Source organism: Lissotriton vulgaris, chromosome 5, assembly GCF_964263255.1.
Source record: "Lissotriton vulgaris chromosome 5, aLisVul1.2, whole genome shotgun sequence".
Lineage (NCBI taxonomy): Eukaryota > Metazoa > Chordata > Amphibia > Caudata > Salamandridae > Lissotriton > Lissotriton vulgaris.
The window spans coordinates 1,540,464,306-1,540,752,663 of NC_141693.1; the positions used below are offsets into that span (position 1 = coordinate 1,540,464,306).

General features: G+C 44.0%; 1 protein-coding gene across 1 annotated transcript; it reads right to left on the reverse strand.

Annotated features, from left to right (window-relative positions):
- Nucleotides 1–105,410: 105,410 nt before the first annotated feature.
- LOC147712973 (olfactory receptor 5BS1-like) lies at nucleotides 105,411–109,461 on the reverse strand. Its single transcript, XM_086919756.1, has 2 exons — nucleotides 109,286–109,461; nucleotides 105,411–106,365 (listed from the first exon to the last, which is right to left on the reverse strand). Exons 1-2 carry the CDS (start codon nucleotides 109,459–109,461, stop codon nucleotides 105,411–105,413), a joined length of 1,131 nt encoding a protein of 376 aa, XP_086775882.1.
- Between the last annotated feature and the right edge of the window lie 178,897 nt (nucleotides 109,462–288,358).

Consider the following 288,358-nt stretch of genomic DNA (forward strand, 5'->3'; position numbering starts at 1 on the left):
TGTAGCATTAAGCAGAGGGACCTGGTGAGCCTGTTATAAAGCTTTCTGTGAAGAGAGTAGTAGGATTTATCCAAGCTTGAGTGAAGGGTGAGATAGCGTCCTCTATTTCTTATCAACGCCTGATGTTTTCTGTGGTTGGTTCAAGTCCTGCCAAGAATTCATGTGTGTATGAGCAGGGTTTTCTTGTTTGAAAGTGTGTGAATGGTTTGTAAAACTGAAGGGTAGGGTAAGAATTACTCTATTAGCAATTGAAACTATATTCCACACTGAGAATACTTGAATGAATGTTTAAAACTATCTCTTTGTTAGAGAAGCAGACAAATGGTTTGTTTTCATTGTTGTTATTAATTCTGTTTTTATAAAATGATTGGAAACGTTTTTTGAGCCTTATAGTAAAGAATACGCTATTTTAGGGTATTGTAAAGTGTTTTGCGTCATTTAAATGCATTTAGAAGCATTTTGTGCTATTAAAATCCTTTAAAAAGTGCCCCGATCGAAAATTCTGAAGGGAGGGGCTATTTAAGGAGTAAAGCGTGTGGAGAGAAAGCCTGCAGCCACAGCTGCTGCATGCGTCAGAGCCTGCCGCGCTCTGATTGGTTTAAATCCCTGGAGTGTCAGAGCAAGCGCTCCCATTGGTCAAAGCGTGATCAACATTTAAATACTGTTATGAGTATTTTCATCTTATTCTTTTCTATTAAATTGCGCTATTTTAGAAAATAGTGATCTGATTAGTAGTGTAGTTTTGTGGGCTCGACCCATCCTTAGCTCACACGCGGTGTTGTATGGTGTCGGAATCGGTAGCACGAGCTTCTTGCTGTTTGTGCTCCCTCTTTTGACAAAATAAGTTTGAGCCCCTTATCTTCCCAACGCGCCTGCGTATACACGCTGGCAGATTGTTTTCCGCCAACTTAGTGTTATTTTTGATGAAATCTGTGTCGCGCGAGCTTTTTGTGAAGGAGGGGGGCTAGAGCGAGTGAAAGAACTATCAGCGCGTCAGCCGCCGCGCTGGCATTGGTTAAACGCTCCGTCGCGTCATAGCGAGGCCGCGCATTCATTGGGTGCTGACGCGTCGCGTCAGAGGCAGTGCTGCGCTCTAATTGGGCGAAGCGCTTCGTGCAAATCACAAGAGGCGTGTTTCATTGGTGAGGCTCTGGTTTGTTAAATTAAAGATTTGAGCGAAGCATCGTGAGCTGCGCTTAGTGTTGCGCGCATCGCATTGAAAGAAGAACACGTGTGAAAGAAATTGACTGCGGTAGTTGTAGCGGGAGACGCCCTTTGTTCCACGTGACAGAACAGGGTCGCGCACCCATTGGTTGGTGACGCGCACATCCCTGATTGGCTCCCAGTGCATCCTGGAAAGGTTGGTCGCGTACCCATTGGTTGTTGACGCGTAGCGTCACACAAGGGGCGCAATCTCATTGGTTGAGGCTTCGTGAGCCTCGAGGTTGTTTATTTTTTGTGTATCACGCTACACTTGGGCCTGCTGCTGCTTGGGGATTTGCAAAATTAAGAAGCAGGCTTAGATTAGATTTCAGTGTCAGTGTTGTTAGGCTGTGACTTGGTGAAGGAAGGCTTGTGAGCTATTGAGTGAGGCTTCGTGATTGGGCGAGGCTCTACCCAGTGACATAGAAGGGCCGCGACCGGATTTGTTAAGGCTCTGGCAGACATTTTGGTTGGCTGAGCAATATAATAAACACACGCTGATTGGTTAAAACACTCAAACACATTGTTTACATTTGCCAGAAATTATTTTTCCATGCTAATAGTGCCCAAAGCTTCATTTTTTTAATTTTAAAATTATTTTTGATGTTTACCATTGTTAATTAGTAAATAATATAGCAACAGATACCCTGATTAGGACAATAGCAGCAAAGGTGATTAAAGTAAGGACATTAATTATTTAATTATTACAATATTAGATAAAAACAGTTGTTTAGAGTTACAAATAAAATTATAATATTTATAGCTTTTGGTAAAACAGCATTAAAATACAAACATGAGTTATTGGGATGATTATAAAAAAAAGCCTACATGGTTTCAAAAGGTGAAAAATTATTTTAAACCGACAAGAAAATTGAGACACGTGGTGGTAAATTACTTCATAAGTACAAAACACCTGCAGCCTATATGGAAGGTGAATATGGTTATCATACTGTAATTTGGTTTGATAACTGGATGCAGTATACCAAAAAGGATGGTGTACTAGCCTGGCCAGAAGATGGGTCATTCAATATGAAAGTTTTACAAAATCTGAGAGGAAAGATGATGGATCTTGTCCCAAAGCCAAGACCTACACAATTTGAAGCCTTAGTTGAGTGGGAGGTTGAGATGATGGAACTTGAACGTGAAAGCAAGTGTTCAGCACCTAAATATTCAAAATATGTTGTAAATAAAGAAACACATGAAGATAAAGTGAGACGCTGGAGAAAGGCAGACATGTATGATGGTCTGTATCCCATAAGAATAATGATTAATGAAGATTTAGAACAAAAGACAGCTGGAAAAAGAATTGATGAGGAATTAGATGATGCAGTTTTAGAAGATATTTATGCCACTAAACCTAAACCGCCACCTTATCAAGCAGGTTCTCAATCTACCCCGAGAGTTTCTACAGAAGCTTTTCCAAGTGCACCTCCTAGAGAAGTTGAGGAAGGTTCTCCCAGATTTTTAAAATTACCTGAAAGGGTAGGCTCAGTAAATAATTGTAGTACACCTAAAAGAAGCAGAGTTGCTCATCAAGAAAATAATTCTGTAAGAAATCAGGAAAGATTATTACCAGCTGATCAAGAAATTTCTAGTTACAATAAAGCAGAGCATGATTTAATTGAACAGTTGACAAAAGGCATGGAAGCAGTTACAGTACCAGTAACTATTGTTCCTGTGGTACCAGTTTTTGATCAAGGAGATAATAGACAAACAGCCTTAACAGTTCCATTAAATGCTGAGATTCAAAAAGTTGCTGAAAAATTTTATTCAGAACTTTCAGAGATGCATAGAGAAAAATCTATGATGCCAAATTTAACACTACATGGAAGTTTGTCAAGTTCGCAAACACCAACTGTGGCAGATTCAGACTCAGGTTTGTCAGAAAAAAGTTTAAATAGAACAGAATTATCTCAAAATGGAATGTCCCCTGAAGCTCCTGATTATAAAAAGCTTGATGTAGCTAAATTAAAAGCTGACCTGGAGGAATTAATCATTGGCACAATTGGTACTGACAATTTGAAGTTGTATCAAGATGATGAACTGCTGTTTATTTCAGTGGAAAACTAAAAACAGGTATGAACAACTGGAAGAAATGGCTGCTGAGTTAGAAATTGATTTGAGCAAACAAAAACATTTACAGAAACATTACAGGGTGGATTTCTCTGAGAGGGACATTGATAATTTAAATGCTGCTGGAAGAATAACTCACATAAGAAAATTAATACGTTTTCTCAGAAAATTAGGTGAATTAGGTAAATGGAGGATAAAATGGTCAAAGAAAGAACAAGATAAAAGACTAAGAAATGATGAAATTTCTGAATTTCCAATGAGAGAAATAGCTGGAGGAGGGTATGTGCATGTTCCTTGGTCCAGACAGGATATTCTCCTGTTTACCAATGATTTTCCACGTTTAAGGGAGAAACCAGTGGAGTGGTACCGACAGGTAGACAGATTCATAAGGGTGTCAAAGGTTCTGTGGATTGATCTGGATGGATTCTTTGACATTGTTGTTCCATCAGATCTTTGGACAGAATGCAAGATTTCTGTGGATTGGCCAAAAGAAGAACCTGCCCGAGATAAAATTACAGGTGCCCCATCAAAAGATGTCATGGATCTTTATATGAAAGTAATTTATTGGCTGAAAGTGAAAATTCCCCCAAAAGAAGTGGACTGGGTTAAAATAGACAGAACAAATCAGGAACCAAAAGAATCAGTTCATTCATTTTATGAAAGGTTACTGTTAGTCTTTAACCCTTTCGCTGCTGATGACGAGCTCAGCTCGTCATCACCCATGGGTGTCGTGTGCTGATGACGAGCTGAGCTCGTCATGAATAATGGTATTCAAGGATCTGCAGCACAGGGCAAAAATCCCCGCAGCAGCCATGTGGTTAAACAGTACAGTGGCTATGAAAAATTAAGTGAAAAAGACATGAGCCACTTTATATACAGATTTGTATATAGCTTGAGACCTGAAATTGGTGACATGATTAGGAATGGAATAGTTTGTTGGCAATCATTATCAGTTGATGACATCCTGAGAAAAGCAAAATATTGCAGTGATGAGATAGATGCAAGGCAGAAGAGTCTTAAGGAGAAGGCAATGTGGGCACAGGTGAAGGTAGCTGAGCAGCAACAACAACAACAGTTAGGCTCTATGCAACAGGGAAAGTTCAAGGGTAATTTTAATAATTCTAAGCCAAAATTTAATGTAAATGTTGAAGAGCTAAAACAAAAGCTCCCATGTTTTAATTGCGGCGAAATTGGACACTGGAAGCGAGAGTGTAAAAACCCGTCCAGAAATTAAAAAAATAATTAATCGAATCCACAGGTGCAGTGTGAGTTAAGTCCGCAGCAACAGCAACAGCTACAACAGCAACTGAATGAGTTAAGTCAGCAGCGACAGCTACAGCGACAGATAGTGAACCAGACACAGCAAAGCCAGTTCCAGCAAAAAAATCAGGTACAGCAGAATCAAATTCAACAGAGTCAGTTACCTCAAGCACCATTCCCTGGTAGTGCTAACACACAGAGATTTTCTCCTGAAACAGGTTTCTGTGGAAATAATTCGGTTAAAAATGTGTCAAAAGTTAACATGACAAATGCTTCTCAATTTTGGTTAAGTGACAAAGAGGTGAGTGATTCATCAGAGGATTACTCATGACGGTGCCTGAGAGAGGAGGAAGAGTGTGTGCTTGGACCCACTCTTGAGGTAGATCAGTCGGGTCCATTTGTTAATGGTAAAGTAAATGATAAAGATATCACTTTCCTTGTGGACACAGGTGCTACCCGTTCTACTGTTAGATCAGCAGAAATAGAAAACCTTCCTCTCTCGGGTGAAACAATTCAAGTTGTAGGTGTAGCTAATCAGCAAATTAAAACAAGTTTGACATATCCAGTAAAAGTGGAGATAGGCAACTACAAAGATAAACACAGATTTCTAGTTTGTGACAGCAGTCCTGTGAATCTGTTGGGTCGTGATATATTATGCAAAATGAATTGCAGAATATATTGCTCACCAGAAGGTATTGAAATGCAAACAGCAGAAGAAGATGGGCTTTACAAATGGACTATGCTAATGGTGGAAGAAGAAAAAACACCAATATTTCCTGTATTTGATAAAAATGATTTGCCAGAAGAGCTCAAAGAGCCAGTTAATCCAGCAATTTAGGACCTAACAGGAAATGACATGGGTCTTATGAAAAATATTGATCCAGTAAAAATCACTGTTAAACAGGGAATTGATTTTCCAAATGTTCCTCAATATAAAATGAAGGCAGAGACAATTGAAGGTGTCATTCCTGTGATTGAAAAATTCATAAGTCAAGGAGTGTTAAAAGAAATTGAAAGCAGCCCATGCAATTCACCAATCATGGGTATTAAAAAGCTGAATGGAACATACAGAATTGTTCAAGATTTAAGAAAAATTAATCAGATAGTTGTTCCCTGCTGTCCCATTGTTCCAAATCCTGCAGTAATTCTTTACCAGATTCCACATGATGCAGAATGGTAATCGGTCATTGACCTGTGTAATGCCTTCTTTACAGTTCCATTACATCCAGATAGCCAGAAACTTTTTGCTTTTAGGTTCCAAAATAGGATCCTAGCATGGTGTCGTATCCCTCAAGGGTATACTGAGAGTCCATCTATCTTTAATCAATTATTAAAGAAATCCCTGGAAGATCTAGTATTGCCTGGTAATTCCACATTAGTACAGTACATTGACGATTTGCTTGTGGCAGCCAAAACACGAGAAAATTGTGTTACTGATACTATTACCTTGTTAAATCGTTTGGCAGATGAGGGACATTAAGTCTCACCAGCAAAATTGCAGTTTTGTAAACAAGAAGTGAAATATCTTGGTCACAGAATTGCAAAGGGAACCAGAAAGGTGACAATTGAGAGAATCAAAATGATTCGAGCAATACAACCACCGACAACACAGAGACAGGTGAGAATGTTTCTAGGAATGGTTGGTTACTGTCGACAATGGATTAGTGGGTTTTCAGTCATTGCAAAACCACTTCAGAGATTAACAAAGGCAGATATAAAAGATCCAATCAAATTGTCAGAAATTGAGCTGGAAGCTTTTGAGCAGTTAAAAAAGAGCTTATGTGAAGCTCCTGCTCTGGGAATGCCAGATTATGAGAAGGAATTTGAACTCTACTGCAGTGAAAGAGAAGGTTGTGCATTGTCAGTCCTTATTCAGAGGCATGGAAACTTGAGAAAACCAATTGCATACTTTTCAGCTGTTTTGGATCCTGTTGCAAAAGCTTTGCCAGGTTGCTTAAAAGCAGTGGCCGCAACAAGTGTAAGTCTTGAGCAAAGTGAGGGTATCATTATGGGTTTTCCTGTAAAGGTATATGTACCTCATTCAGTTGAGATTCTCCTTACCAGAAGTAGAACTCAACATTTAACAAACAGCAGACTGACAAAATATGAAAAAACTATTTTGGGTTCAGACAATGTGTCAGTTGTAAGGTGTGTGAACTTGAACTCTTCCACATTATTACCTGATGGAGTTATTACTGAGGTAAGTAATGAGGATGACATTGATCATGAATGCCTGGATATTGTAGATTACTGCACAAAACCAAGACAGGACATAAAAGATGTTCCATTACCTGAATCAGACATAATATATTTTGTGGATGGATCTTGTTTGAGAAATGATGAAGGGATTCTGAGAGCAGCATACTCAGTGTGCACAGTTTCAGATGGTGTTGAACGTTCACCTTTGGATGGAATTCGTTCCGCTCAAATTGCAGAATTAATTGGTTTAATTCGAGCCTGTGAAAATGCAGTTGGCAAAAGAGTAACCATAGTGACTGATAGTCAGTATGGTTATGGTGTTGTTCATGATTATGGACAACTGTGGTCCAATTGAGGTTATTTAACTTCTGCAGGAACACCAATTAGAAATGCGAAATTGATTAAAAGATTGATTGATGGCATTCAGTTACCAGAACAAATAGCAGTAGTGAAGTGTTCAGCTCATAAAAAGGGTGATGAATACATTACCAAAGGAAATGCTTTCGCGGATGAGATGGCAAAATATTGTGCCAGAAACAATTATGCAATCAATCGGGAAAAAGACGAAAGTCACACAATGAATTCTCTCATGCTAATTTCTGTAGTTGAGACATTGCAGGAAGTAAAAGATTTACAGGATGAGGCAAGTGAGGAAGATAAAAACACATGGCTAAAAGGTGATTGCAGACCAAGAGAGGAAGATGGGATCTGGGTACACAAAGATGGAAGAGTTGTAATGCCAGACAGCATGATTGCTGATATGGCACGATTGTGTCATGGTCAAGGACATGTAGGTAAAGGGTCCATGATTAGATTATTCAGAGAAACATGGTACAATGTGAAATTTAGAACAATTGCAGAGTCACTTTGTCAGAGATGTTTGACCTGCCAACAGATGAATCCCAACAAAAAAGTTGTTGTAAGCATGGGAATCATAGGACGGGAGGGTGTTCCTTTTACCAGATTGCAGATGGATTTTATTGAAATGCCAAGGCATAATGGTCTACATTATGTTTTGGTATTTGTTTGTCTGTTTTCAAGATGGGTGGAAGCTTTCCCAACTCGTCATGCTAATGCTGTTACTGTAGCAAAATTACTTCTTAGGGAAATCATACCTAGGTATGGATTTCCAGTCACTATTGAAAATGATCGTGGATCTCATTTTGAGAACAGTTTGATTAAATTGGTTTGTGAAGCTTTAGGCATCGAACAAAAAATGCATTGTGCTTACAGACCACAGGCATCAGGTGTTGTTGAACAGATAAATGGCACTATCAAAAATAGGATCTCAAAAATGTGTGATGCTACAGGAATAAAGTGGACAGATGCACTTCCACTTGTTCTAATGTCAATGAGAAGCATCCCAGATAAAAAGACAGGTCTTAGCACACATGACATTGTGATGGGCAGAGTGATGAGGCAAGCATTTGTTCCAGTTGGCAAATTAATGAGTATTAATGATAGTGCAATTTTTGAATACTGCCAAAATCTATCTGATGTAGTGCATTCTGTATTTCATCAGGTGGGAACTGACATTATTTCAAAAGAAAAAGTACAAGCTCATGATTTGCAACCCGGTGACTGGGTAAGGACAAAGGTTCACCGAAGAAGGAACTGTTTATCACCAAGGTGGCTGAAGCCACGTCAAGTAATTCTAATAACAACAAATGCAATAAAGTGCAGAGGACTGAAAAGGTGGATTCATCCAAGCCATACAATTCGTGTGTCAACTCCTGCAAATTCTGATGAAGAAAGTTCAGCTGATTCAGATTCAGAAAGAGACCCAGAAGATCCTGATTCTGATGATCAACAAGAAAATCAACATCAAGAGAATCTAGATGAAAGTCAGAACTTGAATAAAGAAGATCTGAAAAATGGAAATCGAGGTGTTGATGATGATGATTTGCTTGAAGAAGAGTCTCTGAGAGAAAAGAGAGATTCAGAAGAAGCAGAAAATTCTGAGCGAGACGAAAATCTGAGCGATACCATTGAAAGGCAAAGAAGAAGTAGCTCTATAAACAAAAAGCTTGAAACTGGGAAGCTGAAGGTGATTCCTGAAGAAGAAGAATTGCCAAGTACCAGTAAAGGTATTGTTTCAAACGGAGTGAAGTTGCCGAGTAAAGAAGTTCCTAGGTACAGATTTGATGTCTCTGATACAGACACTAAAAGTGATGAAGAATCTGAAATAAGAAAGTACAGAAAAAGAGCTTGGAAATCTGAATGTAACGAATGTGTGCCAAAGAAAAAAGTCTTGAGAAAAGGAGACATTTGGCCTGAAGATAATTTGAAATTCAAACTAGTGAAGACATCAAAGGAACAGGTTAATACAATTTCTAGTCAAGGAAGTGAACTTGAAAAGAAAAACGAGGGCGAAAACAAAAATATAGAGGTTATCACTCGTAAGACAAAAAGAGTAATTAGGTCAAATCAAAAATACAAATCTCCAGAGTGGACCTAAAAGGGGGAATATAATTTTGTTAGTTAGTTACTTACATTCTTTTGAATTTAAAATGTTTTGTTTTAGAAATGCCTAGATCAGATACTTCTAGGTGTTCCATTTTTAAAAAGTGCTGCAAAATGACTTCAATTTGTGTGATATTATTAATTTTACTTTGGCTAATTTTAGCTGTGCTCTATCCTTTTGATGTTAATAAGCAAAAATCTAAGACTAATATAACTAGTAAAGTAGAGTCTAATCATGAGATGCATGCTGGCAAGTCCGGAAGAGTTATTAATCATGATCCAGAATCTCATCAAGATAGATCTATTGGTGATTTTTCAACCAATTCATTTTCAAGGCTTTTATCTGAATATGTCAAAGTAATGAATGTCAAAGATTGCTACGTGTGCGTCAAATTACCTGCTTCTGTTTCTGAGGGGGTGACATATAATATGTTACCTCTCACTTATGGCATTACCTGTAGTGTGATTGCTAGCCTGTTTTATCAAACTGGTCGTCTGGAGTATTATTACTCAGACTTTGATGAGGTTTTTGCAAATCTCAAAATTGTAAATAGCTTAAACAAAGTAAGGTCTGCGAAGCAGATGAGGGAATTATTTTTAGTTACTAATGAACTAAACTATGAATATGCCTATAGAAATAATCTAACATGCAAAATGAGAGCTGAAGAAAAGACTTTCCTTAACATGGTTGGGGAGAGAAGGGCTGTTTACAAAAGAAATGAAAAACTAAAACATGCTAAATCCAAATACTGGCAGTTAGAAGATGCTAAGTTAAATGGTGTTAATACTAATGCAGCGATTCATATAGATGAACCAGTTAGTGGTAAATTTTGCATCAGAAGAGATAATACCCTTTATGATAATCTTTTTGTGGGTGCTGGTCAATGTGAAGATACTTATCGTATTGAAGGGGGAAGGGGATTCAAAGGTGGAAAGGATCCAATTTTCCCTGGAATTAATTTTATTTGTGGTAATAAAGCATATTTTAGCCTCCCGGACCACTGATACGGGACATGTTATCTTGGCCTGGTCTTTCCAAAAATATTTCATGTTGATAGAAATGAAAAGGGTACCTTTGAATTTGGTGAACACTTGAATCAGAATAGGTACAAAAGAGAAAGTTTTGTTGAAATCCTGGGAGACATTTTTGGTGCTGTTATTCCTATGGTGGGGATTATAATGAATTCAATTAAAATTAGAAACGTTTCCACAATTGTAGATAGGTTGTCAACTGATACTGCAAGTGGTTTCCAATTGGTTAGCACAGAACTTGTTGCTACCAGAAGTATGGTTATGCAGAATCGTCTTGCTCTAGACATTCTGCTTGCAAAAGAGGGTGGAGTCTGTGGGGTCTTGCATGTCCAACATTGCTGTACTTATATACCTGACAAAAGTCGGGATATAGAGTTACTTGTTAAGAATATCACACAATTCCATGAAGAAATAGAACCCATGGAGGAAGAGACTTTTACTGAGAAAATTGGGAAGAGAATGGAGGTTATTAAAGATTGGTTTTCAGAACTTGGCAGATCAATATTAGGCAAAGTGCTCTATCCAGTAATTGTCATTATTATAGTGATAATGCTGCTAAAAATTAGTTGTTTGATCCACAAGAGGAGGAAGCATCAGAATGAAAAGAGAAGGATTTATAAACTCAGAAAGGAACAAGAAAAGTAATATGAATTAGAAGAAATGCGAAGAGTTCAGTTTGATAGAAATAATCAGACAGCTGAAACAGGGGTTTAGGGAAACTAATATCGAGAGAATTCAGTGTGTGTTGTCTCTAAAATGGGTAAAAAAAATTCTAAATTTTTTGTGTGTTGTTTGGTGATTTTAAAATCACCAGATGAGGGAGTTGATGAAGCGGGCTTCAGAAAATATTTTATTCTGACTTGTGGATTCAATTCCCCATAACATGAACTAAAGCAATTAATGAACTGTTGCATGATTTGTTTAATTAACTCAACCTAGATTAAGTTTGCACCACACATATACACGCGGGAAACTAATTACATGTGCTCTTGTTGCATTTGCAAGTCTGTTTTCGTAACACATTATTAATATTGTCCTGTTTGTTATGTCTGTCCTATTGTCTTTGTCACTATTAATATGCAGCTGATCATTCATGGCATGTGCTTTTTATATGTGCTTACATGTATGTCTTATGTTGTGTTTGTCTGTCTGTGTATCATTTAATTATCTTTTTATTCTTTCAAAAACATAAAGCTGGATTACATAAAAAAATGGTGGATATTTTATGTGCTGCTTAAAATGTTTGCTTTTGCTAAATGTCTTTTTATCAGTGGGTTAATTAATAATTAGCAAGGGACTGGATGGTACAGAAGGGTTTGCTTTACTTGAATTAATCACTCTTTTTGTGTTTGTTTAAATATTAGCTCAAGAGTGAGATGAGGCCTAGTCTTTGCTTTTGGAGAAAAGTTGGTTGGCCTGAACTGAGCAGAAGCTGGAGCCAAGCGTACACTTTGGAATCTTTCCATGCAAGTGTTTATTGAACTTACTTCTTGTGGCTCTGACTTATAAAAAAAAAAGAGGCTCTAACAATGGAGCTTGTTTCCATGGACTGCTCTGGATGTTCCTATTCAAGGCCGAGGAAGTGACAGGCATGAATCTGCCGAGCTTTAGGTGGAAGTAGATTGGCAACTTTTTGTTGCAAAACCTCGGAAGCTGATGTCACTCTATGGACAATGGCATAGTGACGCGCATATTCTCTGGACTGGTAGCTGAGGTGGCCTGACAGCCATCATCCAATCATAGTGCTGAACTTTTCTAAAATATTACATTTAGTTAGTTTTGAGAGCGAAAAATGATATAAAATTGGCTCTCTTGAAGGGTTTGGGACTGTCTTTTCCAGAGGGGCGAAGCGCTGTCGGATTGCCTTGGGATTATAAGCATTCACCTGTTCATTATTTGTTTCTCTTTCAGGTTAGAAAACTAACTTAGAGAAAATGATATGATTTCTTAAGTTCATCATTTTGATCAATTCTAACTTGACAGCTTACATTGTGCCAATGATTATGTGACTTGAATTAATAAAACTAAATGCTTGATTTTAATAAAGAGAGTTAATAAAGATTTTTCAATTATGAATTTTAAAAATAAACTTTTCAAAATGACAAGCTGGTCTTGTTTATTGTAGATAGTTTATTGCTTAAAGTCATACAACATAATGATCCATTCACCTCACTCTCTATGTTTTATGGCCCTGGTATTGATTGGTAAGTGTGATAGTGGATTGTGTCATCATTTATAAAGAATTTTAGTTACTGGGCTGCATCAGTAGCTATATTTTAGTTATTTGCTCTGTCCCTTCTAGGGAATTCCACTAATCCTTGGTACCTTTAGAATTCCCAGGAGGTTGGAAAAAAAGCACACAAAGTTGACATGGATACCTTGCGTGGGGTTATATGACGGAACAATGACTCCCGAAACTGCGCTTGCCTTAACAAAGCAGTCTTAACAGGGACTGCGTCTCTACTACACATGCCTTTACCATTTTTATTGTAAAGGCATGATTGGTAAAGGTATATGCGTGGTAAAGATCACTCCCTAGCCCTCTAGCCCCCTAGCCCTGAGCCATGAAACTAAGCATGGGCGAATTTTGCGAATCTGGCGTTCGCAAATTTGCGTATTTGCGAACTCGCAATCTGCAAAATCCGTGAATTCCGTGAGGGTTTGGTACCAGTTCGAAATTGCGAACTTACTTGTCGGCTCGCAACGGTCGCGACTATGTTGTTTCTACGTCCAGTTCATCATCACAGGTTCCCAGCACCCTCTGTTTAACCACTGCCACCCTCTGTTTCACCCATGCCACCCTCTGGTACATCAATGCCACCCTCTGGTTCATCATCACTGTAGATTATGGGGGGGGGAAAGCAAGCACACCTGCCCTGCTTCAACTGACATGAATTAATTTGGGGTTGGTTTATAAATGTATCACTGTTTTAAAATTCCAGTCTGGCACCTGCTTCCTTATCTGTAATTTGCTTTCTGTTGCAGTGCAACTTTTTTTTTCCAGGACCTTTGTGGCCTACTTTTAGCTATTCTATGAGCCTGCTGTGAGGGTCAGAGCAGGGTCATACAATTGTTGCAACTAGCAACTGAACTCTGGAGGGGCCCCAGTCAGGAAGCACTACAGGGAATGGTTACTATTACTAATGATGAGTTTGAACTTTTGCACCTGCTGAGTGCTTTCATTTTTAAAAATTCGTTTTTCTGCAGAACAGCAACTGTAATGCCCCAAACAAACATAGGCAACTGAACTCTGGAGGGGGCCCTCAGGAAGTACTACAGGGAATGGTTACTAATGATGAGTGAACTTTTGCACCTGCTGAGTGCTTTCTGCAGAACATCAACTGTAATGCCCCAAACAAACTTACTTATGAAAGTTGATTTCTAATCCAAAAGTGATCCAAAGAGAGTCGAAAGGCCTCAAATCCCAAAAAGTGCAGGCAAATGTCAACCTGAGGAGTTATTCTGATAAAAATCATCATTTTCAGAAGGTCTATGCTGCTTGCTAGTAGATTTCTTGTGCAGAATTGCAATTTTTTTAATTTCGCGAGCGCGAGATTGTTGCTGCCCGCCGCACCTACATGTTCGCAATTGCGAACTCTCGTGATGCGTCGCCAAACTCCCGCGGGATCCCGCAGCAAGATCCAAAATGGCGCAGCACTCGCAAAAATATCGAGAAAAACAACTCGGCAAACGCTGAATGACGGTAAGTGAACGCCGCACGCCGCAAAATTGTATCACCAAGAAAAAAAAATCCGCTGCGTGCGAATTTTGCGGGAAATTCGCGAATCTCGCGGATTGTGAATTTACCGAAAAACCGCAAAATCTGCGAGCGGAACGGATTTTCCGCACATGCTTACCTGAAACCCAACAGCCTTGCAATCTACCTGCCCCAGCAGCCAAAAACAACCCCAACCTTCTACCCTGAACCCTAAAACCCGGCCCGTACAAAAATCTAACCCTACCCCAGCCCTCCCCACCCTGAGCCCTGGAAATTGGCCCTCAGCTTTAAAAACTTCCCCTTAACCCCTGCACTGAGCCCAGAAACTCAGCCATAAGCATGGGCGAATTTTGCGAATCTCGCGTTCGCGAATTTTGCGGATTTGCGAACTCGCAATCCGCAAAATCCGCGAATTCTCGCGAATTTGCAGATTTTTTTTTTGTGTTTGCGCGGGTTTCTGCCAGTTTGCGAGGGTTTTGTACACTTTCGCAAATTGCGAACTTACCTGTTGGGTCGCAAGTTTCGCGAACTTGTTGTTTCTACGTGTCCAGCCTGTTTGGGACACTCTTCTTCATCACTGCCACTCTCTGTCACCACTGCCACTCTCTGACTACTAATGCCACCCTCTGGCCCACCCATGCCACCCTCTGTTTCATCACAGCACCCTCTGGTTGTCCAGTCAGTGTACATTATTGTGGCAACGCAAGCACACCTTCCCTGCCTCAAGTGACCAGAATTAATTTGGGGCTGATTAATGTGTCACAGAATATTTTTTTAGCTGGCACCTGCTTCCTTAGTGCTTCCTGATTAGTGATCTTTTGTACTTGCTAAGTGCTTTCATTGTTGCAAAATTAGTTACAACACCTGCCCTGCCCCAACTGACAATAATGAATTAGGGGCTGATTAATGGATTTGAACTTCCAGCCTGGCTCCTGCTTGTCTCCCTTAGCTGTAATTCAGGACCTTTGTGGCATATGTGTAACTATTCTGAGGTTCAGAGCAGGGTCACATAATAGTTGCAACTGGCAACTGAACTCTGGAGGGGCCCCTCAGGAAGCACTACAGGAAATGGCTACTAATGATGAGCCTGAACTTTTGAACCTGGTAAGTAGTTTCTGATTTGCTAAGATCGTATTTCTGCAATTTTGCACTTATTCGCGGGGCGCGAAGTTGTACTGGGAAGCCGCGAACTCACGCGAACAGTGCGAGCAGTGCGAGCAAAATCCGCTGCTCGCGGATTTGCGGATTTTGCGGGAGATTCGCGAATCTCGCGGATTGCGAATTTACCGAAAATCCGCAAAATCCGCGAGCGAAACGGATTTTCCGCCCATGCTTACTCAGCCATCAGCTCTGAAAACTAACCCAACCCCAGCCCCTCACCCTGAGCCCCAAAACTAGTCCCTAACCCTAAAACCTGCCCCCATCCCTGTGCTCCAGCCTACTTACCAAGCCATGTCCAGGTCCTTCCTGCCCCAATCCTTCCTGTTTCTCTCCCCGCCCATCCGCTCTGCATCTGGAGCGCTGGCTGCTTTAACCATCGCATATGCGTGTTTAGGGCAAGCTATGATCACTAAGCTAATACCTTAAATGAGCTCATCTAGACGTTGAGTGGCTAAGATGTACACCCTAGCTTACAAGAACTCACAAACACAGCCTCGTTGTGAGTCCGATAGTAAATCCAGTCTGTGCGGAATTCGGAATTTGTGACCCAAGGCAGGATTTAAAACGGTGCGGGACGAATGACGTTTCTGTAATTTTCTACGTACACGTTTGCATCAAAAAGCTGACGAATTCCAAAAAGGGAAAATGCTTTGATAAACATCTGGTAATCTGTGCAAAAAACTAAAGATCTGCATGGTATTGCAAGCAAGAAAATACTGTACATTTTGCTAGAGTTTTTTCATTCTACTGTGGTATTTTGCCAAAAACTAGGGATAGAGAGAGAATGGCCTATGTCCCCCTTATTGAGAAGCTGTGAACACTTCAGTTTATTATACGGCCAGGTAAAGTTGAGTATGAAAGTGGCCATTGTTTTCACAGCTCAACTGAGCCACTACTTGAACTTCAATTATTTTTCAGTCAATCAATCAGGCGTTTATTAAGCACAACTACTCACTTGTAAGGGACTCAAGGCACTGGGGGTGGGAGAATGCAGGCTCCAGTCCATCAAGCAGGGGTTCCGTCGAAGAGCCAGGTTTTGAGGCTCCTTACGAAGATAGGAAGCAATGCTGCCTGTCTGAGGTGGAGCGGAAGGGCGTTCAAGGTTTTGGCTGCAAGGAAGGGGAAGGAGCAGCCTCTCGATCTTTTTTTTCTGGTGCGTGGGACCATAGGCATGCTGGGCTGATCGTAGGGTCTTTTGGGATGCGTGGAATTGAGTCGGCTGTTCGGGTATGCTGGTCCGGTGTCGTTGAGGGCCTTATGTGCGTGGGTGAGTATCTTGAAGGTGATTCTTGCCCTGATGGGGAGCCTTTGCAGTGTGCACAGGTGCTGGGAGATGTGGCAGTGTTTTGGCAGGTTGAGGACCAGTCTTGAGGCGGCGTTCTGGATGTTCTCTAGCTTGTGGGTGAGGTTTTTGTTTATTCCGGCATAGAGTGAGTTGCCGAAGTCAAGTCTGCTGGTGACCAGGGTGTGAGTGACGGTCATTCTGTGTTCAAAGGGGATCCTTTTGAGGGACTTACGTAGGAGGCGAGGGTGTGGAAGCAGGAGAACGATTGAGTGCAGTCCATTTTGAGCTTGGAGTCCAGGATAATTCCCAGGTTGCGTGCGTGGTCCGTGGTGGTAGGCAAGTGTCCGAGGGCGGTGGGCCACCAGGTGTCATTCCAGGCATTGGGATTTGAGCCCATAATGAGCACTTCTGTCTTGTTGGAGTTTAGTTGTAGGCAGCTGTTTTTCATCCATTTGGCGACGTCTTCCATGCCTTCTCAAAAGTTGTGTCTGTCGGTGTCAGGTTCGTTGGCTAGGGAGAAGATGAGTTGGGTATCGGCTGCGTATGACACAATGTGGAGTCTGTAGGTTTTGATGATGAGGGCGTGCAGCGTCATGTAGATGTTGAAGAGCAGCGGGCTGAGGGAGGACCCCTGAGGGAATCTGCAGGTGGTTGGTGTAGGGTCAGAGAGGAAAGGAGGGCGTCTGACTCGCTGCGTTCTGCTGGAGAGGAAGGAGCTGATCCAGTCGAGTGCCTTGTCCTGGATCCCTGCGTCGTGAAGTCTGCATATTAGGGTGCGATGGGAGACTGTTTTGAAGGCCACCGAGAGGTCGAGAAGGATGAGGGCTACTGTTTCTCCTTGGTCCAGTATGGTGCGGATGTCGTCTGTTGCGGCGAAGGAGGGCGGTTTCCCTACTGTTGTTTTTCCTGAAGCAGGATTGGGATGAGTTGAGGATGTTGCGCTCTTCGATGAATGTGGTTAGTTGGCTGTTGATGGCTTTCTCAATATCTTTTGTTGGGGATAGGAGTAGGGAGATGGGTCTGTAGTTTTTGAGGTCGGTGGGGTCCGCCGAGGGTTTCTTCAGGAGGGGGTTGACCTTGGCCTGTTTCCAGTTGTCGGGGAAGAAGGCGGTCACCAGGGAGTGGTTGATGGTGTGGGTGAGCATGGGTGCGATGGTGTCAGTGGCTCTTTTGAAGATGTAGTAGAAGCAGGGGTCGGTGGGGGCCCAAAGTGGATTGACTTCATTGTCATCAGTGGTTCTTCAGTGGTGAGGGATGTCCAGCTTTCAATCGTTGGCTTCAGGGTGTCTGGGGTGGTTGGTGGGGGTTCCGTGTGTTGGTTGTCCTCGTCGAAGTTGTCGTAGATGCTCTTCATTTTGTGGTGAAAGAAGGTTCCGAATTTGTCGCAGAGGTCTTGTGAGGGAGGGATGTTAGTGGACTCACTGGTGGGTTGGGCGAACTCCTTGATGATGTTGAAGAGTTCTTTGCTGTTCTGCGCTTGTGTGGAGATTCTGTCTTCAATCACTTTTTCCTCATTTTTCTGATTAGTTGGTGGTGGGCATTAGCAGTGGTTCTGAAGTTGTTCGGTGGTGAACAATCTGGCTTTCTTAGCGTGGGTTTTGTTGATTTTCTTAAGGGGGGCTATGGTGTTGGCACTGTTGGAGATACATCTGTGCAGGGTTCGGCTGCTCTGTTGGGGTCGGCGTTTTACGTGATGGTTTGGGTGGAGTTGCTGAGTGAGAAGGTGAGCTGGTCGACTGTGATTCTAGTTCAGTTTCTTTGTGGGAGCAGATGCCTGTGTCTGTGGATGGTGGGTGATCTGAAGGTGAAGTGGATGCATCGGTGGTCAGTCCATAGGAGTTCGGTGCTGTGCCTGAAGGTGATAGAGTTTCCTGTTGTGAAGAGGGGGTCGAGGGTGTGTCCTGCTGAATGTGTGGGTTCGGTCACGATTTGGGGGAGTCCAATGTTGTGGAGGTTGTCCAGGAGGGATGTAGTGTTGGGGTCCAGTTGGTTGTCAATGTGGAAGTTGAAGTCCTAAATGTAGGCACTGAACATGCAGTGGTTAGCGCCTAGTGATATGCACATTGCCATTGTTACAATGTTACCCAAAGCAGTACGTTGATATATACAGAATGTCTAGAGCACTATTTATCCGAACATTTTTCATAGCTTTTCGAAAATTTAGGATGGCCTTAGTGATGCTAAATAACATAAAATTACCCAATTTAGATTCGATAAAAATGGGTCAATAATGTTATATAACTATGAGCATTGTCTATCTGCTGATGGTGACAGGGATCATTTGCAATAATTTTGGCACACACCTGCGGACAGGCACGTCAAAACATGAGAGACCACACAAAAGTGCTAATAAAAAGCCAGAGCCAATCAGACGTGTTCACATGTGCCACTACACTCTGGAAATGTCAAGTATCACCAAGTGTGAAAACTAGAAAAGCAGGAGGAAATAAATGAAAGAGTGATGGAGGGAGGGGAAATGAAGTGGAGGGGAGAAGGTTGCTATCTGTCCCTGCCTTATGGTTTCGCTTCCTTCCTTTACTCCCTTCCCCTCCTTTAACCTGCCTTTATACATCTTCCCTCGTGGGTGAGGAGGCGGGCAAGGTGTTTGTGAAGCACTGGTTACATATCTATACCTCATTTGTTTCAAACTTCAGCAGCTGTGACTGAGTAGTCCGTGGCTAGCACGACGCAGTAGTCACTGATTGACAAAAGCAAATAAAAATACAAAAAAATTGAGACAAAAATCCCCCCATTGTATATATTTTTGGGGATTTCTCTTTGTTATCTATGTGATATTTTGTGTATTTTCACTTTCACTCAGTCACGTTACGCACCTTATCACTCATGTGAGCACTTGAACGTACTTCTGTAATACCAACTTGCAAAAATACAATGATTAAAACTACACTTGTTGCTCTACATGGTCTGCTCCCAAATTGATTTAGTTTCTGGACAAAATAACTTTTTTCTTGTCCTTGGACCTACTCAGGCCACCCCATACGTGACATGTAGATGTGCACATTATGTTCACTGTTCTGCACGCTGTTACTGTTAGTTATTGTAAATATGTACCAATTTAAAATTGTAAATAGCGGGCAAAGAGAGCCGGACAACTCACCACTAGCCCTACAAAAATAAAATACGTTTGACAAACACACGAAATAATAAAATGGCTTCGTTGTATTCCATCCCTGTTTTTTTTCACCAATTTTCTTTATGCGTGTTTATTTACTTAGGTCAGTTGAGATGAAGCAAAACTAAAACTCCCTCTATGCATTAGGTTATAAAAGAAAAGGGCAGTGCTGGGTTTCTGTGGACATATGGGGTCATCTAATAAGCTTAATATAAAGCAGTTTCCCTAAAATGTTTCTGGTCCCCTCCAGTTAATGTCTTAAAAAAGCTGAATAAAAAATTAAAGCTTGTTAAAGATAATCTTCAGATTTGACAAAAAGTGGAAGTTTAAGAACGGCTGCCAATAGAGTATTGTCAGTAAATGTATTTCCATAATTAATAGCTGTTTTAAAATGTAATTAAAGTAGGGTAGAAATATCATTCCCAAGGATCAAATGCCTCTTCCAATGCCACGACTTGTAATAATAAATACATCGAGGGGAGAAGGCTGGATTTCAGCTAAGAAAATCTAGGAGTCATGCACAACACTATAAGTGCGGCAATTAATATGACAGTGAAAGCGGTTCGCTCATTAGTCCTATAATCAGGCCCATTGGAATTATTCGACAGGGGCGGGCCACTTTACACGGGCAGGGATGGCCTAATTATAAGGCAATAAAAGTAATAAAGCACATTGTGCTTCTACATTCCTAAATTACGTTCTCATTTTTGCATATAGCAACTGGGCAAACATTTCACCATATTAGTCCAAGTTTAAAGCAAAACTAAAGTAATAAGCAGTTGAAAGATAACCAGTCAACCTTTTGCGAAGAGGACAAATGCAAAGGTAGAGGAGCAAAAATAACCTGAATTATTAGAATCTGACTTCAAAGAGGCATACGCATCTAAGGCATTTATCATGCACTCATAATAGAAACTTGTTCTGCACATGAGACAACATAACCATTCAGTTCAAGTTCAAAAGACCTTTATTCGAATTCCTTAAAATTCATAAAAGTACCGAACACAATTCATCAACACATCATGAATAAATATACATACGGTAATAAAGTAAAATAGACATACATATGACATTATATTCTATACAGTGACAATACAATACATTTCTAAGCAATATACTAAACTACCATATTAACACCAATAAACAGCAGATATACAATACTCAGGGGTTTTCCATCATCTTACGAGCTCGTATAGCCAGTCTTAAAAAAGAGCTAACCCGGAATGTTAATTCATCACTATCCAGAACAATCAACATGTTATATGAATCTTGGAGCGTCAGTGGTCTGGATTTTTTAAAATACGGTGTTAAAAACCATTTAATATACACAAGATAAAATTTACAGAAAAATAAAAAGTGCAAATCATCCTGGGTACTCACGCCATCACAGGGACATAAAAGAGAATCAATACTGTGACAATGGCCTAGTGGAAAAGACAACATATGTTTTACTGTTCCTGCCCTTAAACGAAACAGCAGTGATCTCTCCCAGCTAGTCATAGGCAGCGAGAGATAGGGCGGCAAGGTCTGTCCACACAGTCCGTTGCCTATATATTTCATTACAGTAGATTTTTGTGATTCGCTTCTGAACCTTTCACTGTTATAAAGTACATATAGTGCATTCTTAACCTCGACTTTGTCCTGAAGTTTTATAGTTATCGGATCAGTAAACAAAGTACTTCTACCAACTTCATCCAGTGTTTTAGAGACTTCAGACAACCATGGAATTCTCATGCCATGGTCGCAGTTTAAACAATCCTTAATAATATTCTGAGTAAGAGCAGCGGCCTCATTCCTCCAGATTCTAATCCAGAAGAGTGCCGGTCTTGCTCTAATAAAATCACTAATGTATGGTAGGGTTAATTCACTATGACAAATGAAAGTGGAGGAGGAAATTGGTGCACCCAACACTTTCCTGCAGAAGCGATTTTCCTCCCTTTGGATGCAGGAGCTGTTTCTTGATCCCCATACCTCTGCACCATACGTGGCAACTGGTGCGCACTGTAGTTTAAAAATTTTAAAAATAGCCTTAGTGGCACCTATTCTCTTTGGGCGTGGGAGGCTCAGAACAGAATTGTTGGCTTTCGAGAACTTGCTCGTGGCGTGGGCCATATGCCCACTCCACGAGCCGTTCGCAGCGAAAACCAACCCTAAGTATGGAAAATTAGGGACAGATTCCAATTTGTCTGTGCCTAACCGTATAGTGCTGAGTTTCCTTTTGCCAGGTCCACAGGACATAATAAATGACTTTTTAAAATTTACCTTTAAATCCAGATCCTCCATGAACTTAACAAAACTATGTACAAGCAGGCGAAGGGCATTAGGGGTGCGGGCCATAAGCACCGCATCGTCTGCGTATAGAAGTACTGGAAGGGGTTTCCCTAAGATAAATGGGACATCCGTGGTCACTTCTTTCAGACAATTGGATAAGCCGTTAATATAAATGATGAACAACAGGGGTGCTAAAACGCACCCCTGTCTCACCCCCCTCCCTATCTCAATTGCTCCTGATACCTCTCCGCCCATCCCAATACGTACCCGTGCTTTCAGGTCAGTATGGAGATATGCTAGAAAATTTACAAGAGTAATATCAAGACCATTGGTTGAGAGGATGGACCAAAGCTTTGATCTGTTGACAAGATCAAAAGCGGATGAGAGATCCATGAATGCAAGGTAGGTAGCGGAGGAGCGGGCAACACTGTATTTGTCAATTATCAATTTCAAGTTTAGGCATTGCTCCACCGTACCTACCCCACTACGGAACCCCATCTGACACGGATCTAAAAAATCGTTGTCATTTGCCCAGTCCAGTATTCTATGGAAGATAATACGACCCAATACTTTTAGAGTGTTGTCCAAAAGGGAGATAGGGCGATAGTTCGCGGGATCAGACCTATCTCCCTTTTTATAAATTGGGACAATAATACTGGTAGTCCAGGTGGACGGCATGGCTGTTTCTGGTAAACTGTTAAAAATGTTAAGGAATATAGGTGTCCACAAATTAACATCGTATTTAATGATGTCAATGGGAAGACCATCAGGTCCAGGTGCCTTATTTCCCAAACTCTCTTTTATGGCTGTTTTAACCTCGTGCTCTAAAATTAATAGACCACTTGGTTGGTCAAGAGTGGGTGGAAAATACTCCTCAATAGGGGCTGCATAGATGCCTGAAAAATGGGTCTCCCATGCTGTACTTGTAATGTTACAACTAATTTGGGTAAGTTTCTTCCCCATTTCCCGTGTTTTTCTAACTGCTGACCAAAATGGGCCACTACCACCCAAATTTGCACTGAGTACCAAGGAGTCCCATTGCTCTGAAAGTAAATTTGCCTTCCGTTCGGATATTTTAGCTTTATAATTTTTCCTAGCTAATTGGACAGTTGGTTTACACCTTGGTTTCATAGAGAGTGCCTTTCTTAATTCTCTATTTGCCAAGGAGCATGTCGAATCGAACCACCTTGGTTCTTTACCTTCCCTAGGAAGTGGAACGGATAAAAGAGTTTTGATGGCAGAACACAGAGTTTCAAAATCTGCAATTAAATGACCATGGTTGTTACTTGGTAGTTTACAGGAATCAATCAAGTGTGGATATAATAGTTGTACATTAGGTAAAATGGCCTCACAATCCACTCCCCTCCATTTTAGTCGTAAACCATCAATTGATGGAGTGATGTCCCTAGCACCGGTTACATTTTCAAAGATCGGGCTAGGCGCAAGATCCAGAACTACAACCAGGGGATTGTGGTCACTAAGAGGTGTCTGTAGCACAGAAGTTTTTACTATGCAATCTGTTAACAGTGGAGATGTAAATACGTAGTCAATAGTAGAACTGCTATTTGCACCAATATATGTGGGAGCGTAAGGGGAATCGCTTTTTTGTCCTATTTTCAGGGCATCATCTAGATCAAAATTAGTGAGCAATTTGGACAATTCAGAACCCCTACGCTCAGCTGGGTCAGAAAAGGTGTGATTAACAGATCCAGCACTTACTGTTAATTTTGCATTAAAGTCACCCCCAATCAAGATACCTGACTTGTTGTCAACTGCAAGGGAACATTCCAAATTACTTAAAACTTTGGATAATGCCAAAAAGTTCTTGTTCGGTACATGATAAAAATCATTATTATAAAAATGTATTAAATAAATTGTGGTCTTTGACTTCAACTTATATTCAAGAATCTGGATGTTAGAATTTTGCGGGCCATCGCTCTGCAGGTTTTTAATTATGCCACCTGCAAGAATCTTGATCCCGACAAAGAGGCCACCCACCGCTCTGCCAAAACTTGGTTTAGACGAAGTTAGGCTGAAACAGTGATAGCCCTCTATAAACACATTACCAACAGCCCATGTTTCCTGAAACATAAGAATGTCCGCATCATTAATAATCTCAAGCCATGCTGGGTCGGATAGTTTAGATTCCAAGCCTGCAACATTCCAACTTAGGATCGATAACCCATGAATATTACAATAGTTGCCTAGCCTAACCCTATTACAAGTACTCACTGTATTAACAGAACTAACGTTAACAACATCAGTTTGGTTACTGTAAACAAATTTTGATTCCAGGATTTCTACAGTAGCAATTGAAACCTGATAATCAACAATCGAGGCTGAGTGACCCTCTTGTATGGTGACTGTAGCTGGGTTGTCAATGTGTGTTTTAGGCAGTATATGTAGTCAATCCTGATCATCTAAATTAGAAAAATATTCAAAACGGTTGTAAGTGGGAATGTTGAATGTTGGCCTTGCTTCAGTCATCGATTGAAACGAAAGAAGTTCGGGGGCAGGATAAGATCTGTCTCTGTAGTTAAATTGATGCATGTTTGAGAAACCAGAATGGTGCGGATGATGAATAGGGGGTGTTAACACTGGTATCTGTTTTGACATTTGGTTCCACCAGTTATTGTGATCATTCAAATTACCAAAATCCTGATTTTGTACGAAGAGCGGAGATTTGAATCTTGCCCCAACATTCAAATCATGATGAAAAGTGATAGGATGGCTCTCCAAGATTTGATTCTGGGGTATCAAGTGTCTGTAAAAATAACCTAATGGAAGGAGTGTGGTGTTAAATTCTCGGTTTGAGGGTGGTGGGGCATTTGCTAATGTTTTCTCTGCCCACTGTGGATTCTTGAAGTTGATTGTAACACAATCGCCCTCAAACTTTTTCCTGAGTGGGCCTATCCAACCCACCCGCTGTGTGTTTATAATTTCCCTAGCACCCTCTATTGGAAAATTGCAATTTGCAATTAACCAATGTAAGGTTTTGTTTTTAAGGGACGAGGGAGTTTCTTCTTGATCCTTCCTTAGTTTGGTAACATTAACTAAAACAAGAACATAAGCCCCGCATTCAGGTGGTAAATTAATACGAGAAGGTACCTGTCTAGTTGTTTTTTGTGTCGGTTGGACCAAAATGGAGCCACCTCCGAGTTTTGGCGGCTGGCCAACCGCAGGTCTGGTTATATTTTTGGTGTTATTATCGTCCTTCCTTATAGCTGGCGCTGTCTTGTCACAGTTAACTATTGGTTGACTGACACTTATCCCCTTTGGTAAAACTGGGGCAGGTTTGGGTAAATTGACTATATTTACAGATGGTACTTGGGAGATATTAGAATCTGAACCCACTAAGCCTACTGTTTTAGTAAAAGTGGGTTTGATTACATCATTTACAACAATTGTTTTAGATAAGCTCCTAATGGGCGTGATTAGTTCCACTAATTGCTTTTCTATCCGGGGGAGCCTACTTTCGATAGGAGATAAATAGATACTAAGAAGTTCGCCCAATTTGGCCAACATATGGTCATTCACCAAATCGGTGCGGTCGATTATCCTATCATCCATTTCTTTACTTATACCAACCTCATGCTCCTTAGGGTCATTAAATGTCTCCTCAGTCCTACTTGTGTTTGGGTTGAGATTTAAATTAATCTCTTCCCCTTGATATTGGGGCAGGACTTGTTTTTGTTTACTGACCTTAAGGGTTTTAGACGTAGGTGCATTTTGGTTCAATTGCAATTTCTTGATGGCGCCCTCTCGTCTTCCCCTTAATTCCCTGGTGTTGTCTACCGATATAATTTCCGGTGAGGGGGTCATATGTAGGTCAGGAGTCTTCTCTAAATCTAGACTAATGTCCGTGTCGGAGTCTATCAGGGGAATGGAGGCAGATAAATTCACCACATTTGGGATGGTATGGACATCAACGCCTGTATGTAGTACAGGACCATTATTTATAGGCAAAACCTGGATAGGAGTAGTTGCGGAAGCGATGAGTCCCAAAGAGGAGCGTCTAGCATGGGCAAGATCTTGCGACACCCTGCGTTCTAGAATGGATATACCCTGGTTTATAGCGTCATTTGCCTTGGTTATAAAATTGTCAATGGGGCCAGTTTTGCAGATTTTGCTATTACCCCCGGCAGCTGCAGTTCTGCTGCGACTTCCCCTTAGAGACATGTTGACTATAACTGGCAATAGACTATGGGTATAATCACCTATTGAAATCAGGATGTGGGGCCTTTGCCAGATACTGCAACAATCAATAGGCTAGTAGAGAAATGCCAAATACCTAGGACAGATTATACGTGAACTCACAGTCTAATATCAAATCGCTAATGTTGGCTGATCAGTATTATGATCTTTGTCCCAGTCCGATAAGAAGCAAAGTGTTCCAAAGTTCCTTGTTCTCAATATAGATACCCAGGCACACAAATCAATGGCAAATACCTTATTTTCAATGCGTTAGAGGGCTGGACCCAACCCGACCTCCTCCGGCCTCTGAGGGCCTAAGAGGGCCCGCCCTTTGCCCGGGCTTAGCCCGGCACGGCCCCGCGCGCTCCCGCGAGGCGGGGGGGGACAGCTGTGCTTTAAGCGCCTCCTGGCGCGGAAGTCCGGTGAAGGGGGAAGGCGGTGCCCCAGAGGCTGCTGGGATGTGTAGTTCCCGCTCAGGCTGCCGCGCTGGTCTGCGGCGACGGGGAACCACACGAACAAACAGCCGGTCGGCTCAGGTGTCACTGCTCCCCAAGGTGAGTTCAACCCCCGCTCAGCCGGGGGGACAGCTGTGCTTTAAGCGCCTCCTGGCGCGGAAGTCCGGTGAAGGGGGAAGGCGGTGCCCCAGAGGATGCTGGGATGTGTAGTTCCCGCTCAGGCTGCCGCGCTGGTCTGCGGCGACGGGGAACCACACGAACAAACAGCCGGTCGGCTCAGGTGTCACTGCTCCCCAAGGTGAGTTCAACCCCCGCTCAGCCGGGGGGACAGCTGTGCTTTAAGCGCCTCCTGGCGCGGAAGTCCGGTGAAGGGGGAAGGCGGTGCCCCAGAGGATGCTGGGATGTGTAGTTCCCGCTCAGGCTGCCGCGCTGGTCTGCGGCGACGGGGAACCACACGAACAAACAGCCGGTCGGCTCAGGTGTCACTGCTCCCCAAGGTGAGTTCAACCCCCGCTCAGCCGGGGGGACAGCTGTGCTTTAAGCGCCTCCTGGCGCGGAAGTCCGGTGAAGGGGGAAGGCGGTGCCCCAGAGGCTGCTGGGATGTGTAGTTCCCGCTCAGGCTGCCGCGCTGGTCTGCGGCGACGGGGAACCACACGAACAAACAGCCGGTCGGCTCAGGTGTCACTGCTCCCCAAGGTGAGTTCAACCCCCGCTCAGCCGGGGGGACAGCTGTGCTTTAAGCGCCTCCTGGCGCGGAAGTCCGGTGAAGGGGGAAGGCGGTGCCCCAGAGGCTGCTGGGATGTGTAGTTCCCGCTCAGGCTGCCGCGCTGGTCTGCGGCGACGGGGAACCACACGAACAAACAGCCGGTCGGCTCAGGTGTCACTGCTCCCCAAGGTGAGTTCAACCCCCGCTCAGCCGGGGGGACAGCTGTGCTTTAAGCGCCTCCTGGTGCGGAAGTCCGGTGAAGGGGGAAGGCGGTGCCCCAGAGGCTGCTGGGATGTGTAGTTCCCGCTCAGGCTGCCGCGCTGGTCTGCGGCGACGGGGAACCACACGAACAAACAGCCGGTCGGCTCAGGTGTCACTGCTCCCCAAGGTGAGTTCAACCCCCCATTCTGTTCTCATAAAAATTAAAGCTTTACACGTCCTTTTTCTTTTTTATTCTATTCATATATCTTCATATTTTTTGTATAAAAGACAGGATACATCCAAGACACAGCCTACACGTTTCGTACCAGTCTCAGTGGACTTCTTCAGAGCAAAACTTCGAGCTTGGATAGTCCAAGCCCCCAAACTGAAGAAGTGTCAATCACTCTAGAAATTATCTAATTCGAGTGCTAAATGCAACGCGATCCGTAGGTAACTGGACTCCTCTACCCTTGCAGTTGTCCACTTTGTCAAGTATTTGGACAAATAGTGTGCCGGCGTGTTTAGGCCACAACTGTTCTTGCTGCTTTGTACTATAACCTTTTGTGAAGAGTTTTCCACTACGCAGAGACACATGCGCCACACTTTTAGTACCTTTTGAACCGTATGAGATGGAAACAGATTTTATATTTTGTTAAAAGCTGCAGATTGTTAAGCAGATGGTGGATTATGTGGCAAACGCAGTAAATCCATAATTATGAAAAATGAAACACGGCGGCCCATGACCACATAATTCCAGTGGCCATGCCTATAGTAAAACCCACACGCTAGTGCAAATGAAGCCTGCTAGAGGAAGGCAAATGTGACCGAGCCTGCTTCGGACAGCCAATGAATCCCCATTACAAGGATTAGGTCTTGACTGCCAGGATAGTGATCAGAAGCCCCCACTTCCTACATCACTTGCTCCATGCAATGCTGCACACTTCACCCTGACAATAAAAAACTATTTCAGTACAGGGATTATTGACTGTTAATATCTTCCTTGGTTCTCTGTAAACATTACACCTGATCATTTGTGACCAGTTGTTTTTAAAAAATCCAGTCTGCAACTCTGAGAATGATGCCTCGCATTCAACACTTGTTCTGCAGTGGCTTGGGGACCTCAGACAAGAGCAATGGAGTGTGAGATGAGAGCTGAGTAGAACACTGAAAGTGCCAGTGTGGATCACAAAAGCTGGTGGAACACTGGCAGCTGTCATCAATCATTTTTAACTGGATACTACAGGACGTCTACGCCCCAGCTGTATGTAGTAGGATCACTGACATAATATCGAGGGACATAATATCGACTACCAAAAATATTGGCGACAAAATATTGACAGACAGAATATCGACTTTGTATCTACAAACAGGTAAGTACAAAAATATCGAGTAAAAAATATCGTTTACGAAAATATAGTTTGTAAAAATAGCGACTTTATAAAAAACAATGTTAAATTAAATTAATATTAAAAATTATGTACTAAAATATACTTAAAAATACTTAAATTACCTTATAATAATTAAATAACTAATTAAAGTTATAACAAAAAATTCTTACAATCATATTTGTTAAAACATATATATATATATATATATATATATATATATATATATAGTAACTTAATATAATTAAAAAATATCCAATATTATTACCGTAGGATAGCGGAAGTGTAAAATTACGATTCCCACTCCAGAGAGTGCAACAGTAGATAAGGCCTTGGATAGCGTAGAGGTAAAAATTAATATTCCCACTCCAGAGAGTGCAACAGTAGGGAAAGAGTTGGATAGCGTAGGGGTAAAAATTACTATTCCCACTCCAGAGAGTGCAACAGAAGGGAAAGGGTTGGATAGCGTAGGGGTAGAACTTACTATTCCCACTCCAGAGAGTGCAACAGTAGGGAAAGAGTTGGATAGCGTAGGGGTAAAAATTACTATTCCCACTCCAGAGAGTGCAACAGTAGGGAAAGCGTTGGATAGCGTAGGTGTAAAAATTACTAGTCCCAATCTAGAGAGTGCAACAGTAGGGAAAGGGTTGGATAGTGTAGGGATAAAAATTACTATTCCCACTCCAGAGAGTACAACAGTATGGAAAGCGTTGGATAGCGTAGGGATAAAAATTACTATTACCACTCCAGAGAGTGCAACAGTAGGGAAAGCGTTGGATAGCGTAGGGGTAAAAATTACTATTCCTACTCCAGAGAATGCAACAGTAGGGAAAGCATTGGATAGCGTAAGGGTAAATATAACTATTCCCACTCCAGAGAGTGCAACAGTAGGGAAAGCGTTAGATAGCGTAGCGGTAAAAATTACTATTCCCACTCCAGAGAGTGCAACAGTAGGGAAAGGGTTGGATAGCGTAGGGGTAAAACTTACTATTCCCACTCCAGAGAGTGCAACAGTAGGGAAAGCGTTGGATAGCGTAGGGGTAAAAATGACTATTCCCACTCCAGAGAGTGCAACAGTAAGGAAAGTGTTGGATAGCGTAGGGGTAAAACTTACTATTCCCACTCCAGAGAGTGCAACAGTAGGGAAAACGTTGGATAGCGTAGGGGTAAAAATTAGGGAAAGTAGATACTTCATATATTATTTTAAAATATATATATAATAATATCTATAAAAAAATTAATTAAAAGTAATTACCACTTTAATATAATATAATATTTAATTAATTACAAATAATATTTTAATTTAATCATTAAATTAGTTATCAATTAACATTAATTAATTACAAATTACCAATTAATTAATTAGTAATTAAACAGTTACTTAACAATTAAAATCTAATAAATACACACAAAAAATTAACATATGTAATTAGTTATAATCAAATTACTTCCCACCCTATTCCCCTATGAACCCACAACCCGCTACAGAAATTAAATTACTTAAATTAACATAATTATCAATTAATCAATTAAATAAAATTAATTGGCAATTAAAATGTAATTAATTACTAAATAAAAATTAATAAACGAATACCAATAAATAAATGTACATATTTAATTAATTATAATTAAAATACACTACATAAATTAACATATTTAATTAATTATTATTAAATTACTTCCTACCCTACTCCCCTATAAACCCACAACCCGCTACAGAAATTAAATTAATTAAATTAACATAATTATCAATTAATCAATTAAATAAAATTAATTGGCAATTAAAATGTAATAAATTACAAAATAAAAATGTATTAACAATTAATTATAAACAAATACCAATAAATACATTTACATATTTAATTCATTATAATTAAATTACTTCCCACCCTATTCCCCTATAAACCCACAACCCACTACAGAATTAAATTACGCAAAATTTAAATAACATTAAATTCATTAACTAAATTACATTATAATATAAATAAACACTTTTAACACATAAAATACATTATAAAAAAATTGATATTATTAAAAGTTCGATATTTTTCTTAACCTATATTATGTACTTTCAATATTTTGTAGTCTATATTTTGTCTGTTTACCATGTAGTAATGTGGCACAACTCGATGACACTTTTCCTGACTGAGGTCACGCACCAATGCTTGAATCCCAAAAGGGAGAGGTGGACCAAGCCCACTAGAGCCACCCCTCCTAGTCTACTATTTCTCAGTCATCCCTGATCAGATCATCAACTACGGCGAGGGCATGAAATGTCTATCAGTGATGTAACTACAGCCTGTGTACCGCTCAATGCCACTGGCCTGAGTCATGTGCTGCTGTGCGAGCATCCTGAATGCTACTGACAACTTTCATTAAAAGAGACTTTCAAGTTTCCATCTGGTGCAAAGGTAGTGTCTCACACACAAAAGCTCAATGGGGGCTAGTGTGGGGGTGCTGTGAGAAAGTAGGACCTGTTTTTGCTGTGTCCCCCCACTTTTTGCTCCTTTTATGACCACTAGATACTGGTTTTCTGACTCTGACTGTGCCATGGGCTCTGCTAAGCAGACCCAAGGTCTGTACTCTGTGTTAAAAGTGCATGGTAATTTGGTTAAATTGCAATCAGGGATAATAGACCACTGTAAGTCCCAAGTAGATAACATAGCAAGAGGATTCAAACTACCTGTAAGTCCCTAGTATATAATAGGGGTAGGGAGGTTTAGAGGCCCAGTAGATTTCCTTCACCAAAGTTTGCCTTAACATATTGCCTGTTGTCATTTCAAATCCTGTTAAATTGAAATTATACTCAAATGTGACTTTCAAAGTATTAATCTACCCTATTTGTACATAAACGTCACCACTAAGGTCTCCCCTAGGGTAACTATAAGCAGGGACATTATAAAAAATGTTTTATAAGCTCCGGTGAGGGAAAAACTGCCTATTTCGTTTTTTTCCAGTTGTAATGAATGGCTATATAGGCTAACATTGTAATATTGTATTTACATATAAAATATGATAGGAGCCACGTAAAAAATATATTCCAAGATATCACATTAATAGTTAAGAAAAAATCCAACAACCTGCCACTGTTATATTTATAACTATGACAGAAAAGATGTTATTAAACTTTCTTTCTATGATCCAAAATCCAGCCTTTTAGCTGCCCTGTCATGATTGACCAACCTCTAACCAGGCTTGCCAGGCTGCTCTAATGAGGTGTAAAAAGCCCTGGTAGAGAGACAATGGGTTTCCTCTGGCTGGAGAAGTCCAAGCAGCGGAAGAGATGAGAGGAAGGGGGTGAGGGGTAACCAAACTGGTCTTCAAAGGGAGAATGACACTTTAGGACAGCATAGGCTGACTCAAATATCCTGCCACCCCAGTCACACACGAGCCCCTGTAATTACATTAAGGAGAGGGTTGGAAGAGGATTGTTTAGGAAAAGAAGCCACACCAGTTGTTTCGGTTAGCCTGATCCATCTCCCCTGGAGAGACTTTTTCAATGTTGGATTTTGAGAGGATGGTGCTTTCAGGGACAAGAATATGCCACACTTTGGAGAAAGTGGTCATACACCTGGATGGCAACCTGCATTCCATTGGTCAGGAATGGCCCCCTGCTTGACACTGAAGAACACTGGAGAAATATCAAAGAGCTGCATAGCTCCTCAGATCTGCTGCCTGAAGACACAAGAAAAGAAGGGCTGCCCTAGTGACACCCTGGTCTGCACCATGAAGACTGCACTCACCAGGACTGTATCTACTGCACACTGTGGGATTCGACACCAGAAGTACTTTGCCTGACTCTTAAAGCTAAGGAGTGGACTTCCTGCAGGTTACAGGTTAACAGAGACCATCTGCATCATCTCCACCAAGAGTCCCCATCCTGGACGGTGTCCAGTGGACTTTCAAGGATTTGGACAGGTGCATTGTACTCCACACATGCCATGGACCATCTAGGTCATTCTAGGCCCTTGGACTGGTGTTTTGAACACCTTGAACACTTCCAGGAGGAAGTTCCAGAAGATTTGAGCAAATTTTGGAAAAAGCTTCAAAAGGTGAATGACTCAACGTCAAGAATCAAGCTGGCTACTTTCTGGCTTGGATTTTAGGTTTGTCTCACTGAAAGCTCTGGAGCAGTAGACTTCCAGCATTTGACCAGGTCCTCGCAGAAAGTCATGCTGGCGAACCCACACGGAATACGGCCTGACGAAGTGCATTGCTCAATGTCGAGGGAAAAACCCCAAGAAAAACAACAGTGTGAAGTTAAAGTTATAAGCAAGGCCTCCCGCTTAGTGTCTCCGACTAGGGTTCCATCACGTACAGCCTCAAACTGACTTTTTCTCAGTCAAGCTTGACCAGATGTCCCGAGGTGGCGCTATATGTTTTTAAACACTAGAAAGTGTTGATTTTTTCAAAATTCATATCTCCGGTTCCCTATGTTGCATATTTGTTATTTTGGTCGCTATTTGTTCATAAAAATGTAATCTGTTTTCATAAATTAGACTGGGATTTTTACTGTGTGTTGTGTTGTCCCTTTTTAATGTATTGCTGTTTGTAAATGCTTTACTCACCTCTCTCCTATGTTCTGCCTGTTTGCTCGTTGCTAGCTACCAAGGGTTGAGCAAGGAAATCATTTATTGAGAACTTGTCTGAATCTTTTATTATATGTATGGCCTTCTTACTAGTGGTAATTTACTATTTCTCACTACTAATTAACCACTTTCCAACAGATGCACTTTAGCAGTGGCTGCAGATGGACTACTTTGCCTCTTGGAGAAATGCCTGCCCAAAACGACTGTTAGGCAATAGCGGCTCCTCGAGGGAGTGCTACGGAGCAGTAGGGTGGGGAAGGGGAGGGGCAGGATGGGGGTAGTAAACTCCGTAATGCGGCCAAATGGAGTTGTGTATATAAATAAATAAATAAAACGAATTGCCTTGCGCGCGCTGCAAAGACAAATCAGCGTTCGATTTGGCGTTGCAGTACGCAATGTAATTCGTTTTATTTATTTATAGACACAAATCCGTTTGGTCGCATTTCGGAGTTTACTACCCCCCACCCTGCCCCTTCCCCACCCCGCCCCACCGCCCCACAGCACTCCCTCGAAGAGCTGCTACTTAGGTGGAGAGACACATTTCCGTCGATCAAAATGACGGATATTGTACTAAATCCTCGGCTCTTCTATCTGTGAATAGCATTTCCAGTGCTGCACTTGCTAATGGGGTGGACTACCTGGCCCATTCTGGTTTTAGTCCACATGGGAGCGTAAAAAAGGAAATAGGGACTCTAAAGCAATGTGTGACGGGCGCTGACTCAAAGCCCCTCTTTGTGTTTTATAATTTTTTATTATATATGAGTTTCAAAGGTTTTACTGGACAGCTAATTCTGTCTCCATCAGTCCTAAACATAGTTGTGTCAGCACATGTGTGAGTGCATTAGACAAATGACAAAAATAAACAAACTCAACAATATCAGCCGTACACTACTAATATATTTGTAGCAAAATAGTGGCATGTTTTAATATTTACATAGGCTTTTTTTTATTTTTTGCAGAGAAAAACATCAGCTTTGATGAGCTGACTGCAAATACAGCTACCAGAGCACATGGTCGAATGACAAAAGTGTAAATACTTGTGAGGTACATCGCAGCATTCTACCACTGTATTTCTGCTGTGGAACTCGCTATGATTAATCAGAAATATTCATTTTTATTGATCCTGAAAATAAGCTGTTAATGAGTAGCTCAGAAAACCTTTTAGTCAGTAATGCCATATATATGGGATGATGCAGAGTTGATGTTCTGATGTGCGTTAATGCGTTGTGGACAGTATTTGGACTTGTGGGTGAGTGAGATTGTGTTAATGGGCGAGGTACAGGTTATGAGATTAGTTTGAATAATGTATGAATGAACTATCAATGTCCAGCATTTTGAAAAGAAGCCAGGTGGTACGTACACGACATTACATAAGAAGGTTGGAAGGATTTTACCTGTTTGCAAAAACTCATCGTTAGAGTGTGGCCCAGTCATAAGTGTATAGTTGTTTTCTCCTCCTCCTTGACTACAAAAATATTATATATCCTAAAAATTGTTTCAAATATATCAACCTATTAATTGCATATTTTCTATTACTAACGACGATGAGCAGATACTTTGTAATCAATATTTAGGACACAACATTAAAGTCAGACAATATTCCAATAATAATACTCTCCTATGAACCCCACCTTTCCCGGTCTCGCGAACAGCTATTGACACACCTCGGAATTCTGAAAGCAGTCACCAACAACTAACACTTGCCAGCAAATCCACTGGAACTTGGCGTTTCCGGTATTATCACGCCGATTGTGCCCTGACTCCTATGCAGCACAAGCCGTATTTATTTCCTGAGTTAACCCCCGGGAATCACACCCCTGGGATCGTTGAAGTTCGCAATATCAGGACAATAATACAGTCTCTCTGATATACTAATGCCGTGGTAACTTGTTGGTCAATACACGAAGACATTGTTTTCCATGCACGTTAAGGCCGTGTACATATTTGCAATGGCCGTCCCCAGAGAGAAGCCCCTGAAACATGTGTTACATCTGTCCAAGGTAGGGAGCACGGCTATTAAGTACTGCACGTGCTGCCCATGAAAGCTGACTCAAGCCCAAGCTTAGAGCCAGAGGGCCCAGCAAAAAGGCTTCCATTCCTAGAGTCGCTTCAAAAACGTTCAGCTGCGGCTCTGTACAGGGTCGGCTTTACATATAGTACTGTCATGTGAACCACACACCTCATAGAGGCCACTTTCACTACCTCATTTCTCCTGTGTCTCTCATGATAATGTCAGCGTTACTGTGTAGTGTAGTTCCTATATTCCCAATAGGCCCTGCGCATTGGAATAATATAAACAGCAGTGTAGACGTAGGTCTGAGGTGACCTTGGGCCAGATGTATCAAGGCTTTTGCGACTCGCAAACGGCCGATTTGCGAATTTTCATATGTATCACAAAATCGCAATTTAAGGAGTCGCAATTATTTGCGATTCCTTATTTTGCCATAGCATTTAAGGAATCGCAAATTTTGCGATTCCTTAAATGATATGTATGACACATTTTTGGTTTGCGAATTTGTGTTAAGAAATCGCAATTTACCACCAACTTGTAGTTTGTGGTAATTTGCGATTTCTTTTGAAAATGCCCTAATTGGCATTTGTGAGGGTGGCATGTGACACACATACATGCCCATAGGGCATGTATGTGTGCCACATGCACACACATGTAGATTTCAGGAGTGCAGCAGGGTGTCTTTGAGACATTGTTTTCCATGCACGTTAAGGCCGTGTACATATTTGCAATGGCCGTCCCCAGAGAGAAGCCCCTGAAACGTGTGATACATCTGTCCAAGGTAGGGAGCACGGCTATTAAGTGCTGCACGTGCTGCCCATGAAAGCTGACTCAAGCCCAAGCTTAGAGCCAGAGGGCCCAGCAAAAAGGCTTCCATTCCTAGAGTCGCTTCAAAAATGTTCAGCTGCGGCTCTGTACAGGGTCGGCATTACATATAGTACTGTCATGTGAACCACACACCTCATAGAGGCCACTTTCACTCCCTCATTTCTCCTGTGTCTCTCATGATAATGTCAGCGTTACTGTGTAGTGTAGTTCCTATATTCCCAATAGGCTCTGCGCATTAGAATAATATAAACAGCAGTGTAGACGTAGGTCTGAGGTGACCTTGGGCCAGATGTATCAAGGCTTTTGCGACTCGCAAAGGCCGAAATTCCCAGAATTTCGGCCTTTGCGACTCGCAAACGGCCGATTTGCGAATTTTCATATGTATCACAAAATCGCAATTTAAGGAATCACAATTATTTGCGATTCCTTATTTTGCCATAGCATTTAAGGAATCGCAAATTTTGCGATTCCTTAAATGATATGTATGACACATTTTTGGTTTGCGAATTTGTGTTAAGAAATCGCAATTTACCACCAACTTGTAGTTGGTGGTAATTTGCGATTTCTTTTGAAAATGCCCTAATTGGCATTTGTGAGGGTGGCATGTGACACACATACATGCCCATAGGGCATGTATGTGTGCCACATGCACACACATGTAGATTTCAGAAGTGCAGCAGGGTGTCTTTGAGACATTGTTTTCCATGCACGTTAAGGCCGTGTACATATTTGCAATGGCCGTCCCCAGAGAGAAGCCCCTGAAACATGTGTTACATCTGTCCAAGGTAGGGAGCACGGCTATTAAGTGCTGCACGTGCTGCCCATGAAAGCTGACTCAAGCCCAAGCTTAGAGCCAGAGGGCCCAGCAAAAAGGCTTCCATTCCTAGAGTCGCTTCAAAAACGTTCAGCTGGGGCTCTGTACAGGGTCGGCTTTACATATAGTACTGTCATGTGAACCACACACCTCATAGAGGCCACTTTCACTCCCTCATTTCTCCTGTGTCTCTCATGATAATGTCAGCGTTACTGTGTAGTGTAGTTCCTATATTCCCAATAGGCTCTGCGCATTGGAATAATATAAACAGCAGTGTAGACGTAGGTCTGAGGTGACCTTGGGCCAGATGTATCAAGGCTTTTGCGACTCGCATAGGCCGAAATTCCCAGAATTTCGGCCTTTGCGACTCGCTAACGGCCGATTTGCGATTTTTCATATGTATCACAAAATCGCAATTTAAGGAATCGCAATTATTTGCGATTCCTTATTTTGCCATAGCATTTAAGGAATCGCAAATTTTGTGATTCCTTAATGATATGTATGACACATTTTTGGTTTGCGAATTTGTGTTAAGAAATCGCAATTTACCACCAACTTGTAGTTGGTGGTAATTTGCGATTTCTTTTGAAAATGCCCTAATTGGCATTTGTGAGGGTGGCATGTGACACACATACATGCCCATAGGGCATGTATGTGTGCCACATGCACACACATGTAGATTTCAGGAGTGCAGCAGGGTGTCTTTGAGACACCCCTGCACCCTTGAAATAATTCTCAAATTGCGATTAGCAAATTGCGAATTCGCAATTTGAGAATTATTGCACTATCATTCCTATAGGCCTCCTGGCCCATAGGAATGCATTGGAAATTATTCTTTATTTGCGAATTCGCAAATTGAGAATTCGCAAATAAAGAATAATAAGAAATCGCTAAAAAATAGAGAATTTGTACATTCATACCGTTTTGCGAATTCTAAATAGCGATTCGCAAAAAATCGCTATTTAGGATTCGCAAAACGGTATCTTGATACATCTGGCCCTAGGTCTCTACTGACTATATTAGACTTAATTAGTTTTGCCAGCTAGCTCAGAGGTCACTAGAAACTTTCTTGAATGTTCAGGAAAGAATTAACTCCACGGATTTAGACAAGAGGGGATTAGCTTCTGACAACCGTACAAACATGACAACTTTGCTCCCTCAGAAAAGAGTGTATCTCTAGAGTCGTTTGAAAACAATAGGCAGCTATTTCACTCAGTCAATCGTGCATACTTAGTTTCACCAGAGTGTAAAGAAATAGAGAGACTGGCGTTTTAAAAAAAAGGTGTTATTTATTGAGCAGTCTTCTTTCTCATGCAAGAGAAATGAATTGCCACAATTGCAATACTTATTATGAAGTAAAGTGCGTACAGTAAAAGTAGTATTATGAAATAATACTGTAAAAGCATTGATATGGTTTCTTAGCCATATGGTACTTTAAAATGGATAAAATATATACATACATAAAAACATTGACTAACGTACTCAACTGGTGCTTCTAACTACGCCTACCCCGTTGTACCTGACCTAATACTTGGGAAGGAGTAAGTAAGTAGCAGTTTAAGTTAAGTGGGTTAAGATTGTTTTGCCAAGAATCTGCATCAAGAATTCTCTTAAGGGTTTAGTCAGCTCCGTACCTTGGTAATAGAAAGTGGGAGGTCTGGTATCTCTTTCTTCAGGACTCGATCCCCCTCCAAGCCACAGAACATACTTGGGCCCTCCACACGTGCAGATGCATTGCTCTCTTGGACTCTGCGGCGTCTTGCTCCAGTATGGGCCACCTCTGCACTGGTCTGCTGTGTTGACAGAGCTACCATCCACAGGCAAGGTGTCTGTTTCTAACCCCTCCATGCCACCTGCTGATGACTCAATTTTTAAAAGTGGTGCCACAACATGCCTCCTGCTTAGTTGTGATGCAGGTGTTGTCTCATGCTGTGATACTGGCATTTCTGGGAATGACAGCAGCAGAAGGAATTGTGATCTGTCAGGGGACCCTGGAGCCATTTCTGCATCTTGTGCAGGAGGCTGGCTACTTGGTGCACCTGTGTTCTGTGAGACGTCCTGTGTACTTGGACCTGGCTCATGACTCTCCTCCCTCTCTGGTGCCGTGCCTTCACTCTCCTGGGAACGCCTGCGAGATGTGTCACCTGTGGACATATGAGCGTATATTAGCTGAGCGCTACTGTCTCACAGTCACTACAATAAATATTTCTGACTTTAGCTTTATTCTCTGTGCAATCATTTCCCCGACTTGCTGGTTGCTGTGCTGTTTGACATGCTATTACATTCCCTAACTACAGGTACAATGATGCATTGCTCCTGTATAGTGCTAGCAGTACTGGACTGGGGGTCACTTGGCCACAAAGGTTAAAGGTAAGGGTGATGAAAGAGGGGGAATGCTGTGCATGCGTCTTACCTTTTCTGCTTGCAGCTCTGGCTGAGCTGTCTACTTCTCCCAGTCCGCAGACGCTGTCAGGTTCAATGGCTGAAGCCACCATCTCCTCAAGGTAAGTTAGAGGGGGGGTGCTGGGTTCTTGCCTCCACCAGTTTTGGTTGCCTGCTTGTGGATTTCACCCATTTTTTTTTTTGGTTTGGCTCCTGAGGTCGTAGAATCTCTTTTTCAGGTCCTCTGTGTCTCTGGTTGTCATTCCAACTGCATTGACTTTATCAAGTATGTCCAGCCAGAGTTTCCTTTTGTCAGATTCTGCCACAGTGAGGGACTGCCTGCCAAACAGTTTTTGGTGCACCTTCACCACCTCCTCAACAAGGACCTGCAGCTCCTTGCTGCTGAATTTCATTTTCCTCCTCTTCTCTGGCTGCTCTTTCTCTTTGCTGCTTGCCATTTTGCAGTTTTAAAAGATGCTCAAAACTCTTTCTGCTGCTCAGGGACTCAGCTCGGCTCCAACTGCCTCTCCAGAAGCTTCTAATTAGTAGCAGCTGCCTGTGTAGCCACTTCCTGGTAGGGAGGGGGAGGGTGGTAGCACCTGATTGGCTGCCTACTTAAGTTTCACTTTTGTTTTTTTTCGATTCGGTATTTACCGAATCGGTATTTTCCTATTCAGTATTTACTGAATCGGTATTTCCCATTCATTCCTATGGGCCAAAAGGCCCATTGGAATGAATGGGGAATACCGAATCGGCAAATACCGATTCAAAAAAAACCGATTCGGTAAATACCGATTGTCCGATTCCGAATTTTACCAATTTGGTATTTTGTACCGATTTTTTATCTACTTCCCATTTACCGATTCTAAAATACCGATTCTGTAAAATTCAGTATTTTAGAATTGGTAAATTTGGATTACCTACATCTGGCCCCTAATTGTTATAAAGACATCCAGGGTATGTCCTCATTGAGGCCTTCCTTGTCTGTGTTAAGTTTGTACACCCATTTTTGTTCTTTTCTAAAGAGATATTTACTGATATCTGAAATGTGTTCCGGGATCATAGGTTGTTCAATGACCGTCCATGTAAAGTCTGTGTGGGCATGACCGACTTCCAGGAAATGATTAGTGAGGCGAGTGGCCTGTTTTTTACACCGGATAGTGCTCTTATGTTCTGAAATCCGGATCTTTACTTTCCTGGTGGTCATACCCACATATTTGAGCTGACATGGGCATGTGATAAGATCAATCAGACTCTGACTGCTGCAGTTTGTAAAACGCCTTTGTTGCCAGGGACAGTTGCTTCCAATATCTAGACTCGTTGATTTGGAGGTTTGAGTGCAAGCTGCACAGCTACCACAAGGGTGATTCTCTTCCACGGCCGGCATGTCCCAGAGTGTCCCAACTGACCATGCGATCTTTGTCTTCAGTCTCGTATGTACAAGTTTGTCTCTCAGGTTGGGTCCTTGTTTGAAGGCAAAGAGTGGAGGCGGTAAATTGTCGGAACCGGTGTTCAAAATGGTGCAATATTTCTTAATGATTTTTTGTCTACTGTTAGATTGAGTACTGTATGTATTTACACATGTGATCCTTTGGTTTTTCTCTTTAGCAAATGGGGGTTCCATCAGAGTCTCCCGATTGTTGGCCGCTCTCTTCATGGATTGATGTACCAATTTCTTTGGATATTTCCTGGAGCGTAATTGTTTCTCTAGAACCCCAGCATGTTCGCCTAATGACTCTTGCGTTGAGCAGTTACATTGGGATCCGTAAAAACTGTCCATACGGTAGATTATCTTTCTGAGCCTTTGGGTGGCAGCTGTCATAACATAATAGGGAATATCGTGCCATGGGTTTTTTATATAGCTCTGATCTAAGACCTGTTTGAGTCCCCATTATGAGGAGGTCTAGGAATGCCAGCTGTTGTTTGTGGTGTTCTACTGTGAAATGTATGAATCTATTCCTGGTATTGAGCCACTGGTAAAACTGTTGTAGTTGTTCAATAGTGCAACGCCATACCACCAAGATATCATCAATATATCCTTTCCATATACGTAAGGAATCTTAATATGGATTGGTGGATGTCAGAACATGATCTTGCTCAAACTTGTGCACATAAAGGTTTGCTAAGCTTGGGGCAAAAACACTGCCCATACTGGTCCCCGATGTTTGTAGGAAGATAGTTTCCCCAAAGCGAAAGAAGTTTTCTTTCATGGCCAAGCTTGCCAAGTTCATTATCAAATGCACTGGGGTAATTGAATCCAGGTCTCTCTCCATAAGGAGGCTCTCTATCACGGCCAGAGTGTCATCTTGGGGTATTGACGTGTATAAAGATTGAACTTCAAATGACACTAATAAGTCGGTATTGACGTCGAAGTCTATTTCTGGAAGGATCCAGAGTACATCCTTGGTATCTTGCAGGAATGTAGGTATTTCTTTAACCATCGGCCGTAAAAAGATGTCCACAAAAGTAGATAACGGACATAAAAGAGAGCCGATCCCAGATATTATTGGGCGGCCTGGAGGGTATTGTTGGTTTTTGTGTACTTTAGGAAGCACATAAAAGTAAGGCATGGTGGGATGTATAGTACGTACGTATTGTGCTTCATTTTGAGTAACCAACCCTTCTGAGAGGGCCTCTTCTATTATGTGTCCTATGGTGTTCGTAAGTCTCTCGGTTGGATCCTCAGTTAGAGGCCGATACGCACTGGTATCTTGCAGTTGTCTGAGGCTTTATAGTCTTCCCTTGGCCCTAGGTCGTAGTTGATTCTCCATCTTTTCTCAGCTTTCCTGCAGTTTTGTTTTTGTGTCCTAAGGGCTTCTGAGAACCAAGGTTGAGATGGGGTTTTCCTCTTAAAAATGACTTTTCTTTGCGGGACTGCAACTCTAACTGCTGAGTTTACCAAGTGCGTCATTTGATCAGTGGCAGTGTCGCTGTCTGGTGTAAGTTCAGGGGTTAGTGACTGAAGTTGTTCTAATAATATCGGGGTATTGGTCCTTGACCAGTCATGGTATATGACGGTCTTAGGTTGTGGGGCGGGCCTGGTTACCGCTTCTTTCACTTCCATGGAGAAAATAATCACCTTGTGGTCTGACCACGGGACTTGCAAGGTTTCCACTATTTTTATGCAACTACAGGAGGTAAAGATCCCATCTGCTCTATGAGTGTCCTGCTTGACTATCTGTTCCAGGGCTAGATTGGCCAGTGCATCCCTAAGTGTTGATGCCGCTGTGTCCAAGCTTTTTTCTAAATGTAAGTTAAAATCGCCCAAAATGGTAAAATCGGAGCCTTTCACACTAGATTGTAAAAATGGGGTAAGTAGATGGATGAGGGGGGTGTTTTGGCCCTGGGTGGTCTGTATATTAAAAGGCCATTAAAAGTGTAGTTGCTTAAGACCTTGATCTAGCTAGAATATGATGGCCAAGCCACCCCCGGTTTCTCTTTTCTATCCGCCCTTCATATAGAAAATCCCTCTGGTATTGCTGCGGCTAAGTCTATATCCGAGGCCTCATCTGCCCAAGTTTCTGTGATGAATATGAGATCGAGATTTTGAGTTTCTATTAGTGCCGCCATTTGAATGTTGTGCTTGACCAAGGACTTGGCGTTGATTAGTCCGGCCTTGGTAGTGTTTGTAATTATCTCTGGCTTATTGGGATGTGTCCTGGGTGTAGTCCAACCTTCAATACGTGAGAAAATGAAAGCATGATGACAGGCTGGACATAGTTTGGTTTCCATGTGCATCTCAATTGTGGGACAGCAAGGGTTAGTTCTGAGTGAGAGTAGAGCATGACTGGAATAACAAAGCCTCACCGGGCCAGTTTTGTTTTGACCAGGGGTTGTGGCCCTGGGTCCGGTCCAGGTGCGGACGGGCGCAGACAGACTCGCCCTTGGCGCGCCCGCTGCGCGTGTCCGCTGCGCGTCCAGTTTGCCCTGGAGTTAAATATATAATGGGCGGCGGTCGACCAGAACGCGGAGTGCCGGAAATCACCAGCCCGGAAGTGAGAAAACTGCTCTGTCTCCCTAACAACACTCCGTTCAATCGGCACTTGCCGTGATGGACCGGGGTGCCTGGCTCGAGCAAAGTGTGCAAATAAGCAGAAATAAGGGGAGTGACAGGGTGTTTGCTGGAGTGTATGGATACTGCCTGGGGAAATTAATATGCTAAGAAATGGGTAATTGTATGAGTACTTCAACTCCATTTTGCATTGAGTTAACTGCGGGCTCCTAGATGTCTGCTACATGCTAACTTCGCCGATTTATTAGGTGCATTGGTTGGCGGATTCTGGACGCCATCCATTGATCGAACTGAAATTTGTGGACATGGTGTGTCGCTTTGAATAGTTGCTCTCTACCAGTTGGACATATTTCGATAGACATCAATTTGTTTTTGGCCAGTCATCTTGTATAAAGTTATGTAACGCTCAAGCGAACTCAAGTCCTACTGATGACCGTACAGTAACTTAGCGGTCGAAACGCCGTCGACACTTCTTGTGGCCATCATTTTTGAAAGACACATTATTTTTGTTTGTCTTGATCCTTTATATATGTAATGTTTTTTGTTAAGCCACGTGTTTGGTTTGTGATATGTTTGTTTTTCTGTTCACCAACATATTTGCCTTGAGCGCGATTGTTTCTTTTTAACTTTTATTATATGTAATAAAATTACAATTGTCTTTGAAATTGACATAATTCTTCTCTGATTTTATCTACATATATGCTTCTTCTTCCTCTTTGTTTTAACTGTATCAATGAAGTTGGATAATCCATTTGATCTCTCTTCCTGAACCTTTTGCTATTTGAAGAGATGACACCTTAAGCTTATCTTCTGTGGATAAAGAAAAGATAAGCTGAGCGTCCACTGCGTAGGAATATATTGTAAGCCCAATATCTTCTGCTATGGCTGCCAGGGGACTAATGTAGACATTAAAAAGCAAAGGGCTCAAAATAGAGCCCTGCAGAACTCCATGAAGGGAGACATGAAAACTGGAGTTATTGGTCTTTGATAAAACCTGGAATGTGCGATTGAATAGAAAGCTCTCCAACCATTTCAGGGCAGTGCCACCGACACCCTTAGATTTTAGTATTTGAACAAGGGTTTCATGGCATATGGTATCAAAAGCCACACTCAAATCCAACAGGATGAGTGCCACTGTGTTTCACTGACAGATGGTTTCCGTAACTCCCAGGAGTGTTGACTCGGTTGAGAAACCTGTTCTGAAACCGGATTGAGACGGATGCAAAATGTTCTGGGAGTTCACGAATTGAGTCAGTTGGTTATTGATGTGTTTTTGCAATATTTTGGAAAATGCAGGAAGCAGGGAGATGGGTCGGAAGTTGGAGAAGACTTCCGGATCAGCGTTAGCCTTCTTCAGCAACGGAAGAATCATTGCATGTTTCCAAATGACAGGCACTACTGCTTCCTCAATTGAGATATCAAGAAGTTCCATAATCTCTTTCAGAATCAGAGGGTTTAGTTTTTTTAAAACATGAACTGGGAAAGGATCCTTCAGGGAGCCTGACTTAATGCTATTCAGTATGTCCAAAAAAGAAGACATATCTAAAGGTAGCCATATATTAACTGTGCTCTCCAAAGATTCTGATAACCCACTATGAGTGGTGGGCTTTGCTGACAATTGATTAGGCTTAAGATGTGGTTCTCTATTTAAATTAAGTTCAGAGTAGATTTTATCAATTTTCTCGTTGAAATACATTGATAGATGTTCGCATTGTATTTTTTTTATCTTTGGGGGTTCTGATTGAAGTGCGGCACCCGACAATTCTTGCACCATCTTGAACAGTAGTTTAGCATTATTTTGGGATGATAAAATATTATTCTTAGTATGTTCAACACTTTGCATAAAGCCTGATACACTTTAATAGCCTGTTTGTAAGTGCACCTTTTGGCCGGTGTATAGTTTTTTCTCCACTACCTCTCAAGTACCTTACATTTTGTTTTCTCAATTTTGAGTTTTTCTGAAAGCCATGGGGCTGGAAGACGGTGGTTCTTAGTTTATTTTTCGTTAACGGGATAAGAGTGTCTACAGATGCGGCGAGCCAGTTCTGAATGATATCCGTATCCGTGATACTGACTGACTTTAAATCTGGTCTAGAGTCCAGCAGATGGGCATTTAAATGATCCATGTTAAGTTTTTTCCAATTTCTGGACAAAGTTGCCTGAGTTTTGGTGGATGATGATACCTGTCTCACCACCTGTTTAAGATTAAAGCTGACTAAGTAATGATCCGACCAAAGTAGAGGCCATGTGGATTCGCATTTAATGTTATTTAAGTTCGAAAAGATGGGATCCAAAAGGTGCCCTGCTTTATGCGTTTGGCTGAAATTGCATAGAGACATATTCAAGGTAGCTAGATCTGAGATTAGCGTGGAGCTAATAGGGCAGTTATGATCATCGAGATGTAAATTTAAATCTCCTAATATCGAGAAATTAGTGGCGTCAAGTAAAAAGGGCGCAATAAAATCAGGAAGTGCCGCCACCCAGGTTCCAGCAGAACCCGGGGCGGTAAATCAGCAGCACCGAGAAGGTGAATTGAGGTGTTAGAGAAAGTTTGAAAAGGCCTGCTTTGCAATTATTCAGCGGGATCTCCTCCCATTTACAAATAAAATCCTTTTTGAATATGATTCCAATGCCTCCTCTTATTTTATTTGCCCGGTCCATCCTAAGGAACGTGTAATTCTGAGGTATAGCTATAGCAATGTCAGGTCCTGAACTGGCATTAAGCCAGGTTTATGTCAGGAAGATGGCATCAGGCTAGAAGTCAATACAAAACACACAACAGAGCAGAACAGGTCAGGGGATGGTGTGTGACTATACCTGTGACTAAGAGACAGAGGGATGTGAAAGTGAGCCAATGCTGTTAGAAGTTATTGGTAACGCAAAGCTAGAAAAGTTCCCATCAGACCACCCTCGTGGTGGTGTTAACGTCACGTGGGAATTGCTGATTAATCCATACCACGTCCGACCTTATAGTGCCGGTGTGGAAAGTGGATATCAGAAATCTAGCCATGGTGTTTACCATGAAGTGGACTAAACAATGTGCAGTGCTCAAGTGATGGTGATATATAAAATTGACTACACTGATTCAAAGGAGCGTACATGAAGAGATCAGTGTGTCAAAGGTTAAAAACACGCCTGGTAGAAGGGCTACCCTATGGCGCTGTGTAGGAGGTCAACATGTTTCAGCCAAAGGGGCATTGCCCCGGCTTTCTTCAGGACCTTTGGTGTAAAGCAGCTACTGCAACCATAACTACATGCGATGTATGAAAGGTACAAATTATAACAAGTTTACTAATAGACAGATACATATCTACCAGGAACTTAAGTGCTTAGACGTCCACTGGCGGGAGAGAAGCTTGTCTTCTTCCTATCAACAAACAAAGATTATTGTAAAACAACACTAGATAACACAAACACATCCCCCTGAATACAGAGAGACCGTACAGAACAAACACACCTGCATGAATACTTGACATTCTGCATATATAGGAAAAAGCATAATAGCTTAATCACCTAGAGCGAACGTGTGTTAGGTACCCAACTGCCAAACCAAAGCCACCACACAACATCCCAGATCAGTATTAACCTGGTTGGTCCTCATTCCCAACATGACTGCTGCTTAATGGAACCTTTCTCGGGTGGCATTTATATTACTTGAGTTTGCAGGGACCCTCTACGGTAGGCAGCCCTGTTGGTCACCCCAGGGCTTATTAGCTCCTCCCACTAATGTCATTTTGACTGGGTTTCACAATAAGTTTCCAATCTATGCTATTCAATTAGTAGTTGGAGAACTGTCAATGAACTGTTAACAAACAGAGGCACCCTTATAGGTCCAGATTACATCTTTGGACATATGGCATGTCGAATGTCTTTGTGTCATATGGGATGTTGTGTGGTGGCTTTGGTTTGGCAGTTGGGTACCTAACACACGTTCGCTGGGTTATGTGTGTAGAGCAATTGGCTTGGGCACAGAAGAGCATTGTACTGACTGGGCCCCTTTTCTACACCACAGAGCGGGGCCTCATACTCCCGAGCGGTTGCCGGGTGAGGTGAGGTCTTCACCCACACAAGGCTGGGTGAGTATCACTGGGAGGAAATGCCTCTAGGTGATTAAGCTATTATGCTTTTTCCTATATATGCAGAATGTCAAGTATTCATGCAGGTGTGTTTGTTCTGTACGGTCTCTCTGTATTCAGGGGGAAGTGTTTGTGTTATCTAGTGTTGTTTTACAATAATCTTTGTTTGTTGATAGGAAGAAGACAAGCTTCTCTCCCGCCAGTGGACGTCTAAGCACTTAAGTTCCTGGTAGATATGTATCTGTCTAATAGTAAACTTGTTATAATTTGTACCTTTCATACATCGCATGTAGTTATGGTTGCAGTAGCTGCTTTACACCAAAGGTCCTGAAGAAAGCCGGGGCAATGCCCCTTTGGCTGAAACATGTTGACCTCCTACACAGCGCCATAGGGTAGCCCTTCTACCAGGCGTGTTTTTAACCTTTGACACACTGATCTCTTCATGTACGCTCCTTTGAATCAGTGTAGTCAATTTTATATATCACCATCACTTGAGCACTGCACATTGTTTAGTCCACTTCATGGTAAACACCATGGCTAGATTTCTGATATCCACTTTCCACACCGGCACTATAAGGTCGGACGTGGTATGGATTAATCAGCAATTCCCACGTGACGTTAACTCCACCACGAGGGTGGTCTGATGGGAACTTTTCTAGCTTTGCGTTACCAATAACTTCTAACAGCATTGGCTCACTTTCACATCCCTCTGTCTCTTAGTCACAGGTAAAGTCACACACCATCCCCTGACCTGTTCTGCTCTGTTGTGTGTTTTGTATTGATAACAGGGGAGTGAGCAGACAGGTCGTTAAATATTCCCCTTGACCCTCCACACACCGTTTGTATTTATCAGGCTAGAAGTCTCTGAGTAGGTCGAAAATATGTTCTTTATGTTTTTGCAGTTAATACTAAAAAACAGGAAATCTTTTGTAAGTGGTTCCTCTTTGTTCACCGCATATGAAGTGGAAGCATTAAGTATTGTGATGCCAGCTAAATGAGTTTGCGGTCTAGAGGAGAAGGAATAATTGCAACAGGGTCAAGAAAGAGACAAATTCTCCAATGTCAGCAATGCACGCTTCTGTTGTCGAATTGGTCGGAGCCTACTAAGATCTTCATAGGAATATATACGAGATGCATTATAATTGTGTACTGGGAATAAGACCTCTGGCCCCGTTCGGGCGCGGACAGGCGCTGACAGGCGCAGACGGGCTTGCCTTCGGTGCACCCACTGCGCGCGTCCGCTGCGCCTCTCCTTTATGTATCCACTAAATAGAGTTGCTGAAAGTAACCCCACCCCCTGCCCTCTAACCTGAACTGGACCAAATCTGTCACCTTCACTTCCTCCACGACAACCGGGAAAACCCGTGGTCGACCAGGGAGTCGGCGGTTATCGGCGTATGTCAGGAAAGCAGGTAAGTGTGGTACAAATGCGAAGGTAAACTTGCGATGATTGAATTAGGTTAAAATTGCTACAGAGCACATTTAAAATTTTCGCGGAAAAAATTACGAGCCTTCTGAAATACCTAAAGAGACACGCGAGCTCCATGAAAACAAACCCGTAGGCGGCATTGTGCGTTGTTTATGAAAAAAGCGGCGGCGCTTGGCGGACTAAACCCACAAAAACAGACCCTGACCCAGCAGCCTAGAATAACGTGACCCCAAAAAACAAATCTCAAAAGAATAACAGACCCCCATCTTCAACACAAACAACGAAGGTCCAAAAACATTCATTGAATGCCCTGCAGTTCCCACTACGATAAATTCAACCGATCGCCCATTAAGGTACCCAACTAACAAAAGCCCTGAAGAAGAGTCTGGCGAGCAACACACAGGCTTGGAAACGCGTCGGCTTGTCCATTACTTGATTCATTCTTGAACACTTGATGTGCCAAGGGCTCTCAGTTAAACATGGTGAATTTATACACAAAGGTGTATAAAAAGTAACACACCCTGGCACAACCAGTCCTTAATTAGACAGAAGTCATTTATTTATGGCCTGGTAGTAAAAATTGTTAGTAGGGTTCAACAAAAATCTGTTGCATATTTTGTGTAATTGTATGTAAATATGTATAGTAATGTATAGTGCTGTTGTTTAAACTGTTCGTTTGAATGTTTCTTGTACAATGCATTTTAAAATACTAGCCTCTGGTGTTTGACAAAAAAAACCCTCGGACTAAACATTGGTTGATCCAAGTGAATTAACTTGTGAATGTGATTATGAATAAATAATTCATAACACCCACGAAAATTAAAAAAAAGTTGGGTGTAATCTGCTCCAAATCAAATAAAGCAGCAGAAAGATATAGCGACTGGGTTTCCCCCCTTTTTTTGCATATAATTACGTTGTCCTACCCAGCGCTAATTTGGACACGACCTCCCCACTAAGTATAAATCAGTAAAGAATTAGAGCAGAAAAGCTTCAGCGCTAGTTCCTCTTATCTTAACGCGCATCCGCTGCGCGTCTCCTTCATGTATCCACTAAATAGAGTTGCTGAAAGTAACCCCGCCCCCTGCCCTATAACCCGAACCGGACCAAATCTGCCGCCTTTACTCCCTCCACAACAACCGGGAAAACCCGTGGTGGACCAGGGAGTCGGCGGTTATCGGCGTATGTCAGGAAAGCAGGTAAGTGCGGTACAAATGCGAAGGTAAACTTGCGATGATTGAATTAGGTTAAAATTGCTACAGAGCACATTTAAAATTAGTATTTTCCTGTTAAGTAAAGAATTCGAGCAGAAAAGCTTCAGCACTAGTGCCTCCTATCTTAACGCGCGTCTGCGCAGTTTAAGGTTGTGATGGCTTTGATCCATGTCTGAATCTCCGGATTGGCTTTTGAAGGGGAGATCAGGAGAAATTCAGTTTTCTTTGCATTGAGTTTCAGTTGGTTAGTGGCTAGCCATTGGACAGTTAGTTTCAGGATCTTATTCAGAGCAAGGATCTCCTCGAGGGACGCAATATTGATGTTTATTTGGGTGTCGTCCGCATACATGTGGTATGAGATGTTGGCAGTACGAAGAACTTCAGTGAGTGGCTCTAAGTAAAGATTGAAGAGGGTGGGTGACAGGGTTGAACCTTGGGGGACTACAACTGTGACCGGGGTGGGAGCAGATAAGTTGCTGTTAATGAGGAATCTCTGAGATCGGTTATGGAGGAAGGACCTAAACCATTCTAGGACAATGCCATCTAGCCCCATCCTGAGTTTAAGGCGTTCAAGTAGTTTTTCATGGTTGACCGTTTTGAAGGCGGAGGATAGATCTAGGAGGATTAGAAGGCAGGTTTTGCCTTGGTCAAGGGCTTGGAGGGTGTCATCCACGATGTGGAGCATAGTAGTTTCCATGCTGTGCCCTGGTCTGAATCCAGATTGAAAGTCATCAAGTAGGTGGAAGTTGTTGATATGCTGACTTAGTTGCTGTTGGATACACTTCTCGAACACTTTAGGTAACAGAGGGTTATTGGAGATAGGTCTGAAATTGTCAGGGGAGGCAGGGTCCAGCGATGGCTTTTTTAAGATAGGGAGAACTTGGCCAGCTTTCAAGGGGTCCGGAATCAAACCCTGCTGAAGAGAGGCGTTGATTACTGCAGTCCAGCAAGGAACAATGGCTTGGGAGGCAGCGGCAAGGCAGTTGGATCGTAGCGGGTCATTGAAGTGGTTATTTGGGTTCAAGGTAGAGAGGATTTTAGAGATGGAGTCTTCATCATAGTATTTGAAGTCGGTCCAGCGAGCTTGGTTTTTAGGGGGGGGCCAGTGAGGGTAGTGCAAAAAGGGGGGGCTGGAAGGGGCTGAGAGTAGGTGGGGGTATTGACTTTGATTCCTAGTCCGGTGATTTCATCAGTGAAGAAAGAGGAGAATTCCTCCCAATATATTGGAGACTTAGGGAATTCTATCTGAGATTTAGCCAGTCTATTAGATTGGAGTATGACCAGTTCAAAGAGCTTGCGGGGTCTGTTCTTGGCATTCCCCAATTCCAATCTGAAGTATTCTTTTTTTGAGTTGAGGATGTGCTTATTGTAAGAGTTTCTCACCTGACGGAGTGGTTTTAGGTGCGCAGCGGTGGGGTGCTTTCTCCAGTTCTTTCAGATTGTCGTAGGGCTCTCCTCTGCCAGTTGAGGTAATCAGAGAACCAGGGGTTTCTCTCTTTGATTTGTGACCGTTTTAGTTTTAGAGGGGCCAGATTCTCCAGGATGGTCGATATGGACGCTGAGTAATGTTCATTGAGGTCACTGACCGTAGTTATATGCGAGGGGGGAGGTCAGTTTTGCAGCGTGCTTCCAGTTTGATATGTGTCCAGGTTTTTAGTGTCTCTGATCCAGCGTTTGGGAATCATCGATTCCGGTGTCTTTGACTTGAGGGTCCCAGGTAAAACTAAGGAGATGGTGGGTGGTAGGACCAGTCACATGGGTCTATGGAGACAAGTTTGACTGAGGATTCCTTAGAGATGATCCAGTCAAGGGTGGCCCCTTTTGGGTGGCTTGGCAGAGAGCAGGCTTGAGACAGGGCTTGACCAGTTAAGAGGTCTTTGATGGCATTGACCTAGGGATCTTTAGGGTTGTTCCAATGAAGGTTGAAATCACCAAGGAAGATCTCTTTGGTATTAGAGGGAATCTTGGTTGTGATGATATCCAAGAGGTGATCAGTGAAAGAGTTGTTCGAGACTGGGTGGTGGTAAAAGATGTGCAAGTGGCAAAGATGTAATGATTTGCTGGAAATGTAGAGGGCGAAGTATTCGCAGGAGTCAGTGGAGTCCGCTAGGAGTTCCGTGACCAAGAGGGGGGATTGGTAGATACAGGCGATGCCTCCACCTTTCCTGTTGGAGTGCCTGTCTAGTCTAGCAATGTTGTAGTTAGGAGGGTCTAATAAGTCCAGGCAAGGGGAAGAGTATTCATTGAGCCAGGATTCGGTTTGTATAGTTATGTCTACATTTTTGTTCAGGATGAGGTCAGCAATATCAGAAGCATGTTTAACTGCCGATCGGCAACTGATTAAGTGGCCAGATAGTGGGAGCTCTGGGGGAGTGTCAGGGGTCTGGACAAACAGGAGTGCAGGCGCGAGGTTGCTTTTAACCGCACTTCTGTTTTGAAGGGTAGCTGGCCTGTTGGAGTTGATGGTGACTGTGCAGATGGGGTATTCAGGACCCGTACCTAGAGGGGTAGGGATGTCTTGGACAGGGTTGTGGACTTGGAGGAAAGCTAGGATTTCGTCTCCAGTAAGGTCCAATGGAGTGGAGGTGGCAGTAGTGGAGTTGTAAGTGAGTGCAAGAGCTTGGTATTCCACCTGTGTGTAGGTGGTTAGACAACTGCATGCGTATTGGAAAGGGGTTTGTAGCAGTCCAAGTGTTAAGGCCTAGGTCACTGCATGAGTACTTGAGTACTGAAAGAATTATTAGAGTACTGCAAGAAGAGTGCCTGAGTGAATTTATATGTGTTTGGGTTTTGGTGCAGTGTTTGGATTAGTTTATGGTAATGGAAGGCTGCCTGGAGGAGTGCATGTGGAGTCACTGGGTTCTAATACTGCTAATGGTTGACAACAGGATAGGTTTTTAAGCAGTTATGTGTCATCAAAGAGATGAAGTAACAACATGCTTCTGTCAGAATTGTTACACAAGTGGAAACAGACTCACAGTGTGATTCTTCTAGACAAGCAAGACTATTCCCTGGACGTTAGCAGAAGAGACTCACTAGTCTGGAAGGGGTTAAGTGACCGCATACATTCTACACATTTGACTACAGCACTCCTTCTGTGAATACCTAAATCATTCTGCAAATGCATAAGCAGTGACTGGATTCTAATACTACTAATAGTTGACAACAGGATAGGTTTTAAAGCAGTTATGTGTCAGCAAAGAGATTAAGTAACCACATGCTTCTGTCACAAAGAATGCACACGTGCACACAGACTCACAGTGTGATTCTAGTGGAGTTCTGGACTTTTTGGTTCCGTCCAGAGGTGTCAGGGATAACACCCGAAGACCCCGGAGTTCTACCTGTCTCGGTGCACAAATAAACAGAAACACGGGCTTCTCGATGGTGGCGTCAAAGACCAAAGGTTTATTACTGCAGTGACACAGAAGTCACAGAAACTACACACGGGCAGTATCTAGGAGCCTGTTCGATTTGTACAAAGTGGGTTGCTCCTTATATACTAAATTTTAGGCTTCGGGCAAATTCTTTACATGTTAGTACATTTCTAAACCTTTCTGTCCTAAACAATAAATATTTGGCGTTGCACAGGAATCGTCAACAATATCTGATGTCAAAACATTACGAACGAGGGGTTCCCACTATTCCATCATAATCCTATGTCAACTTTTCATTCAAGAGCCGGACCGCCTCATCGTAAATTTCGTTACCTCCCCCTAATAAAGGCCCAGAAGGAAAGGAGCAGAGCCAGGTGCAGAAGATAGAAAAGCAGGATAAGAGATGTTTGTGGGTCGTAAATGGGCAAGGCTACCAGCTTCAGCCGCCTAATCATGATCAGGTCAACGAACACGAGAACCAGTATAGCAGGACTGGCCTCAGGCAGAGGAGGCAACTCCTGTCGAGTCATGCGGCCATGGCGTGTTCTGTCCTAAGGTGCACGTGTCACTAGCAAGGTGAATCTCCGGCTAAAGCTTACGTGTCCTTAAGTAAAAGAGGTCACTGCGTGTCCATTGACTATGTGAGGGCAAGAAATACAAAATGGCTGCCGTAATCTAAGATGGATGCCATGGGTAGATCAGAAATGTGTTCATAACAGGAGTGCTCTTGCTCGTAGCATAGCGTAAACACCAGGATATGCTAAATGGATCATTTGCGGTTCGCTGATACCAAAATTATGCATTTACGACAATGTTGAAAACACGGGTTCAAATCGTCACGGAACCTCAGACCCTCCTTTTGCCCTTACATAGGCAATTACTCAATCTATGTCCGAGTCTAACTCTATGCTCATCAGGTCAGTGACATGTTGTTGTATCATCATCCTTTCTCGCACCTTTTCTCCAAATGCAGGTGGTTTTCTGAAACAGGTTGCAGCACAAAGACTACACAAAGCGGGACCACATTGGATAATGAGGCAGCACGAGAATAGGAATACTAGGATGATACCAATGACCATCAGAACCTTCCATCCCCACGCTGATAGCAGAGTCCAAAACCACTCCATGAAGGACCAGTTTCCCTTGTCTACGTGAATAGAGTCGGAAATCTTGTGTAGCTTAGAGATCGCTTCGTAGACAGTCGGAGCATTATTGGGAATAAAAACACAGCAGCTCGATTGGATCATTCTACATACCCCACCTCGATCTGCAAGTATTACGTCTAGAACCATACGGTTCTGTAACGTCATGAGACGATCCGCCTGAAGCTCAGCTGTTAAGTTACTAAGGGCACCAGCAGTTTCTGTAATAGTAGATTCAACTACCCGTGTTAGCTGACGTAGATTTCTACTATTGGCCATAGGCCCCCAGAACGGAAAGAACCTTTGAAGAAGTCTCCAGCTTCCTGACCAGCGGTGTCTTCCTTGCTGAAAACACCTCTTGCTATTCTGGTCTTGTGATAATCTGAGGAGGCAGTGTACGTTGGAGGCAACAGTCGAGCAATATAACATGAACCTGAAAAGTCAGCAGGCAACCATGTATACGCTCTGTCTTGACAGATGAAGTAGGTACCCCTAGCAGTAAGAAAGGCAGGGGAAGAGTTAGACGGAAACACGTAAGTCTCAACACACTCACTCTTCCCTAGCTGAGCTCTCGGATTTCTCCCATTTCCTTGCAAACAGACTTGACCTCGGTGAGGTACGACCCAGACTGGAGTGGAGCTCTTACGCTTGCTTTCTCCCAAACTAAGGCGATACTCTGTAGAATTCCAACTCAAATATACCTGTAATTCATCTTTAGGGTAAGATGGAGTATTATTGACGTCTTTAATCATGTCAATAATTCCCTGGATTAAAGCTTTATTGGCAGAGTTGCATTTAGTGGAACGTGGTGGACGCGGAGGATAGGTCTCAAGGGCATAGGCAAAAATGGTCTGAAAGGCCTGAAATGATCCATTATAGCTAAAAGGCAAGACTAGATAGGGAATGCCTTTATCCATAGTGTGGGGTATCAGGCCACACACCCAGCAGTCTGTAGTGTTAACTACCAGTTGGTGTTGATGCAAGAGCTGTACAAAAGTGTTATTAATGAATTCTGAGCGTCAAGCTTGTTCGTGTTCAGGAAACGAGTGAAAAGAATGCATAGAAGCAACAGTAGAAGAAGCAGGATCAAGGGGAGGTACTGTAGTTGTTACCGGTGTAAAAATTAAATGCACACCAAAGACGATTCCACCCACCAACGTTATTAAAACAATCAAAAACGTAATTGCACATTGTATCAGAAAGCATTTGCAATGAAGGATCTTGTAAAGTCTATTTCTGCGAACATAAATTACATTCTCTCGTTGCAGCTCAGGAAGCTCAATCTTCTACAATCCGCTTGCGACCACTGATGATGTGTACGTAGATGAAAATGCCTCTATCAGCCCTGGGAGTTCCCAGAACTAACAGAAAGATCGACCTTGTGTCTGACCCCCGCAGATTCAACTAGGCACACAGCCACGACCCTACGGCTACCCAGACGGCAAGGCAATTTTAAAACAACAAAACAATACAAAGTATTAGCAAACTTCCTGGCTGGAGGCAATGTATCAGTTTCCTGCTTTATTTGTCCATATTGCGAGATCGTAAATTGTATCTCAGTTTTGCAGGAGCTGTTTGATCTGGAAACAGTGTATTTTCAGCAGGGGTTGCAATGTTCGAGTTCGCAGATGGCAAATGTTCTTTTGATGCAGAGGACAAATGTTCAGAGTTCAAAGGAGCAGTTTCAGAAAGGGAGCCAAAGTTCGATGTATCAGTGATTAGTTCTGCATCGCTGAAAGGGATAAACTTGGGGGCTTGTTCAGTTTCAGAGGCACCGATTCCTTTCTTCACCCAGTTATCATAAGGAAGCGGCAGTGGCACACGCTTGACATGCGTTGTATGGATCCAGTTTTTTCGGCCAGCCACACGAATAGCAGTTCTCGTCGCCAGCAACACCTGGAATGGTCCGATGAATCTGGGCTGGAGATTTTTCGTCCTTGCAAAATTTCGGATGACCACTTGGTCACCTGGTTTCAGCTGATGACCTGGACTCTCCGGTGGCTTTGGCAATGCATCAAAAACCTGTTGGTGAATAAGACTCAATTAAGCAGTCAAGTCGAAAAGGTAATCAATTAACATTGGGTATTCCAGCTGTTTAAATTCCTTTGGTGTAGGTACCCCCCAAACGTTTGCAGGACGGCCAAATACTATTTCATACGGACTAAGCCCTACTCTAGAGTGCACAGTCGCTCTTGTGGATAACAGAGCCAAAGGTAGTGCATCTGGCCAGGGCAAACCAGTGGATGCTTGTATCTTAGCAAGTTTCAGTTTGAGGGTGCCTTTGTAACCCTCAACTAAACCAGCAGACTGGGGATGATTCGCACTGTGGAACTTTTGTTTTATCCCTAAGCCGGCACACACATTCTGCATAACTTTCCCTACGAATTCACTTCCATTATCTGACCATACAATCCGTGGCATGCCATACCTGGGGAAATATTCTTTGAGAAGGATTTTGGCAGTGGACAAGGCAGTATTGTCCTTCAGTGGATATGCTTCGATCCATCTGGAAAAAGCACAAACTACCACTAGGACGTACTTTAGATTGTTGCAACGATCCATGTGAATGAAGTCTAACTAAATCACTTCAAAGGGGCAAGAAGGAGGAGCGAAATGACCAGCGGGTGTGGGGATTCCCTTGCCAGGATTATGCATCAGGCATACCATGCAATTTCTCAACACTCTCTCTGCACACTTACTAATCCCATCATTCTTCCAGACTGGAGCCAACATCTTACAAATCCCTTTAGAACTGATGTGCGCTGCTCCATGCGCCATCGTTACTACTGCAAGCACATACGCATCAGGCAACATCCAACGCTGTTGTTCTGACAAATCAATCCAACACCCACTCGAGTCCAATTTACCCGTAATCTCTTTCCATGCAAGCTTTTCCCCCTCAGTCGCCTCTTTCTGAATTTCTTTCACACTTTCCACTGTCTCCTCACACATTCCAGACTCAGAAATCCATCTTGCAGACGCTGCAACATACATTCTACTCATCATATTCCTAGCTGTCTGTTTAGCGGTCTCATCAGCAAAAGCATTTCCACGACCAACATCATCCGTGATTGCTTTATGAGCACTGCACTTCACAATCGCAACTTCAGTCGGCAAGGTTAGAGATTCCAACAAGTCGTTAACTAGCTGACCATGTTGAATCTTAGTCCCATGGGACGTAATGAAACCTCTTTCTTTCCACAAACGGCCAAAACTATGGGCCACGCCGAACGCGTACTGACTATCTGTAAACACATTCACTCTCTTTCCCTTAGCTAAAACACACGCTCTCGTTAGTGCAATCAATTCTGCAGCTTGGGCAGAATTCTGACTCACTCTCGCAGTCTCCACAATCGTACTCAAATTCGTTACTGCGTAAGCAGCAGTCACATCACCATTCTCCAATTTAAAGCAAGACCCATCAACATACAACGTGCCATCTGGATCTGACAACGGAGTGTCTTTAAGATCAATTCGTCCTTTTGTCTCTTCCTCGGTTCTGAAGCAACAGTCATGTGGTTCCGAATCACTCGACTCCTGATTAGTCGGCAACAATGTTGCTGGATTCAATACATTGCATCTTTTGATTTGAATATGACTCGCTAGCAATGTCAGCTCGTAGCCTGATAATCTAGCACTGGTAAGGTGTTGCGTCTTGGTTCGGTTCATGAGTGTATCCACGGCATGTGGAACCATGACTACTAGCATGTTGTTCATCACCAAACCAGCAGATTGTCAAATGGAAGCCGCAGCTGCTGCTGTAGCTCTCAAACAACTAGGCAACGCTCTAGCTACCGGATCTAATGTTGATGAAAAATACGCACAAGGGCGTTGTTTATCACAAAATCTCTGTGTCAAAACACTCAACGGGCAACCTTCTCTATCGTGAACATAGAGCGTGAATGGTTTACTGTAGTCGGGTGTACCCAACACAGGAGCTGAACACAGTGCATTTCGTAACTCAGAAAAACTCTCCTGACATTCGGCAGACCATGGCATCGGACTAGGAAAATTTTTCCCAGTCAAAGCTACCAATGGTTTTGCCAAAAGGGAAAAATTTGGGATCCATTGCCTACAGTATGAGGTAATACCTAAAAAGGCACGTACTTCTCTCTGTGTGCTGGGGACATTCATCTGCGTAATTGCTTTTATTCTCTCTGGGGTCAACTTCCTTCCCTCCTTTGACAAGAGATGACCTAGGTAGGTCACTTCTTGGCAACAGTATTGCATTTTCGAAGGTGACACCTTGTGATTTAAACTAGACAAATGATGCAATAAGGAAATTGTAGCTGCCTTGCAAGTTTCCTTGTCATCGGCGGCCACTAGAAGATCATCAACATATTGCACTAAAGCAGAACCAGGAGGAAGTACAAAGGAATCTAACTGACTTTTTAATGCCTCGCTGTAAATGGATGGACTCTCACAATAGCCTTGTGGAGCACGTTTAAACCTGAAGCTTCGACCTCCTAGAGAGAAGCCGAAAATATCTCTGCTTTCCTCGGCTATTGGAATGCTGAAAAATGCATTCTTTAAGTCGATAACTGAAAACCATGTGGCTGTAGCAGGAATCAATGTTAACAATGCAGTTATGTCTGGAACCACAGGAAACTGTGGAATCACAATTTTGTTAACCTCTCTAAGACCAATTACAAACCTATAGACTGGAGGCTTTGAAGGATCAGTACGTTTCAGAATTGGCAATACAGGACTGTTACAGACATTTCCTCTGGTCTCTTCTACTACATCTTTCTTGATCAGATCTTGTACAATTAATAAAAGCGCACGTTCACCTTCACTAGAGATTTTGTATTGTGGGATTCGTGGAAATTTGACATTCGCTTTCAGAGTGACTACATATGGTGGAATTTCTAAAAGACCTACATCATTAGGACCAGTAGCCCAAAGAGAATCAGGGAGAGAACGCAGCTCTGGACATTAATTAATTTGTCTAAATTTGATTCAGAGTCATCCTCTTCCAATTCCTCACGCAAAAGGGAGCACATTTCATCGAACACATATCGCTGTGTCGGTTCATTCCATTGCATAAATGTATCTAATACATCTCTAGTACTATATCTTCCACTTTTTGAAATCCATCTAAGAGCTGTGGAATCTAATATTCCCCGTTCTTCAGTACTGGGAAGCTGACTACGCCTCTGCACAGAGTCAGAGGCAGGAGTCTTAATTAAAGTTTTATAGAAGGGAGATAGAATATTAGAGACAGAATCAGTGATTCTCCGACGAACAGAAAGTGGAGTCATAATGCTAGCAGAAGCAGTAAATAAAGTAGCAGTTAGAACAGATAGACCAGGAACAGTAGGAGTAGCAGGCAAAGTAGCTTGTGAAACAACAGGTGTAAGTGATGCAGGTATAGGTAAAGAAGCCGGCAACCCTGGAAGAGGGGGTGCCGAAGGGACATTAACATTGACCACAGGAGGTACAGGACCTTGATTCAGGGGAGCAGGAGCAGGAATACCAGGCTGTCCAGCAACCGGTAATTGCACATTCGGTAAAGGTGGAGCCGTAGCACCCTGTGCATACGGTGGGGGTGACCTCAACAAGTAAGACAACAGGGGATCGCTTTCAGGGTCCTCTACTATCTTAGCTGTACTCGATGGCAAGGCAGGATAGCACTTGTCTATCGCTAAATTACGCTCTCTATTGGCCACCTCCATTGCTTTCTCAGACTCGTTGAGTTGCAGCTGCCTAGCAGACTGTTCTAAAGTCAACTCTTGCTCTTTCTGTTCTTTATTCAACTTTTTAATTTCTCTCTGTTTGGATTCTTTTCGCCAATAACGGAGAGAATCAAACATTGCCGGCCGGGCTTTCTTCTTAAACAATTTCATTTCCAAATTATCTAGAACTTCAGATTCAAAACTACCATGCAGTGGCCAACTAAGGACACCGTCTTTCTCTGTATATCGGATCCACACCTCATTATAATATATAGGACCCACTCCAAACTTACAATACAGATCATAAAGAGGAGTTCTAATCGGAGGAACCAGACATGAGTCCTCCAACCGGGAATCACTATTGCAACCAAAACACGACAACATACAATTTTTCCGACTTACCATTTTATAATCCGGAACACAGAACAAACAAAAACACAAACAGAAGGTGCGCACTTGAACCAAGAACTTAGGCCTACCAAAGCGAACAAATGTATCGATACCCAAACTAAACCAAATGATTATCGTAACTAGAACAACCAGTGATAATCTTACGAAACCAAACCAAACCAAGGACTAAAAAGGATTATCCAAAACAGGAGCAACCCTTACGAAGTAACCAACTAGCAACCACTTAATACTTAACTGAGGCACTGTAGACATCACCAAGGAGAAACCCGTCACGTCTCGCCGTACTAAGGACTGCACCTCGGGTCCAAGACAGGGCGACGGTCAAGGCAACGGACCACTGCAGCCGTCCGAACGGGAACCCTCGTGGAAGAGAACGTCGGGCCACTTTTGCGATATGCCGGGATCGATGAAGTGGGGCGCCTCCCTCAGGAATCTTCACATGAAGCTTCTCAAACTCTTCAGGCTTTTGGACCGGTACCGAATGACGTCGCCCCACATGGGCGCCAATTGGAGTTCTGGACTTTTTGGTTCCGTCCAGAGGTGTCAGGGATAACACCCGAAGACCCCGGAGTTCTACCTGTCCCGGTGCACAAATAAACAGAAACACGGGCTTCTCGATGGTGGCGTCAAAGACCAAAGGTTTATTACTGCAGGGATACAGAAGTCACAGAAACTACACACGGGCAGTATCTAGGAGCCTGTTTGATTTGTACAAAGTGGGTTGCTCCTTATATACTAAATTTTAGGCTTCGGGCAAATTCTTTACATGTTAGTACATTTCTAAACCTTTGTGTCCTAAACAATAAATATTTGGCGTTGCACAGGAATCGTCGACAATATCTGATGTCAAAACATTACGAACAAGGGGTTCCCACTATTCCATCATAATCCTATGTCAACTTTTCATTCAAGAGCCGGACCGCCTCATCGTAAATTTCGTTACCTCCCCCTAATAAAGGCCCAGAAGGAAAGGAGCAGAGCCAGGTGCAGAAGATAGAAAAGCAGGATAAGAGATGTTTGTGGGTCATAAATGGGCAAGGCTACCAGCTTCGGCCGCCTAATCATGATCAGGCCAACGAACACGAGAACCAGTATAGCAGGACTGGCCTCAGGCAGAGGAGGCAACTTCTGTCGAGTCATGCGGCCATGGCATGTTCTGTCCTATGGTGCACGTGTCACTAGCAAGGTGAATCTCCGGCTAAAGCTTACGTGTCCTTAAGTAAAAGAGGTCACTGCGTGTCCATTGACTATGTGAGGGCAAGAAATACAAAATGGCTGCCGTAATCTAAGATGGATGCCATGGGTAGATCAGAAATGTGTTCATAACAGGGGTGCTCTTGCTCGTAGCATAGCGTAAACACCAGGATATGCTAAATGGATCATTTGCGGTTCACTGATACCAAAATTATGCATTTACGACAATGTTGAAAACACGGGTTCAAATCGTCACGGAACCTCACTAGACAAGCAAGACTATTCCCTGGACTTTAGCAGAAGAGACTCACTAGTCTGGAACGGGTTAGGTGACCACATGCATTCTACACATTTGACTACAGAACTCCTTCTGTGAATAACTGAATCATTCTGCAAATGCATAAGCAGTGACTGGGTTCTAATACTACTAATAGTTGACAACTTGATAAGTTTCTAAGCTGTTACGTGTCAGCAAAGAGATTAAATACCCGCATGTTTCTGTCATAAGGGATGCACAAGTGGACAAAGACTTACAGTGTGATTCTAGACTATTCCCTGGACTTTAGCAGAAGAGACTCAGTAGTCTGATTAAAAACAAAACCACCACATACAACAACTCACAAATTAATAACTCACCTTTTACATTGATTTGTAGATTATGAAGTATCTGAATCACACACCAGATTTTCTTATGCATACAATGTTTGTAGTGCACTGCTGTTAGAAAAAACAAAAAATTGCAAACTTTCCCTCTCATTCTGCACACATATACATATACATGTAAATATCAAATCACATTGCTTCCCACATTGTTTCAAAAGCTAACACACATTTCTATTGGTTCCACATTTCAACCCTTTCCAATTGACATAACTTTCAACCCTACCCCCATTCTGCTTAATGCTTGTTACCATAGTAACAGTTCCTAGAACACTCAACTGAACACACACGTGACAAGTTCAGCACACAATGTCGCAAATTCAAACAGCAAGTGTGCTTGACTTTTCAAAACATCAGCTTATCTTATCTAATGTACCTTTCAAAAGCGTTTTACTAACCAGTAAGAAACATGCTTTTAAAACCAGAAACATGCACCCTATTTTTCATTGTATAATGTTCTCAAACAGCCAATAATTTCTCTTCTTTTTTTAAAACTGCATCTTGTCCACCATTTGAGAAAGATCTTAATTATTAAAACAGCCGACTTCACATACAGACATCTTCTCAGTGCATCCATACTTCCCTTCAAGATGCTTAGAGTGTGGATTGTGGGACACATCCATATTTTCTGGAGCAAAAGGTATGCTGAAAGCAGAGGTATTGACAAAGATTTAGCTTTGCCAAATGTAGACATTAAATGGATTGGACAGAGAGGATTAAAGTGGCACCAATTGATGCCATTGGTTAAATCCTTTTTGCATCTCCAACACCCTGACCTCATAATTGTGCACTGTGGGGTAGGTCTGAAAATGCTTATAAAGGACACCTTTGCAAAATTGATGTTACTTTTCCCCCAAACTGCCTTTATATGCCAAAGACAGAAATGGAACTGGTTGAATCAATTTTGTCCACAGATTAAGAAAGCTAGGAAACATGTCTATAAAGCTGTTTCTGCATAGCTCAGAGATTATAGGATGGGGTCCATTTACAACAACAATCTGCATTTTAATATGGATGGCATCTATTGGAGAGATGGTGTGCATTTCACAGATATGGGTAACAGAGTCTTTCTCAACAACTTTAGACTCTGCATAGGTGCTTACTTGTAGGTGCCAAAAACCCACAATAAACACGAGAGCTCTTTTTAGAGCCACCCAAGATCTAAACATATAATCTTGATGAATATTTTAAAAATATTATTATTTTTTGTGTTTGGAGTCGCCACCTTGTGTGTTTTGGAGTTGCGCACCCAACACGTTCACACCAGGGGACCGCGCTGGGAGTTGTGCACCTAACACTTTCACACCTGAGGGCCACACTGGATGTCACGTACCCAATGTGTTCACACCAGGGGGCCGCACTGGGGGCCACGCACCCAACGTGTTCACACAAGGGGGACACGCTGGGAGTCGCGCACCCAACGCGTCACACCAGGGGGCCACGCTGAGCCTCACACTGGAGTCGCGACTGCAAATATTTCTGTATAAAAAAAATCGACCACTAATTGATATTCTCCCCGGGGACCCCATCCCCGGGACCTATATACTATGTTGGGAACCGTGGGGGAGCCCCAATGCCCCCATTGTCCCGCCGGCTCCCCGCGTCATTCGGGAGCCGGCATTGCTTTTCCATATGGGGAGCTGCTAACATGCAGTTCCCCATGTAGAATAGCAGTTTGGTTTGCATTTTGGAAGCGAGAGCAGGTTCTCTGATCTCTCTTTCAAAAGCCAAACGAAGTTTGCTATGGCAGGGCGGGAGCCACGAGGCTCCCGCCCTGCCATAGCAAACAGCAGTGTCCCAGGGGTCGGTACCCCGAGACACTGCAGGAGCTGGCCCTGGGGGCGTGGCGGTCCCCAGGGCAATACTTGGCTCCAGGAGGGGGGCCGTGCGGCCCCCCTCCCACTTAATGCAAAGCCCCTGGGGTGGTGGTCCCTGGGTCTTAGGGGTCCGTAACGGACCACTTCAACCGAGGCACAAGATGGCTGTCAACAGTTCCTCATTTAGAGTGTTCACAGCCAATCAGGATGCAGCTTGTGATCAGCAGGGTGCATGGATCGTATTCTGCATGGTGCGTGGATCCTAATCTGTAGGGTGCGCGGATCCTCCACAGCCATAGATATCGAAATTATGTTATTTTCAATTTTCTAAGTAACTACTGAACAAATGTACACCATTTAACAAAAAGGTATATTTGTGAGCCAAGGGCTACCTATTTGCCAAATTTTGCATAATTCCGTTCATCAGTTCGAGCTGTAGCCGTGTCTAAAGTTTCCTATGGAAAATTGCATGGGGAAAACACATTTTGAGACCCCCCTTTTTTCTCGGCCCCTGCTTGCCAAATAACCCTGAAACTTCCAGATTCATCAATTGGTGTCAAAGTTATTGGGAATATAATGTTGCGAATTTCCTATGGATAATGGGTCCTAACTATAACTACCTACTGGCGACCGCCAGTAGGTAATATATATGAAACATTGAGTGTGGTCCCACGCTTCCTTTTATGTCTTTAATAACGTTTTATCTTATATTTGTTAAAATGTATATTACATCTAATTAATAAAAAAATACTTTCATTTTTCAATATATTTAATATTTATTCTTTTATTTTATATATATGAAAAACAATATTTTATACAACTATATTTTTTACTGATTTTTTTCTTTGCATTTTTTTACTTACCAATATAAATATAGTGGGAACCATTGGTGCTGCAGGCACCCGGGCTAAAATGGCTGCCTGTCCTGGGGGCAGGACCTGAGAAGCCTCTTTCCCGATTAGCCTGGCAATGGCCTATGGAGGTGGCCATAATACAGAGGACCCGACCTACTATGCTGGTAGGTAGGTAGGACAGTAATGTGTTTAAGGAATGGAGTACTAGTCAGAAATTAGAGCCGCTTTAGCTTGGGCAAAACAACACACTTACCCTTACGCCCTCTGGTCCCCCTCCTTGTCTCATATGTTTTCCGGACTATGGCTCCTTGTGTGTCTCGGGGCTCCCTGGCTGCACCATTCTTTCACCTGATCCATGGAGGTTCTGCACTGTATGGACATTGAGCCCCTGGGGGGGTTCCCAGTGTGGCGTTGACTCCAACTTGTTTGCACACAATTACACAGCCACTCCAGAATTCATACTACACCATCATAGTCAGTTATTGGGAACTGCTAATCATATATGCCCTTTGACTGCTGAATGGAGCTAAACCATAGTCTTTGAAATCTGCAGCACTAAGAAGAATAATCCCTTTTGAGACTGGTCACTGGCCTGCTCATGCCCCTCTTCCTGGGCCAAAATAGTGTGGTGGGGTCTGTTCTGTGGTACCCTAAAGAAGAGACTCAGCGAGGTTTGCTTGGCTGAGCTATATCCCAGTGAATTGAATGCTCAGCCAGTGGACAACTGACTACACATCCACCTAATGCCAATGGCTGGTTGGGGAGGCTCCCCAGTTATCCCACATGGCTGCTTAGATGGGGAAGATGGACACAAAGCAGCCAAAACTATCTTTTGATCAAGGTCGACCGTTGCGCATGGTGGAGTCAGCTACGATTGCCTCAAGGAGAGGGTCGGTCATGAAGAACACATCAATCAGCTTGAAGTCATAACCAAATACACTGCAATGGGTTGCATGGAAGACTACATCAAAAGGATGCTGCAGTTGCACTTTGATGAGTTGTTTTCTGCCATGCTAATGGTCGAGAGACCACACAGATCGTTGGGTCCACACCCTTTGCTGGCACTTCTACATGTCCAATAATCATCCATCTCTTACATTATAGGGACAGAGACACAGTGCTGAAGCTGGCTTGGGATCAACCAACTCTCATCTATAAGGTCACAACCGTCTCCTTTCATCCGGGGGCAGCAAGGAGAGAATTGACGCATTGTTAAAAGTCTCTCCTACAGACAACCCTAAGTACTCCTTGCTGTGCCCCACTAAACTTCACCTTTTTTATGCTGGGAAGACCACATACTTTATTGATCCTGAAGCAACTGCAAAGTTTGTTAAAAGCATCCTTCCGAAATCCTCTAGATCACATGCCTAGCCTTTTAACATTGAGAATGGTCACCTCAGTGAGAATGACTGTGGTCCACACCTTCATGGACGCTGCCCGGACCCCAATTGTATGACCATATTGTCTCAGATTGACCAGATGTTAGCACCGAAAATGTTTCATCTAGTGATGCACGTAAACAGCATGTTATGATGCTATTGACATGTGACGCGGAATGTTCGTAGATTGAATGATAGATAAAAAGATCTTGTTGTACTGGGATACCTGCAGCGACATAACATAGATATTTGCTCCCTACAAGAATTACATTTGACAGAACATACATTGGATCACCTGAGGGCAGGCTGAATTGTTGGTAAATACATTGTACATTATTCCAATTATGCATGGGGAGTTGCAGTGTTCCTGCGGAAGGGCCTCCCCCGGAGCACCCAACAATCCCAATGCAATAGGAATGGTTGATACTTGCTGATTTCGGGATGTTGTAGAATTACCCGCTTAAACTTATTTCTATTTATGGCCCCAATTTAGATGACCCTGACTTTTTCAATGAGGTCTGGTGACTGGCGGACACCCTTGGGCCTGGGGCTACATTGTTGGGCAGGAAATTAAATGTAGTTCCTTATCCTCAGGCTGACCGATCTAGAAGACCTCACACAGGGCTGCTTCTTTGCTGCGCTCCCTTATAACTGATATTGACCTTGTTGACTAGTGGATGTCCCGACACGAGAACAGTGAAGAGGGTACATGCATTATTTCCGCACCGCTCGCTTGGCCATATGTTGACATTTGGCTAGCTTTCCACATACCAAGAAATCTTTCTGGTCACTTAACAGTGCTGCTTAAGCTTTCCCCTTCTGACTTTAAATCTTGCACCTTTACATGGTGCCTTCTATGAAGGGTGTTACAGGACCAGGTGTTCTGGGAGGAGGTTTCAGGATTCGATTGTGGAGTACTGTGTGCTCAACACTGGCTCAGTTGACTACGGCTCTACAATGTGAGAGTTGTTCAAAACAGTTATCCATGGGGTGTTTGGCTAAGCAGGCTGGGATTCTGTGGGCATTGCTTGGGAGAAACCTAGCATGCCTTGAATAGGAGCTCAGTTCTTTGCTGGCCAGACTGACTCTATGCTCACTGCTATCTGCAGTAAACGTAATGACTTTTAGGAGGCTGCAGAGTGAGAGGTGCAGTACCTTGGAGGTGAGGCCATTGCCCGGAAATATGGTGAAGGTGACATGGTGGACAAGTTACTTGTGAATATGCTACACAAGCCCTGGGCTAACTACTACATTGCTGAGCACTGAGGGACGCAGTTGTTGCCACGATGGAGGAAGTACAGTTGGAGATAACTATTTTTATTCTTCATTATATCAAACTATTCATGGGGTCATTCCTTATAATCTGACCTCCTTTTTTGATTCATTGCAACCGATCTGGCTTATCGATGAACACCACCAATTTTTAGACGATCCCTTCACTGTGGAAGAAGTTGTGCAGTTGATAGGTGTTATGCCTCGAGACAATGCCCCAGGACTGAATGGGCTCACCAGTATTTTCTATAAAGAGTGTGCTTCTCTTCAGATTCCACACCTTCTAGCCACGTGAAAGCAGTCCCCTGATAGGGGCAAGTTACTCCCTCCCTACAAGGAGCACTTATGGTCACCATCCTGAAACCTGGAGAGAATTCAAATGAACTTAATTCTTACATGCCGTTGTCTGTGTTTGACATGGGTAATAAAATTGATGCACAACTCATCCCCTCCAGACTTCTTCTATTGCTTCTGCGTATGGCCAGCCCTGATCAGTCTGGTTTTGTCCCTGGGTGTTCCACCTTCCATAACCTTCAAACCTTTTTTGCACTTCTGCACATTATTGAGCCTAGTCTTAGTGCAGCTGCGATCTTCCTGGATGCCACCAAGGCATTTTATTCCCTCAAATGGCCTTACCTTTTCACTCTGCTGAACAGACTTGGTTTCATCCCTAGGTTTATTAAGCTTATTTACCTCCTCTAAGCACAATCTGTTCCCGGCCTTCGTATTAATGGCTTGATCACCCCTGCCTTCCCAGTGTCCCATGGCATGATTTAGGGATGCCCCCTGTCACCCATCCAGTTTCCATTGCGATAGAACCAATTGTTGCTCGCCTCTGGCAGCATCATCCCCACAGTGAATTGGCCTGAACTCCATGTGGGATACTGGTCTCAATGTATGCTGACAATGTCACTTTGTATGTTAAACACCCTCATGACAATTCGTACCCTCTAAATCAGGAATTCACCAGATTTGGAGGACTAGCGGAAATTACGATTAATTTAGCTAAATCAGTTATCTTCATCCTCATAGCAGCAGCTCAGGAGGTTACTTTTGAGTTCCCCTTTAGGTGGACAACAGAAGCAATTAAAGTATTTTGGAATATAGAGGAGTGGAGGAACGTGTAGTGTTCTGGTAGAAGCTCCCGCCCTCAATGGCCAGAAGAATAGCCCTGGCCAAGATGGTGGTTTTGCCCAAATTTCTCTACTTGTTAATTAATGTCCTGATCCCACTGTCTCTATGTTTAGACTCTGTCTTCACTCACTCTTGGAAAAGTTGGCATGGGCTGACAAACAACCTTGTGTTGCTTGAAAGATCCTCCCACTTTATTTTAGCAAGATGGGCTGGCTGCACCGGATATGGACCTCTACTATTTTAGTATACAAGCACAATTCTTGCATTCTTGGCTGTTCCAGATCCAGTTCCTGGCCCAACCGGCTCATAAACATAATCATGTTGCCCCATTCCACCTTTGGATTGCAGTGTTCAAGACTTTGTGGTGTCTCAGGGCCAGGATAGACATGGTGAGATGTACAGTGTGGGACAAACTGAGAAAGAGAGCCCATTTGGATTTCCAGTTTTGTCCTTCCATTCTCTTGATAGGTCACCCTGCACGGCCATCATGCTGGATGTTGGTACTGGCACCAGAATGCGCAAGCAACCCCTTGCAACTATGGTCGATCTTTACCCAGAGAGCTCCTTCTTTTCCCTGCCACAGACTCTACAGGAGCCTGTTGCAGGCTCCTGTAGATGACGTTTTCATTTTAGACATGTTTACATTCTTGAAGCTGTGAGCGGCGATTCAAGAGTGAAATGTTTCTTTCCCTGCAGCACCCCTCACATTTCAAGCCCTTGAGAACTTCCCTTCCCAGAGAATCCATCCCTGCACTGGCTCATCAATAGAGTATATGTTGATGTTCAGGGGAATGCCCCAGTGCATACATCCTGTGCTCAACATGCCTGGTTCGATGCCCTTGACATCCCTATCTCAGAGGAGTAGTGGCACTTTTGCTGCACTCAAGCGAGCGCATTATTGCCCAAATACTGACTCTGCTTAGTCCAATTTAAACAGCTACATATGGTATATCACACCCAGGAGTCTACATAAGATGGGACTCCTAGATGATGAACAATGTATTCGATGCTCACACCTTGCGCTGGATTTCTACACACACAGCTTAAGCTGCCCAGGATTGTGTAGGTTTTGGGAAGTAGTCTTTGACAACAGTAATGAGATTACTGACCTGCGATTAGAGGGCACTCCTTTATGGGTTAATGCTAAGGAGATCCCTTCAGAGTGGCAGAAGCCAACTGCACTTCTGTTGCTGTTGACTAATATCTGGGTGGCATTGCGGCATTGCCTGATCCCCGAAAAAGATACTTAGCTTCAAGACACAGCTCACTGTCAGGATTATCTAACTGTTTACTGTGATTTAATGCTGCTAATATCACAACCTAAAGACATTCGGTACCCCCAGGGGATGTACCTAGGTACACGGGCTAGGAGGGATGAGGAGAGCGCTGCCCCTGTGGTTTAGGCAACAGATTGAAGGAAGCTACACTTGGTGGATCTGAGGCATAGGAGGGTTTCTACTTCAGGTCCACATATACAATGTACCACCAATACACTCCTGATGGCCCTGCGAATATCCCAGTCAGTTTCTGTGTTAGTGAGTACATCTGCAAGGGGCAGTATAGGTGAGTGTGTATGGTTGTGTCAGTGACTGAGTGCATGTGTCAGTGGGGTGAGTCAATGGGTATGTGGGTGAGTAATTGGGTATGTGAAAGGCTGTAATGGCTATATTTGTGAATGATGGGGTGTGTGAGTGAGTGTATGCATGTGTGAGTGAATGTGAGAGTGGCATTATGAGTGAGTGTGTGCTTGTATCAGTGACTGTATAGGTGAGTAAGTACATGTTAGTATCTGTATGAGTAAGTGAGTTGGGTGGGTGTGTGTTTAACTGTATGGGTGATCAAGTGGATGTGTGACCCACCATATGCATGAGTAAGTAGGTGTGTGAATAGCTATATGGGTGACTGACTCAGCATGTGAGTGGCTGCATGAGTGACTGAGTGGATGTGTGTGTACTAGGCTTGGGCAGTAGACTATACTTTGCTGGCCAAGTATTGCAACTTCATGCTCAGTTTTGGAATAAGAAGTTACGCAAAAACCCTGTGCTCGTTGTGTGTGCCCACTGTCTACCCATAGTTTTGTTTTCAGTCTTCACACCACTTGCCACATGCCCTGCTTGAATGCCCATTAACAGGCCCTGCTTTTAAAACCTAAATTGGGCGGCACACTGGAAAAAAAAAACAGATAAAATTGTAGCTCCGGTAGCTTCTGATGTGTCAGTGGCACATCTGCTATCTGCACCCAGTCCTAAAAAGCACTCTGCAGTTTGAGAGAGAGAAAAGAAAACTAGGGTGAGAGACTGATGTGGGAGATGACACCCAGCTGATCCTCTCCCTCACTAAGGACCCCCACACCGCCAAAACCAACCTCCATGAAGGAATGAAGGCCGTCGCCGAATGGATGAGGAACAGCCGACTGAAGCTGAACTCGGGCAAGATGGAGGTCCTCATCCTCTGATCCACCCCTTCAGCCTGGAACGACTCCTGGTGGCTGACCGCACTGGGAACAGATCCAACACCCACCGACCACGCACGCAACCTAGGGGTCATCCTCGACTCCACCTTCTCCATGACTAAGCAGGTCAATGCTGTCTCTTCCTCCTGCTTCAACCCCCTCCGCATGCTCCACAAGATCTACAGGTGGATCCCCACCAAAACGAGAAGAACGGTCACCCAGGCCCTCACCAGCAGCAGGTTGCACTACGGAAATGCCCTGTATGCAGGAGCCTCGGCCAAACTCCTGAAACAGCTTCAAAACATCCAGAACGCCTCTGCACGCCTGATCCTTGACATCCCTCGCTGCAGCCACATCACAACCCACCTGAGAGACCTGCACTGGCTTCCCGTCAACAAGAGAATAACCTTCAAGCTCCTCACCCATGCACACAAGGCACTCCACAACACCGGACCAGAGTACCTCAACAGCCAACTCAGCGTCTACACCCCCACCTGCCCGCTCTGCTCCACCGACCTTGCCCTCGCCACAGTCCCCCGCATCCAAAGAGCGACCTCGGTGGAAGATCATTCTCCCACCTAGTGGCCAAGGCCTGGAACACCCTCCCCATCCACCTGCAGCGGATCCAAGACCTGCTGACCTTCCGAAGACTCCTCAAGAACTGGCTTTTTGAGCAGTTGCAGCATTCTCCAACCCCCAGCGACTTGAGACCATCATGGGTAAGTAGTGCGCTTTACAAATGCTATGATTGATTGCTATGATTGATTGATTAGATGGGAGATGGAAATCAATTGAAGAAGAGCAGCATAAGAGAGAGTGAAAGGGGGAGAGACAGCAAAAGTGGAGAAAGAAGCAGATAAGACAAAAGGTGGTGGGCAGAGAGTGGGGGCAGTAGAGAAAGGGAGAAAGACATGAAAGGGAGAAAGAAGCAACCAAGTGTGGAATAAGGGAGACAAGTACGTAGGAGAAAGAGACTGAGGGGGGTTGGGAGGGGCAAATATTATGGTACATTTCAAGTCATGCAATACAAGGAAAGCTGTGGATCCACCAACAAGTCTAGGGAAATATTTAGCAATTACCTGTACTTTAGGAAGCAACGTTGAGGCTGCACAATGGTTAGTAGCTGTATAATATGACACAGATAGATTAGATGTCTGAAGGTTAAACAGAATTTGGTCTGCGTTGATAAATTGTTCACTGCTGGTGGTTACTGCTGCAGGAAGTCTGTGATGGGGAGAACAGAAGTTAACACTTCCGACAAATGGAACGGAAGTCCTATATTTGATTTTTCCGGCTGGTGGGGTGTAGTAGCTGCATACAGTGCTTGTGCATCATCAACAACATGGGTGAAGCAATTTAGCGATAGAAGATGTGTGAGCAGGTAATCATAGAGCAACTGTTTATTTAGTATCAGGGTTCAGTGAGGTGCATAGTTGACTTCACAGTATATTCACATACTGTATAGTATGGTGCTTCACTTTCACAAGGCTTTCGGAACAGCGATAGTGTCATGCACTGAGCAGAGATGTGAGTGTGAGAAATGCATGAGCATGAATCTTTTCTGATGGACAGTGCCCCCGTTAGGCTTTTTGAACAATGGTACTTCTGTGGAGTGCCGACAGCCACTGTACAGCAGTGCATGATCATGTGAGCAGGTTACATCAGATACCACAGTACTACTCCGCCCACTTACGGAAGTCTGCGCAATTGCACAGAGTATTTCGGTTACAGTAGAACTCCACGAGCTCCACCCAGGCTTAGTATGTTCACCTATTGATAAGTGAGTGGGAGTGTAAGCACTGGTGTGGTTGTGTGAATACGTTTTAGAAAGTAGTATGGAAGTTGGAGTGACTGTATGAAAGGTTATATGGGGTGTGAGTGGGTGCGTCGGTCATTTTGTTGAAGATGTCAGTGATGTCATCAGTGATGCAATTTGAGATGTTATCAGTGATATCATTAGTGATCATGTCATGAGTGCTGTAATATGTGAGATCATAAGCAGTCCATTGCAGGGGCACAAGCTATAGATAGATATAAATATAGCAGCTGAATTTCACTGGTTTTGTATGAGTGAATCCTGAGCATAACTATAACGTCCCTGTAATCTTTTACATTAAATTTCTACTTTAAAAAAATTCTATTTCCTAACTAAAACATCCCTGCAACCTTTGTTTATTCAATGAATTTCTAAGGTTTTTAAAATGCTAATTCCTAACTATAAGATCCCTGTAACCTTTAGTTTTGTGCACGTCTTACCTGGTGCTTCTCTGCCGTGCTGTGCCCTGCCCGGGCTGTCCTTATCCTCTTGGCTGTCTACTACAGTCTCCAGGCTCGACCATGGCAAAGCAAAACTCTGATGCTGTACGTCTTGGGAGGACTTTGCAGGCATGTGCAGTCCTCTAAAGAGCGACATAGAGCTTAGGGGTTTCGTTTTGCCAAGGATGTGGAGAGGAGACAGCCAGGAGGAGGAGGACAGCCCGGGTGGGGGAACGTCAGGTAAGCACTGTGTCTAGGTAAGCCTGCTGCGGCCTCGAGGTGGTTGGAAGGTGCAAACTCAACTGTACTGCGGAATCAGAGTTTTTGCTGAGCTCCACATTCCCAGCAGGAAGCGGAGTAGGTAAAACTCTGCAAACTCCACTGGCGGAACAGAGTTTGACACCCACCCTTACTATAAACCCCCTGTAGTCTTTCATATTTTCAGTGAATTTCCAAGATGTTTAAATTTGTTAGTAAATCACTACCTCTCTTTGTGAGATATATGGTTCTCTAAATGAGTCTGTAATGGCTGGTATGGATTTTCTGCTGTGTGTATTAGTGAATATTGTGTTATTTAAGTGTGTTTGTGAAACTGCTTTAATTAGCACAAGATGCATATCAGTGATGCCTGTCCGTTCAAGTGTGTGCTTCTCTAACTACATCACTTGGTGTTTTAATGTCTGTCTGTTTTTCTAGTTGTGTACGTCAGATTTAAATCTGGGTGTAGGCTGGATGTATAATGGGGAACATAGGAAAAAGGGTCTCTAAGGGGCAGCATGCTGGGTGTTTTATTGTTCTTTTTTATTTAGCTGTATCAGATATATGCTTGGGTGGTTTAGTGCATGTATAATTGGGAACATGGGTCTGTAGGAGTGCCACACCTCAGTCAATCTTCAGACTAAATGTTTAAGTTTTAAGCATATTGCTCTCTACCCTGTGGCCTAGCTACACCCTTCCTTAGTGTGGACTCATATGTTATAAATGAGCAGTTTACACCTTGTGTATTCAATTCAATTCAATTCAGAAAGCTTTATTCGACATTCAATAATGAATTCATAAAAGCATACAAGTTAAAAAAGAGCGACAAACACAGCATATCACAAAAATACAATGAGTAAAAAACATGTTATGTTAAAAAAAAGCAGGCAAATCCGGTGAGATAAAAACAAGTACATTAAGAATTATAATAATATACGGAGATAAAAAAGAAAAGCTTTGCATTGAATTTCTGAACCTAATCAGTAATTTTAAAAAACTGGACATAGCCTGGGCCACACAAACATTTTCCAGCTGTTGTAATCTCACATAGGCTGTTCTGCAAGAACGGTGACCCCATGCTTTCAGGATTGGTTTTAAAATAATCCTTCGTGGAGCTATATAAAATTTACAAAATAAAATGCAATGTAGATTGAATTGAGGGGATGAGTCGTCACAGGGGCAGGTAGGTAAGTCCTTCGACCAGCTATTACAAGATGGGAAAGTGATGATACGAAAGAAAGTTCCAAACCTGAACCGTGATAATAACATTCTTGAATAACAGGTAAGATCATTTAAAAGATACAATTGAGGCCCTGGGTTAATAGTAATTTCCTGAAAGGCAAGTACCGTGTTTTTGAGTTTTTCTATGGACCATCTTTTGTTGGTTAGGTGATTCATTGCAAGTTGTTTATGTGATTTTCTAGTAATCATTTCCATACTAAGTGGTCTAAGGAAAAACTCGGGATGGCCCAGCTCGGTCATCAACGCTTGGACGTGGGATAACCATTTTATATTTTTGACTCCATCCAAGTTAAGACAGTCAGAAATTAAGTTACGATTAAAAACTGTCTCCGGGGTGACCCATACCTTGTGCATAAAATAATGGGTGCAATTTTTATGGTGTCAGAAATAAAAGGTCAACCTAATTCAATATGGGTGAGGTAAGTTGCTGAGGATTTGGGTACCCCCAGCAAATATCTGAGGTATTGGTTTTCAATTAATTGAATAGATGTTGTGTTCTCAATACCCCAGATACCCGAGCCATATGTGGCTGTGGATATACCCTTAGCCTGATATATTGTAATTAGTTCCTTGACGGGTCTGCCCCCGATTTTCACCGCAAAGTTGTGGAGAGCACCGATCGCCCTCAGAAAAACTAGTTTTCTCGCTTTGACTGCTGTGTGCCTAGTGCATTTCCTGTCATAGGATATTCCGAGGTAAGGAAAATGGTTGATGGTCTCTAGCTTCCTACCTTAAAGATATATGGCACAGGCTGCTTTCTTGGTGCCGTGCCCACAAGCCATGGTGTATGTTTAGTAATGTTGCCTTTCAGCCCCTTATCTTTCATATATGTGTTAAATTTTGTGACCGCCCTCTGGAGACCCATCCTGGTTTGTGACATAATGGCCGCATCGTATGCGTACAGGAGTATGGGGACAGGGTGGCCCTGGAATGAGGGGAAGTCATAGGGTAAACTCTTTAGATGGTCACCAATGGAGTTGATGTATAAAGTGAATACCAGGGGTGCTAAAATGCACCCCTGTCTCATTCCCCTTTTAATGGAAAATTTGGACGAACACTCCCCTTGTTTCCCAAAACGAACCCTGGCCCCTGCATCCCTATACAGTTCCTTGATGAAGTTTAAGATGGTTACATCAATTCCCAGGTCAGATAGTGTGGACCAAAGTTGGTTGTGGTCCACACAGTCAAAAGCAGAGCTTAGGTAAATAAAAGTGATAAAAAGGTTCCCTTTTCTGGCCTGGGTATACTTGGAAATTAAAAAATACAAATTTAAGCTCTGCTCAACTGTTCCCATGCCAGTGCAGAAACCATACTGGAAATTAGATATGACGTTTCCTTCATCAGATGAGGATTGCGCTGGCACTATACAGTGCTAGTGTCACAAAGGGCACAGATTGTTGATTGCTGGATTTACCAGCCAATTTATGAACAATAAAGCTTTTCAACAAATTCAGTTTGCTGTTCTCTGAAGTATTTTATTCATACTTTTGTAGATGATTTCAAATTAAGAGTAATCAGTACTCATACTTTATATCCAACTTCTTTTTCAAAAATACATTCCATATATTCCAATGCATTTCGGCCTTCTGGCCTTCATCTGGGAAATCTGTGAAGCAAAGATTGTATCTGTCACTAAATGGTAAGTATACTATCATACTTAATATAAACTCAAACAAATCAGCAACTATATAACTGAATCCTATAACATCATGTCTAACACTATTAAATCAAGCTAGTTTGCGGTACCTGGTACAGGTCGTGAAGGTTGCTGTTTACCATATGAAATTACGCGCTGGGAAATGGTGGCATGTTTATAGCGTGAGTAAAGAAACGTACATCATCCAACGGTAGGAGCAACATTGTTTCAAATCACTTCGTGCTACACTCATATTAACAAAGGTAATCAATTAACCATCCTGAGCATAACGCGTTAACCAAAAGGACTCGTCTGTGTGTTTAAAATGTTAGTATTCGAAGCGATAGCAGTGGCGTTCAAGGGCTGCCTCAGGGAAGATATTAGCTACGCAGTTAATTCTTACCGGGAATGCACTGAGATCTGGGTTCTGTCCGCGCTGGGGGCGACTGCTCTCACCGCGATGAAAGTCGGCGTGTGACGTGTGTGGGCTGAACTCTGCTACTTAAAGTACGCGCGCATTTTGTTAAAGGGCCAGGTTCTCACTATCATCTAGTGTTGGTAAACCTGCGCTTAATGTGAATGTTCTAGTGTAAGATGTAAAGAATTCCATAATTATATACATATACATATATAGTTAAACAATGGATTATGCAGCACCATGACAAATGCACATTACATGTGCCGTAGATTATAGATAACAGCTAAATTCTGTCCGTTCATTAATCCCATGTGGGCGCAATGTCTGTAAGTAGAATATCCAATGATTTTCACGTTTAAGTAAGGCTTTTCTGTTATCTGTTTCCTCATTCTTTTCCACAATTTCCAGTATACATGCCCTTATTTGATTAATTTGGTGGTTGTGTTCAATAAAATGGGTGGCGACAGCTGATTTTAACACTTTTGTTCTTATGTTGCTTTTGTGTTCGGTCAGCCTTGTTTTGAGTTTACGCTCTGTTTGTCCAACGTAGGCTTTGCCACATGGGCATTTCAACATGTATATGATATTTTTCGTGTCGCACGTACCATTAACTTGTAACTTGATCTTGTTACCCCTCATGGGGTGGGTAATGGTGTTACCTTCCATAATGTTATTGCAATTACTGCAGTTTTTGCATGGAATGGTTCCTTTAGGTGTTGTTCGGAGTTTCATGGATGTGGGTTTCTTAATGATTTCTCCTAGGTTTTTGGCTCCGGTAAATGCGAACAATGCTTCATCCTCGAATATGTTGTTAAAATCAAGTTCAGTTTTGAGCATACACCAATGTCTTTTGATTATTTTCTTGAATTGGGGGCTGATTGTGGAGTATTTGCTCACGCATGTGATTCTGTTAGTCTTTTTACTTTTTTGTGTAGAAAGTAGAGTTTTCTATCCTTGGCTGTAGCTTTCTTTAGAGCGTCTTGTAGCACAACGTTAGGATATCCTCTTTTTTTGAATTTATTTATCATGATTTGTGCTTGCGTCTTGGATTCTTCCGGGTCTGAGACAATTCTTTGCACTCGAAGTAGTTGGGAGTAAGGTAGATGTTGTTTGAGGGGAGTGGGATGGAAGCTCTGGTAGGCAAGTAGATTGTTGCGATCTGTGGTCTTGGTGTGAAGAGTAGTTGCAAATCTGTTACCAATTTTTTTAATAGTTACATCTAGGTAGTTGATTTGGCTGTCGTGCACTACATGAGTAAATTGTATCCTTTGGTCAATGAGATTAAGTTGTTGAATGTTAGTAATCAAGCGTTCTTCAGTATCTTTCCACAAAATGAAAATATCGTCAATATATCGTAGATATAGACGCAACCCTTGGTACCATTGAGCGTTTTGTAGAATGTGTTTGTTCTCAAACTGATGCATACAGATATTCGCGTATGATGGGGCTGCCAGATTTCCCATGGCGGTACCTGACTTTTGTAAAAACCATTTGTCCTCCCATTTGAAATAGCTGTGCATCAACGTAAAGTTGAGTAATTCTAACAAGAATATTTTCATGTTTTCTTCATATTCCATCTGGAGCAGTGCTGCTTCTACAGCCTCTAACCCCAATGAATGAGGTATAGAGGTGTACAATGCTTGTACGTCTATGGTACACATAAGTATTTCCTCGTTAGGTTCAAGTTTTATGTTGTCTAGCTTAGTCAGAAAATCCGTAGTGTCTTTAATGAAAGAGTTCATGGTGATGACGTAAGGTTGGAGATATTTGTCAATCAGTTTACCCACTGGTTCTTGAATACTGCCACAGGTCGACACTATGGGGCGACAAGGTGGTTGTTGGGAATCTTTATGAATTTTAGGTGTTAGGTAAAACTTGGGTGTTTTGGGGTGATCCATGGTGAGATATTTCTTCATTTTGTCATCTACACATCCTTTCATGATGCCTTCTGATATTATGGTTTGAAGTACCGCTTGTATTTCCTTAGTGGGATTTGTGCGGAGTTCCATATATGTATTCTCATCTTGTAGGTGCACTAGGGCTTGTGAGTTGTAATAGTCCTTATTCATAATGACCAGAGCGCCACCCTTGTCCGCTCTCTGACAAATGATGTTAGGGTTGTCCGCTATATTTTTAAGAATGGCGTGTTCTTTTTGGGTGAGATTCTTAAATTTGGTCTTTTTTCGATAGTTAATTTTGCTTAAATCCTGTTTCACTAACTGTTCGAACAAATCCAGGGTCTTGTCATGTGGCTGATGGGAGCCATATAAGTGCTGGTGGTGGTGAGACCTTTCAAAGAATCTTCCTTACTGTCCTGTTGGTCCTGCTGTTCCCCTATGATGTTAGATGTTTGCCCATGTGGCAAAGCCTACGTTGGACAAACAGAGCGTAAACTCAAAACAAGGCTGACCGAACACAAAAGCAACATAAGAACAAAAGTGTTAAAATCAGCTGTCGCCACCCATTTTATTGAACACAACCACCAAATTAATCAAATAAGGGCATGTATACTGGAAATTGTGGAAAATATTGAGGAAACAGATAACAGAAAAGCCTTACTTAAACGTGAAAATCATTGGATATTCTACTTACAGACATTGCGCCCACATGGGATTAATGAACGGACAGAATTTAGCTGTTATCTATAATCTATGGCACATGTAATGTGCATTTTTCATGGTGCTGCATAATCCATTGTTTAACTATATATGTATATGTATATAATTATGGAATTCTTTACATCTGACACTAGAACATTCACATTAAGCACAGGTTTACCAACACTAGATGATAGTGAGAACCTGGCCCTTTAACAAAATGCGCGCGTACTTTAAGTAGCAGAGTTCAGCCCACACACGTCACACGCCGACTTTCATCGTGGTGAGAGCAGTCGCCCCCAGCGCGGACAGAACCCAGATCTCAGCGCATTCCCGGTAAGAATTAACTGCGTAGCTAATATCTTCCCTGAGGCAGCCCTTGAACGCCACAGCAATCGCTGCGAATACTAACATTTTAAACACACAGACGAGTCCTTTTGGTTAACGCGTTATGCTCAGGATGGTTAATTGGTTACCTTTGTTGATATGAGTGTAGCACGAAGCGATTTGAAACAATGTTGCTCCTACTGTTGGATGATGTACGTTTCTTTACTCACGCTATAAACATGCCACCATTTCCCTGGGCGTATTTTCATAGGGTAAACAGCAACCTTCACGACCTGTACCAGGTACCGCAAACTAGCTTGATTTAATAGTGTTAGACATGATGTTATAGGATTCAGTTATATAGTTGCTGATTTGTTTGAGTTTATATTAAGTATGATAGTACACTTACCATTTAGTGACAGATACAATCTTTGCTTCACAGATTTCCCCGATGAAGGCCAGAAGGCCGAAATGCATTGGAATATATGGAATGTATTTTTGAAAAAGAAGTTGGATATAAAGTATGAGTACTGATTACTCTAAATTTGAAATCATCTACAAAAGTATGAATAAAATACTTCAGAGAACAGAAAACTGAATTTGTTGAAAACCTTTATTGTTCATAAATTGGCTGGTAAATCCAGCAATCAACAATCTGTGCCCTTTGTGACACTAGCACTGTATAGTGCCAGCGCAATCCTCATTTATTGTATATACTCCTAAGCGGGGAGTATTCAAAGGAGCACGACCCACGCCTTTAACCTACAGATTAACCTAATAGCTGTGCACGGCGACTATCTATCATTTGTTTGATTCAAGTCCTGCTTCGTAGCTGTAGCACGCAATTAAGCAACATGCAATATGATGAGATCACTAAACTCACGGAGACTAAAGCAGATACCTTTGCATACTCCAGCGAAGAGTCCTCCAAAATATATTCACTTATTCAAGAAGAAACCATTGAATACACCACAACAAAATCAAAGGACCAACAAGTGAAACAACTTTTGCACCTGTCACGTAAAATCATCAATCAACGGCTACATGCAAGCACTATGATTAGATATCATAAAGCGTCTAGAATTCCAAGGGGACTGAGAATATTATTAAAACCATCTTTGTGTAAAAATTCGAAAAAATTCACTGATAAATGGCACGCAATCCTAAATAAGTGTTCCCTAGACCTTATCCTGCTGATCATCGAAGAATTGTCCCAAATACTAGAGGAATTAGAGAAAGATATATCTACAGTGAAAGAAGATCTAGGTAAAATGATGACACCTGAAGAACTGACCAAAATACTAGAGGACACCAAGACCCAATTGGCAAAGCATGCGGAAGAAGTCAATGAAAGAAAATTACGCAAATACCGTCGTGACACCATCGATTACAAGTTGAATGAAGTGTACAATTGGGCAGAGGCATATGCTAAAAAAAGACACAACCGTCCGTACACGCAACAAACAGACACATCTTCTTCAGACACTGATGGCACATCAGATGCTTCTGGTAAAAGACCTCCCAGACCAACATCCACAGCTACGGCGAGTACTTCTGCTCAGCCTTTTTTAGGAGTAAGCCCCAACGAAGGGGACGACCCAGGAGGTCAAGACGAAAACCCAGAACAAGTGAAAGAGAAAGATCCTCCACAAACTCGGAATACAGTGACCAAGAGAGACAAGAAGAAGACCAAATAGACAATCTGGGTATTATCATTTCTGATGTCAACCTTACCAAACTACAGACTAAAATTCTCCAAAAAGGAACGTCATTTGTACCTACAGCTCACACCAACCACTTAGAGGTCCACATTAGTTTTTTTAAACTAATGAGAAAACTCAGACTGCGACATTTCTTTTCTAACATCATAGGGGAACAGCAGGACCAACAGGACAGTAAGGAAGATTCTTTGAAAGGTCTCACCACCACCAGCACTTATATGGCTCCCATCAGCCACAAGACCCTGGATTTGTTCGAACAGTTAGTGAAACAGGATTTAAGCAAAATTAACTATCGAAAAAAGACCAAATTTAAGAATCTCACCCAAAAAGAACACGCCATTCTTAAAAATATAGCGGACAACCCTAACATCATTTGTCAGAGAGCGGACAAGGGTGGCGCTCTGGTCATTATGAATAAGGACTATTACAACTCACAAGCCCTAGTGCACCTACAAGATGAGAATACATATATGGAACTCCGCACAAATCCCACTAAGGAAATACATGCGGTACTTCAAACCATAATATCAGAAGGCATCATGAAAGGATGTGTAGATGACAAAATGAAGAAATATCTCACCATGGATCACCCCAAAACACCCAAGTTTTACCTAACACCTAAAATTCATAAAGATTCCCAACAACCACCTTGTCGCCCCATAGTGTCGACCTGTGGCAGTATTCAAGAACCAGTGGGTAAACTGATTGACACATATCTCCAACCTTACGTCATCACCATGAACTCTTTCATTAAAGACACTACGGATTTTCTGACTAAGCTAAACAACATAAAACTTGAACCTAAGGAGGAAATACTTATGTGTACCATAGACGTACAAGCATTGTACACCTCTATACCGCATTCATTGGGGTTAGAGGCTGTAGAAGCAGCACTGCTCCAGATGGAATATGAAGAAAACATGAAAATATTCTTGTTAGAATTACTCAACTTTACGTTGATGCACAGCTATTTCAAATGGGAGGACAAATGGTTTTTACAAAAGTCAGGTACCGCCATGGGAAATCTGGCAGCCCCATCATACGCGAATATCTTTATGCATCAGTATGAGAACAAACACATTCTACAAAACGCTCAATGGTACCAAGGGTTACGTCTATATCTACGATATATTGACGATATTTTCATTTTGTGGAAAGATACTGAAGAACACTTGATTACTAACATTCAACAACTTAATCTCATTGACCAAAGGATACAATTTACTCATGTAGTGCACGACAGCCAAATCAACTACCTATATGTAACTATTAAAAAAATTGGTAACAGATTTGCAACTACTCTTCACACCAAGACCACAGATCGCAACAATCTACTTGCCTACCAGAGGTTCCATCCCACTCCCCTCAAACAACATCTACCTTACTCCCAACTACTTCGAGTGCAAAGAATTGTCTCAGACCCGGAAGAATCCAAGACGCAAGCACAAATCATGATAAATAAATTCAAAAAAAGAGGATATCCTAACGTTGTGCTACAAGACGCTCTAAAAAAAGCTACAGCCAAGGATAGAAAGACTCTACTTTCTACACAAAAAAGTAAAAAGACTAACAGAATCACATGCGTGAGCAAATATTCCACAATCAGCCCCCAATTCAAGAAAATAATCAAAAGACATTGGTGTATGCTCAAAACTGAACTTGATTTTAACAACATATTCGAGGATGAACCATTGTTCGCATTTACCAGAGCCAAAAACCTAGGAGAAATCATTAAGAAACCCACATCCATGAAACTCCGAACAACACCTAAAGGAACCATTCCATGCAAAAACTGCAGTAATTGCAATAACATTATGGAAGGTAACACCATTACCCACCCCATGAGGGGTAACAAGATCAAGTTACAAGTTAATGGTACGTGCGACACGAAAAATATCATATACATGTTGAAATGCCCATGTGGCAAAGCCTACGTTGGACAAACAGAGCGTAAACTCAAAACAAGGCTGACCGAACACAAAAGCAACATAAGAACAAAAGTGTTAAAATCAGCTGTCGCCACCCATTTTATTGAACACAACCACCAAATTAATCAAATAAGGGCATGTATACTGGAAATTGTGGAAAAGAATGAGGAAACAGATAACAGAAAAGCCTTACTTAAACGTGAAAATCATTGGATATTCTACTTACAGACATTGCGCCCACATGGGATTAATGAACGGACAGAATTTAGCTGTTATCTATAATCTATGGCACATGTAATGTGCATTTTTCATGGTGCTGCATAATCCATTGTTTAACTATATATGTATATGTATATAATTATGGAATTCTTTACATCTGACACTAGAACATTCACATTAAGCACATGTTTACCAACACTAGATGATAGTGAGAACCTGGCCCTTTAACAAAATGCGCGCGTACTTTAAGTAGCAGAGTTCAGCCCACACACGTCACACGCCGACTTTCATCGTGGTGAGAGCAGTCGCCCCCAGCGCGGACAGAACCCAGATCTCAGTGCATTCCCGGTAAGAATTAACTGCGTAGCTAATATCTTCCCTGAGGCAGCCCTTGAACGCCACAGCTATCGCTGCGAATACTAACATTTTAAACACACAGACGAGTCCTTTTGGTTAACGCGTTATGCTCAGGATGGTTAATTGATTACCTTTGTTGATATAAGTGTAGCACGAAGCGATTTGAAACAATGTTGCTCCTACCGTTTAATGATGTACGTTTCTTTACTCACGCTATAAACATGCCACCATTTCCCAGCGCGTAATTTCATAGGGTAAACAGCAACCTTCACGACCTGTACCAGGTACCGCAAACTAGCTTGATTTAATAGTGTTAGACATGATGTTATAGGATTCAGTTATATAGTTGCTGATTTGTTTGAGTTTATATTAAGTATGATAGTACAATTACCATTTAGTGACAGATACAATCTTTGCTTCACAGATTTCCCAGATGAAGGCCAGAAGGCCGAAATGCATTGGAATATATGGAATGTAATTTTGAAAAAGAAGTTGGATATAAAGTATGAGTACTGATTACTCTTAATTTGAAATCATCTACAAAAGTATGAATAAAATACTTCAGAGAACAGCAAACTGAATTTGTTGAAAACCTTTATTGTTCATAAATTGGCTGGTAAATCCAGCAATCAACAATCTGTGCCCTTTGTGACACTAGCACTGTATAGTGCCAGCGCAATCCTCATTTATTGTATATACTCCTAAGCGGGGAGTATACAAAGGAGCACGACCCACGGCTTTAACCTACAGATTAACCTAATAGCTGTGCACGGCGACTATCTATCATTTGTTTGTTTCCTTCATCAGCCCACGATTGGATTCGCTTTAAGACGATGCTACCAGCCACCTTCATTAGAGCGTCTAGAAGGGAAATAGGCCGGTAGCAAGTTGGATCTTGTCTATCGCCCTTTTTGAAGATAGGGACCACTAAGGCCTCAGTCCAAGTTGGTATTAATCCAACCATGTTTGCGCTGTTCATAGCATTAGTTAATAGCGGGGCCCAGAGATCATTTTTGTGTTTAAAAACATCAATTGGAATGCCATCCGGCCCAGGGGCTTTACCGGAAGGACTCTCCCTTATAGCCATTTTAACCTCATCACAGGTAAAAGAAATTCCTAAAGGGAAAACTCCCTTACAAGCATGTCCCTTATTTCCAGACGTAATGGTAAGATCGGGATATACTTGTTCACAAGAGGTTACGTTATCATAGAGGGTTTCAAAGTGAGTTACCCATGTTTCACCGTTTATAGAAATATCTATCACCGATATATTGTTTTTATCACGAAGAATTGGGGCATTAACCGCCATCCAGAATGAAGTTGGATCTCTATTTTTAGATGCACTGATCAAGGCCTGCCATGCTTCGTGTTTCAGTGATTTCTCCCTGTTTTTCAGTGCTACACAGTAAGAACGTCTAGCTTCACGAATTTCAGGCTGGGATCTAGGAGTAGTATGGAGGGCCTTTTTTAGATTTTTTAATGCGTTGGTACAATTGTGATCAAACCAACCAGTTTGATGGTGCGAATCTAGGCGATGATATCTAGTCAATAGTTGTTTTAAGGTTAATTGTATTTTGGAAAAAGAATCCAAGATTATAAAGGGATCATCGCTAAGAGAGAGTGTTAGACGGACCGGGAGGGTCGGCCGAGGATAAGGGGAGAGGTCTCCGGGGAGAGCCGTCTCCAGCGATCGTACAGACAAGTAACTTCCCCCCCACAGACGGACACCACACAAGGGTAAAGTTCAACGAGACTTTATAGGCAATTCTTTAAGGTTACGATGGAATGGTACAAGGAGGTCTGGACTCAGGGGTCCCCTCGGTTCTGGTCTCTGGCTTGGGAAAAGGGTAGCGGGACAGTCTTGTTACCAAAAGATGAAACTAGCTCTCAATCCTCGAGCTCGGCGTTCTAGATGATCGGGCCGCGGCGGAGCCAGCAGGTCCCGAGATGGACGAAGGAAACGACGGTCCGCGGCGGAGCCAGCAGGTCCCGATGAAGATGGTGAATGCAAACGGTCCGCGGCCACGCCAGCAGGTCCCGACGACGATGAAGGATATGAAGGTTACGAAGGTTGCGGCAGCGCCAGCAGGCAAGACGATGGTGCACGAGACAGAGCTATGGCAGCGCCAGTAGTCCGTCAAGGATGAGTTCTTCTCTGCGTCTCTCGACTCCAAGATACAACTGCCTTCCTGCTCTGGAGCTGCCCCAGTTATAGGGCTGGTGCCCTTTGATGTCCGGACCCTCGCACTTGGAGGTCGGGAGGTCCGGGATGAGGGAGTCCAGACACCCAGCAGGGGGGTGGAGCCAGCGCCCGGGGAGGCGATGGGCGAGCGGCACCTGGCAGGGGAGAGCCATCGACACCTCTTTCCCCCAGTGACTTGCCAAGTAGCCCGCTCACCTCCTGGGTGGATGGTGGTGCCGGGATGTCTGAGACCTGGCCAGGCCCAGGGTTGAGGTCGATCTGGGGCCAGGCGGCCTCGTGGTGGAGTGTCCAAGATGGCGCCCAGGATGGGCGCGCAGGCCGGCAGTGGATCAGGCCCACGAGGTCGACATGTTCGAGGGTAGGGATCCCGGAGGGGACGGAGGACGTGTAATGGTGGTGTGTGGTACCTGCGTGACCGGGCTCGGGCCTGGTCGGGCCGGGGGAGAGTGGCCCTTCATGTGGCCTGTCCAACAGAGAGACAGATGTAAATTTCCCTCCTCATTTTAGAGACTAAATGTATTAATAGATCCACAGGATCAACTTTATCCCATTAAAGGGTGTAACCGTTTTTACATGCAAGAGTGATTGGTGTTGATATAAGGTGCTATTTTTCCTCCGCGGCCGCTCTAAGTCATCCCTTTTTATGGTGAAGGAGATTGGGCAATGATCTCCATGGATGACATCTAACGTCTCTCATGAAGTTATTAAGTAACCATACGTTCTGGAAAGTAGGGTAAAGTCAATTATAGAATTACACCCTCTACCATGATAGGTTAGCTGAAACTCTATTGCTGGTGAGCATAACTCGTTTATAAAAGTAAGATTAAAATAAAACAACAGGTGATTCAGGGTTTCACCTTGCCCCGAGTAGGTGAGATGGGTTAGATTGTCATCGTCAGGGGGGTTTCCGAGGCCGCACAAGCCCTTCGGGCCGTCCCGACAAATATTGCAATTAAAATCACCCACCCAGGCCAGGAAAAACTCCCAGCCCATTTTTTCCTTGATAGAGGAAACATCAAGGAACAATTTATTAGTAACTCTATTAAAAGAATCTGTAGATAGGTTGTTATAAAAATTGATTAGGAACATGTTAACGGAAATGCCCCACTTAAGAATCAGGATTTGATAATTTTCAGTAAAGAGGTGTTTTAAAACAAGAAGCCCGCTCACATTGCTAAGATATATGCTGAAGCCCCCACTATTTCTACCATGGAGAGATGGTATGGCTGGAGAATGGAAGGCCCGATACCCCAGTAAGTGTACGGGATCTAAGGCCCATGTTTCCTGTAGGCACAGAATGGTATATTTATCAACTAAGTCCAGCCAAGACTGTTGGGCAATTTTATTTGCCAGTCCTGCCACATTCCAAGTCAGAACAGAATGGGACACTGAAGTAAGAATTGGTGGCTTGTATATTGCGGTGTCACTTATTTTCTCTTCTCTAGAGATGGCAGATGGAGATTTAGTGTATAAGTGGTCCGGATATAAGCTGGCCTCCATTGATTGTCCGGTTGTATTCCTGTAAGGTGTTAAAAGATGCCTTAGTGTTTCAGTAATTTCTTTGCCCTCAAAGGGAGCAATGATATTGCTTAATCCTTCAGGTGGGGGTTTACTCGCATGCCCATTTTGTTTTTCCATATTCCCAGGGGAAGTGACTATAAACCGGGGACCCTGAGTAGCCATCGGCTGTCAATCTAAGTCCTCTAGGCTTGAGAGTGGTTCAAATAAATTATGTAAAGGGATATTCCAGTGCCCATTGGGATTTATTTGTTGGTATCTACTAGGTTGAGGGAGAAAGGGCTTTTTGGGCGGTTGGAATGGAAACAGAGAGGGACAATTAATAAAGCCAGATGTCGATGTTGAGTTTTGATTATTATACAACAAGGGGGTTTGCGAGGAGTAGGGTCTATTTAAGGTTGATGGGAAATTAAGGGGGATCAGCAGGGCTTTGGGATAAAAATAGCTCAAATTGCGGGATGAAATGCCGCCTTCGCCTCTTCTTGGAAACCAATCACTGATGTGGGTAACAACTCTATGGTCCCCCTCGATGTCTTTTGGACGGGGACCCACCCATGTGGATCGTCTAACAGACACTATGTCACCATTTATATGTGATGGGAGAGGTCTGTTAGTACGCAACCAATGTATGACTTTATTTTTAAGGTTAGCGTGGGGTTCTATCCTGCCCTCGGGCAGGGCTGGGACTCCGGACAAAATAATGACATAGTTATATGCTTCAAGGGGTAAATCTATGTAGTGTGCGTTTTTATGTTGGGCCCTGTGTACTGTTATGTGGTGAATTGGGTACTTGTATTGGGCCCGAAGATAAACATTTGAGTTTCAGGAGTTCGACAGATAAAAGTCGCTCTGCACTTCGCTCAGCGAGTGTGATTTCTCTGTCTATTTCTGAAGAGGCCCTAGTGATATAATTATCTAGAGTTCCTCTTTTTACCCCTCCTGCTAATAAGGATTTTTCTTTAGGCGGTCGTGAGGTCATGTTATCAACGTGTATTACTACCAGTCTAATTTGACCACCATAGGCCACTAAGCAGTTAGAAAGTCTTATAGTGTTGACAATCAATAAGGACAGAGGTATACTAGAGATGGCTTACTATAACAAAGTCCAAGGTCCAAGGAGTCCAAGTTCCGCGGAAAAATGGAATGGGCCCAGCCCGGCCTTGTCTGGCCCCGGACGGCCCGCCCTTTGCCCGGGCTTAGCCCGGCTGCGCCAGCGACGCAGGAGTTCTGACCTCTTTTTAGAGCGCAAGCGGAATCCCTGTGGGTGGGGACAGCCACGGGGAGCGCTGGGGGTTGTTGTCTCCCCCTCGGTGGCCGCGCACGGATGGTAGGGTGCAGCAGCGGCGGGGGAGACCAGTAGAACCCACCGGATGTTTTTCGCACGTCCCTCGCAGCCCTCTCGCACCGCCAAGACACCAGCACAGAGGCTCCACTCGCAGGAAGGGTCCCAGGTAGGGAAAGGCTGCTCCGTCAATAAGGGAGTTCTGTATCACAAACTAGCTAGCAGGCAAATGGAGGCAATCCCCACCAGAATCCCCCCTGCTGCACCACCTCCTCAACTGCAGCCTTAATTTTCTTCCCTTGTATTTTCCCCAAGAGTCAGGTAAGGTGAGGTGAAGCTAAAATAGGGCTCCCTGTGCAGAGAGGGCGAGTTCGCAGACCAACTTTGACTGCTTTGGCTGTCGTCTCCCTTGCTTAACCGCTGCTGCCCTCACCTTGCTTTAAGGCTGTGTCTCACAAGAAAGGTCACTGCTGCCTTGACTTGACTTGTAACTGCGACAGCCCCCAGCATGGCGCTTCTCTCAAAATCTCAGTCCCGCCGTGTCTCCGCGCCGCCGCCTCCTCCACTACCACCACAGCCTTGGCTTTCACTGGCTTTCACTGTGACGGTACCCCGGGCTCCATGGCGTGACACGACGCGGCTCTCAGGTCACAAAACTCGGCGCCGCCGCTCTCGCTTTCCTCCCGCTCTCTGGGGCCTCGGGGACCGCGTGTGCAGCTGCTACTACCACAGCTACCACAGCAACTGCTCCGCTCACTGCACTCGCTGAGAGACCCTTGTGTAGGCTTTTTAAGTAAGAAGACATCCTAACAGTAAAACTGCATGCACAGGTCAATTGCACCACATCCAAGACATAATTTATAATTTGCTAGTTAGGTATGCTAGATTAAAGTGTGGATAGTGAGGTTCTGTAAATTACAAATTCGTTCGTGCTCAGCCTCCATTTTGTGATCGCCGCCATTTTATGTTGCCCTCACTCAGGCAGCTCAGCGAACGCGGTGTTTTTGTCGTATCTGCCTGTGCGTGTCAGATGGCTTCCTCGCCTATGTTTACTAACGAGTGTCAGGGTTTGGTCGAATACACTAATTCCTGTCTGAGCTGATTAATCCCCGTCCAGATTACATGTCGTTTCACATCATTGTTTCCTTTAAGTTATCTTATCTGCTGTCCTACGCTACATGTCTCATGCATTTTCCTGTTTCACGACTGTCCTTCTATAACACGCAGCTGTGTTTTCTCTACTTGTAAATCGAATTGTGTGGATTCATTTGTAATTTACTTAAGGGGTTGAGTGACAAACAGAACCGGGAATTTGAGTTGCTTTGGTCTTAAAACATTGTTTATAACGATTGCCTATAGCTCATGCTCTTGTGTGATTGCATTTTGCATTGTATTGTATCGTATATAAACCTGTGCGCCACAGAGTTAAGTGGCAGTCTCTTTTGAACCTCGTTATACTGACGACTTCTAAGACCACTGTACTAGCTGCAGCTAATAAATACCATCTTCTAGGCCGGACGAAGAGTCTGTGTCTCTGGTTTTTGACAAGGCAGGTGAATCCCGGGGATTTCAGGCGTACCCTGCGCCGCCAGGCCTTAAGGCTGCGGTTCTCCAACAGCACATTGCATGTACACTTCAGAACAAAAATCGTTATATGTACATATAGCTTACTCGGATATTAAAAGTACATTTCTTACATACTAACCACATGGCACCCTGCGCTATGGTCTAGCTAGCAGTTCCAGAACATGTTTTGGAAACTGAATCAGTATTTGAGTATGTTTGGAAATAACTAGAAATATGAATGTGCTTTGCTGAATAAATACCTCAGTGAGTGTCCGAGTGGGTCTATAAATGGGTTTGTGGGTCTCTGAGTGGGGCTGTCAGTGGTATTATGAATGTCTCAGTGGGTTCTGTGAGTGGGTGCATGAGTGTCTGAGTGGGTGTGTTAATAGGTCATAAGTCTCTGAGTGGGTATCTCACTGGGTTTATAAGTCTCTTAGTGGGTTGGTGACTGAGTGCATGACAGCTCAGGTGAGTCTGTGAGTGGTTTATGAGTCTCTGTATGGGTATGCCACTGGGCGCTTGATTCTCTGAGTATGTCTGTGAGTCGCAGCGTGTGTCTGTGAGTGGGTCTGTCAGTGCGTGTATGAGTCTTTGGCTGGCTCTTTAACTGGGTGTCAGAGTCTCTGACTAGCTCTGTCACTGGATGTATGAGTCTCCTAGTGTGTATGTTAGTGGGTGCATGAGTGCCAAGGTATGTCAGTCCGTGGGTGTTAGAGTCTTTAAGTGGTTATGTGAGTAAGCACATCTGTCTATAAGTGTCTGTGTGAGTGGGTCTGTGAGTCAGTGATTGGGTGTGTACATGGGTGCATGACTCTCTGAGTGAGTCGGTAAGTGGGTGCATGAGTATCTAATTGCGTGTGTGAGTGGATGCATCAGTACCTCAGTCTGAGTGTGTTTGTCAATGGGCGTATAAGTGTCTGATTGAGTAAATGAGTGCATACATGAGTCTGTAACTATGACCAGCGAGTGTGTACACATATTTAGATTTTTTTTATATGTTCATCAATATTTGCAGTGCCACAGCGATATTCACAATGTCCCTGTGATAGTATATGGGCACCACACTGGCACTTGCGGCATCATTGTGAACAAAAACCAATTTTGGACACATGACTTGTGTCACTAACAGCCCCATTTCTCTAACATGGGGTAAAAATACCTCCACCCTGACCCCTTATGGTACCTTTCACGCAAATCTTCAGCCACAGGAACCGTTCTCGATCGGTAAAATGGCAACCACAATCTTCAGCTCCGGTTGTGTCCAGCTAATCACAGAATTCCTGCTGGTGCGCGCATTCATGATTGACCGTAAAATCATTGCAAAATATCTGCGGCCATAGATATCACTATAAATTATCATTTCAATTTCTCAAAAACAACTGAACTGGTTTGCACCAAATAACAAAAAGCACAATCTGTGTAACAACATCTACCATTCTGCCAAATTTGGTGTAATTCCGTACAGCAGTTCGGGATGTAGGTTTGACAAAGCATTCCTAAGGGAAGGAAAATGGGAAAATGCACTGTTTTTGAATCTCCTTTTTCTCTGCTCCCCCCTTAACGGATCACCCCAAAACTTCCCATACACAATAGAACTTACTCTGGCACTCTTTTGGAAAAGTTTGTGAAGATTTATTAAATTGTGTTAAAGATATAGGAAAGTAAAAAAAATGCTTTTCCTATGGAAACTAGGTCCTAACTGTAACTACCTAATGGTGACTGCCAGTGGGTAATATTATATATTTTAGGTGGAGAGCAGATCCTGTTAAGAGCACCCTTCAAACTAGTGACATTCTGAATTTGCTCACCTTAAATGTCTGTTTTTATATCAAAGTTTTTAAGCATGAGATTAGCATAGTTCCATCCATGCAGCAATACAAACGGTTAAAGTCTGTTGACATTTCTACAGCAAAGTCTTTAAGCATAGGATTAGCGCAATACCATCCATGCATAGCTGTTAAATTACAAAGGTCTTTTGCCACTCCAGCCACATTATTACAACTTGGGATTGGTAAAATACCATCCAAGCTAACCTGAAATTAATAAAAGCAACCCCAGGCACGTGTTTTGATATCATTATAGTTTGTTCAGAGAGGTTTGTATGTCTCAACAGTCACACCATAGTAGAAAACATCCATTCACATAAGCTTGGTGCAGCAGGATGTAAACATCTTCTTTATTCAATCATATGCTTGCACCAAAACAAGAACAGGTTGCCAACGCATTGCGGCTTACGCCTTCAACCGGGCAACCTGTATTCCACCACCAACGTGACTTAAGAAAAGTCCTTCCTGGATAGCCCTGCCCTCGATCTGTGCACACTACACTGCTGCCTTATTCTCAGTTGAAATGCAAATCAGGCGGGATGATGGTTTACCAGTTTCATTACCTCTCACAGATAAAACACTTAAAATATCACCCAGCTGATCCATTGGAAAATAACATTAACATAACATTAATAAACATCACCCTGCTAAGATGAGCAACCATAATCCCATTTATAATAATGTCTCATATTAAACTTCAATGCAAATATTCAATTATAATAGAATTTTTTAACACCATTCTAAATCATAAAATTTGGTGAAGAAAATGAAACAACAAAATATGTTATAATTTATTCAAGCAATAAGGTGAAAATGGTATTAATAATATGTACCATGAGGAGAACATCACATTTTATATATCCAGGCGCTGCTTAGCAATGAGATAGAAAGGAGTAAAACCATATGACTTGAATTCATTGCCCAGATATTGGTTACCAAAAATCAGAACATAAACCATTAATAATTTAAATCTCAATGTGTAGGATCTTAAAAGGTGTATTATCAGTCCTCAAATAAGGCCCACTGCCCAGTTATAAAAGCACAAACATGAAGTGAGGCAATTTTTGAGACATCCCTTGAAGTCAGAAATACAATCATAGCAGCATACTTTAACCCTTTCGATGCTGATGACGAGCTCAGCTCGTCATCACCCACGGGTGTCGTGTGCTGATGACGAGCTGAGCTCGTTATGAAACATGTAAAATATGAATGTCCAGCACAGCGCGAAAATCCCCGCAGCAGCCATGTGGTTAACTTGAAGTGTCATTGTGAAATTTACAAATTATCAGGCCAAGAGTATCTTCCACTATATTTCCTGTATTGTTTGGAGTGCAGGCCTTATGATAAAGTGCCTAGTGCTAAATCATAAGGTGCTAAATATAAGGTTCATGGTGTACTCTATTGTTCTATCTGGGTTCAATATACCCGGATTCCCAGCCTCATTTTGACACACTCCCCAATTTTTAAATCACAGATGCCGATGTAAGAATAGCCTGGATCTTGGGCTGTCCAGTCGGTTCCCATTGCCACAACATGATGTCAATTCTATGTCAGGACTGGAGGCGAGGATTATGCCTTCTTTCTCCACTTATTCCATAGTAGCAAAGATAAAAAAGACTACATTTCCCATGGAACAAAGGGAACATGTAGTCCAACAAGCAACAAGAAAACACCTGGTAACAACCAATCACAGATCTGACACCAATGTCCGATCATGGCCCAGGCAGCCCAACATAGTCCCTCAACAGTGTCGTCTCCTCCTCTTTCTTCGCTGCTAAGCAGCAAGAGAAGTACCCTTCAGGCTTTACTTGTATTGTAGCTTTGTTGTGGTGATTGACATTTTAATTTCGCAAGCGCTGCTTCTCGCAGTGATTTTTATTGATGTACTTTGCTTCGCGCTGTGTTGTCTAGCTGTATTATATGCCATTTTATATGCACGGTTGCTGTGCCTCGATTTGCGGTTTGCACATCTTTCTTTGTTGTGTTTTTTCCATGGTTATGCTTTCGGCGTTCGTTGTTTTCCTCTCCCTCAGCGTGTGTGCTAGCGGAGATGAGTTAACCGGAGCTACGGGTTCCCCTACGCGGCTGGTTCCTGGCAGAGTTCCCAGTCCCCCCATCTCTCGAGGGCGTGAGAGGCAGTGCAGGCGCGGCGCGCCGTATGATCTCTCTTCAGAGAGTTTCAAACGACGCACCAGCGTCAGTTTGGGAGCCCTGGTCGGAGGAGAACGCTCGAGTGGTGTATTGCAGTATTAACAGAGCTTTTCATTCCACTGCTCTTAAGCCCCACGCTCTGTGCCTTGACTCGATTCCACCAAACAAGGCAGAGCCTGTATTTGCAGCCTGAAGCTGTAGAACGCCTTTTAGGTCTAGTATTATTTGGGGGACATAAGTTAAAGGTACATTGCCCATACCAGTTACCCTGTATGTAAGAGGATTTTGAATTCCTGGTGCCAGCTTTTGACCCTGGGCTTGAACCCATTGTTAGGCTGCCACCCAGCCTTTAAAAAGCCTCTGTTTGCAGGCCAGTGGGAGTCCACTCAATTTATTTACGCAGCTTTACCCGCTGTGTGGCGTCATGGATTACTATGACAACTATCAAGAGGAGGAATACCCCCTCGCTGACATGCCCTTGGGGGACGCCTTTTATGAGATTGCCCTCCCCCCCCCCAGACTTCTGTGATAGTGTCCCAGGACTCTCGTGGCTCCCCTTCACCTTAGCTTTCCCGCAAGGCGGATATGGATGGGGATGCTTTTGACCACCGTAGGCAGGCCTTTATGGCCAGTCGGCCGGCGGCTCCCTCCCCCAGTTTCCATGACCGTTTTCTCCACCCAATCAGGTTCCCCTGCCTACAGTCCCAGTCCCTCAGTCGATTCCAGGAACATCCCAAGAGCCACCAAGCACAGCAGACATGTTGGATCCCAATGATATAGTCCACTCGCGGTCCTCTGAATGGACCGATCACAAAAATCCTGGATATGGCAGAGGAGGTCAAGGAGTCCGGTTCTATGATTTCCCCCGAGACCCTTTCAGGCTGGGCACAATGAGTCGTGAATTTTATGGGCAATGCTAATTGTGCCCTTCCCACAGAACGTCGCCGGTCACTTCTGATTGACCCGAAGCTAGGAGACACGGTGGATTCTGAGGCGGACGCTGTCGCCCAAGGTGGTCTTTTTGGCGAGCCCTTCGTTAAGGAGCTCGGTAAATTCATTAACACCTTCACCTCGCTAGACCGTGCTCAATCCACTATCAAAATGGTGTTTCCCCGTGTATTTTACGGGCCCGGCAGAGAACGGGGCCGCTCGGCCGGTCGCCAATAATGCCAAACCAACCAGAGAGGCTCCGGAAACTATCAGGACCAGTCCAGGTTCGGGAATTTTTACCCCATATGAGGAAAAAGAGGAAAGGGAGAGGATACCGTGAAGGAGCTGGAACCTCTAGCCCTGGTGAGAGTTCTCCCCTCTTCCCCACAAGACATAGGAGGGCGGTTGGCACGGTGTTTTCAGCAATGGTTAACCATCACGCACGATGCATGGGTTCTGCAGACTGTGAGGGGTTTTCACATAGAGTTCGAGGGAACTCCAGTGCAAATGTCTCTGCCATGCCCTATCCAGTTTTACGTACAGGACGCCCGCCTGGTGGACGAGTATGTTTCTTCTCTTCTCCTGAAGGGAGCTATTTCCCACACTACACAGCATACCCGGGGTTCTCGAGCAATGTTTTCCTCGTAGACAAGACCGATGGCGAAAGAGACTGGTGATAAACTTAAGCGACTTCAGTCAATGGCTTGTTTATCGCCATTTCAAGATGGAGGGGATCCATCTTCTCAGAGACGTGCTCCGACCCCTCGATTGGATGGTCCGTTTGGACCTCAAAGATGCCTATCTGGTGGTTCCAATCTTCCCGCCCCACTGATGGTTTCTTCAATTACTCTGGTGTCACCACACTTACGAGTTCACGTCTCTCCCTTTCGGCCTCTCGTCGGCCCCTTGGTGCTTCACCAAGGTGCTCAAACCGGTAGTGGAATTCTTATGGTCCTGGGGTGTTAGGATGATTGCTTACCTCTACGATCTTCTCCTGATGGCAGCTTGCCCGCGCCACCTGTTACAACAGCTTCAGATGGCGGTGTCACTCCTTCAGGACCTAGGATTTGGGATCAACGAGAAGAAATCTCTGTTGCGACCAAGCCAGAGCATTACATTCTTGGGGTTCGTCGTAGACTCCACTGTATCCACGCTCTGTCTTCTGGCTGGAAAGTGTCCAAAATTAGCCAGCTGGATCGAGTGGTGGGATTTTTGTCTGTATCCATACAATCAATCTTCCCTGCCTGCTCATTTACAGAGCGCTACAGAACCTCAAAGGTTTCTTCCTTCCCAAAGGGTATCTGTAGTCTCACAAATTCTTGTCCGTAGAAGCAAGGTCTGAATTCCAATGGTGGTTGGACCACATGGAGGTGTGGAACGGGAGAGCAATCTTTGGGTCCGCCCGGACATGATTATAGAATCGTATGCCAGCAGGCTAGGTTGGGGGGCCAGATGTGGAGATCTCTCTACAGGAGGATTGTGGTCTCCCGATGAATGGAAGATACACATAAACTGTTTAGAATTTCTGGCGGGGTCCTTTGCAGTGTGTTTCTGAACGAAAGATTCATTGCAGTCTTGTGTGATTATGAAAATGGACAACATTTTGGTGGTCGGTTATGTGAATCATTTAGGGGGTACCAGGTCAAAAGCCCTGTCGGATCTGGTGGCAAGTTTTTGGCAGTATTGCCTTGACAATCAGGTCTCAGTCGCGGCAGAGTATTTCCCAGGCCGGGACAATCTGGAAGCAGACTTCCAATCTCGCCACTTCTGGGATTCCAGTCTCTGGTGTTTGGACCAGTCGGTGTACGAGAGCTCTGGTGTTTGGACCAGTCGGTGTACGAGAGGCTGAGCGACCTTTGGGGGCCCTTCTAAGTGGACCTGTTTGCATCCAGACTGGATCACCAGGTCCTGCATTTCTTCAGCTGGCGACTGGATCTTCTTGCAGTTGCGACGGACGCTTTTTTCCAGAATTGGATTGTGGAGTTGGGTTCTGCGTTCCCGCCCTTTGCAATGATCATGAGGGTGACTGCGCAAGTTCGCAGACAAGCAGCGGACCTGATGGTGATCACCCCGCTGTGGAAGGCACAAGTATGGTTTCCAGTTCTTCTGGAACTTTCTTGGGATTTTCCAATCCTACTCCCCCAGTTTCCGACTCTCCTCCTGAGTCCGGACGGGTCTCCTCACCCTCTAGTGAGGATTTACAGGGTCGATGGGAAGCCCCTGGCCTTTCGAGAGAGGCTGGGCCCTTTATCTCTAAAGCGTGGGCGGACAGTACTGTCAAGATGTACTGGTCCGCGTGACACACTTGGACCCGTTGGTGTTTGCGACGGGGTTTGGATCCATTGGTCACAGATGTGGTCCACATAGTGAATTTTTTGGCCCAACTGGCCTCTGAAGGTATGGCCTATCAGTCCATTAACACTTTCTGGTTGGCTGTTTCTTCCGGCCATGTCCCTGTGGATGGGGCTCCAGTGGGTGAGCACTCCTTGCTTTGTCGATTGTTGCGGGGAATTCGCCTTTCCCTCCCCCAGGAGCCGTGTTATTCCGCGCTTTGGGACGTTAATCAAGTCCTTAACCTGTTTTTATCCTAGTAGCACAATAGGTACCTCTCCAGGAAAGAATTGTCAGCAAAATTGGCTATGCTCCTATGCCTCATTTCTTGTAGGCAGGTGTCGGATATGCGTGCTCTGGATATCTCTAGCAGAATTTTTACCCCGGAGGGAGTGATGTTTACTTTGCTCAGACGCACAAAGTGCCATACTAGATCAATTTCCTACCAACAGTTTCCTGATTCCCCAAAGCTCTGTTTGGTTCATTGCCTTAAAGCCTATGAGGAGATGACGGAGGAGTTCCGCCCTCCAGGCCAGAGACAACTCCTCATTTCATTGCGAAAGCCCTTTAAGGTGGTTTCTTCACCTACTATGCCAGGTGGGTTTGTTGCGTGATGCATGAAGCAGGCATCAACCTTAGCCAATTTGGAGCACACTCCGCAAGGGGTGCCATGTCTTCGAAGGCCTTTAAACTATGGGCGCATCTAGAGGATATCCTCAACGCGGTGGACTGGTCTTCAGACTCCACATTCAAGCGGTTTTATTTCAAACCGATTTTGAATATGGCTCATTTGGTTTTGGGCAAGCTTTGAACAAGCATAATCCTCACCTCCAGTCCTGACATAGAATGAAAAATGTCCTGGCTAACGTAACGGAAAATTTGAATTCTATTAAGGACTCAGAGGCAAGGATTATCCTGCCCTGGCTTCCTGGAGGAGATCCCTCCCCGTATGTCAGTAAGTAATGTAGTTAATTCTGATGTTTATGAGTTTTTCTTCTGCTGCACTGTGTTTGACTTTTGTTACAATTCCTCAGTGCTTCCTCTGGTGATGTGTTTCCTCTTACCCTCAGGCTCGAGAAGGAGAGGACACTGTTGAGGGACTATGTTGGGCTGCCTGGGCCCTGATTGGACATTGGTGTCAGACCTGTGGTCGGCTGTTACCAGGTGTCTTGTTTCTTGTTGGACTACATGTTCCCTTTGTTCCATGGGAAATGTAGTCTTTGTTATCTTCGCTGCTATGCAATAAAGTGGAGAAAGAAGGCATAATCCTCGCCTCCGAGTCCTTAATAGAGTTGAAACTTTCCATTGCCTTAGCGAGGACATTTTTCATTATCCAACATAGTGAATGCACTAAATGAAGCATATTAGCACCTAGCCACCTAATATCCCAGCACCTAATTGTAATATACTGGAAGACCATGTAGCAGCCATCCACTTGCAACCATCAATAAGTTGCACGTGGGCATCGATCATTAAAGTGCATACTAGAAAAAGTGCCAAGTCCATAAAAGTATGTTCAAAAAGTGGCAATAGACTGACACTGTGCCAATGCACAAAATCTAAAAGTGCAAATTCGCAAATAAACCAAAAGTCTATGTAGCTGCTATCCTCTTGCAACCCTCAAAATGCAGTGCATGGCCGTCTATCGTTAAAATAAATCATAGATAAAGAGGCAAGGCACTATAATTATATTGCAAAAATGGTAATAAAATGGCACTGTGCCAAAAGTATATTGCAAAAAGGACAATACAGTGGAACAGTGCAAAAGAGCAAATTCACAAGTGTATTGAAAGATCATGTACCTGCTATCTTCTTACAACTATCAAAATGATACAAATGGGCATATATCGTTGAAATACATAATGGATAAAGTGAAAAAGCCATATGAGTATATTCTATAAATGGAAGTAAAGTGACACTATGTCATTGTGCAAAATGCAAAAGTGCAAATTAGCGATCCTCTGTTCCTAATACCATGGTCAAAATGTACAACAATAGCAAAGGGTTAAAGCAATTGGACGGAGGTGCTGATGAAAAGGTGTCATTTCTAATATTACCTTAATTGAAGTGATTTTAAATGGCCTATTGATGCTTAATAAAAAACATCCAAATAACCATATCTTGATATACAGAATCTTCCAAGGATCAAAAAACAGATGGCAGGCAAATAAAGTGCAACAAAGGAAGTCATTACATATCAAGCGCAAAAAAGACTTAAAAGAATGTTAAAAACAGGACTATTCATTGACTAGCTATAAAATCCCGTCTAATTCACATGCTTCATGTTCCCCTGCACAGAATTATTTGGGCGAAAAGGTGAATGTGCAAATCCAGGGGAAATCATAAGAACTGCAATTCATGAAAATGGTTAAAATATCTCATAATATCACAAACTCTGCATGCATCAATGATCATAAAGAAACAATGTCTGAAATAAGCCAGCCATGAGTCCAGTCAATGAGAACATGTAGCACAACATCGAGATTAAGCCCTCAAGTTGTTCTGTCCCCACCAAAATGACAATCCTCAATTTAAATCTGCGCAGCTCAAGTTCACGATCTCCTTTGAGTTAGTGAGCCTTAATGTGTTTGATGCTGTAAAAAGAAAAACTGCTGGGATTACCCTGGTGCACCGCCCAACAATGCTTGGCCATAGGATAATTCCTATCCTAATTTATTATGACTGTGAGGTGCTGCTGGATATGAATGTGATTGTGTGGTTTGTGCTCCTAACATATCTTATATAACATCCACACTCCAGAACATAGACCAGAAATTCAGTATCATATGATTCTCTATTTTACGGATCAATATCTTCCCTTAGATGTCTTATATGCTTGCCTATTTATGCCATATCTGAATGTCTTGCAGTGTTCACATTTCCAAAAACCTATCTTTTGTTTGATAGCCAATTTGATTTCTCATTGTTAACAAACATGCTCCTCGTTAGTTTAGCTCCCAGCGATCTGGAATTTCTATAGGTATTCTGGGAATGCTGACCAATTTTAGCCTTGATGTGTTTATCATGTTGTCGGACATGCCAATTATGTGCGAGAATGGATCTTATAGAATAATGTTCCCAGTTACATTCCCAAAAATAAAACTGGTTTGAGATTGTTCAATGTCAATAGCTGGTGTTCTGGCTGACCCACAAGCTTTCCTTTGTATGTTAACAATTCTTCTACATTTTTAAGTTAGACTCACTTATAGGGGTATCACCTTTCAAGGAATCTCCTTACCATGGCCCCTGCTTCAGCCTCAGAGTATCAGAGGAGCAAATCCCATGGGCTCTCAACAGCTGACTGTATGGAATACTCCATTTAATTGCTTTAGGAGGCCCAATTTTACCATGCAGGATGGAGTTGCAACCAATTTCTACGAAAGGAATACTGGTGTTAAAGGTTTTGCCAATCACTTTCAAAGACACATTAAAAAATGTGATTTTACTCCTGCTCCAATTAGCTGTCAACTTGACGTTAAACAGATTACAGCTCAATTTCCCAATATATTCCTGCAAAAAAGCTTCTTCTCCATCCCATACCACAAAAAGATAATTGCTAAAGCAAACCCAAAGCACAACCTTATCCATATTGTGAGCAAAGGTATCGGACCAGGCCACATCCTTCTCCCACTATCCTATGTATGAATTGGCATATTTGGGGGCGAAAGAAGCCTTCTTCTTGTTCTGCATTTGTTGGAACATTTTCTTTACGAACTCACTATAATACCAACATTTTCATTGTATGGAGAATTAACAACTTCCTCTTCAAACAAACTACTCCAGCCTATGCCTAGTAATGCTTCTCTTTAACTATTTCATTTAATTTCATTTAGCCCATAGTGTTCATTAATACTCTGTAATAAAATACTTTTTCATGAATATTCCTGAATGTCTTGCTCCTTACTGTAGTTTACACCTTTCTATCTTTGGATACATTCTCGGGTGCTCGTAATGTACATTAACCCCTTGCATGCTGATGACAGCACCCATCCGTCATGCACTACGGCGCTTGTTTGCTGATGACGGCTGGGGGCCGTCATAAACCCACCCACTTGCGATTTTGCCGCCTAGGCGCAGAATCGCGGCCGCATGCAAGGGGTTAAATAGTTCTTGATTGTCATGCTAGTTTTTTCTTATCAAAAATCACTCAAATGAGGGCCGGGATATGGATCAAATCAAAAATTCACCCCTCAGTCAAGAGAACCCGGGTGGCATGGTGAGCAAAAGAATGATGGATTTAACTCAGATCTCTTGACTGTTTGATTTGTTCCATATTCTTTTTATCATGTGTGTGTCTTTTTCTTTCTAGCCCTAAGTGTACTGAGTATGCCCAGAAGTGGGTCCCGGGCTCTCTGTGCCACTGAAACCTATGACAACTTGAATATTTACAATCTTTCATCCTGGCCGCTACACACACCTACAAGCCTGTTGGCATTTTTTTGTTTTTTAATTATGGTGTTGAGAGGCTGCATTATAGAACAGAAATAAAAATCCTTTTGCTCCGATACTGTTTGAAATATACTCCTTGTGACCTACCTGGTGAAGTAGGTATGTACTTCACTTGTAGCCAATATGCCCTACATACTGTTACAAATGATACATCACATGTTCTTTGACTCCTTCATGATATGAAGAAAATATGATCACCTTTGCTTTCACCATGAAAAGGATCCACTTTACCTTTCTAATTACATAGTTCAAATTGAAAACTCCAGGCTACAGCACAACAATAAACTGTGACTAACAACACACACTAACATTTAACAAAACTTAAGGCATTTATATTTTTTCTTTAATGAAACTGATTAGATCAAAAGTGTTGAAAGCAACACAGGGATGGCAACCGCTACCACCATCTGTTAGACAGTGGATTATTAGTAGGGGTAAGTATGCACCTACCACTAGCAATAGGGCCATAAATGCAATATAAGATCGAGTCAAAGTCTGTATACATTAATCCCTGACTCAACCCTGGGTAGCTGGCTGTGAGTAGGCAGGCTTAACTCAGGAGACAGGTATGTAAAGCATTTAAAAAGAAATACATTAAATAAATAGGACTCAACAGACAATAAATATCACACACCATTATATACAAATAGGAAATATTTGTATCTTTAAAATGACAAACATCCAATATAGGGAACAGGAGATAGGAATTTCTGAACATTAAACAGTTTCTAATGCTTAAAAACATATAGCACCAACATTGGAAACCTGGCCGTGCTTGAGAGGGACAAAGTCAAAGTTTGAGGCCGTCCATGGTGGAGCACTGGTCAGATACACTAAGTGGCAGGCACCCAATCAAAAATTTACTTTTACTTATTTCAGCGGGAACTTCCAGTCAAGTCTTGAGCTCCTGAGCTTTAAGCAGGATGAACCTGAAATCTGGGGCGGGTCTCGGTTGAAGGTAGTCGGCTTGACGCTCGACGTCGGGTAGGTATACTTATGAAGCTTTTTCCAAATATTGTTCCAAACTTCTGGAACTTATTCCTGAAGTTCCTCTTGAGGGTTCAAAGTGTTCAAAACACAAATTCAAGAGTCTAGAAACTCTGAGATGGCCCTTGGAAGTTTAGAACTACAATTCCTGCAATATATCTGGCCACATCCTTAAAAGTCCATTGCACCCACTCCAAGCTAGGAACGTCTTAGGGGAGATGGTGCAAGAAAGCCCTGTTAACCTGTTGCTTTAAGGGAGTCCACACCTTAACCCTTTATGAAACAAGTTAAAGTCCTCAGGGCTGTAGTTCCAAGTGGGCAGCAGGAGCAGTCCTTCAGATTGCAATGCATTGTGGTGGCGGTCAGGGTTCCAGCAAGGTAGCCCTTCCTCCCCTTGTAGGCAGTAAATCAGAGTTGCTATGCAACTCTCACATATTTATTCAATGATATGGGGCTATAAGCAGGTGAGCACTCCTGTTCAATGAGGTTAAGTGTGCCACCCAAGAGCATGACAGCTTCCTCCAAAGTGTGACATATGTATGTCCCATAAAGCACAGCACTTTAAACTTTAAGATGAAGATTTTCTCTCCATAGGAGAAAGAGCTGGCTAAATCAACCTACTGGCGTGGCTCATTTCACTTAAAACTCCCTTCCCAGCCTTCGTGCAAATTCCATTCATGGGGATGCCATCTGGCTAGGGAGTACAGGAAAAGAGGGAAGGCCTGGATGGCATTCCTTACTGTCCTGCTCTCTTTGGAGCCCCCCTTTCTGACCTGTTTTCTGCAGCTGCAGAGCTCTCCCATCAGATAACCTCTGCTCTACGCAGGCCACTTCTCAACTCATCAAAGCATCTTGGTTAAGCCTGTTGAGGCTGACCAACCAGGAGAGAATGCTAGAAGGGCAGATTTTGGCTCACAGAAAATAATACACAATAAATTCTCCTATGTATTAGTTATGATATATTTAACAATTGCAAGTTTTTGGATTTAACATTAACAATCTTTTGTGTCCTTAAATTAAATGTTAAGCTTCTTGCTAGCAATATTTATACTTAAATAAAATATTTCAGTGTTAGCATATGGAGCTAAGTATCTGCAATGGGGAAAAACGAAATTGGTAATTTTTCCTTCCCCAGGGCATATAAAACATCTTTTGTAAGGTCCTTGCTTATAGTTAAATGCCACCACACCCCTGGGGCACTTAGGTAAGACCTTAGAGAGTGACTTATATGCAGGAGTGGCCCGTACAGGTAAGAGCAGTGAGGTGGGGCTGGGGGGACTTAACAGATAATGAGGGAAAATGTAATATTTCCCTCAGCATCTGTCGAACCCACCCCCACTTCGCCCCACCGCTCTCACCTGCACGGGCCACTCTGATTATATGTACAAATAAGGCCGTTTACAACTTTGAAAATACCTTTCATTACACGGTCCTATTTGCATATATTTTACTTTTAAAGACAGTCTGCAAAGTAGGACTTCCTTTAAAAATGACAGCAGTCAACAGTGTAGGAAATCTACTGGGTGTCTAAACCTCCCTACCATATTACATACTGGAGCCTTATAGGTAATTTGAATACCACTTGCCTTATTATATAATAGGGTCTTACAGGGGTTTGTCATTTTCATGGATAGCAGAGGCCAGAGCAGAGTTGATTACCACTAGTATCAGTCAAAAAATGCGGGTTAACAGAGCAAAAAGGAGGATTTTCTCAAACCGGCTGAATATGGTGGGCAAGACTAACACCTCTGCCTTAGGTAAATCTGTTCTTCTTGCACATTGCCTTCCTCGCAGCCATTTTCACTTCTTCATTTCTCAGGCTGTAGATAATGGGGTTTAACAGTGGTGAAAACACAGTATAAAACAGTGATGCTAGCTTGTCTTGGCCACCTGAACTGTTGGAATGTTTGAAATGAGTGCCAGCCCCTGACCCAAACATTAAGATAACAACAATGAGGTGTGCAGAGCAGGTAGAGAAGACCTTCCTCCTGCCTTCCACTGATGGGATCCTAAGTACAACCCTGATAATGTGCAGGTAGGACATGAATATCATCAGACTTGAAGTCAAGCCCAACGCCCCTACCACGGTGAAAACCACAATTTCATTTGGTAATATATCTGCACACGCTAACTTCAGCAAGGGCGGTATCTCACAGTAGAAGTGGTCAATCACATTTTCTCCACAGAAGGGCAACTGAGAAACCTGAAAAGTGAGAATGAAAGAATAGACAAAACCAATAATCCATGAAACAGCCAACAGTTGGAAACAAAACTTCCTGCTCATTATAATAGTGTAACTTAAGGGGTACGATATGGCAACATAACGATCATAGCACATGACACTTAATAGGAAAGCCTCTGTACCTCCCACAAAAAGAAAAGCAAACACCTGAGAAATGCATTCCTTGAAAGTGATGCATTTCTGCTCCATCAGGAGGTCATTTCGCATTTTGGGCATTGTGGCTGTCACAAATCCAATATCGAGCCAGGATAGCTGAAACAGGAAGAAGTACATAGGGGTGTGAAGCTTTGGGGTGATGGCAACAAGTCCAATTATGATCAGGTTCCCCTGCAGAGTGCTGAGGTAAATCACGAGGAAGACAGCGAACAAAACAATTTGTACATCAGAACCATTGGAAAATCCAGAAAGAATGAAACATGCGACTGTTGTTTTATTTGCCATTCTCATCTTGATTTGCAATCTGCACCTAAAATTAAAAAATATAAGGTATAAAAAGAGAGCAAACATATGTACCCTGTAGTTCACTCGCCTTATTTTTTTTCATATCTGAGACAAACATACAGAGTTCCTAGTGGAAACTCGTGAATTTGATACAATTAAGTAACTCCCTGTTTAAAATATAAGAGGGCTATCTAGAGGTGAGAGAAACATTTCAATCGTAGCCCAGAAAGAAATACTGCACAAAAGCCTTCACGGAGGGGTCCTATTCTAGAAAAACGAATAAATAAATAAAATGTCTGTACAGGGCTGAGGTTGGTGGGATTCAGGCTGTGCAATTCACCCTAGTTACCTAAAGTAGAAGAATCACATGAATGAAAAATGTTCTGAAATCCAACCATAAGGGGCGGTAATTCAATGGGAGGTACTGTATTGTACTATGCTAGTGCTGAATGTAGGTTTAAACATTTGTTTGGGCAATTGGCGGGCTTTGTGCTATTTTCTCTGTGACGATAATATTAATATTTGTAAGGTCACGCATTCTTACAATTGTTCTCACATCATGACTTTGCCTGGACATCAGTATTTGCATTCCTATTGGACTACTGACCAGTGGTGGCTGATACAAATAAAAAGTGGTGAGATGGGTGGATGGACCACAGGAGGGGATCTCGGGTGGGTATAAAATACTTATCTGATGCTGCTGGCCACCCCGGTGCTCCTCTGCTCTCCTGCTCCCAGTAGTCCCTGGGACACATAACAGACCCCTCAATCAATCCATTCCAGATGCTGCTCTATTGCTAAACCTAGCAAGACAGCCAAGTGGGTGTTGGCTTGAGTGGGTTGGTTGGATGCTTACTAGGGCACAGGGAGTCTGTGCTGTTTCTCCACCTGGCTGTGGAATACAGCTGGGTTGGAGAAACCTAAGTGTGCATGTCTCTTTGGCCAGCCTAAGCCGGCCATCCAAACAGTCATGAGCATTTGTAGCAGTGCGCACCACTCCTCCTCCCAGCCGCCCAGTGTCAACCAGGAGAGCCCCGCCTTTGGCATACTGGGCATAGTAAAGAAAAATAAAACTATAGTAACAGGTTGTATTAATGTTCTATTTTTCATGTATTCACTGCTCAGAAAGTAATGGGGGGCGCTCCTCCTACTTACTGGATAAGCATGCTACTGGCCTGCATTGAAACAGAACAAATCAGGGCAAAACAGAGTGTCTCTGTATGTAGAATATATTTGGCTACGGAGCTTGCCTGGCACTGCTTTCCCAACCTGCCCGACTGCCACTATCAAGAAGCTACACTAGGACAAAAGAGCCGGCAGACTTACCACTGGAGTATCAGCAGATGATATACATAAGAAGTGCAGTGCTACAACTGAGATTTGTTGTTCACTGAAAAGCCACAAGCAAATGATTTGTAAACACCATTAATATTTCAACCAGGAAGTGCACGGTGGCCAGTGGTTGCCCAGAAACATCAAAACTGATGCCTGCGGAGAGGGCCTGGAGGAAGCAATATCTACCATCAGCAAAGGCCTCGTTCAGGCCTATACTGCAGGAGTATAAAGCGCAGATTAAGCTTGCTAAGGCGACCTTTTTGGAATCTACCTTGAATCAGGCGCCTAATAAATCGCAAGCACTGTTTAAAATCGTCAGGGACATGTCTCACCCTATATGTGCCGCCAACACGGTCCCTGCATCGCAGGCCCTGTGTGACTCCCTGGCGGGGGCTTTTGAAGAAAAAATTGCCAAGATCTTAGAGGGCTTAAAACATCCTGTGCCCAGTACTGTCGATTTGGGAGCTCCGGTTAGCCCGTTCAGTCGAACCCGGCCAGTTGACTCTTGTCCTGACCCGGAAGCTCCGAATGGGTTATCCAGTCGACCCCAGTCGATCGGACCGTGCCTCCCAACTGTAGCTCCTGTCCTGGGAACTCCGGGTGACTTGTCCAGTCGACCCCAGACAGATGTCTTCGACTCTGGTCTGGGAGCTCCGGACAACTCTCCCAGTCGACCCTAGTTGAGCACTCCTGCTTTTAGTTTGGGAGCTCCGGTCTTTCCTTCCAGTCGACCCCAACTAAAATCCTTTCCTCGTCCCTCTTTTGAGGAATTTTGCAGTCTGGCTAACACGGTATCCTCTTGCTCTCCGCGGGATCCGCTGCCTCCCAAATTTTGGAAGGCGTTTCAGGCGGAACTCTTTCAACCGTTGCATTCCATCTGCCTCCAGTCTCTGGAGTTGGCATCCGTCCCTGAGTGCTGGAAGTTAGCAGTAGTATCTCCTCTGCTTAAGAAGCCAACGCTGGACCCGTCTTGTCTGTCCAACTATCGGCCAATCTCCTTGCTCCCCTTTCCTATTAAAATCATGGAAAAATGGGTGACCCGCGCGCTCTCAGGCTTCTTGGAGAACATCGGTTGGTTCGATGAGGCACAGTTTGGTTTCCGCCCCGGGCACGGGATGGAGACGGCGCTGGTAACCGTATTGAACAATCTTCGTTCGCGTGTCGACAGTGGTCGGGCAGCCTTCTTAGTGCTGCTCGACATGTCGGCCGCGTTCGATACGGTGTGCCATCGAACCCTCATCAAGAGACTTGAAGAGTGTGGGGTCACAGAGGAGGCAAGAGACTGGCTTAGATCTTACCTTGACAGTCGGCAACAGCTGGTATCGCTTCCTCCATTCTGCTCCGAACCAAGGAAAGTAGGGCAGGGGGTGACACATGGCTCGGCCATCAGCCCTATACTTTTCAACCTGTACCTCCGCCCCCTGGTCCAGCTTATTAAATCTTTTGGTGTCTCGGCATTTAATTATGCCGATGATACCCAGCTGGTATTTTCCTTGGAGGGTGATAAGGCGGTCTCGCTGGAGACATTCCATCGCTGCATGGCAGCCACAGCGGACTGGTTATGGGCCAACTCCCTACAATTTAACAGCGCGAAGACTGAGGTTCTTTACTGTTCCACCGACCGGATCTCACGGACATTGCCAGAGAACTTTTGGCCAGCTTCCTTTCCCGAGCCAGTCTTGGCTGTACCATCTGCTCGCAACTTGGGGGTGATGTTCGGCCCTAATTTGCAGCTCGACCTGCACGTTAATAAAACCACGTCCACATGCATGATGCTGTTCTGCATGTTGCGTAAAGTTCTGCCCCTTCTCCCCGCCCATGCCAGGCCGGAAGTAGTTCGCGGCACTATTCTAAGCTGTTTAGATTATTGTAATGCGCTACTCCTGGAGGCACCGAAAAATCTGGTGGGGAAGTTACAACGCGTGCAGAACATGGCCGCCAAGTTGGCCCTCTCATGGCCTAGGTCTAGTTCTTCTACCTTGCCTTTGAGAGAGTTACACTGGCTCCCGGTACATCTGAGGGTGCTGTACAAAGCCGCGTGTTTAGTGTTCATAGATGTACACCATCAGGGTCCGATCACTTTGCAGAACATGTTCTCTTGGTATTCTGCCTCGCGACCTCTACGTTCCTCTTCTGCGCAGCTGTTGGTAGTTCCGAGGTTTCAGAGAGTCAGGATGGGCGGCCGTTCATTCAGTGTGGCTGCTGCCAAGCTGTGGAACTCCCTGCCTCTTTCTCTGAGAAGCCACAGCAACTATCTGCCATTTCGGAAAGCCCTAAAAACGCACCTATTTCCAAAAAATGCTGCGTAAGTGATTAGTGCTGTTGTTAAGCTCAAAGCGCCAGGATGCCCTCTGGGTGACAGGCTTGCGCTTTATAAGTATACTAAATAAATAAATAAATAAATTCATAGACAACATCTCCACCCCCATCTTAAATCGCAGAATCCTTATTAACATGAGCAGCAACGCTCTCTAAAACCACTTATCGAACTACACGCACAGCAACATACTGTATGGACAAGTATTGCACAGGGATAACCTGCGTGGGTCTACTGTAAGAAATTTTACAATAAGAATACAATTGCAATATTCCGGAGTGTAACTCAACGTCCATCGTGCTATTGTAACATAGCTTTTTCTATCATATGAGCTACCCAATGGATTGGCAAATTTCATGAATACCTAATAATATTATTATTATCTTGCACTGCAGTGTGAAATAATGTTGAGTATCTCGGAACCTGGACCTGGCAATGAGATCCTTGCAAAGTTCATCATGTCATGCTACATTTCAGATCAAAATGCATCCTTGTGTCAATTTTGTAACATAAGGATGTATTTTGCACTAATAAAATATGTTGATGTTCCAATTGCTCCTGCCCACAGTTCAGTGGGTGCTCTTTCAACGTTGACAGTTACAGAGAATGCATTGTGCTCTGCTGTGATGGAGACATATTTTAATATGGACAATAAATTGAGTTTGACTGAGAAGTAGTTTATAGCTTTTATTTTAAAACTGGTGATGAGGAAGATGTGCAGGGGGCAGCTATCAATAGCACCCCTGTTCTAAACTACTGTGGAATAGACAAGGTAATTAAAAGAGATCACTCAAATAACCAATCAGGATTCATAGTGCAGGGCTCATCACCCAGGAGGCTCATTCGATCAGCTAGCTCGCGAGGGCTTTTCAGAATTTCTGAAGTGAGGTAATGGTCCACAGTTAGTTGCATAGGGAGGCCGTTCTAGGTCTTTGCTTTGATGTGGGTGATGGACCATCCTTCATTTCTACTGCAGTAGATGCAGGGAGTGTGGGCGAGTGATAGGGAGGTGGAGCGTAGTCGTCTCAATAGTTGGTGGAAGTTCAGGCGGTGATTAATGTAGGTGGGGCCTTGGATGTGTAGAACCTCATGTGTGTGGGTTGGCAGCTTGAATTGGCACCTCTTATGTACAGGGAGCCAGTGGAGTTACCTAAGGTGGGGTGTGATGTCGGTTCTTCGGTTAAGGTACAGGACGAGTCTGGCTGCAGCATTCTGTCAAGTTTGACGTCTTAGTAGGAGGTGTGTGGTGATTCCTACATAAAGATTGTTGCTGCAGTCCAGTCGGCTGTGATGATGTTGCCTGTCATGTTGCGTATCGTGCCTAGAGGTAGCCTCTTGATGATCTTACATAGCAAGTGCAAAGTGAAGAAGCAGGCAGAGAGTTGATATGTGATTTCATGGTCACTTTGTTGTCAAAGATGATTTCGAGGTTCCTGGCATGGTCGGAGGGAGTGGGAGTGGGTCCTAGGTCTGATGCCACCAGGAGTTGTTCCATGTGTTGCTGTTGTTGCTGAAGATTAGTACTTCTGTCTTGTCTGTGTTCAGCTGCAGGTAGCTGTTCTTTATCCAGTCGGTAACACTTGTCATGCATCCGTGGCATGCTCTCCTTACCTCAGTTCAAGATTGACGCTGGTTCCAGTAGAAAATTGTGAAGTGTGCTCCTAGCATCCACCCTTCAGGAGATACAGGAGTAAGTTTCCTGCTCAATGCTGACATCCCTCACAGCACAGCTCTTTGGATATCAGCACTGATGTTGGCTGTGGTGAACACTGTTTCACTGAGGTGTCAGCAGTATACTCAGTTTTCGTGAGAGCTCATGCTGTGATCCCCACTACACAACTCATTAGTATGCAGCACAATGGATGTCTCTTTTGATGGTTTTGGAGTTTCATCATGGGTGTCCGCTGAACCGAATCACCAGTCAACAGCATTTCGATGTGCCCACTAAGGAGGCTGCACCTTAGCTCTGTAACTCCTTCAAGTTAAAACAAACAAAAAGAGATGTTATACTTGTAAACAACTTTCTTTAGCCACTGTCAAGTTCCAAATTTTGCCAAGGAGGGTGAGCGAAAGCAGACAAAGGCGGGGGAAAGAGAGCAGCACTTCAGATAACTAACCTGCACTGCCGCGGGTGAGGAATGAGATAGAGGTGGAGGCCTCACTCTGTGGATTGAGGACGGGCCCGGAAGGAACGGCGAGACCCCAGGGATCCTCTGCTGGCAAGGACCCCTGGCATCAGGGGCGTACCTAGAGCTTGTGGCGCCCGGGATTATCTCTCAGATTTTCGCCCCTTGGGGGGGAGAGGGTGCTGGGGAAAGAGGATGGTGAGCACTTGAAAGATGTCCGAGAGACACGTAGTATTGCTGCTAATAGTTACCTTGATCATGCAAGTTACATGCACATGTATGACACGGTCAAAGGCTACACATGTATCTCATACCTCTTAATTGAATAATAAGGGCACACACCCAGGCCACTCATGTATCTAACTCATCTTCATTGAACAACAAGGGCGCCCATAGGCCCCCCCAAGTACCTCACACCTGAAAGTGCCACACATAGCAATCTGAAACCTTGGCAGCTATCATGTATGAGCCACAGACTCAGCCACCCACCCCTCTGAATCTGCGCTCTCCTTTTTCCTCACTCGCTCCAGGCAGGGTCTATGGCAGGCAGGGGTGGTTCGGTTTCAACTTTGTTCCCCTATTCATAGTGAGTCTGCAGTGCAGCAGACACACTCACAGTAGTCCAGAGAGCCAGGCCAGCAAAATGCCCAAAGCTGCATGCATGTATAAAGCAGCACTGCCCCAGGCCAGAATTGACTCATCACAAAGAGAGCGTAGCGGTGAAGCGCGTAACGCGTCAATGCTATGTTCAAATCGCGAGTGAAGGCTGGTCATTGGTAGCGCTCACGCGTGCTGCGCACGCTACAAGCTTGACGGCCCTGGACTCTGAGGGGGGGGGGCGGAGCCAACAACAGTCGAGGAGACTAACGCAGGACTTAGTTAAGCCACGCTGCAGCCTGCACTCCTTCTGACCTGCGTTCCGTAATTGATTACTGCTGCACAGTGCACACAAACGCGGGACTTAGTTTTTGGCAATTTAATTGAAAGCACCGCGGCCGCCTGCAACAACAGTGCTTTCAATTAAAATTCCTAAAAATGAAGTCCCACGTTTGTGTGCACTGTGCAGCAGTTACCGAACGGACGCAGGTCAGAAGGATTGCAGGCTGCAGCGCGGGCGGCTTTGCACTTTTAAAGTACTGGGCCGTGGTAACTTTCTATAACACAGCCCCCAGTATTTATAGTGTGGTTATTAGGGCATGCCATGGAACCATGGCACTGCTCAGCTGCTACATTGGTACGTTTTTTTCTAACTTTGTGTGCTCCTGAAGGAGTTGCCTCCAGGGTCGGCTTATGACATGGACGAGCTCGGCCCATGCTGCCAAACTTTAGAAGGGCCCACAGACCTGTCTGCATGAAGGTTGTGCATGTAGTAGTCTACCTCTGAATGGGATGGTTATTCTTCATAACTCCTTGTAATCAGCTCTCTTTAATATGCTGCACGCACCCTGTTTAGCACCTATTAACTCCTGCAATCTTCCTCCCAACCCCCTCTAGCCCCCACATGTTCCCACCCCATTACTGCCCTGCCTTCTCACTAGTGTGAAGGTAAGATTGTGGGGTGGGTTAAGGGAGGCGCAGAAGTGTTTGCGTTCAGACCGAGGCACCCACTGCGAGAGGTGGCACTATAAACTGTATCCCGATTCCACTGTTGCTTCTAGCATTAATGACCAGAAGCAACCTGGTCGAGGAGACTAATGCAGGACTTCGTTAAGCTGTGCTGCAGCCTGCACTCCTTCCGACCTGCATTCGGTAAGTGGTAACAACTGCACAGTGCACACAAACGCAGGACTCAGTTTTTGGCAATTTAATTGAAAGCATCGTGGCCGCCTGCAACAACAGTGCTTTCAATGAAATTGCCAAAAACGAAGTCCCGCATTTGTGTGCACTGTGCAGCAGTTACCAAATGGAAGCAGGTCAGAAGGAGTGCAGGCTGCAGCATGGGCGGCTTTGCATTTTTAAAGTACTGGGCTGCAGCACTAGAGGCCCCTTGCAGCCGCGGCCGCCTTTAACATTTATTTGGGGAGTCGGGACACTGTGTTCATTCTCAAATAAATTATAAAGGCTGCCGAGGCCGCAACGGGCCTCCAGGGCTGCGGCGGCCACCTCAAAAATGGTGCCACCTGGGGCGGACCTCCCCCCCCACCCGACCCTAGATAAGCCACTGCCTGGGGGGGGCTGCTTGTGGAAGAGCCCCTTCTGAAGGCAGCAAGCGACTGGAGAGGTGTGGAGCAGCCATGACAGGGGCTGGGGCACTCCCAAAGAGCTGGGCTGGGCTGCAGTGCAGAGCGAAGCAGGGGGGACCCCGAGCCAGCTGTAAAGATCAGAGCGGGACAGTTACAGCAAAGACATTAGAGGCTGGGCTGAGCCAGGCCCCCGTTCTCCCCCTCCTCTCTCCCCTTGCCTCACACATTGCAGTAACCATGTGAACCGAACCCAGCAAAGGTGGAGGACTGTGGATGGGCCGAGGGCCCTGGGGTGACAGCCAGATCACTGCAGTGCCCTTGAAGCTGAGGGAACCCCTCCTGCTTTGCCCCGGAAGAGAGCGCACTCTTTACCCCTATGATCTCAGCCAGACTGGATGCCCATTTGCCACTGTCAGCGATGACTAATCTACCCTCGCCTTTGGGTGTCAGAGAGGCTTGAGAGCGGAGGTGGTGATTCAGATCCAAGATGATTGCGTAGGCTCTTGATCTTGTTCTCTATTGGCCCCTGCCTTGACATTTGAAGAGCAAAAAACTGGAAATGGCCACCAGCAAGGAAAGAAAAGATAGATCAGTGAAAGAAATTCTTCTCAAAACACCTAACTCGCTGGATGATATTCCAAATCCCCAAAAGAGCATGGAAGACACCGAGGTGGCGGAAGGAGTGGAGGCCCCAATCAGTTGCACTTTTTCTCGAATTGCTATTCTCTTCTTTATGAGAGGATCTTTCATCAATGAAGAGGGAGCTTTCGGCCTACATAAGGGGAGTTCGCCGAGACCTGGACTCAATGGTGGACAGGATTAACACCCTACAGGACCAGGAGTCCATCAGGGAGATCGAGGACCTTCTTCTGTGTGAACAAAATCTGGATCTTCAGGTCCAAACAGAGGACTTGTGAAACCATTCCCAGCGCAATAACATACGTATTTGAGGCATAGCAACTGGAATGGAGGACACAAACACAGAGGTCTTGTTGGTCGAACTCTATCTCGCACTCCTGGGGGCGCCTCCAGACTTCCTAATCAAACTAGATTGCACATACAGAGTGGGGCCCGAGTGGGATGCCTTATGATTGCAAAACACATTTTATGTGGGGGACAGATGTGGACACCTCGTAGCTAACAAGTAACAAGCTAAACGCCAGGCAGCTATAGTTCATACAGTATTTGCTGTGTCTGGTACCAAGGGCTCAAGTGACACAGACATGCCCATGCTTTCCGTGACTTCTATGCTGAGCTCTACATAGCCCAACACCTTCCAGAGCAGCCAGCGCTGAACTACTTACAAGAGATAACCCTCTCTAAACTGACCCCAGAAGAGGCGTCCAGCCTGGACAGCCCAATCCACATCAAGAAGGTGATATCAACTATAGCCTGACTTAAACATCTCAAATCCCCTGGCACAGACAGAGAGATTCTCCACCATTCTTTATAAGGCTTTTTGCACAATCCTAGCACCAATTTCAACCGGACTTTTTAACGCACAAGGCGTCACCTCTGACATCCCCCCCATGATGCTCTTGGCCTCTGTGTTCATGCTCCCGAAGCCTGGCAAGGATAGCTGACTTTGCAGCTGCTACCGACCAATACCACTCTTAAATATAGACCTAAAGTTTTCACTGGGATTCTGGCAGCCCGACTAGGGCCGATGATGCCGGAACTGGTGGAACCGGACAATTCGGGCTTTATAATCACTCAACAATGCAGCAACAACACACAGAGATTACTCCATTTCATTGATAAGGCCCAGCATCAGGGGTGGAACGAGTGGTTATCGGTTGACGCTGAAAAAGCTTTCGATCGGGTGCATTGGACATACTTGGCAGCCACCCTTACACAGTTTGGAATAGGGACCTGTTTCTGTAAATAGGTTTTCAGCAGCTATAGCCAATCCATAGCTATGGTATGGGTCATTGGTCACTTTTTCTCCCCCTTCCCAATCATCCGAGGCACAAGACAGGGGTGCCCTCTCTCCCCCCTGCTATTCGCACTATACATAGAGCCCATTGCAAAAGGGTGCGGGAGATCTCATTGATCGCAGAATTATGTGGACAATGTTGTTGCAACCCTTGGAGCCCCCTGGACTTCTTGCCAGCTTTTTTGGACAAGCTTGAGTGCTTCGCAGAAGTTTCAGGTTGTAAAGTTACCGTTTCCAAGTCACAAGCCCTCTGGGCTTCCCTTCAGTCCTCTACTATGCAGGCCCTTAGGCAGTCATGCCCGATACTGTGGGCGACAGAATCGATCCCGTACCACTGCCTCCTTGAACTATAATCATATCCTCTCTCAAACCCGACAGGACCTACGCTGCTGGAGACCATTTGAACTCTCTTGGCTGGTTGGTGTGGCGGCGCTCAAAACGAATGTGCTACCAAAGATATTGTACCTCTTCCAGACACTCCCTGTGGATGCCCCTGCCCCCCCAGTATCCTCCAGTCAGTTCAAAGGGAATTGATCTCTTTTGTCGAGGCAGACAAAAGGTATAAGCTACAGACCCCTGGAGAGGGTGTCCTCAGAATACCCAAGATAGGCCACTAGTAGTATACCACTCAACTGCAAATCTTGCTGGAATGGTCCCGTAGTGAATTCGAGAAGCATTGGCTCTTCATGGATAAAGCCATTATTTGTCAAGCATTGTGGAAGATCCTTTTCCTTCACAGAACCCAGCGACCCATATGGTTATATGGATCACTGGTCACAAGAACCACATTGAAAGCTTGGAACTCAACTGCTGTAACATGTGGTCTCACCTCCTTCCCCTCACACCCATAGTTAATAATCTGGACTTCACACCGGGCCTTGATCTGGCGGCATTTTACCATTGGAATCGGGAGGGGTGCAGATCAATTAGGCATCTTTTTGACACGGAGGGCCCATTAACCTTTGAAGACCTTCACTCTGACCTTGCACTGCCAGAGACCAAACGTTACAATTTTCAGCAGGTTTGACATTTGGTCATGCACCCTATGATATGACTGATGGCACTGAGACCCCTTATCCCTTATGAAAAATGTCTGCTTACCAAATCGTCTAGCACATGCTTCATCACTGAGCTCTACAATCTCCTACCCCCCTCCCCCGAACCAGCGGTCAAGTCCGCCAGGCAGAGGCAATGGAATGTGGAAATGGGGCATATACTTTCTCGGAAAGAATGCGGTGACATTTTACCAGGCACGCCATACAGCTTGTAATGTCTCTCGCATGGAAATGGTGACCAAGAGCATTAATTATTGGTACCTCACACCACCTAGATCACATAGATGCAACCTGACCAGCAAACCTGATTGCTGGGGAAACCGTGGGTCTGTGGGTACATTGACACACTTATTATGGGATTGTCCCACACTTATATCTTATTGGGGACAGATTCTTGATCATATAGACAAGCACTTTGATACACAGATACCACCCTTCCCAGCATAGATGATTTTGGACCTCCCCAATGCACTTACATTCCCTCCCAAATAGTGCAGGGGTAGACAAATGGGCATAGCTTTGGTCGAGACCTTGCAAAATATACTATCCCATGGGGGCACAGATCGGACCCCTACCCAACAGGGGTGGTCACACAGATTAAAGCATATACTGGAGATGGAGCATATATCTCTTTCACTTCAAGGAGACAGCTCCACCTTCTCAGATCTCTAGTGCTTATTCCTTTCCTTGCTCACCACAGAATTATGGGAATTTTACTTGCCCTAAGTATCTGCTCCTTCTACAACTCCCAGCACCCCCACATGACACTGCTCAACTTCGCATTACCAGTTAGCACAATTGAGGAACTCTAGCTCTGCTCTATCAGACCCACACCAGGTTTCCCCAGGGAAGGGGGGAGATTGGGAATGGGTTTGGGTGGAATCTGGGGGGACCCGGGAGGGAGGGGAGGGAGGGTGGGGAGTTGGGCTGGGGTTATATTGTTGTGTGCCCTGTTGTATATGCGATGAATCGTATGGCTTACGACTAAACTAAAGGCACTTTGTGGTGTATAAATCAAATGACATCAATAAAAAAGATTTAAACCTAAAACTAGACATAGAAATTGGGAGGGTATAATAAAAATGAAATCCCATTAGTAGGCATGTACACAATTGGTATCTCCTTAAAGGGACGTTCCAATGTGGGGAAAGTTTATATGCAAAATAGGTATCTCATTTACTGGGATGGAGAAACTAGAAAGATCCCAACAGACAGTATCTTGTTTTTCTCATAATTTTAAAAAATGTTAATTCCAACACAAAATTAAACAAAAAGAGGGAGCTAGACGAGTCACTCTCATGATGCATTCCCTGATCAACCTTAGTTACTCACAAGATAAGCAGTGGTGATCCTTGGAGAGCACAGGCCAAAGTCCCACCATTTCAGTTGATCTTGTGCCCAGCCCTTCAATTTCGATTGCTTTCAGAACTCAATCTTTATGCAAACGTTAGTAAAACATAGGAGGGGAACATGTGTCCTAATTGTAATTCACTTGTCCTTCAATTTGTTTATAGCTGTAATCACTCTTAGTTTAATTCCTTGTCAACAAAGTCTTTTTTCTTTTCTACTTTTTTCCTTAAGAATGAGTTTTCAAATATTGCAATTTTATTTATAGATACTTTATTCAATCCAAAAGATCTCTTTTTGGCAGACCTAGCTAACACGTTTCATCCATTATAGGGACTTTATCAGGGCAGTTCTCTCAAGTTTCACTTCCTTAGTTTTCATTTTTCCATACTGATCAATTTCTCTCTTCATTCCTATGTCTTGTATGATGTGCTTCGGGTTCCCATACCTGCATCAGAATTGCTCAAGTTGAGATATTGTGGATTGAATAAAGGATCTATTAATACTATTTGACAAATTTACAGCTAATAAAAGAATTAAGGAATTAGTGAACTAAAATTAGGACCCATGTTGCCCTCCTATTTTTGATAAAACCCATCTTCAGCCACATGAGAAAATCTATTGAAGATTAAGTCATCAGACTGATTAAGGAGGACAATATTGAGCCCACTGAGGTATCTGAATGGCTTGCCACCCACAAATCAAATAAAAAAGGTTTGAGGTTGTGTGTTGCCCTATGGGATTTGCATTCCCAGATATGTGTAGATCGTCACCCTCTTCCCAATATAGGAGAAACCCAAAGCCTTCTTGGTAATTCCTCATGTTTCAGCATGATTGATCTGTCATCGGCTTACAATCATGTAGAACTAAATCATAGTCTAGACATATTACTTTGTTTTGTACCCCTTTGGGGGCATTCAGATTTCATCACATGCCATTTGGTTTGGCTTTGGCAGCCACAGTTTTCCAGCATGCATGGAACATATTCCCAAGGTTATTAGTGGAGTAAATTGCTTTCAAGTCGATAACCTAATATGTAGCAGTGATGAAGAAAAGCACAATGATACTTTGAGAAAGGTTTTAAGTCAATTGTCTAAATCAGGAGTGACCATATGCAAAAAGAAATGCACATTTGGGGTAGGTCAGTTATTTATCAGGACTTACTTTCTACAAGGAGGAAAACAATCCTAACTTTGACTTGGTGGAAGAAGTCAAATAAACTCCAACACCTTGCAATGATGAAGAACTCAAGGTATTCCAAGGACTTGCAGAATTATATTTCAAATGTGTCCAAAACTTTGCACATAAATTACGTTCTATGAGGGATCTTCTAAAAAAAATTCCATTATAATTGGACTCATGATATTCAAGAAACAATTGCAAAAGTAAATGAAGAGGTTATGAAAGCACCATACTTAGGATGTTTTAACTACTGATGCAAGCTCAAACGGTCTGACGAGCAATGCAATCAAAAAGTATTGACAAGAAGGAAAGAATAGTAGCATTGGCATCTAGAGCATTGAGAGATGCTGAAAAAAACTTTTCACTTGTGGAAAGGGAGTGGCTTTCTTCTTACTGGGACATTATGCACTGAAAAATGTTGTTTTGTGGAACGCCATTCATCGCCAGGAAAGCTTCCATGTGCACCACACACTAGATTTCACAATGGCTCTTGGGTTAGAAGTTTACTTTTTTTGGTTGAGTACTTGACTGGTAAGGGGAATTTTAGCCAATTGTCTCTCCATGTTAACCTGCAGAAGAAAGGTGAGTTCAACCTGCAACATGTTGTATTGGCTTGGGGTACTGGAATCCTCCATTATATTTTAAGAAAAAAGATTGTATATCTACCACATGAAGGCCAGTTTTGGCATATGGGTCACAAGAGCTAGGATCTGTTATAATTATTGGTGGCCTCAGATGGACACTGGTTGAACACAAACCTAGGTACTGTATAGGTTGCTCAGTAGCTGATAAGGTCTTATCAACCTTCTGTGCACTGTTTAGCCTAGTGAAGGTTCTTGGTGATCATTGTACCTTTAGGAGGTTTTGGGAGACAGGGAGGGTTTATTCTGGTCTTAGAGAACTACCATTTCAAGTGGCTGGGACAAGAATTGTCTATCACATTACCACTTCTGTAATGATTAAATTCCTCAGGGAGACATACCTAGAAAAAGATTACCCGGAAATTTTGATTATGGATAACGGAGGAAAATTCACATCTGAATAGATGAGAGCCTTCTTAAAGGAAAACACTATGAATTTTCAAAAGGCTGTTCTTTATTGCCCTAGAGTCAATGGGTCTGCCTAGAGAATCACCTGTATGATAAAATAAGGTTTACAGTGGCATTTGTCAATAGGCAATTTTGGAAAATAGCTCTTCAAATGATGATCTGGGTGTATCGCATCACTCTGCTCAAGTGTGAGAAATTTGAGTTTTGGTGTTAAATAATGTAAAGTTCAGTGGGCCATGGCTGCAGGTGGTGTCTCAGGAGGAAGCATTGTAGGGGAAAAGCCTGGACAAACTTGGGGTGACGATTTCTACATTGGGACATAGTCACTTTGTGGGAAGTTGAAAATACCCAGTGGGACAAGGCGCTGGGCATCTTTAACACTACCACCCAGGGTCCAGGACTGGAGGGGCACTACTTGGGAGGGTAGGTCTCACTTACACTGGGTACAGGTATGGGTTCAAGATGGTGAGAGACGGTTATGTCCCTGTAGCTCTGAACAGGAGGCCAGAAAACTATCCCTTATAGTTACTCTGACAAATATGGGTTTCAGAGGGAAAAGCAAGGGCAGGCCTATGAGAGTACAAGGCAGGGTTCCACTAGCATTGCCATCCTTCTAGGTGGAGCAAAGCAGTCTCAGTCTTGTGAAGAAAACAGTAAGGGATAGCAGCGCACAATCATCTGAGAATCCTTCTGTAGGCCCAGAAAGTCAACTGAAGAGTGGGTCTTGGGGCACTATTTTTATATCTGCTGCCTTCTTGGATGGGGCAGAAGTTTCTAGAGGTGCCTCTTTGAAGTGTTTGAAAGTGCATGACTCCTGTACCCTGGCTTCAAGCTGGCTGCAGAGTGGTGTGGCTCACTGGTTAGAGGCGGCAGACCCGAGAGCAGAGAACAGCCTGGGACCAGGGTTCGATTCCCGGCAGGGTCTTGGACCAGGATCAGCGGACTTGATCATTCTCGCCTCAGTGCATAATCTAATCAGGGATCACACTCAGCAACTCTGGGCATTAAGCTTGCCTCATCTCCACAACGGCCCCTCACAAACGCCGGGGATGCCTGGTTTCACCTTGGAGACTCCCAGGAGGGACTATCTCACAGGGAAAGCCAGGACGGGTTCCCCAGCGGTCTATAGCGCTACGAGGCCCGCGGTGCGGGTAGCAGTGCGCTTTACAAGACACACAATTTACAATTTACAATGCAGTGGCCGCAAGCCTTTTGTGTGACGGCAGAGCACAGCCTATTCATTTGCATGTGCAGCTGTATCTGGTTCCACCCATCCTGCCAGCATATGGCCCATTCAGCCACACCGAATCCCTCTATTGTGTGATTTTCTGGAAGGAATTGTGGTGTTCTAGTGCAGGGACACTCCGGGTTGGAGTAACCAGGTGCTTAATAAGCTACATAAATAAATAAATATGTCCTAACTGCCAGCTACAACCATCTTTGTAACACAGGGGAGGTTGCGGAAACAAAACTGAAAAAGTGGCATTTTCCAAATTGTAAATTAATATTTGACTACCATTAAAAAAGATTTTTAAATAAAACTTGATAGATGCCAAACCTGAAATGCTGATCTGCCCCCAATCAAACATTTGCACTTATTAAAGGTGATAAGGCCACGTAATGTTAACCTAAGGGACAGGTAGGCCTCAAAGTAGTGAAAACTAAATATATGACTTTTGCATTACCAGGACATGTAAAATTATTACAATGCACCCTGCCCTCTGAGCAGCCTAGGGCTTACCTTGGAGAACACTTTTATGCAATAAAAAGGGAGGTTAAGTCTTGGCAAGGGGTTATATTGGCAAGTAGAACTGACAGTTTAAAACTGCCATGAGGCTGCAATGGTGGGCCTGGGACATATTTTTACACAGCTACTTATCTGGGAGGCACAATAATTGCTGCAGGCCCATTAGTAGCATTTAATTTACAAGCCCTGGCTAAATAGTATACCACTGTACAAGGGACCTATAAGTAGATTAGGTAACCCAATCTAGTGTAAACCAATTCAACAATGTTTAAGGGAGTGGGCACAAGCTCCTCAGCCCTGGTTAGCAGTCGTAAGGCCAACAAAAATTAATTTCCACAAACAAACATGGAGGGAAACAGGCGCATTATTTGTGGAAAATCACACCAGGTCTGACAGGTCTAAGTGAAAGAAAGACAGCCAGGAAGTGAATTAGCTCCTCTGTGGTTAAAACTAAACTTTCAAGTAGAGATAGATATAAGTAATGTCAGGGACACAATTCTCATACATTAAACAAAATATAAAGTGCTCTATGATGCATTGTTAGATTTGTGGGTCTCTAGTTGGCAGAGGTAGGTACCTTTCTCCAAATAGGGACACTTGCGTCGAGTTAGGGTAAGGGGTTACACTCCTAAAACAACCCCTGCTCACCACCTTGGTAGCTTGGCACTAGCAGACAGGCTTATCTCTGAGGCAGTGTGTAAAGCATTTGTGAACCCATACAGTAACCCAGTGACAACACTACAGATGGACACCACACAAGTTGTAGTATAAAAATAAGAATTTTTATATAGACTTAACACAAGCCCACAAACGACAAAAGTCCACAATACTGTACTTAAAAATGGTAGAATTAGCTTAGTTCTCTTAAGATGTAAAAACGCGACACTTTGAGTCAATGTACCTCAGAATGTGTAACGCAATACATCAAAGGTGTTGCAGGGACAGTGATGCATCGGTTCCTTACACGCAAGAATGGTGCTGTGTCGAGTCCCTACTGATGCTTAGGGGATGCGTCAGTTCTCCTCGGCATGGGGAGGTGATGCGTTGATTTCTTACTGCACTTCCGTGGTGATGCGGCTCGCAACGCCATGATGCAATGAAGATCCGGTGCAATGAAAAAAATGGCATCTTCTCCTTGATGTGACATGATGCGTGCATGCCCGACGGCCGTGCGGTGACTCAACGAGTCTTCTGAGCCGTGACAGGCCCTGCGACACGCTTCCCAGTGATGCGGCAGCTTCTGATGCGATGTCGATCCTCTTCTTCGGCGATGCAATATGCTTCAGCAATGATGCGACAGCTTGCAGTGGTGACAAGCTTTCCCAGCTATAAAACGACAGCGGCTGCAGCTGTGACACACTTCTCCTCTGATGCGGCAGCATCTGGTGCGATGTCGATCCTCTTCTCCGGTGATGCGAGGCACTCTGAAGCGACTGCGGCCGTTCGGCAACAGGCTTCTCCTTCGTGAGTCGCGATTCCTGCTCCTTGCGACACGCAGCCCACCAGAAAGTCCAGCACAAGTGCAGGCACTTCCAAAGAACTCTTGGGGCACTGGTGGGGGAAGTCTGTTGTCGCTGAGTCTTCAGCAGGAGGCAAATCCTATCTCAAGTCCTTGGAGATCCTTCACAAGTTGACACAAAGTTCCTCTCTCCTTTCTTTGACAGTCAGCCAACCACTGCAGACTAATCCCCCAAGCAGCACTTCAGCTTAGGGATAGTCTCTCCACAGTCTCTCCACTTCCTCACCTAAGCAAAGGTTTCTTCTTGTTTCCCAAAAGTGATCTAAAGGTCTGGGGTATGGGTCCCCTCTTTTATTCACAGTTTCTCTTTGTTCTATGAAGGCCTATGCCTAGTCCAAACCAGTTCTGGTCAGTCCTGGAGCACTCACTTTACATGACTCCTTTCTTTCCTTTCACTGTGCAGGGCAGGGACATCAGACACACCACAGAAGGTGGAGCCAGGATTGTGGAGGGAAGGCACAGGTCTCAGGTGCAACTCCTCCCACCCTCTACATGCAGATCTCTCTATTCCGCCCTGTGCTGACTCACCCTGTCTCCTGGAATCCCCCAGCCCGTCACTCAAACTCCAGACAAGGAATACACAACCTAGCAGAGGCAGGCTTGGATGGTTAAACAAGAAAATACCTACTTACTAAAAGTGGTATTTTCAAACGCAGAATGTTAAAACCAGCTTCACTAAAAGATGTATTTTTATCATTCTGAGTTCAAGCATACTAAACTTGCATTTCTAACTAGTTCCCTGAGTCCATTAGGATTATAAGATGTACTAATCAAACTGCCCATTCTGGCCTATGGGGAACAGAGAGCCTTACAATAGTGAGAAAACGGAAATGGCTGTAATTCACTGTAACAACATGCCACACACATCAGGGCATGTCCTACCTTTTCCCTACAATGCACCTTGCCCATGGGCCTACCATAGGGGTGACTAATATGCAGAAAGTGGAATGTTTAGGGACTGGCAAGTGGGTGAACTTGCCCAGTCAGCATGGCAATACCAGACTGCACACAGGATCTGCAATGGGAGAACTGAGACACACTTTTGCAGGCTGCTTCTGTGGGTGGCACAACCAGTGCCACAAGCCCACCAGCAGCATTTGGTTTACAAGCCCTGGGCACACTCATTGCACTGATTAGGGTCTGACAAGTAAACCAAACCAGCCAATCATGGAGTCACTAATCCATACATCAATTTATCATAGGGAGTACTTGTACTGTGTTACTGAACAGCAGTGGCACAGTGTCCAATGCATCTACAACCAGCAAAAACACACGAGGAAACAGCATAAAATAGAAGGGAGACCCACGCCAAGGTGCCTGGTCTAACATGCATTAAACAAGGAGAAAGTAAGAACATTGACTTTAAGTGATTTCCTGTAAGTAAAGAGAACCAAAGTCAAGGGAAGTAATCTTTCAAGGCAATACCCACATTCCTGTATAGAATGGATTGGTAAGAATGTCATAAAACTTGACAATGCACAAGTTTGGATTATGCATCGCCTACGTTTATCTTGTTCACCAGTCACTCAAGATAACTCTGAAAATGAAACAGTCAAGGAGCCCTACAGTGGGTCTGCTTCTCGCAGATCTATGAGAATGTAAGTCGTCCTGATTAGGCTCAAAGAACTTTATACATGATTTCTAAGGGCAGTGCCATACTGATTGAATCCTTTGGTTTTAATCAATCTGCAAAGTTCTGTAGTATTTACTTAAGCTTTTTAGTGTTATGAATTGTTTTGCCTTTTTAGAGGCACCTTATTCTCCTTGGTATGTTTTGCTCATAGGTATTTTAGGAATCTTAGTAATTTCTAGCTCTGTAATTCATCACATAGTTCTTTTGAAGTTTATTTACAATATCTCCGCTTTCTCATTCCCTTGTTTTTCCCTACCTTTACCTTTGCGTTAATCTGTTCATTTTATGGCCAGGGAGAAGTGTTATATTTCTTTTTCTTTCTGCTTCACCTGTTTGTTTCCTTATCCACATCTTGCAGTTTCCCGCATAGTCAGACTCCTATTGGTCTTGCTAACTGTTTAGGAAGTTGATGATCTGTGAGCTTTGATAGTTACTAAGATTGCACCGTGCTATGCTGTAACTGAGACACATGTTTGGTATAACACTACATTGATTTCGACTGAAAGTGTGTTTCCAGCTTTTATTTAAATACATCTATTGTGCCATCCACAAAGGGAACCTGGGAAAGATGGCTTCTGGTCTACTGTGTGCAGGCTGACTGTGTAGCCTAAAATCCTACTGAAAAACCTGTCAATATTAGCATTCTAACTTAAAGACTATTTTTACAGTTTAGTGTTGAAGTCAGATTTGTAATAAATACTTAATTAATTTGAGAAAGGTACCTTTTCCCTTCCTGAAGCTCGTGGAATCTAGTTTAAATTAGCTCTCTAGTACGTCTAGCCAAGTGCTTCACTCTAATGAGGTGTGAATATTTCTCCTAGAGCAAAACAATGGCTCAGGCCTTTTGACACTCATTGAGGGACAGTTGATCTTTCTCAGCCCAGAAAGGAGAGGTGCAGGAACCAATGTACTTGACTAACTTACAAAGAGCAGAGCAAATGGGAGTCCTCTCCATTCAAAGTTTGGTGTCAGGAGAGACCTGGAGAAGAGAAGGCCTTTGTCTCCAAGGCCCACACTAAGTATGCTGGCTTTAAAACTAGTAGGAGAGAGCTACTCCCAGAGTCAGTTTGGAGTGGTCACAGGGGAGGGGACATCTAAATTCCTTGGCCACACCTTTGATTAGACACAAGAGCTCTGCACAAGGAAGGTATGATTCCTCACCTTTGAATTTAGGAGTGAGTGGGACTGTGGGACTGTTTTCAGAAGAGCAAACAGTAATTTCTGAAAAGGTGGGTAGGATTGCCCCTGAGAACTCTTTATCCAATTATTAGGGAGTATCCAGGAGTCATTCAAGCACTTTGGCTGTATCCAACCATAAAATGTGGCACCTCCTCAGAACAATTCCTGGACCTGCAGAAGAATAGAAGAGGACAGAGCTTGTTGTCTGTGGTCTCTAGGACCTATTTGGATAAATTAGGTAAATATATAACACAGATTTGCTGTTATCATCTTTAAAAAAATTAAATTATGCTGTTACAAGAAGACCATCCACTCAATAAAGTAGGTGTGTCAACCTTTAAAAACTCTATAATCGACTACACCATTGTGTCTAAGTGATTAACATCTGGAATTGAGGTGTATCATGTTGCACAGGTTGCAGCCTGAGTAGAGAGTGAGCACAATCTTGTGTGTGTGTGTGTAGTATACTTGTAAAGCGCACAGCTGCCCCAGCAACAGAGCGTCCCGGTGCTGTATAATGCTGTGGAACCCTTCCTGGCTCTCCCTGTGAGATGCCCCTCCTGGGCACCCCCAAGGTGAAGCCAGGCATCCCAATGTTGTTGGGGCCATTGTGGAGATTAAGCAAGCTATTGCCCAGAATTGCAGCGTGGGACCCGTGATTAGAGTTGGCGCCGAGGCGAGAATTATTGAGTCCAGCAAAAGATGAGAAATCTCGACCAATTGTAAACAACCTTTAACTTAAGAAGTATGATATGGTATCCAGACAACCAATCTGAGATCCTGGCCTTTGGGGAAACCAAAATAGAATAAGCACTCAGAGATTTCCAATCTGGAAAATGATCGATCGTGGAAATCTGGCCTTGTCTATGTGCTTCATTAACAGACCTCTTTCTCTCTAAAAACAACTGCCAGGTGCAACCAAGTGAAGCCATACAACAGGTTGTCCTAGCCAAAATTGCACCTTCAAAAGAAGTCCCTTAAGAAAGCAACAACAGAAATATAAAGGCAACCAAACTGTGTTCATAAACATCTCAAAATATGACAATCTTTTGAGAAGAACGCATGAGAATGAGATTGAGTAGGTAAAATGGGCTTACAATTTAACCGGAAAACTAACTTAAAACCTTTTTGGGGAACAATTAATGAGCTAGAGCATGGTTGCAGGTGAGCAAATAGCAGGAACATCTTTGAAACAAGCTGGGATTCCTACCACTACAAAATGCATGGGGACCCACCGGCAATTAAATATTGAAAATATCGCTCAAAAAATGCTCGTCTTGTCAGGGCAAAAGATGAACGAAAAATCCAAAGAAAAAACCCACAGTGAATATCCACTTTTATTTGAGTCTATACAAGAGGAGGAGACTAAAAGGTGGTAGGTAGGATTACATCAAATGATGCGCCTGGCCCAATGGAATTCCCAATGCTGTGTTTAAGTCAAAAAACGATCTGTGCACAGGAATCCTAACACTCTTGTTTAAAGATACGGTCATGCTCAAAATAATTCCAGAATCCTAGCAACAGAGTATTATCCAACACATTTACAAGAGTGTCCTCCCCAATATTTCTGGCAATCATCTCCTCATATCCCTAACTGATGTGGAGGGAAAAATCTTTGCGACATGCCTACTCAAGGTCCTGGAATAGTGGGTGAACTCACTAAAGATAATACCAATTTTCCAAACTGGATACAGAAGAGGTCAGTCAACAATCACACATTTGATATCCCTCACACTGTTGGAGTAGAAAGCAACACAAAAAAATCAAAAGTTGTACATTTGTTTTGTAGACTTAAAATCTACCTTTGACTCTGGACGCCGTAATCTACTTTGGAAAAGGCTGGCAGCAGGGGGCATACCAAAATAATTATTGGACATGATTGTTTTGTTATATTCAAATACATGGATCTAAGTGAAATTGGGTAATGTTACCTGCACTTCTCGCCATTTTAAAACTTTTCTCGGTTTGAAGCAAAGTTGTGTATTAGTTTCATGTCTTTTAAAAAAAATTATGCCAGATTTACCCCTTTATTTGTAGAATGTTAATGCCCATTCATCAAATGTTTCCAGGCTGAACATAAACTGCTTGCAGTATACCAAATGTAGGGTATTGCTTAGCCATGAGCCAATAGGCTTACAGTGGCTAACAATAGGCTCATTTAACAACTTAATTTCAGCAAATGACTTGGAAATTAATATAAAAAATAACAAAAATGATGACGATAGGGTTCGCTAAACCTGGAAGGCAAGTATGGAAAGCTAATGGGCTAGTAATTGAAACAGTAAAATTACACAAATATTTAGGAATCACTTTTGATGTTAGAGTATCCTTTAAACATCATCTTACCCATTTAAAGGTCAAAGCAACATCCCCTTTATTTACTTTTAAATTCATGAAAGCCAAGATGTTTCCCACCTTAGCCTACAAGTCTGTAATTTTTTGAGGCAAAGATTAAAAAATCTTGGATAACATAAAAATTAAGGTTTTTAAATCTACTTTTAGGATTCTGAAAAATATTGGGCATGCAAATATCCGACTGGAGTTTGGCCTGTCCAGCCAATCTCTAGAAAGAAACTCAGCATTCCTAAAAAGCTTACACTTCTTATTTTTATCCGATCCTGGCAGTCATGCAAACCTGTGTTGGCAAGAACTGTTAAAATCTGACTACTTATGTGCATGGAAGTTTTATTTGACTAAAAGTCCAAACACTTTTAACCTCCAGCCTTTTGATCATTAACTTAGAAACAAAAACATCTTTAATCATCTTTTAAATCGATCAATGAACCTTTTATCCCTGATGCTGAATAAGTGGGCTTTTTCAGTAAAAAAAAAAAAGCTTGTTTGATTAATTATTCGTTTAATAAGTAGGAGCCCTAACCCCATTTACTTTCCCATCTACAGCCATTTAATAGGGATACATTTTTAAAGTTAAGATTGGTCAATATCGGACAAATGAAAGAAACGCGAGATTGAACACAATTGGCTAACACCAAACTGTGGCCTTCCCAATGAAACGCTAATGCATATTGTGTGTATTTGCCCTTGTCTACTACAGGAAAGGCAAGCGTTGTTGAAAGCCACTTTTATTGAACATGAGGTGAGAACATTTCATCGAGCAATAATGTTATGCCTTTCCGAGAAATCAATCCATCTAATTAGACAATTCCTCATAGCAGATAAAACATATAATTCAGAATTAAGAGGAGAGTAGGAACGACTCAAACACACAGAAGCACTTTACTGATCTCTTCCCTGCCCATAGAACCTTAATGTTTACAGCTTGGGTCAGCACCAAAATACTGCACATGGCACTTTATTGTTCAGATGCATCTTAATAATTCTACACAAACTACAATGGGGATCAGTACATTTTTACAAAACATTGATTTTAATACTGATGCAAAGCATGGTGAGATAAGCACAAAGTCACTTTATAGATTTTGATTTAGTAAAATTCATATGTAAAAATAGAGATGTTTTAGCAGTCATTGAAATGCCCATGAAGTTGATGAATATTGACAACAGAAATGCTATTTTTAGACTGTGTTTATGTGGTATCAATGTTTTTAGTGTGGCATGTTATCCCTAAAGTATTCACAATATAAGTAGCATAATTCATGAAATTGATGACATTTTAGTCGGCATCCCTCATTTTATTTATTAATTCTTATATATTTTGTTCAAATCGATCCAATGAACTACTGTGATTATGGCTGTCCATGTTTTAAAGATTGTAATGATTTTTATTAATCACACTATAAATACTTACTTACTTACTGGAGATGCTTCGTACCAAGTTAAAGAAGTGGGCTTCAAGGGTCAGTTGACTAACCTATGTGGCTATAGGTAAACAACAACCTGCAAGAATCCTTTGTCTTGAAGTGGCCGGTCGACCAGTACCAATTGATTTTTGAATGGATCTTGCTGATCACTTCTGCTGAAGTATGTCCTGGCCACAAAATGCTGTTCAATGGGAGCCTTAAAGTGACGCAGAGGAGCTGCTCCAGAAACCATTGAACTGGTGCACTTTGGATTTCCAAGACTTCTGCATCCTTAAGAGGACTTTGCCGTAAAATTGTCCAATTTTGATGAGTTGCATAGAAAGGGAATAATTCAGAAGGTAAAATCTTTGACCAGGGCAAGCCTACTTGGAGCATCTGACTGCATTCAATCATGGATGTCCTGAAATCACACCTGGGTCCTGGTCTAGTGCCTCATTAGACTATCATTGGAGCTTAGTGGTGCTGTTTTTATTAAAAAAATTAAAATTCATATCTCTCGTTCCCATAAGTGGATTTTTGCCATTTTGCTATTATTTTGTTAAATACATTTTACTCTTTTTTTTTGTTTCCATTGGGGTTTGCCATAAACGAATCTGGTCTGCTCTGTACCATAGATACAAGGGGGCTAGGCTCAGGTTAATTGACTAACTTTAGAGTTTACCTTGACAGGATATTGGTTTTTTTATTATCTCTTTTTAATTAACCTTACTGATCCCGACATCATACAGTCACGTACATTGACATTGCACGATTCCAAAGATATGTTAGCTGCGTATTACAGTTTACCTTTCAATGGGACATGGTAAGTTACAGTAATCATGGTGAGGTTGGTTCGTCATGGGGGGAAGGACAGGTGGTTCAAAGATGTGTTCACGACAAGCCTTCCATTTTTTCCAAATGGAAGTCCATTTTATACTGTTTTTCCCTAATCATACACCAGTCCATGTCAGCCTTCCAGGCGGCAAGTTTTGGCGAACTTTCTGCCCCCTCAAAATTGTGCGATGTTTCATTTTGCCACCATTTGACCCAGGGTGGCCCATAATTTATCTTTGTTGTTAAGATCCGTGGGTTCCCATACATTCAAGAAACTCATTTTTGCTTCAGGCCTAATCACAGTTTCTAATACATCGCTCATGCAGTCATGTACCCTTCTCCAATATTTCTGAATATCGCCACATTCCCATATAATGTGCATAAATTAGCATTCTTGACCACACAGTCTCTAGCACTTTCTATCTGTCGCCTTACCCATTTGTGCTAATCTGGGTCCAGAAATATAGACTCTGTATAAATGTTTTAGTTGGACGAGGCGTAGTCTGGACAAAATCACCACCTCCCGTGGAGAGGTCACTGCCTCCTGCCACTCCTCGTGATCCAGCTCCAACCCATCCCTCTCCCAGTGCTCTCGTATTGGTCCAAGAGGATCTGTAGTGTTATTCATAAATTTGTTTAGGCAAGGGAGATGGCTTTGTCAGTCAAGTAACCATCCAGTAGTCTGTCTTCTAATGGAGAGAATTCCAGGGGGAAGGTTCCCACTGGCAGATTTGATTTAAGGGCTTGTCGGACGTGCAGATATCTAAAATATTCTGTATCTGCCAGCTTGTGTTTAAGCTTGAGTGATGCAAACGTGACCACCTAACCTGCTTCCCATAGGTCTCTGATCTGTGATAGCCTGATGAGATCCCATTTGTCGAATCCTTTTAATATCCCCAAGGTGCCCAGTTGTTCCGAGTCCCATAGTGGGGTGGCTATCGTGAGTTTCAGGTCCAACCCCAAGCTGAGGTCTGCTGCATGCCAGACTTTGACTGACAGTTTAGTGGCCCCATTAAAGGATACCTTTGGGGTCTGGAGTAGAGCGCTCTGTTATGATTCCCGCCAGGGAGTATCCATCAATCCATTCTATACCCAGGATCGTCTCTAAGGCAATAAGTGCAATTATTTATGGCAGCCAGGTGGGCGGCCCAATAATTCTTTCTAATATCCGGAAGTGCTATTCCCCCCATCGTACCATTCAAGTGTGAGTTTATGTAAAGCTATACGGGGTCAAGCATCCCACAGCAGTTCTCTCTGAAGGCCCTCTATCTCCTTGAAATATCTAGCTGGGTCCAGATCTGGGGAGTTCTGCAGGACATAAAGGAAGCATGGCAGTGACATCATTTTAAATAGTGCTGCTCTTCCCAACAATGACTAAACAACCAAAACAAGTGCCAGCACTGAAACCTAATAAACTAAATACTTTTATCAACAGACTACAAACTGTTGATAAAAGTATTTAGTTTATTAGGTTTCAGTGCTGGCACTTGTTTTGGTTGTTTAGTATATTAGACTCTGCCTCACTGAAGAGAGTCAAAGCCCTTGGTTGTTTTGCTTCCCAACAATGACAGCAGCAGTGCCCTCCAGCTAACAACGTCCATCTTCAGTTTCTGTAGTGGGGAAGGAGATTGCACTCGTAGCAGAGTGTAGCGTTAGAGGTGATAAAGAATCCCAGATATTTAAAGCCCAATCCTGTTATTTGAATAGGGCAATCCCTCAGTGGGGAGGGAGGATCTCCATGAAGAACATAGAGTAGGGAATTGCTCCAATTGATCTTGTACTTATCCCTCTGTCCACTTAAGTCCCTTGATCATTGGATCTCTGTGTATCCATGGTGCTAATGGCTCCAGGGAGAGTGCGAAGAGTAAGGGCGAGAGTGGACAGTCTTGGCGAGTCCCTCGGCCCAGAGTGAATTTCTCTGATTCCTTATAGTTGACTGCTACTTGTGCCAAAGCGGCCAAGTAGAGAAGCCTCACCCACTGGATGAATCTGGGGCCAAATCTCAACTTCACTAGGACTGCATTGCATTGTGGCATCCAGTGAAACCACTACCGGGTCTTCCTGAATCGGGTCCAATCTCCCCAGCACGCCATGTAGCCTTTGTAAGTTTACTGCTCTATTCCAGTGCAGCATGAAGCCCGACTTGTCTGGGTGCACCAACTTACATTTAACCTGGTTCAGACGGTTAGCCAGTAGTTTTGCCAATATTTTGGGTTCTGCATTCAGTAGGGAGATGGGCCTATAAGAGGAGCATTCATCACTCATTTTTTTTCCTTATGTAAAGTGACCAATGCTGCTACCCTTTGGTCATGTGGGAATTGACCCAGTTCCCTACTCTCCTCAAACATGGCTTTAAGGTTTGGGGCAATTTTATTTGGCGTTAGTTTGTACAGTTTAATTGGCAAACTGTTGGACCCAGGGCTTTGCCGGGTTGAAGATTTCTTATCACCTGAGATATTTTGTCGACCATAAGGGCACTGTCTAATATTAGCTGTTCCTCCTCACACAGTGTGGGTACGTTGATATCAGCAAGGAGAGCTTTCGAGTCTACCTCTGGTAAGTCTGAGCTTCTTTGGTTTACCACCTTGTAGTGGTCTGCAAATTTCATGACTATGGCCAGGGGATCTGTTATATTTTCACCAGAGTCGGTTATCAGTTCTGGTACCAGCCTACTTGCCCTCTGATTCCTATCTAGCCATGCAATCAATTCCCCTGCTTTATCTCCCTGATCATATATTCTGCCATCTTTGTCCCTTCCTAAAGTTTTGGCCATGTCTGTAGCAATAGCTTTATACTCGTCCCTTTTGAGTTTCAGGGTGTGGTGTTTCTCCTGCAGGTCAACTTCTCCCAGCTCGTTCTCAGGGTGGAAGAGTTCTGTTTTGAGGTAGGCCAGATCTTTGAACTTCTCTTTTTGTGCTCCGGCGGTTATTGACAGTGCCTGTCCCCTCATTACTGTTTTAAAAGCTTTTAGTTAGGGACGATCCAAACGATCCCTCATTTTCCTGGAAAAAGTGGTCCAGGGCCTGCTGGACTGCAGCTTTCACTGTAGGATTACAAAGGTATCATGGGTTAATGGGTGCAATATTTCCCACTCTTTTTTCACCCAAGACCAGGTGGGTCCACACGGAGAGTGGTCAGATATACCTCTAGCCACGTGTTGTATGTCACACACATTTGCTATTTTGGGAACGGGCATTAGCAAGTAGTCTATTCTGGAGAGGTTATTATGTGCCCCATGGTGGAAGGTGTATTGTTTACTCCCTGGGTGGTATGCCCTCCAGACATCCGTTAAGCCTAGTGCTTCTAAGATGTTTGTGAGCCAACTACTCACAGTACCAATGTCTCGGGCGGGTAGACTATCGATTAGAAGTCTCCTCCCACCATCATGTGGCCCTCTGGGAATGAGGGCATGATGTTACCTAAGTACTTGAAGGCCTGGCCCTTTAGGCCCGGCGGCACATATACTTTCATCACTGTAAATGTGTGTGTTCCTCCCAATGTCCCGAGATTACGGTGTACCGACCCATTTCGTCAGTACAAGTTCTTTGTATATGAAGTGCTTCAACAGGATGCCAACCCCCCTCCACCCCGAGATAAAACATGAGTGGGCCACTAGTTTGTATCCTCATCTATTCAGAGCTTTGCAGGTGTAGTCCACCGGGTCAGTCTCCTGGAGTAGCACTACATCAGGGGAGTTTCGCTTGATATATTGTAGTACTATACTATGTTTTACTTTATCTCCAAGCCCATTGACGTTCCAACTCAGGAACTTAAGTCTTTTGTCCAAGTGCGTACTCATTTAGGCTAAAGTGAGCTATGTCTCGTGCATGTCGTCTATTGATCTGCCATGGCAATGGAATTTGTGTGTGTCGTAACCGTCTATTCCCCCAACAACCCCCTCTCTGTTCCCAAATACCCTGTGTAACTGTCCAGTCCCCTCCCCTCAACACAACAATTAAACAGAAAACCCCACAAACTACAACCTCCCTCTCTGCTACCCTGCTGAATAGGCTTAACATTATGCACATCCCCAACTAGCAGAGCTCCTATCGCCCCCAAAAATAGTCATCTAAGAAAGGGGCTGTCGAGCGTTGCCTATACTGGGCTCAGCGAGACCCCGCTCAAGCCCAAATCCAGAAAACAAACCAGTTGCAGTTTAGTAGCTAGACTACAGAATCAAGCCCCTCAAAGAGTGCTGTAACCCACTGGCTACCCCCAACAATATACATTACGTGAAGGCGCAGTGGGTCCCAAAACCAGGCAACTATATCGGCAAGGGCATTTTCTGTGAGTCTCTGAGAGCAATGGGCTCAATGATCTGGATCGCCAGGAGCGTCAGTTACAAATATCCATTCCTTCTCGCCCGCTCGAATAACCTTGTGAGAGCTCACAGGTATCCCTCCAGCCGTTCCCCCCAGGTAGGCTGTCTTTCTGCGACTGAGCCTCATCCAGCTAAGCCTGCACATTGGTTGGATTCGTAAAGAACCAGGATCTCTCATTAGCGATAATCTTAAGCTTAGCCGGAAAGAACATCGTGTATTTGATGCCCCTATCTCTAAGGGCTCGCTTCACTCCATCGAAGGTGCGCGCTCCTGTTGCACCTTTAGAGTACAGTCTGGGAAGAACAGCACAATTGTGTTTTCATTCAGGAGGTCCCCATGATGTTGAGCTGCCTGTAGGATGGCATCCCGATCCCTATAGTTGACTTTCCCCCCAGGATGATCATCCTGGAGGGAGCCCCAGGTTTTGGTGGAGGGACCGGGGCCCTATGAGCCCTCTCTACTGTGAAGAAGGCGATAGTCATTTTGGCTTCAGGTGGTTCAGTATTAAGTCCTCAAGACTGATGCCAAGCCACGCCCGACAGGATATTGTCATGGTCCCTTGAGGTAGGCAGCTAACCACATGCACACATACACAGTCACAAGATCAAAAGAAAAGTACATAGAGAAAACAAAACAGCAAGGCAAATACGTAGACTCGTAGGGTCAGTTGGCTAAACTCCTTTACCTGCAAATGCTGTTTCTGTGATCCTGAGTTAGTCTGTGCATCAGTGGAGGGTGTAACTCCAGCAGCATTCCTGTATTAGAAGATATAGCTCTGAGTTTTATTTTCTGCCTCGCAAAGCACAATAAATGTGTTTGCTGGACCTAGCGGTGTGAAGAATGAACAAATTTGGCCCCTGGACTATATTAAATGCATATGTGGTTGGGTCAAGGTCAAAATACCTGCTTTACAAGCATTAAAGGGGCTATTGTCTAATGGTATGTGTCTAACTAGGCTTCTTCTACCACCTCTGAAAATCTGGGGCTCTGAGTTTTTTGGGACTTTCAGACTTTGGAAGGACTAGGTCGAACCACCCCACCTTATCCACCTAAGGCACAACCTCTCTTTGATAAGAAAATAGGTTTCTCCCACTCTGTGCTTCTCGTTGGCAGAAAATCTGATTCAGCAGACCCTCGCGAAAAGGTATCTGTCTTATGGGACTCATTGTTGGAAGCAGCCTTGGCCAATGCAGGATTCTAATCGCCCAAAAAAGAGTAAGTCTGAAGGCAAATATCATGATTGGACAAAGGCAGTAAAATTATCTGTCTGACAAGAGGACTTCCCCGTCTGAAATTATTGAATTTTTCCCGCATGAAGCTATTCAATTCTCCTGCCAAAATCAATAGCTTCAGCGGTACCTCATCCAATGCCTATTTGCATTAGTGAATGTGTTTTTGGATTTAGGGTATGGCTTTGCCTGTTGAGGATTTTTTTTATTTTTTATGTTGACTTCCAAAAGTAGAGCAAGTTGCAAAGTAAAAACCTTAAACAGGTCAAACCTGGTTGGTGTATCCAGATTGTGCCTTATTACGGTCCGCCTAAAATTGTGGCTAGGTCTGAGTCTACCATGACCATTTAAGTGGCATTGGTTGGTGCTTTTTTCACATTTACCTTTAAAATCTATATCTCTGGTTCCTCTTATTCAATGTATGGCACTTTTGGCTTTTTTTATTTATTAAATTACATTCTATTTTTCTAACTCATTTTGGGATTTTTATTGCTAGCTATATTAACTTTACCACTGTGTTGGCACAGTATAAATACTTTACATATTGCCCTAGATTAAGAATGTTTCTTCTGTGCCATAGCTATCAGGGGTTTATTTAGTGACTTTGAGGGTTGATCCTAAGAAAAATTAAAATTATTCCTTAAGGTTGGTAGCCATCATACAGAAAAAATGATTCAATTATTTCCACCCATATTCCATTCTGGAAATGAATGGTGTTTATTTTGCACTCAACGAAGCCCACGTTTAACATTCTTCCTCCCACACTGGATTCCTGGGACCTACCATAGTCCTTTATGCTTATTGCTTCAGGCAGTTCACAGAAAACCCCTCTGGGTAACCGTGAGATGCCACAGCAGTTATGGTGTTGCAGACATTCATGCATGGGTTTAGTGTAATATCTTGAAATGTGATGTCCAAAAGTGAAAACAGTGTTTATTTTATTCCTGGATATGCAAAGTTCTTGGTTAATTTATTAACAATACTCTCCGCATGGAGGTAAGGTAAAGTTAACCTTGGAAAGAAAACTAATAATGTTGAAAAGGAAAATCCCACTAAGTTGTGTGACGTAATTTAAGCAGAAGGGGATTATTTGAAAATGTTTTGCATAGTATTATTTACCTCCTTGTTCTGTCAAATATCATTGCAAGTCTGTAAATATCATGAAGCGTGAATATTAGAATTCTGCTTAAAGATAGACAGAGCATAATAGAAAACACAGTATATGAGAGGGGAAGGGAAGGAGGAAGTAGGGCAGTTGTAGTTGCAATTTGATAGTTTAAAGATAGGCCTTACTGGAAATAAGATACTATGGCGGTGCAGAGATTGTACAGAAAGCAGTTGTTCCTTGCAGTATGGTATTTGTTTTTTGAACAAAAAGGTTTTTCTAAGCATCCATTTGGTGAACATAAGCATTCTGTACCTTAATGAGATTATACTTTTTTATGCTTTTTATTGCTTCTCAAAAGACTTCCATGAGCCCTAAAGGGACTGCAATCACATTTATTTAATTAATGTATTTGATTTTGTCCTGCCTTCCATAGGGTTCCTATTGGCTTAGAGGGACACCAACCTAGCCTTTTCAGTGTAATGTCTAGCAAAAAATAAAATTCATTCACGTCATTTATGCACCGGTACCCTACTGTTCAATATTTATGATGATTGATTTCCACCGACTATATTTCCAATGTCTCACTGATTTCCTGCTTCATATGTATAAGCTTGTAGGTGCACAAGAGGTCACACGTTACTGACACTGAGAAAAGTCTGTGATTTAGCTCGAAGTGAGACCAGAGTTTTCTGCTAATATTTCTACTTGTGCTAATTGCTAAGCCATACAAAAAGTAAAAAGATGGCTCCAAAAAAGGAGGTTCCTACCAAGAAAGTGGTCAGTAACGATAAGTAGAAGTCTGTTGTCAGCACACGCACATTTATCAAATTGTCCTTATTTCTGAAAACACAACACTCTAGCTGCATCCTTTTAAGGGTAGAAAGGGACTTGGAGGAGAATCACTTCTGGATCAATCAGTCTCAATAAATCTGGATTTGTACAATATGGCTAAACATCTGTGAAGGTATCCAGGCACTGGGGTCCTTCTGCAATCAGTCAAAAAGCCAGGTCTGGATTAAGTGAGAGAGGAAGCTGTTCGGAGGTGAAGGTTATTCCCAACTTTGACGGCACGGTAGGAAAAGCCCACAATGCAACTGCTCTCTTACTCTCTCAGCATCGTCCACACTCTCCTCATCCGTTGAAGTCTTGCTCTTCGGTACCCATGCCCTAGGTACTAGGGGTACCATTTACTAGGGACTTAAAGGGGTGGTTGAAGTTGTGCCAATCATGGTACAGTTTTAGGAAAGAGATCTGGCACTAGTAAACTGGTTAGCAGGAACCCAGCAGACTTATAGTTTGAAATCACATCAGGCACAAAGCAAAATGGGGGATAACCATGGCAAAAGAGACACTTTCCTACACCTATTTTTCAACTATTGCTGTGCCAGCACTGCACCGTCACGTGGTGCAATTGGTTGGCAAAGCTATTACGTAGAGGATTGCTCAGTCCATCCACCTATGACCAGTTATCAAGCAGCAGATTTCACACTAGATTGCCTTCAATAGAGTGAGGAAATGGCTAATGGCTAATGGCTGGTCTCAACAATGATGATGCTTTTTGAGGGACTCAGCAGCAGGCACCAGTTGCAATGTTCACCATGGAAAAATTGCATACAGGTGCCAACATCTTCAATTAATTTAATACCAACGTCTACAAATGGCTTCAAAGTAGAGGACTAAGAATTTAATTTGTTGCTACTAACCAAATAAATAATATTGGCCATGGCTGATTGAGGAGACTTTGGAGTCCTGTGTTTAGAGCATTGCATAAACCTTTTTCTACAATATGTTCTCAATAAAGAAAGAGTAGACAACAACATCCTGCCCACTTTTTACATAATTTGCATTCATAAACATTTGGTCTATGTCCGGAACCAGATGAGAATCATTTAGCATAGGTTACAACTGCCAAAGACATGGCAATGGAGATGGGTAAATGGGGGATAGGGGCTTCAAGTTCCACACCTCTTTGAGAATTTGAAATGGAAAGTCAGCAAGGAGGAGAGTAAACAAACAAACATTTAGCAATGTGAATGAAGAAGCAGTTGCTTTGAACAACAGCTTAATCCTGATTTGAATACAATCAAATTCTGTAAAAACAGATTGATTCCTACTAAGAGTCCACTTGTGGCATAATACTTTATCCACGGTGCAAAAAAATGCTAGCCACTATCATTCCTTTCTCAACATTGGATGTCTTCATTTACAATCATTTATTGGCAGAATGTTTGTGAAAGAGAGGGCAATGGGGACAAGAAGAACAATTGCAAATTTGAGTCCATGGCCAAGGTGAAGTGCAACCTTCAATCTACAGAAAGTGAGAGCTGTTGGCTACAAGTCCTCCAGAAGCATGTTGTCACAACTGCAGCAGCAGGCTACAGTTCATCACCGGCTACTACTGAACCGGAACCTTCAATTTCAATATTCTGCAATGGGGTAGTTTTAAATGGCAGTATTTAAAATAAGTGCACAGGTGCCTGCAACACAGGGATAGCAAGAGGCAGCACCAATAACAATGGAAAATGGTCCAGTCACAATCCAAAGGGGCATCGGGCAAGGTTGCCCCCTATACCCTCTTCCCTTTTGACTGCCCATTGAGCTATTGGCAGTTGCCCATCAAACCCATGAACAACACTGGGGAATACTGATGGAAGAAGGGACACTCTCAGTTTCACTATATGCTGACATGCTTCTCCTACATCTTTGTGACATCCACAAGATCACTCAGGACATAGCATCTATATTTCACAGGTTTGTGAGAATTTCTGGACTTAAAGTTAACTGGGGGAAGTCATTTTGGAAACTTAGATATTCACATTTATCAGGACCCTGTAGACTTATTTGATGGCAACCTCATCCGAATGGTATCCCCCCAACATGCCACAATCAACATTTTGAAAATGTTCTCTCCATCACTGGGTGAGTTGCCCTCGTCGAGATGGTCATGCTGCCCCACCTACTGTACTATTTTGCCAATCTTCCCCTGTCCTTCCCTAAACACATTACCATACTCTCTACAACTTACAAGAGAATTCTTTCAGCATAACACGAGATGCAGTGTAGCACTCCACAAACTCTAATAACCAACCACCGAAGGGTGTCTGGCAGTCCTCAGCTTTTTTTTTTTTTTTTTTGGAAAACCTTTATTTGACATTTCAACCAAGTACAAACACGGGCCTACAACCCCTAGGGCCGGCTGCTAAGCAGTTGCAACACCATAAAACAATCAAAACCCAGACCCAGCATCCACGTCCACAATACGTACTGGTTGTAAAACATATCAAGTTGGTAACAGGATAAAAAGGTTCCATTTTATAATATAAGATAGAAGGATCAGGTGCCATACAATATCTCAAGTTGCGAAAAAAGGGGGGGGGGGGCGAAATAGCAATATGTCCACAGTTAAATCATCTTCGTGTAAGTCAGCGGCGTTAAGACATATTATTCAGGATAAGCGAGCGTACAAATACAGCTCGCGCCAGCTAAATGTCCGCCCAGAAGCACTGAAACATCGCGAGAATTGAGGCACATATGAAACAGCAGAGATGGCCATAACAATGAACCCATTACACTGACCCGGAAAAGAAGAAAAGAAAAGGGCAAAGAAAGATAAGAAGATAAAAGGCCATAGAAATTAAACGAAAAACAAAACTCCCATCCCCCAACCCCCCACCCTGCACCCCTGCAGATGACTACGGCCTACCCCCCTAGCAGCGTGCCTGTCGCCCAAGAACTGAAACCCGAAATATAGAAAGACCCAGAGAAAGACAGAAAGAAATTAAACCCCACCCAAAGAGGGGAAATGTAGGAGGGCTATCTTCTACGTGCTCCCGGTCTCTCCCCCCCGCCCTAACAAAGGGGTCCCCCCGAAACTGTCGCATCTGAATAGTCCAAACTGAGAAAACATCCCGGGGGAACCGCCAACCCTGCCCCGGATTCCGTTAATCTAATGAAGCAGTCCGGTTACCGATAAAACCACAATGAACAACCCAAACAACAGTCTCAGCCTTGGCCCCGTCGATCAAATTCGCCGAGTCCCTCAGACGAGTAAAGCCCCATCATCAAAATGTCAAAAGATACACAGAAGTGGTCGGAACATGGTTCAGTAGATGGAAAAAGAACAGTAGATCCCAAAGTAAGCAGCTGGTACCAACAATGTCCCTCCCCGTCACCGAAGCCAAGCATTATCACATCCGCCATCTTGATAAACCGACTGGGGAGGGGGTTCGACACAATCCAAAACAGTTCACAGTACCAATTAAAAGGTTCCAGGATAAGGACAGCAGTTGAATGTTCCGACAGCTGCAAAACCGGGGATTCCCAAAAATTAGTTAAGTCACCGATCACAGCCCGTTCGAGTAGATCCACTTCTGTAGGGGCAGGCACAGCTTCCAGCACCGGGTCTAAGTGCGCCACTGGGGCGTCGATCAAAAGGCAAGCTGGCTGCCGGGTCTCGGGCATCGAGTCAGGATCCGGTCTCAGTTCTTTAAGTCCATCTGCCGCCGACAACAGGCCGCAGGTCTGAACTGCCACAGTCGCCTGAAGTGCCTCTAGGGCCGCCAGCACCGCCCGCAATGACGGGCCACTTTGGGCCTGCTCCGCCCGGTTCCATATTTCCTCAGGCATAATGATCCCCACGGAGAGGCGCCTTCTCCGGGGTAAGATCAGCCGGAGCAGGACTGAGCCGTGAGGGACCAACCGTCAGCATGCATTAGTGCGCGACGAGACTCCAACCCAAGGTGCGCGGCGATGCAAGTGCCGGGCCTCCGGGTCAGGGACCCCCGCAACACAGCACCGTGCGTCACTCGTCTCCTCACCTCCAACACAACACCAGGCTGCAGATGGTAGCAAAGCAATCCAAAAATTTTGAAAATTCCAGAGACCGGACCCTGCCGCCCTCAACAGTCCGCTGTTGTTCAACTCGGACCCGGCTAAGCCAGCACTCGAGACCCCGGCTTCCAGACTGGGTTAGGCCACAAATCGGTCCTCGACGTTACTCCGCTCCACAATGTCAGAAAAACCCCGGGATCACACCATCGGAGTGTGGATTAGTTCACACACACGGATCCGGGGCAGGAAATCAGGATAAGTGACAGGATCTTGGAGCGTAAGACGGAGGTCAGTGGAGCCGGGAGACTATGTGGCCATCTTGCTTGCTGTCATAGCTCCTCCCCTCGGCAGTCCTCAGCTTTGAACAATATTACAAGTGGCAGTCAGGACTTCAACTATCAGACACCACCACAACTACCCCAGCCTAGAGCCACTTTCATATATTATACCTATTCCATCTGTGTGACAGATAGCCAACCGCCTCCCTAGCACTTCAATGAGTAGCACACTGGTGTTTTAAATGTAGTCTCTTCATTGCCAAGGCAATCTAGCCAAACACCCCTGCCCTCCCATTCCTGGGTACACCCAGGGGAGACCAGATCACCTCTGAAGGGTAACTTGCTGACAGTCATGAACTAGGCTTGCACACACTGAGAGATCTTTATTGAGACAGTTCCCTCACACCATTTGAAACCCTAATATCACTGAGGGGCTCACACCCAGCCACTTCCTCCTCTACAACTCTATAATCTGAGCACTTGATGCGTGCTGGTGTGACATGCAACAGGAACACCCAATGTATCTCACTGTCCAAAGTCGCCATGTCATGGGAGCAGTCTGACATCTGACACAATGGTTTACTGAGTCGCTACGTGGACATACTGCCATCCCACTAGCCCTGCAGCGTGGCTGCTTGGAGGCTGACTTGGGTCACCCCTTCAAGGACAAATAATGGAGAGCCATAGTAGAATATCCTTATTCAGCATTACATACCCCACAGGGCCTATCTCACTCCTGCAAAGATAAAACCCTAGTATCACTGCACCAATGCTGCCTGTCCCCTCATTTACCCTCTTGATGTTGTCCTGATACAAATTTTGGGAGACTGCCCCTCCCTTCATCAGTACTGGCTCGTGTGATCTCTTGGTTGGGAGACTGCACAGAAAGGCCTGTGCCATCACCTGGGTGACCTGCTTTTTGGCCTCTCCCACTGAGACATGAAATACCGTTCTACTGTATGGTTTATAGACAATGTACTGCTCCTTGCCAGCCACTTAATCACCGGGGGAGATCATAGATGCCACCTGCGGTCATCGCCTGGGAACTTTCCAAGCTGGCCTGGGCCCTAGCAGAAGGCACTGCCTTGTGCAGAGAAGACACAAACAACCTTCACCAGAACCCACTAGCAACCAGCTGGGACACAATTTTCTCAGACTTACAAGTGGCCTTAATACCCACTGACATCTTCTAATGCACCCGCATCTCCAATGACTGCACCGCCCGCAAATCCTGGATCCCTAGCCTAAAGTGCCTGACAGCCCCCAAACAGTCTTTCCCCCAACAGTGGTATATACTTAATTCCAACTATTTTCCTATATTGTCATATACCGGTCTTTCCCTCCTGTTAAACTATTCTCTAGTTCTTATATTTGGCAATATGACATTTTTTTCAGTTTTACATTGTTTATAAAAAAACTCCTATTGAGCTATTTGCATGGGAATAGTAAAAGTGACCAGAACTCAGCCGGCTGGCAATAAAGTATCCAGCATGTCTGTAAAACAATGCTTGTTAGGAAGGCGTGTTCAGTGCAGCAGGGTTGGTTGTAACCATCACAAGGACCAGTTTAAAAATGTATTGAGAGACTCAAAATGATTTGAATTAATACAAATGTCACATAAAAGTTATCAGGCTCCCAATAACACATCAGTGGATTAGGACACTTGGTCTGACACCACAAGTGTGGGGAATTATTATCCTCAGTATGAACCCCCCACCCTATGAGGGTTTAAGGACAAGCTCTACTAACCTCATTAAATATATAACACAGTAACAGATATGACTGCATTAAGATAACATTTTATATATTTGATGTGCAGATGTGCAGCTTATGATGGCTATTGTAATAAAGCGCTGACTGAGAGGTTGAAAAGAGCAATAGTATCATAGTCTGCAATGTAATCCTCAATTTCATAAATAAAAAGAAGATTTTTGCATCCCTAGCCTTTGTTTGATTCCCATGCTGGACTTCCATTGGAGATTTAAAAGACTGCAGTGCTTATGTGTATTGTGCATTGCTTCGACTGGAAAGAGCGACACATTTGCAAATGAACCCTACACTTGGAACAGGTAACTTGCACCAATGAATATCAAATTATTATGATTGATGTGATGGCTGGAAGGGTCTTTATAGGTAAACTATTTTGATATTTACTGTTTGGGTGATCATGGTGGATCAATGCGTGTTTTCAATGTGTCACTATGATTATTTATTACTTAACATGAGTGTTCTTTTCTTATTCAACATGTACATCTCCTTTAGGATGAAATCTTAAAGTATTGTTGACAATAGCCAGAAGATGGGCCACTGCCTATCTATTTCTATGCGAAACAAGAAGGCTGAAAATGCCTACCTCTGTGGACTGGAGAGAGGTGTGTTGATAAACTGCAGGCTAGAGACTGGAGTGGCACGTTCTATTTAAGTGGTTGTGGTCTGAACAGGTCATATGATGAGGACAGCTAAATGTTATATTTTTGGATCATCATTCGTGTGCATACAGCTAGCTGTATAGTTGTCTTCGATTGGGATGAGAATAGCTCTTAGTCTGACTTCTCATGTTTACACTGACCCTCCAATATTGTCACTTTTTTTTGTATTCCACATGCTTCCTCTTTTGCATGAAAGTTCAGTGGAACTTTTACTCTGCAGATCCGCCTTGAACCCAAAACAGACAGTGCCAGAGAATGCAATTTCATTATCCATTTCCTTTTAACATATTGTCATGTTATTATAAATATTTATTGATCTGTGTGATTCCTCCTTATTTTGTATTTTTCACGCATAGATGCTGATTATCTAACTGGACAGTCTGGGGATTGAAAGAATGCTTTGGTAACTTATTTGTGATCTTCCTTCCATGACAGAATTGATGTAATGTTCGGCTCATGGAGTTGATGATTAGTATCCTTGTCTATCTCTCCGATTTCCTTAACTTCCCCTACCATTTATGGACTCCATAACCCTTTTCCCCTAAGGTGCAGGACCTGTTGTGCTGTTCATTTCCACCATCAACAGATCTCACACTTGGCAGACAGGTGAGGTTAAAGTTACACCAACTGTTATAGGACTTGCTTAACAAAACGCAAATTTCCCAATGCCACCACTCTTACCCAGACAAGAAAGAGACAAATTACAAATTACACACTGATTTGCCAAGGATAGCTAATGCTCATTTTATTCTACTGAAGTGATCTTCTCTGGAGTCTGGAAATTTGGAGGATTCCTTATGATTAGTTTAATCAATTACTCTACACTATGTAGCAAGTTGCTTTATGATGATGATACCCGTCGTTGGGCTTTGAACTGACTTTGTGTTTTCTTTAAATACAGTTGCCTGTGATGCAGGAGAATCATTAGGCAAAATCTTTAGCATCATTCACAATCGAAAGAACATCATTTTCCCTTTGGGTCTTCTTTGCTAGCAGACCACCACAAGATTTAAGGCCCTTTGGAAAACACCCTGCAGATAGATATACGCTGATAGGGGGAGGTGGCAGAAATCAAGTTTTCTACTCATTCAGACCGCATCAACCAGACGGGAGGAGGCATCGCCATCATACACAAGAACACCATCCGCATCTCAACTAACTCCGACGAAGCCTTTGCCGCCGTCGAACACCTGCACTTCCAGAGATACACTGACCCCAAGACCATCCTCCACGGCAGCCTCATCTACAGACCACCGGGACCATGCACACAATTCAGCGAAGACATCGCCGACTTCATCAGCCCGCACGCCCTTCCCTCCACCGACTACATCCTAGGAGACCTCAACTTTCACCTGGAGAACAACAATGACAGAAACACCACCGCCCTGCTGGACAACCTCGCCAACCTCAGACTCAAGCAACTGGTGAACACCCCCACCCACTACGCCGGCCACACGCTTGACCCCGTCTTCTCATCCAGCAAGCACATCTCCTTCAGCCACACCACCGGACTCCACTGGACCGACCACAGCTGCGTCGACTTCAGCTTCAAAAGAACTATGACCCACCACCACCCGCAACAGGTCCCCCGCCGAAGCTGGAGCAAGATCACCGCCGAGCAGCTCACCGTAAAAAATAAAAAATAAAAAATGGGAAGGAGGGATTATTGTTTTGAGATTGATGACAGGCACCATCAGTGGTTAATAAAGTTACAGATGGTAGAGCAAGGGCAGGAAGTACACAACTATTACTAATGGGAAAGTGCATGATACTCAGCCTGATCAAGCCATTATTAAAGTGAAGGGCTGGACCTAGATAAAGGCATTTTCCCAACACCGCTTGCAGGGGTTGGACTGGAGGACGTAAGGTAATGTACCTAATGTGACAAAGGAATGAGCTCATGTAGGGAGAGACAAATCATAGGATGAATGGGTTGGACAAGGTTGGACTGCTCAGCCCTCCACAGGGCTTGGTCGCCCCACTCGCTGCTGCCGCTCCTGCCTGCCTTGCTGCTGCTCCTGGGACTTCCCACTGACCGCTGATCTCGGATTTCCCACTGCTGCCTCCCTGCGGCCCCGCCCCCCTGTGATTCTATTCGCCACCCCGCTCTCGCCACCCAGCTGCTCCTCCCTCCCGGCTCCTTACTTATGATGCCCCCTGAGCGACCGCGCAGCGGACGCGTGCAGCGGAAGCACCGATTTAGCGCCGAAGGTGCGCCAAAGGTAAGCCCGTCTGCGCCCGTCCGCGCCTGGACCGTGCCCAGCGCCAGGACTCCTGGGCCCAACCGCCGATGCAAGACCACACAACGGACCTACGACACCGCCACCCTCAACGCACTCAATGCCGGACGGAACCCTGCCTGCTACCGAGCCACCCCGAGACGCACCCACGGACCCTTCGCCTGCCAAGCCTGCAAATTCACCTGCCTCCGGACCTGCACCACCCCCGCCAAGCCCAGCACCAGCATTAACCACCTGAAGTGCATCCTGCTCAACACCCGCTCCATCCACAGGCCCGCCGTGGAACTCTGGGACCTGCTCGACGTGAGAGCACCGGACATCGCCTTCCGAACTGAAACCTGGATGAACGCCTCCTCAGCGCCCGACATCGCCTTAGCCATCCCGGACAGATACAAGATCACCCGGAATGACCGCGTCAACCAGACAGGAGGAGGCATCCCCATCGTACACAAGAACACCATCCGCATCTAAACTAACTCCGACGAAACCTTCGCCGCCGTCGAACACCTGCACTTCCAGAGATACACTGACCCCAAGACCATCCTCCACGGCAGCCTCATCTACAGACCACCGGGACCATGCACACAATTCAACGAAGACATCGCAGACTTCATCAGCCCGCACGCCCTTCCCTCCGCTGACTACATCCTAGGAGACCTCAACTTTCACCCTGAGCGACCGCGCAGTGGACGCGCGCAGCGGAAGCACCGATTTAGCGCCGATTGTGCGCCAAAGGTAAGCCCGTCTGCGCCAGTCCGCGCCTGGACCGTGCCCAGCGCCAGGACCCCTGGTCCCAACCGCCGATGCAAGACCACACGACGGACCTACGACACCGCCACCCTCAACGCACTCAATGCCGGACGGAACCCTGCCTGCTACCTAGCCACCCCGAGACGCACCCACGGACCCTTCGCCTGCCAAGCCTGCAAATTCACCTGCCTCCGGACCTGCACCGCCCCCGCCAAGCCCAGCACCAGCATTAACCACCTGAAGTGCATCCTGCTCAACACCCGCTCCATCCACAGGCACGCCGTGGAACTCTGGGACCTGCTCGACATGACAGCACCGGACATCGCCTTCCGAACTGAAACCTGGATGAACGCCTCCTCAGCGCCCGACATCGCCTTAGCCATCCCGGACGGATACAAGATCACCCGGAATGACCGCGTCAACCAGACGGGAGGAGGCATCGCCATCGTACACAAGAACACCATCCGCATCTCAACTAACTCCGACGAAACCTTCGCCGCCGTCAAACACCTGCACTTCCAGAGATACACTGACCCCAAGACCATCCTCCACGGCAGCCTCATCTACAGACCACCGGGACCATGCACACAATTCAGCGAAGACATCGCAGACTTCATCAGCCCGCACGCCCTTCCCTCCGCCGACTACATCCTAGGAGACCTCAACTTTCACCTGGAGAACAACAATGACAGAAACACCACCGCCCTGCTGGACAACCTCGCCAACCTCGGACTCAAGCAACTGGTGAACACCCCCACCCACTACGCCGGCCACACGCTTGACCCCGTCTTCTCATCCAGCAAGCACATCTCCTTCAGCCACACCACCGGACTCCACTGGACCGACCACAGCTGCGTCGACTTCAGCTTCAAAAGAACTATGACCCACCACCACCCGCAACAGGTCCCCCGCAGAAGCTGGAGCAAGATCACCGCAGAGCAGCTCACCGTCTCCCTCAGCCAGAACACTCCCACCAGCTCAACGGACCCCAACGAAGCAGCCAGCAACCTCACCAAGTGGCTGACCGCCTGCGCCGATGACCTCGCACCACTAAAGAACCCGCCCAGCAGACCCGGCAGCAAGAAAACCCCCTGGTTCACCGACAAACTCAAGGAATCCAAGAAGAACTGCTGCACCCTCGAGAAAGCCTGGCGGCTCGACCACACCACAGACAACAGGACCGCCCTCAAGCACGCCATCCGCAAACACCATCAGCTGATCCGCGCCACCAAGAAGAAGGCACTCAAAGAATGACTGGACAACAACACCCACGACAGCAAGGAACTCTTCAGCATCATCAAAGAGTTCTCCAGCCCCAGCGCCGGAAACCACGACATCACTCCCTCGCAAGACCTCTGCAACTCACTCGCCTTTTTCTTCCACCGCACGATCACCGACATACACAACAGCTTCGACGCACAGACCATGCACCCTACCACCAAACCAACACCCACCACCAACACCCTCTGCAACTGGACCTCGATCAGCACCGAAGACACCACCCGCACGATGAACTCCATCCACTCCAGATCACCAACCGACCCTTGCCCACACCACGTCTTCAACAAAGCCGACGCCACCATCGCACCCCATCTCCGAGACACCATCAACTCCTCCTTCCACACCACCACATTCCCGGAGAGCTGGAAGCACGCCGAGCTGACCGCCCTCCTCAAGAAACCAACGGCAGACCCCACCGACCTCAAGAACTACCGTCCCATCTCGCTCCTTCCTTTTCCGGCCAAAGTCATCGAGAAGACCGTCAACAAACAGCTTGCCGCCTTCCTCGAGACGAACGGATCCCTCGACCCCTCGCAATCTGGGTTTCGGGCCAACCACAGCACCAAGACCGCCCTGATCGCAGCCACCTACGACATCAGAACGCTGATCGACAACGGGGAAACAGCGGCCCTCATCCTCCTGGACCTCTCTGCGGCATTTTACACCGTCTGCCACCACACCCTAGTGAAGCGCCTCAGGAACTTCTGAATCCGAGAGAAAGCGCTGGAGTGGATCATCACGTTCCTCACCGGAAGAACCCAGAGGGTCCGCCTCCCTCGTTCAGCTCTGAGGCCACCAAAGTCATCTGCGGCGTACCACAAGGATCTTCACTCAGCCCAACCCTCTTCAACGTCTACATGAGCCCCCTCGCAGCCATCGCACGCAGCACAACCTCAACATCATCTCCTACGCCGACAACACCCAGCTCATCCTCTCCCTCAGCAACTACCCCACCACCGCCAGAGCCAACCTACACGAAGGGATGAAAGACGTCGCTGACTGGATGAGGAACAGCCGCCTTAAACTGAACTCAGACAAGACGGAAGTCCTCATCCTGGGATCATCACCCTCCGCCTGGGACGACTCCTGGTGGCCCCCGGCCCTGGGCACCGCTCCCAAGTCAACGGACCACGCACGCAACTTGGGCTTCATCCTGGACTCCTCCCTATCAATGACCATACAAGTCAACGCCATCTCATCCTCGTGCTTCAACACCCTGCGCATGCTCTGCAAGATATTCAGATGGATCCCCACTGAAACCAGGAAGACCGTCACCCAGGCACTCGTCACCAGCGGACTGGACTACGGTAACACCCTCAACGCTGGAACCACAGCCAAACTTCAAAAAAGACTCCAACGCATCCAGAACGCCTCCGCACGACTCATCCTCAACATCCCCCGACACAGCCACATCACCTGACACCTGAGAGACCTACACTGGCTCCCCGTCAGCAAGAGAATCACGTTCAGACTCCTCACCCACACACACAAGGCTCTCCATGACCTGAGCCCCAAGTACCTCAACGACCGCATGACCTTCTACACGCCCACCCGCCAGCTACGATCGACCAGCCATGCACTTGCCACCGAACCACGCATCAGCAGAGCCACCGCCAGAGGAAGATCCTTCTCCTACCTGGCAGCCAAGACTTGGAACTCCCTCCCCACCCACCTTCGGCGAACCCAAGACCATCTCTCCTTCAGGAAGCAGCTCAAGACCTGGCTGTTCGAGCAGTAACTTACCCCTCCCCCAGCGCTTGAGACCCTCCCGGGTGAGTAGTGCGCTATACAAATGCCGTGATTGATTGATTGATTGATTGATTGATTGATTGATTGGATGACTTCTTTTTCATAGGCCAGGTGCAGGGCTCAGCCTTTATCATTACCTCACTGGTGAAGCTTCCTGTTTAAATAAGTAGACAGAAACTCAAGAAACAATTATCCCGTGTATTATTGTAAACTCCCAAACCTCACCTTCCGCATATGCCTATCTATGTTCTTATATTTTCAAAACCCCACTAATCTAAACTGTTGAGGGGGAGTAATGCGCTTTACAAATAATATTAACATAACATAACATAAACTACGTCCTCCAACTCTAACTGTTATTGTCACCTTCACCTTGATCATCTGGCCCACCCCTTTCCCTAACTTCAACCCTCAAAAACCCACTAAGCTAAACTACAAACTAAACTACCTACTGCATCCACAACTGTTCTTCGCAACTCACCTCCCTAAACATTCCCACTCCTTCCCTAACAGATATCATTCTCTATAGCACTCAACTTCCTGAGAACATCTTTTTAGGCTATTTGGAAGGTCTGCTGGGCGGCCTTGCTATCCTCCAGGCATTTGATGACTTTCTGTAAGAGGGATACCCTAATTGGAGTAGGAGTTGGTTGCTGTGTCGTTTAACTCCAACCACCTTGACTTTTAGTACTTGTTTGTGCTCTCCTTTTAAAAAATGGCAACATGGCTTACACCTATTTTGGTACATTTAATTTACTCACAAGTCCCTAACATATGTTACTACATGCACCCAGGGCCTGTAAATGTATGCTAGTATGGGGCTGCAGCAGTGATTGTGCAACCCACGAAATTCACCTTTTAAAATGCACCTCAAGGATGGCTGCAGCTTGTAGTGCAGTTTCAAACTGCAATTTCGGGTTGGCAAAATTAATATTTTACTGACAGTGTTAAACTGCACTCAAGTTTTCAAAATACTACATCAAATACCATACAATAAACAACGTTTTATTGTGTAACGATGGAGCAAGCTCTGTCAAATGCCAAATGATGAACATTCACATCATTTACATATGTTGTGTTTCTGTGTTTCAACAACCTCTTCACTGTGACAATATTATATAATCAATCAAACATGCCATCAATGAGGATCATTGGGTCCACAAATAGCCATGAGTCCTTTATAAACTGAAACATGATCAACAGTCTTTTAAACTAGGTGCAAGCAAAGGAGAAATGCTTTAATTTCTCCTTCCTTTTCTGACTTTGAATGCATGCTGCACTGTGCACTGCACTGTGCAGCACACATACATAGTGGGAAAGGTGCTCCCTTGTGTCTAGGCATATTATTTTGTACTGGAAGAGTATCTTTCCTGTACAAAAACTATGCTGGACTCACACACACACCCTAGCGCTATTGCACTATGGTTAGTGGGTGGCGCACAGCAGTTATAATCAGCACCGGCGCAAAGGAAATATGGTTCTCTCCTGCTCCCTCCCTGTCATGCATTGCAGTGTAGCCTCGTGGGGGCTGTGCTGCATTGTGTGGCGATTTAGGAAATCTATATCTTATGCAGAAGCATATACCAAGTGGCTGTTTTTTCACAGACTGCGATAGCTAATTACCAAATTTCCAGTATATATTTCTATATTGGTATTACCTCCAAAACGTTTTAAAACGTGCGGGGATCGATTCACTGGGATCATCAACAGCATTCGAGGAGTAGGATATATATTCTCACATGGACTGTAACCCTTACTGATGCGCATATTGTTTGGTCTATTTCTTCCTAGCATTTCTTCAAAAAGTTTAGCAAGGACCAGCAGCTCGTCCTGTCCAACGGACAACTTTTGCAAACATGTACATCTTTGTCGATACATGTAGATACTGCATTTTTTTGTCTCCTTTGGTAACAGCAATATCTGAGGGATCCAACGTTCCTTTTTTACAATCCACACTTATTTTTATTTTAGGGTGCCCTCATTTAATAAGAATAGATATACATGTCTTTTGTCATTAAACAGAGGCAGCGCCACTGAGGTAATTCATATTTTGATTCAATACTTTGTTATCGCTTAACAATTGACATTAGTCAATAACAGGAGGTTCTCTCTATTTGTCTCTCTGTTTTTTGTAGACCTCTCAAGACATGCCGGTTATGGTCTTTTTTGGAACGACTTGAGGGCCAATTGTTCTATACAAAGCTGCAGTATTTATCGTATTTTAACTATAGGTACTGCATCCGTTTCAGCTTTTTGATTATCTACGCCTTTTTATTAAGGTATACTCATTTTTAGACTATCAATGTTAAAACCCATTTGGTTTATGCACAATCTCCTTTTGATATCTATATACATGATCCTTTTTTTGACCCTTAGGTACTCTTCCTCTTCCCTGTTTTTTCAATACAAATCTGCGGACAGTTGTCATCTCTTTTATATCCTACACATATGGATTGTGCCCAACTAATCTGGTAAGGGGCTTTATATTTCTTCAGGTTGCTTTTAATTATTCTGTTTATAATGTGTTCCCCTCTTGATTTAGCAGGTCTTGATAGATGTTTAGATGCAATCATGTGTTTTAAATGTTAATATGAATGAATTACGTAGTCCCAGTATGTTTATAATTTATGTCAGGTTTTTTCTGTTTACATTTATAAATATGTGAGGTTAAATTTCAAATTGAATATACTAATCTCACATAAAATGTAATATCATGTACAATAGTGACACTAATATATATAACAAATAATGTTTGATATATATCAATATATTCGCGTTACAGAGTACAGCATTCAATGGTGGAACTCCTGATGAAGGCAGCTTGGCTGTCGAAACGCGCGTAGAGTCTTTAATTGGAAACCACCTGAAGAGAATTATATATCCATAAATTTACTATGTATTTGTTATATCAATTGTGAACTAGAAAACAAAAGACAATGGCAAGGTTTTTCAGCGCACAATAAGGTTAAATCAATTCCGCTTCTCTTTTTCATATGACTGTACGGTGCGCTCCAAGGAACAGGGACAGCCACTTTGTCCCTAAAATAAGAACCAGATTACTGATGCTCATATATGAACAAGGAAAACATGTCAGGAACACCACTCTTTATATAAGAAGAATTCCAGTCTTTCTTCTAATTTTGTGGTTTTTATTCTTCAATCTTCCATTCCAACATGTGTGACCTTTTCAAACTTAATTGTACTTCATAGCCAAAACGTGTTTCGTCAGATTAACTATGCTCAGGGCTCTACATAGATATAAGAATAGACATACTCTCATGTCTCATATTTCTTTTCAAGTAATAATCACCTTCACCATCCAGTGAAAGGAAAATGATCTTTTTTAAGTGACTTCCTGAGTTGTACATTTCTAAACAGTACATTTTTCTACTAATTTATTTATCTGTACCGCAAGGAAACACTTTTTTTCCTTGTTCAATTGTGAACTACATTAGACATTATTAGGAAGATCGTATATATCAATATGATCTGCTGAATGCAGTATGTGCATGTTAGAATGTATGATGTTAGAATGTTGGTCATGTGTCAGTCTCTGTAGGATTAATGTTTTTTTTATTTTCTATTCTATATGCACAAATAAGATTATATTCAATTGAATACATATATATTTTTATATGTTTCTAATTATTAGTGTCACTTTTGGTTCTTACATATACATGTTTTGAGATTTTGTGTGAAGTAGCCCTAGAGTATTTACTTTGATTTAGTAAATCTCCCCATGGGTGTCTAATGACTGGTTGTGAGGAAATTAAGTCCAAGCACTTTTGAAACTGCAAGCAAACGACACCATCGGTGGCTATCATATCCGGTTGGGAAGATTCATATTGTACACATTAGGAACATGGTGTACTGTGTAATCACGTTGTTGTCAGCATTGCCATCAGTGGGGGGCACTGGGCATTCCTTTTAATACATTTGTCTGTATTTAGCAGTGATAACCTCAGTATTAAAGACACCGCACAATATACAAGCTTTATTTTTTTAAAAAGATTAGCATTTCCAACAGACTGTTGGTGTGATTGTACTGCTGTGTGAGCGAAGTAACCTACCCATGATTAGGTCAACTCAATGAAGAAAATAATGGCACCCCTACTAGTCCCCCGGGTAACAGGCACCCCTCCACTTTTCAGGCAAACTTGGCAGGAGGTTTTTGGAGCCAATTTGGAGGGTATAGATGGGGACACCTACACCTTGCAGAAAAAAAACACTTCTAGTGTATAATTTAGGCATAGAAGAAAGAAGGGTTTTGAAAACAATTCCTTTAGAAGTTGTACATTTCCCTATTGCCTTGAGGGAAGAAGGCAAGGCCTTATACGTTGTGGATAAGTATGCATCAACCATAAAATACAAAAGGTTTAATCCCAAAAAAATACTGTTTTGAAACTACTGACATTTTTTCAACGTGGCCAGTATCCTGGTGAATCTATTCATGATTGTGTTACAGCTTTAAGAAAACTTGCAAGTGCATGCATTTATAGAGAACAAACAATAAGAAAATAGAGAAACCTTTATTGATCCTGATTTGGAAATAGCTTTGGTTTTAGCCAGGAGCACTGAACATTCTTATTTTATTTATTTATTATTTATTTAAAACATTTATAGAGTGCAACTGTCACCTGGCAGGTATCCTGGCGCTGGTAGCTTACTCCTGAGTTAGCAGCAACGGGAGTTAGTTAAGGGGGGGGCGGGGGTGGAGGGCTGGGGGAAGAGCCATGTTTTTATTCGTTTCCTGAAGGGTAGGAGCTGAGGAATTTGAGGAATGTATGAAAGAAATTAATGAAAATTCTGAACTTAATCAAGTCAATCAAATTTTGAAACATAGGGGCTGACTTCGAAGTCCATCAATATCGTATTGGGGATTGGGACCGCCCACATACAAGGTGGTGGTCCCAAAGTGCTAATTATAATGCGACCACCACCGTGGCGTTTGCATTGACCATGTTTTGTATTGTGGTGGGTTTCTCTCTGCTGTACCCGCCACAATACAAAACAGAGACCCCACACATATCCCGCATTGTGTGGCAGGCCACATGGTGCAGGATATTTAGGTGGGTGCCGTAGGTGGCCCCCAGTTATGTGTCTGTGGGCTGGGGGGAAGGCGGACCCACTACGTGCCCCAAATACCCCTTTCCACCAGCCTTTTCAGGGCAGTTAATCTGCCATGAAACGCTTGGCGGAAAGGGACATCATAATCCTTGCGGTGGTGCTTGTAGGGACTACGAGCCCCTCTGCCAACCCGGCGGGCTCAAGGAGACCGTCGGATTCATGGCAGTCATTCTTTACGACACTACACGTCAGCCTGTTGGTGGCGGTCTCCCAGCTAATGTAATCAGCCCCTTAGTTCTACCAACTAAGGGGCAGAACTTAGGGGATACAAGAATAAAAGGTTATGTTTCTATTATGGTAGTAAATTGCATATGAGGAATGTCACATTTTGTGTTGCTTCCAATCAAATATGCTTCAATTGTGGTAAGATTGGGTATTTTGCTTGCGTATGTAAGTCTCTAACAGGACATAACGTTTGAATTCCACAAATTGTGCAAGCTATTAATGAGAAATTTGTCTCCAACAATCACAAAAGTGTCATATTAATGTTGTCTACCTCAAAAAATGGTTAGCGGCGGAAGTGGTGGAAATAACCTTGTTGATTGGTTTATATAAAAGGAATCTTCTCTCTTGCGAAGTCTCGGTAAACAAGAAGTTGGCTAAGTTCATGACAGACCTAGTTTCTCCTTTTATGCTGATCAAGAAAGACTATTTTAGAAGGATTGGGAAAGCTAAGTTTCAGAAGTCGAGTATACATATTTTTGCATATGGTGGTGAAAGAGTAGAAGTTGATGGAAAAATTGGTACTACTTTAGAGTTTGAAGGTAGTTCTACAGTTGAACCAGTGCATATTGTGAAAGAATATTCATATTTTTTAGGAGGGGATGTACAGGGTGAATTGAACATTTTAGTCTATTGGTAAAAATGGATATGAGCATATTAGGGAATATTTTGGACATTATCAAATCCAGTGAGTTAACATTAAGGAAGGACAAGTGCAACCTTTTTCAGAGGGAGTCGATTATTCGGAACATTACATCTCTAGAAATGGTGTTGAACCTAAATTGAAAATAATTGAGGCTATCCAGAAGGTAGCTAGACCCATTGACAAGAATCAGCGTTGTTCTTCTCTTATACAGGTAGAAAATGACGCACAATTTTTGAGAAATTTTGCAAAGAAAACTGCAGGCTTACAGGATTTGCTCAGAAAGAATCCCAAGTATAAGTGGCATGCCTATTGTTACAGGGTACTTGAATCTATCAAAAAAGAAATTGTATCTGCACAGCCTATCAAGGCTTTTGACATCAATGATTTAAGCATTATCTCCACTGACAGAGCAATGGGGCATGGAGCTGAAATAATGCAGAAAAGGAGTAATGGATGTGAGGAGGTTACTGCTTTGGCATATCAGACTTAAAATGTGCTGAGGCAAAGTATTCCACCATAGAGAAGGATGTGTTTGGCTTGTGGTCGGAGCGTGCAATACTTTAAGAATTGTATATGAAGCAATAAGCTTGTTTTAAGAACAGACCACAATCCACTAATTGATTTGTTTAGCATGAAAGGTGGGGGAAGAGCCACTCTCCCTATGGTTGCATGAAAGGTGGGGGATGAGCCACTCCCCCAATGGTAACCGTAATACAGGTTACAAGAATTTCACTATGAGTTAGGATTTGTGACAGGTGCAAACCATTTTGTGACAGATTGTTTGTCCAGGTTACCCGTGGTTGACTGTGCAAACCTGGATGATGCAAGTGATGATCTGAATATGGTATGTGCTGTGGGTTTGATTGGTGGGGTCATGAAATGAGCTTTGTCTGAGGAAGAGCAGTTGGATGCATTGGGGAAGTATGCAGTGATGCAGGAGGTTATGAAATGTATTTCCAGCTAGTGTCAAAATAACAAATGTATTGACAAGGCTTTAGTTCTGTACAAAAAGATTTCTGAATAATTTTCCATTGTTGCTGGCATAGTCAGGAGAAGCGGACAGTCGGTTGTTCCAATAAGTATCAGAAGCAAGGTTTTGGAACTAGCTCATGAGGAACATATTGGCATACGTGCCATGAAATGCAGGATTAGGGAGGATTTTTGGTGACAGGGAAATGATTTAATTGCGGAATCTTTCACTTATGATTGTTGTGCAACGTTCTCAGTGACATATCACAGAAAACATACCCTTCTCCTGTCATTTCCATTATAGTAAATGACATACCATTGAATAAAATAGCTTTTGATGTGTTTGGCCCTTTTGGAGCTTTAGGAAGTGCACCAAAGATTGCCTTAATTTTAGTTAATTACTTTTCTAAGTGGCCAGAAATTGTGAGCTCCAGTGCCGTCATTGACTTCTTCAAAGAAGTGTTCATAAGAGAAGGTTACCCAAAAGAAGTGATAATGGATAAGGGGACCCATTTGGTGTCCAAAGAGATGAGGGAGTTTTTGGAGTTTGCTGGCATAAGGCATACGAGAACTTCCTGATGTCATCCAAGCGGTAATAGTTTGTAAGAGAGGGTAAATCATGTTGTGAAGGATCAGTTATAGTTGACATTACTTATTGATCTTAATTTGAAAACAGCTGTTGATGACAAGTAATGGACCATGAGAACCACTCTTCATATCAGTAAAGGGGTATCTCAATTCACCTTGTTTAGCGGAAGAGTTGCTGGATCCAGGATGGACCAAGGGTAAATGAGAAGGAAGTATGTTTATGCGCACAGTCTGGGTTGTTTAAAGGACATGAGAAAGGCTGTACAAAAGAAATACAGCATTGATTGTGTCTCACAAATAAAGGTATATGTACATGTTGGTGAATGGGTGAGGATCAAAAAACCTGGTCTCAAAATGGGTGAGGATCAAAAAACCTGGTCTCATCCGTAAGGGTTTCTCCCATTCCCCAGCACCTAGTCAAGTGAAAGAAGTAAGAGACCATGTGGTTGTACTAAGTAATGGGAAGGTTTGGAACAATTAATTCATTTTTGTAGTACCAGAATCCAAGTCATCATATGTGCATAAGAAGGTGGGAGTTTGCAAGGGAGAAGAGGAGAGTCCAATTTTGAACATGAACCATAGTTATGTTAGGAGTTCAATATATTGTACTTGTGTTTATTTTATTGAATGTTGTTTTTGTTCTAACTTACTCCATGTAAGAATGTTATTCCATTGGAGTGATTTACTCCTGAATGCATTTTAGTTTAGATTGTGAAGGATGGTGTGTTGGGTTTATCGCGGGAGTGGGTGGAATGCTGTGATTGCGGTATTCCTCAAAGGATGGTTGGGAAGGAATTGTTGCTGGTTTGGCTTGTTGGCTGCATGCATTAAAGATGGCTCTTATTCACCTTGCTGTCTGAGCGTCATCTCTTCCCACACACTTTACTGAAAGCCTAATGGGGCAACCGAACACATTATAACAACAGCTAACCCTGCTTATCTGTTTGCAACTGCGGGCTCCATGATGCCCAACTACCATATAGCAGTTTTTTTACTGCATTTTATATTTTGTGCGCAGTGCTTAATTTGAGCAGGTAGTTTCCAGTGCTCATCACTGGCACAATTGTCAACACCGGCACTTGGGACAGATGCCACATAGTGGCTCTGTCTGGCTAAATTAGAAATGACAACAACAATAGTCAATTATTAATTGACTCTACATTTAAAATGACTGTTACCTGCCACCCAATCTAATGGGGGCCTGCAATTGTCCAAATTGTCACACTTGTAGGAGTGGATGGCTGTGCTGTTACTGTCATTGGCATGTCTGAGGCAATGTGTAGTGCAAGCTTCAGTGACCCTTTTAATGAGAGCCTTGGCACGTATTCTTTTACAAATTAAGCACTCGTGCAGTTTCTTATCTCTTATTAAGAGACAGAAAAAAGTAAGACTCACAATTTACCTATACTTGGTCTCTTATTCCACTTGTAGCCCTGATCCCAGTTGCTAAGGTTATCAAGGCAAACTGCGCAGTGAACACATAGGGCCTGATTACGAGTCTGGAGGTCCGAGAACCACCAGACTTGTGGTGGTGCGGTGGTGGCGGTCAGACTGCGCCATTATGAGTTGGGCGGTCAGACTGCCCTAGGGACCATCAACGCCATCATAGAACTGCCATTCTCTGGAGGTTGCGTGGTGGTCTGGGGTCGCAATGTGCTTGTTGGGACAGCTGTGGTATGGCCAAGCATAGTAAGAGTTTCATCTCCTCCAGGGTTTACATGGCAGTTCCTCCTCCATGAAAAACTTGGAGGAGAGTAAACAAAGGGGGCCCTTCATGGCTGCCTGTGCCTCCACTGCTTGTGTATGCACTTAGGGGCATACCATGCTACCGTGTGTGGATGCACAGAAATTCCTGTGCTGCATGGACTTTCAAGTCCATGCTGTGCGGTAACTTTCTGAGGCATTCCCATTGCTGTGACTTTTTCAAATGCATCACTGCATTTAAAAGAGGCACCGCCCTGGGAATGGCACGCTGCCTGCCCGCCAGACTACAAATAACTTGTAATCTGGTGTGCTGGCTGCGATGAGCCTCGCCGGTGCGGGGGCATGGCAGTGGAGTAACGGCTGGACCACCAAAACTCGTAATTGGTCCCTTAGTTAGACCCAGGCTAAACACTGTGAAATAGCTTTCTTTTTCAATTATGACATGTACCTGTACCTTCTCAGAGCTGAAAACCATATTGTGTCAGCTTCAAGTGTTAAGTGTTTTTTTCATCAGGTGAAAGGCCATGGCATCACTGAATAGCTTATCGTTGAAAGGTATGTCGTCTCGTGACTGAATTGAGGCCTCCGTTAGAAATACTTAGCATCTGCTCTTAATCAGGACATTTCCCGACCATAGGATGGCTTTGGTCTTGAACGGCAAAAACAGGCAGTTCTTAATTTGTAAAAGAAAGAGTGCTTGGGTGTAACATTCCCGATATTGTCTCATACATGATTGATAAATGGTAAGTTTAAAGTATGAGTTTATTGGAGAAAGTGTCATACATAACCAGCCAACAGCAACTGACCAAGAACACAGCCAAGAGCAACTTACATGGAACACAATACCTCAATCCATTTCAAGTCCCACACTTACGTAAACAATTTTAAGTTAGAACTCACATGCGGAGCATATCACAGCCCTCCCTTCCTTAATAACAATATACAACTTATCCTATTAAAATTACATAATTAACTAAAACGTTAAGCATGCACAAGCTAAGACCTAATATTAATGATATAGCATAATCTCAAATTTGACTTTTATATATATATCAAATCCTAGCATTATTTAGTTACATGGTCTTTCAGATAACCAGGATACATACGTTTCCTTTAACACACTCTAGTACCACTGTTTTTATCTTCTTGACATTTCTTACTGTATCCACACTTCTTTCCCTCCAAAACTCTTTTGTCATGTTGTGTACTTTCTTTATTTTCCCTGCAGACCTTGTTGTCCACTTCCTTCCTTTTATTCTCTTTAAAACTCATCAAAACTACTCTGTTCTTGTGGCACATCCTCACATCAGCCGTTATTACTGCATTACGGAATATCATGATCGCTCTTTGAGTATTGGTAAACTTTGACTTCATCGTACACCCCACAAGTGCTCTAATCCTGACAGAGTCACCTTCTTTATTACATATTTCACTCTCTTTCACACATCAAACTTTTCTACCGCTGAAATAACAACTTCTCTTCCTGAATTCTCCAGTCACCAACTCCATTAGATTTCACACCTTTGTCTCAATCCGCCCATCCCGGACACAGGCTGGTGTTAGGTGCTCTTCCTTTAAATAATTCAGATAGATTTCCCAGTTGAATTATATGTGGACATGCAATATACCACAATCTTCTTTTGAAGTTCTAACTTCCAATCTAAGCAATGAATCAATCAGTAAATGTTTGTATAGTGCCACTTATTGCCCCGTGGGTATCCAGGTGCAGGGGATGGTGAGAGTCCCTTCTTAAAGTCAGTGAGTGAGGGGGAAGAACAGAGGTGGAATGGGAGGTCCTACTAGGATTTGGCAGCGAAGTATAAAAACAAACAACTTCCACAATAACTCTGCCTGAGGCGAGGGACATGTATGAGGGTGAAAGAGGCAGATCAGAGTTGTCTGGTCGGCTGGTGGAAGGTCAAACCGTATTTTATGTAGGAGGGTGCAGCATTGTGGAGGGCCTTGTAGGCATGAGTCTGTAGCTTGAACTGGCATCTCTTCTGAACATGGAGGCAATGGAGGCTTCTGAGGTGGTGTGTGATGATGATCTGTTAACAGTGGTTGAGAATGAGTCGGACTGAGCCATTCATTGTGGTCTGTAGTCATTTGAGGAGCTGGAAGGTGATTCTGGCATAGAGTGCATTTCAGTAGTCCAGTCAGCTTGTAATGAGGGCCTGAGTCCCGGTCTTCCTGGTGCTGGCAGGGATCCACTTGAAAATGTTACGAAGCATGCAGAAGGTGCATTAGCATGAGGAGGCTACTACATTGATTTGATGCTTCATGGAGCAGCTGGTGCCCCGGATGATGCTGAGGTTGCAGGTGGGGGTGGTGGGTTTAGGTGAGGGTTCGAGTGTCATGGGCCACCTTGTATTGTTCCAAGGGAAGGTTTTTTCCAAAGATGAGCACTTCTGTCTTCCATGTTTAGCTTCAGGCAGTTGGTTCTCATCCTGACAGCGACATTGGCTATGGTGTTCAAGAAGTTGACTCTGGTGGTGGTGCTATCTTCCTTGAGAGAGAGGATGAATTGGGTATCATCGACATATGAGATTATGTTGAGTCCATGAGTGCAGATAATGTTGCCCAATGCAATCATCTAGGCATTGAAGAGGGTTAGGCTGAGGGAGGATTCTTGCGGAACTCTGCAGACAATGCTCTTGAATTCAGTGCAATGAGATGGGGGGGGTACTTCTTGAGCTTGTTGGGGTCAGAGGAGGAATTCTTCAGGAGGGGTTTCACCTCTGCATGTTTCCATGTGTGAGGTAAGGTGGCTGTGGCGATGGATGAGCTGAGGATGTTGGTGAGTGCGCTACTAATTTCCTTCTGTCCCAGGTTGAAGGTGTGGTGGGGCAGGGGTCTGTCGGTGCTTCAGAGTGGAGGGAGGTCATGATCGCTGTGGTGTTCGGGGTGGTAAGCGGTGTCCAGTTGGGTAAGAGGCTGTGGGAGTTGTTGGTGTGAGTCAAGAGGTGTCTGAGGTGGGTTGACTGCCGCCCGAAGTTGCCATAGATCTCTGCTATCTAGCAGTGGTAGTAGTTCACATGGCTTGAAAAGAATAAATAATGTCTCAGTAGCTGACGGGCAGGAGAATTCTCTGACAATGCTAATTAGTTCTTTTGTGTGATTGGTGCTGGCCTTTATGCAGGTGGTTCTGGCATCCTTTTTGGCTTCCTTGAGGCATTGGTGGTATTTGCAGAGGGCAGACGTGAAGGTAGTGAGGTCTGAAGGATTCCTGCTGGAGCGCCATCGTCTCTCAAGACACTTGTGATTACGTTTAAAAGTGTGAAGTTCAAGGTCAACCAGCTGGCACATTTGCTAGGTTTTCTGGTGGTGGTCATTTTCATTGGTTTGATAGTATCTGTGCAGTTGGGGATACAGTTGGAGAATTGTGAGACGTCTAGCTTAAGGTTGTTAGCGGAGTGGGGTTTGCTGGTGTTGAGAGCAGCAGTCCATTGGGCCTCAGTGATTTTGTTTCACCTGCAGCAAGCAAGGGTGGGTGGTGAGGGGCATGTTGGTCCTATGATGGGAAGTGTACGATGCTATGGTCTGCCTAGGTGAGTTTGGTGGTGTGGCTGAATTTTATTCTGCCGCTGGCAGTTAAGATCGCATCCAGGGTGTGTCCTACACTGTGTGTGGGGCCTGTGACCAGTTTCATGAGACCAATGTTTCTCATGTTTTCCAGGAGGTTGGTGGAATTAGTGTCACTGGGGTAATCGAGGTGGAAGTTGAGGCTGCCGGGGAAGAATTAATGCTTGGAGTCTATTGCCATGGGGGCTATGACATTTAGGATAGCAGTGTAGAAGCAAGGGCGGGTTCCGATGATGGTGGGGTTTGTGTTGATTCAGATTTGGAAATTGAGGTGTTCCATGATTGATGAGGTGTCTTCTTCAGTAGTACTGCAATGGAGGGTCTATTGTAGATGATGGAATTGGCTCCTCCATTTTTGTTGGTGTGGTCTCTGTGTATCATCTTGTAGCTGAGAGCCATTGTGATTACGATGTTGGGTGCCGCTGAGGATAGTGTGAGCCAGGTCTCTGTGATGAACATCACATCAGCGCTGGAGGTGGTAATGGTGTGTCAAATCTTGGTGGCATGCTTATAGAGGGATCAGGTATTGAGTAGCAAGCATTGGAGCTCTTCCGAAGGGTTGCAGGTCAGTTGTGTGGCTGGAACAATGGTTTCAGTGCTCCAGATGAACTTGCAACGGAGTCAAACGGATGCCACAAGCTTCAAAATATTCACTGATCTCTTTTGAGCAAACTTGAGGAAAATTATGTGACAATATACATTTTGGAAAACTTTCCCTAATAAATGTACTGTCCAAGAACTTTATAGTACTCTGTAACCTCCACCCACCTATAATATAAGTCCAAGAGTACTATTAAATAAGGTACCTGAGGTTCACAGTGCAGAGGACCCATGATGTCTATAAACACTTCTATCCAAAGTTGACATGGTAGTTCTCTGCAAACCTAAGGTATCTAACGAGTTCTTAAAACGGTTTCACTACATGAGCACTCCACAAATTCCCTAACAACAGTTTCTATTTCCACACCCATTTCTGGCCACCAAAAATTAGCCCTCAAACATTCTTTAGTCTTCACAATCTCTAGGTGTTTGACATGTGCTTGTTTCATTAATATACCCCTCAAACTAGTAGGAGTAATCAACCTTGTCCTCCTTAAAAACAAATTGTGATTAATGGGAATTCATTTTTTAAGGGGTTCATTTTTTCCAGATTATTAATCTTGCCATCTTGCACTACACTAATACCAAATCTTTATTTAACTAAAGTTTCCATTATTTCTCAGTTATTGCACCTAGCGTAATTTTCACACATCATTTTCTTCTCTCACCTCTTTCTGTTGTAATCCTGATTATTCTCATCTACCAGCCTACAGAGATAGTCAGCTGTAACTTTTTGTACACCCGGCAAGTACTCTACCTTAATATTAAACTCTTATAGTGCAATTATACATTTTCTAATTCTTGTTAATATGAAATCTAACCCTCTTTTAATGAAACTCTCTATTAGAGGTTTATATTCTGAATAAACACCAGATTCAATGCCCCAAATAAAATTCCTAAATTTACTAAGTGCCCATAAAATTGCAAGTGTCTCTCCCTCTATTACAGAATAATTTATCTCAGAAACACCCAATGACCTTGATGCACGCCGAGCAATCGTTCTTGTCCTTGGATCCTTTACATCAAAATAGCCTCTAAACCTCTGGACCTAGCATCCATTATGATACACGTGTCTACGCCTAAAATGAATGCTTGTAAACAGGGAGTACATTTTAACTCTTCTTTTATTGAGTCCAATTCCACCTGACTTGAATCATTTCACACAAATGATTTCCCTTTCTTCAACAGAGCTCTCAAGTGTAATCACTTAACTACCTTCTATAGTAATCTACCATTCCTAGAAATAAACTGATTTCCTCCTGATATCAGCTGCTTTAGTATTGTGCCACCCTTAGAGGCTCTGTACCTTTACACACACACACACTGCCTTTGCAGGCAGTGTATTTTTGTGCAGAACAAAGTGAAGAGTTGACATGACAGACATCCCTGTGTGCCAGGCCTACAACCCACTGCCCTGGCATAGGTAAGCCACCCCTCTAGCTGGGTACACTATACCAGTGGTGAGGCTACAGGTGCATGAGCCCTGTACCACAACAGTGTCTAAGTCAATTCTTAGACATTGTATATGATATGGGTATTTGTCATTACGAACTCAACAGCACCATTATGGCTTTACTGAAAACTGAGAAGTTTGGTGTCCAACTTCTCAGCACATTAAACCCCCACTGATGCCAATGTGAGATTTAATGAAAATGTACTCAGAGGGCACCGTAGAGATGCCCCCTGAAAAAACAACTCAACTCTAGTGTCCTGACTGAGTGGCAGCTCGCCAGCTTCCACCACCAGACATGTTTCTGGACCCCTTGGTCAAGAGCCTGCTGCTCTTTGGAACCTGAAACAAAGCACATTCTGGGATGAGGTACCAAGGCTCTCCCCAGGATGGGCAGGGTCCTTGAAGGGGAAGCTTCAAAGTCTTGCCGTTTGTGAGCCACCCTAGCCATTTGCTGCTCCCAGCAACTAGCCCCCACTGGTTCTGGCCCCCACTTTGGGCAGGAGAATCAGAAGGGAAAACCAAAGTTAGGAGAAAATGTGTGCCCTCCTTTGCCAATCACAGCCCTCAGGTGAGGGCGGCTAGGTGAAGCACAACTCTTAGACTCCACCATCTTAGTTTGAAAATGCTGTCCCACAGTGAAATAGGTTCAAATGAATGCTCAGACAGGTTAAGCTCAGCTAGTTTATTCTCAAAGGCAAGAGGAATTGTACGGGTGAGCCTAGGGCTGGAAACTGTCATTACTGAGTATTAAAGTCTTTCCAAAAAATAAAATATCGTACTCAATTTCAACCTGATAGTAGAGACATTCTGAAACCCAACATGCTAGATATATATACTACCCAAGAAGAAGCAGACATCTTGAAAACATTTGCCTATATGAAATAAGTCAGCACTTTACATATATAAGTAATGTTATTGAAAACACAGAAGAAGGAAGATATGCACTACTTGGATGTGGTGGTTGTTTGGTAAGACATAAAAAAGGAAATCTAATCAGCCACAGAAATCTGACTTTTTCAAACACCAGAAAAGAAAGAGTTTTTCTACTTGGCAGTTTAGCAGTTGTTCAAGCCGTGGAGTGCAGCTTCAGAGTTAATTGGACAGTACGACTGCCATGAAGATTCTTTCAATGCTGTGAAATACACCATACCGTGCTCAGTATTTCCAAATTACCTTAAAATGTTGGAAGATGAGGTTGAACAGAAGAAAACAATTGCATCTGAGATAGCCAAGGACATTTCTCAGAGTAGCCAAAGTTCAGCACCAGGTCAAGATCCTCTTGGAGAAGTGTTTACTTAAAAAAAGAGCAGCTATAGCTATGAATGAAGTGGAAAATGCAATGCAGAATGTAAGAGCTACAACTGAGGACTTAGAGCAGTTACTGCAGCAACTGAATAAATAACAGAAAGATATGTTTAACTAAGTAAAAGATAAAATAGAGCATGGATAACAGCATCAGAAGAAAGAGTGTCAGTGTTCTTCATTTAAACCAGTTCTACTATTTTTAAGTTGTCAAGCTGGTACTGGAAAATGTTTGTTAATTAAATTACTCACCAGTTACTTGCAGAAGACTACAGATTCAAATGTGTCATGTATAGTAAAAGTACCAACAGGATTCGCTGTACATGACATTAAAGAAATTACTCTTCATCAACTGCTGCTACTATCTGTGGAACATGACAAACTGGAATATCAAAAATGATTTGGTGAAGCTTGTCATGAAATCGCAAGCGTATTAAAATAACTGAAGCTTCTCGTTATTGATGAAATGAGCATGAGCATGACGGACCATGATGTCCGCTGAAGTTGGAGCTTCTTAAGCAAGCTACCGGCTTGAGATCCTATATCATGAATATATCCCTGATTATGCCTGTCATCCATCCAGACTATCCATATAATCGTTTTGAATAAGATATTTGTTACTAATTACTGAAACTTACTCCACTCACCTGCTGGTCCTGTGGACGCTCCCTCAATACCATGGATCTTGGGGATAATTCACCCTTCTAGCATGTAGCTGACTGGCCCACTTGTCCCTGCCACTGATTATAGTGATGCAGCTGCTCTGAGCTTCATGCTATCCCAGGTCTTCTTGTTTAGCAGCCTGGGTTTAAGGTCAACTTATTGATGGGCGAAAACCTGTCCACAGAGTAACTGTTGGGGCTTCCTTGGCCTCTACATGGCAGCACCCAGAGGAAAATGAACAGCTTGTTGTCACCCCTGTCTTCCTCAATGTTTGACACCTCTGCGGTTCTCAGCAGAGGGTTGCTGCCTCACGGCTCTCGAAGCGTGGCGAGTGTCCGCACAGATGAGCGAGTGCAGTTGTTCACTGCTTTAACATTACTTTAGAGAAGAAGGCTGAACAAGACAACTGACTGCCTATCCATTACTATGCTGGGCGCTGGCACTGCCGTTGGCATACACATCACGCTGCTGGCTGCAGTCTCATTCCGGCATCTCACCAGTCACTTCTTCGTGCTCCTCTTTTTGGTCAACAGCCAATCATGGTCTAGTTCTTTCCCTGGGAGAGGCAGCGAGTTGTCAGCTACCTTGTCTAGGTGGACTCAAGACCAGGTGAGCCTGTGGTGTTACTTTGGGGTGGAGGTGTCTGCTTCCTAAGGTCTGAGTGCCCTTTGTAGTTTTTTAAGGAGCCTAGTTTTGACCCTCCATTTTGGGGTCTTAATCACCACTTCACTACACATGGACTCCTCTTCAAAATGGTGAACATTCCTGTTCACAAGAAATTTTAGAAGGACTGCATCACACCCCCTCTTCCATAGCACAAATGTGGTGGCCACCTTGTAACGGCTATGGTCACTAACCTTTTCTACTCTATTTGCAGTTGTGTATACACTTTCAAAGCAATGAGAAATTTTATATTGTCAATTTAGCAAGGGTGCCATCGTCATATGCACTATAAGATCAGTCCTCTTTTAAAATTGCGATGGATTTCTGCCCGCCCTGCTAATATTGAACAAGGTCTTCACTTGGGCATTGCACCCTAGCAGGACAAAGGCATATCCACTCCTACTTAAGTTCAGCTCAGTTAATAATAAGATCTTTAATTCCTCACTGTGGTCCGAACCAACATTAGATGAAATCACTCACCCATTAATATATTAGACTAGAAGTAGACATAGTATCCCCACATACTCTCCTTCCCCACCCCACAAGCCATCTTAACCTCCATTCCTCCAGCGCCATATTCAAACATGGATACTTGCTCACAGACACCAACCTTGAGCCATTGAGCCACAATGGTTTCATAATTTAATACCTGCCTAACCTATAAAAAACTGCATACAAATCCCTAAAACACAGACTTCTTATCCAGAAACCTTAACCTCCAACGCATACTTCTGTATGAAAAAAGGACTACAATACGAGATCCGATCGTCTACACTCAGGGCCAGATGTAGGTAAATTTTATTTTCCGACCTCTTAAATACCGAGTCATACCGACTCGGTATTTCAGAGGTCGGAAAATAAAAGTACCGAGATGTAGGTAAATGCAGATGTGCAATTACCGATTCGGAAACAGTCGGTATTTTCCGATGCGGGAAATACCGACCAGTTAATGCCCATTCATTCCTATGGGCTTTGAAGCCCATAGGATTGATTGGGCATTTACCGGTCGGTATTTACCACATCGGAAAATACCGACTGTCAGAAGGGTGCAGGGGGTGTCACTTTGACACCCTCTGGCACCCCCAAAAGAGGCTCGGGTGCCATGTGGCAGGCATACCTGCCCTAAGGGCAGGTCTGCCTGTCATATGGTATAGGTGTGCATGCACACATGTGCATGCACACCAGAAACGGTATTTTACCATCAAGTAGTATTTGATGGTAAAATACCGATTTTGTACTGCTTGTGGGACTCAGAAGAGTCCCACCTACATACCAATTTACCGGAATCCGTAATGATACCGACTCGGTATTTTACATACTCGGTAAATTTACTTATCGGTAAATTTACCGAGTCTGTAAAATACAGGGACCTACATGTCAAATTGCTCTTACCGGTCTGTAACGGCTGAATTCGGCCGTTACCACCCGGTAAACGCCTACCTACATCTGGCCCTAAAAGAGGAGCTCAATGAAGGAGAGTGCTCCAATCACTCCTCCGGGATATATAACAATGGGATTATCCTCATACAAGCCTCAGACAGTAACCTAGCGTTTTTTTAACGAAATTACATAGCCCCACCCACTTAAGCACTTCACCCCTTCACCCATAACTCCTCCATGAGTAGCACACATTCCCAACGTGCCTCCTCTTCTGGCGGGGTCTGATTCTCCCTCCGCGACCTGACAATACAGACAGTACATTTTCCATTCCTCAAAATCAGAGGTCACAGACATACATAGCAATGGATCTTTCTGAGCCACTCAGCCACTCCTATCCTACCCATTTCCTTCGAACAAAAGTAATGGCTTACATGCAGCTAACTTGCTATGACACTTCCTCTGGATCAACATGTGAGATAATAACCTAGGCAATTCACTATTTGCTTGTCAAATATACCGGTAGAGAGAGAGAAAATACTAATGACATATTAAAAAACTGCTATTAATTCAGTCGAAAGTTTATACATGTATAGCTCAGTGACAAAAGTACAATACATCCACAACAAAGATCATGAATTTATACAAACAATATTTTTGATAAAAAGGACTTTTTTTGAATAAAAAATATTTCAATAAAAAATATAACAACACAGTGGCGTAATACTATTGTCGACGCGCGTTTCGACCACCAGCTCCTTCTTGGGGAGCAGCCACGTAATTACTAAATTGCAGAGTATGAACAACGCAAAAGACTTTGGTTTCCGCTTTCCGTATAATTAGAAGAGAGCTCTCTTATATTTTAGTGATTTCAAAAGACGTTGATTTTTAACTTGGGATGGCCTTCAAGATATACAGAAAATGCAGTCCAGGTTGAATATAGCTAAAGCACTCGCCTTGAATCGCTGATATCAAATAAAGTTACAAGAACAAGTACACGAATAAACGTACTTCGAGCAAGGCGGCTAGCAGCGTATCTCTCGGTGAAAAAACTTTTTTCACCGAGAGATACGCTGCTAGCTACCCCTGGTTTGTGCCATCTGAACAAATATTAAAAGTATCTTAATATCTCACATCGGGAGGATCGTTCACTAGACCATCTAGAAATGTCTGTATTACCTATATTTTAATCTTAAGCAATCTACTATCCCCACATCAGGCGGATCGTCTATTTGACTTGCTAGAAGTACGTTTATTTGTGTACTTGTTCACAAACCAGGAGGCACGCACTAACATTAACATCCTCAGATTTTATCTACGTTTGGTAAACTTCGTGAAACCGCATGAGAAGCCAACTAACAGATCTATAGAGTCTTAACTTTATTTGATATCAGCGATTCAAGGCGAGTGCTTTAGCTATATTCAACCTGGACTGCATTTTCTGTATATCTTGAAGGCTATCCCAAGTTGAAAATCAACGTCTTTTGAAAATCACTAAAATATAAGAGAGCTCTCTTCTAATTATACGGAAAGCGGTAACCAAAGTCTTTTGCGTTGTTCATACTCTGCGATTTAGTAATTACGTGGCTGCTCCCGAAGAAGGCGCTGGTCGCCGAAACGCGCGTCGACAATAATATTACGCCACTGCGTTGTTATATTTTTTATTGAAATATTTTTTCTTGAAAAATAGTCCTTTTTTAACAAAAACATTGTTTGTATAAATTCATGATCTTTGTTGTGGATGTATTGTACTTTTGTCACTGAGCTATACATTTTTTAAATAACACGTTATTATGTATAAACTTTCAACTGAATTAATAAAACGCAGTTTTTTATTATGTCATTAGTATTTTCTCTCTCTCTACCGGTAGATTTGACAAGCAAATAGGAAATTGCCTAGGTTATTATCTCACATGTTGTTATGTCCCTGACCTAGGATTTGTTCTAATCGGTCAACCTCTCGATCAGACATTGACTACCTTGAAGTCTGAATCCCCAATTCTGAATGCCATCAGTACTCTTCTGTCCCCAGTACCTCCACTGATATAGCTCTTAACTTTCCAGCCGTGCAAGCGTAACCATCCCTCCAACTTAACCTCACCTCTTCTTGTCCTCTCAAGCCAACAGTACCTTAACACCACTGCCATGACTGGCCCTTCACCTCCTTGCCCCGGATTCATTCCACGGCTACTTATTGTCGCAGGAATTCTGCTCCAACACAGAACTGTGCATGGAGACTTGGAACCTCAGTGAATTAGGGAGTGCCAAAATGCACCTTAGTATCCAAAATCCCCTACCAGACTAACAATCAGTGTCTCATTCGTTCTTCAATACCCCCAATGATTAAACAACCCAGAACATGAACATAAAATACCTCAGGTAAAGTGGAACACACAAACACTCTTTTGTTATACTATCGTACCAGTACAAATCGAGGAGTAAATGAAGACATGTGCAAGTTTGAAATATTTATTTCTAGTGATGTGTTCTCAAGCGCAGTTTCATAGCTAATACAAGCAAACATATTATAAGCAACAAGGTTATCAGCATAGTTACTATTCCATAAAAAACAAAGAGAGAAAGCATGTTAAGATGCTAAAGGGAAGAAGGCTAAATTACACCTCAGTCTTACCCTCCCTTGCTAGTATATTATATTATATCTACAGAAGGTCTCTTTGGATTTACAAGGACGGCCCCATACCTCTGGTCCTAGTAGAAAGGTATCACATCATTTTCTACACCAGCTCTCTGCATGTGAATGTTCTCTAACTGTGTGTGCATGCTTTGCGCAGTGCATTATCAACCACGACAAAATCAGAGGTGGCCACAGCTGCATTTGTGTTATGTCTAGGACGTGCGCTGATCAGACCGAACAATAGCAACTGGTCATCAGAGATGATCAGACTTACTCAAGCACTGAGTCCTAACTATCACTCTAAGCTGCCATCTCCTTGTTCAGCTTCTTTCTGGCGTTGGAGAATCACACCCTACTTCAATGCAGCCTCCAGACCCCTAAGATTTAAGAATTATCTAACAGATAGTAACTTTTACTCCCTCCTCCTAGCATATTTGAAATGTATGCTTCTCAACTGTAGATCAGTTGTGAAACATGCTACGGACATCGCGGACCCATCCTATATCACGAACTTAACCTTCTAGTCCTTACAGAAGTTTGGCTAAATGACTCCTCTGGTCCTGTTCTGGGCATCCTAGTCCCTCCTAGACACACCACTATTAGACTAGACAGAGCTAAAATAATTGATTGAGGTATTGGCTGTGTGTACCACATTATGCTTATAGTGAAACAGTCACCCACTGCAGATCTTTACATAGACATCACAAGCAAACACCGACCTTTATGCAACCTGCATGTCTTTTGCCATCCACCAGGAGACAACCTCTCTTTTGTAGAACACATTGTGCAAATAATCTCATCCAACTTGGGACCACATTGTCTCCAGATCTTCCTCAGAGACTTCAGTGTAGACTGTAATGACCTGCACGATCCAGCTGTGAATTGCCTCAAAACCTTCCTAGCTGACCTCAACCAAATTCAAATCTGTGACAGATCATATGCATCTTGGGTTTGATCCTGGACCTAATCATCTCTAAACTCAATTCTGTTATTGATTGTCCTTGTGACTGGACAGATCATCATTACATCACCTTCCACATCATTGAACCGTGGTCCTAAAAAAGATCCCAACCAAAGAAACACAGACAGTGGAAAAGATCCTTGCACAATGTGAACATAAATGAAATGATACCCCAGAGCAATGAGACCTTGCCTCCTCCTATTATCAGGTCTGATGTCCATGACCTCACTGAACTCTACAACAATTCCATGTTAAACATTCTAGATGCAAATGCCCCCTTACAACTAAAAAGATTAAAGAATGTCCAAAAAGGACTCTGAACCATGATTCAATGGTAGTCTAAATATGGACAGACGCAATCTGAGATTAGCTGAATGATCTTGGAGAAGCTCTCTATCCCTTGAACACTTTAACCCCTTCGGTGCTCATGACGGAACAGTTCCGTCGTGAGCGTCGGTTGGCCCGTGCTCATGACGGAACCCTTCTGTCATGAGTCCGTTGGCTCAATAGAACCTTCAGCACAGCGCGAGAATTTGCGCCGTGCTGAAGGGGTTAAGCTGTTGAGAGGGAGGCGGAGTATGTACAATAAATGCATCTGAAAAGCAAAAATTATCTTCTTCAAAAGTCAACTTGACATAGCCAGAAATTGTCCAAAATACTGTTTGAATTAATTAAACTCCAATACAATAATCTTCCTATTCTATCACCAATGTTCACCAGTCCACAATCAAATTGTGAGGACTTTGACTCATGCTTCCTGGAAAAGACAAATAGGATCAAAACTGATCTATGGACAGCAATGAACCAACTGACAGTCTTTCCCTCGTTCATCTCCTTCTCCCCATTCCCCCATAGTCTCCTCTTACTATAGCCCACACACCCAAAAATAGTGCCTATGGGGATCAATTCAAAACCTTTAACAAAATCTCCATACTCAACATTCTTTTAGCACTGAAACCCTCAAATACTTCAGCGATCCCCTTCCCTCAAATTTAATTGATGAGAGGAAGAGGTCTTTAGTTCCAATTTGGACCAAGATAGCAAATGTCTCCACCTAATACAAGGTGAGACCTCGGATTGCCTAAAGTCAGGGCAGGCTTACGCCCATTCTTAAAAAACCCTCTGCAGATCTGGAGGACCTTAATAACTTCCAGCAAATCAGTAACATTCCAACTCTATCGAAGCTCCGTGAGCTCCTCGAGAAATGTGTTCATGTCCAACTATGTAACCATATAGATGAATACCAGCTACTTGATCAATTCCAATCTGGCTTCCTTCAGGTTCACAGCACAGAAACATCCTTCACTCACATAGTCAATGACAAGCTTACAATGCTTGATCAAAATGAATCCTGCCTTTGAATCCTCCTCGACCTCTCGTCAGCTTTTGATACTGTCATACATGAAAATCTCCTTGACATACTAAAATGCTTCATGGAACTATATTGTTCAGTGTTAAAATGGTTTGCTATGTTCGTCAACAACAGAACACAAAGAATGAAAGTCAATTAGTCCCTTTCCAATTCCACTCAATTCACCCTAGGGGTCCTCTCTGTCACTCACACACTTCAACTTGTTCATTGAGCCACTAACTGAAATCTTTAAATCAGCTAACATTCACTATCACATGTATGCTGCCAACGCCCAATTGTACCTGAAAATCCCCTTACCAGATGATATCAAGTCACTCAACACAACCCTACACAAAACAAATAACGTGCTAACCTCAAACCTTCTAAAACGTATCTCCAGCAAAACAGAATTCCTCTTACCCTCCCCACCCAAGCATTCTCCAATTATTGAAGAATTTATAAACATATTACAGCTCTCAACCACATACCACACATCATTGACTCAACAAGATATCTGAGAATAAAACTAGATAAGAACTTCAGCATGCATTAATACAGCAGCTCAACTACGAAAGGAGCATCTTAAGAAAAATAAAATCCTTCCTTCACCCTGATGACTTTAAGTCTGCTTTTCAAGCCTTAGTCATTGCAATGTTGGAGTATGGCAGAGCAGCCCTTTGTGGTCTATCTAGCTAAAAGTTGGCTCCTGTTAGAGCTTCCCTAAACTCAGCTGCTAGGCTCATCATAGGATCCACAAAAGCCAACCTTAACTCTCCGGATTTGAAATACCTAAACTGGATCCCATTTGAGGCCAGGATACAACAAAAAATTGCCTGCATGACCCAGAAAGCCCTTCACTTCAACACCCCTTTGTACCTCACTCAAAAACTGGAACTCTCTAATGACTGGCGATCCTTCAGGATCTCCAGCACCCTGCTGCAGAAAACAGAAAAGCATTCAAAGTAAGAAACATATAATCGGATCTTCTCTGGTATTGCCCTGAGAAACTGGAACTCCCTGCCTCCAGAACCCAGATTGAATCCCTCAACAGTGTCCTTCTAAAATGAGGTTAAAGCTTTACTGATTAATACTTTACTGATCTAGAAATTAGCAGTTGTCTATTGTCTTGCCAGCCTGGCTCTGTACGGGCCTCTTCTCCCAGCTTGGCGTTGCTACATCCTGTATAGTTCCTGAGCATTTTGTTGTATTCATCACCATTTTTTATTGCTTAATTATGCTAGTGTATATAGACCTTTGGGCTGTATGTTATATTGGCCCTCCTCCATCAGCTCGGAGGTGTCTACCTGTATCTGTCATGACCTTCTTGTTGTTTTGGCATTGCTTGCCTCCTTCTCATTTGTTCATACCTTTTGGTAATGCGGTCTGATGCCCTCTTGGGTCATGTTGGCGCTATTTAAAACTTTATGAATAAATAAATAAAATGGTATTGAATCTAATGCTTGCCTTTATATATTTAGGAATGAAGCAGGTATTGAAAAGTGACTATGGCATACTATTTGGTAGAAAACTTTTCCTCAGCGCCTTGACAACCTAACGGGTGAGTAGCCATGCTTTACAAACTCCTAATTAATCAATTGATTGTATTTGGTGAGCTACTACAACTAACACCAATAAAAGGACAGGCTGTCTTCAAGATACTTCTACATGATGAAACAAGAAATTATCTTGGAAGTATTAGAAATGTGAATATATGGTAATGCTTTAAATAAAAACATATGTCACAAACATGTGCAAAGCAACAGATGTGGAGTACGAAGATATACTAAAGGATATTAGAGCAGGAGTTCTAACGAAAGAATTAAAACCTACTTTGAAAGGTCATCTTATCAGCAAATGATTTCCATCGAATATTGCGCCACCGCAACTAATAAATAATTTCATTAAAGAAAATAAGTGTATTGCTTGTTTAATGCCAAGCCTTTAACCCTTTCCTTGCTGCCGTCGGCCATTGGCCGACGGCAGCACCACCTTCCCAGTGCTGCCGTCGACCAATGGCCGACACGGTCCCGCCCGCGCACGGAAACGCCTGCACCGCGGCGGAATTACCGCCGAGGTTAACGAGTTAAGAGTGATCATAGTTCAATGAACAATTACTCCAACTGGAAAAAGAAGAAATTGTGACTTGTAGACTCCAATGTGTCTACAAATTTCAGCTTTGCCTGCTGGATGAATATGAATTTTAAAAAAAGTGACTAAGTGGCATATTTACAAGGATATGGTGGAGTGTGGAGTTGTGGCAAAATGTGCAGTGCTGTTCTCTTCCATTTACAATATGCAGGGATGAGGCTATGTACAACAATATGGGCCACCCCTGTATTTTCCCAAGCACTGGCACTAAAAAAAGCTGCCTAGTTCCAACACGGACACAGAATGTGCAGAATGCAGCACACATAGAAAAAGCAAAAACAAAGAGAAGTACAAATATTTCTCCTTGTTGCACCATCCTGCTACGGCATGTCCTTAGTTTTTAGTGCTTCCTTCGATCTCCTGATCCTTGTAAATCTAGGGCAGCATCAAAAAACAATGAATCCTGCCATTGCATGGCTCTTTCATGCAGAAAACTGGGTGAAAGCGTACCAAATTTACAAAGCGAACTTAAGCCACAAAACCTGGCTTATTGCCACTTTGTAAATGTAGGCGTTGGGGATTGCGCCACAGGAAGGTAAGCAAAAGTGACGTTCCGGTGGCACAATCCTCTTGTAAATATGCCCATATTTTTTAATGTAGACGCCAATACTCTCTGTAAATCTCAAGTATCACCCAAGTGTAGATTCCCATGCAGCCCAATCAAACTTCATAAAACTACGGGTGCAAAGACTCAAGGTAAATAAATTCCGAAGGTCGCACACTCTGAGAATCACTGGGCAACAAAACAGCTAGGAAAGTAGGAGGAAAGAAATGAAAGAGGGATGGAGGGAGGGGGGAATGAAGTGGAGGGGAGAAGGTTGCTATGTAGCCCTGCCTTGTGGTTTCTCTACCTTCCTTTACTCCCTTTCCCTCCTTTACCTGCCTTTATATATCTTCCCTTGTGGGTGAGAAGGCAGACAAGGTGTTTGTGCAGCACTGGTTACATATCTATATCTCATGGCTAGCACGACGCAGTAGTCACTGACTGACGAAAGCAAATAAACATAAAAATACATCTGGAGACAAAATAAATGCACGGAGCTGATAGTTTGTGAAGTAATGTAGTTTTGAGGGGGGAGGTATTACTATCCTTCACACGTCTATGTTTGCCCATGAGGCCAACGTGAACCCTTCAAGTCCCACCACTGTGAAAGCACTCAACTCATCCTTTACAGAGTTTTCCATTTCAACAATGAGGATTGAATGACCAATGGCTGATGCTTTCGCCTTCTTTACTTCTCAATCAGCTCGCTTCACTCCTCCATGGCAATACTGACTCACCAACATTTAATGTGGATACGAGGATTGAAAAAAGAAGACATTCTATTGAAACAACACACACCAGAAAATACTGGGCATATTATCAAGGGGGTTTATCTCCGCTTTTTTGGCTTTAAAAGCCAAGAAAGCTGAGATAAAATTATCTCCCTATTACCTAGCTGCTGCTAACACCAGTTAGCGACAGCTAGTAGGAGATAGCGACCATCTTGGGCCCCACTTTGCATGTCAGTGATATTTATCACTAATGAGATGCAAAGTGGGCGTGCCAAGATGTTAGAGACTGAAAACAGTCGCTCGCTAACATCGCTATCTCCTATTACCAACTTTTGGAGATATTCCCGCTTAGCGCGAATATCTCCAAAAGCTAACACCTGCCCTGAGCAGTTCTTAGCCATGTTATCCAATGGGAGGTGGATAACGTGGCTAAGAGCATTAGCTCGCTAATGCATGAATATCGCTGACTTTTCAGCGATATTCATTCTTTGCGTCGATTTTTACCGCATTTGCGTTAAACCTTGGTAATACCAAGGTTTATTTGCGGTAAAAATCGCCGCAGCGCTGCGGTAAATTGTTGGTCTCTAACCAAGCAATAGCGATAATTATCGCTATTGCTTGGTAATATGCCCCACTGTTATTAGGAATAACGCCTGCCATTGTTCTACTCCACTAGTTGCCTTGATGCAAAATTTAAATGGGCACAATATGTTTACTATTTCTACACGTTATTAATGATTATTATTTTAATATTATAGAAACTAAATATTGTAAATGGTGGAAAAAAGAGTCAAACGATTCTACAGTGCTTAATTTGTGAAACAAATAACTACCAGGGCCCTCATCAGGAGACCACTGCCCCTGCCAGAGCTGCCAATAACAGTACCAACTCAACTACTACCCGTCTCACTCTAACAAATCTGACTATTCTTGGCCCCCAGGGCAATGAGAATGGCTTGTGACCGTTATTAGTCATTGTTAATGTACATTCAATCAACAAACAGCTGTTGTTGTGCTCATCACTAATTGACAGACAGTGCCAACCTGTGTCATAAGAGCCGTGCTGACATGTAAATGCTCGTACCAAGCACCGGAAACCATTGGCTCAAATTTAGCACTGCATCACTAGCCCCCAAAAATAAATACGTTTTGGAAACATAGAAAATAATAAGATGGTTTTGGTGTAGTCCCTTCCTTTCTTTTCCTTTTACCAAATATATTCTTCAGGCACGTTCGTCCAGTTAGATCAGTTCAGATTACCCTAAACAAAACTCCCTGTATGCATTAGGTTATTAAATATGGGTCAGTGCTGGGTTTCTGTGATCTTATGAGGGGTCATCTAATAAGCTTATCACCTTAACAGTTTCCCTAACACTTTTGTAGTCCCGTCAAGTTAATGTCTTAAAAATGCTCAATAAAAAATGAAGGCTCGTTTAAGATAAACTGCAGATCCCAAAAATTATATGGAAGTTCATGAATGGCTGTATTTATAGAAACTCGTCCCAGGATGCTTGTTTCGGGTCCATGGAAGATTGGCAGTTCGGGCTGGACTGTTCCCATGAGAACAGGGTCAAGAGTGATTTGCATACGGCTTGGCCTGACCTGGCATTGCGAACTGGCATGGCGAAGTGAGCTAAAGAGCGATGATGGATTATTCAACCTAGATCTTTGACAGGGGTTGAGTGTCTGAAAAGTTTCAGCACTCCGTCCATCATCCTATTGTGTTTGAAAAAAAGAATAATGTAAGTGAATTTATTTCTATACATTCCTCTTTCAATGCAATGGCTTGTAGTAATTAACAAGTAGAGTGGAGAATCCTGGATTTCAGCTTAGACATAATCCTGGGGCCTCATTTATGAAAAGTGACGCATCGCTGTGTGAAAACAGCGATGCGTCACTTTTCATTGCGCCTTCCTTGCGACACCAATAATGCGTCATATTTACAGTATGACGCATCATTGCGTAAGGAGTTACAGATACGTCAGTATTTCTGGGGTATCTGTATGGCGCAAAAGGGAAGCATTGCTGGAGTGTGTCGCAAAAGTGACGCAAACCCAGCAATGTGTCCTTTCACATGGGGAAAGCCCCATGTGAAAGGGCCTGCGTCAGTCTTATGCCTGCTGTGAGGCAGGCGCAAGATTTTGACGCAACGGCGTCCTAAAAGTGACGCAGTGAAATCTCATAGATTTCACTGCGTCACTTCTACGACCCTTCCTTACATCAATACGCCCCCCTTGCATACATTATACCTGGCGCAGGTATAATGTGGCACAGGGGTTTACAAAGTGACGCCTCTACCTAGATGCATCACTTTGTAAATATGGCGCAACAAGGCGCATTTTTTACGCCACTGGTGCGTCACAAAAAGTGACGCACAGCCTCATAAATGAGGCCCCAGGAGTCCAGAGCAACACAATATGATGGGCAGTTAATATGGCAGTGAAAGTGGTTCGATCAATAGTACTATGATCAAGCCACTTGAATTATGCTGCACGGGCTGGCCAATTTACACAGGCAGGGATGACCTAATTATCAGGAAAGAAAAGGCAAATTATGTGGTGCAATGCAGCCATTTTGCAATTGTATTAATTGCTTTGTTATTTTAACGCATGGAAACACTGCACACATATTTCCCCTTATTAGTACGAGTTTAAGACAAAAATACAGCAATAAACAGTTGAAAGTCAACCTTTTGCGGAGGGCTTTCCATAGAGACAGTGCCCAACTTTTAGTACCTTTTGATCCATTTGAGTAGGAAACAGATTTTTTTTATGTTAAAATCTACAGATTGTGCAGCAGGTGATGGATTTTGTGACAAATCCATAATTTAGTAGAACACGTGTCGGCCACGGAATCACATCATTCCAGTGGCCCTGCCTATAATAAATCACGCTCCTGCTAGTGCAAATGAGGCCCACTAGAGGAAGGTAAATGTGTCCGAAGCTGCTTCGGGCAACTAGTGAATCCTCATCACAAGGGTGAGACCTTGACTGTCGGGCTAGAGGTCAGAACCCTCAACTTCGCGTGTCATTTGCTTCATACAATGCTACAAAATCGATGCTGACAATTCAATGCAGGGATTATTAACTATTAATATCTTCCGTGATTCTCTGCAAGCATTACACTCAATTATTATCTGATCCATTTCTCCATCTCAGGTAAAAATGTCTTCTAACAAACTTATGAAAGCAGTAAAAAGACCACGGCGTAACTTGAACTCAGTCCACCCCTCTGCCTTCACTGAGGTTTCTTAGTCCCCCTTCACCTTCCTCTTCTGCAGATGTGGACACAGCACCATCTATTTACCATGACTCTTTCACAACCTCTATAGACTGTATTGCACCTCTCAAGATATCATCCCTGGTATCCTCTAGAAGTTCTGCTTTGGGATATTTAGACACCCTGCGTCAAAAGAAATCAATTTGCAAACGCCTTGAACGCAGGTGGCGCTCCACTAAATCCCTTAAGGATAAAGCAGAATACCGGTCAAGAACTGGAGTATATCATAATCTGATCAGGACAGTCCGGAAAGCTTTCCCAGCATTCTCAATTGAGGAAGCATTAAATATCTTTGTGAAATCCAGTGCCTTTGTCTCCACAATTGAGGCCTTCCAGGATTTATGTGAAAATTTAGCTAACTTTTTTGAAGGCAAAATCGAGTCAATTTACAAGAATCTGTCAGCTATCCCTGATAGCCTTCAGCACAATTTTGACCATAATCGTCCCCATCTTACATTCACAGGTAGCCTGAGCAACTTTACACTCTGCCCTGAGGCTCAGTTATTGGATATGCTATCCCACGCCAAGGCTGGTTCACCTCTGGACCCCTGCCTTCCCAGAATAGCCGCTAGCTTAGTAACTTGTCTAGCTCCTGCAGTCACAAACATGTACATTCTCTTTGTGACTATAGCCTAAGTCTCTCTCTGTTGCTTGAAAAATCCACAGCAAGTCCAAATGTTTCAGGTATTGACCGATTTCGTTGTTACCTTAACTTGCTAAATCTCTGGTAAGGTTTATCAGTAAACAACTCACTGCCTTTCTTGAGGAAAATCGCACAGTGGATTCTTCGCAATCTGGTTTCAGAGAGCTCCACAGCACAGAGAGTGCTCTGATGGCCGTGGCTGATAATATCAGGCTCTCTATTGACACAGGTACCACCATTATGCTGGTGCTGCTGGATCTGTCTGTGGCATTTTACACGGTAACCCATCACATCTGAATCCAGAGGCTTCACTAGGTGGGGCTGCGTGGCATGGCACTGCACTGGCTCTGTGACTTCCTTACAAATTGAAAACAACAAGTCTGCTTGGACTCCTTCAAGTCAAGTCTTAAGCAATTAAATAAGGGAGTGCCCCAAGGCTCATGCCTGAGCCCAACACTCTTTAATATCTACGTAGCGCCACTTACCCAGATCGTGAGAACCTACGGAGGGAAGACCATGTTGTACGTTGATAACAACTTCTTATTTCATTTGGTCCCGATCCAGACAAACTGAAAAGCAAATTTGCTAATTGCATGAGGGAAGTCACTGCTTGAATGCCCAGCAGCTATCTCCAATTAAACAGCGACAAGACTGAGATCATACTTTTTGGGAAAACGTCTGAGTTTTGTACTGCTGACTGGTGGCCATCTGAACTGACCCATCACCTAATCAGGCAGTGAAAAATGTCAGAGTGAAATTCTATTCATCACTTTCCATGAAGGGCCAGGTAAGTGCCACCTGTGGCACCTGCATCGCCACTACGAAGCTTCTTAAAGAGGCCCTCCCAACAGTGGAACTGAGGAAAACTCTTGTCCAATCTCTCATCACCAGGAATGGGAAGGCTCTGCTGACATCGGTAAATTACACCTTGCTGACCAAGTTGCAGGTGGTCCAGAGCACTGCTGCTAGACTGATCTGAAGTCTTCCTTCTCGCACCCCTCACCTCCCCAGTCTTCGGAAGCTTCACTGGCTGCCAATTAGAAAACGTGTCATCTTCAAACTTTGCTATTTGACACATAAGGCACTTCGCAAATACTGCCTCTCCTACTTGTCCATATGTTTAAAACCACATCTGTCCTCCAGATGCCTTAGGTCCTCGGATTGGTCTCTCCTGGCTATCCCTTGCATACAGACCTCAAAACAGAGGGGCAGATCATTTTCCTGCACTGCCCCTATCACTAGAACAAACTCCTCCTCAGTCTCTGCTCTTGCTCAGACTTTAGCTCCTTCAAGAAAGCGCTGAAGACGTGGTTATTTTAGGAGTCTTCCTCTCTCTTAGTGGTGCAGCACCGAGACACTCCTTGAGTGTGATTTGTGCGCTATATTAAATGTTTTTCTCATATCGCATCATAAGTGAAAAGTTGTTTAAAAAAAAATCCAAACAATCTGCAACTCTGAGAATGATGCAACGCATTCAGCACTTGTTCTGCAGTGGCTTGGAGACCTCAGACAAGAGCAATGGAGTGCGAGATGAGAGCTGAGTGGAACACTGAAAGTGCCAGTGTGGATCACAAAAGCTGGTGGAACACTGGCAGCTGTCATCAATCATTTTTAACCGGATACTACAGGGCATCTACGCCCCACCTGAACGTAGTAATGTGGCACAACCCGATGACACTTTCCTGACTGAGGTCACGCACCACTGCTTGAATCCCAAAAGGGAGAGGCGGACCAAGCCCACTAGAGCCCCCCTCCTAGACTACTACTTCTCAGTCCTCCCTGATCAGATCGTCAACTACGGCGAGGGCACGGAATGCCCATCAGTGATGTAACTACAGCCTTTGTAGCCTCGATGCCACTGCCCTTTGTCAGGTGCTGTTGCGGGAGCATTCCTGAATGCTACTGGCAACTTTCATTAAAAGTGACTTACAAGTTTCCAAAGGATTCTAATTGTTTGTTCTGTAATATGCTGTTCATGCAAAATGGTGATGAAAATGAAAAATGTGTTTTTAAGATTTACTTTTAATAAACAATGCACAAATTCTATATTATAATTGCTACAGGGTTTACTAATTTTAAGACTGAAGATAAAGCATATTATTTATGATCGGGTTTGGAAATTGTCTTTTAGCAACTTTGCACAAATGTATCTTATTCAATGTTGCCCTCTGAAAATGCTGATTAAAAAAAATCATTTAACATTTATACACAAATAATGTTTTTGTTTACATACTGTGTTTTTATCTCTGTTTGAAATGATTTTTATTAATCACCAAATAAAGCAATTACTCACTTACCATCGGGTGCGTGAGTCGTGATTCTGTCACCACCGCCCGTGTCACACTCATTTCCAACGCTGCACTTGCGAAAGACGCTGACTGCCGGCCCATTCTATGTATGCTGTCCACATGGGAGCGTAAAATGTAAATAGCGACTCAAACAACAAAGCAATGTGTGCCGGACACTGACTCAAAAGCCCCTCTGTGCATTATCATGTTTTGTTATACATGGTTTTAAAAGTTTTACTGTATAGTTAATTTTGTCCATAGTAGGCTTAAGGAGACGATGTGGCGCAGCGACCTGAGTCGTCGAGTCGGAATCTGGGGATCCGGCTTCGAGTCTCATCCTCGACGCCACATGATTCTGGGCAGAATCCTTTAATCTCCCAGTGCATGTGATCAGCGCCTGCATCCCTTCACGGGTGATAAGGTGCTCCATATAAATATACCTAGGTAGCTAACTATCATAGGGGCATATTACCAAGCATAAGCGATAATTATCGCTATGCTTGGTTAGCGGCAATTATTTTAACGCAGTGGATCGCCCATTTTTTTCGCTTAGGAGCCTTGCTATTATCAAGGTTTATCTCCTAAGCGATAAAAATCGGTCGAAATCCATGAATATCGTTGAAAAGTCCGCGATATTCATGCATTAACGAGCTAATGCTCTTAGCCATGTTATCCACCTACCATTGGATAACATGGCTAAGAAATGCTCTGGCCAGGCGTTAGCTTTTGGAGATATTCGCGCTTAGCGCGAATATTTCCAAAGGTTGGTAATAGGAGATAGCGATGTTAGCGACTGTTTCCAGTCGCTAACATCTTGGCACGCCCACTTTGCATGTCATTAGCGATAAATATTGCTGACATGCAAAGTGGGCCCCAAGATGATCGCTATCTCCTAATAGCTGTCGCTAACTGGTGTTAGCGACAGCTAGGTGATAGGGCGATAAAGTTATCGCCGCTTTAGCGGGAAAATTTCCCGCTAAAGCGTCGAGAAGGCCCTTGGTAACATGCCCCATAGTTTTTTCAGCAGCTGCTTGCCATACATTAGTCAAGTAGGAGCTGGAGGCGATAACAACTACTTGAGCACGAAGTCCGAATAAAAGAAGTTGAGTTAATTGTTTAGTTGATGTCCAACAGATGATTTTAAGTTTACATGATACATTTGTATTTGAGGGATTATGTGTGTTGCACTAATGCTACTCGAAGAAATATGATATTACGTTTTACGTTAGGCTTTATGGGTTCACGCAAATCCGAAAAAAGGTTTTATGAAAATAAGGATGAATTACTTGTGCGATACGCGGCAGCATACTAACATTCTATTTTTGCTGTGGTACTTGCTATGATTATTGAAAAATATTCATTTTTATTGGTCATGACAATTACGTGTTAATGATTAGCCCAGAAAATCTTTAGGCATCAATGTCATATATTTGAGATGATCCAGGCTCGATGCTTTGATGTACAATAATGCGTTGTGGACAATATTTGGAAATGCAGGTGAGATTGTGTTAATGGGAGAGGTACAGGCTGTGAGATTAGGTTGAAGTTTATACAAACAAATAACAATGTTTAGCACTTTGAAAATAATTCAGTCGGTACATTTATACGAACATGACTTACAAAATACATTTACAAGGATTTCACGTGTTTGTAAAAAATCATCTTTAAAGTTTGGTCCCATCATAAGTGTGGTAGTTGTTTTCTCCTCCGTCCCCTCACCCTTTGGCTACAAAAATATTATCTATCCTAAACATAGTTTCGAACATATCAACCTATTAAGTGCATATTGTCTATTATTAACGCAGATGAGCAGATACTTTGTAATCAATATTTAGGACACAACATTAATGTCAGACAATATTCCGACAATGATGTTCTGGAGTGACCCCCACCTTTCCCGGTCTGGCGAACACCTGCTGAAACACCTCAAGATTCTGAAAACAGTCATCAACAATTAACACTTACCAGCAAATCCACTGGCTATTGGCGTTTAAGGTATTAAGACACGGATTGTGTCCTGACTCCTATGCAACATAACCTGTATTTATTTCTTGAGGTCACCAGCGGGAATCACACCCCTGGGATCGTTGATGTCTGCAATATCAAGACAATATTACTGTCTCTCTGAAATATTTCCACTTGAGTAATTTGTTGGCAAATACACAAAGTAAGTGTTTTCCATGCACTTTAAGGCCTAGTAAATATTTGTAATGGCTGTTTATCCAGAGCAGCCGATGAAATGTGTGTTACATCTGTTCAAGGTAGGGTGCAGGGCCCGTGTAGTAAGGCACGGTAATAAGATCTTAGTTTACATTAATACAAAACAGAAATTCATGGCAAAAAACAAAGGTTAAATTAACATTATAGTTAGATGTTGAAAAGAAAATAAAAAAAACCGAATATTTAAAACCAAAAGAAAGCCAGGGAACTTCACAAATTATAGTTTATAGAGCTAACTATAAATTGCACCCGCCAAGCACTGTTAATGACCTCACTTATTACATCTGCTAGAAATTGGACTGATATTTGTGAAGGATGTGTGTCCTTCAAAAGTAATACGTCCAGAAATGTCTTTTTACTGAGCACAAAGTATCTCACAGGAGCCACAGGCCAGATACTACAGTTACCCCAGTTGCACATGGCCTAAGGACCTGTGCAGAGTGAGTTGGCGATCTGTGGAGGAATGGGCGACCTCACAAGGTTGGATGCAGGGCCTGGCAAGATGCAAGGCCAGTGGCTAACGTCTGCTTGACTCTCTCAGGGTACTGCAGCAGAGCATTCCAAGGCTTCCTAGGGGCGGGGGTGTAGGCCAATAACCCCAGCTTGCAGGTACTCAAAAAGTACGCAATCAATTAGAATTTGGTCAATGCCTTTTCACTTAAATAAGAACATTATTCTCATTACACACCACTACTATATGCTTTCCATTTCAAATATATATAATCAGGTGGCTGGCGATGACTCTCTCACCCTATATTCACAGTGCACCTCACCTATGCTAGATACTACATCGTAATATAAGGGGTGTCATTACCAGTCAGGCTAGCCTACTGGCTTTGTCAGAGTATCACTACATGATTAAAATCAATCACACGCTAAAGTTCAGAAACGTCACAACATTGAAACCAAATTGTGAGAAACTAACAATCAGTTGTATTCATAACACTGTAAAATCATTGCAATGTTAGCCACGAGCAATATCAATAAAGCACTGTGGGGCATATTATCAAGAGGGTTTATCTCCGCTTTTTTGGCTTTAAAAGCAAAGAAAGCGGAGATAAAATTATCTCCCTATTACCTAGCTGTCGCTAACACCAGTTAGCGACAGCTAGTAGGAGATAGCGACCATCTTGGGCCCAACTTTGCATGTTAGTGATATTTATCACTAATGACCTGCAAAGTGGGCGTGCCAAGATGTTAGCGACTGAAAACAGTTGCTAGCATCGCTATCTCCTATTACCAACTTTTGGAGATATTCGCGCTAAGCGCGAATATTTCCAAAAGCTAACACCTGCCCTGAGCAGTTCTTAGCCATGTTATCCAATGGGAGGTGGATAACATGGCTAAGAGCATTAGCTCGGTAATGCATGAATATCGCTAACTTTTCAGCGATATTCATGCATTGCGGCGATTTCTATCGCATTTGCGATAAACCTTGGTAATACCAAAATCGCCGCTGCTCAGCAGTAAATTTTTGTCTCTAACCAAGCAATAGCGATAATTATCGCTATTGCTTGGTAATATGCCCCTGTGTTTCAAAATATTTGCCCAGTCTTCACTTTTACCATGCTGCTTTTGCAGCCATAGGAGAAATAAAAAGAAGCCCCGCACTTCAGAGCATAAGAGCAAAAACTCCAGTGCAACAAGTGCTTAGAATAACACGTGAACCTCTCTCAGCCTTAGTGACTCAGGGCCCGATGTAGGTGGCAAATACCGGTCGGAAACGGCCGAATTAGGCCATTTCCGACCGGTATTTGGCATCTTAAGATGTAGGGGGCCAGATTTTACAGATTCAGTAAATTTACCGAATCAGTAAATTTACAGAATCTGTAAAATACCGAATCGGTATTTTTACCGATTCGGTAATTCCCAGATGTAGGTGAGACTATTCTGAGTCCCAAAGGCCCTACAAATTCGGTATTTTACCACCCAATCCAATTGGGTGTTAAAATACCGAATTCAGGTGTGCATGCACACCTAGCCATGTGACAGACAGACATGCCCTTAGGGCATGTCTGTGTGCCACATGGCGCACATGCCTATTTTTGGAGTGCCAGAGGGTGTCAAAGTGACACCCCCTGCACCCTTGCAAAATTCGGTATTTACCGATTCAGTAATTACAGAATCGGTATTGCCCATTGATTCCTATGGGCTTTAAGGCCCATAGGAATCAATGGGCAATACAGATTCGGTATTTACAGATTCGGTAAATACCGAATCTTAACGATTCGGTATTTACAGAATCTGTAATACCTACATCTCCCCTCTTCATATTTACCGACTCTTAAATACGGAATTGGTAAAATTCAGTATTTAGGCGTCGGTAAATATGAATTACCTACATCTGGCCCCTAATCTCTTGTGAGAGGTTAGATGTGTTTTTATCCACACAGCTCTGGGGGCTCACGTGCTCTTTGAAGCTCCCAAGCCTTCTAACCATAACATTGACGGTGTCCCTGCACTTGTTTAGGGCACCATGGAGAAAGCATATACATTTGCTGTCCCTCGATGGGACGCAGGGGGTATTCCGTTCTTGAAAGCTGAAATACAGAATACGTGGCAAAAGTTGCTCTTCTCTTTTAGAAGGCCCTACACTGCAGAAGATTTTTTTCTCCCTTTTTGGTTTGTTGGTTTGGTGCCCCAATCCAACCCAGTGCACCCGTAGATTCCTTAACCAATGGGGGCTGCAAATTATTATGCTTTCATTTTAAATGTGCCCGTATATATTTTTATTTATTGGTATGTTTTAAGATATATCAATTGAATTGTGACACAAGAGTATAAATCAACTTTAGTTGTTACAGTTGGTTACTTTACACAATTAATAATAATAAGAGGTAAAGACTATGCAAACTACAATATATAGATCTTTCTCTTTTCTATGGTGTAGGTACCCAATAAGGGGTCGTAGGATTATGCTGACATCTATGGAACACAGTTATTGATGACGTCTGCCTTGCCGTTTTTCCGATTTTCCCTTCTTCTGCTGACAGGTTGTGCACTTGCTGAACTCCGCCTTCGAAGTGACGACAGACGCCAGAAGTGCCGGGTGCCGGGTGCCGTACTGCCGTACTGCTCTCCGGTGTTTCTCGCATTCCCCCCCGTGTGTCCCTGTGAGCCCCTCGTGAGCTCCGCAAGCCGAGAACCGTGCCTGGGCTGGGGCCGGGGGCCGGGGGTCTGTTAAAAACACAGCGTGACTTGGCGTGACTCGGAGCAGGTACCATCCCCGGGGATCAGATCCGCATCGGACTAGCATCGGACTCGCCTGGCTCACCTGGGCTGCTGAGCTGCTCCCGTAGCGGGATGCGGCTTTCTCTTTCTTGAAGTGTCGGGAGTCATTCTCCGCCGATTGCAGCATGCAGAGAGCGGATCCTGTGGCTGATCCTGTTGGCGGGCGGTGTTGCGGCATTTGTGTGGAGGCTGCGGGTAAGGAGGTGGGCTGGGATCCAGCAAGCCATCAAGCCAGCAAGCCAGCAGTTGGTGGGCCTCCCCCTCACTTCCCCCGCTTCCCTCTGCCCCTCCTCTGCACTGGTCTTGGACCTGCATCAAACCTGCACCGGAACTGGAGTCGACTGCAGTGCTGTGGCCCGGCAGGCGATCTGTGACCTCTGGCCTCTAACTCCCTTCCAGTGCTCAGTGCTCATAGGAGAGGGGGCTCCGTTTCCCCCCTGATTCCCTGACTGATTCCCTGATTTCGCCTCTCCTCTCCCCGCCCCAGTACCTGAGGAATTGTGTCCGCATCCTCGGAGTCTGGGGTCAGAGGAGTGGGGGCCCAGAAGCTTGCACACTTTGTTCTCCCACTCCCTCCTCCCACCTCACCCGCTTACAAACCTGGCCCGTCCTTACCTAGTGAAGAGCCGTTAAGGGGTTAGAGCAGGAGCGGGAGACAAACGACATCTCACAACATCTCACGGCAGTGGCATAAGGCATAAGGCATCACAAGGCTCCACAAGGGCATTTCAGCATATGCGAGCGCGGCTGCCGATAGAGGGGGCCGATGAGTAAGAGCCTGGGGGGTGGCTGGAAGGCTGCTCGACTAGGTCGTGCTGACCTGTGGTCCTCCCCACGTGCACCGCTCACAGCAGCAGCGACTTCCCTTCGACCCCTTAGTGCGCCAGCCTGCCATAGACTGTCCGACAGCCTGCAACTACAAGATAACCTCCCCTAGAAAATATCTCCTCATGCGAGCCATCAACCACCAGCTGCCAGCTGCACCTAGCTGCCAGCAACTAGCAACTACCAGTTACATCTGTGATTAATCCAGGAAATCGCAGCTAACTGGCCAACTGGTCTCTAGTAGGTCTCAACAGAGGGCACAGCCACTCCATCGGCGCAAAACTACAACTACAAATATAACTCCTGTTAGGGTCGCATAAAAGCACAAGCACAAGCAGATAAGGACAAAACAGAGAGGCGTCAAACAACCAGAACAATGAGATCAGGTAGAGTCAGGCTACAACTAAAGCCTAAATCAAATGACAAGCCTAAAGCACGGAAAAGGAAACTTGAAAACCTAGAACCAACGTCCCCACTAAAATTAAATAACTCTCAAGCCGTCAATCCATACAAACACAATAAAAACACCAAGGAGGATCCACTTATGTCTGTTATGGAAATACCATCTTCAAATCAAATTTCAACTTCAATTCCAATTCAGACGACAAATAAAAATGACCAGGCAAATATCCCCCTAAGATCACTCAGCCCAACTTTGGCCCCCCCAGCGCTCAAACGGGCCTGCACAAATTGAATCATCGTTAATATCAAAGACCCCACCATCAACCCCGGATAATCTTATAACCATCGACGGTCTCCCAGTTACGAAAAGGACATTTACTTTTCAGCCCAAGATTTATACCAAATTTTTCTTCCTTAAAGACCCAGAGACAGTAATCTACTCTAAGACTGGGAACATTTGTGGCCTTCCAACTCCGCTCCTACAAGGTGAACCTCCCTGTAGCCACACGGTGAAGAGCCACGACGGTCCAGCCCAACCGGCCAACGTCTTCATTCTATCTAGGAACTGGGCCGCCGGGGGTAAACACACACCAACATCACCTGATCCAAGAAAAAATGCAGCCTATTCCATTCTAGCTGATCATGATCCAGTCACCCTCAACCCCTTGGGACTGGAATCTGACAATAAAATTTCCCCGAGAGTTTGGAGCCCACCATTGAATGCCATACTTCTTTAACTGGTAACCTTTGGACATCTGGTCAAGCAGAGCGATATCCAACGCAGAAACCTCAGTCCACTGCCCTTAGGAAGCAAAAACGCGTCAATGGCAATCGAGGCCATGATACACAGAGAGGAGGCAAGAGATGATGCGCCCAATCTCCAGCCAGTCAGCAGTTCACCAATCGCAGTGAAGGTTACCCGAGATGAATGCACGGTTTCTCCAATGGACGCCAAAGGTCAAGAAGGCGGGGCTCCCTCCCCCCACCTGCCAGGATCACCTCCGACCCCGACCAAAATACTTCACTCGAAACTGAGCAGCATCAGAGAACAAACACCTCCAAATACTAGGCCAGCATTACCAACGGCATCTCAATGCCGCACTTTATTGCAGTTTAACGATACCCACCCCATTAACAACTCCATCAACGATGACATGTCTTCAATAGCAGTCCAGGAGTGGGAGGAATTAGTCGCCACATATAACCTCAACCCTCCTGAAGAGAAACTGACTATTACCGCTTCGCCAAAAAAAGAAGGGCACACCAGCTTAAACAAACCAGCCCTCGATACTCCATGGATAACAATCCTAAATACCCTGCAATACTGGACTTACGACTTTCTGTCCTGCAATCAATGGTTGACTCCATCTCTGGGATTGATTGGAAAATCTCGGAATTGAACGGCCTCATAAGGCGAGGCCAAGACGGCGTCTTTGCATCTCAACTGTCTCCGTCAAAACTGTCATCCTATGACCCTCTTCTAGATAAGTTCTCATCTCTCCCATCAATGCTAGGGGTCTTGATAAGTGATTTAAAACCAACAGCCCCCAAACCCTAAAGCCACAAACCCCTGACCCAATTCCAGCACCCTCTGTGATGACAACATGGCCAGTGATCAAGCCCCCTGCTACCATCTTACCCTCAGTTCAATCACTATCTCCCGGATCACGGGAAACAGAGTCAACGTCTACCACTCGGATCATAGCTGATCCCCCTTCACACTCCACTGCTAAGTCCCAGAGAAAGACTAAAAGGAAAGGTAGGAATCGGGCACTAACATGCGCCATGTATAAGGTTGAAGAACATTCGAGTTCCTCTCCCTCATCAGCCACCGATACCCGGAGCCTGACAACCAATGTCCAGCCATCTCCACTGCACGAGGTCCCACGTAGTACCCATTCAGTGTCTCCATCACAGAGTGAAAAATCAGGACACAAATCTACAAAGAAATTGACACCTAAAAAATACAAACAGAAACCTTTACAATTCCAACCAATACAACTAGGCCAGAACACTGCTACTACAAAACCCAAACCAGCTGACGAGGCCTTAATTACAGGTTACAATGACACCCCCATGGCCACCGCCACAGAGAAACCCCAACAGCCTATATCAAAACTAAACAGCACATTGGGGTCAACGAGTTTGGGAGATGACCAAAGTGGGCTCTGCCCTGCCCCAGATACAACATCCCCAAGTTCCCAGACTGAACAGGTGCAACTGGAGAACAAGAGTCCAGCAATAGTCTCAGCAATTGACGTAAATAATTAATTTACTCTCTTAATTTCTATGCAGGTAAGTACTTAATCAATAATAACTCAGATCGGATGAAAAAAGACAGAGTCCGTGGTGTTAGAGTTTCTAAGGGTTTTATTCCTCATAAAGGAATGGTCGTGACCAAGATATCGGATTCTGAACACCACAGGGGTGTCAGAAGGGATAGATGAGCGCGCAGCTGCATGACGTGTGATTGACGGGGTGCAGGGGACTTGACATTTACACTGACGGAAAGAGACAGAAGTCTGGCATGTCAGATCAACTTGTACTTCTATCATATCTGATATCTGATGTTTAGGAACCATACTATCTGGGCGGAAAGGTCTCTAGGGCAGAAGCTATTCTATGCTAACTGTGGATGCGTGTTTAAGCGCCTAAGTGTCTGCATGAGAAGCGTGGGGGCAAGGGGCCTTCCATGGGAGCATGGTAACAGAGGCTATGAATTACTTGCACTGAGACAGGTCGGCCCTTTGGCCCTGTAGCTGAGGGAGATGTTTACTGAAGCTAGTAGGCAGGAATGCATTTTCGAGGAGCGGAACAGATAACTCGAAGGTTATAGTCAGTCTTGGCAGGCAGCAGGTTGAGCTGAGCGCGGTGGGCCGCGCTGGAAGTAAGTCAGAGTTCACGGGTACAGAGGCAGCCTGGGCTGAGGCTTTCAGAGTCAGAAGCCAGAAAAGAGGCTCGATGGCAGAAATTCAGGGCCTACCTTGCCAGAGCTGAAAAACATGTAAGGTACACTACAAAGGGACGTTGGCATAGTATACTTAGGAACGGACTATTCAATCCATTCAGGGTGGATCTGAAAGAGGACATGTTGACGTTGGACGCAAATGTATTTGCGTCTTTATAGCTGGCACAGGAGGGAAATTACATGTACTTTAAGCTGGTACATGGAGACGGTGGGGTACACGCTAGGGAACACAACTTGACCAATAATTTATATTTCCTCATTCCCTCCTTGTTCCCTACGGACCCTTCATGATATATCGATCCTCATGAATCGATCAGTTTGTTCTTGTAACATCATTTGCTCTTCTTTCTTTCTTTTACGTTTTGAGAGAAAACTGGAATGTTCAATACAAGAGGTGGCACACAGTCCACAAATCGCTGGCCCGCACTGCAGGCACAGGCAGCAACTGAATACTAGGACTAGGCCAATGCCTAGGAAGGATAGGATCTTCCATCCCCAAGCAGTTAACGTTGTCCAGAACCAACCGGACCAAGTCCAGGTGCCTGGATTCTGATGTATCTGATTTGCAATTTTATGGAGACGTGTAATAGCTTGATATACAGATGGTGCGTTTTGTGGAATGAAAACACAGCAACTTGACCCGATGACCTTACAGGCTCCACCTCGATCTGCCAAGATGACGTCAATAACAAGACGATTCTGAAGGACAACAACCCGCATGGCGGACTGCTCTTCTGTTAAGTTACCTAGGGCGGAGGCAGTTTCATTCACTACTGCTTCAAGTGTTCTAGTTAATCTGCGTATTAGTTTACTATTTTGAACAGGTCCTAAAAAGAAGAAGAATCCTTTATTAAAATCGGTGTACTGTTCCCATGCCGTTTCTGTGTAGTCGACAAGTGTGATATCTCTTCTGAGTCTATTCTTTACTAGATTTGTATTTCTGTGGTAATCAGGAGGAGCTAGGAAAACAGGTGGCAGAAGGAATGCAATATAACAGGTACCATCCCAATCTGGAGGTAGGCGTATGTATGCGGTATGACCACAAACAAAATAAGAATGACGAATAGCTTTAAAGGACGATTTACCATGATCACTGAATTCGACCACAGTAGTACATTTACTATTGCCTAAGTGTACTGAACCTTTCTTCCTGATACATAATTCACCAGTGACTGGTAATACTGACATAGCGGGCAGAACTGGTGCAGCTTCGGCTTCAACAGTGAGAATCATAAGGCTAATTGTGTAATTACCTAGTCCATATACTTCATTTTCTAGATCAGTTCCTATTCTAGTGGGGAGTCCCTCCTTATCAGGGTAACAGACGTCGAGCAGGACCAAGTTCAAGTTTCCCCAAACCCAGCCCCCGTCGAAAACAGCAATATCAGGATCTAAGGAATTAATTATTTTAAACCATGCACCACAGGAGCCATTGTGAGTGAACGGGTACGGAAAGAGGGGCAGAGCTCCCTTGTAATTCTGGTAGGGAGGGAGTCGGCCACATATCCAGCAGTCTGTAGCATTGTTAGTTTGATGGGAATGATGTAGCATACTAATGAATGTGTTGTTGCGCAGCGCAAGTCTGTAGGAGAGTTCGTGTGGAGGTAACTCGCTAAAAGTGTGTTCAGCAGAGGCATTGTAAGCAGATTGTTCACGCTTGAAAATAGGGTAGTAGATAGGGAGAAGTATACTTGCGACTATTATCAGAAGACTTAGGAAAAACATTATTAACAATGTCACTATACAGTGACTACGCAGTGATTTACAGTATGTACGTTTCTTGAATTCTCTCTCTCTATCTCGATCTAGGGGATACATGTCAGAAACTATTTAACCGATTCACCTAGGGGAGGACTTAAACAATTAAACTGTCTGACTTGCTAGATCGGAGCTTGAGTCTGTACTCCTCTTGGGGAGTTTTTTCTCGTTCGGAAGTTTTAGAGTCACTGGGCTTGATACAGTCTTTGGAAGGGGTGGATGAGCCTGGGTCGGATTTCAGTTCATTACACAGTTTAACATGGCTCATGTGGACCCACCCCTTCCTGCCCTCAACCTTCACCGCTGTCCTCGTAGTTAGTAGAACGGTCTTCGGCGATTTCCAGCGGGGCTCCAACGGACTTTTCCGGTCGAAGTTCCTTATGAGGATCAGATCACCTGGACGGACATCATGTGGTTTTACATCAGTGTTGTCAGGGAAGGCTGCGGCAACCTGTGAACGACATGATTGGAGTGCAGACATCAAGGAGGCAAGGTAATCTGTCAACATATTGCAATCAACATCAGTAACTTTCTTCGGAATGGGCGTCCCCCACATATTCGGTGGTCTACCAAAGACCACTTCGTACGGGGATAGTCCTGATCTCGAATGGGCAACCATCCTCATATAGAACAGTGCCACTGGCAGGGCGACTATCCAGTCGACCCCTTTCTCCTGATATATTTTGGCAAGGCGGATCTTTAGTGTCTGGTTATGCCTTTCTACAAGGCCTGCGGCTTCGGGATGTCGGACACAATGGAACTTCCACTGGTATCCCAATAATAAAGAAACTTCTTTCATTAATGCAGATGAGAATGGCTGACCGTTATCTGAGTACACGACACGAGGCAGACCGTATCGTGGGAAGAATTCACGAACCAACTGTTTGGCAGTGGTCGGAGCAGTGTAATCTGGGACTGGGTATGCTTCGGTCCAGCGGGACAGAGCACAGACAACTACGAGAACATATTTAAATCCTCGACAACGGTCCATCTGGATATAATCCATCTGGAGGACTTCAAAAGGGTGTTCGGGAGGATGAAATCCACCTTGCTCTACAGGGACACTTTTACCTGGATTGAACTGACAACAGATCATGCAAGTACGCACTTTCTGTTTCGCTGCTGCTCGTAAGTGTTTATTGTTCCAGAGATTTTGTAAACTGTCTAACATCGCTTTCTCTCCTAGGTGTGCTGGGCTATGTGCTGTATTTATCATGACTTGAACCATAGAGTCAGGGAGAAACCATGTAGATTTTCCCTTCGTCACCCAACCTTGATCTGTTTGGATCCCTCCTTGTTCAATCCATTTCTTTATTTCTTCTGGAGTAGCATGTGTCTGAATGTCGATAACATCTAGTGTGGGATCCCTGACTGTCATACAGTTTGTCTGTTCTGTTGTCTTTGTCGTATCAGTTGTCTGAGTGTGAGTCAGTGCTGTATGTTTTGCTGTCTGGTCTGCCAGGTCGTTACCCTGGGAAACAGAATCTGTGACTTTAGTATGTGCTTTACACTTCATGACGGATATGGCTGAAGGCAGATGTATTGCTTCTAACAATGCTTGAATGAGGGGACCATGTTGGATCTTGGCACCATGAGAGGTCAGGAAACCTCGTTCTTGCCATAACATGCCGAAGTCGTGTACAACTCCGAACGCATAACGGGAATCAGTGTATATGTTGACATTTCTGTTCTTGGCTAGAATACAGGCTCGGGTCAGAGCGATGAGCTCTGCCGCTTGAGCAGACAGTGTATCAATACGATGTGTTTCTTTAACTTCAGTTTCAGTGGTCACTGCATACGCGGCCACTAATTCTCCTGTACTTGTTCTCATACATGAACCATCCACATAAAGTGTCAGGTCTGGATTTGTCAATGGAACATCTGTTAAGTCTCGTCGGGGCTTTGTTACTGCATTAATGATCTCTATGCAATCATGCGGAGCTGGATCTGTCATAACTGTAGGTAACAGTGTTGCTGGGTTCAGGATACTGCAACGTCTGATTTCTATGTGTGGCTGGAATAGTGTCAATTCATAACCTGTCAGTCGTGCTATAGTCAAGTGTTGTGTCTGGGTTCTGTTTAAAAGAACCTCTACAGAGTGTGGTACTTGTACTGTTAACTGATGGCCTAAAACAATTGAATCGCTCTGTCTTATTGCTAACGCTGTTGCTGCTACTAACTTTAAGCACGCAGGGAGTGCCTGGGCTACTGAATCCAATGTACTTGAAAAATAAGCACAAGGCTTATGTGAACCTGCTTGGTCTTGAGTGAGGACAGACAATGCTGTACCGTCACGTTCTGTAACAAAAAGTGTAAACGGTTTGCTGTAACATGGTGTCGCTAAAACTGGTGCTTGGCATAATGCTTTCTTTAATTCCTCAAAGGCTTGTGTATGTTCCTGAGTCGAAGGGAGGGCAATCGAAGTTGCTGCCTCCTGCGTCGTTAACTGGATGAGTGGTTTAGCTAGAAATGCATATTGAGGAATCCATTGTCTGCAGTACGAGGTGAGGCCTAAAAAGGCCCGCACTTCCTTTTGTGTCTGTGGTCGTGGCATATTTACAATTAACTGAATGCGATCGGGAGTGAGCTGTCTCCCCACTTTGGACAGCAAGTGACCCAAGTATACAACTTGCTGAACACAGAATTGTAGCTTCGAAGGAGACACCTTGTGTCCCTTGTCGGCCAGGAAATGTAAAACTGTCAATGATGCTTGTTCACATTCGGGCTCACTTCGTGCGGTGATCAGCAGATCATCGACGTATTGCAGTAAAGCGGTGTTAACTGGCATTTGAATACAATCTAGTTGTCTTTTCAGTGCTTGACTATAGATGCTGGGGCTTTCTGTGAATCCTTGAGGTGCGCGGGAAAATTTGAAACTTCGTCCATTTAAACTGAATCCGAAGAGATATTGGCTCTCTGGATCAATAGGTACACTGAAGAAAGCGTTCTTGAGATCAATTACAGTAAAGAACGTTGCTTCTGAATCAATAGCAGTCAATAGGGAAGAGATATCGGGGACCACAGGGTACTGCGGTACAATGCATTTGTTCAGTTCTCGAAGGTCAATCACCAGCCGATATACTGGCAGTGCATTGGGGTCTGTACGTTTAAGAATTGGAATGATGGGTGAATTACAGATATTGGAGTCAGTCTCTACGACCACTCCCTGGGCAATAAGCTCTTCAATGATTTTCAGTAAAGCCACTACAGCATCGGGTGGTAACTTGTATTGTCTGATTCTGGGTAGAACAACTCCTGTCTTGAGTGTAACACGATATGGAGTGATATGCATACAACCTACATCAGCTGGGCCTTTTGCCCATAGGTGATTTGGTACATTTTTCAATCTGACATCAAATTCTCGTAAAACATAATGACCCTTGAAATCCCGTAGAAAGAGTCTAACTCCCTCCGGGGAACAGCATATTATAGCTCCTAGAGCTTTCAGAGTTTTTATTCCTAACAAATTTTCTGGGCATGATTTCGTAAGTAACAAATCTGTAATTCGTGATAATGGACCCACAGCCAAAGGTACTGGTTCTGATACCTCATTTACAATAGGCTGTCCTGAAAAACCAAGGGAAACATTCTGTGAGCCCGAGAGGGGTGCCCCTGGGACTTCATTGTGACTTATTGTAGTGCGACTTGCCCCTGTGTCAATTAAAAACTTTCTGTCTTTTCCCAATACGTGACTGTGTACATAAGGACCTTCTTGATCTACAGGAATTTCAATAAGAGGCAAACCACCTTCCCTCTCTAGGCTGTTTCATGTATATCGGGGGTAATCTGGATATGCAGATTGGGCATACTGGTACATCTGTTGTGAAACTTGTTGAGTCGCGGCAATGGGCTGTGGCTGTGGTACTGCTACTGTCTGCGCTGTGTGGGATGGAGCATGCATAGGCTGTGTATTCTGCATTGGCTGTACATTTTGTGAGGTCTGTTGCTGGACCTGATCTTGTCTAGGCGGATGCGGTCTTTCTTTAGTTTTACCTGTTGAGATGTTATGTTTCAGGACTGGGCATTCATGTACGTAATGGCCTGGCTGTTTACAGTAATTACATGTCCCCTTAACGGGAGCTGTAGTATGATTTGTCTGGGTCCCACCTTTTCTCTGACCGTCGGCTGGGACCGTCTGAGCTACTAACATTTTCATCTTTGTGTCTTTCATACGCTTCTGTTCCTGATCTTGTTCTTCTCGAATTCTATTCTGATGATATTGTAACATTTGTAACATCTGGGATGGCGTATTTGCCTGCCAAGTACTTTCAACTTTATACACTCTATTTTTAACTAATGGTAGGGAATTCTCGACTAATTTTGACACGAAAAGGTGTGGATATGACTCGCTGCTTGGTTGTAGGCCACTATTTATAATGAAACATTTCTCGAATCTTGAATAGAAGTCACTAGTATCTTCATCATGTTTCTGTTTGCAGGACGAGATGGCGTCCCAATCTTCCTTTCTAGTTGTCAATAATCTTGGCAGAACCTGTACTATTAATCCGGGTAATGCTTTAGTCTTATCCCCAAGGCCTAACCCTGGGACCCGTTTACTTTCTTCGTCTTCTATCTCTGCCCATGCAATCTTTGTGTCCCCCACCTCCCATTCCTTTTCCTTTAATTTCTCGTAGATGCCTGTGGGCAACAGTACCTTCAACATTTTCATGATATCATCATACGTGTAATCCCCCATTAATAACATGTCTTTAAGCTCTCTGTGGAAACCTGCAGGGTCTTTATCATGACACGGAACTAGTTTCTTCCTTTCTAATAGTTCTAACTTAGTCAATGGCGTGTGTACATATACACGTTTCAAGGTGTGATCCGTACCCATAACTGGGTGTACTTCTCGTAAGGGGTTCTGACTTTCAATGCCACTACCGCATTGCATGTGGTACATTTTTCTTTCTGGAGGCGGGGCGGGAACATATTCAGAACTTATGAAGGTGTTATATTTATGTCGTTGTTCTAGAATTATTTGTATTAACTTGGTACTGAAACCTCTCCATCTATCCATGAGTAGTGCTTCTAATGTTTCGTGTAAGGGACCTGGATCGGAATGGTTGTTTCTGTACTTGATGAGGAGGTGCTGAATCATGTATACACCTGCTAATTTCTGCTCGTCTGGGGAAAGGTTCAAGAATGTCTGCGCTAACGTATCATCATTATATATGTCTGGATTTTCGGCCCATAACACGGCTGACCGGGCTAGTTCCTGTTCATCCATAGAATTGAGTACATGGTACCCCATTCGGTCTCGAAGCCTTTTATCAGTTTCCTGGAACTGATGTTCAGAAGAATTCGGGTTTGTTAAAGCAGAGAGAAAAACTCTCTTGTTTTCCGGACGGATGCCTTTCCTAAGGTAGTTTCCCTTACCTACATACGCTATAGTATCTGTAGTCCTTCCTGGTTCTTCAAGTTCTTCTTCCTCCTCGGAGGAAGCTTTGTCATTCCCTTTCTGGTGTGCCGTTATCACTGCCTTTCTAATTTTCTTGTACATACTGGCTATGCAAGTCCCCTTGTCATGTTTTCCATCGGCTATATTTTGACCCCACTTGTTTAGTGCATTTAATTCACTTTGGTCTGTCTCCGGCCTGTCTCGTTCTCTTATTAAACAATTTATGAAAAATCGTAGTATTTGCGCTTGAATATCAACCTTCTGTTTATCCATTGCATCCTTGATACTGTCAGGGTCTTTCCCTGTCTGAACAAACTCATATATTCTATCTAGACGTTCCTTCATTCCTACATAGCATAGCAAGATATCAGTGGCAGATCTTAACCGTAGTGATGCCAATATCATTAGATCGTCTTTACCGGGTACTGGATCATATCTGCAAACTGACATGTTTTCTTTTAATGCGTCAAGGCGGGAGTGGGGAGACTGGAACGTGAGAGGACTCTGCGTGTCCCTGAAATTGAATCTGCGTGTCAATGGCGGGGTCCGAAGACCCGCAGTCGCACCTCCTGAGGCGGATGCTTGGGCATTATCTCCCTGCGGAGTCTGGATCTGAACTTGAATTTGTCGTTTAGTAGGATCAGGTAGGGCTTGTTTCGGTAGGTCAATCTTGGGTGCAGGAAGTGGCGGAGCTGGCGGAACGGGGGAGGTCTGTCGTGGTACCGGCGGAACATGATCTGGGGGCGTAGTGCCACCCCCGTCCCTGTCAGTAGGCAGGGCACGAACAGGCAGATTGGCGTAAGCTGGTGCTACATCCTCTAAATATGAATTTAGGAATATGTCTTTAGTAGTTTTATGCATTACTTTAGTTGGAACTAATGGTGGCGGTAAGTTTTTCGGTATTTCTGATAGGGCCTCAGGTGTACCTTCGGCCGCGAGATACATTCCGTTTACAAGATTGTTTCGGGCACGGTCTATTTGTTCTGTTTTTACTCGGATCCCTTCAATAACTAATTCATTTTCTTGGGCCTTTTCTGATTCTTTAAGTCTGTCCTCTCTACGGAGTGCTTTCTCAGCACGCTTATGTGATTCCTTACGCCAGAATTCTATGGCGTCTTTCTGGGATTGTCTAGCTTTCTTTTTCCATAATGCTTCTTCTACCTTCATGATGCACTCGGCATCCCATGTTCCGGTAACAGGCCATCTGTGTCTTTCGTCTAGGTGCTTGGTGTAATCGGCCCATAAGTCTAGATACAATATGGCGTCTATGCCATGTTTGTGATACATAAAGTTACCTGGAGTGTCCCTAGGGGGAATAGGAATTTCTTCCTCCAGTATCCCTTTCCTAGTTCCTATCTGCTTTAACTTGTTGAAAAACGGCATTTTGCTTACTTATTACTGAATACTCAATCCTTACTACTTAATACTGGTTACAGCTACTTTATACAAGAAACACAAAAATGCACATTAAACGGTCGCATTCATACCACGACATTAATCACATAAGAAGACATTTAAAACATAGATGACTACCCCCCTATACTGGATGTACTGCTCAACAGTACAGATACACTGGTGTAACAGTGCAGAAATTCGGAATACTAGATATACTGCTAAACAGTACAGATACACTGCCTAAAAACAGTGCAGACCGGACTTGTGTACCCAAACCCGTCTAGATACGTCCCAGCAATGGTACTCACCGGGAAGCACGGAAACAGAAGGCCTCGGAAAACTTGACTGGACTCGACTCGGTACTTCGGAAAACTTCGGAAAACTTCGGAAAACTTCGGAAACCTGGTGGGCCTCTTGACACCTCGGACCTTGCTTCTTTCGGCTAGGCTCTGGTCGGGATCCTCCGCACTCCTCACCGCCTCGTCTGGGCACTGATCGCAGTCTTCGTCACCTCCTTGGGTCAGAGGGAGATGCAGGAAATCCTGCCAGTACGCGTAGGTTCCGTCTAACTGATGGCAGGGGACAGAGCTTGCAATGCGCCAACCGGCGCGTGAGGTGGGGGAGGGGTCCCTGTTCGGGCGCCAAAATGACGTAAATAATTAATTTACTCTCTTAATTTCTATGCAGGTAAGTACTTAATCAATAATAACTCAGATCGGATGAAAAAAGACAGAGTCCGTGGTGTTAGAGTTTCTAAGGGTTTTATTCCTCATAAAGGAATGGTCGTGACCAAGATATCGGATTCTGAACACCACAGGGGTGTCAGAAGGGATAGATGAGCGCGCAGCTGCATGACGTGTGATTGACGGGGTGCAGGGGACTTGACATTTACACTGACGGAAAGAGACAGAAGTCTGGCATGTCAGATCAACTTGTACTTCTATCATATCTGATATCTGATGTTTAGGAACCATACTATCTGGGCGGAAAGGTCTCTAGGGCAGAAGCTATTCTATGCTAACTGTGGATGCGTGTTTAAGCGCCTAAGTGTCTGCATGAGAAGCGTGGGGGCATGAGGCCTTCCATGGGAGCATGGTAACAGAGGCTATGAATTACTTGTATTGGGACAGGTCGGCCCTTTGGCTCCGCAGCTGGGGAGGATGTTTACTGAAGCTGGTAGGCAGGAATGTATTCTCGAGGAGCGGAACAGATAACTCGAAGGTTATAGTCAGTCTTGGCAGAAAGCAGGCTGAGCTGAGCGCGAGGGGCCGCGCTGGAAGTAAGTCAGAGTTCACGGGTACAGAGGTAGGCTGGGCAGAGGCTGTCAGAGTCGAAAGCCAGAAAAGAGGCTCGATGGCAGGAATTCAGGGCCTACTCTGCCAGAGCAGGAAAATATGTAAAGTACACTACAAAAAGACGGTGGCATAACATATTTAGGAACGGGCTATATAATCCATTCAGGGTGGATCTGAAAGAGGACAAGATAACGTTGGACGCAAATGTATTTGCGTCTTCATAGCTGGCACAGGAGGGAAGTTACATGCACTTTAAGCTGGTACATGGAGTCGGTGGGGTACGCGCTAGGGAACATAACATGACCAAAAATTTATATTTCCTCACAATAACGAAGCACTCGAGCATCCCAACTTCAATCTTTTTCATTCCTGAATGTAGATCCGGAGGCAGGAACGATATACTGAACAGGGGCAACATATTAAAACTCATGCACTCACTAACAAACCTTGCAAAAATCAGTTCCACTGACCTCCTGCTAGTAGGGTTTTAGTCCAACACTGCCCCTCAATGCCCAGACATAACAAAAACAACTTGGAACTCTTCGGAGATAGCTCACAAAATAATGAAAGAAGAAGCAATGTTCCAGCAATGGGGGATTGCCCTGAAGCTCGAAAAGCAACCCCGTTACCCGACTCCTCTTCTACCCCCTACCTGGCCACAATCTCAAAAAAACATCAGCTCAATACTAAAGGGAACAGGAGCAGTTCACCTGGGTCTCTCACCGGATCCACAAAAAGTCCTCGACTTGAACAAAACAAAAACCATGGCAGTCAACTCTTGTTTACTACCGACCTCAATTGGAAGTCAATTCAGAGCACAATCTGCATTACGACTGCAGACAACTGACAAAAAGGGCAAGCTCTCTCTAATCATTCAGCAAGGGGCAGGGATATAAGAATTTGTTCCTGGAATATCAATGGTCTAGAAAGCAAAAAGAACGACCCTGAATTTTTACAATATCTACTCACATTTGACCTCCTATTCTTACAAGAAACCTGGGAAGACAAAGCATTCGACTTCCAGGGGTTCACGTCCTGCTTCACACCGGCAAACAAAAATTCAATCTTTGGACGCAGATCGGGAGGGTTGACGGTCCTCGCCTCTATATCAACAATAGGCAAAATCGAGGCAATAGACTTTCATATTTCTCCACCAAGTGTCATCCAGGTGGTAAAGCTCTCACTTGGGCTAAAAATGCAGCCCCAAGAAGCAATCATAATCAACACCTATGTTCATCCCAAACAGAAACATAAGGCGGTATAAGAGCTGGTGAAAGTTCTAGAAAAAATAAGGGAAGCGTCTGATCTATTCATCGTGGCTGGTGACTTCAATACGCTCCTCATCAGCAAAGATCAAGACAGCGACCTCATTCAAGAACTAAATACAGTATGGGGCGTGCTGCCTCAAGGCGCCATAAAAAATAACAACTGAACGAAGCTCTCGAAAAAATTCCTTCTCCATTTGGAACAACTCAATCTAAGGGTCTTAAACGGTCGTTACGCCGAAGACGACCCCCCAGTAGCCACCTTCCACTCTAACTCGCAAACCTCGCACCTTGACTACATGTTCGTATCTCTGAATATGTTTTGTTGGGTTTCTTCCTTCAATGATCACTTTCCTCTAGTGGCCGAAATAGGATCCAGCTCAAAACTGGAAATTGCGCCCCTTACTGGCCCAGACACAGATGTTAGTTCAAACTTAAAGCGGCTACGGTGTAACTCCGGCAACATTGATTCCATCAGCCTCACTGTGAAAACCCTTTTTTCCCAAATCTCTGGGTCCTCAACCAAGCTGTCGGACGTCTGGCAAAATTTCATCGTTGCCATGATGGGGAAAATGAGAGGTATGGTGTCCAAAAATCCTGGCCAAACAAAGGGTACTTCGGCCCGGAAACATCTAACCATGGATATGAAAGCACAAAAATGAATAATAAATCAAACCTTGAGACTAATGAGAAAGGACCACGCAAACCGTAGCTTGCAAACAGTTTTGCGGGAAGCTAAAAAACAGCTCAAACGGATGAAATGGGAAAGTCAAAAGCAAAGAAATGAAGATTTTTGGGTAAAACTTGTCCACGAGGGGAAGCAGAAAAACAGCTCCAGGTTTTGGCAAATGGTAAAAAGGTTGCAGAACCCTGACCATTTAGTGTAAAATTCACATATATCAGAGGAAGTATGGACAAAATACCTATTATCACACTTCAACGATGATGGCACTACAGGTGACATGATAACAATGTCTCCTGGCATAATACCTTTAAGGCCTGGAAATGAGGAAGAACTCAATTATCACATGGTTGCGAGCATACAAGAAACATGGGAGTGTGAAGGAATAAGGCTAAAGAAACCTGACCATCCAAAAAAGGAAGAAAGACCAGCAAAGGACGTCGAGCAAGAGCCAATGAAAATTATCCCAGCAGACATCAGTCGGCAATTAAAAAAAGGGAGACCCAATGGAGCGCCAGGGCCAAACGGAATATCATCTATGCTTTACAAATCAGATGCAGATTTCTGGAGTGCATCTCTGGCACCAATATTCACCAACATAAATTTCACTTTGACGCTTCCTGACTCATGGCATGGGTCCGTCATAAGTCCTATTTATAAACACGGGAACAAGAGTCATCCAAATAGTTACCGGCTTATTGCTTTGCTTGATGTAGAAGCAAAATACTTTGCAGGACTTATCCTGGAGGAATTATCATCATGGGCCTCCGAAAATGCCATCATCCCTCTCAATCAAACGGGTTTCTGCAAAGGCCAAGGGACCACAACTAACATCATGGCTCTGTCCCTCCTGATGGGTGCAGCAAAAGCAGCCAAGTCACCCTTATTCCTTACATTTATTGATTACACTGCCACCTTTGATCACGTGGATCGCAACAAACTTTGGCAGAAACTCTACAATTGGGGCATTCCGAAGCGCCTCTTAGATGTCCTAATACTGCTCCACTCCAATACCTAGATTAAAATCAAGCTTGGGGTAGGCACACACCTCTCAAATCCGATCAGAACGACAAAGGGATTAAAACAGGGTTGCCTACTAGTGCACATCTTATTTAATCTTTTTCTAGCGGATATGCCGCAATCATGCACCCAAGTTGGGGAAAATCACCCTCTCAAATCTGTTATATACTGACGATCTAGTGCTGATAAGCCGCTCTCAAGTAGGCTTCCAGCACCTCCTGAACGCAACCTATGCCTTCTCAGCAAAGAACGCCCTCCAAATAAATCTTCATAAGTCAAAGTCCATGACGGTTAATTACAGGAAAAAACGGAATCCTTCCTGGTACCTGAATGGAGAAAAACTTGATAGGGTAGCCTCATACAAATATCTGGGTGTCGTGGGGCGGAGCTTGCCGGTGTCCATGAAAGACGTGTGAGCGCTGAGCTCCTTGCCTGAGCCCCTTTAAAATTCGACAAAACTATCCTTTCGGCGCCTTGCTAGCTCTGAAAGCTGTGGCGGACTCTCTATCTGCGCCCCGGCCTGGTGGGGGGCTTTTCCCCGGTCGAAATCCGGTGTGCTGACGCTTTGCTGTTTGGAGGAGAGAGCAGTGGCGGACCACTCTGTTCATCACCACCCCCTTTTCTGAATCATTTTTGTCCACCATAAGCGTGGAAGGGTATACTTAGATGTGAGTCCCTAGCTCATTGCACCATCAGGATTCAAGCAAGCCGGGCCGAAGACGGCTGAAATGCCAGAAACCGGTCCCCGGTAGCTTGTTTCCTTCCCAGTATAAGAATTGGCTTGGTAGTTTGGTCTGCCCTGTTGCCATGATGCACTGGGCCAAGGTCAGACTAATTTGCATATAGCCAAGTTCTGAGCTGGGATGGTGCAGTGAGCTAAAAAACGGTGATGGATCAAGCCCTGATCTTTGGACTGGGTAAGAGTGGTCTGCTTAATTCAGACACTCTGTTCATCACCACCCCCTTTTCTGAATCATTTTTGTCCACCATAAGCGTGGAAGGGTATACTCAGATGTGAGTCCCTAGCTCATTGCACCATCAGGATTCAAGCAAGCCGGGCCGAAGACGGCTGAAATGCCAGAAACCGGTCCCCGGTAGCTTGTTTCCTTCCCAGTATAAGAATTGGCTTGGTAGATTGGTCTGCCCTGTTCCCATGATGCACTAGGCCAAGGTCAGACTAATTTGCATATAGCCAAGTTCTGAGCTGGGATGGTGCAGTGAGCTAAAAAACGGTGATGGATCAAGCCCTGATCTTTGGACTGGGTAAGAGTGGTCTGCTTAATTCAGACACTCTGTTCGTCACCACCCCCTTTTCTGAACGGCTGGATATGGCAGAACGGCGGCTGACGGAGGCGGAGGAAGCCCAAACGGAATGGGATAAAGACCGCAAGCAGTTCAGACGCCTACTCCAAGCCATTCAAGACAAGACGGAGGACTTGGAGGCACGCCCACGGCGCTCCAACGTTCGCATTACTGGGGTGGTGGAATCTACCAACTATGACAAAATGGAGCTGTTTGTGGAGAAGCTGCTCCAGACACTGTTAGGGGAGGAGGTCTTTTCCCCTATGTTCATCGTCGAGAGAGCTCATCGCACTCTGGGGCTGAAACCGCAACCAGGACTCCCACCGCGGCCGATTATTGCGAAGCTTTTGAACTATAGAGAAAGGGATCTGGCGCTTCGGCTGGCAAGGGAGAAAGGAAATTTGCAATTCGAGGGTATGAATATCTCCCTCTATCCGGACTTCACGGCGAGAGTGCAGGAGAAGAGGAAGCGCTTCGCCCCTTATAAGAAACAGATGAGAGACCTGGGGCTGGACTACGCCATGTTGTACCCTGCTAGACTCCGAATCAACAGGCAGGGGCACTCGCACTTTTTCACTGACCCTGCGGACTTGAAAAAATCCCTGAAGGAGTGGGCTAAGGAACAACGCAACAGCCCGAGGAGTCAACACAAGGACGAGGAAGCTGCTGCTACCATGGACGGCCAGGGGTAATCGAGTATGTGGACTCCTTTCTGGGTCGACTGGGCCCTTTCAAACGTTTGACTCTGATGCAGATGCTGTGTGCCTATTTTGTCGAAACTGTGGGGTGAGATCTTGCTACTGGTTGAACACATAGGAATGCGTGGGGGTTTAGTGGCAGCACGTTTTACTGTTTGCTGGTAGCTTTGGGGAAGGCTCTCCCGCGCGCGGGAGCTTAATTCTTTGATGGTGAGTTTTTGAGCTAGTGAGGGTGCTGAATGATACTGGGGGGCGGGTCGGTGGAGTAACCGAGGTTTAAGGTCCTAGACCCAATTGTACTGCTGTCCGGCTGGGAACCTCTGCCCCTGCGCCTTCGGCTTTTGGCTCTCCTGAGGGCCCCTTGGGTCTGTAGTGCCTACTGGTGGTGTTGGGGAGGGGGATGGTGGGTGGTGGTGGGACCTGTCTGACTGGGTTGGGGTTGGTCGGCTGTGGGTTGGTGGGTGGTTGCTCTCTTCTTCTTTTGTTGACCATGTTGCATATGTCACTTGGGGTTTGTTGGGGGGAGGGTTTAGTTCGGCCTACTACTGGATCGTGTCTACTGTGCCACCTGTGCAAAGCTGATTTGCTCCCTGTCCTGCAATGGTGGATGCTGAGATTCTAGGGCCGGAGAGTGGGCCCAATTCTATCAGACTGCTATCTTGGAATGTGAGGGGGCTGAATGATTTCCGTAAACTCCGGAAGGTACTAGCATACTTACAGCGGCACCGGGTTGATCTCGCCCTGCTCCAGGAAACCCACCTGCCTCTGACTAGTCCTATGCTGCTGACCAGGGGGCTTGGGAGTGCTTGTGTTGCTGCAGGGTTCACTACACATGCTAGGGGTGTGCTTACGTGGGCTAATCCCAAATCACAATTGACACTGCAGAAGGTTGTTGTGGACCCGGAGGGTCGGTATGCTGTTACCCGCTGTGTGGGTAAAGGCCACGACTTGTTGGTTGTGAATGTGTATGGCCCCAATTACGACACACCTGCCTTTTACACCTCACTGGCGGACCTATGTAGACAGTATGAGGGCTCCAGGTTGCTGTGAGGGGGAGATTTCAATTTCGTGTTGAATCCGGAGCTGGACAGGTCGGCTGGTGCTTCCAAAACCCCAGCGGCCTTGGCATTACTCATGCAAGCGGAGCTGGTGAAACTTGATCTGTTTGATGTGTGGCGTCATAGGCACCCGGGGAAGGGTGGTTTCACTCATTACTCAGCCTATCATAATATTCACACGAGGATTGATTATTGGTTTGCCTCCCACTCCCTCCTTAATTCCGTGAAGGGGTGTGCAGTATTGCCCCGCACGTTATCTGACCACTCACCGCTGCTTTTCCTATTAGAGGCGCCGGCTAGAAGGATACCCCCGTTCACCTGGAGGTTCCCCCCGTATTCACTTCTAGATGAGGCCTTCAGAGGGGAATTGGCTGAGGATATAGACACTTACTTCTCGACTAATGTGGGGTCGGTGGATAGTATCCAGGTACTTTGGGATGCATTCAAGGTGTACATACATGGGATGACGATGGCCAAACACTCAGGGGTGCTTAAGGCTATCAGGCAGCGGTTGAAATACTTGGAAACTCAACTGTCTGAACTGGAACGACAAGCGGGGGGTGCAGAAGATGCGGACACAAGTGAGAGGCTTAAGCCCCTGCTATCGGAATTCCATGATGAGGCGGATAGGGAGATACAACATATGGGAAAGTACGCCACAGCACGCACATACGGGGAAAGAGACCGCCCTGGCTCCCTGCTGGCTAAACTGATGCGAAATAGCAGACCGCCCTTGGTGATTTAGGAGTTATTAACATCTAGTGGTGAGGTGGTAACGGGGGAACGGGACGTACTGGCGGAATTCCATGCTTATTATACCGAACTGTATAAATGGAGGTCAGGTCACCTAGAGGAGGAAATAGATGACTATCTGAGTTACATCCAGATGCCCTTTTTGGCCAATTGGCAACGAGAGTTTCTTATGGCACCATTCCAGAAAGAGGAGATTACGGAGGCGCTGGAGGGGATGAGGTCGGGCAGCGCTCCGGGGTCGGATGGCCTTACGGTGGCCTTCTATAAGGCTTTCCAAGACAAACTGGTCCCCTACTTGATGCTGCTCTTTGACGACATTTGTCAGCAGGGTAGTATGCCGAAATCTATGAGGAAGGCACTTCTCATCACCATCCCGAAGCAGGGAAAACCCCCCAATGAGTTTGGCTCGTATAGGCCGCTCTCCCTGATCAACGTAGACGCCAAATTATATGCAAAAGTGCTGGCAGCGCGTTTGGCACTACTTGTCCCAGATTTGGTTGCCCCGGAACAGGCAGGGTTTGTCCCTGTTCGGAACTTGACCTACAATATTCGTACAGTGCTAGGCACCATTCAGCATGTCCGGCAGGAGAACAAGCCTGTGGATATTTTCCTGGACATGGAAAAGGCCTTTGATTCAGTATAGTGGCCGTTTATGCTCAGGGTTCTGCGTAAGTATGGGCTCGGCGAACCTTTCCTACAGATGCTAGGGGCCCTGTACTATAAGCCGACTGCGCGCTTAAAGATAGGGAACTCGGTCACTGCCCCAATTGAGATCAGCAGGGGCACTCGGCAAGGCTACCCCCTCTCCTCGCTTCTGTACGCTTTAGTGGTGGAACCTCTGGCTTGCGCTATTAGGGAATACCATGGGTTCGAAGGGATCAACTTCCCTACCTATCAGATTGGCATATCAACGTACGCCGACGACACTCTGTTATATGTCCGAGAACCGGAGGTGAATCTGTCGTCCGTCTTGAGGGAAGTGGTGAGGTTTGGAGCCCTGTCTGGCCTTCGGGTCAACTGGAACAAGTCTGTGGCCCTTCCTCTGACCCCGGTGACCCTCCCGTTTGACTCGGAATACCCGTTGCAATGGACCACGGACTCTATCCGTTACTTGGGGATCCGCATTCACACTGATCCTGAGATTCTGGTGCGCGAGAACTATGGTGTTGCGTACTCTAAACTAGTGGATGATGTGGAGGTGTGGTGCAGGCTCCCGCTGTCTCTGATGGGCAGGATAGCAATAATGAAGATGGTGGTTCTGCCCAGGTTCCTCTTTCTCTTTGCTAATATTCCTGTAGTGCTCTCAAAAGCCTTTCTCTGACAGCTCACGCAGACGCTTATCAGGCTTGCGTGGAGGGGGCAAACAACCGAGGGTTCGATGGCAAACTTTAATGCTCCCCTATGAGCGAGAGGGCCTTGGGGCGCCAGATCTAGAACGGTACTACAGGATAGCGCAGGGGGCTCATCTTCACACTTGGATTCATGGGGACCCTGGCACCCCGCACGTGAAGCTGGAGTGCCTCTTCGCGGATCCCACCCCCCTCCCGGCCACAATATGCTGCCCTGTTGATCGCAGGGTTGGTAATTTGGACTCTATCGCAGCCACAAACCACGCTTGGCACGAGCTAGTTCGCTCCCGAGATAGCGAGCTGCTGTACTCTCCCCTCTGTGAGTGGAATGGGCGGTGTGGTTGGCCCCGTTGACAGAGAGGGGAGTCCATAAGGCTTTACGGGACTTGGGCATAGAAAAAATGGGGGATTTCTTTCTGAATGGCACGGTGAAGACATTGCAACAGGTCCTCCAATCCCACTCTGGGACGACGCTGTTACACAGCTTCCAATATCATCGGGTCCGTAGGGCGCTGCAGGTGTTGTTGGGCCCGGAAATGTCGGAGCCGCAGGAAGTGCAGGAGCTCACATATGTCATTAAGAACCCATCGTCCAGTAAGCTGGTGACAAACCTTAAGAAATTGGGGGATCGGCACCGGCAATACCCGCTCTCCAAGGCCAGATTGGCCTGGCAGTGTGATCTCCAGTTGACGATCTCAGATGAGATGTGGCAATACTGTTGTACGAACACTAGAAAGATCTCACTTAATAGTAGACATCGTTTGATACATTTTAAGTATTTACAGCGGGTCTACTACACACCGGAAAGATTGCACAGGTACGGGTTGCGGGAGTCGGCGGAGTGCGAACGGTGCCACTTTCCCTCAGCTGATTTTTTGCACATGTCCTGGACTTGCCCTAGTATTCACACGTTTTGGCAGGGGGTATTCTCGGAACTTAGCACAATGTTGGGAATGGAGGTGCTGCTGTGCCCTGCTCTGGCGCTGCTGGGTTTTTCCAAACCGTTGCCAGTGGCAGTGCGGCGCTTGGCGGATATTGCTTTGCTGACGGCCAAGCGCCTGGTTGCGATGTGCTGGATGAGGGGACCGGTTCCCACCAAAAGGCGCTGGGAGACGGATTTGCTGTATTGCTGTACGCAGTCTGAGGTGTATAATGAACTGCTTCCCCCAAAGAGTCGCCCCAAGAATTTCTGGGGGTTATATAGGGAAGATCAGTGCGCCAAGGGGGGCGGTGAGTCAGACGCTGAGGGGGAGGAGCTGGATGAGCTGCAGGAGGGTGGGGTGGAGGCGGCGGAGGTTGACATGTTACATGTTTGATGGTTCTCTTTCCGGAGGTGGTTACCTGGTTCCTTGCTGCTGCTAGTCGAGATGTTAGGTGTGTGAGTCCCTGGGGTGGTTGCGTAGGGAGAGTGGTCTTAGTGGTCCCTTTAGGATTCTCCATCGCGCTTTCGGGCCCACGGGTCCTAGGCTATGGGTGCAATGTTCATCTGTAGAATCAGCAGTTATAGTAGGTGGGTGGGTGGACACCGGTACGGGTAGGCTGGCTTGTTTGAGGGGTGGGGGTTTGTTCGGCTGTGGGTTTATTGCACTTTTTCCCCTTTTTTTAGGTATCTTGTTTCAATGATTCCGAGGCTCTATTTGCACAATCAAGCTATCTGCATTGTCTTTGCACACCAATCTATGGTCATGGGTGTCGATGCCAGCATTGACTACTTCACTCTTGATATCTGTTAAAAGCTATCTCTATAGAACGGTTTTTCTTTTCTCTGTCTCCGCCGCCAGGCCCCCGGGATGCTGGCACTACGGCTGTGTATGCGACTACCGCCCACTGTCCTGGATGATATCTATAGTTGCCGCCGGCCTCCGGGTTGTAGGCGATGAGTGCTGTGTGCTTACATTGAAGGTGCAATAAAGTACAAATTTAATTTAAAAAAACAAATATCTGGGTGTCCTCTTGGACTCAAACAACAACTCTAGACCTCAACTCCACTCCATCCGAGGGAAAGGGATGTATGACGTTACAACGTGTGGTAAATAAATATTTACCGTATACTTAATTTCTATGCGGTATAAGTTCAATAAAATAGCTCAATCAAAATGAGAGGCAGAGTCCGTGGAGTCTGAGTTATAAGGGTTTTATTCCATGTAATGGAATGGTTCGAACCATGGTATCATGTTCCATCACCACGAAGGTTCAGGAAGAGATAGACAATGCTTTATTAACAGTGCACAATATATATAGTCAATGCATACAATGGTGATGGATACAGAAGGCGTAACAGCTGAAAGAAACGAGATAAGAACACATGTGCGTAACAGAAGGCGTGCTCGAGGGTGTACATGGAGGTGTGTACTAGAAACGTCACATGAAAGTGTCACAGGTGGGTGGATTCATAGAGGAATCCTGCAGTGTCAGCGGAAATATATGGCTGGGATGCGCGCGCAGGCAGCATGACGTGTGATTGACGTGGAACTGGGGAGTGCAGGGGACTTGACATTTAGCATTACAAGGGGAGACAGAAGTCTGGGATGTCAGAACAACCTAAACCCAATCATATCTGATATCTTGTGTTTGGAGAACTGTATTATCTAGAAGGAAAGGTCTCTCGGGCAGAGGCTATTCTATACTGACTGCTAGTGCGTGCATATGTGACTACGTGTCTACGTGTAATGCGAGGGGCCATGGGCCTACCATGGTAACGGGAGCAATGAATTACTTGTAAGGAGACAGAAAGGCCGGGCCCTTTGCTCTGCAGCTGAGGATATGTTTACCTATGTCACTAGACAGGAATGTATTTTCGAGGAGCGGAGCAGATAACTTGAAGGCAAAATACTGTCTTTGGCAGGCAAGCAGGCCAAGCCGGGCACCGCTCGCCACGCAGGGAGTAAGGTAAAGGTCAGGGATGCAGATCCAGGCTGCAGCTTTCAGGAGGCAGAGAGCAGAAAGGATTCGATGGCAGAAATCAGGGCCTAGCTCAACAGAGCCAGGAAAACGTGAAAGTGCACCATGTAAAGACGTTGGCAAGGCATACTTAGGAACTGAATTATCGATCCATTCATGGTGGATCTGAAAGAGGACAGGTTAACGTTGGACGCAAATACATTTGCGTCTTCATATCTGGTCATGGAGGGAAATTACATGTACTTGAACATGTACATGGAGACGGTGGGGTACACGGTAGGGGACATTTCTTGACCATAAAATTCAAATGACCTCATTCCCTCCTTGTCCCCTACGGACCCTTCATGATATATCGATCTTCATTAGTCCATCTATCTGTTCATATAACATCATTTGCTCATCCTTTTTCAGGCGGGATTTAGAACGTGAATTTGGACGGGGAATACATGATGTGGCGCACAAGCCACAAATCGCTGGCCCACATTGTAAGCAGAGACAGCAACTGAACACTATAAGTAGTATGACTCCTAGGAATGACAGGATTTTCCATCCCCAGGCTGATATTGTACTCCAGAGCCAGCCGGACCAAGTCCAGGTGCCTGGATCTTGATGTATCTGATTAGCTATCTTATGGAGACGGGTAATGGCTTTATATACTGACGGTGCGTTTTCTGGAATGAAAACACAACAACTCGATCCGATGACTCTACAAGCTCCGCCCCTATCGGCCAGGATGACGTCAAGGACAAGACGATTCTGAAGAACAACAAGTCTCATAGCAGACTGTTCCTCTGTTAAGTTGCCTAGGGCGGAAGTAGTTTCATTCACTACTGCTTCAAGGGTTCTGGTTAATCTGCGTATCAGTTTACTATTTGAGACAGTGCCTAAATAGGGAAAGAAACCTTTATTGAAGTCTGTGTATTGCTCCAATGCAGTTTCAGTATAGTCGACAATCGGGAGTTCTCTCTTGTGTCTAGTATGTACTAGATGGGAATTCCTATGATAATCAGGTGGAGCTAGAAAAACTGGTGGCAGAAGAAATGCAATGTAGCATGTCCCATCCCAATCTAGAGGTAAGCGTATGTAGGCTGTCTGACCACAAATAAAATAGGAATGACGGGAAGCTTTGAATGTAGACTTGCCTTTATCACTGAATTCGATCACAGTAGTACATTCACTATGACCTAGGTGTACTGAACCCTCCTTTCTGACACATAATTCACCTTTGACTGGTAACACTAACATAGAGGGCAAGTCTGGTTTTGTCTCGGACTGGACATTCAGAATCATGAGGTTAAGTGTAAAATTACCTAATCCATACACTTCGTTTTCTAGATCGGTCCCTGTCCTTTGTGGAAGACCTTCTTTGTCTGGGAAACATGCATTATTCATAACTGTGTTCAGATTTCCCCACACCCAATTGCCTTGGTACACTATGGAATCGGAATCTACAGAATTTATTAAACTGAACCATGCGCCACAGGAACCATTGTGTGTGAACGGATACGGAAAGAGGGGCAGAACTCCCTTGTAGTTCTGATAGGGAGGGATTCGGCCACATATCCAACAATTAGTAGCATTGTTGGTCTGATGGGAATAGTGTAACATACTGATGAAAGTATTGTTGCGCAGCGCAAGTCGGTAGGATAACTCGTGAGGGGGCAGTTCACTGAAAGTATGCTCGACAGTGTTATTTGAGGAAGAATGTGCACGTGTGGAAATAGGAAAATAAATGTGCAAAAATAGGCTTGTAACAATAATCGTAAGACTCAGAAAAAACATAATCAATAATGTAACAGTGCAATGGCTTCGGAGAGATTTACAATATTTTCGTTTCTTGATCTGTTTCTGTCTATCTCTCTCTCTATTGGGATCTAACTTGTACATGTCAGGAACCTGTCTAACCGCTTCACCTAGGGGAGGACTTAAACAATTAAACTGTCTGACTTGCTAGATCTCAATTTCAGTTTGTACTCCTGCTGAGGAGTTCAATCTAACAGGGGGAGTTTAGTATCAGTCTCTGGAATGGGGCAGGGCTGGGAGTCAGTATTTGGTGGCAGTCCATAATGTTTTTTCACATGACTCGAGTGGAGCCATCCCTTGCGGCCCTCTATTTTTACCGCAGTCCTTGTGGTTAACAAAACAATCTTCGGCTCCTTCCAGCGGGGCTCCAACGGATTCTTCCGATCGAAATTCCGGACAAACACTAGGTCTCCAGGGACGATCTTGTGTGGCTTCACCTCGGTGTTGTCGGGAAAGGCTGCCGCAACCTGTGAACGACATGATTGTAGTGCAGACATCAAGGAAGCAAGGTAATCTGTCAACATATTACTCTCAACATCTGTAATTTTTCGCGGTATAGGCGTCCCCTACATATTTGGTGGCCTGCCAAAGACCACCTCATACGGGGATAGCCCTGTCCTGGAATGAGCTAGCATTCTCATGTAAAAGAGTGCAACTGGCAATGCAACTATCCAGTCTACACCTTTCTCGGCACAAATTTTAGCAAGGCGTGTTTTCAGAGTCTGGTTATGTCTCTCTACGAGACCTGCTGCCTCGGGATGTCGGACACAGTGAAACTTCCACTGATATCCTAGCAGGAGTGATACCTGCTTCATAAGCTCGGACGAGAATGGCTGACCGTTATCTGAGTACACGATACGGGGCAAACCGTACCGTGGGAAGAATTCACGAACCAACTGCTTAGCAGTGGTCGGAGCAGTGTAATCTGGGACTGGATATGCTTCTGTCCATCGGGAAAGTGCACATACAACTACGAGGACATACTTGAATCCTCGACAACGTTCCATCTGGATATAATCCATCTGGAGGACTTCAAAAGGGTGATCGGGAGGATGAAATCCACCTTGCTCTACGGGAATGCTTTTACCTGGATTGAACTGACAACAGATCATGCAAGTACGCACTTTCTGTTTTGCTGCTGCTCGAAAATGTTTATTGTACCAAAGGTTCTGTAAACTGTCTAACATGGCTTTTTCTCCTAAGTGTGCTGGACTATGTGCTGTGGTAATCATAACTTGAACCATAGAGTCGGGGAGAAACCATGTGGCTTTTCCCTTCGTCATCCATCCCTGGTCTGTCTGGATACCTCCTAGTTCAGTCCATTTCTTGATTTCGTCTGGAGTAGCATGTGTCTGTATGTCAATTACATCTAGTGCGGGATCCTTAATTGTCATGCAATGTGTCGGTGTCGGTACTATTGTCTTTGTCATATCAGTTGCATGTTGATGAGTCAGAGCTGTATGTTTCGCTGTTCGATCTGCCAGGTCGTTACCCTGGGAAATAGAGTCTGTGACTTTAGTATGTGCTTTACACTTCATGATGGCTATGGCTGAAGGCAAATGTATTGCTTCTAACAGAGCTTGAATGAGGGGACCATGCTGGATCTTGGCTCCGTGAGAGGTCAAAAAACCTCTTTCTTGCCAGAGGACTCCGAAGTCGTGTACAACTCCGAATGCATAACCTGAATCTGTGTATATGTTAACGTTCCTGTTTTTAGCTAGTATACAGGCTCGAGTCAGAGCAATGAGCTCTGCAGCTTGAGCGGACAGTGTATCAATACGGTGTGTTTCTTTGATTTCAGTTTCAGTGGTCACTGCATACGCGGCCACTAATTCTCCTGTGCTTGTTCTCATACATGAACCATCCACGTAAAGTGTCAGGTCTGGATTGGTCAATGCGACATCTGTTAAGTCTCGTCGGGGCTTTGTTACTGCATTAATGATCTCTACACAGTCATGTGGAGTAGGGTTCGACTTGTTTGATGGTAACAGTGTAGCTGGATTTAAGATATTGCAGCGTCTGATTTCTATGTGTGGCTGAAATAAGGTCAATTCATAACCTGTTAGTCGTGCTATAGTCAAGTGCTGAGTCTGTGTTCTGTTTAAAAGAACTTCCACAGAGTGTGGAACTTGGACTGTCAATTGGTGTCCTAACACGATGGAGTCACTTTGTCTGATTGCTAGAGCTGTAGCTGCAACTGATTTTAAGCACGCAGGCAGAGCCTGGGCTACTGGATCTAATGTACTGGAAAAGTAAGCACACGGTTTGTGTGAACCTGCCTGATCTTGTGTGAGGACAGACAATGCTGTACCATCACGTTCAGTAACAAAGAGTGTAAAAGGTTTGCTATAACATGGTGTTGCTAAGACTGGTGCTTGACATAGAGCTTTCTTCAATTCATCAAAAGCTTGTGTATGTTCCTGAGTCCAAGGGAGGACAGTCAATGACGCTGCCTCCTGTGTTGTCAACTGTATAAGTGGCTTGGCTAGGTATGCGTACTGAGGAATCCATTGTCTACAGTAAGAGGTGAGGCCTATAAAAGCCCGTACCTCCTTTTGTGTCTGTGGTTGCGGTAAGTGTGCGATTAACTGAATATGATCAGGTGTTAGCTGCCTACCCCACTTGGACAGCAAGTGCCCAAGGTACACCACTTTCTGGGCACAGAATTGCAGCTTCGAAGGGGACACTTTGTGTCCCTTGTCAGCCAGGAAATGCAAGACTGTCAGTGATGCATGTTCACATTCTGGTTCACTTCTGGCGGTGATCAACAGATCATCGACATACTGTAGCAGGGCAGTGTTAACAGGCATGTGGATACTGTCAAGTTGTCTTTTCAATGCTTGGCTATAGATGCTGGGGCTTTCTGTGAATCCTTGAGGTGCGCGTGCAAATTTGAAGCTACGGCCTTTTAAACAGAATCCGAAAAGGTATTGGCTTTCCGGATCAATGGGGACACTAAAGAAGGCGTTCTTGAGATCAATTACAGTAAAGAACGTTACTTCGGAATCAATAGCAGTCAATAAAGACGAAATGTTTGGGACCACAGGGTACTGTGGTACAATGCATTTATTCAATTCTCGTAAATCGATCACTAATCGATAAACTGGAGGTGCATTTGGATCAGTGCGTTTAAGAATCGGAATGATAGGGGAATTACAAACATTTGAGTCGGTTTCTACAACCACTCCTTGTGCAATGAGCTCGTCAATGATTTTCAGTAAAGCCACTACAGCATCAGGTGGTAACTTGTATTGTCGGATTCGGGGTAATATAACTCCTGGCTTGAGTGTAACTCGATATGGTGTAATATGCATACAACCTACATCAGTTGGGCCTTGTGCCCACAAATGTTCTGGTACATTTTTCAATCTAGCGTCAAAATCTCATAATACATAGTGACCCTTAAAGTCACGTAAAAACAGTCTAACTCCTTCCGGGGAACAACATATAACTGCTCCTAGAGCCTTCAGCGTCTTGATACCTAGTAGATTTTCAGAACATGATTTCGTAAGCAACAAATCTGTAGTCCGTGATAACGGACCAACTGCAAGGGGAACTGGTTTCGATACTTCATTCACAATAGGCTTTCCTGAAAATCCAAGGGAAACATTCTGCGAGCCTGAGAGGGGTGCCCCTGGAACCTCGTTGTGACTAATAGTTGTCCTGCTTGCCCCTGTGTCAATCAAAAACTTTCTGTCCTTTCCTAATACTTGACTATGTACATATGGACTCTCTTGATCTGCAGGAATCTCAATAAGAGGCAAGCCAACTTCCCTCTCTAGGCTGTTTCATGTATATTGCTGGTAATCGGGGTAGTCGGATTGTGCATACTGGTACATCTGCTGTGTGACATGTTGTGTCGCGGCAATCGGTTGTGGCTGTGGTACCGCTACGGTCTGTACTGTCGGTTGTGGAACACGCATAGGCTGTACATTCTGTGGATTGTGTTGCTGGACCTGATGTTGAACCTGATCCTGTCTAGGAGGACGTGGTCTCTCTTTAGTTTTACCTGTTGCTATATTATGTTTCAGAACTGTACAATCATTTACATAGTGACCTGGCTGTTTACAATAGTTGCATGTCCCTTTAACGGGAACCGCTGAATTATTGGACTGTGTCATACCCCTTTTCTGACCGTCAGCTGGAACTGACTGAGCAACGAGCATTTTCATTTTTGCGTCTTTCATACGTCTCTGTTCGTGATCATGTTCCTCCCTGCCTGATTCTGTTCTGGTGGTACTGTAACATTTGAAACATCTGGGAAGGCGTATTTGCTTGCCATGTGCTCTCGACTTTCAATACACTTTTCTTAACCTGGGTAAGGAATTCTCAACTAATTTGGTTACAAAAAGATGCGGGTAAGACTCGCTACTTGTTTTCATGCCACTATTAATAATAAAACATTTCTCAAATCTAGAATAAAAATCACTAGTGTCTTCGTCTTGTTTCTGTTTGCAGGCTGAGATAGCGTCCCAGTCTTCCTTTTTAGTTGTCAATAATCTTGGCAAAACCTGTACTAATAATCCTGGTAATGCTCTGGTTTTCTCCCCAAGACCTAAACCTGAGGTTCGACCTTTATCCTCGTCTTCTAATTCTGTCCAATTAATCTTTTTATCTCCCACCTCCCATTCTTTCTCTTTGAGTTTCTCGTAAATTCCAGCAGGCAATAGTACCTTCAGTATTTTCATTATATCGGAATACGTGTAATCTCCCATGAGAAGCATGTCTTTTATTTCACAGTGAAATCCTGCTGGATCTTTATCATGACTAGGCACTATTTTCTTCATTTCCAGTAATTCCATTTTAGTTATGGGCGTGTATACAAACACGCGTTCTAGTGTGTCATCCGGTTTCCGGATTGGATGAACTTCTCGCAATGGATTCTGTCTGTCTATGTAAAACATTTTCCTTTCTGGGGGTGGAGCTGAAACAAACTGTGGATTCAGGAAGGCACTATATCTGTGTCGATGTTCTAAAATTACTTTAATTAAATGGGTACCTAAGCCTCTCCATTTATTCGTGAGTAACTCTACTAATACATCAGGTAGGGGGCCTGGATCAGAATGTTGACTTTTGTATAATGAAATGAGATGTTGAATCATGTACATACCAGCTAATCGCTGTTCGTCTGGGGAGAGGTTTAAAAAAGTCTGCGCTACTGCATCATCCTTATATATATTGGAATTGTCAGCCCATTGTACTGCTGACCGGGCTAGTTCTTGTTCATCCATAGAACTGAGTACATGGTACCCCATTCGTTCTTGAAGTACTTTATCGGTAGCCTGGAATAGATGTTCAGGAGTTCTCGGATTTGACATAGCAGAGAGAAAAAGTCTCTTACTTTCTGGACGTATTGTTTTGTTAAAGGGTCTTCCCTTACCTACATATGCTATTGTTCCTGTATTCTCTGGTTCATCCTCCTCTGAGGATTCATTCTTATCTGTATCTGCTTCCCTTGTAGCTTTCTCTCTTTCATGAAATATTACTATGTCTTTACGGATCTTTCTGTACATGGCCTCTATGCACTTTTGTTTATCATGTTTTCCGTCTGCTATATTCTGACCCCATGTAGTTAGTATATCCATCTCTTCTTTGTTTACACCAGGCCGATCTCGTTCTCTTATAAAACAGTTTATGAGGAATCGTAATATTAAACCTTGAGTGTCTACTTTCTGATATGCCATGGCCTCGGAAATACATTCAGGACGCTCTCCCGTTTGTATAAAGTGATATATTTTATCTAGATGGTTCGTCATTTCTGGTAATAACACTAAATAGAAAAAAGACAATCTAATACAGGGCTAGAGGGATGTTTACCGACCGGGCCTAAGTATTATCCCCCGTAGGAATCAAACAAACAACTACAAACTTAGGGGTCCAAAAGAGGATTCAATCGTAATTCTCTGCTCGTCAACGCCCTATCAATAGTATAAAGGTACGAACGCAATCATAACACTAACAAACCAGACCACAAGATGTGAAGAACCAGTAACGTGAGTCACCCCTGGTGTAGGATTCCCATCAACGGTCTTGTAATGATCAATATTATCATTTGGAAGTCCTTATCGGGTATTGTGTCTCTAGATCATTGAGACCGGCATACCCCGATACCCAGATACGGGGTAGCAACCCACAATCACTTGGTACTGCCACATAGTGTTGATGTGATGGGAAGTGCAGTGTAACAAAACAAAAGGAAGTGGTGATATTAAAAAAGGATAGGGAACTCAACCCAGAAGACTTTAATAATTGTTGGCCCCTTCCTTAATAAAAACCAGAACAGTATAACATCGTAATCGCAGTCCCAACAAATAGCTGCGAGGAGACCAACATGTTTCAGCCACTAAGGGATAACGCCTTCGGCTTTCGTCAGGGTCTCTGTTCTCAAGTGATACTACTGCATAGATTTGTGAAGTAAAGTGTGAAAAATAAGAAAAAAACACACAAGTGAAAACCAGTAAAGGATATAATGTTCCTTCGACTGTGTCACATCCCCTCTTCGGAACCTGGTTGAGTAATTACTGTTTAGGGAGGACAAACATACAGGAAAATCACAATCCGCTACACTGGTCTGCAGGAAACATATTAAATTGTTTCACAAAAAATGTAAATGCTTGCTTACTCACCCAGAGTATCCGGGGAGTGGACCTCACCTCTTCCTGGACCTGGCTCAGGATATATGAGACCCCGCTCTACAATAACAAAACCGACTGCGTAAAAAACTAAAAACAGAAGCCCAAACAAGATACTGCTCTGGCAATGTATGAAACTACGCAGTCCACAGTGTTATGTACATGGAGCTAATTAACCCCCATCAACAGGTACACACACAACACCTCTATCCATCTCCCTGTCCACTATCGGCTAAACAAAACCTGCTCACTGCGCAGCTTTTTATATACCACATACATCTGGCGCAATGCAAACCTCTAGTGATAGGCTAGCAACACAGGTAATCCTACCTGTCCGTCGGTATCTCCGGCTGTGACTGAGTCAGGGGGAGGCACAGTCACCTAAGAGTTCTTGTTACTTGACTGCTGGCTATGCATCCCACAGCCAACCAGTATCTGAGGGGGCGTGGCCGGCCCGATCGTCATAGTCCCAAAGCTCATTAGTATACTTCAACATTAGTATTCCTCTGGTGCTTGGCTGCTTGGTAATACACAGTAATGATGTAGGGAGCTGGTGATAACCCACTTTTAGCATTGCCCTGTCTCCCAAACAATACCGGCCGCGCGCGCGTATTCTCGCGTGTTTTGCCGGTCTCGAACTACCAAATGACGTCACGTCATTCAGAATTGTAGTTCTATCCGCGAAAAAATGCTTCCGTATTGCCCGTGGAGCGATCCAATGACAACCACCTCGCGCATAACAGACTACTAATAAACCCACTAACTCGAGGAGTGGGGACATATCAATTCGGCCGTTTCGAGTGCCAACTTACTAACGCATCCATGGCCGTCTACAGGGCCCGTCCTTTAGTGTTGGTGACAAAGAACTACAGGATGACGTCAAGTCATTAGTAAGTGTAGTTTGGAAAGTTATATACGTATTTAGTGGTCGTGCAGTATATCACCCAAACAGAACGTCCACAGAAGGACACAATTGCCATCAACCCTCGTCATACATGTTAATAAATATGACAGAATGCCATGTAAACGTGACAGAGCACACTCATTGTCAGTTGGTGCACTGCTATATTACACCTGAGTAATAGCGCGCGTATGAGTGTAAGGCCAGTAAATAAATACATGGGTGGAATAAACAAGTGCTCAGGACAGAGCGAACCACGGGATATCATCGTTCAGCCCTTGTCTGTCTGTCCTCAATTTGAACACCCATTTTTGTTCACGAATGAAAAGATATCTGGACACATCACTCACATGTGGTGGAATGTATGGTTTCTCAAGAACATGCCATGTAAAGTCTGTCTCGGCGTGATTACATGTGATGAAATGCTTGGTAAGTTTGGAGATGTCTTTCTTACAGCGAAAAGTGCTTTTGTGTTCCTGCATCCTCACACGCACCTTTCTCGTGGTCATGCCCACGTATCTTTCATTACACGTGCAGGTAATCAGATAAATCAGGTGCGTGCTGTTGCAGTTTGTAAACTGCCGCAGCTCCCAAGGCTTATCCGTCCCAATGTCCACGCTCATGATCTTAGTTGTTAAAGGACAAATGGAACAGCCCCCGCAGGGGTGGTGCCCTACCACCGGCGGGAGATCCCATAGTGTGCCTAGCTCTCTCCTAGGTGTGGCTTTGGGTCGTGTGTGTACCAACCGGTCCCTCAGATTAGTTGAGCGTTTAAAGGCAAAAAGCGGAAATGGAATCTTCTCTTTGCCACTGTTCAAAATTCTCCAGTGCTTTCTAATCACTTTTTGAACATAGTTTGATTTAGTGTTGAATGTACTCACTAGAGTCAGACGGTCCAGTGGTGGTTTGTCTATGCGTGGTTCCAACAACGCTTCACGATGATTGTTAGCTGCTCTTTTAAATGAGCGTTGGACCAGTTTCTTAGGGTAGTGTCTCTCACGCAACTGTTTTGAAAGCTCTTCCGCATGGCGTTTAAAAGTTTCTGGGGTAGAGCAGTTCCGGTGGACTCGAAGGAACTGTCCAAAGGGCAGATTATCCCTCAGAGACTTGGGATGTTGGCTTTCATAAAGGAGCAGTGAGTTCCTTGCCATTGGCTTTTTATATAGTTCACTCTCCAACCCTCTCGCGGTGCTGTAGATTGAGAGGTCCAAGAAGGGTAGTCTATCTTTGCTCATTTCTATAGTGAACCGGAGGTAGTCGTTCTTGCTGTTAAGCCATTGATGGAACTGTATGACTGATTCACTTGTCCCTCTCCACACCATCAAAATGTCATCAATATACCGTTTCCACCAAACAATGTGTGGAAAAAACGGGTTGGTAGGATGCAGTACTATAGACTGCTCAAATTGATGGACATATAGATTCGCCAGCGAAGGGGCAAAAATACTGCCCATGCTGGTCCCAGAGACTTGGTGGTAAATCTGGTCCTCAAATCTAAAGAAGTTTTCTTTCATGGCTATGGTAGCCAAAGCCATAATAAATGATACTGGAGTGATCGAGTCCAATTCCGATTCACCCAGGATGGACCTGACGGTATCCAGGGTTGCATCCTGGGGAATGGAGGTATACAGGGACTCAACGTCCAGAGAGACAAGATAGTCTGTCTCTCGGTCAAATACAATCTCAGGGATCACTCGTAGGACATCCGCAGTGTCTTTAAGAAAAGTAGGCATCTTACTGACCAGAGGTTTGAGAAAGTAGTCAGCAAACGCTGAAAGCGGTTCCAATAGCGAGCCCTGGCCTGAAATTATAGGCCTCCCTGGAGGCGGTCTCTGTGGCTTGTGCACCTTGGGTAAAGTGTAAAAATAAGGCATGATGGGATGCATTCCTGCAGGCCAAGCATCCCATCATGCCTTATTTTTACACTTTACCCAAGGTGCACAAGCCACAGAGACCGCCTCCAGGGAGGCCTATAATTTCAGGCCAGGGCTCGCTATTGGAACCGCTTTCAGCGTTTGCTGACTACTTTCTCAAACCTCTGGTCAGTAAGATGCCTACTTTTCTTAAAGACACTGCGGATGTCCTACGAGTGATCCCTGAGATTGTATTTGACCGAGAGACAGACTATCTTGTCTCTCTGGACGTTGAGTCCCTGTATACCTCCATTCCCCAGGATGCAACCCTGGATACCGTCAGGTCCATCCTGGGTGAATCGGAATTGGACTCGATCACTCCAGTATCATTTATTATGGCTTTGGCTACCATAGCCATGAAAGAAAACTTCTTTAGATTTGAGGACCAGATTTACCACCAAGTCTCTGGGACCAGCATGGGCAGTATTTTTGCCCCTTCGCTGGCGAATCTATATGTCCATCAATTTGAGCAGTCTATAGTACTGCATCCTACCAACCCGTTTTTTCCACACATTGTTTGGTGGAAACGGTATATTGATGACATTTTGATGGTGTGGAGAGGGACAAGTGAATCAGTCATACAGTTCCATCAATGGCTTAACAGCAAGAACGACTACCTCCGGTTCACTATAGAAATGAGCAAAGATAGACTACCCTTCTTGGACCTCTCAATCTTCAGCACCGCGAGAGGGTTGGAGAGTGAACTATATAAAAAGCCAATGGCAAGGAACTCACTGCTCCTTTATGAAAGCCAACATCCCAAGTCTCTGAGGGATAATCTGCCCTTTGGACAGTTCCTTCGAGTCCACCGGAACTGCTCTACCCCAGAAACTTTTAAACGCCATGTGGAAGAGCTTTCAAAACAGTTGCGTGAGAGACACTACCCTAAGAAACTGGTCCAACGCTCATTTAAAAGAGCAGCTAACAATCATCGTGAAGCGTTGTTGGAACCACGCATAGACAAACCACCACTGGACCGTCTGACTCTAGTGAGTACATTCAACACTAAATCAAACTATGTTCAAAAAGTGATTAGAAAGCACTGGAGAATTTTGAACAGTGGCAAAGAGAAGATTCCATTTCCGCTTTTTGCCTTTAAACGCTCAACTAATCTGAGGGACCGGTTGGTCCCCACACGACCCAAAGCCACACCTAGGAGAGAGCTAGGCACACTATGGGATCTCCCGCCGGTGGTAGGGCACCACCCCTGCGGGGGCTGTTCCATTTGTCCTTTAACAACTAAGATCATGAGCGTGGACATTGGGACGGATAAGCCTTGGGAGCTGCGGCAGTTTACAAACTGCAACAGCACGCACCTGATTTATCTGATTACCTGCACGTGTAATGAAAGATACGTGGGCATGACCACGAGAAAGGTGCGTGTGAGGATGCAGGAACACAAAAGCACTTTTCGCTGTAAGAAAGACATCTCCAAACTTACCAAGCATTTCATCACATGTAATCACGCCGAGACAGACTTTACATGGCATGTTCTTGAGAAACCATACATTCCACCACATGTGAGTGATGTGTCCAGATATCTTTTCATTCGTGAACAAAAATGGGTGTTCAAATTGAGGACAGACAGACAAGGGCTGAACGATGATATCCCGTGGTTCGCTCTGTCCTGAGCACTTGTTTATTCCACCCATGTATTTATTTACTGGCCTTACACTCATACGCGCGCTATTACTCAGGTGTAATATAGCAGTGCACCAACTGACAATGAGTGTGCTCTGTCACGTTTACATGGCATTCTGTCATATTTATTAACATGTATGACGAGGGTTGATGGCAATTGTGTCCTTCTGTGGACGTTCTGTTTGGGTGATATACTGCACGACCACTAAATACGTATATAACTTTCCAAACTACACTTACTAATGACTTGACGTCATCCTGTAGTTCTTTGTCACCAACACTAAAGGACGGGCCCTGTAGACGGCCATGGATGCGTTAGTAAGTTGGCACTCGAAACGGCCGAATTGATATGTCCCCACTCCTCGAGTTAGTGGGTTTATTAGTAGTCTGTTATGCGCGAGGTGGTTGTCATTGGATCGCTCCACGGGCAATACGGAAGCATTTTTTCGCGGATAGAACTACAATTCTGAATGACGTGACGTCATTTGGTAGTTCGAGACCGGCAAAACACGCGAGAATACGCGCGCGCGGCCGGTATTGTTTGGGAGACAGGGCAATGCTAAAAGTGGGTTATCACCAGCTCCCTACATCATTACTGTGTATTACCAAGCAGCCAAGCACCAGAGGAATACTAATGTTGAAGTATACTAATGAGCTTTGGGACTATGACGATCGGGCCGGCCACGCCCCCTCAGATACTGGTTGGCTGTGGGATGCATAGCCAGCAGTCAAGTAACAAGAACTCTTAGGTGACTGTGCCTCCCCCTGACTCAGTCACAGCCGGAGATACCGACGGACAGGTAGGATTACCTGTGTTGCTAGCCTATCACTAGAGGTTTGCATTGCGCCAGATGTATGTGGTATATAAAAAGCTGCGCAGTGAGCAGGTTTTGTTTAGCCGATAGTGGACAGGGAGATGGATAGAGGTGTTGTGTGTGTACCTGTTGATGGGGGTTAATTAGCTCCATGTACATAACACTGTGGACTGCGTAGTTTCATACATTGCCAGAGCAGTATCTTGTTTGGGCTTCTGTTTTTAGTTTTTTACGCAGTCGGTTTTGTTATTGTAGAGCGGGGTCTCATATATCCTGAGCCAGGTCCAGGAAGAGGTGAGGTCCACTCCCCGGATACTCTGGGTGAGTAAGCAAGCATTTACATTTTTTGTGAAACAATTTAATATGTTTCCTGCAGACCAGTGTAGCGGATTGTGATTTTCCTGTATGTTTGTCCTCCCTAAACAGTAATTACTCAACCAGGTTCCGAAGAGGGGATGTGACACAGTCGAAGGAACATTATATCCTTTACTGGTTTTCACTTGTGTGTTTTTTTCTTATTTTTCACACTTTACTTCACAAATCTATGCAGTAGTATCACTTGAGAACAGAGACCCTGACGAAAGCCGAAGGCGTTATCCCTTAGTGGCTGAAACATGTTGGTCTCCTCGCAGCTATTTGTTGGGACTGCGATTACGATGTTATACTGTTCTGGTTTTTATTAAGGAAGGGGCCAACAATTATTAAAGTCTTCTGGGTTGAGTTCCCTATCCTTTTTTAATATCACCACTTCCTTTTGTTTTGTTACACTGCACTTCCCATCACATCAACACTATGTGGCAGTACCAAGTGATTGTGGGTTGCTACCCCGTATCTGGGTATCGGGGTATGCCGGTCTCAATGATCTAGAGACACAATACCCGATAAGGACTTCCAAATGATAATATTGATCATTACAAGACCGTTGATGGGAATCCTACACCAGGGGTGACTCACGTTACTGGTTCTTCACATCTTGTGGTCTGGTTTGTTAGTGTTATGATTGCGTTCGTACCTTTATACTATTGATAGGGCGTTGACGAGCAGAGAATTACGATTGGACCCCTAAGTTTGTAGTTGTTTGTTTGAATAACACTAAATAGTCTGAAGCTCGTCGTATACGTAGCGATGCTAGCATCATGCGACCGTCTTTACCTGGTACTGGATCATATCTACAGTCTGTGAGATACTCTTTAAGTTTTTCGGTTGTTGCTGCTTTCGGAGTGCGTTGCATTGCTAAATCTCTTACTGTTAATCGCTGTACTGGTGGCGGGGTCCGAAAGTGACCTCCTGCTGCACCACCTGAAGCGTGACCGTCAGCTTGACCGTCAGCCATCGTAGCTGGTAAAGTATGTACAGTAGATGGGCCCCGGGGAAAAGGATTCCCAGGCCCAACGCCAGGAACAGTTGGGGGAAGCGTGACATGGGCATGGGGGGGTGTCGTAACATGAACAGCAGGTTGATCAGCTGGAGCGGACAGATGTGCATTATTAACGGGTGGTACGGGTACGTTAGTATATGCTGGTGCTACATCATCTAAATAGGAAGAAAGAAAAATATCTGCTGCAGTTTTCTTATGGCCTACTTTAATCGGAACTAATGGTGGCGGTAAATTACCTGGCACTTCCGGGGTGGCCTTAGGTAGGCCCTCGGCCAGAAGAGGATACATGCCATTCATAACGGTATTTCGTTGTCGGTCTAATTGTTCGGCTTTAACACGTTCAGCTTCTGCTATTAATTCTTTTTCTCGGTCTTTTTCTGAATCTTCTCTATGTTTCTCTGCTTTTCTGAATTCTTTCTCTGTGCGTCTATGCGATTCTTTACGCCACAATTCTATGGCATCTTTCTGTGACTGTCTGGCTTTCTTTTTCCAGAGCGCTTCTTCTATTCTCATGATGCACTCGGCATCCCATGTTCCTGAAACAGGCCATCTATATTTCTCGTCTAAGTTCTTAGTATAATCAACCCATAAGTCTAGATACAGTATGGCATCTAAGCCATGTTTATGATACATAAAATGTCCTGGAGTGTCCCTAGGTGGGACAGGAATCGCTTCTTCTAAAATCCCTTTTCTGGTTCCTATCTGACGTAGTTTAGTGAACAGTGGCATTCTGAAACTCGATACTTGATACTTACTCGAACTCGAACACAATTTATACACTAAACACAGTAATGAAGATCAAACAATCACTCATACCACGACATTAAAACTCATTTAAACATTTTGACCAAATACTGAATATGAACGGAATTCTATAACAACTTGATGTACTGCTAAACAGCACAGATACACTGCTAAAACAGTGCAGACCGGGTCTGTGTACCCAAACCCGTCTTGACCGGACACAAATTAATGCACCCGTCTAGATGCGTCCCCAGCAACGGTCCTCACCGGGAAGCACGGAACGGAAGGCCTCGGAACTCGACACCGGACTGGACCGGACTGGACTCGACTCGACTCGTGACGTAGGTACTTCGGAACTGGTGGGCCTCTAGACACCTCGGACCTTGCTCTCTCGGCTGGGCTCTGGTCGGGATCCTCCGCACTCCTCACCGCCTCGTCTGGATGTCGATCGCAGTCTCCGTCACCTCCGTAGGCCTGAGGAAGATACAGGAAAACCTGCGGGTACGCGTAGTTGTCTGTCACGGCTGTGGCAGGGGGCAGGGCCTGCGACGCATCGCCGGCGCGTGGGGTGGGGGAGGGGTTCCTATTCGGGCGCCAAATTATGTGGTAAATAAATATTTACCGTATACTTAATTTCTATGCGGTATAAGTTCAATAAAATAGCTCAATCAAAATGAGAGGCAGAGTCCGTGGAGTCTGAGTTATAAGGATTTTATTCCATGTAATGGAATGGTTCGAACCATGGTATCATGTTCCATCACCACGAAGGTTCAGGAAGGGATAGACAATGCTTTATTAACAGTGCACAATATATATAGTCAATGCATACAATGGTGATGGATACAGAAGGCGTAACAGCTGAAAGAAACGAGATAAGAACACATGTGCGTAACAGAAGGCGTGCTCGAGGGTGTACATGGAGGTGTGTACTAGAAACGTCACATGAAAGTGTCACAGGTGGGTGGATTCATAGAGGAATCCTGCAGTGTCAGCAGAAATATATGGCTGGGATGCGCGCGCAGGCAGCATGACGTGTGATTGACGTGGAACTGGGGAGTGCAGGGGACTTGACATTTAGCATTACAAGGGGAGACAGAAGTCTGGGATGTCAAAACAACCTAAACCCAATCATATCTGATATCTTGTGTTTGGAGAACTGTATTATCTAGAAGGAATAGTCTCTCGGGCAGAGGCTATTCTATACTGACTGCTAGTGCGTGCATATGTGACTACGTGTCTACGTGTAATGCGAGGGGCCATGGGCCTACCATGGTAACGGGAGCAATGAATTACTTGTAAGGAGACAGAAAGGCCGGGCCCTTTGCTCTGCAGCTGAGGATATGTTTACCTATGTCACTAGACAGGAATGTATTTTCGAGGAGCGGAGCAGATAACTTGAAGGCAAAATACTGTCTTTGGCAGGCAAGCAGGCCGAGCCGGGCACCGCTCGCCACGCAGGGAGTAAGGTAAAGGTCAGGGATGCAGATCCAGGCTGCAGCTTTCAGGAGGCAGAGAGCAGAAAGGATTCGATGGCAGAAATCAGGGCCTAGCTCAACAGAGCCAGGAAAACGTGAAAGTGCACCATGTAAAGACGTTGGCAAGGCATACTTAGGAACTGAATTATCGATCCATTCATGGTGGATCTGAAAGAGGACAGGTTAACGTTGGACGCAAATACATTTGCGTCTTCATATCTGGTCATGGAGGGAAATTACATGTACTTGAACATGTACATGGAGACGGTGGGGTACACGGTAGGGGACATTTCTTGACCATAAAATTCAAATTACCTCAAACGCATGCTTTTACCACGCATGCCGTTACAATGCAGTTTTTACAACGCATACCATTACAACGCATAGCGCTTTGGGGTGCTGGATAGTGAATAGTTTAATTTACTATTCCAACTCCAGTCCTCGTGGATAGTAGGGAAGGTGTTGGATAGTAAATTAAATCTATTCCCTATCCTAGAGCGCCCCCAGCGCAATGTGTTGTAATGGTTTGCGTTGTAATGGTTGCGTAGTAATGGTAGTGCGTTGTAAAAGTTTCGTTGAAAAGGCTGTTTACCGAGGGAAAGCCACAATGACTTATCTGGCACTAAAATCTCTAAAGGCAAAACTCCCTGATCTCACACTAAAACCATTCCTTGAAATCTTGCGTGCGAAACTACAACCAACGCTCACGTATGGGAGTGAATCACTTCATGGGAAGGATGCCATACTGCTGGATACAGTCATAGCCAACTCTTATCGGGCCATTTTCAACCTTCCTACATACGTCTTCCCTCCTCAGATTCGTTTGGAATTCGGCATTATCAAACAAACTCTAGAAAGGCGGAGTGCGTACGTAGCAAGCTGGCGCAAGATCCGCAACGCAGAGGCCGATTCCCTAAATGCCAACGTATGGGATGAGCTACTACAGCACCGCACGTCGTTGCATAGAGTTTATCTTTTTGAATAAATTGAAGTCCTAGGTTTGTCTGACATCTGGGAAACATCTGCAGACGTCCAGTCCTTTAAAAATCTGGCCAAAAAATCAACACGCATTATCTCTGCGATTGAAGATAAGAAAGACTTAGCAAACAGAGCGCACGGATGGACAACCCTGGGCGGATATGGTAAAATACAGCCACAAGCATACCTTAAGATCGGGATGAAAATACAAGTCAAAGAAAAGTTTTAAAAATTACGCCTTGGTGTAATCCCGATACTGCCACACCTGCCCCCTTGGGAGAGACCACCCGCTTCGCAACAGTGTCGCCTGTGCAAGTCTGGCAAAGAGGACATAGTCCACGTGATTTGTATATGCCCTAGACTGAGGGACTTGAGGCGCAACCTCCTGCTTCAATCCTTTAAGTCACACGCTGTTCGGACGTGTAGGCAGGCAGTTATACTATGCTTTACCTCTAGTAACACAAAATTTAACTGCCAGGTTGTGAAGTTCTTTGACTCAATAAGGAAACTGTGTTCTTTTTAATCTTAACTACAGATTGGTTTTAATGTCGCTACTGGTGTTTAATAGTTTTGTAAATATTTTAATTAATCATGTACAAATAAATATATTACTATTACTATGTAACACAGGGCAAATATGTGTGTAATGTTTTGCATACTTTCCACAGTTCATGAATAGTCATGTACTACAAAATAATATGTCAATATAAAATATAAAAAGTTCTGATCTTTCTATGTATGATGGTATATCAGGGATTAATTGATCTTTTGGTAGTAGCAGATATGTATGTATGTACATGTGATGTATGTGCATGTTATTTCGATAGCACAAAGCTAGACAATAGGCAGCAGAGTGCTGTACATGGTCTAAGTTAAGCTTAAAGTCAACAAGTAATAGGAGAGGAAGCTCAGTTTTGGACATTTAATTAATTGGTATGTAGTGTACTTTAAAGAAGAGAAACTTCAACTCTTTCCTAAATTGGGTGCAGAGATGGAAAAGGCTACTAATTACTATTCATTGTTGTCTTATCTGTAAAGAAATAAGTGTTACATACAGGCATACAACATTTTGATTGTACACATTTAAAACATATATTAACATTGTTGTCATAGGAAAACATTTAAGGGTTTTAAATACTTCATTTGAATAACAAAATAAACATAGAAGATGGAACAAGTTAAATAATACATAAAGCTATTACAGTGGAAAAGAGAATCAAATTAAACAACTACACCATTTTATAATTTTCAGAGAGAAGAAGGGAAGGGGAGGAGGAAGATAAATATATGAGAAACATTACTTGCATAAATATAAGAAACCAGTCCTTATAAATTGTAAACATATAACAATAACCTAGAGATATTACAGTAATTAAATCAATGATAACAATAGACAACAATAACCTGTACCAATAATTAACAACAGAGAGATAATTATTCATTGTGGCAGAAAAATTTCCGACAATGTACAAACCGTAGATGACATACACTTTTGAATTTTGTTAAGAAATGAAGTCAAAGGTAACCATAACAATTGAACATTATGGGAAACAGAGCACTGATACTTCGAAATAGTATCTAATATATGATAGGAACAGACACATTCTCTCCAAATTTGACATGATAGTTTAGTAGAACATTTCCAAACAAAAGCAATTTACAGTTCGGGAAGGTAGGGGAAAACTTATTATATAATGTACCTAAAAAGAGATGAAGAATATTAAAAGATGTTATATTTCAAATATTAGTTTAATTTGTGATGATACAGTGTGCCAAAAGGAAACTCTATTGGGACACCAAAATAGCATAAACATAATGGCATTTTTGTATACTCACAACACCAGCTTCAAGAAGAAATAGCAGTTGAAAGTTTTGTACATTGCATGGAAGTAAAATAAAGTCTGTGGCAAAAAAATAATATGTTTGAGCAATGTTCCCTCTAATTATTTTCCTCTGTGTGCGACAGAGTGAGGTCTGTGGTGCATAGATTATTGTGTCTGTTCCTATTCTCTAAGTGCTTCTTTAACTGAAGGACCTCCTTCTCCAAAATCACAGTTTTTTGGGTTTTGTCATGTAAGTCACCAATCTGTTGCTCAACCAAAGACACTTTTGTCAACATGATTGACTATTTATCTTCAAGATTTTGTCTGCCTTTTTGGTCTTCTCAAAAAAAGGATGAAGAGCTTGAATTTTGTCGAATAAAATTTCTAATGATATAGGAGATGGTGACTTTCCGGTGAAGGGGGGGGGGGGGTCCTATTTAAGTCTCTATTTGTGGAAGAAACAGAATGAGCCTTCAATGAAGAGCCAGACGAAGATGTTGAGAGAGGAGTAACTGAATGCACCATTTCAATGAAGGCAACTAAATTGTCCATCAATAGACCCCTAGAAAGGGAGTCTCCAACTGATTTGGAAACTGAATGCACCTTGGAGTTGTTATTAAAATGAGATTTATTTAGTCTGCCTTTACATCAGCTGGATAAAAAACATTTAAATTATTGTCAACCAGTTGTATCATTAAGTCTTTTGAAAGAGAGCCAACCTTGTCATGTGAAATTTGGAAATAGTTCAAATTTGTAGAATTATTGCTGAAAAAAAATCATGATTGTTTTCATTATTAATATTGGAAATGTAAAACACTCACACTATTGTAGCTAGAGTGCCAACATTTGTATGGTGGATATGACCAAATTGCAGAATATTATGAAGGGCATCAATTGTGACTTTGATTGAGCACTAAATTCATAGTGTTTAGTTGTGAAGTTTTCACACATGTATGATGGTCTAAAGAAGCGCCCAAACTACAACAACTGGGTGATTAAAAAAAGTGCTGGGCTTGTATTTAAAAATGAAATATGAGCTAAGCATATAGCACTCCTAAGCGAAAATGCAATCAATAGCAGCTATGCAAACAAATGATGGACAGAATGCAGAATAAATCATACATTCACCCCCAGTCAAGAGATCTGGGTTAAATACATCATTCTTTTCCTCACCATGCCATTCCAATTTTGACCCAGCCATACAGTAAAATTATGAAAATATATTAAAAAAGCATAAAATATTTTTATGTGAAGAATATAAATAATAAAAATATATTTTTTAAATTAACTTTGGTGTATAACACTGATATTAGGGATTTGTTTTTCAAATGAGCCCTAGGAGGCCATACTAAAAAGCAATATAGGTCAGATCAAAGGCTCTTTTTCCAGCATAAGGGAATCCTCACACTAAACGTGCGAGGCATGCACACAGCACACAAGCAATACTCAATTTATGCATACATAAAGCGACAGAACATGGAGAACATGCGGCTGCAGGAAACCCACCTGGTAGCAGGAGAGTTGGAAAAACTGCTCAAGTGTGGCATATTTTGTGCCACAACATACTCAGAATATGCACGAGGGTCCCTTATCTGGATCCGACCAGAGGTTCCATACCAGGAACTATCCAGAACAATCGACACAGAGGCCCACTATGCTATTTCACAGGGGCACCTAGATGATCAGCCAGTAGTCTTGGGAAGCATTTATGTGCCTAATACGGACCAGAGTAAATTCTGAGACGCACTCTATCTCCCATTAGGCTTACTCGTTCTAGCACCATGGATCCAAGGAGGGGATTATAACTGTGTACAAAATATGCTCCTAGATAGATCCTACCCCCCTCTGCCTCCCCAATACCAGCGCAGGCCAAATGCTTCGCAGCATGGACAACACACTATGCCTTAACAGGCGCCTGGTGCTCCAAATACCCGGACACATGGATTTACTCATTCTACTCGATACTACATGACATCAAGGTCTGCCTAGATAGCTTCCTCTGCTCCCCCATACTGCTTAAGATACAGGAGTCTGAATACTTGGATAGGGTTCTGTCAGACCACGATGCCCACACAATCACTCTGCCATGGCATCTAGCCAGGCTGCCGGTACTCACTTGGCGCCTTCCTAAAAAATGTTTGGACAACAGTGTACTTAGGAAAACTCAAGCAGAGCACATTCTGAACAATTTTAGAGACAATACACACACAACTACCACCCTCACAATAGTATGGAATGCCTCAAGGTCATAGTAAGAGGCTCATGCATACAACACATCACAGGAATGCATAAAACATTAGAGCGTAGCATAAGCGAAAAGGAACGCACACTGACCACGTTGACACAAGCAGCAGATAAAAACAAGGCCATGCTGACCCAAGTAGCGGAAACTAAAACCACATATGCAGAGGCACTAGCAGACCTCCGTACATACAATTTTAGGGCACACCCAGCTAGGGTGCATAAGGAGGGGGACAGAGCAGGTGCGCTACTGGCATGGCTGGTGAAACAGGACACAACCCTTCCACAGATCACAGTGGTTTGAAGCACAGTGGGCATCCTAGTTCACTCTATACTAGACATATTATTTCAACACTATATGCTGCTCTCCACCCCAGAACAACAGATTTTTGGACAACAGATTCTGGGACACGCATTCCTTACCCCAAATAGCACGAAGCGACAAGCACACCCTAGATGAACCAATAACTGCGACAGATGTCACACAAAATATATAGGAAAATATTGGTGGACAGATACTCCACAATCCTCCCAACACTTATACATCGCAGACCAGTGAGGATTTGTGTCAGGGAGAAACACCTCCCATAACATAATTTGCCTGTTTCACGTCTGGGATCAGGACCTGGCATAATCCTTTGATACCTTCCTCTGGCCCTACCTCATGAAGGTCATACAGCAGATGGGAGTGTGACCCCACCTGCTCACATATATTAAACTCATATACTCCAAACCAACCTCCAGGGTGAAACTTGGGCACCACATGTCACCATCATTTCCAAAACGTGCCAGGGCTGCCCACTTTCCTCTCTGCTCTTTGCAATGGCAATGGAGCCACTTGTAATCCGCCTCTGCAAGTAGGGAGAGAGTTGGGGCAGCCCAATTGCAGAAACCACCTCACGTGGTCTCATCATACGTGGATGACATACTTATTTACATCTGTGACATCATGTTGGATCTCACCCCAATATTTAACACCCTACAAGACTTTGGGGCGGCAGCGTGCTTGAGGGTATACTGGGTCAAGTCCACAATATATTCACTCTCAGACAGCCTTCCTCTCCAAAAAATACAACTGGGTGGCATAGACTTATCATGGAGTGCCCAAGCGGTACGATACCTAGGTATAGAATTGTACCACATGCCGCAAGATATGTATGAATGAAATCACTGCAGGGCATTGTCCAGGATCAGGTCCTCGGTGAACTTCTGGAAGCATCTCCCCCTGGCTCCAATTGGAAAAATTGCAGTGGCCAAGATGATATTAGTCCCACGATTACTATATTATTTCACAAAAATTCCAGTGTTTTTCCCTTCATTTCATTCAGGACCTGGATACCCTCCTCAGAACCCTTATCTGGGGAACAGGACCCAGGCAAATTGCTCTCGCCAAACTGCAGTTACCCATGGACCAGGGAGGTCTGGGTGCCCCCTCCTTTGAGACATATTTCCTTGTGGCCCAACTACATTGGGTGTCATGGTGGACAGTGGGACAGTTAGGGGAAACTCTCACAAATGTGAGGCCAGTTTCAACCCCCAACATACACCATATGCTATTACCGGAAGCTGCACCAATCCAGGTATTAGTGGCACGCACATGCCTGAAACAGGTGAATAAGATGAACCCGGAAGCCCCCATGTACTCTCCCCTCCAACCACTTGTAGGATTCTCCAAAAGCCATTCTCACTACACACAGAAAGCGTGACGTGTGTGGACAGACACTTTCTCAGAGGTGGGCTCCCTCTATGTGAAAGGGCAACTACAGACATTTGCAGAACTTACAACTGACACAGACCTCTCTAGGGGGCAGTTCCTCTTACACAGGCAGCTACTAGAAGACTGCCACTGAATGTGGCACACAATAGACACATAGCCACCCACGCACACAGTTATACACGCAATGAGCCCCAGTCACCACCTGGTGACATGGTTACATGAGGCGGTGCGAAAATAGAATTAAACCCAATAAAAGAATTACAGATGGGATTAGACGTGGAAAGCCTCTATACAAGCCTTCCCCATGATGAGACCCTCACCATCATAGAAGACATCCTGTTTGGTATAGACTGGGAATACCAAACACCTAGCAACATTGTAATGGAGTGCTGCCACCTGGCACTCAGGAAGAATTTCTTTGCATACAGGTAAACATTGTACCTCCAAAAACAATAGACTAGCAAGGGGAGCACATTTATCACTAGTGAAGCGGGCCTGTATGTTCACCACCTTGAAACATGGAAAATCCTACATAGCAGTAACCCCTTTCTGACTCACATCAAGAAATTGAAACGGTACATAGATGATGTGCTGGTCATATGGAAGGGAGATGAAATAACTGCAGCAAGATTTATGGCATGGGTGAATTGCCAAAACAACTACCTGAAATTCACGAGCGCCATCTAGAGGAGAGAGCTGGTATTTTTAGATCTGAACATCTACCCGGAAGACGGCACACTGAAAACTACAAAACATTTTAAAGCAACTTCCAAAAATTGCCTCTTACTCTATGACAAATTCCATCGGCGATACCTGCGCGTTAACCTCCCATGTGAACAGTGCTCGGTGATTTCAAATCACAAGCGGCAGACCTCCAGAAAAAGTTGGAGACACGGAAGTACCCATCCACTCAAGGTACTGGAAAAGGCCCTTAAACGGGTGAGAAACTTAAACAGGGATGCACTGCTGGAACCTACAACACAAAAACATCCAGAGGAAAGACCTATATGCAGAACCATTTTCAACACGGGCTCCAACCAAGTCATGATAATTCTTAATAGACATTAGCAGTTACTAAACTGTGGGCATCTGGACCATCCAAAACTATCTTTTTCCCACAAGTGAGGCAAGAGTCTACTCGACATGGTTGTACACACGAGACCACGAGATACTCCACCAACTGAAATGTTGAACACCAAATTACCACCCATCAAGGGTATTTACCCTTGCAGTAATTGCAGCATACATCATCTAACTAAGAAAATAAAAGACATCAAATTTGGGAGTGGTTCAGGGTGAGAAAAGCGCCGCTTTACTAATCACAACAGCACAAATGTTGTATATATGATCATGTGTCAGTGCGCAACGGAGTACATTGGGATGACAACGCAACAAGTTAGGACATGCATAGTTGAACACAGGAGTAATGTGAAATGCAACAAAGCAACCACAAAAATGGCCTCCCATTATCTTGAGTCCAACCACACCTCAGAGGACGTAAACTGGACAGTCATCGAACAAGTGAACAATGAGGCTTTTCTTATTGAAATGGAACAATGCAGGGTATTCTGTCTGGGTACACACACAACAGATTTCAATGATGACATACTCTGGGGTCAACTGAAATGATACTTTTCACCCCTGATTTTCAATGAATATATGTAACACCCGATAGTACATGGCCAGAGAGGCAACAGTGCATCCACTTGCCCCCCCCCCACTCCAGTTTTGACTTTGAGGAATAACCTATAGGCACCAACACAGTAATGATATCAGGGTATGTGAAAATGTATAAGTGGGGCTTGAGCACAACCCCTTTCCTGGTGAACCCGTTATCTGACTCACCCACTATGTTGGAATTTAGGTATATTGGCCCAGCTAGCCCCTCTTTTTTTATCTTCAGGGCACCAATAATTACTTCAAAGTTAGCGCCTCAGCGCATTCCATCTATGCAGTGGCGGTTTTACCATTTGGGTGGTGGGGCATTGCCCCACTGATAATTATCGGGCAATTTATTTGAGTGGCGCGTTAATAAAAGTTTTATAAATTAACGCGCCGCTCGAATAAATTACCCGATAATTATTGCCCTGCGCCTGCGGCCGTGGTGTCAAGCTGAAGCTTCACTCATGTAGTATGCACTGTCTGACACTGGGTGGCGCTGGAGTGCCGACACAGTGCGCACTGCGCATGTGGTGTTTGCTTGACTGCCTTTGTGCAGCTAGCAAACTAAATGGTTTTGTAAAAGCAAGCACTGCAGAGGTCGGGGTTTGCCTATGCAACATACCCCAGTGCTTAAAAAATAAGCGGCGTTTTTTTCGTGCTCAGTCGAATCCTGATGCTGCTCTCTATAGAGAGCAGTTCTCCTCTAAAGAGAGCAGCGTCAGGACTGGTTACTACTGTACTGTACTGTTGTTTCCTGTAACAGTACTGACTGTTCACGGTCTAGTGTCTCACCGGGGGTGGAAGCATCTAACACATGGTGGGCAAGCAATGCCCAATCACTGTAGTGGCTTAGTGTTAAGCCATTCAGTGATTGGGCATTTCTAGTTGCTAGGCAAATCGGGCCGGCCCACGGCCAGTCAGTGTCACCCTACACCTTTCCCTTCCTCCTTGTGGTCTCCTCGTGGTCGACTCGTGCACATGAGGGACAGAGACTGTCTGGTCTGAAGCCTCACTTCACCTAGTCGCCGTCGAGTCTGTCATTGGAGCGTTCAGGTGTGAAATTCTAATCCTACCGGACCTGTGTGCAGGTATGGACCTGAAAAATATTATATAAAAGTTAAACGTTTATATATTATTTAAGTTGACATCTATCACGCAGTTCTGTCATAAAGACTGTGCGTTTTCCTTTAAGGTGCCTCCAATTTCTATACAGAAATGTGTGTTAGTAGACGATTAGGATATGATCAAATATGCTTTCATCGAGTGCCACTCGATGAAAGCCTATTTGATCATTTCCAAAAGGCCTTTTAGCTATGGCAGCCAGTGGTGAAAGCTCATTAGCACAGAGGAGGACGGCCCGGTGGTATCAATTGTGAGGTGCGAAGTTTTGTTTAAACTGCAAAGAGCTCTTGAAATGAGATGCAGTGGTTTGCTATCCAATTATGGATAAGCAGGTATGGCTCCACAAGTTCCATTTTATTGGCTCTAGGAGTCTCGGGCACTCGATTAAACTCTGCGTGACAAAATATCTAGCCTGACCACCAAATTATAGAAGTCTGGCATTTCACCTGACCCGTCCTGGGCTCTTGTTAATGCAAATCCCGCACGTAGTGAGGCTGATTGGAAAGGACACTGCCAGCTCAACTTTGTGTCTCCCAGAGTGTGGCTGTCTGTGCAACTGGCCTGCATCTCGCCATATTATATAATGAAAAAAAATTCCATCTCATTTCAAAAGTATCAGCTTCTCCTGCCCGAGTCAGAGAGATTGCAAACCTGAAACTGCAATCCTGTGCAGGGCAGATTTGTGAGGAAAGCTGCTAGTCAATCCACAACACAAACACTAGATAAGAGAACAGAAATATACGTAAAAGAAGAAGAATTTTATATACTGCGTGCCTAACTAGTCTAACAATTGAATTTCATATGAGATTAAAACATGTCAAAATTTCTTTTCTGCTCTTATGCAAATGAATATGAAATTAATATGGCAACTACATATGCATTATTGAGTCTCATTTACAATTGTGTAGACTTCTATGAAAAAGGTGAATGTATAATGGTTTACATGAACCATTCGATACACCATTGACATTGAAATGTTGGTGCAAAACTCATATACCATTACCAGATGACTGAAACTTTTACTGAATCTTTCTACTAATAGAGTCTTTCATTTAGTTGCCCTAACGACTAGGGCGGTTGACCTCGAATCTGGGGAACCGGGTTCGAGTCTCTGCAATGACGCTGAACATCCTGTGATTCTGGGCAAATCACTTAATCTGCCAGTGCCTAACAAAAATGAATGTGTCCTCATGTAATGCAACTGGTGCTATGTAAAGCACTCTGATACCCGATTCAGGTCAAGTTCGCACTATATAAAACTCTGTTACATTTTTAAAACAATGATTTTAAATTACTATTTACAAATATTTTACATGTAGGTACTTTGCAAATGTGGTAAGAGGCCATACTTGAGATAGAATATTCCTATGAACAAAGCAATCTATGACATTTGCACTTGGCATATAAAGTGATTTGCCCAGAATCACAGGATGTTGAGCCAACACCAAGACTTAAACCTACTTCCCCAGTTCCAAAGGCAGCAGCTGTGGCCACAACGCCACATACAGGGTAGAGGGAGGATGCCAGCCAGAAGCGACATGAAAGCTCAGCTCTTTATGGGCTTGAGTTTCCAACATGACCTTGAGCTCAGCCAGAGTCACACTCAATCTTGGCTCACACTTTTCTGTGGCTCACCCCCTATACCCCCTCTACCCCTGAGCCCCACTACTCACTGTATTCTGTTCACTGGCCTTTGTGTTCTTGCCCTTTTATTGATTTGTTCTCTCTTTGGTCCCTCAACTTCTGGATTCTCATCTTCTGCTAGTTTCTATGTCCTCACACATTGGCTAATTATGCTCCTGTCGTCCTGGAGCTTCAAGAGGTTCATTACAGCCTGCCCATAGCACACACTAGGTGCACTGATTATTGGACGGGATGAACAAGAGTTGAAATGACAGGAATGCGGTTTAAACCCTTTGCAAGCAAGTAACACGTCCAAAAAGCACATCATGGTTATTTTAAGCTCTCCTTAGTTGAAATGCGGAGCATAAATCGACAGGGTTTTAACTTAAGAGAGCCACACTGAGCACATTTGATTGCAGAGGCATTACACTATTTAAATGCTGCTAGTTTGCGTCCTGTTTATTTGTTTGTTATTAAAATACATCTGTGAGGTACTCAGCAATGCATTGTGTTTCAAAGTCTGTTATGAAGCTCTGTGGTTATGATGAAGATGAATAAGCAGCTACCTATGTTATATGACGCCACTTTATTAATGTAATAACTGCACTTTCACAACTGCTTTATTAACCTTCCTGCTTTCACAAATTTGCTTACAAATGCACCATTTGTCCACTCTTTTTTCAAAATTTTCTCGGGGGGTAATCCCCCCGAACCCTCCTTAGGGGGTTCGGGCTCGCGAGCGTAGCAGTACGATTTTCATTTTTACGCCTCACCACTTTCAAATGTCACCAGCCGCCACTGCATCTATGCCTGACAGTTTATCCAGCCGTCATCGAACGGGACTGTGATAGCTACGTCTTGCACCCCAATACATGTAACAATTAGTACCACAAGTTTAACATGGACCTTTTTTGCTCTGATAAGTTTATTTGATAAACATTTTTTGTGTCATGATTACACATAACAGGAACATAAGGGGCTAGTTCCCAACCACAAATTGGGCATATATATAAGTATAAAAAAACTACACACCAGTTGTCTTTGAATGGACTATGATCAGTGTGCCCTACACCCCAATAGGCTTTGGCATGCAATCATCAAGTACCACAAGTATGATATGGACCTCTTTTGTTTGAGAACAGAATGTGAATTTTATTTATATCAAAAGTCATCTCTTTATTCTGATATGTGTATATGGAACAGAGACTTAAGGGGCCATTTTCCAAACAAAATCAGGCATACATAAGTATAACAGCCGGCATAGCCAGTTGCAGCCTGCCTTTCCGAATGTAATGCTAGGGTAACATGAGCTGTACCGTAAAAAGGAAGTGAATAACTTTGAAGACCTTCATGGTCCAGCCCGCTGCAGCCATTTTGGGTAGGTTAAAGTGCTAGCTTACTTCCTCTGGCATAACTTTACGTGTCCAAACGCGGAAGATACACCACAAATAAGCAGCTTCAGAACACTGACTTCCAGTTTAGTGTAGCCACTGTGAGGCAGTTCCCTTAGTGAGTGAGCGACCTTGAAGACATGAGTATAGCATAACTGATTGATCTCCCCTAAGACAACAAGCAGTCCCCTAGCATTTCTCTAAAAAGTTGGGCATGGTTTTCACCCCGTTTTCTCATTCTTTAACCATTTCTCAACAGTTTGTGACTACATGCACTCCTCCCCTCCAGTGAAAAAGCTCATCATTGGTATTATTAATGTACGTGAATTCTGTTACTTATCACTTATAGAAGCAACATGATACAACACACCATACACATATGGCCATGGCTTTATTTCATGAAATCTTATCTGAAGATGTTTTGATCAAAATAGAGTGTGTGTTTTATGTTTTGTGTTGTGGCATATAGTATTGTCTTTGTTTGTTCCTCATGGGCAGCAAAGGACTGCCCCCAAATAACATATTATTTGCAGTCCATTAGGAGAAAAATATATCACTTCTCTTACAGATTGCCATTATAGGGGTGTTGTGAGTCAGAGACTGTTCCCATGTTTTGAAATTTAACAATGTTTTTTATTCTTCCAGACCTGTTTAACCCCTTCGCTGCGGTTGCGATTTTACCGCTGTGCGGTAAACAAAAGAACAGGGTGGGGCCGTGACGAATCCCAGCCGTCATCAGTACACGCCCACCGCGGGCCAAGGCAGACCCTGCAACTCCTACGTAGGATCGGCGCTGAATTAAGACACGGTGATTAACCGTGTCCACCGTGTCGAAGGCTGCGCTTAGGTCCAGGAGGATCACTGCCACCGATCCTCCCGAATCTAAATGCACCTTGCCTCCTCGATGACTGAGAGGAGGGCAGTGTCAGTGCCCTGGTCTGGACGGAAACCTGTTTGAGAACTCTGCAGCAACTCATTAGATTCCAGAAAGTGGGAAAGTTGATAATTCACAATTTTTTCTGTGATCTTACTGAGTCCTGGAAGTAGTGAGATCGGCCGAAAATTGGCCAATTCCAGCGGGGCGAGCTGCGTTTTTTTCAGAAGGGCCTTTACGATGGCCCCCTTCCAACTGAGTGGGAAAATGCCTTGAAAAAGAGAGGCATTAATTAGCTCAGTTGCCGGGGTAGCAATGATGGTAGCAATCTGTTTAAGGATCCGCATAGGGACCGGATCATTAGGGGAGCCACTTTTCATAGCGGGCAAAACTTTAAGGAATTCTTCCACTGATACTGGGTCAAATGCATCAAGCTGAGGACCAAGAGCCAGGGACCGGCTACAGACATCAGCTACGCAATAAAGTTTTGGCAGAGTACTTAAAATGGTTTGAATTTTAGAATCGAAGTAATTCGCCAACTCATTGCATTTAGCTCCTGAAATATCTGGAGCCAGGGGAGGATCAGGCACCTTCAGTAATTTTTTGACAATCTGAAAGGTTTCTCTGGTGGAATTAGAGGAACTCCTAATCCTTTCTTCAAAGAATACTGTTTTAGCATTTCTCAGAGCGGCTTTATACGCTCTAATAGCTGCCCGATATGCTTCTTTGTTGAGCCTGTCCCAGTCTTTCCTCCAGATGCGCTCGAGCTTTTTGCAACCTTTCCTTAAGATTCTAAGCTCAGGCGTAAACCAGGAAGCACAGTATACTCTCCCCTTCTTTTTCTCCATTCTTTTCTTAGGCAGAACTAGGTCAAGAGAGCTAATAAGCCAATTCTTGAAATTTTTGTCTGCTGCCACGGGATCCGGATCATATGGAGGGATGGATTGTTCAAGTTTATGTGTCCAGTTTTCTACGGAGAGCTTAGACCAGGCCCTCTCTAAAATACGTACACTGGGGGTTTGCGGCGTTTCAGTCCCAACTTGCCAAGTGAAGGGGACCACAAAATGATTGGAGCAGGGGAGAGGAAGGGGGGGCTGGGTTCAAAAGACAAGATGTTAGAAAAGACTGGGTCAAGGAGATGGCCTCTATTGTGTGTGGCACCCGTATTAGCTAGTCCCAGCTCGTAAGATCTAAGATTGAGCTGAAGATCTGCCGCTACTTTATCCTGGGGATCGTCAAAGTGCAGGTTAAGGTCTCCCAGTATAGTAAAGTTGGGAGCAGAGAAGGCCATAACAGTCACTGTTTCTACAAGAGAACTCACAAAGTGGCTAGAGCAACCCGGGGGGCGATACACGAGCAGTCCCACAAAGGAGATGATAGGAGATACTAGTAGGGAGAAGTGGCTGCTTTCTCAGTCAGGAATGCCGCTATCCTTAGCCCTACAAACAAATTGATCTCTATATAGTATGGCCACGACGCCCCCTATGCCAGTGGGCCTGTTCTGAAAATAGACCAAGACCCCGGGGGGAGCGCACGTACAATATCAGCTTCTGAGTTTGATGTTAACCACGTTTCCGTAAGGAACAAGGGGCTCGATGTAGGTCGGTCAGTAACGGCCGAAAATCGGTATTTTTGGCCATTACCGATCGGTAAATAGGTGATTGGTATGTAGGGGGCATTATTTTACCGAATCGGTAAAATTACAGATTCGGTAATTTCACAGATTCGGTAAAATAAAAAAATCAGTAAATTTACTGAATCTGAGCCACCCCCAAATCCAATTTGATGGTAAAATACTGATTCCGGTGTGCATGCACATGTGTGCATGCACACATGCCATGTGACAGGCAGACCTGCCCTTAGGGCATGTATGCCTGCCACATGGCTTTTGGAAAAGGGGGTGGTGATGGACCGAGTTTCTGAATGATGCAGAATACTCTTACCCAGTCAACAGATCAGGGCTTGATCCACCACCGTTTTTTAGCTCACTGCACCATCCCAGCTCAGAAACTGGCTACATGCAAATTAGTCTGTTCCTGTCCCAGTGCATGATGGGAACAGGGCAAACCAAACTACCAAGCCAATTCTTATACTGGGAAGGAAACAAGCTTCCGGGGACCGGTTTGTGGCATTTCAGCCATCGTCGGCCAGGCTTGCTTGAATCCTGATGGTGCAATGAGCAAGGGACTCACGTCTGAGTATACCCTCCCACACTTAGAGTGGACAAAATCGATTTTGGAAAAGGGGGTGGTGATGGACAGAGTTTCTGAATGATGCAGAATACTCTTACCCAGTCAAGAGATCAGGGCTTGATCTACCACCGTTTTTTAGCTCACTGCACCATCCCAGCTCAGAACCTGGCTACATGCAAATTAGTCTGTTCCTGTCCCAGTGCATGATGGGAACAGGGCAAACCAAACTACAAAGCCAATTCTTATACTGGGAAGGAAACAAGCTTCCGGGGACTGGTTTCTGGCATTTCAGCCGTCGTCGGCAAGGCTTGCTTGAATCCTGATGGTGCAATGAGCAAGGGACTCACGTCTGAGTATACCCTCCCACACTTAGTGTGGACAAAATCGATTTTGGAAAAGGGGTGGTGATGGACAGAGTTTCTGAATGATGCAGAATACTCTTACCCAGTCAAGAGATCAGGGCTTGATCCACCACCGTTTTTTAGCTCACTGCACCATCCCAGCTCAGAACCTGGCTACATGCAAATTAGTCTGTTCCTGTCCCAGTGCATGATGGGAACAGGGCAAACCAAACTACCAAGCCAATTCTTATACTGGGAATAAAACAAGCTTCCGGGGACCGGTTTCTGGCATTTCAGCCGTCGTCGGCCCGGCTTGCTTGAATCCTGATGGTGCAATGAGCAAGGGACTCACGTCTGAGTATACCCTCCCACACTTAGTGTGGACAAAATCGATTTTGGAAAAGGGGGTTAGTGATGGACAGAGTTTCTGAATGATGCAGAATACTCTTACCCAGTCAATAGATCAGGGCTTGATCCACCACCGTTTTTTAGCTCACTGCACCATCCCAGCTCAAAACCTGGCTACATGCAAATTAGTCTGTTCCTGTCCCAGTGCATGATGGGAACAGGGCAAACCAAACTACCAAGCCAATTCTTATACTGGGAAGGAAACAAGCTTCCGGGGACCGGTTTTTGGCATTTCAGCCGTCGTCGGCCCGGCTTGCCTGAATCCTGATGGTGCAATGAGCAAGGGACTCACGTCTGAGTACACCCTCCCACACTTAGAGTGGACAAAATCGATTTTGGAAAAGGGGGTGGTGATGGACAGAGTTTCTGAATGATGCAGAATACTCTTACCCAGTCAAGAGATCAGGGCTTGATCCACCACCGTTTTTTAGCTCACTGCACCATCCCAGCTCAGAAACTGGCTACATGCAAATTAGTCTGTTCCTGTCCCAGTGCATGATGGGAACAGGGCAAACCAAACTACCAAGCCAATTCTTATACTGGGAAGGAAACAAGCTTTCGGGGACCAATTTCTGGCATTTCAGCCGTCGTCGGCCCGGCTTGCTTGAATCCTGATGGTGCAATGAGCAAGGGACTCACGTCTGAGTATACCCTCCCACACTTAGTGTGGACAAAATCGATTTTGGAAAAGGGGGTGGTGATGGACAGAGTTTCTGAATGATGCAGAATACTCTTACCCAGTCAAGAGATCAGGGCTTGATCCACCACCGTTTTTTAGCTCACTGCACCATCCCAGCTCAGAACCTGGCTACATGCAAATTAGTCTGTTCCTGTCCCAGTGCATGATGGGAACAGGGCAAACCAAACTACCAAGCCAATTCTTATACTGGGAAGGAAACAAGCTTCCGGGGACCGGTTTCTGTCATTTCAGCCATCGTCGGCCCGGCTTGCTTGAATCCTGATGGTGCAATGAGCAAGGGACTCACGTCTGAGTATACCCTCCCACACTTAGTGTGGACAAAATAGATTTTGGAAAAGGGGGTGGTGATGGACAGAGTTTCTGAATGATGCAGAAACTCTTACCCAGTCAAGAGATCAGGGCTTGATCCACCACCGTTTTTTAGCTCACTGCACCATCCCAGCTCAGAACCTGGCTACATGCAAATTAGTCTGTTCCTGTCCCAGTGCATGATGGGAACAGGGCAAACCAAACTACAAAGCCAATTCTTATACTGGGAAGGAAACAAGCTTCCGGGGACCGGTTTCTGGCATTTCAGCCGTCGTCGGCAAGGCTTGCTTGAATCCTGATGGTGCAATGAGCAAGGGACTCACATCTGAGTATATCCTCCCACACTTAGTGTGGACAAAATCGATTTTGGAAAAGGGGTGGTGATGGACAGAGTTTCTGAATGATGCAGAATACTCTTACCCAGTCAAGAGCTCAGGGCTTGATCCACCACCGTTTTTTAGCTCACTGCACCATCCCAGCTCAGAACCTGGCTACATGCAAATTAGTCTGTTCCTGTCCCAGTGCATGATGGGAACAGGGCAAACCAAACTACCAAGCCAATTCTTATACTGGGAAGGAAACAAGCTTCCGGGGACCGGTTTCTGTCATTTCAGCCATCGTCGGCCCGGCTTGCTTGAATCCTGATGGTGCAATGAGCAAGGGACTCACGTCTGAGTATACCCTCCGACACTTAGTGTGGACAAAATCGATTTTGGAAAAGGGGGTGGTGATGGACAGAGTTTCTGAATGATGCAGAATACTCTTACCCAGTCAAGAGATCAGGGCTTGATCCACCGCCGTTTTTTAGCTCACTGCACCATCCCAGCTCAGAACCTGGCTACATGCAAATTAGTCTGTTTTGGGGGTGCCAGAGGGTTTCAAAATGACACCCCCTGCACCCTTGTGAAAATCGGTATTTACTGATTCGGTAAATACCGAATCGGTAATGCTCATTCATTCCTATGGGCTTCAAAGCCCATAGGAATGAATGGGCATTACCAATTTGGTATTTACCCAATCAGTAAATACCGAAATCATCCGATTCGGTATTCCAGCACATCTGGAATACCTACATGTCGACCCCATAGATTTACCGATTTTCTATTACCGAATCGGTAAAATTCGGTAATTTAACATCGGTAAATCTATTTCACCTACATCTGGTCCAAGATGTCTAAATTGAGGTCCTGTAACATAAAATTGCTCTCAAGAGAATGTTTGGGGAGGGACCTGCAATTTAAGAGAGCCATGCGCAAATAGGTGGTAGCTGGAATATCATGTTTCTTTCCCTGCAGAGTTGGCCTGCAGAGACTACACTGGGTATACAAGTCTTCCGGCGTATGCACGTAATGACAATCCAAGTTCTTTATTTCTCTAAGAGAAAGAAGAGCCCTCCGTGAGTAGATAATATGGCCACTTGCTGAAACGGGCATAAAATCTGGTCCTAGGTCCGGGCGGGTACGGACGGGCACAGACGGGCTTGTCTCTGGCGGGCCTCCGGCACGCCATCGGCGCGACCGCTGCACCCGCCCGCTGCGCGGATGGGAGGGGAGGTTCCTTATATAGAGCAGAGGGAGTACGTCAGGAACAGTTGCCCGCCAACCTGCGTCTCCTCACAATATGGCGCCCGTTCAACTGCGCCCGAGGAACACTCCCGCAGCCAGTCCGAGCCCCAATCGGCTCCTGGCAGAAGGGAGAAGGCGACTAAGGTGAGTGAGAAGCAAGCGCACTTTAAAAACAATTGAAAGGTTAGCCCAAAACGGACCGTGAATTAAAAGCACAATGTTACAGAAAAAATACACAAATAAAAGTAAGAGCACCAAGCTTTCCTTGCTCCCGGCTTTTCGCCTCAGGAGCTACTAACTCTAGTAGCACTCAGTAGCACCATATGTCTAGTCACCTCGGTGACTGTGACCTCGATTTCCTCCGGACTGGGCTGCATCTTCCTCTTATTCATCTCCATGCGTTCAATCCTGATTCATGACTAGCTGCTGGATGTGAGACCTACTGGTCCCCAGGGTTGTCCTGGTCCCACATTCCCAGTTCGCCGGATGGCGTTGGACAGGGTTTTCGGCAGCACGGCTCGCCAGATGACGTTGGACAGGGTTTGTGGCAGCAAGGCTTACCGGATCGGCATTGGACAGGGTGTGTGGCAGGATGTGTCGCAAGCCATGCATAAGGCACTATGCTTCACTGATCAAAGGGAGTCTCAGGCTTGAAGCTTAAACTGGCACATGGTGGGCCCTCCATGACACATGCTGGTGTCGGATGCTGATCAGTGTGGCCTGCCTGCGTAGGGTCGGGACTGATAGGTTTGTGGCCCAGTGGTCCGGGGATGTCAGGCGCACGGGATCTCAGGCAACTCTACTAAGGAGGACGGCGTCTGCCTCAAGATGGGGTGGGAGGTGCCGCCCTGGCAGAGACGTTTGGCTTTCCGGAAGAGGACAATGCTCAGGGCTACGTGCTTTTTATTCACACCCCTACGCTGGCCTGGCATACGCCGGCCCATCCCACTCTGCTCACGCTTGTGAGTGGGGTGTAACAGGCAACACTTACACAAGAACCCCACTGGCTGGAGTGACATGGTCCACTACACTCCATTCACCAGAGGTGTAGGTCGCCATGGATATGGGTGTGTTCTGCATACTGTGGTTTGTTCAGTACTTCGCCGTCACTCTTGACATTGTGTACTCTCCCAATCATGGTTCTACTGCATCATTCACACATGCCTGGTTGACACCTCTCCCCACAATCGGTTATTGTGTGGCTAAGGTGTAATGCCGTTGATGGATCTTGTTCATGGCTTGCCCAGGTTACCATTGTGAGGTATTCTGTCGTGTCTTTGTGCGCTCTTGGGACCGCTGGCTGCTGTTGGACTGTTGGAGGGCGAAGGGATCATCCACCCTAGCTGTTTATTTAGAGGCGACATTGGTGAGGGTCCCACAGTGTTCGGATGTTGCCTGCACATTGATGTGTAAGATTGCTTCCTGTTGCGCTGATTGTGTGCTGTGTCACCAGGGGGCACAGGTGGGATATATGTGCAGTGGATTGCCCCCTACACATGCGTGCATCCGGCTATGGCGTATGGTCCTTGCTTGGTCACCACGGGCTCCTGCGCATTGTGTTAGCCATATGGAACTGGGGTGCAGGATGATGGGGATGTACACAACAGGGTGGGGGTCTTGGATGTGGCTGACTGTGAGACTCCACCGACTCTGGGGGGTGTTTTTTGGGGTGTGCCAGGGGCCAACATGTGGTGCACGGCCAGCAGCTGGGTGTGGGGTGGGATGTTGGTTGTCCGCTGTGTTAGAGCCCTAACTGACTTCATTAACAAGCTACAAAATGTGAAATTTGATAAAAGATGTCAGTGGCGGGCTACTATGGATATAACATTGTTATATACCCAAATTCCGCAAGATGAAGGACTACAGGTTCTTAAATACTTTTTGGAAACACGAGAAAACCCGAACATGTTCCAACAGAATTTTTGAACATGCCATTAAGCATTGGAGTCGTTTCATTGACGACGTTTTCTTCGTATGGTCTGGCTCTGAGGAAGAACTAAAGTTGTTTAATCAATGGCTCAACAACAGAACACAAGAGATCAAATTTAGCCTCGTATACTCTAGGAACAAAATTCCATTTCTAGATGTGGAGATATACCCTTCGGATGAAGGAGATTTAAAAACTACCCTCCACAAAAAAGAAACAGATCGCAACAGACTGTTGCATTTCATCAGCAACCATCTCCGCAGCCTCAAAGAAAATTTTCCTTATGGACAATATCTTAGGATCCGTAGAAATTGCCATGATAAACAAGAATATGAGAAACATGCTGAAAAAACTGACAAACAGTCTAATTGACCGGGGGTACCCCAAAAAACTTTTACACCGCTCCAAAAAACGAGCATGGTGGACTCCAAGAGAACATCTGCTGGAAAAAAAACCAAAGAAGAAATTGGACCGAATAGTCCTGGTGACTACCTATTGCCCAAATTCAAACATGCTAAAGAAGGTTATAAACAACAACTGGCACTTGGTCAAAAATTTGAGCGAAGAACTAAAAAAAAAACCATTATTCGCTTTTAAAAAAGAATCAAATTTGGCCAACAAATTGGTGAGAGCTGCATTACCAACGAAACCATCCACCAATTTAAGAAATTTACAAATTGCAAAACAAAATATGTGATTTATGGGATCAAATGCCCATGCAACCTCCTATATATTGGGAAAACCAATCAGGAGGTACGCTCCCGAATACAACAACACAAATCCAGGATAAAATGGAAGGTACCCAACGCCCCATTAGTCAGTCACTGGCAATTAAAAAATCATGAGGACAATGATTTTCGATGGACTGTACTAACAAAGGTGGAACAAGACCCCAGAGGAGGGGATATAGACACTAAACTGTCCAAAAAAGAGGCATCAATGATTGTCAGATTTAATACGGCTACCAGTGGATTAAATGAATTATCTGAAATATTCAAGCTATAAGAACACATTGGCACCCATGATATAACTGATGAATAGGTCCCCTATCCAAGATGGCCCCCATCGGAGACACCACCGGATCGACCGTAGAATCAAACACGTCTTTCTATCAATATCCGAAATCGACACATGACCATCCAAAACCGCAAGTAACATCAAGTGAACGCTCTACATACACTAACGTGATTTTCGATATTGAAAACTTGACTATACAAACATGGCGACCGTAATACATGAGTTAGTCACGTGACTTACAAACCAGGAAGTCAAAACACCATCGGGTGTCTTCACTGTGAGATCGGAAGACGGGACCCTAACGGAGCACACCGCGAATTGAAGGTATGATTTCAAACTTACATTGGGGACACTTAAACTTGCTACTAATGCACAAACAAACATTGAGACACTCTCGTTTTTTGGCCCCACAGACGCCACATGACCCTCCGCCCGATCAATCGCAGATCTCTGCGTGCAGCACTGCATTAACCGGTAAGACCCGCCACGAAGTTCACTTGTAACCCAAAAGATGCATTAAGGATATTGAGATTTGTTTTCAACGCGCAAACACATAATAAGACATTATCGCTCTTGGCTCCCACAGACGCCCTGTGACCCCCAACTCGACCCATCACAGAGCTATAAAATTCCGGCGTTCACCATCCAATTAACCGGTAAGACACGCTACGATACGTATGTGAATTGAAGCCCAATTCAAACACAAGCCTGCTGACAGAATCCCTGTCCTTTCCCCATTACAGAACCAAGGAGAAAGATATCACGCCTGAAGTAAGTATGATGTTGAGCATGCCTGCTACGGAATGTTGTCATTAGAAATCCATACCAACAAACGTGTATATTTGTTACATAGGTGGTCCCGCTCCGCGATAGATGATGAATTCATGAGGCACATCTTTTCCCATTTAGAGAGGTAAGAAGCAGAGAAGTGGGAGTTGAACCCAAGGCGGCTCACACAGAAATAGTTCACACTATAATACAGGTTCCCCCTTTTTGTCATTCACAGCCCTTGGTCCTGACGAGAACTCCAAAACCAAGGAGTTTGAAACTCTATATCACGTTTCTTACGTGGAAACCATAAGAGAACTGAACAAATCTTTTGATCACAGTGATTCATATCTAAAAACATATATCTATGGTTTCATACTCATGAACTGTATATAAATTGTTTGAAAAATGTATTCCCTTTTATATTGCTAGTAGTGTAAATGTGCTTATAGTATGATTGCGATGTCTTTCTGTATGAATGATGTATATAAGTAAGTAGTGACATGTTTAATTTTTGTATTGTTCACTTGTAATGTGCTTCACAAAAAAAGTCTTGTTGAAACAAAAAATGGTTTGAAAAAATACAAAAAAGAAGAAATGAGCAAATAAAATGCAAATTTGAATTGATTAATTCTGAGATAAAAATTCCTTCTTGCATACAGTTTCGCTCATATGCATGGTATGAAATAAGTGATGTGAAATTACGTGGCAGTATTGGCATTTAGTTTTGGATTAGTGTTAGAGCCCTAGGCCTGTTAGGCGATGATGGCCAGGATGTGTGGGATGGTTGTCCCTTTCAACCTGTAGTGGACAATGACATTGTCATATGTTGTGCCTGTGAGAAAGGTGTGTTTCCTGGGGGGGCCGCTGTGATTGTCTGCGCTGCCCCTGTGGTGGTCCGGGGGTGTGTGTGCCAGGTGGATGTTTTGGCCCTCTTGGGTGTCTGTGCTGCATGTTCAGTTGCTCCATGGCATATGTTGCCCTTCCGATGATGCCCTGGGCATGGCTCCCTATTGTGGTGCTGGCTGACTTTACACCAGGTCAGAGCAGGTGTAATATTCCTACTGCTAACGCACCTTATGTTGTGTTTTGTGTTCTTATCAACGATCTATCCGGTCGTTTTGAATGTTGAGGTGTGGTGTTGTCACAGATTTTGTCACGGGAAAGCCTACTCTGCATCTCATTAGTGATAGTTGCGGGGTTTAACTTTAGCGATGTTTTGTGTGGTTGCTATCGCAGGAAAAGTGGTGAGGTGGGCTGTTAGCACCAGCTTGTGGATGGTGGGGTAACTTTATCACGACTTTGGCTGTGATAAATTGCAGTTAATTCCACAATGGCTCCTTTTGAATATGCCCCTCAGTATGCTAATTGATTGTTGTATATTACAAGCATTACTCACTGCCATTCATAATCAGGAGCTGGAAGACATCTTTGCAAAGCATGATCCCTAATTATATCTTCTTTCTTTCATGACACTATCTTCTCTTGTGGGACTGGTGTACCTTTCACTTCATATGCATGTACATCTCTGTTCGTAGCAAAATGTAAACTATGCCGCTGATAGTAACTCTACTCATTGAAAAAAGGAGACCTGTACTGGAAATTAGTTACCAGTCTCCCTCAAAGATGGCACAAAAGTTAGACTCTTTTTATTCTGCTTTTGTTGTCACTTTTTGTAAAGAACTCACTATCCTACTAACATTTGTCATTCTAATGAGAATGAACAACTTCCTCTTTCGAGCAATGACTTCTCTACTAGGTTTTACCCACAGTGTTCTTGCCTATGTATAGCAATTCTTCTCTTTACCTACATCATTTAATTGATAGTTTTTATTAGTGATCTAAAATTAAATAAAATGTCATGAGTATCCCTGACTTTCTTCCTACTTAAACGACTGTTCTCGTTTCTAGCTTTGTATACATTCTTGAGTGTTCCTAATATACACTGAATTGCTCCTGAGTGTCCTGCTCTTTCAAAGTAATTCTTTAATCTGAATCCTTTTCTAATCCAGATTGAATACTTTCTTTATGACAGTGATATTTTATTATTTTTTTGCAGTTTAGTTTGCATACTGTCTTGGAAAGTTGTGAATCCCTGAAAGCAACATGTTAAAAGAGCTCCACCTGCATCACCATCAGCAAAAGTAAACCAGCTAACCACCTTCAGCACGACTTTAAGGGATTTGGCCAGGTGCATTGTGGGAAACATATTCCCAACATCCCAAGGAGTAACACAGAGCATCTGGAACCTTGCATTTGTGATGTGGACACTTAGAAACCCCAAAAGGAACTTCTGGAGATGATACACAAGTTTGGAAAATGTTGTCAAAAAGCTCCATAAGGTCACTGACCAGTCGAGGAGAATGAAGGCGGCGACATTGAACCATGACCCAGCCAGAGGTTCACGTTTGTCCCACTGAAGCTCTGGAGCTTTTCGTCATTGACAACACTTCCAGGAGTTGACTGAGGCACCCGCATTGACAACATCCCTACAGGAATAATTAAAATGAATAGTGTTATGTGGGCCACAGTTTATTCTTTCCTGTTTAGTTGGATTGTCACGTCTGGCCTGAACCCTTCTTCTTGGAAAGGGTATGTAGTAAAACCTATTTTTAAACAAAGGAGCGGTACAGACCCCAAACATTATAGGTTTATTAGATCTTGTCTAGGATTCTTTTATCCAAACTTGAAGACTGGGCTTTTGAAACCAAGCGAATACCAATAGAACAGGGGGACTTTTACGAGGGTAATTCCACTATAGATCATTGCTTTGCATTATGGGCCATTATTCGGAAGGCACTGGAGGTAAATCAACAGCTTTGCTGTTGTTTTGTAGACTTCAGGACAGCCTTTGATTCTGTGGATAGGGATACACTAAGGGTGAAACTTGTCTGGGAGCTTTTTTTAAACCTCCTTAGTGCACTTCAATCCTTGCATTCTGGTAATTGGGCTAAGGTGGAGTTAGACAACTCAGTCGGTTAATCACAAAGAATTTCCTTCAAGAATGGTCTTCGTCAAGGGTGCCATTTGGTACCCTTGCTTTTTAGTCTATTTTTAGCTGACATTTTGTACCCCAATTGGTCTGCAGAGGAAACTAGATGCTCTAACAGCCTATAGTAAGCAGAAACAGCTTTGCATTAACCTGGAAAAGACCAAGATCTTGGTACTTAGGCACACAGGAGGTGGAGCAAGTCGACCAATGTAAATACTTGGGTCTGACCTTTAGGAGGAACCTATACTAGAGCACACAGTGGGATGACATTAAGCAGAGGGCCCTATTGCAGGCCAGATGTAATAGTAGATTTGGGGGGTTTCCCATGCTCCTCTACTAAAGGCACACAAAGGAAAGATTCCTCCTTTGGGTCTGTATGGCAGAGATGTTTTCCCTTGATCTGATATATGAATGGGAGAGATTAGAGATTAGAAGTGGCAGTGCTTAGAAGGCTATTTTCATTCCCCAAAGGCACCATGGCTGGGTCTGAACTAGGGTGGCGAAATGAGCTTAAGAACGATGATGTATTCAACTCATATCTGTGACTGAGGGTGAGTGCCTAAAAAGTTTAAGTGCTCCATACATCATCCCCCTATGTTTGCTTTGTTCGTCCTAATTTGGCAGGGTCAGCCCAGATGTGGGTCCCTTGCTCTCTTTGCCCCAGAATTCAAGCTAGCCTGGCTGATGAGGGGTGTTACCCCAAAAACGTTCCCAGGATGCTTAATTCTGGTCCAGGGAAGACCCGGCTTGACAGTACGGGCTTGACTACTCCCATGAGGAACAGGGTCAAGACTGGTTTGCGTATGGCTGGGTCGGAACTGGTGTGGCGAAGTGAGCGAAAGAACGATGATGGATTCAACCCAGATCTGGGACTGGGGGTGAGTGTCTGAAAAGTTTCAGCACTCCATCCATCATATACTTGTGTTTGCTTTCATTACGGCTTAGGTCTGTCATTGCGATCTCTGACTCTCTAGTGAAACTGGTAGAGACAATTTACATTTAAAAGACGTTGCCATGTATTATTAACCTGTATTCTAGTCCATATAAGTGTCTACAATGGCACACTGCAAGTACACTATAGGTAGTGAGGTGTGTGCGTTAAACTAAAAACGTACTCTTTCAAGTTTGAATGTGTGACTGGTATCATGTCTCAGGTAGGTCTGCAATTCTACATGCACGTAGTATGACACATGTGGTGTAGCTGATGACCCAAACTTAAAAACTATACATAGCCCTTCAAAAATCTTGTTATTTCAGCATTCAGTCCCAAAAACACACATCCCTTAGCTAGGCAGGTGTCATGGAAGCACTTGAACACACAGCTTCATACCCAACTACCCTGTAAAATGAGCAGCAAGTGAGGGTTACAGCTACTACTAAGCACATTTGGAGAGCATGCGCTGTGAAACTGAGCTAATATAGTACTTAACGTTTACTTTATATTTGTCATCTCTCCCCTAAAGGGTACCAACACACTCATTCAGGTGTTTAAAAAGACCAGAGTAACATGAGAGGAATCAGTTTTACTTTTTAACTTAGGTCTTACATTGCAAGCTCTGACTCTCTAATGAAACTGGTAGAGAAACATGAGGTTCAAAAGATGTCACATCCAATAATGTGTTTATTAGTCCATATAAGTCTCTGACTAGCTCCAGTGTTAGTAAGCCGTAGATAGTGTTGTCTGTGCTAGAAACTGAAAACGTATTCTGGCAAATTTCAATTTCTGGCCTGTTTCCTCTTTAGCCATGTCTGTACTTGTACATGTAATTTATACGTATGGTGCAGGTGAGTATCCGAATTTGAAAACTATACAGTTTATCATAACCATTGTTAAATATTGACATAGATACTTCACATTTCAGTCCCAGAATATCCTTTGATAACCAGAAAGTGATCCATGCTGCTTATTCTACACAAATCTTTGGAGCGTGTGCTCTAATACATAGGTAGTCTAGTGCCTATAAGCTACTTTACATGTGTCATCTCACCCTCAAAAAGGACTGAGACACACACTTAGATCTCTGGAGCGAATCTGACACTAATAAGGATGGCATGACAAGAGTCTGCCTTACATTTAGGGTTACGCTTGGCACTGTCAGCTATGTGTCACTAATCAAATTGGTCTACAAATGTGAGGTTTGAAACATGTTCCAAAGTCTATTAGCAAGTATCCTGGTCCATAAAAAGTCTGCAAAGGTATATTGCAAGTAAGCAGTAGATAGTGATATGTGCTCTTGAAATTGAAAACATATTCTGTTAAATATGAATGTCTGACTGCTACCATGTCTTAGCTATGACATGGGAGAGAGTGCAGTTTAACGCCCTGTGTGTTAGTCATCGGATTTTACATAGGAAGGGGCCCTCCTACCTTCATGACTTTTTAACTCCTTATGCACCAACCAGACACTTGAGATCTGCTAGTACAGGAAAGGTGTGTGTCCCTCATATTAAGAGAGCCAGGATGGGTGGCTGATCTTTCCGTTTTAGGGCTGCACAGATGTGGAATTCTCTTCCTTAGAGCTTCCGGCTGGAGTGCTCTGAATCAATTTTTCGTTAAGGCTTGAAGACCCATTTATTTCCTACTGCATAGGGGTAGCCCTGTCTTAGATCTTAAGTTGCTGATGTTTTGAGTCTGGTACCTTAGTGCAGGGACACACTGGCCCAGTGTAACCATGCGCTCTATAAATGCAATTATTATTGTGCGTGTACTTGTACATGTAGTCTGAGATATGTAGTGCACCTGATGATCCTAATGTGGAAACTGAACGGTCTATCATACCCCTGAGAAAATATTGACAGAGCTAGCCTATTTCACCTTTCAGTCCAAGAACCACACATTGCTTTTCTAAGCAAGCCTAGTGAAAGCACCTAAACACAAAGTTTCATACCCCACTGCCCTGTACAATAAGCAGAAAGTCGTCTTTGCAGCTTCTTATACACAGATTACAGAGCATACAGTCTACAACAGTCGTAGTCTAGTACCTACAGGCTACTTTTGGTTTGTCATCTCACCCTTAAAAAGTCACTGACACACTCACTGAGATCTCTGGAGACATGCAGATACTATCAAGAGTGATTTGATGGGCCTCAGCTTTTCATTTTGGGTTAGGTCTAGCACTTTCAGGTTTGTTTCTCTAATCAAACTGATCAACAAATTTGACGTTCAAAACATGTTCCCAAGTTCATAAACAACTATCTGAGTCCATCTAAGCCTCTGGAAAGGTACACTGCAAAGCAGGTTGTAGAAAGTGCTGTGTGTACTTTACACTGAAAAAATATTTTGTCAAGTTTCAATGTCTGACCTCTTCCGTGTCTCAGCCATCTCTGTACTTCTACATGTAGTGTTGGACTTGTGTTGTAGCTTATCATCATAACTTGAAAATCAAACAGTATTTCATACCCCTGACGAAATATTGACTGAGGAACTTCACCAGTCAGTCCCAGAACCACACATCTCTTTTATAAGCAGATCTCGTGAAAACACTTAAACACAAAGCTTAAAACACCATTGGCTTGCATAATACGTAGAAAGTCATCTAGGCACCTTCCTCTACACATATTTATAGAGAATGCAGTCTAAAACAGAGGTAGTTTTGTGTTTATTGGGTACTTTATGTGTCATCTGACCCTCAAAAGGCACTGACACATTAAGATCTCTGGAGATATGCTGACAATAATAAAAGAGTGGTATGGTAGGAGTCAGTCTTTCATTATGGGATAGGCCTGGCACTGCCAACTCTGTCTGTCTAATGAAACTGGTACAGAAACGTGTATTAACCTCTATACTAGTACATATAACTCTCCACAAAGGTACACTGCAAGTAGGCCGTAGACAGTGATGTGTGTGCTTGATACTGAAAGCGTATTCTGTCAAGTTTGAATATATGAACTATTCCGTGTCTCAGCCATGTCTGTACTTCTGCATGAAGTCTGAGACTTGTGGAACACCTGATGATCCTAACTTCAAAACTAAATGGCCTATCATGCCCATGAGTAAATATTGACAGAGGTACTTCATCTTCAGGCCAAGAACAACACATCTCTCTTTTAAGGAAGCCTCGTGTAAGCACTTGACCACACAGCTGCATAACCTGCTTCTCTGTATAACAAGCAGAACATGCAGCTTATTCTACCCACAATTTACAGAGCATACTGTCTGAAACAGTGGTAGTTTCAAGTTTATTTATTATGTTTCGGCTCTCAACAGAGGGCCACATAAAACACATACAATTATACAGAAATAGTTACGATGGAAAACATAGGTTACATAATTCAAGAACCTCAGCTTTATCACTGGGTAAGCAGGCAACTAACACTTCTCCAGGAAATATTTAATAAATATCTAAAAACCCCCTGAAAAAGTTAAAAATTCTAAAACAGAACATTTCATTTGGCGGACAGTAAAGTGCATGGAAAAAAGTTTTAACATTTAAAATTCCCAGTTGTAAACAAATTGGTTTTAACCACTTAGAACGCAGAGGGCGCAATACTGGACAAATAAACAAAACATGATTACGATCCTGTATGGCATTACTACAAAGATTACATATCGGGGATACACCATACCATTTCGCCATGAGGTAATTAAGGGGGAGCAGATCATGTCTTAAAAGGTACCACAGTCTACGGACTTTATGGGAAATATTCCAAGAAAGGTATTGTTGGGCCAGTTTTGGTGTATATGTACTTAGCAATAACTGCCTTTCTTTAATCCCATGTTTAGCAAGCATATCCATCTTAAAACTGAGTTCCCATGAGGCACTTTTTAATTTTGACTTTAGTTCGGCAGGAGTAAGCAGAAACAGTGAGCTCTCATCCAACTCCAATAGATTTACAGCTTTTCTAAAGTTCTTAACCAATATTGAGAACTCATTAAAGTGGCCCAAAAGCTCTTTTTTAATAGCATCCTGTAGGGTATCAGGATTACTTCTTGCTAAACAGGCTACCCACCTTACGAGGGCAATTAGCCCCTGTACCCAACAGCTACGAAGTCCGAATTCTAGCCTGCATGCAGAAACTGAGCAGGCTGTATTTAGGGAAGAAATTCTTCTTAACGCCTTTCCTTCAATTTTGTGCAAGAATTCCCAATGATGTACGTCCACTAGTTCTAATCCATAAAGTAACGTTGCAGGGATCTTTGCTCTGAATACCTCTAGAAATAGTGTGAAGTGTCTCTTCCCTGTAGCATTATACAGAGACCTTAACCCCATACCATGAGCCAAAGCTTTATGAGAAATGTGCTCAATGTGGGGTTTCTCACTTAAATTTGATGAAATGATCTTACCCAAAAAGGTATAAGTTTTAACCACTTCAAGTTTTTGTCTTCCTATGGCCCAACCATAATTTTCAGATCTACATTTTTTCTTTCCAAAAGTACACATTATTTTACTTTTCGAGACGTTAATCTTCATATAATGTGTTTCTGCAAATTGATTTAATGCATGCAGACGGTTGGACAAGCCCTTTGGTGTTAAATCTAGGATAAGGATATCGTCCGCATACATTAAGACAGATATCTCTAAATCTCCTATTTTTGGGGCTTGCCCCACACAAGCTGTGATAACCTTTGGAAGATCTGCTGTATACAAAGAAAATAATGTTGGGGCCAATATACACCCTTGTTTCAAACCATTTGGGGAAGGAATGGGTTGTGAGAGACCTCTCTCCCCACCATATAACACCTTGCACCAAGTGCTCGAGTGAAGAGCTTTCACAAGTTCAAGGAGCTGTGTTGGCATGCCTAAAGCTGCAAGCTTTCTCCACAGCGTTGGACGATCCACTTTGTCGAACGCTGTGGAGAAGTCAATAAATGCCACGTAGATTCCACTTCCTCGAACACGTACATATTTATCAGTAAGCACCTGCAAGGCTGTTAAATTATCTAATGTTCCATGATCTTTACGAAATCCTGTTTGTTCCAAAGGTAAAATACAGTTGAGTTCTATCCAGTCATTAATTAAGGTTAAAAGATATTTAGCGAACACTTTTCCTATTGCATCCAATAAGGCTATTAAACGGTAGTTTGCTGGATTCTCCCGTTCACCCTTTTTAAATAGGGGAATTAATATACTTCCTCTCCATGAGTCAGGGACAGATCTAGAAAGGAGACATGCGTGAAATATTGGGAGAATAATTTTACTCCAGGAGGTGACGTCTTGTTTCAATAGGGACATAGGTAGTTCATCAGGACCCATAGCTCCAGAGGAGCGCATGCTCTTTAACACAGAAGCTATGGTTTTCTCCGTTGGGAGCTCTATGCTATTTTTACTATTCAGAACTGGATCCCCAGTGTCACCTACTACACCATTGGAAGCATATAAACCAGTTATGAATTTTATCCAGATATCTTCAGCAAAAGCAATGGGAATGGTGGTAGTTCTTACACCACATCCCTTCCCTATTATTGACCAAAATTCTCTGGAATTATTAAAGGCTAATGCTTCTCTTAACCTAATCCAGAGAGAATCTTCCTTTTCTTTTTTTAATTTTATTTTTAGTCTAGTCCTCCTTCTCCGAAGTAGGGCTAATTGCTGTGCAGTTTCCTTGGTTCTACTCAGGTACTGTAGCCTCACAAATTTATTTATCTCCCTATTTAAGGGTAGTAGTATACTCGGAATGGAATACGACTTTTTGGTATTTTTTGATTTCTTGGCTAATGTGGTAACCTTATTCTTAAACTTTTCAAAGTTTAGAAATTCCCTACCCTGCCATTCTTCTAATTCCAGAATGGTTTGAAGTAGTATATTTTGGACATCCTTCATGCTAATGGGGTCCCAAAAGCATCTACCAGATTTGGTATGAAAGGAGACTCCTTTATTAGTTATAGACCAGGGGTCTGTGTCTGGAGGTTGCAAGGAAACAGTTAAGTTAATCATATTATGGTCACTTAAGGAGGAACGAGAAATCATTATATCTTGAATGAAGAAAAATGTATCATAATCCGTAATCACATAATCCAAGATAGATTCACCCCTAAATGACCTATGTGTAAACTTGGCAGGAATGTCAGACGGCATCCTACCATTTACGATTAGACCCTCAAAGTGACTGAGTTCTTCAAGTATTATTTTTCCTCTTTTGTTAGTTTTTATATTACTGGGAAAAATTGCTTGAGGGATGTTATACGCCTCTTCCTTGTAGGTATTTCTAAACATATCTAGACTTGCATTGGAAACTTTGCTATTTAGGTCACCCGTAAGCAAAATATAAGGAGGCTGATCCTGCTCTAGTAGTTGCTTTACATAAGAAAACATTCGCTTCAAAACTACATTAAAAGTGTTTTCAGGGGGAATATATGCATTTAAAAGAACAAGAGAAGAACGATTTCCTACTGTTCCTAAATTCTTAATAGTTATGGACTGGAAAAGATTACTGCTATCCTTATAGTGAGAAAACTGCCATTGTAATTTATTTAATAAAAAGCAAGCAATTCCACCTTTTGCATGGCCTTTCTTCACAGATGTGGCGGCAGCCTCAAGCACAATATAATCTTTTCCTCCATATATACTGTTTTTGCACCATGTTTCCTGTATACATAATACATCAACATGTAAAGATAATAAAAATTCTAATTTCTCTGAACAATTATGTAAGCCAGCGGCATTCCAGGATACTATTTTTAATTGACTGTTAAAGATGTTGAAACAGTCTTGGGTTGTTCGATGTATTATTAGACAAAACTCCTGGTAGCCAATTCCATAACTGATTGTCTTCTGCAGGGGGCTTAACCAAATTCACAGAAAGAGGAAGTACCTCAGAGACCATGCGTTTACCTCTGGACACCCAAATTTTTAAATCTTTACTGTGAGAATAATGGTCATCCTTCTCACAGCCCATTTTGAAGACTTCTTCCCTAGGAGTGAAACGCTTTCCGTGATTAATAAAAGGTAACACATCGATCCCTTTACATTGAAAAGCTTCTGCTTGTTGGAGAACTTAATTAGCAATAATTTTGGAACAAAATTTTACTCGTGCTCGTTGTTCACAACCAACCCTTATTATAGAGACCAGGTCAATATCACTAGACAAGATTAGTTTTAAACTTTCAATGTCTTTAAAAGAGTTAATCAACCAAGATCTATTTAAGTTTAAATCAGAGTCAAATAAGGGAAGGAAATCCAGAGTCAAAGTATCGATACAGAGGTTAGAAATTTTTAAGGGGACACAAGAGATATTCGTCGGTTCCTCAGCAATGGGACGATAATTGGGAGCAAGTGGGTTAAGTACCCTTTTTCCAGTATTAGGATTACTTCTAGTAGCCTCTTTTGCTGATTCCATGGGGATTAAATCAACTACTATAGGGTTTAGTACACCCTCATCCAGGATACTGACTACAGGGCGATCTTCTACAACAGAATTAATTGCAGAAGCAACAGCCACATTAGGGGAAGTATCCAATAAAGAACCATCTTCGATATCTATTACGTCCCGAACCTCTGTATCAATATGCTTTTGGAAAATAATTTGCCTCTGTTTTTTCTTATTATGCTTTCTAGTAGGTTTCCTATTTTTTCCCTTGTACTTTCTACTTTTTACTTTTACTACCCCTTTAGACAGTACAGATCCATCAAAGTCTTTTGCATCCTGATTAAAAATAGGGAAAAGATCAATCACGACAGAGTGGTTAACCACAGCCGTGCATTTTTCCTTCAGCGATGGGTCTGAGTCTTTTCTCCTTTGTAAGGGAGGAGAGTGGATAGCCACAGAGGGCTCATGAATATCAACCTTTATCAACTTCTCCAATTGTTTATTTTTACTCAATATCGGATTACTGGCCAAGTCCTTCTGGTCAGCTGTTACAATATGATCAGTAACTCCAATCTCAGTATTTTTAGCAAGCAGTACTTTCAGTATTTCTGGAACCGAATGCAAAATGCAGTCTGAGCTCCCAACAAATTTACCTAATAGAAGAAGTATGGAGGCAAGTAAATGTTCAAGTGCTATCAAAGATTCAGAGATAGGTTTTTCACTTTTTGGTTGTTCTGATGCAATAAGAGAACAAATCCCAGATAAATTAATCTGCGGAGAATTCAAATGGCTCTGCAACTAAAAGATGTCTTGTGAGTTCAATGATGGAGTGCTACTGTAAAGCAATAAACCCGATGGCGTTGCTCCATTTGGATTTTTACAGGTTTTTAGTTGTTCCGGTAATTTCTCATCCAAATAGCGACCACAAAGTTCAAGATCGATACTGGATGGTATGGAAAGATCATTAATGTTCATTTCCTCGTTTTCTGTGTGTTTATGAGGCATTGACTGAGGATCTTTAGAAAGGGCTAAGACAAGATCGGAATTTGAGCTTTTAGATATCCCTACTAAGGGTGTAGAGTTAATATTTGGAAGAGAAGTAGATATATTTCTTTCTGTATTTAGCTCGGTTTTGGTAATCTTCACTGCTTCGAACTGTTTATCAGCCATAGTTGACGATAGAACGTTAGAAATACTTGACGCTTCCGTAGATTTATTCACTGATTTTTCCCAGAATTTCAGCAATTGCACCTGACCTTTCAATAGGACGCTCTTTTCGGAATTGTTCCTTACAGTATTGGATTTAGTTTTTATACTAGACCTTCCACCTAATACTCTGCCAGAGCGTAATGTTCTTGATGTCATAGTTTCGAGGCTAGATATAAGTAGCACAACTGAACAACAAGTATTTATTTATTTATTTATTTATTGTGACTTATATAGCGCCCTATAACCCAGGGGTCTCTAAGCGCTTTGTTAGGATCAGCTAGACAATAAGAGATGCATCAGAATTACATTTAAAGGCCACCCCACGCTTGCTGGAAAAGCACAGTTTTTAGTTGTTTGCGGAAAGGCATTAGTTTCTTTTCATTGCGGAGTTTCAGAGGTAATTTATTCCTAACTACTAAGTACTAGTTTTTTTAATCAAAAATCAAAATGACGGGGCCCAGCCCAGCCTACCTCACCCACTGAGGGCCATAGAGGGCCCGCCCTTTGCCCGGGCTTCGCCCCGGGCGCTCCCGCGCGCTCCCGCGACGCGGTATGATACAGTAGTTATATAGCGCCTGTAGCTGTGGGCGTGACGCTGGTCCGTCTCAGGTGTGCAGGTCCAGAGGGCGTGCTGGGATATGTAGTCCCCCAGAAAAGGTAGTCTGTGCTTACAAGCGCTACTGCAGTCCAAGCTCTACGATCCTAGACCATGCCCCGGTGAGCTCCTTAGATCAGGGAAGGTTTCCGCTTCAAAAGTATGCAAATCCTGCTAACACCATCAGCCTCTGTCAGCGCTGCGGCACCCGCGATAGCGGGTGCGGCGAGGTCGTTTGTAGGCGCCAGCAGCTGTGGGCATGACGCTGGTCCGTCTCAGGTGTGCAGGTCCAGAGGGCGTGCTGGGATATGTAGTCCCCCAGAAAAGGTAGTCTGTGCTTACAAGCGCTACTGCAGTCCAAGCGCTACGATCCTAGACCATGCCCCGGTGAGCTCCTTAGATCAGGGAAGGTTTCCGCTTCAAAAGTATGCAAATCCTGCTAACACCATCAGCCTCTATCAGCGCTGCGGCACCCGCGATAGCGGGTGCGGCGAGGTCGTTTGTAGGCGCCTGCAGCTGTGGGCGTGACGCTGGTCCGTCTCAGGTGTGCAGGTCCAGAGGGCGTGCTGGGATATGAAGTCCCCCAGAAAAGGTAGTCTGTGCTTACAAGCGCTACTACAGTCCAAGCGCTACGATCCTAGACCATGCCCCGGTGAGCTCCGTAGATCAGGGAAGGTTTCCGCTTCAAAAGTATGCAAATCCTGCTAACACCATCAGCCTCTGTCAGCGCTGCGGCACCCGCGATAGCGGGTGCGGCAAGGTCGTTTGTAGGCGCCTGCAGCTGTGGGCGTGACGCTGGTCCGTCTCATGTGTGCAGGTCCAGAGGGCGTGCTGGGATATGTAGTCCCCCAGAAAAGGTAGTCTCTGCTTACAAGCGCTACTGCAGTCCAAGCGCTACGATCCTAGACCATGCCCTGGTGAGCTCCGTAGATCAGGGAAGGTTTCCGCTTCAAAAGTATGCAAATCCTGCTAACACCATTAGCCTCTGTCAGCGCTGCGGCACCCGCGATAGCGGGTGCGGCGAGGTCGTTTGTAGGCGCCTGCAGCTGTGGGCGTGACGCTGGTCCGTCTCAGGTGTGCAGGTCCAGAGGGCGTGCTGGGATATGTAGTCCCCCAGAAAAGGTAGTCTGTGCTTACAAGCGCTACTGCAGTCCAAGCGCTACGATCCTAGACCATGCCCCGGTGAGCTCCGTAGATCAGGGAAGGTTTCCGCTTCAAAAGTATGCAAATCCTGCTAACACCATCAGCCTCTGTCAGCGCTGCGGCACCCGCGATAGCGGGTGCGGCGAGGTCGTTTGTAGGTGCCTGCAGCTGTGGGCGTGACGCTGGTCCGTCTCAGGTGTGCAGGTCCAGAGGGCGTGCTGGGATATGTAGTCCCCAAGAAAAGGTAGTCTGTGCTTACAAGCGCTACTGCAGTCCAAGCGCTACGATCCTAGACCATGCCCCGGTGAGCTCCGTAGATCAGGGAAGGTTTCCGCTTCAAAAGTATGCAAATCCTGCTAACACCATCAGCCTAAGCATGAGCGGATTTTGCGGATTGGCAATCCGCGAATTTGCGGATTTGCAAACTCGCAATCCGCAAAATCCGCGAATTCCCGCGAATTTGCGGATTTTTTTTTTTTTTGTGTTCGCCCGTGTTTCTGCCAGTTCGCGAGGGGTTTTTACAATTTCGCAATTTGCGAACTTACCTGTCGGGTCGCAAGTTTTGCGAACTTGTTGTTTCTACGTGTCCAACCTGTTTGGGACACTCTTCTTCATCACTGCCACTCTCTGTCACCACTGCCACTCTCTGACTACTCATGCCACCCTCTGGCCCACCCATGCCACCCTCTGTTTCATCACCACACCCTCTGGTTGTCCAGTGTACATTATTTTTGGCAAAGCAAAGCACACCTTCCCTGCCTCAAGTGACCTGAATTAATTTGGGGCTGATTAATGTGTCACAGAATATTTTTTTAGCTGGCACCTGCTTCCTTAGTGCGCCCTGATTAGTGATCTTTTGCACTTGCTAAGTGCTTTCATTGTTGCAAAATTAGTTACAACACCTGCCCTGCCCCAACTGACAATAATGAATTAGGGGCTGATTAATGGATTTTAACTTCCAGCCTGGCTCCTGCTTGTCTCCCTTAGCTGTAATTCAGGACCTTTGTGGCATATGTGTAACTATTCTGAGGTTCAGAGCAGGGTCACATAATAGTTGCAACTGGCAACTGAACTCTGGAGGGGCCCCTCAGGAAGCACTACAGGAAATGGCTACTAATGATGAGCCTGAACTTTTGAACCTGGTAAGTAGTTACTTTCAGTTTTGCTAAAATCGTATTTCTGCAATTTCGCACTTATTCGCGGGGCGCGAACTCACGCGAACAGTGCGAGCAGTGCGAGCAAAATCCGCTGCTCGCGGATTTGCGGATTTTTCAGGAAATTCGCAAATCTCGCGGATTGCGGATTTCCCGAAAATCCGCAAAATCCGCGAGCGGAACGGATTTTCCGCCCACCCCTACATCAGCCTCTGTCAGCGCTGTGGCACCCGCGACAGCGGGTGCGGCGAGGTCGTTTGTAGGCGCCTGCAGCTGTGGGCGTGACGCTGGTCCGTCTCAGGTGTGCAGGTCCAGAGGGCGTGCTGGGATATGTAGTCCCCCAGAAAAGGTAGTCTGTGCTTACAAGCGCTACTGCAGTCCAAGCGCTACGATCCTAGACCATGCCCCGGTGAGCTCCGTAGATCAGGGAAGGTTTCCGCTTCAAAAGTATGCAAATCCTGCTAACACCATAGTCTAGTGCTTATAGGTGAGTTTACGTGTGTCATGTCACCTCTAAGAGGTATTGACACCCTCATTGAGGTCTCTGGAGAGATGCTGACACTACTAACATTAGTATGACAGAAGTCAGCCTTTGATTTTGGTTTAGGACTAGCACTGTCAGGTCTGTTTCTCTAATCCATCTGGTCAACAAATGTGAGGTTTAAAACATGTTCCCAAGTGTATTAACCAGTATACTAGAGTAAAGGTACACTGGAAGTAAACTGCAGATAGTGATGTCTGTGCTTGAAACTTGAAAACATATTCTGACAACTTTAAATGTCTGACCTCGTCCATATTTCAGCCATGTCTGCACTTGTGTATATGCTCTGAGAAGTGTAGAGCAGCTCATGATCTTAAGTTGAAAATACTCATGCAAACACACAGATACTACTCAGGTACTGATCTAATCACTGAAACACTACCCATGCACTCATCCATTCATCAAGGTAGTTCTCTTTCACTTATCCAATCGCACTGGCACTACTCATGTACTCATCTGTTACTCATGCATTTCTACAATCAACAATATTCTACTCATGCAAATGCTTAGCACTACTTATACACATAGCCAATCAGTGAGACAGTACTCATCCAGTCATCTAACCACACGTGCACTACTCTAACACTTATCTAATCTAGCAGGCACTACTCACACACGAATGCAGTGAATCAGGTAGTACTCATGCACTCTTTCGAAGACTAAGACAATATGTATCAGTCCTCCCAGGCACTACTCACACACATCCAATAGCCATGTACTTGTCATGTACTCATTATATCACCCAGATACTACTCATCCAATAACCCAGACACTAATTCTTAAATCATCCATTAACACAGGAGCTGCATATGCACTCACCCAAATACCTAGGCAGTACTCATACACTCATTCATTCACTCAGACATGACCATTGCACTCATCCAATTACCTAGGCACTACCCATGCACTCATCCAGTCACCCAGGCACTACCCTTCTGCTCATCCAATCACCTAGGCACTACCCATTCCCTTATTCAGTCATTGTGCCACTACCCATGCACTCATCAATTCACTCAGCAACAACCCATGCACTCATCCAATGACCCAGGCACTACCCTTGCACTCATCCATTCACTCACGCACTACCCAAACACTCATACAATCACACAGATACTACTCTTGCTGTCATTCATTCACTCAGGCACTACCCTTGCACTCATCCATTCACTCAGGCACTACCCAATCACTCTGGAACTACCAGTGCACCCATCCAATGACTTAGGCACTACCCATTCACTCATCCATTCACTCAGGCACTACCAATGCACTCATGTAATCACACAGGCACTACTCATGCACTCATCCAATCAACCAGGTAATACTCATGCGCTCATCCAATGACCCAGGCATTACCCTTGCACTCATCCATTCACTCAGGCACTACCCATACACTCATTTAATCACACAGATACTATCAATGCGCTCATGTAATCATGCAGGCACTACTCATGCACTAATCCAATCACCCAGGGACCACCCATGCACTGATCCGATCACCCAGGCACTACCCATGCACTCATTCAATTACCCAGGCACCACCCATTCAGAAATCCATACATGCACTTGTCCATACATGTACTCAAACATCTAATCACTTACCTATAAATGCATTCCTCCAATCATTCACTGATACATACTGTTACAAACAGTGATGAAGCTATTAACTAAAACATACATGCACTATTGCACAAAGTGCTCACCCATAAATCCACTAATCCATTTAGTCACATACACAACAATATTTTTTCTTTTTAAAAAAAGAATAGGTTGTTTCAGAAGTATCATTTTGTAACAATTTGTTTCTAACTTTTCGTAAGTTTTTTGGTTTTTCTTCAGAAATAAAATAAAAAAATAAGCACAAAAGTGTGAGCTTTATATTGACAAAAAAATTCAACACTGATGACTATTAATAATCTCCAACATTTTAGCTCCAACTTGTTCTCCCACACTTAAGACAGTCTGGCACTTTGGGCAAAACAATCCAGCCTTTGCAAAATCAGGTAAGGTTACAGGCATGTTCTGAATTCTTGCTCCATGATTTGATTTTTCAGGCTGTGCTGCTCCAGAACCTTGTGCACCTTCTTGCTCCTTCATCCTGAGAACGCCTGCTCTTGCAAACCAGGTACTGTGTATGGTCTTCAAGTGTTTATACAACGAAGATGTTCTGCATGAGTATCTTTTCTCTGACCCGTATGACAGCACTTTCTTGAACAGCAGACAAGTGACTTTTTAGGCATTCGCTTTCTTTTGCCCCTCAGCGACAGTAAACATCTCCCATACCATACTTTCTTTCATTTTTTCAGGTCGCTCTTCTTGAAGCAAATTCTCTTCCTCCTGCACCTCAAACTCTGTAGAAATTGCCTTCTTCCTTTTTAGAAAAACACAAATACACCAAAACTCCTCCAAATAGCTTCTGCTCCAATAAATGTGACTGTTGCCAGTCAAACCCTGACACAGAAGAAGAGCACCCGTTCGCAATATTTTCTGCGTGATCTCATTGGAAATGTCTCGCCAACTTACCAATGCAGTTGCTCATGGGCGCTGCCATCTTGTTTTCACTTGTCCCGCCCGCTCGCAATGTTTATTTCCTGTTCCAGGTCGTGCAATGCATGCTCGGGCCCGTTCGCGGTACATATTTCCTGTTCGGGAACGCTTTTACGTGTTTGCGCCGCATTTTGCGTGCTCGGGGAGAAAATATTGCGCGAACTTGTGCACGTGGTCGCAATGGGCGCGGCCATCTCGTTTTTCACTCTATTGATATGGTTCTGGGGCCTGCTTTTCAAACCTCCCTCTATCTTTACAATCCTTTGTTTCAAGACTTCCTTGCAGAAGGCTGCACCCTCAAGGGGTGCAGGCATGGGCCTTATTTGGGGAGGTGGACGTGGCTGCACTCATTTTCTTTGTGCAGCGCCACCTCCCCTTAACCCTGGCAGCAGGTGGCAGGCATGGGTCTGGGTACAGGCTCCGGGAGCGTCGGCAGCGGTGGGGGAAGGTGCGCCAGGCAGTGTTTCGCTGCTCTGGGGTCTGGCGCACCCAGAACCAGTTGACGCACCGGTGGTCCGATATCCTGGACCAGGAGCAGGACCTGCTGAATCTGCTAGGAGTGGAGGTCCCGGGTCTTGGTGAGTAACTATTTAATTATTACTACTTTGTGTCTGTTCTTCTGCTCTGTGTTATATATTGCGAATATCTTTTTTTTTCCAGCCAGCTAGAAGGCTGCTGCTTACATTACAGGTAAATTAGGTTTAAAAGTCTTTTCTGATTGCTATGACACAGGTGCTCTTCTGCACTACTAATCTTACTTGTTTGCAACTGTGCGATTGCGCTCACTTAGCGTTATTACGTAAGAGTTTCTTTTAGAGAAATTAAGTAACCTAATGCTATAGTGACTCTAGTCCTTACTTTTTCCTGTCACTAAGAGATAGGGGCGGATTGATACTTAGATTAAGTTACTTTGTATGAGTTTGTAATTAGAACCTTTATTAGAACCTTTTCTAGTTTGTTCAATGAGTGGTAATAGGCTTAGCGCTAGCAGAACTTCAGCATCAATCAACAAACAATTTGGTGTATACATAATTGTAGTCATGTGTCTTCCATTTGACCATATGCATTGTTGAGGACTAAAAGAAGTGGAAATGCATACTTAATGTACAATTGGCACGCCTGGAATAGGTGGGCTAGGTCAGGTGGTACGTCGTACTTAGTTAGTATTCTGGAATCAGAATGGAAGACTGGATTAGTGTTGATAAATAGTAAGTAGTCGATCCGTGAATCCCCCGATACTACTTGTTGACCAGACGAGATCGGTCAATTTAGTTATTGCAATTGTTGTTTACATAAGAGTTTTTTGACCGCTCTTTTAAAATATTTTATTTGTTTGACACCATTCATCAATGTTTGTCTCTTTCTTATATCTTTCCTGTTCAGCTCCCAGGGGCAGGCAGACTGGGGTGCAGTCGGCGGGAGAACACCATCAAGAGGACACCAACGACGGCTCTTCTGCTGGCCCTAGTAAGTCTAATTGTTTTTTTATTTTATAATTCTTATTCCATAACTTTTACAGCACCATATTTTTCCCGAACTATTGTTTCCGTTTCCTAATGCTATTTTTTACAATTATCCTTCGATCTGTACTGTTTCGAAAATCTTGTTATCCCTGCCTCTGCTATGATGACTCTCTGTACTAATAGTAGCTAAGCTTGCCCAGTTGGCCACTCTTTATTTAAAAGGTTTTAAATAAAACTCAGATTCACCAGTATCTCTAGCCATTGAGGCCAGTTCTTTGGGTCATCCTCTTGTAATTCTACTCTTTTTTATCTTGAGTCTTTGTTAATCTTGAGTCTTTTTGACAATTGCCACCAACAAATGCCCAACCAGACTTATTACCATTTTGATAGGATTGGACATACTACTACTGTTGTAGGGATTTTGAACATACAGAACTTTGCACAAGAAAATAGGATGTTGGTGATGGGAGGTTGGACCTTCCTCACACACCTCAATCAGAAGTTCAGAACCCACCACAATCCCCTACCTGACTAGTTATAATAATGTCTTGTCATAACTATTAGCTCTCCGAACCCTTCCCCCAAGATACCCAGCAAGTAGACAACCCATAACATAACACACCCAACATCTCAGTCGTGGAAGCAATGCACATGCACACCCTTCCTTTCGCTCGCTCGCTCACTCGTGTAAGTCCACACCAAATACCACCAAGTCTATTTAAGTTCAAAATTTGTATTTTGAATTGACAAGTTCTGTACTTTGTTCTGTAATGCAGCACCAACAGGAAAATCAATAACATTAAAACAATAAACATTGTTACACTTACTTACAGTTGGGAATTAAATCATGATAACTGAACAGTGGTGGAAGAACCACCATCCCCTAGGTAGGAATATGGTTTATATAAATGTATAAATGAAGATCTCTGAGTGAATTCTGGGACCCCTCACCTTAGAAGAACCTAGTACTGGTAGTTGTTGCATCATAAGATCTGCAAAGCTCTGGTTCATAAAAGGGAATCTTCCGTCTGTAATGACAAAAATGGTGCATGTTAGTATATTGCAAGCATTTCAGGGTGCCATTCAATTAGGTTGCCATTCAATTAGGGATGTGGCACACTACAGGTTGGTTGCCTATTGGAGAAGACTATGGGTGACCCCAGAACTCATACATTACGCCCTGGCTTTGATGGAAGTCAGGGATTTGGATGTAAACAGGTAACTGGGGTGGTTCAGAAATGTTAAAAATATACTTTCAGATATGGGTTGGGCCACTTGTGGACTTCCCCAGCTGAGTTTAAAGCTGCCTATTGGACTATGGTTAATATGAAGTGTATTGTGTTCTCCCCTAGCTCTTCCCTGTCCGGTGTTTTCCTGGACTTCAAGCAGGAGCCGAAATATGAGAGGTACTGGGATATCATTTCTTCAACCCGTGATAGGAAGCTATTCCATCAGTTCAGGGTGGGCAGGTTCCCCATTAATAGTTTTACATCTAAGTGGGGTAACTCACAATCCAGCAACTGCCCATTTTGTCTGGACATGACAGAAACACTATGTCATATCTTTTTCGTCTGTCCCGCGTATAGCAAACTCAGATCTAGATAGTTGAAAACCACCTGTGCTAATATGGGTATCAGGTCCAGCCTTGAGGCTCTCCGAAACCTCGATACATCAGTGGCTGGACCGGTTGTGGTTGCAGTAGCCAAGTAACTAGGCTGGGTATGGGTATGGGTGCTTCGCTGGAAAGAAAAGAGGCAGAGGCATCTGTCCACCCCCTGATAAGCCTCCCTATATTTTGAAACATATATTATGAATTATGCCCCATAGATAAGATTCGCTCACTGTAAATGCAGGGCACCAATTTTGTGCCTTTTTTAATGTTTTAATTTTTTTATAAATATAAATAATTTATAAGGAATACACAAGGTGCTTGAATGGATATATTGTATTATTAACTGTTATGTTTCTTCATAACGATAATGAGTTGCTCCATCTGTTTTATTCTATGTATATGTTGTTTTAACTTTTGTGATTTCATTCAAATTGAAATAAAGTTATGAATGAATGAACGAATGGCATTTCCCAGCCGTGCTAAAAAGTTTATGGATAAGCAATATGGACTAACAGTACACCAGAACTTCATAAAAAAGTGCCTTGGTAATATTTTGGTTGACCTTGTACGCAGCGCTTAGACAGTAGCAGTGTGACTCAGGTCATGTGGGCTCAAAGGTGTCTTATACAACAAGCTGCAAGGTAACGTCACATGTGTAAAAATAAAAGACACAAAGGTAAAATGGTTGCATGGCTCGGGCTAAATAAGCAAAGGCTAGAATGACCATAGGGACCATATATAACTACTAGTGTCTACTCTACTACTACCTGATTTGTACTAGTGATGTTTGTTGTATACTATTAACTGATTTTTCAATCTTGCTACTGAACAATGGGGGGAGGTGTATCTGACACCTAAAAAATGTGTAATGTTTTCTAGGCGCACTACTGACCACCATTGCCGGGGTCAGCGGCAAAGGTGACGCGGATGGAGAGGATGCAGCAGTTGCAGATGGAGCGGTAGGGGGTGAGCCAGCACCAATGGCGGGTGGTGGTAAGTTAGATTCATAATCCTTAACTATTGGCATTACACTCACTGCAAGGGTGTACTGTATGTATTCTGTACTGTTGAGACTTAGGGCCCCATTGGGATGGCGGGCGGATTGCCCCCGCTGGGCTGGTGGTAGTCACCGCCAGCCCGACAGGGGCAAACAGCCCGCCATCCCTGTAGAAAAGACTCCCCGCCATATTACAATGGCTGGGGGGTCCGCGGCGGATAGAAAGACAGTCCGCCGATTTTCCGCGCGGTCGACATGTCGACCGGGCGGAAAAAGGTTCAATATGGTGGTAGTGTCTGAAACACCGCCAGCCATATAATGTGCATTTTGGAATGCCTTTCCGTGAAGGCATTACTGCCACCGAAAGGCATGCAGAGTATGTTTGGGCGGCCCATTGCGGGCCCCCATGGAGGGTACCTGTGGTATCCCCCTGCCTTTCAAAGCACAACGTGGCAAGCACCTGTGCGGTGCCTGTCACGTTGTGCTTGGAAAAGCACAACATGTATTTTTAGCATTGCGGCGGGGGATGCTTTCAGCACCACCCACCACAATGTTAAAAATACGGGATGTGCCCGTCACTGTGGTGGGTGCATCCTAATTGCCCCCACGGGACCCCCGCCCTTATGGCGGGTGGTCCCTTTTAGGTTGAGGATGGCGGGCACACAAAGTCCGCCTGCCATCTTAATAATGCCCTAACAGTAAGTAAGAGTTGTTGTGAATGTTTAAAGAGTGAAGACACCCTTTAATTGGCATTAGTAAAGGCATTGGGGAGGGAGTATTGAGTAACCAATGGCCTTATCTGTCTGTGATTTCAACTCCGCTTTGAAAGTGTTATGGAGAAGACTAAAAGTCAGATCAGAGCACCTGGTGTTGAATTAAAAAGTGAAAGACGGGTGGAAGGAAGAAGGACGGGTGAGATTTAATATTTATGAGTGACAGAGAGAAGGATACGTGTGATGCAAGCATGCAAATTGCAAAGGTGGCTGATAGTAAAGAATCTGATGCATGGTTGGTTGAATGCTTGAAAAAATCCTACAAATGTTAAAGCCCAAGCAAGTGGGAGGATAGATACATACCACAAATGTTATGTACTGTGCTTTATAGTCCTACCTTGCCACTATGTGTATAATTAACTTGTCTTACTGTTTTTCTAAGAGTATATTTTACAATTGTCTTTTTTTTTGGGGATATACAGCTACTACTTCCAAACCAGATCAGAAGGAGTTGGCCGCCAGGGCATGGCGCCGCAAGCTGAAGGCAATCCGACTAGAATATCGGCGGCTGGTGGTCTTGGAAGAGGAGACTGAGGAGGCGGCAGCAGCTGAAGCCTCCTCCAGTGCCCCGAGCCCCAGCCACCGCCCTCTAGTGGTACAGCACCACCGTCTGGTGGCTGCCCGCCACCGCATTTCCATCTCTGGTGCCCCCCACTCTGGCTGCAACTGCCGCGCTCTAAAGCGCTGTGTCGCCCTACTGGGGGAGGCAGTGCTTATCCTCCAAAGACAATCCTGCTGGACATAGGAGACCCGGTCTATTGCCTCTTTTTTAATTCTTGTTTTGGTGGGTGGGAATTGGGCGTTGGGGTTTAGACATTTGTTCGGACTTTCTCGTTACGGACATTGGTTGGGTTTAGGGAGAGGGGTGGGTCAGGTTTTGTGGGTTTCGGGATAGTTTATTTTTGTTAGGGTTATATTAAATCTATATTTCTACTTTACATACAATGTTGTTAATGTTTTGTAGGTGGGGTTACTGTTTTACATCACACTGTTTCCTTGCTGGTGCAGGTCCGCCCATAGCCAGTGTATGATTTAAATAATTGGTGGACTGTGTAAGACACAAACAGATAGATGCAACACACCTCACCGATTGAGTTGTCCTACTAGTACGGTCAGTCTCTCTCTTCTAGTCTATGCATTCTTTAAGTGGACTCAGAGGGGTGTGTGAATTGATTGAAAACATGTCCATTATTAATAATGCCTCCCCCAAACTTCTCTTACCTTTGCTTAATGTTTAACTTAGGAACAGCAATGGCTGCATGGTGATGATGGTTTCCTTTTCCTAACATGCCATGATTGTGGAGGTGGTAGTAGTAGTTGACACTGTCATGGCAGCAGCATTCGCAAAAAAAGAAAATGAGACAGTCAGTCGCCTGTTCATGGAGTAGTAGAATGAAGTACAGTACAGAACTTACCGAGCAACAATATTATGCAAAAATAATTTACAACAAAACATAATGGTGGTGGGGATAGCCTACTAGACAGAGTTACAAACTATAGTTGTGTCGAGTCACTTGACTAAGCCTACAGCGTAACAGTTAGTGCTGTGTATGAGGATGACAACAAATCCAATCAATGCCGGCAATTAATGCGGAGGTATATGTTCCTTTGTTAAATAAAAATCACCTCTAAAATATACTGCTCATGGGTGGGCAAGCAGAAGAAGATCATCGCTCTGCCTTAAAATTGAAGTATTGTTGCTTTTGCCACATCCGCCCCAGCAAGCGTGTGATTCATTATTAGTTTACATTTAATTTAGTCACACCTCAATAAGTCACACAGCCCGGGGGAAGAGGGTTAGGGTTTGTTAAATGGATGGGAAGGGGGTGGGTTTGGGGAAAGGTTTGAACATGAAAAACAGACAGTATACATGGGCAAACACCAAACAACAAACTCTGTAGACTACCATATCCATATCAATATGTTAAGGGAGAAAAAGGAAATGCATGCATGAAGATGATTGATAAGGAGACCCGGATTACATACACTTCTTGTTCAGTTGTTCTGGGCTTAATACTTTTACAAATAGCAACTAAAATGTTTAAATATTGGTAGGTATGAATCATAAACAGAGAGCAAACCTAATGATAATAACAACAAAAAGAAGAACACACTGTTGTAAAGATTGTGGACAAAAAAATGAATCAAATTATTTTAAAGATGATGAAAGTTGATAATGTTACTGTGTTATCCTTGTCAAAAATGTGGACTGGATTTGCATCTCGGCATTCCTCTTGGTCCTCTCGTCCATCAATCTTGGGTGTCGCCAGTCGCCACTGTCCGCCTGGAAAATGTAGATTTATTGGTAAGGTAAGTGTGCATTGTAATGTTTTCCCAAGTATAGGGCAAGGCCTGGCCTGTAATTGTAGATGGAAAAACAAAAGGGATATTGAGAAACAAAGTTGAAAGAAATGCACAAGTTATTGTGTAGTGCAACACTTTCCGAGGCGGCATGTATGCATCATCTCTACAGTAGTCTGTTTCCAGCATTGACCTTCAACAACAACAGGACAGAGCAGGCCCACAGCATTTAGAGTGGTCTTTTTTAAAGAGTTGGACAAAGCACATATCCAAACATAGCATTTTACAATTTAAGTTAGTAAATCAATGCACCGCAGTCATCCCATTGCTACACTCGACTCCACTTCTACACAGACATTTGGATCTGCTGTGGTTTTTGTTGATGTGTTTACCTTTTATGCCACTCATGAAACTTCCTCCTGTCTTGTTATTATTCCATCAATCATCTCCGATACTTGTACTGACTGACTGTGAAGATCGGCCTGCAGTAGAAGTAAAGTGTTGTTATTACACAACAAGAGTAGAAATATTATTGACTTGAGTCACTCTTTAGTGTGTACAGTAAGACTACTAGTACACTTTGACTTCACTTCATGCACAACAAACAAACAACAAAAACACAAACACCAATCGCTCAGAGTCAGGTGTCCAATGCATGACATTCATTTTCATTATCTGTACCTTCTCATCTTAAGTTAACGGGCCGACTTTTTCGCCATCATCATCATGGACGGTGCTGGTGTCATACTCAGTGTGCAGATTAAGTCCCCTTCCTGTATTCAATCAAAAGCAATGTATCAAGCTGCAGTAGAAATACACATTTTCTTATTAAAAATAGTTGTAAGAAAGGGAAAATTACAATGATTTACGTATAGTATGTACTGTAGAAAGATGATTAGTGCACAATGACATAACTTCATGCACAACAAACAACAACAAAGTCACTCAGTCTGCGACTCTGCGTCCAATGCATGGCATCAATTATTACCTGTTCCATGTCATTTTCAGTTAATGGGCAGTCTCTCTCAGCTCTGAAAGGAGGATAGCTATAGTAGTCATCATGCTCCACTTATTTTGGTGGGACTAGGAAAGTTTTAATTTTTTCTTCTATTTTCCATCATCCAATCATCATGAGGGCATTGGATTTAGGGATATTCAGTATGATGGAGCCGAGGAGCTGGATTCGGAGGACTGTACTGTGAAATACTGACACCTGAAACTTGTATATTGAAATAAGAAGACTAGAGGACGGTGGTAATGGATTTGTTGTGATTCAAAGTTTGTAACCGGAGCAACAGACACACAAATAAAGGAAAATAAGGGAGGAAGACAGTAAGTGCAAGCCTAATTATCAGGGAAGTATAGCTCGTCCTCAAACTCTGGGGGTTCAGCCAGTAGTAGGGAATCATGTAACACACTACTCACGTCTCCTGAGCAGCTGTCCTCATCTTCCTCCCTTGCTTCATATATTGTGTAATTTGGTGTATGAAGTGCTGATTCATTTTGATCATTGTTAACCTCTCCACGTTTTTGGGCAAGAGACTGGTCCTTCTCACTGTTACAATGGAACCAGAAGCACTGAAAACACGTTCGGAAGAGACATTTGCGACAGGGCAAGCCGGATAGCTTATTGCCAGCCTGCTGAGCAGTGGCCATTCAGCCCTTTTCCTATGCCAATACTGCAATGGGTTTTGATCAATGTACACCTCTGTTGGGTTGTCCAGATAGGCCTGGACCATCCGCTCAATGTTCAGGGATGCTGCTGCTAACCTTTTGGGCTCTTTTCTCTGTTCATCAGCACTGTTCTTATTAATGCCTAACTATAAATACCAATCGTGCAACAATTCTACTGGGCCTAATGATCCAGTTATTGTTGCTGTTGTCGATAGTGATGGTGAGTGTTATGAGCCAAATGCACTGCCCTCAGCCTCCAAAGATGCACTTGATGCCGCATGCCCTGCTGCAGTACTTCTTGTGGGTTAATCTAGCGGGCTTTTAATTAGCAGCTGTTCATTTTTCAACTTACTTGCTGCCTCAGCTATCCAAGTTTTGTAGCGGGCAACTGAACCCTGAAAAAGGAATGAATGCCTTCAGTCCCAATTCTGCCCGTGGATCGAGAATTGTGGCAGAAATGTAATGTTCTTGTGACAAAAACCTTATTTCGACCCTTGTATTTTCAGCGAAGCGATGGGCTAAGGTCTCCACCAAGTCATAGGCTTCCTTTTCTTCCTCTACACCTTTGTATGATTCAGTCACCGTCTTCAGCTGATGCTCTAGCATTTGCAATAATGGTATCGCTTATCCCATTGTACAGTCCTCCTTGCTGACTTCACGTGTGAAGACCTCAAAAGGATGAATTATCTCAGTCAGGCATTTAACTAGGCACCATTGGTCCATCTGAAGGGTCATGCCTTTCACAGTAGCATCCAGTCCTTCATGACATTCATTGAGTGGCCTGTACTGCTCAAACAGACAATTAAGCATGTATTGCGTTGAGTTCCAACGTGTTGCCACCTCCTGGATGAGTGCTTTACTGGCATGCTATATTGATGTTCAATGATCCTGAGCTGCTTCCGAGCTTTAAAAGAATGGCTGAAATGAGTGCATATTCTTCGGCAGATGGTCAGTATGTTGCTGGCTTTGGGTTCTTTTTCCAGAAAGTCTTGAACTGTAATGTTTATGCAGTGCGCCAAACACGGAACCCTGAAATAGGAACCAAGCTCCATGGCCTTAAGTACATTACTGTCATTATCTGTGGCAACAAAACCGATACTAAGCCCTCTTGGGCACAGCCATTCAAAAACCTTGCTGCAAAACTCTTCCAAAATGTTTCCAGCAGTATGAAATTTCTCCATGGCGAACATGGCTACAGTTACATGTTTCCGAGTAGCTTTAAAAATCTCAGCTGTGTCAACAGCACCTCGTTCAGATAGCTTATCTCTAACCCTCAAAAAAGAGACCCAGTGTGCAGTCATGCACAAGTAATCTGTGGCTTGGCAACTGTTCCACATGTCTGTTGGCAGGTAGATATTGTGAAAAGCACTCTGCTGCAAAGCTTGTCCAACCAATTTCAGCACATCATGATGTAGTGCCGGAACCGCAATTCTTGCGAAATAGGACCGGCTTGGAACCTTCCATTTAGAACAGATGGCTGACACAAATTCAAGGAAACCCACCCCTTCCACAAATGAAAAAGGGAGAAGGCCCAGAGCTTACATTTTACCCAGCTTCGCATTGTACAACCGTGCCGTTGGGTGGTTGCGTTGGAACTGCCCCTCCCACCTAAGCATGCTCTCAATGGTAGGCTGTATTACTTTCCTTTGTGGTGCTGTTGTTTTCATTAACCCACTCAGGCTCAATGACGCAGTTTGTCTCATTGCAGTACTCGGTCGCTTTGGTGTCTCAGCCTGACTCTGAGTATGGCTCTTACTGAGGTGCCACTCAGATGTGAATGAGGAGGATGTGGGCGGTACCACTACACTACTGGGACAGGGCTAGAAATGCCTTCCTCTTCTTCACCTTCCACCACAATAATATTGTCCCCTGATTATTCATGCCCAACCTCAATGGGTTGAGTTTTTTTACTTTGTTTTAAGTGAAGTAGGTGATTCTCCCACACAATAGTGTGGTGTATTCTGAGATGACTTGCTTGGCTTCCGATACCATAGTTTGTACCAAGCTTACCGCACCGAACTCCTGTGCGACAAATTGAGCAACTAGAAACGTTCTCCTCCTTGGTACTAACAGAAAAGAAGTCCCAAACTAGGGAGGAGAACTTTCTGGCACTGCTGGATATGCCACTTTCAATACCAGATGAACTGGAGGGCGTGCTTAGAATATGACTCCGTGCAGCTACACTGTGACTTTTACTACCACTACCTACTGAGATGGTTGAGTTGGATGTAGGTCCCTGCCGGGCCTTTTAAAATATGGCAGCTGGAGGTCGTGGTGGTGTAACCTGTGTTGATGGTATCCATGCTACGTCCCGCTCAGTAGCAGCCTTTTCTGGATAGGGTGAGAATGTTGGTCTCCATCCCCTTTGGGGAGGGAGTGATGTGCATGATGACTGGCTCGTCTTCATCAACATCATCCCCCTCTTCTAAATCTACCTCCATGACTCTAAGTCTTTCTGGAACCTTCCTTTTCAGAAGCATTGTCTTGTGGTGTGCATCACTCTCAGACTGAGCTAGTGGCTGCCAAGTGGCATCACGATCATCTGAAGCGGGGCTTGAAGAAGAAGACGATGGACTAAGCCTCATTTTCCTTGCTGATGGTCTGGAAGACAATAGATCTTCCGAAACAGTGATTTGCTCCACTTTGTATGCAGGAAGCTCGATTTTCCTGAAATGCCCTACTTCAGGAGCAACAACTATTATTGTGGGCTGTTCTTGCAGCTGCTGCTTTTCTTGCGGCTGCTGCTGTTGTTGTGGATGCTGCTGTTGTTGTTGTGGCTGCTGCTGTTGTTGTTGCGGCTGCTGCTGCTGTTGTTGTGGCTGCACACTTATCTGCTGAGTTTCCGCTTCGTTGATAGTGTACTACTTTGTGATAATGACATGTCAACATCGCTGCTCGTGAGTAGACTGGCTATCTCTGCGACAGTCAAGGGCTTGGGCCTAGGTTGGTGGGTTTGGATGGCTGGTGCGGAGGTGCTGCTCCCAGCTTGGTTCCCGGACAACGCTGCTGCAGGCGTAACTTTTTTGGTCCCAAAAAAAACATTGGCCGGCACACCAGTCATGGTTAATTGCACTTCCTTTTTCTGTTCCTTCCTCTCACCGGCAACTTTCTTGGTACTGGACCTGGTACCTTTCTTTGGGGCCATCTTCTTCAGATGTCTGGCAGGATGCAAATGCACAACAAGTTGTAGTCACACATGGACGTGATGCACAGCAGGACTTCTGTCTGGCTGGCAGTACAACGGGTGATGATGATGACACCTCCTCCTCTGGCTTTTTGTGCAACTAAAAGCAAATAAGCCAGAAGAAGAACAGCAGTGAAATATTGCATTTGTTGTTGTGGTTCAGTTACTACTGTACTAGTGCAAACAAAAGATATAGTCTAACCATTTCTGAGACTTTGTCAACAAGGGCTATGTTATACTACTGTGTACACACACTACACTCTCAGGAAGGATAGGAAAGAGAATAAGAACCACCAAAATAAAAATATAATGGAAGTGGGGTGGACCCTATTTTCCATTAAATTATTAGAGCATCACATCATTCATGGAGCTTCTGCTGGCAAAGGGGATGGAAGCAGTAAGACAATAGGAAAACCATGCAGGCCTACATGGCAAAAGCAGTACACTAATAACTCCCACCACAAAAAAGGCCACCAGCCACATGGACACTCACAAATCACAAGCAACAAGTAGGGGGCCTGGGAAACACTAGGAGCTGACAAAAGGCCTATATAAGCCAGGCAAAGGATGCATGCTAAAGCACACTGCTCTGCCTTTTTAATGCCACAAAATGCAAATATGAAAATTCACAGGCCCCATGCATTGCACACCAACACACACTAGACACACACAACAAAGGCAAGCCTTTAAGACGCCCAACATCAGAAAGCCCACACCAAAAAAACACACTTCCCAACTCAATCCAATGCCATCCATGCCCTAAATGATGTCTAAATTCAAAAGACCACACAGAAACACTTGATTAATAAAGCTGTGGCTACCTGCTCTGAGCCTACTAAGTGAAAACAGGCGTGTTGGCAGACAAGGCCAGACAAGCTTGCAGGCCTAAGCTTCAAAATGGCCACCAGTCACATGACCAGGCCCAACATCAGAAAGCCCACCCCAAATAAACACACCTCCCAACTCAATCCAATGCTATCCATGCCCCAAATGAGGTCTAAATTCAACAGACCACACAGAAACACTTGATTAATAAAGCTGTGGCTACCTGCTCTGAGCCTACTGGATGAAAGCAGGCTTGTTGGCAGACAAGGCCAGACAAGCTTGCAGGCCTAGTCTTCAAAATGGCCACCAGCCACATGGCCAGGCCCAGCGTCAGAAAGCCCACCCCCAAAACACACACTTCTCAACTCAATCCAATGCCATCCATGGCCTAATTGATGTCTAAATTTAACATACCACACAGAAACACTTGATTAATAAAGCTGTGGCTACCTGCTCTGAGCCTACTGAATGAAAGCAGGCCTGTTGGCAGAAAAGGCCAGGCAAACTTGCAGGCCTAGTCTTCAAAATAGCCACCAGCCACATGGCCAGGCCTAACATCAGAAAGCCCACCCCCAAAAAACACACTTCCCAACTCAATCCAATGCCATCCATGCCCTAAATGATGTCTAAATTCAACAGACCACACAGAAACACTTGATTAATAAAGCTGTGACTACCTGCTCTGAGCCTACTAGATGAAAGCAGGCCTTTTGACAGACAAACTTGCAGGCCTAGGCTTCAAAATGGCCACCAGCCACATGACCCGACCCAACATCAGAAAGCCCACCCCAAAAAAACACATTTCCCAACTCAATTCAATGCCATCCATGCCCTAAATTATGTCTAAATTCAACAGACCACACAGAAACACTTGATTAATAAAGCTATGGCTGCCTGCTCTGAGCCTACTGGATGAAAGCAGGCCTGTTGGCAGACAAGGCCAGACAAGCTTGCATGCCTAGGCTTCAAAATGGCCATCAGCCACATGGCCAGGCCCAACAACACAAAGCCCACCTCAAACAAAACACATTTCCCAACTCCATCCAATGCCATCCAGGCCCTAAATGATGCTTGATACATTCAAAACACACCTAAGGAACAGTTGCTTCATAATGCACACACCCATGAGGCCATGACTAGCTTGGGGCCTACTACTGACTACTACTACCCACAACATTTTTAAAAACAGGAATGATAGTTACCAAAATTAAATTGTTGTTGCAACAACTGCAATGCCCACAATCAAACAGACACAACAACCACTTACTTGTAAAATATCAAATTCAAAAATCATTAAATCCAATTGCAATGATGCAGCTGGCAAAAAGAGTGATCTTTCCAGCTCAAAATCCAAAGGCAGAATGAGCAGGAGATGGAAAAAGCACT

Bases quoted from the DNA above. Each gene is read 5' to 3' on its own strand.
- LOC147712973 (XM_086919756.1), bottom strand. From the start codon at position 109,461: ATGCAGAACAGCATCATGCATGTGGACGTGGTTTTATTAACGTGCAGG. The intron at 106,366-109,285 runs GTAAAGAACCTC...TTTTAATTTTAG, and splicing joins GAGATCCGGTCGGTGGAACA to GTGCAGATTGCAAATCAAGA.